The sequence below is a fragment of the Spodoptera frugiperda genome, chromosome 22, assembly GCF_023101765.2.
Source record: "Spodoptera frugiperda isolate SF20-4 chromosome 22, AGI-APGP_CSIRO_Sfru_2.0, whole genome shotgun sequence".
In the NCBI taxonomy this organism is placed as follows: Eukaryota; Metazoa; Arthropoda; class Insecta; order Lepidoptera; family Noctuidae; genus Spodoptera; species Spodoptera frugiperda.
The window spans coordinates 5928375-6160667 of NC_064233.1; the positions used below are offsets into that span (position 1 = coordinate 5928375).

Below are 232293 nucleotides of genomic sequence, written 5' to 3' on the forward strand. Positions count from 1 at the left end.
CCACTAGTTGCCCAGCCACCGCGCCAACTGTCAGGTCCAACAGTCCGTGCAGGAAGATGCGTAGCTCGAGTATGCGATGTTCGACAGTAGGGAAGCCATCCATTCCTTAAGTTATCTTAGAAAGTACATATTATATACATTGAAAAAGTCACATTGGTGCTTGTCTACCCAACTGTCTCATTGGTCGAGTGGTCGCAATTGCGACTGCCGGGCAAAGGGTCTCGGGTTCAAATCCCACGTCAGGCAAAGTAATAATTTTCGGATTTTTGAAAATTTCGTAGTACGGAGTCTTCAATTGTGCCCAGTATATGGCAATAAGCTCACCCCCTATTACATGGGACTTATAACACAAATGGTGAAAAGTGGGTATACATTGTATAGCGGCATTACGTGCCGTAATGTGCACCTCTGCCTACCCCTTCGGGGATAAAAGGCGTGACGTTGTACGTGGACGTCTTCCGGCTGATGATGATGATGAGGATGGATGAGGATGGGTGTTAATTTTTTTTTAATGAATGTACTCAACGATGTCTGTTGTATTAACATTTATTTATCATAAAATACAAAATTTGAAAAAGCGTTCAGTAGTACCCTTAGTACGACTTTGATTTACGTTAGACGAAAACGAAACGAGAGCGCGTCCGGCGCTCTGATTGGCCAGTGCGGATAGATGAACCAATCAGAGCGCCGATCGCGCTCTCATTTCGAACTCGCTAAACGTAAAACAAACTCGTACTAAGACCTCTCATTTTTGCAGATTCATTTTTGAAAATACGACGACATTTTGTTTTTCAAAATTATCCTGTTGCAGTATTGGTAGTCGTAGCAGTGTTATTCTTAGTGTAAAGTTTTCTTATTTTTCTTGCAGTCATGAATCGCCCCCCAGAAACTGTTAACAAAAGTTTTTTTTTGATATTACTGTTTCTTTAGTATTGTTTATTATGTTATCGGCATTCTCACGTAACTGTTTGACGAGGAACTCGACTAGTTTCAAGCCATGCTAGAGGCTCATATTCATGAGCAGCATTCCGCGACACACGACGCGGCGATTATCGCACTGCTACTGGCGATTCGAGCTACGCGCCCATCGCGCCCTCTGCCTGGAATCACGCGCACTTTTCGACGCACGCAACACGTGTTGGCTCGTTAGACTCTTGGCGCGATGGGTGCAAAACTCGAGTCGCCAGTAGCAGCGCGACAATCGCCGCGTGTCGTGTGAACTTGTGTGTCGCAGAACGCTGCTCATGAAATTAGTCGAGTTCCTCGTCAAACAGTTACGTGAGTAAGCCGATAACATAATAATTTATTTAGTATGTCTCACGAATGATACTTTAATCCAGTAAACTAGAGTGGAGTAATGTTTTTTTTTAACGTCTCAGTTACGTCTTCAAAAGGGTAGATGACTAATTTTTATTTTAATGTCCGTCTTGTAGATAATTTTAAAATATTAGACACGTATTTTTTATTTTCTTACGGTAACAAATACTTTCGAAGATACATATATTGATTTGAAATATCGCGTGACGTCACTTTTAAGTACGTTTTATACGTTGAAATGACGTATTTGCTCCCACTCCTAAACTTTGATTCGTTTTATTTAAGTATTGTTATCTTATATAACAAAATAAAAAATACGTGTCTAATATTTTTTCATTACCTAATTGACGGACTAAATAGATTTTTCATTTACATTTTCAAGCCCCGTCATCATCCCTATTGTTTTTAGAACAAAATCGTCACTAAGGAATAGTTTAAGTAATCATTAAATGTCTCTGAGTGTGGCAGAAATGCATGTAATTAAAGCTTAAGTTAAGCTAATTCTCAAAAATACTATTTATAACATAATAATTACAATTGGGTAGTTTCGTCAGTCAAAAATAAATTATTGGTATCTAAAATCACGCAAACACTGCTCTCGCCGTAGGCAAGGCGAGAAGGAGTGTCAGACTCTTACTGACTAAAAACCACCCCGTTCCTACGAGATGACGTTCTGATTCGTCCTGCCTTTCGAGCCGGAGCCCCGGTAAACCCGCTAACATAGCTAAGTATCAGTGGAAACGGTCACATAACTTCATAAATGTAATGAGTATGTTAAGTTTGTGTAGAAAATAAAACGAGCGATTCTCGCCATCAAACTGAGAAGTTTGGCGAGCTAAACTGTAACAATTTAAAACTGTAATAAAACTGTATAATAAATAAAAAAAAAATAACATAGCACATCACTGGTTTCATTAGTATAGGAATAACTGAATAACACTTACCAGCAATAAATCCCAAATTGAAAATAAACACCGCAATCATAAGATATAAGAGAAAATTCTTCATTGTCAAAGTTACTTCTTAAAATTCAAAGTTATAATTTATTTGATTAATAATAAAATATAAAATAAGTTTATAGGATATATGAACACGATGGTACTGTACCAGACTAAGAGGTAAATATGAATATAAAATATTTTGCAATAATAGAACAAGTATACTAATTGCAATTAGATATTACATGCATTGCAAGTGGTTCTCAAACTTATTCTTAATTCTTTGACTGCCAATAGAAAATTGTTGAAGGCAAATCCTCCGCTAACGTCGGTCACCGGTGACTACCACGGCGTTCAATGTGTTAATTGCAATTTTTCTATAGTATTGACTGCCTAGTTGGTCAAGTGGTCGCAAGTGCGACTGCCGGACAAGAGGTCTCATTAAATTTTTTTCGGTGTTACGAAAATTTCTCAGTAGGTAAGTAGCACGGAGTCTGGAAATGTGCCCGGTATATAGCAATAAGCTCACCCCCTATTACATAGGATTATATTAACACAAATGTTGAAAAGTGTCGTAATTTGCACCTCTGCCTACCCCTTCGGGAATAAAAGGCGTGACCTTGCTTTTCTTTAGTAGGTCGTAGTTGTAACGTGTGCACGGGCCGGCTCGACCGGAGTGATACCACGGCCTCAAAGGAAAACGACGTGAAACAACGCTTGCATTGTGTTTTGTGTGTGAGTGAGGTTACCGAAGGCTAAACCACTAAAAAAATAATTTATTTTTAATTTTCCCAACTCGTCCCAAATGGGCCGTAGGTAAGTGGTCCGAGTTGACTACTTACTCGACACGTAATGCCGCTATACAATGTACACCCACTTTTCACCATTCGTGTTATAAGTCCCATGTAATAGGGGGCCCATTGCCATATACTGGGCACATTCCAGGCTCCGTGCTACTACTGAGAATTTTTTCGAAAAACCCGAAAATAGACCAGCAATATTTTTGCCCTACCCGGGAATCGAACCCGAGACCCCACTTGCGACCACTCGACCAACGAGGCAGACTTAAGGAATCAATGTTTGAGAAACACAGAGTTAGGCATACAATTACATGTATAGGTATTATTGCAAACGAATGATCTAACTAAACAATAAACAAGTACGATTAAAGCTACACACTACCAATTTATCATGGCCTCGCTTCATATGACCTTTTCATACATTACGACGGTCAAGTTATAGCGGTTTTGTATAGGTTGATGTGAGACTAAGAACGTACAATGTTTCCAATTAAATGCGCGTTTGATAAGTGGGTACGTTTTAATACAAGCATATATTATGTTATTATACAACAACAACAACAACGTCACGCCTTTTATCCCCGAAGTAGTAGGCAGAAGTGCACATTACGACACGTAATGCCGCTATACAATAAACACAGCCGACAGTCGTGATTGCGACTGAACAGTCGTTGTTGCGACTGAACAGTCGTATTTCCGACTGAACTTGCGACTGGACAGTCGTTGTTGCGACTGAATAGTCGTAGTTACATTTGAACAGTCGTTGCATATCAACAAACGTTGCGACTGAACAGTCGCTGCGTCTGCATAGTCGCTTCGTCTGAACAATCAGTAGTTACTGATATTAGCGCGTTTAAACAAACAAAGACTTTAGCTTTTAATTAAAAAAATGTGTTATATAAGATCTTATACATATATTATGAGTACCTACTCGTAAAGATTATATAAGGATAATAAAAAGAATTACGACAGACAGATTGGCGACATGCTTAATAAATATTTATTTTGTCACTTAAAAACTGGAAATGCACACTTAAGAATGTTTAAGGAAAACCGATGCAGCCAATCTGCATAGTCGATCGCCTTCAGATTATTTTAAGACTTGTATTATGAATAGGTACGTATTTATATACCTAGCAACGTGGTATGGCAATTAAAAATCTTTTTAGTCCGTCAGTTAGGTAATAAATGTACAGCGTGTAACGAAATACCCATGTACATCAAGAAGCACTGAAGAATACAGGTTGAATAGAATCTCTACACAAAGTTTCAGCTTAAAATACGTTTAAAAAAATTGGTACAAAATACTTGGTGTCGCATGGTTCTTGATTTTAAATCATCATACAAACGTATCACAATACTACAGGGGTCACTCGCTAATTACGAAACATTTCTTCTGTAAATCAGATCGCCTAGTACCAGTATCTACCTAATTTTGATGGTCGGTTTCTGGAATTTTATGTACCTATTGGAAATATTCATAACTTGGTACCATGAAAACATGAGTTTAAAAAACCCTTCCCGTATCGTTTGTTATGTTATCTAGAAACCGTGCACTTGATATGTACAGTATACCCCCTTTTTATTACACCGTGTATATTAGACATGATATCTTTTTAATTTTGTCTTAGATAAAACGAGTTTAGGAGTCAGAGCGTCACACGATGCGTTGCTGCCCCGCTCCGTATACATTAGGGGCCATTCATTAATTACGTCACACGTTAAGGGGGGGGAGGGGATCGACGAAATGTGACTTTAGGTGACAAGGGGAGTTTCGGTAGGTTCCTGTTTTTGATTGGGCGGGAGGAAACGCCCGGGTGTCATCACTGCGAAGACCGCCCGGAGGACACGGTGGAACACACGGTTGCGGTCTGCCCTGCGTGGGCTGAACACCGCCGTGCCCTCAGGGAAGTGATCGGCGACGGCGACCTCTCGCGTCCGGCTCTGGTTCAGGCCATGGTGCGGAGCGAGGGGGACTGGGATGCCGTCTCCTCCTTCTGCGAAGCAGTCATGCTAGCTAAGGAGGAGGCGGGACGCGTGAGGGAACGAACTTCCTCACGCCCCAGCCGACGCGAAAGACACTCCGGGCGTCGGGGATCGCGCGACGATCTCCGGCCACCGTAAGTGCGGGTCTGCGGACGGCGAGCAAGGGTAGCTCGCCGCCCGACCAGAACCAGACCCGTGCGTGCGGCGCGTTGCGTTCGCGCGCGCCTCAAAGAGCCATCAGACCACCACAGATGGGACCCAGTAGGGCTGATGCTTAATCCGGAGCTGCGGACTACCTAGCGGGTTTACCGGGGCTCCGGCTCGACAAGCAGGAGTAGGAACGGGGTGGTTTTTAGTCAGTAAGAGTCTGACACTCCCTCTCGCTTTGCCCTGGCGAGAGAAGTCATTGGATGATTTTCCCCCTGAAAAAAAAAAAAAAAAAAAAGGTGACAAGGGGGCGGGAGGGGTCTTAAATTTCGTGACGTCACATTTCGATTACATATTATAATCTAACTGTTAAAACACGAACTTGGAACTATTATCAAAACACAAAAAAAAATCTAGATGTAAAATTATAAAATGTGACGTCACACTAGGGAGGGGGAGGTGCCACAAATGTGACCAAGTGTGACAAGTTCATGAATCGTTGAATTGTTCATGAAATTCGTGTGGCGTAATTTATGAATGGCCCCTTAGGGCGAATGCACAACACTGCGTTGCAGCGACGCATCGCAAAAATCTACGACGCCGCATATCGTGGAAATTTCCGATGCGACGGCGCGTCGTAAGAGCATGCGACGCGGCGACGCGCTAGCGTTCAGTAGGTATCGTGGGTAGGTGGTATCCGATGTTACGCCTTTAATCCCCGAAGGGGTAGGCAGAGGAGTATAATATGGAACGTAATGCCACTGTTTACACCCACTCTCCACAATTTATGTTGTAAGTCCCATGAAATAGGTGGTGAGCATATAGCCATATACCGGGCACATTTCCAGACTCCGTGCTGCTACTGAGAAATTTTCGAAAAATCTAAAATAACCCAGTAATACTTCGCCCGACCCGGGAATCGAACCCGAGACCCCTTGCCCGGCAGTCGCACTTGCAACCACTCGGCCAACGAGACAGTCGATACAATTAATATTCCCAAGAATGCGACACTTTAAGTACATAATTGTATGTTTATTTATTCGGCCTTATAATTTACATTGTGCTATGTGAAGTATGATTCAGTACTACAGTTACTGCGCGGTAGTGTAGACGTGTCCCGCACAAGATGAAATCGTGCACAATGTTGTTCCTGCTCATTGTCGTACTCTGTGCCTTCTTATCCTGTGTCGATGGTAAGTCTGAACACTGATTTTTTTTTAACACGTTCAATGCCATTATTAGAACTTAAGACGGGATATTTACTATGTTTATTTAATATTTTACTATATACTATAAACGTTTATCCATGAACATGGCGCTTGCAACAGTGCCGAAATATCGGTAACTCATCAAAATAAATAAACACGGTAAATATCCCGTCTTAAGTTCTAATAATAGTGTTAGTGACCATGTCAGTTTAAAAACGTTTAATGCCGCCAACGCCAAGCGTGTTCTTGCGAATTTCTATAACTACGCCTCAAACACGCCAGCCTTGTCCTTATGTTTAGTGATATTTCGAAAATTAGCCAAAATCGCCTTTTGGAATTCTCAGTACATAGGCAGGCATTCTCAGTACATTCTCAGAACGGCATCGCTGTGAACTTCAAAAAAAATAACGGTGACAGTGAACGTGTCAAAAGTTGCCTTCATATTTTATTATGTGTCATGAGTCATGACTCATGACCAAACGCCTTTTCTCGCACGAAGGTTTGAGCATTAATCACCACGCTTGCTCAATGCGGGTTGGCAATTTTAAATGTATAATTAGAAATTATAAGTCGGAAGTTTCCACACGATGTTTTCCTTCGCTGTTTTGTTAGTGGTGTCTAAACATGCTTAGAAAGTACATATAACTCGAAAAAAGTCACATTGGTACTTGCCGTTAGTAGGTTTCGAACCCAAATCCTTATGCATGAGAAGTTTTCTTTGCGATAAACCTCACGGAGCCCGAGACCTTTCCAACGAATGCAAGACCCTGGAAATCGGTTCGTGCGTTCTGGAGTTGTAGCGTCAGGAAGGAAAACCTGACTTATTTTTATTTTATAAATAGATTTTAGAACTATTTAACTGTATTTAGTTTCCCGTAGAAAAAACACTTAAGTCAGACGATAGTCTTGCATCATCTAAGTACGAACTTGGCATAGTAATTTAACCATCAATCACATTGATGCACTGCCTTTGACTACACAATACCTAGGTATTCTCAATTCTGTAGTAAAGTAATGTTTTATTTATTTAATTTTATTTATTTCTGACGCATACCTATACAGCGTGTAACAAAATACCCATATACATCAAGAAGCACTGAAGAATACAGGTTGAATAGAATCTGTTGTGCGAACTGCTAGGGAGTGGAACTCCTTGCCGGAGTCTGTGTTTCCTGATGGGTATAACCTGGATGTCTTCAAAGCCCGAGTGAATAGGTTGCTTATGGGCAGACGTGCTCCATCGTAGGCCGCATCATCACTTACCATTAGGCGAGATAGCGGCCAAACGTCGGCCCATTTAACATAAAAAAATAAAATAAAAAAAATTGATTACCCTAGTAAAATTTTTATTTTTTTGAATTACAGCGGGTCCAGCGATGGCTTCGTGTTCGAAAATTTTACTGGCCTACTGGAGAAAGGAATTGATAAAGCAAGGCACTATCAATGGATCAATCAGTGACGAAAAACTTGACCAATTACTTCAACAGTTAGGAAAATGTTGATTAAAAACTCGTGTTGCCCTGCACGAGTCTTGCAAGTCTCGCATTTACCAATTAGCCAACTTAATTTTTTTATACGATTATGATTAAACTTCGGTAACCACTACCTACCTCCTTTTATTTAAATCAGCCCTCAGCTCAACCCTTAAGATACCCAGGATTAAACACAAATAAAAAAATATTTGTGTAAGTAAGTATATTGTATTTTGCTACTTTTATCTTTTCTGAATTTGCTTGCTTCTCTATCGTGCACCTACCACTGGTTTGCCTCTGCATCACCCAAAGATTTTGGCTGGTAGAAAATGCCTTTTGGGGATTAAGAATAGACATGATTCCTACTAGTTAAATTCAATACTTTTTTCGAGACGTCAAAAACGATATTTTCTATGAACTTTGTATAAAATACTCTATTATGACGTCAAATAGCAGACTTATTTCTAGAAATTAAGCTAGAAAAAATCGAAAATGAAGTAGTTCATCAAATTTATGAATGAGAGTGTGATTATTTTTGAATATTTTATTGTATTGAAAAGTTGTAATAATTTATTTTTGACCCAGTCATCATCCCTATTTAAGGGTTGTTGGGGATTCGGGGATTGGGAAGATTGTGAAGTGAGGTAATTGGGCCTCTGGTAACTTCACTCACACAACGCAATCGTTGTTTCACGTCGATTTTGTGTGAGGCCGTGGATTGCTAAATCCGGTCTAGCCGGCCCATTTGTGTCGAAGCATGGCTCTCTCTGAAATAATAATTGATAATGTAAACCAATCATAAAGTAATCATGAATCACTTTTGTTTGAAAGTAATGTCGTGGTGACCCGGAGGTTTAAGACGTCCGCTTCTCATGCATGAGAGTGCGGGTCCGAAACCTACCAGTATCAAGTAGCAATGTGACTTTTTCCGAGTTATTGTTACTTTCTAAGCTTATTTAGACACCACTGACAAACGGTGACGGAAAATCTCATGAAACCTGGAGGCCTACTCTAATTCAACGAAAAACGAAGTTTCGGACGAAACTTCGCAGATTGTATACTTACTACAATTCTATTTATTGCGTACTTTCGTGAACAAAAATTAACGAATGAAATGAAGATAAATAAATAGGTTTTGATATGAAATTAAAAATAAAACGTTATTTCAAGTAATTCTATTAATAAATCAATAAAACTTACGGCCGAAGATTAAACGAAACTTCGCATTCGAGAACCGGGTTATTCCCCCAGAGACCTTTGGTCAGCAGTGACCATTTTTAGGCCGTTGATGTGATATGTTGAATCACTTTTGTTTACTTCATTACATTTTCCTCAAATACCTTTTGTTGTGTTACCTCATTCACTACGTACAGGGAAACCTAATGAATTTCCTTATTTACAACTAAAATGTGAGACTTATAGGGGATTCTCCAAAGTTTACTTCGGAGTTGCCATCTTTAAACATTTTTTTTTAAGTTGGGAGTATCATCCAATGACTTCTCCTGCCTTGAGCGAGACGAGAGAGAGTGTCAGACTCTTACTGACTAAAAAGCACTCAGTTCCTACTCCTGCTTATCGAGCTGGCTTCAAAGTTTAAAACGTTACTGCAACCTACTAAAGGCGAGTAATTGGACCTTCGGTAACCACACTCACTCAACGCAAGCGTTGTTTCACGTCGGTTTTCTGTGAGGCCGTGGTATCACTCCGGTTACTTCCACTTTTAACCGGACAATCTGGAAATAATTGAGTCCGGGCTATTTTAACACTAAACGTCATGTGATTAATCCATTACAACATAAAGTTTATTATAGCACTTGAAATTCTGAGTTAAATTGAATTAGTTATTATTACTGCCTCGTTGGCCGAATGGTTGCAAGTGCGACTGCCAGGCAAGGAGTCCCGGGTTCGATTCCCGGGTCGGGCGCAGTATTACTGGGCTTTTTTCGGATTTTCGAAAATTTCTCAGTAGTAGCACGGAGTCTGGAAAGGTGCCTAGTATATGGCAATAGGCTCACCCCCTATTACATGGGACTTACAACATAAATTGTGAAAAGTAGGTGTACACAGTGGCATTACGTGCCATAATGTGCACTTCTGCCTACCCCTTCGAGGATTTAAGGCGTGATGCTATAAAAAATAGTTATTATTAAATTAATTATCTATACTAATATTATAAAGAGGTAAAATTTGTAAGTTTGTATGTAGGGGGTAATCTCTGGAACTAATGATCCAAAAATATAATATTTCAGTATCACAAGGACATCATACAGATAAGATTTGCCATTTACAGTATGTCAATAGGTCATACAGTTTCGGAGATAATGTAAAATTATTAAAAAGCAAAATACCGCTAGCACTTTGTGCGGACGTTTTATCTATTCACCCATAGATGGCGTTCTGCAAATCCTTAGTTGGCATTGACCTACGACAATAATGTTATTATTAACCCCCGACGCAAAAAGAGGGGTGTTATAAGTTTGACGTGTCTGTCTGTCTGTCTGTCTGTCTGTGGCATCATAACTCCCGAACGGATGCAGTGATTTCAATTTGGTTTTTTTCGTATTAAAGGGGACTTATCTGCCAGTGTTCTTAGACATGTTTGATGAAAATCGGTTGAGCCGTTTTAAAGTTATGGGTGGTGAAAGTAATGTAAGCGGGAGATTAACCGAAGGTCTGCAAATATACTGGGATGGGGTCTCACATGAAACCGCACTGAAAGAAAATATTGAAAGATATATTTTTTTCGTATTAAGAAAAATAAAAAAATTAATTAAAAAATAAAAAAAAAATGATAAAAAATTTAAAAATTAAATTAAATATTTTATAAAATACAAAAGTATAAAACCTGCACCAATGTAATCTTTAGCCTACTTATAGAAATAAAAACTAGTAATTTATATCAAAAAAAAAAATCAACGAACTTGACCTTGATTGTAATCTTAACCTTAACAAGAATTGAAATTATAGTAAGTATATGTAATATACTAAGCCTAACTTAACCTAACCTACCTATAAAAAGTATAAAATAAAAAATTAAATTAAAAATTAAAAAAACCCCCGACACAAAAACTTAATTTCCCTTTAAAAAGTAAAAATAATAAAAGAAACCTAATCTTAAAGTACCTAAGAATGTACTAATAATTCTAAAAAAAATACGTCGCGTTGGGGGACCGCATGAATACGGACTGCACACCGCCACCCGCGCCGCTATATTTCTATTTTCTGCGTTATAGTTAAGTACTTAAACATCAATTTACTTTAATGTTAACACCAAGCATGTGATACTTATGAAAAAATCGTAGAGAATTAAGAAATAATTAGGAGCGGTCCCCCAACGCGATGTATTTTTTTTTTTAGAATTATTAGTACATTCTTAGGTACTTTAAGATTAGGTTTCTTTTATTATTTTTTACTTTTTAAAGGGAAATTAAGTTTTTGTGTCGGGGGTTTTTTTAATTTTTAATTTAATTTTTTATTCTCATGGACAATTTAATAATAATTAACTCAAAAACAATATGTTGGTCTATCACGAGTTGGATCATCCGAAAAATAAATTATTTTATCACCGGAAAATAATACCACCTCAAATATTGTATAGAGAGAAGCATTAAATTAAATAGATACCGAACTTGAACGTACGTTCGTTCGTTCGTTGGTACGTATTTGACGTAATTGAAGCAGATTATAATTGATTGTTATGTGGCATAAATTATTTAATGACATCATCGTACCATTTCAACCTGAAGGTGCCGTAAAAGGCGACTAATGCGCCTACCACACGTGCATGCCTGACCACAGTTTTAATTGCACATGCTTGTCGCATGAAAAGACTGAACACGGATGTGTCTACCACACGGCACAGTTAAGTACGCGCAAGCCACATTCTTGTCGACATCGTCGACGTGGAAACAATGGTACCCAATGAAGAACTATTTCTTCTGCTATTATTTTTCAAGTGTTTGCTTGTGAAAAAAAAGAAAATACAAAAGTCAAAGTGTAAACGATCAAAGTGGACTAAAAAAATGGCTGTTGAATAGAAAAATTCATTCACATATACATCTACTCAAGGATTTAAGAGATGAGCCAAGCGATTGGCGGAATTAATTATTATTATTATTCATTTTTAACGACCGTGCGCGTACTGTTACTCCGCTCGACTAAACTGAGAGCGGCTTGAACACTGAACTACCAACCACACGCGCAGACAAGTTTGTACAAGTATAGCTTGCGCATGCCAGAATTTCAAGCAAGTTTAAAAACCATCAAGCCAAGCATTGGAGTTTGCGCATGCTACCGTTTTACCAACTACACGCACAGTGTTCAGTGTACAAGCTGGCATGCGCAAGTAAAACTGCGGTCAAGCATGCACGTGTGGTAGACGCATAAGGGACTAACCTTGAGCAGACAAGAGAATTTCGGTAATCTTCGAAATTACTTATCCGATTCCAAAAAATATTTTACCAATAGGAAGCTACAATAGCGAGTGTGATCTTATGTTAAAACAACAAATTTTCCGTTGACGAAGTCGCGGGCAAAACCTGGTTCAAAATATATAGAATTTTCTAGCGTCCGATATTATTATATCGTACGTTATGTTGTAATAGGCTAATAATAACTAACGTAAACCATTATATAAAGGGTTAATAATGACTAGCGACATTCAGTACTTACTTACCGCGCGGCAGAGTGGACAAGTCCCGCACAAGATGAAGTCGTGCACAATATTGTTCCTGCTCATTGTCGCACTCTGTGCCATCCCGTCTTGCATCGACGGTAAGAGTAAATTAATTTTAAATTATAATCATAATCGAGGGAAGCGGATATAATAGTTTTTTTTTTTTCTATTCCTTTAAAAATATCTTCTGTTTTATTTTGTTACGCGATCCAAGACAGTTATTCATGTCTCTGAGACGCGCCGAACTTCAGTGTTCTGGTGTTTTCATGGTTGTCCTGTAAGCTGGCTTACAGGATTTACAGCGGTTTTGGGATGTTGTGGCGGACTTGTCCCATAAAAATAAATATAATATATTATATTACAAACTGACATCATAAAATTAAATTGTATCACAAATATTGTATTTCCTACTTCGTATTATGAGATTTTACCGATTAACTTAACAATATTTTTTCCTTATTCACATAATTTGCGTTATTTACTTAGTTTTACATTACATACATAAATACATTACAATGACGTGGCTTCGGGAGCAATTAATGAGTCTCCTTATACGACTAACTTTATTTTATTTATTTATTTTTATAAAACGTTGCCCCACATTAGGATTTTCTTCTGTGTCGTGGGTGCGTTTACAAACATACAAGTTCACACACACATGACACCCAGACCCGAAACAACAATTTGTGGATCACACAAAGAGTTGCTCCGTGCGGGAATCGAACCCGCTACCCGTTGCGCAGCAGCCAGTTGCCCAACCACCGCACTAACTGTGCAGTCATGTCAGTCAGTGTTGATATTATGAATACCTTTAATTGAGTCTCCTTATACGACTAACTTACTCTACTTATAGGGGCGAGATGTCACACACCGTACAACATTGTCAACCATTTTGTATTTATTTCTGACCTCGACAAACCTTAATCTTTAATCATAATTGTACGTGTAGGTACTGCGCAGTGTAATAGGGTAGATAACTAATTTTTATTTTAATGTCCGTCTTGTAGATTATTTTAAAACATTAGACACGTATTTTTTATTGGCTGCCTCGTTGGTTGAGTGGTCGCAAGTGCGACTGCCGAACAAGGGGTCTCGGGTTTGATTCCAGGGTCGGGCAAACTATTACTGGGCTTTTTTCGGATTTTCGAAAATTTCTCGGTAGTAGCACGGAGTCTGGAATTGTGTCCAGGATATGGCAATAGGCTCACCCCCTATTACATAGGACTTTAACACAAAATGGTGAAAAGTGGGGTGTACATTGTATAGCGGCATTACGTGCCGTAATGTGCACCTCTGCCTACCCCTTCGGGGATAAAAGGCGTGAAGTTGTGTGTGTATTTTTTATATTGTTATGGAAACAAATACTTTCGAAGATATATGAATTTGAAATATCGCACATCGTACATTTTATGCGTAGAAATGACGTAGTTATATGCTCTCACTCCTAAACTTTGATTCGTTTTATCTAAACTAGTATACCATACCCCGTCATTTTCCCCTGTTCGACTGCAACGTGTAGCGGGTTCGATTCCCGCACCGAACAACTCTTTGTGTAATCCACAAATTGTTGTTGCGTGTCTGGGTGTTATGTGTATGTGAACTCGTAAACGCACCCACGACACAGGAGAAACCCCTAGTGTGGGACAAAGTTTTTACAAAAAAAAATATTGTAAATTACGTAAATATCGAAGAAAAATTTTAGTAAGCTTAGATATTTAATAACTAGCTGTGCCCGCGACTTTATTCGCGTGGAATGGTGACTTTGGATAGGTTTACCGCGATCAGAACTCCTCGGTCTTAGTTTACAGTGTAATAACATAGGGAAGATTCCATAATGTGATTGTGCATTGTGACACAAAAAATTAACCCTGTTCAATGATAATATAGATAAATGGTGTAAATAGGTTATAAGCAATCTGAAAGTGGCAAGTTAAAAGATGGACAATTGGCAACGTTTTTGTAGTATGGGACCGCTAGATAGAGATAAAGGATTGTGGTTTGTAACGTCTCGCGCTCACCGTAGAGTGTCATGTATTCGGTATGTTAAAGGAAAATTCAGAAATAACATCTCCTCTTTGTTTTTTTATAGTATAAGCCGGTAAACGAGCAGACGTACCACCTGATGGTAAGCAATCATCGCCGCCCATGGACACTTGAAACACCAGAGGCGTTACAAGTGCGTTGCCGGCCTTTTGTAGGTTGGGAATTCAAGGGTTGTTGGGAAATCGGGGATTGGAAAGATTGGGAATGGGGGTAATTGGACCTGGGCCGCCGGTAACCTCACTCACACAACGCAAGCGTCGTTTCACGTCGGTTTTCTGTGAGGCCGTGGTATCACTCCGGTCGAGCCGGCCCATTCGTGTCTAAGCATGGTTCTCCCACATTTAATTACACACTTATTTGGTTCATGGTATTATAATATCATTATATTAGTGATTCACAGAAAACAAAATATAATTTTTAGTAATAAACAAACGATGATTCATGACGGAAAAGTTTTAGTTCGAAACTAAGCAAAGCTGTTTACAATGAAATGATATTAAAATTAAATTTGTAATTCCCATTTAAATAAGGGAAAATCCGTAAAATACGAAGTATCTTGGCGTGCCTGAGTCGACAACAGACGAACAATTAATAAAAATGTTCAAAGAACGGAAAGAATGCCAACGTAATTTAGGAAAATTATTTAAATATGAAATTCAATGTGTTGACACTAGTATTATGAAAAGTAATAGGGATGATGACGGGGTATGAAAATTAAAAATCTATTTAGTCCGTCAGTTAGGTAACGAAAAAATATAAGACACGTATTTTTCTATTCTTCTTATATATCATATAAGATAACAATACTTAGATAAAACGAATCAAAGCTTAGGAGTATTTTAGTCTACGTATAAAACATACCTAGAAGTGACGTCACGCGATATTACAAATCGATATATCTTCGCAAGTATTTGTTTCCGTAAGAAAATAAAAAAAAGTGTGTAATGTTTTAAAATAATCTACAAGACGGACATTTGAAATAGAAATTAGTCATCTACCCTATTCTTTATTGGACGAAAAGACCCTTACGCTACACAAATGCCACCAAAGAATCAAAGTTTAGGAGTGGGAGCGAATACGTCATTTTTACGTATAAAACGTAGCTAGAAGTAACGTCACGCGATATTTCATATCAAAATAATTATGTATGTTTGTTTGTTACTCCTTCACATAAAAGGATCGAGATGAAATTTAGAACAGGGATAGATTATAGGGTTATTTTAATAACATTGACGTGTAAATGTGTTATTTTATAACCTATTTGCAAAATAAATATCATTTATCATTTTTTTTTTTTTTTTTTTTTTTTTTTTTTTTTTTTTTTTTTTTGTAACGCGATGGAAATCCTCATGGACTTCCCACGCCGTGGGGACGACGGGGGGGTGTGCCGGACTCTTACCGGCTAAAACCACCGCGGTGTTCCTCCACTGCCTGTGGCCGTGATCCGGGCTGCCCTCACGGATTCACCGCACCCGGCAGGCTTCGACCTACCGCTACTTTTGCGGCAGGTCCCGCCACGTTAGTAGCCCCGGGGGGCTGCTTCCCTTCCTCGAGTAGCGCGCGTGGAACACTACGCTAACACCTACTCTCGCCTATACAGCGGACGTCTGACTCCCCCAGTCAGTCGCCCGCAGGCCTTTCCTATGGAGGTCGTAAATCGGCTGCCGCCTCACGGCGCTGACGATCGGCGCGTCTACGGCGAGAGGGAAAAGATGTTAACTCCCTCTCCCTTTCAGCCGCTTCCTTTGCCAACATGACTTGTTCACAGAAGGAAGCGACTCCGTCCCATGCACTCTCACTGTCGACCATAGCTTGTACAACAGTCGACAGTGAGAGGTCTGTCCCGCCGAGTACTGCAATGAGTTCACGGCGCGGCTCTGCCCATGCAGAACATTCTTCGAGCGTATGCCGCGCCGTATCCTCCAAACCACCATCACAATGATGACACACCGATGTCTGCTCCCGGCCTATGCGACACAGGTACTTTCCAAAGCAGCCATGTCCGGAAAGTACCTGCGTTATCCGGAAGGTTAGGACACCATGACCTCTGCCGATCCACGCCTCCATGACGGGACTTACTGCCGCTATAATGGCGTGCCCTGCACTAGGTTGCGCAAGTCGTATTTTCCACTCCGTTATTATGTCACGACGGAGTTCTGTCCTTCGTGCCTCAAGAACTCGAGGTGGTTATCGCTCGCCCCGGGCAGCCAACTCCCCGCGCCACCTGTATAGCGATGCGAGAGCTTTTGCTTCCAAGTCCCAAGGTGGGGATCCAGCTAAGAGGCTAGCAGCCTCGAAAGAGATCGTGCGGTAACCCCTTATCGCCCTGATGGCCATCGCGCGCTGCGGACTTCTTAGTAAGGCGATATTGGGCGCCGTCAGTCCATCCGCCCAAACTGGTGCGCCATAGAGGGCCATTGACCGCACGATCCCCATGTATAGCCACCGGCAAGGTGTATTAGGATTCCCCAAGTTGGGAAGCAACCGCGAAAGCGCCGCGGCTACTCCCCTCAATTTGGGAATCAGTTGCCGGAGGTGGGGTCCGAAGTTCCAACGACTGTCAAGGACCAGACCAAGATATTTAATGGTCGAATTTACTGCGATACGAACCCCTCCAACCACAATGTGTGAACCTGCCGGTGGACCCCGCCGAGACCCATGGAAGCAAATGGCCTCGGATTTATTGAGAGCCACCTCCAGTCCCAGACGCCGGATCCTTGACACGACTTGCGCAACACCGGCCGTCGCCAGTAGCGCAGCGTCACGGTAACTCTTCCCACGTGCCGTTACTAGCGTATCATCCGCATAGCACGTGACTACAACACCGTGTAGAAGAGCACCACGAAGTACCCAGTCATACCCGATGTTCCACAGGAGCGGTCCCAGGACCGATCCCTGTGGAACACCGGTCGATACCTCTCGCCGACCCCATCCTTGAGCACCCGGGTAGATTATTGCCCTCTCCGATAGATAGGCCTCGACTGTGCGGCGGAGGTAGGCAGGCACTCCATGATACCGGAGTGCCTCCTTGATACAGCTCCAGGGCAAGGTGTTGAACGCATTGGCGATGTCTAAAGACACCGCCAAGACCACCTCCCCCCGAGACACAGCTTCATTCGCCAAGGTCTTTACTTGCATAATGGCATCTACAGTCGAACGCCCTTGACGAAAACCAAACTGGTTGTCTGCCAAATCTGGCCCTTCTGATGATAGGTGTTTGACGAGACGGTCAGTGATGATTCGCTCGAACAACTTGCCTACCTCGTCCAGCAGTACGATGGGCCGATAGGCAGACGGAGAGTCAGCCGGGCGTCCTGCTTTCCTGATCAAAACCAACTTTCCGGATTTCCATTGCTGTGGAAACCGTCCCTGTTCGAGGCATGCGCTCATCAGACTTCGCAGTCGAGGGGCGAGTGCCTCCATTGCCAGAACCCATGCCCGACCAGGAATTCCGTCGGGCCCCGGGGCGGTATTTTTGGCCTTGAGTCGAAGCACTGCCGTTCTCAGTTCGACCTGGGTAACCTCGGGCACTTCGTCGCCACTTTCGCTGACTCTTACGGTGGGCGCCGCCGGCGGAACCATAGTTGGTGGAATGTGAACTTCTCCTGCCGGAAAAAGGGCACTCACAATGTTTTGCAGTAGTTCCGGCCGCAAACTCTGGGTTAATGGAGGCGCCCAAGGGCGAAGCTTACCCCGGACTGCGAGGTATGGGCGTCCCCACGGGTCCCGATTCAGTGCAGCAAGTTGCTGCTTGTAGGCTTCGGACTTGGCCCGCACAATGGCAATTTTGAGTGCCTTTTTCGCCGCCCTATAGGCATCATAAAGATCTGCCTCGACGATGTGCGCGTCCGGTGCGCGGCGCCGTCTCCGCCGATATCTGGCGTACTGACGCCTCGCCGCCGTGCAGGCAGCACGAAGGTGCTCGATGTCTTGAGACCACCAATACACTTGTGTACGCGCGGGCAGCGTTCGATGCCGAGGCATCGCCGCGTCACAAATGTGTGTCATCGCCGTCTGGAACCACTGCGCTTCTGCGTTAATGTCAGAAGGCCTATCTGGTGCAGACACCCAAGCTTGGACGATTGCGGCTTCACGGAGCAGTTCACGTTTGAGCTTCTTTAGCGCCCACCGTGGACCAACCTCAATGGGAGCCACTGGACCTGGGCCGGGCGAGGTCTGCGCAGAGACGTCAAATCGGATGTAGCGATGATCTGATAGAGTCTCTACCTCTTCCAGAACTCGCCAATTCTGAACTCGACGTGCAACAGCTGGGGTACCAAACGTGAGGTCTACTATCGATCCCCCCCGCATTCGCACGCACGTGTTAATGGAACCCCTGTTGAGTAGGGTTAACCCATTCTCAATGGCCCACTCCTCGACCTCTTCACCACGAGCATTGGTTGCTGGTGATCCCCAAGCCACTGATTTGGCATTAAAATCACCAAGGACTAATACTGGACGAGGATGATTACGACAGATGAGAATGCCCAACTCGGATAAAAAACTCTCGAATTCAGCGAGAGGTTTATTCGGAGAGAAGTAAATCCCAACAACCACTATCTCTCCAAACAACGCCGCGACATATCCTCGTCCCTTGACGATTTCTTCAAATGTCGGGGAACCCGCTGCGGTCCGCGAGATTAGCGTCACCAAGCCATCCACGTCGCAAATCCAGTCGTCCCTGTCTGGTACAAACCACGGCTCAGCGACCACCGCAAGATTTATCGACCACTGCGCCATGCTCTGAATCAGCAGATCTTGAGCCCGAGCGCAGTGGTTTATATTAGTTTGAAGGACGTGCAGAGCCATTACTGACAATCCATGTTTTGGGTCCTCTCCGCAGGCTGCCTAACTGCAGTAACAGCAGGTTGGGTTGAGGCAGAGGGCCCACCCTTCTTTTCCCCCTCTTCTTGACAGTTTCAGCGCATGTCTTACTGTCGACACGATGGTCTGTCGGTCTACCCACCACTTCGCACTTGGGGCAGTGGGGTGGTGCGTCGCAGGTACTGGCTTTGTGACCAGGCTTTCCGCAGTGGTAGCACAAATCACCAACATTGACGCTGTGAGTGCATTTAACGCCTACGTGTCCCTCTTCCAGACATCTATAACATCGGCTAGGCCTAGGCTCAAGTAACTTGACTTGAGCCGAAACCCACCCCACTAGTATTTTTTGTCCAGAGGCTAATTTCTTTGCCACAGCAACCGGGCAAGAGACCACAACTGAACGCATTCCCCTACGACCCGGAGACATTTCCCCTAACTTAATTTGGTCAGTGGAGCACTCTCCGTATCGTGCAACTGCATCCCGTACTTCATCGGAGGTCACCGAGTCGTCTAGACCCGACAATCGCACATTTACGCTAATGCTGGGCCTAGAGACTTTGATGTCATCAGGTTGAAAAGCCGTGCGAAGCTTTTCTGCGAGAGCATCAGCTTTAGGGCCACTGGAAGCTCCTGGAATTTGTAACAGGCGAGCACCTGTGGCTGTTTCGCGGAAGCGGATGCCGTCTATTCCCAGCTCCTCAAGTTGTATACTACTCTTTGCCATAGTTAAGACAGAGGCATAAGAGAGTCCCTTTTCCTCCGCTCCGGGCTGCAGTGTGATCATCACCGCCGTAGAACGCGGAAGACGCAACCTTCGCTTCTTGGCCTGCGTAGCCTGCACTGCAGCTTTTTGTGCCTTCTTATTGGCCTTTTTGGCTTTCTGCTTGGCCCCTACAGTCTCCCAACCATCATTATTCTGCTGTGAAGTCGCTAGAGCCGCAGTTGTGGCCTCAAGACCAGAATTTTTCTTCTTCTTTTTTTTCTTTTTCTTCTGCTTGGTTGCAGCGGCAACTTGAGGAGACGGTGTTTCTTTCGCCGTCACCAACGCATCCTCCTCAGTTTTAGCTCCATTGAGCTCAGGACTTGCCTCCGCCACTACTGCCTTTGCTGCTTTCGCTGCGTAAGTTGGCAGTGGTGTTGATGCCCGTGGCAATACCTTGTCTACTCCCAGCGATGGCCGTAATAGTCTGCCCTCAATGACGGAAAAGCGAGACGCAAGGCTCGATATCTCCGTTCTGAGGAGTCGAATAGCCTTTGTCTCCTCAGATGAAGACAGACGCGCTGGTGGTGGAGGTCCAGCTTCATCTTTTCTCTGATTGAAGAGCTCTTTGCGAAGCTCTCCAAGCTCTTTCAACAGTTCCGCCATTTGTGCTTCTAAGCGAGCATTTGCAGCCTCCAGGCGAGTGTTCGCTGCCTCAAGGCGTCTGACTTCTTCACTTGAGGTGCGCTGTAACAACTCCTGGGCAACCTCGGTTATAGAAGCCGCCGCCTCTTTAAGGGCCTTCTGTGATGTCCCCTTTAGGCCCTTAGATAGTTTTGCAACTTCCTTAATGGCGCCTACAGCATTTTGAATCCGGCCGTCGAGTTGCCGGGCAGGTAGGTCCTCAACTTCTATTACAGAAGAAAGAGAAGACTCGGAAAGCCTTGAGACCCGGCCGGTGTTAGCCTTCCGAGTTTTTTCAACAAGAGCTGCTTCCTCTTTTTCCGCAGCTTTTTTAGCAGCTGCCAACTCCTTCCTCGCCTTTGCTAAGCCAACATATTTGCCTGTCGTCGGCGGACGTCCCCTGCCCCTCTTTGAGGTAATATTTGACCTAACAGTCGAAACCGCTAAATCACCTTCTCCGTCGCCGCTAGAGCCTGTTTCTGACTCTGACTGAGACTCCCTTCTCGGCCTCTTGAGCCACCTCGAAATATCAGGGCGACTCTCATCCATCTCCACTGATTCAATAGAAGCCAAAGTGTCAGCATCTGACACCATGGCAATCTCCTCCACTCTCTCCTCCTCTATTCTCTCCTTCTCTACGTCATTTTTATTGTTATTATTTTTTAAATCTTCCATACTGTTCCCACGAGTAGTAAGGAAATAAAAGTCCATCTGAGCAGAGCCTTATACTCAGATAAGCCTATATACAACCGGGTGCGGCAGGTGCCCGGAGGTTGAAGTGCTCGCGGCCTGGTTTTTTCCCCAACCGACCATTCACCCCTCACCACACTTCTGAGCTTAGGTTGTAGGGATAGGGACCGGGCAATTAAGCCAAGCCCCGACGACGGCGGCATTAGACATGCCTCCGCCCCGCTATCCAGCCACCCTGGCTTAGCGAGGCCCGTCGCTATTTGCACCTCCGAGGAGGAGCAAACGTTCGCCGCACCAGTGCGCCTGCACCGGCACGACGTTCGGGCCGAACGGTGATCTGTGTCAGATCTACCCACTAATGCCGTGACATAAGTAGACCCGTCGCCCCTTGAGTAAGTGCCAGATCTAAATGCACTGTACTTTAACAAGTACCTGCAATAGATTTGCACGACTCCATGATTTTTTAGAGAGGTTTTCTTCCTCGTGACCTATCTTGCCACATGGGCAGAGATGGGCCTCCGTCCCTCTCAATGAGGATTACGGATTGTCCGACGGTGACAAATATCACGATGACCAGCCATAAATGACTAGCCAACAACGCCGCACTGAATCGCGTCCCCACCATGGGGAGCGATACGCCGTCTGGTTTTGGTCCGTGCCAGATTGATACCGGTACCGCGCATATCTACGCGGCATTCCCCTATCCGCCACCTGGGGACACGCCCGATAGGAGACCAGAAACTCCCTCGGGACCAGAAACTCCCTCGGGTTATCATTTATTTATCATTATCATTTATAACCTTTTTATCCCACGGAAAGGCGAACGAAACCGCTGGCAGAACCTATAAAGATTTGTTTTTTTTTTTTGTTTTCAGCGGAATTTATTTCAGCGACCTGCAGCAAAATAAAATTGGCATACTTTAGACAACAATTATTAAGAACCGGGTTCAGCGAAGAAGAAATTAGAAAAATGATAAGATGTTAAAGTGATAAAGGATTTTTGTTCAAAAACTTTACAGGAGACGGGATTTTTACCATGTTTATTAATCTTTGTGAGTTTCCGATATTTCGGCACTGTTGCAAGCGCCATGATCACGGATGAACTGGAGTATACGCAGGTGGAAGTTTATGATAAACATGGTAAATATTCCGTTTTAAGTTCTAATGATATTATTACCAGTGACCATGTCAGTTTAAAAACTTTTAGTCTTTGAGCTTATGGTCCATTTAAACCGCTACTAAATAAAGCACATGCGACGTTTTTATATGTGCAATAGATTAGATGCAAGCTATAGTGCTATTCCACCAAAGATGTGCTATGTAGTTAAACTACGAAGATTTGCCGGTAGCTGTGCGAGTAAAATCCGCAGCTCGAGTATGCAATGTGTCGATAGTAGGGAAGCCATCCATTGCACGCGTCTTTCCATATAAAAAAACATAGCTTAGCTAAGTCGGGTCCCACCAGTGCTAAGCTATGTGACTATGTATACCAATGAGTATGATTGGTGGAAGCCAAAGGCATCCACAGCAACGTAGCAAAGCACATCTCTGGTGGAAATGCACCCTCAATGATGAAGCATTTTTTGTCTGATCATTTTGGTACCCTTTCTTACTAGAGCTAGCCTAGGGCCGCAAAAATATGAAGGCAATATTTTCGGTTTATGTATGAATAAAATATTGAAAATAAATATATGTTTTCTAAGCATTGTGCCTTTTATTTGTCCTGATTTCTTAATGAACTACACATTAAACAGAGACAGCGCTGTTTGATAAACCTGAACCTCAAAGAGCCATCAGACCACCACAGATGGGGCCCAGTAGGGCTGATACCTGATCCGGAGCTGCGGACTACCAAGCTGGTTTACCGGGGCTTCGGTTCGAAAAGCAGGAGTAGGAACGGACTGGTTTTTAGTCAGGACCCCATCTGTATTTGTTCAGGGGGCAATACTAGCCTCCTCAACAAAGCTTTAAAAATACCTATATTTATTCTTACTGATTATTCTACTAGCCAATTGCCATCCTTTCAGTACTAAAAAAAATAGTAAAAAATAGAAGTAGCTCAGGTCATTAGATTTCACGTCTCCCTAGGAAAGTGCCGTAAAAGGTGTTGCACCATATGACTCCGGAGCAGGTTTAATTAGAGGACTCGGTGCCCCTTACAAGTGCTGAAAGTGGCCACCGGTGGTGGTTTTAGTGAGGTAAAAATCCCACACTCCCTAGTCTTTCTCCCCAAAAAGCTTGGCGCCTTTTGAAGGCTTCCCCCCGTGAAAAAACAAGGTCGTTAGATATTGTCAGCACGATTTTGGGTGCGGCCGTCGTGCAGCAACGGCTTTGAAGGGCTTTAACAATTTAAAATTTAGTAAAAACTAGCAAACCCGGCGAACTCTGTTTCGCCACCGATGATTTTACCCGTTTTCCTCTTAATTTTTTCCTGAATTTTCTTTGCTATAAACTTCATCTTTTTTTTCTTTCTTTTTCTTTTTAAAAAAACGTTGCCCCACATTAGGATTTTCTCCTGTGTCGTGGGTGCGTTTATAAACATACAAGTTCACATACACATGACACCCAGACCCAAAACAACAATTTGTGGATCACACAAAGAGTTGCTCCGTGCGGGAATCGAACCCGCTACACTTTGCACGGCAGCCGGTCGCCCAGCCACCGCATCAACCATGCAGTCAAAACTTCATGGAGCCCGAGACCTTTGAACGAATGTAAAATCGTAGAAATCGGTTCGTGCGTTCTAGAGTTATAGCGTCAGGAAGGAAAACCCGACCTTTTATTTTTATATTATAGATTACAACACAGACAAATCATTGGAAACACAACATGTTGAATTAAATATAAATAATTTAATTTAATAATTAATACATAGTTTTTCCTTGTCGAGTGGCCGATATATAGATATATATTTTTAATATTATTAAATTGGTTTTGATGTTCAAACGAGGCTTCCTGGTCTAATTGAAATAAATAATTTTGGCGTTTTGCCTTTTGAGCTACAAGTATGATTTCCAAGCGATGGTTCTCAATTCCCGTGTCGGGCAAAATCACACTAATATTATAATTGAGAAAGTTTGTTTTTGCTTGGATATTTGTCGGTCAATCACGCTGAAACTACTGAACGAGTTATGTTTCTGCCACAGCTGGAGGGTTCAAATGGAAACTGTAATAATTTTATTAGGTTTATCTATACTTTAATATTATACTTTATTAATTATTAATATTATAAAGCTGATGAGTTTGTTTGTTTGTTTGTTTGAACGCGCTAATCTCCGGAACTACTGGTCCGATTTGAATAAATCTTTTTGTGTTGGATAGTCCATTTATCGAGGAAGGCTATAGGCTATAAAATATCACGCTATGACCAATAGGAGCCGAGCAGAGCGGGTGAAACCGCGCGGAAGTAGCTAGTTACAGATAAACCTTGTTAAGTGAGACATCAAGGGGTGTTTAAATTCGTATAACTTATAGAGGTATTCCACTAACCCAGTGTCTCAGATAACCAGATATAAATAAATATTTGTCTCATTTACAGAGAGTTCCATTAATAGAGGTGAAAATACAGGTTATTTCAGATAAAGAGGTGTGATTATTAAATAAGACTATGTGTTATGTGCACATTGTAATTGAATAAGAATAAGTAATTCGGCAAACAAAAAGATGTATCTCAGTTACTGAGGTTTATGTATTTAATATTTACTTGCTGTCTCTGTTATAGAGGTAAATATGATGATAAATCGAAAGAACGAATACCAGATAAAGAGGATTGTTTTTCCCACTAATAGAGGTAATTCAGTGCCAATGGGTTGGGACCTCAGTATGAGTTCCAGTTGTGGAGATTTCTCACTTATCCAGGTCCCACTTAACCAAGTTTCACTGTATAATTAAAATTACATGGTAACGCCTAAAATCTAACTAACCTAAGTGCGAATGCGTTCGATGTTAGAACAAAAGTGTTTTCATCTCTTAAAATTATTTCCTAAGGTTTTATTGAGGTTAAATCTAGTGGGGTGATCGATGATGTAGCGATTCGCAGCTAGGCAGATGCCGGCGACATGAGGAGTCGACTCAGCAGGGGCCTTAGTCTGCTATTACAATAGGGTATTATCCTACTAGTCAAATTCAATACTTTTATCGAAACGTCAAAAACGATATTTTCTATGAACTTTGTATGAAATAGTGCATTATGACGTCATAAGTTTTTGACGTCAAATAGCAGACTTATTTCTAGAAACTAGTGGTCGCCTAGTGGTTGAAATTCAACCATATACGATTTAATTTAGAATACCACTTAACATACGTTCAAGGATAATTTTTATTTAACTCAAACTCAAACAAACTCTTTTATAAAACTTTATTCATATGAGATGTCAATATCATCGCAATGTCTATCGATTTTGACGTTTTGTCAAATACGATCAGATACTATGCATGTGTGTGTAATGTTTTATTTATTGAAATAATGTACTTTATAAGCATTATTTTTGAAAAATATTAGCGTTCTTCACTTCTCCTACACATAAACTATAAGTGTACCAAATTTTATGCTCCTACGTCCGCGTTCGTAAATAGCGGTCCAAAGTTTTTGCATCACGTATTAATATATAGATTTAGCTAGAAAAAATCGAAAATGAATGAGAGTGTGATTATTTTTTAATATTTTATTGTTTTGAAAAGTTGTAATAATTTATTTTTGACCGAGGATAGTACCCAATTGTGTCAGAATGGTCGATCACTGAGCAGTGCAAGAGGGATGGAGCTATACAACCTACATAGCTCCGTCACTCTTGCACTGTTCAGTTCGGATGTTGCAATGCTTCGTAGAATCTTCGTTGCATCAAAGTAGGTGTAATATCCTGATTCAGCTAATCTCAGTCTCGTGGAACGGTGTAGGGCCATGTGTCGGCACAGATACTTAACAAATGGATTTTGATGCCTCGTTGGCCGAGTGGTTGCAAGTGCGACTGCCGGGCAAGGAGTCTTGGGTTCGATTCCCGGGTCGGGCGAAGCATTACTGGGCTTTTTTCGGTTTTTCGAAAATTTCTCTTTTGAAAATTTCTTTCTTGTAAAAAATTAATGTAAACACACACACACAACGTCACACCTTACATCCCCGAAGGGGTAGGCCGAGATGCACATTACGGCACATAAAGCCACTGTACAATGTACACCTACTTTTCACCATTTGTGTTATAAGTCCCATGTAATAGGGAGTGAGCCTATTGCCATATACTGGATACACTTAATGTAAACAAGATGTAGTAATTATTGGCCCATGGTTTATTTTAAAGGGAAAAATCATCCAATGCCTTGTCCCGCCTTATTGGGCCATGGTAGGTACTGAATCTTTCCTCGTGTAATTTTAAATATAAACCAATCGGCACATTACGATAATATTGACGCACTTTGAGGTAAAGCAAATTGCGTAAATATGTGTATGTGTGTGTGTGTGTCTGGGACTATTTATATTAAGGATACAAGCCTAATTTCACATTTAATTCCAGACATTTGAATTATACGGTTTTGCCACCAATTGCTATATTTAGCCAGCATCATTCAGTACTTACTTACCGCGCGGCAGAGTGGACGAGTCCCGCACAAGATGAAGTCGTGCACAATATTGTTCCTGCTCATTGTCGCACTCTGTGCCATCCAATCCTGCACATCAGGTATGTGTTTTAACATCATTGTATTTCGCTACATTCTAGTTATAAGAATATTTTACATACCAACTTTTACGTCCAAAGTATTAGAGAGCCGACTCAACCGGAGTGACGATCAGACGGATCACCTGATGGTAAGCAATCAACGCCGCCCATGGACACTTGAAACACCAGAGGCATTACAAGTGCGTCGCCGGCCTTTTGGGAGTTGGGAATTTAAGGGTTGTTGGGGAATCGGGGATTGGGAAGATTGGGAAAGGAGGAATTGGGCCTCCGGTAACCTCACTCACACAACGAAACACAACGCAAGCGTTGTTTCACGTCGGTTTTCTGTGAGGCCGTGGTGTCACTCCGGTCGAGCCGGCCCATTCGTGCCGAAGCATGGCTCTCCCACGCTTATAACACAAATGGTGAAAAGTGGGTGTAGATTGTATAACGGTATTAAGTACTGTAATGTGCACCTCTGCCTACGCTTTCGGGGATCAAAGGCGTGACGTTGATTGATTACTAAACAAATTAAAAAAAGTTTTTTTTTGTTACAGGATTCATTGAAAGTCCTTGTAAGATAAATAAATTGTATTGGCGTGGAAATATGGCTGACTTTTTCAACAAAAAAAACACAATTGGAGGTGGTGCACTAGATGCACTAGACTGTTAAAATAGGTGAAAACCTTCTGTGTCAAAAGTCAAAAACATTAATGACACTCATAATTATGACATTAATAAAAATAATGTTGTTTCTTTGATTGTGAATTATGTGTATTACTTTTATATATTAAAATTATAACTGACTATATGGGTTTTAATCTAAAATAAATACCTTATCTAATATCTACTTTTTTTTCCTATTATACCGTATGACTGGTGAGATACGCTCAATACTTATGGGAAGTACTCGGTATTCGATTCTCGTAAACTTGGTATAAAAAAGGTACTTAATTTTTTATCGAAATGTCTAAAAACAAGTGAAATTTGAATAGGTCTCGATGTAGGTAGGTAACAGCTGTACAGTGTAGGTACCTATGTACATGTGTTGATAGTGCGCTGCGCGACCCGTGCGTCCGCGCGGTGTCCAAGTATTCCGCAGTTAAATAAACACATACAGGACTCTCGGTGTACTGTGTACGAAGTTTACTGAGAAGTTATTTAATATTACATTTTTATGTTATTTTATTTCATAATATATGTTCGCATACTATTACGTCCTCAAATATTGAAGGTATCTCACCAGTCAGTCTGTATAAAGCTGAAGAGTTTGTTTGTTTGTACACATTTAACCCTGGGTATGGGTAACCTGGGTTAAGCTGGGGTTGAATTAAATAAAAGGAGGTAGGTAGTGGTTACCAAACTCTTTTTACTCCGAATCACTGTACCAACCTAATGATACAATACTTAGATTTGATGACACCTGTCTCCTGATACCTGATACCAACATAACAATGATTCTCAGGATACCGTAAAACGGGGTGAATAGAAACAAATCGACGGTGAATAGGATCAACATTTTGTTGTCTTTTCACGTAATTTAGAACGGTTTACACCATTTAAATATTTTATTGATTGCAATTGAAAAATGCTCTATTAAAACCAAAAATATGAAAATAGACTAATAATGCTAATAAAAATTTTGTTTCTATTCACCCCCTGAGTTTCTATTCACCCCATTTTACCGTTACCTATAGTATTGCCTGAGAATCTTAACACAGCGATTCAAGAAATGCTCTCAAATAAAAAGTGTCATTTCTTGGCGAAAAGAACTATGTTTTAATTGAAACTTTATTGTTATTTGGGTTTTTTTTTATGAGACATGTCGGTAATCGGGCAAACGTATTACCTGATGGTAAGCAATCGCCGCCGCCCATGGACACTTGAAACACCAGAGGTTTTGCAAGTGCGTTACCGGCTTTTTGGGAGTTAGGAATTTAAGGGTTGTTGTTCTGGAATGGGGATGGGGAAGATTGGGAAGGGGGAATTGGGCCTCCGGTAACCTCACTCACACAACGAAACACAACTTTTGGTTGAGGGTTGTTTTGCGAATGAGAAGACGTGCGTTTGTTTAAGCGTTGTTTCACGTCGGTTTTCTGTGAGGCCGTGGTATTACTCCGGTCGAGCCGGCCCATTCGTGCCGAAGCATGGCTCTCCCACACTTAAATATAACTGGGTGGTAATATTATATTTTATCTTTAATCTTCCGTGTGGATAGTGTCCAACCAAAGAGACGGTGTCGCCCAAAATCACAGAGTACTGTACACGGCAATAAGGTGCACTTTTGCTTGAGGGTTGTTTTGCGAATGAGAAGACGTGTCGTTTGTTTAACAGCTGATTTAATACTAAGTTTTTAACAAATGTGTAGCATTAAAATAAGTGGACTGTATTAGATATATATGTGTGCGTAAGACATTAACGCTGCATTGTGTTGGTATTTGGCACTGTTTTGGACAGTACTTTTATTATACAATGTGATAGGGGTGGGACTTCTAACCCGTTAAGGCTGAGTACTACATGTAATTTTATCGACAAAAAAATTAATATGGGGGGTTACAGACATAGCTCTCAAAATATGCAGGCTGAAGTGGCAATGGGCAGGCCACGTCGCTTGGAGGACTGAGTGGCCGCTGGTCAAGGAAGGTAACTGAGTGGCGACCGCGGACCGGAAGACACAGCGTGGGCAGACCTCCCACTAGGTGGACCGACGACATCGTCAGAGTGGCGGAGAGCCAGTGGATGCAGGTGGCGGCTTGTCGTTCTACGTGGAGGACCAAGGGGAAGGCCTTTGTTCAGCAGTGGACGTCTCTCGGCTGGTGATGATGATGATGATGTATTTTACAGACGCATGTTTGATATTTCGATGTATTTTTATTTTCCAGTGACAACGTAAAGGTTACCGTGGCTCCGACTCAAAGCAGGAGAACGGAGTGTCATCTTTTTAGTGTTGTAGTCCTTAGAAACACCGCCATATCATACCCGCATTTACAAAGCATACGAATAAGGTTTTCCCTAATGGGTAGTTTATTTTTACATCCAGCGCAAACAGGTGTAGATGCCATTTTGGTAACGTCTAGTATTGTAGCTTTATCTATATATTAATACGTGATGCAAAAGCTTTGGACCGCTTTTTACGAAAATTGCGCGGACGTAGGAGCATAAAATTTGGTACACTTATAGTTTATGTGTAGGAGAAGTGCAGAACGCTAATATTTTTCAAAAATTATGCTTATAAAGTACATTAAATCAATAAATAAAACATTACACACACATGCATAGCATCTGATCATATTTGACAAAACGTCAAAATCGATAGACATTGCGATGATATTCTCACGTCTCATATGAATAGAGTTTTATAAAAGAGTTTGTATGAGTTTGAGTTAAAAAAAATTATCCTTGAACGTATGTTAAGTGGTATTGTAAATTAAATCGTATATGGTTGAATTTCGACCACTAGGCAACCACTAGTTATAATGAATAGGCTCGTTCACTTTGACAAAACTTGAATGAGCGACATCTAGTGTGTAGTAGCAAAAATCTTTCTCAGAAGGCTCTCTGTGGTACTTAGTTTCGGTTTTAAACGGTAGATAGCGCTGGTTTTAAAGATGATGACTGTCAGTTTGTATAACAATAAGGAAATAGTTTACAATAGGTGTTATTTGAATGTTTATGTACCTTTTTCTGGAGGTTTTCTTTATTTTTTCGGTATATCTTCGTATTTAATACTTTTCCCAAACGTTGCTCACACTATTTGTCCGTATTTGTTTAATTATTGATCTTGCTGGGTAGCTATTTCACGTAGACTCCAGTAACCCACACTATACAATGTGATAGGGGTGGGACTTCTAACCCGTTACGGCTGAGTACTACATATAATTTTATCGAAAAAAAAATATGGGGTGTTGAACCCCCAATTGAAAATATTGAAAAATAGCGTAATTTTTTCGGTAAAAATAATTCAGTTTATTTTTTCTGACTAAAACATTATCAATGAAATGAAAAAAGTAATGAATTAGTTAGCCAAGGTTATTAGCTACCGTTTGTCGTTGTTTTTTTTTCTACGACACATACAATCATACAATGATATGACATAAAGTAAAAAAAAAAAATAGCCATAATTTTTAGGGGGACCTATATTATTATTTATTTGTCGTTAAAATTTTATGTAGTACTCAGCCTTAACGGGTTAGAAGTCTCACCCCTATCACATTGTATATAACTTTAGCATTCGAATAAATACTTTTTCTTATGTATCTAATCGACTGCACGGTTGGTGCGGTGGCTGGGCAACCGGCTGCCACGCAACGTGTAGCGGGTTCGATTCCCGCACGGAGCAATTCTTTGTGTGATCCACAAATTGTTGTTTCGGGTCTGGGTGTCATGTGTATGTGAACTTGTATGTTTGTAAACGCACCCACGACACAGGAGAAAATCCTAATGTAGGGCAACGTTTTTTTAAAAAAATAAAAAAAATAAAATAATCGCTTATACTATTTTTATAAAATAAAAACACTGAGCAATATGTTTGTTGACACACGGTGGCGCCCTCTCTCGGTCGATCCTTCTGAAGAAAGACGGTTAAAAAAATAGCTGCTTTACTGAAGTAAAACATTTGGATAGTGATAAAAAATCAGGCTGTATATGTTTGTGAGCTATTATTATCTCACTTTCGGCTGAACCAATTTCGACGTAGATGTATAGATTCGTTTGTATCATAGAAAGTCTACTTATTAATTTTGAGAAGAAATATTTCTGAGTGTCGATTCTCCTAATTGTCAAATTGTCGTGGTGGCCCGGTGATTTATTTTTTATTTGTGTAGTTGGTTTTCGCCGGACTCGAGTCCGTACCCTTGTCATACATGACCCGGTGGTTTAAGACGACCAGGGGGCCTTATCTGCTATTACAATTGTGTCAGAATGGTCGATCACTGAGCAGTGCGAGAGGGACGGAGCTATGTAGGTTGTATAGCTCCGTCCCTCAGCAGACTAAGGCCCCAGTTCTTATGCATGAGAGTGCGGGTTCGACACCTGCCAACGGCAAGTACCAATGTGACTTTTTCCGAGTTATATGTACTTTCTAAGATTATAAAGACTGCTAACATCTTGAGGAAACCTGGGCTTATAATTTCTAATTATAAGTTTGTAATCGCTAACCCGCATTGAGCAAGTGTGGCGATTAATGCTCAAACCTTCTCCTTGTGAGAAGAGGCCTTTAGTCAGCAGTGGCCACTTATTATAAGCTGATGATATGTTTCTCCTAAAGAAAGATTTTTATAAATAAATAGGACCGTTATTTTTAACCGGTTGTATAACCAACCTGTGTGCCTATTTTTAGCTTTCTACCTGCCAAACATTACATAATTATAAGATCTTCGAATCCTAAGCTCAACGTATAGAAATGAAATACTAAAGGAGATTGTCCAAAGCTGGCTATTTTTAAACAGGCTGCTCAACAAAAATGGACTTTACCAATAATTTTATTTATATTTTAGTAAATGTCTGATGCTAATAACTTTGTACAAATTAGCACTATAAAAAAATCGATTTTTATTGGTATTTGTTATGATAAGACCAAGTATTTGTAGTAGTTGGCTTTGAATTTGACTTTAGAGCTGCCAATCTGCTGTCAATCTGTTGTGTTTTTCGTCAAAATGACATATTATTCGCTTTGTTCTTTTGCATTGTGAGTGTTGCAACTGCAGTTTATTACGTGGGAAAATACAAAGTAGACACATTAGTAGGAAAACATATTTTGTATATATATTATATGAAAATAACACTGAAGGCAGGACAGCCATAAAACAATATTGCTGCAACTGCATGGTGGGTCGTAGAACAGTAGGTTGCTGTGCACATATAATGACTATTATTTGGTTTTTGAGCTGGGCAAGGTACCAGAAAATTATTAATCCACCTGCCGAGTTCCTTGACCATATTTTAATTACATATGAATCGGATTAATAATGCATTTTAATAGAAAAAAAATGTTTTATTTTATGCAGTTTCAGTAAAATGTAAAAAATATCTAAATATAAATCTTGATACAAAACTAAGTTTGTATCTTCATTCTTACTGATATGAACTAATAAATCAAACATATATTATTAGCTAAAGTGCTTGTTTAAAAATAGCCAAAGTCCCATACAAGTTGGTCAATCCCCTTTAGGGTTTAAAAGACTAAATTCAGGCTTGAGAATTTTTTTTTTTTCAGTATGTTACTTCTGACTTTTTACTGACTAAAAACCACCCTGTTCCTACTCCTGCTTTTCAAGCCGGAGCCCCGGTAAACCCACTAGGTAGTCCGCAGCTCCGGATCAGGCATCAGCCCTACTGGGCCCCATCTGTGGTGGTGTGATGGTTCTTTGAGGCGCGCGTGGAACGCGACGCGCCGCACGCACGGGTCTGGTTCTGGTTGGGCGGCGAGCTACCCTTGCTCGCCGTCCGCAGACCCGCACTTACGGTGGCCAGAGATCGTCGCGCGAACTTAACTCATATGAGTTGAAACTTACAGTATTTTGAAGTTATTTTCCATAGCTGCATCAGCGATCCTGTTTCATGGATTTCATTATCCAGCTCTAGACTGCTGTCAAGCTGTTTGCATAGGTACTTTATCTTAATATCATAACCACCCTAGCCAATAACACATAGGCCACATCCCACGCGAACACGGGCGAGGCGGAAGATAGTATAAAATAAAAAACGTGTTTGTGATGTTTCAACTTATTTAATTTTACCTTGAGTAATAAATAAAACACAAACAGCAGCTTGTTAATGTTTATTGATAACGTTACAGTAACACGTTTACTGGGCGTGTAAGCAAGATTAAAACCTGACGCAGTCGCAGGGAGCCGCTGGATGCAGGCCGCTTCCAACCGACCGCTCGAGCCATTGGGGGAGGCGTATGTTCAGCAGTGGACGGCTTGTGCTCGATGTGATGACGATGAAGAAGTTGACTTTGAAACTTGTAAAATTAGCTACTTGCCAGTCCATTGTAACTATCTCCGGGTTTTGTACTATACCCATACCATATAAAACTAGCAGATGCAGCACAGTCAGGACAATGATCTGAATTATCTGTTAGTTCTACTTCACATTGACCTGTAATCAAAAAAAATGTGTATGTTACGGTAAGAGTGAATAATTGAAAATTATTAATAATTATCTACTATTATTAATAATTACCAAAAGTCGAGGTAAAAGTGATAAATTAATCACATTTGTCGCTTATTATTAATAATTTTACCCTAGTAGTAATAAATGTAATAAGTGGCCAAGATGTTATTTTTATTTCAATTTAAAAGGCTATTGCCTTTGTATTGCTATTGCCTATTGTACTTACACAACAAATATTTGTTGAATTCTATGGTAATACTTTTAAAATTTTAATTTTATGCAATTTTGTTAAATTAATTTAAATTTCAATTAATCAGATTTACCGTAACATATATACGCATACGTAGGTACATGTTGCAGAAGGTTTTCAAAGATTGGACATAATGAATAAACAACTGCTTCAATTAGTTTTGTTATTTATTTGCATCCGAAGTTCCGGTTCCGGTAAAACGTAAATGCTGACACAAGTAAATGATACTTAGTGCAAGCGGCAATGTCGCCGGCCCCCCGGCAGTCCGAAACTAGTAAGGCTACACGTCACACGCGTCTCACATTGTAAATTACTAAAGTAAGGTTAAGAGTGCTTCCTTAAAATAGAAACTCTTTTGTAAGTGAACTAAGACTTTTATTGTGTTTCTCAACCTTAACTACCGAGTTCCCAAAATACCAAACAGTGGAAAATGAGCGACTAGAGCCACCTTAATATGAAGGTTCACAGGGCAATATTTTTTATTTCACATTTTTGACTTTAAGCTTGGTTCATAGGTATCTGCCGTAAAATACGTCGAGCGTATCATCGGTCGTACTGACGTATCATCGGTTGAGTGTGAACGGTCAATTGTTTTCCTATATGAACCAACCCAATGTCTCTTACTAGTCACTACTATTTTTTTTGTTATCTTTTCAAAGTACAGGATTAATACTTCTACACTTAACTTTTTAGGTTATTATGTTGATACACTTACCTGTACTTACACCGTTTTCAAACTGACAGCCTCCAGTAGCGCCTTTACTATCACATCTTTCAAGAAAATCAGCACACATTTTATTATGTTCTTCAATGGTGAGCATTGATCCCATATCATCGCAAGCACAGAGTGCGACAATGAGCAGGAACAATATTGTGCACGACTTCATCTTGTGCGGGACTCGTCCACTCTGCCGCGCGGTAAGTAAGTACTGCACCACTGAATGATGCCGGCACACTGCAGCTCGCGCTATTTATACTCACGTTTTAAATGCAAAAAATAAAACAGGATCTAGAAAATATTCGATGACTGCATCTATGCAAATCTTATGCATTATTTATATTTTTATTATATAAACTGAAGAGTTTCTTTGTTATGTTTAAACACGTTGAGTTCCGAAACTACTAGAATTAAATTATTATTTTTGTACTGGATAGTCCATTCATCGGTAAATAAATTCATTCAATATAACTTGAAATGTCGTTTCTTTGTTTAACAAGTAAAGTTTGTTACATTAGTCCAGTATATGGCAATAGGTTCACCCCCTATTACATGGGACTTATAACACAAATGGTGAAAAATGGGTGTACATTGCACAGTGGCATTACGTACCATAATGTGCACCTCTGCCTACCCCTTCAGGGATAAAAGGCGTGACGATTTATTTATTTATAATTGAACAACAATATAGACTAACAGTTACATAACCAAATCGTCTACATGTTTCCTTAAAATTACATTATATTAAAATTAATTGTAAAAAATAATCAAAAATAAATCTATAAAATAAATCAAAACAAAATCACTATAAAAATGGACACGTTGGAAATGACAAACAATGACGGGTATAAATAATATATGGACAATATCCATATTGACGTTTGTACCTATATGAACCGTGCAAACCTACGCTGATTTTTTTCAATCATAAGGGTATACAACTTTTCTTGTGGATTCCATATAATTGAGTTGTATTCCAATTGTCTTTAGATGTTCTTAGATGTTCGATTTGTTTTTCTTTAGATGTTCTTATTATAAAACCTAAGGCTTTACTAACGTCTTTGGATATTTTTATCATGTGCTCGTGAAAGTTTAATTTACAATCTAGTGTAACGCCCAGATCTCGTATAGTTACAACGCGTTCAATTGGTGTACCTGCTAATTCATATGACATTATGACAGGAGATCTAGAACGAGTAAACGTGATCGACTTACATTTGGTGATATTAAATGATAACTTATTTCTTTCACTCCACCTAACGTCTGCATCAATATCACTCTGCAATTGCTCACAATCCGAAATATCAGAGATTGAGTGAAATAGTTTTAGATCGTCAGCGAACATAAGACACTCTGTACCCATCAAAACCCTAATCATTAATTAATCAATAATCATGATGAGTAACTGTGTCGGCCCTAATGTACTACCTTGGCTTACTCCCGACCTTGTGTAATATTCTTGTGATCGTAAGTCACCCATTCTCACGTACTGCTTCCGGTCCCTGAGATAATCTGCCATGAACCTCAGGAGTTGCGACGAGAAGCCAACAGATGCAAACTTTGTTAGTAGAATGTCATTGTCTACTAAATCGAAGGCTTTAGAAAAATCAAAATATGCTGCATCAACTTGACCACCAGCTATCATTTTATTACTAGCGTAGTCTACAAAATTAATGTGATTAGTTAGTGTCGAACGCGCTCGTCGGAAACCATGTTCGCTGTCACTAAGAAGTCCCGACAACTGATTGATCATAGAATGATTGACAATGGATTAGAACAACTTTGCAACAATCGATAGAACTGCAATGGGTCTAAAAGCTGTGACTTCCAGCGACGATCCATTTTTGGGTACAGGCGTTACCCTTGACACTTTCCATCTATTCGGATAGACACAGCTTTGCAGAGAGAGATTATATAAATGAAGGAGAGGGGATTCGAAACTGGTTATACAGTCCTTAATCAAGAAGGCAGGTATATTATCGAGACCAAACGCCGATGATGTCTTAAGCCTACGAACGGCCCGACTTAAGTCAACAACATTAATATTATTAATAATTATCCTGGATGTCATACCACAGTCCGTTGCATCTCGCTCAGCTGCCTCAGGATTCAGTGACGGAACATGATCATGAAACACAGAGCCGAAGTATTGTGCAAATGCGTCGACAGCGTCTTGGCCCACAACAACTTGGTTATTATAAACAAACTTCCTACCCTGTTGTCTCATTGTTCGCTTGTCTTTCACATACTGCCAAAACGATGATTGATTTGTAGTTATGTTATTTTCTACTGTGCTTATATATTTCTTGTAGGTGGCATTAATTAGCGCTTTTACTCTACTTTTGTAATATTTGAATAATTCCCGGTTGTATAGCAGATTATGGATTTTGAACATTTTTAAATTATAGTGCTTTAATTTGATATAATGAATTTTATTTCACCGGTATACCAAACCGGATATACATACTTCTTATTTAAATTATTTTTTTTTTCTGGGGCACATGTGCATTAATGACATTGTTCAATTTATCATAGAATATATCTACTGCTGCATCTATATCTCGTAGAGGAATTATCTACAAAATGACATATATGTAGTTTTGTTTTTGTATTATAACTTTTTATTGGTAGTTCACAAAACAGTCATAGTTCACATTAATCATCTTTGGTCCTTAAATTATCGTTACTAATAAACATTTATGGTAATAAATCAACAGAAAAAAAAAACAAACAAAATTTTACTCAGATCAGTGATAATCCATTTTGTCCATATGCTTCGGACAAAATGACATACTGCTAATGGACAAAATGACATATAGATAAAAGAGACGGAATTATTGGCATAATTCGCAAATGAAACTCTTACTTGTTTTGGGCACATCGGCGCAAGAAGCGTGAGCCCAATGCGAACATTGTAAGAACCGCAACCAGTCTTCTCCGGATCTTGAATAAAGGTCATTACAATATATACACGCACAGTCATCCTCATCGTCTTGGGAGACATTGGGAAAATCTTCTCCTTCACTACTGTTTTCAAATAATATTTTGGAGACTATACGTTTTTTCTTTGCTGGAGGAGCTTTAGGCACATTTTTAGATTTTATAACAGTAAGTTAAACTGACAGCCAATAAAAAGTCCTCGCTTATAAAAACAATTCAATAGATTAATCGTTCTGTGAAAACCAAGCAGATATAGGATAATAACAAGTAACAGTACACTGTACTACAGAATCAACAACAATTCTGCTCTGTAAACATAGAAAAAAATAAATAATACAAAAGCTTTGGACAAAATGACATACCTATGCCATTTTGTCCGTTATACAATGTGATAGGGGTGGGACTTCTAACCCGTTAAGGTTGAGTACTACATCTAATTTTATTGACAAAAAAGTAATATGGGGGTTTGAAACCCCAATTGAAAATATTGAAAAATAGCGATTTTTTCGGTAAAGATTATTCAGAAATTATTTTTTTTCTCACCAAAACATTATCAAACACATGAAAAAAGTAACGAATTAGTTAGCCAAGGTTATTAGCTACCGTTTGTCGTTTTTTTTTTTTTGTTTCTACGACGCATACAGCCTTTGAAATCACATAAAGTAAGAAAAATATTAAAATAGCCATAATTTTAAGGGGGAGGGGATTCAACCCCTTCGACCCCCGACTTTTGTCCATAAAATAAGATGTAGTACTCAGCCTTAACGGGTCAGAAGTCCGAACCCTATCACATTGTATACGTAAGTCGTTTTGTCCATACAGCGTTTAAAAAATTATTATTTGTATATAAATATAAAACAAGCTATTTTTCTAAAAAAAGTCGGAAGATAAATGTTAAAAATAAAATACTGCATTAACAGTATCAATAAACAAAAAACTTAACATTTGAATAAAAACTTTGACGGCGCGAAAAAAACTTGCTACGAGTTTTTACCTGTCGTCGGCCATGACATTGCGATAAATGAAATGAATGCGTCCAAATTTTGCCAGAAAATAGAAAATAGTTATAGCCGCGTGGTGACACTCTCAGTTTTGTGTTAAAGACCGCCAAATTCAAAATATACCGCCTGTGTCATTTTGTACATATATGTCATTTTGTACGTATTTCCCAATACCTTCTCTTTCCCTATATCTGACCAATCCGAACTAGCTATGTGAGAATACAGACGCTGGAAATCTGCTTTACGAAAATTCCATTCAATGTTTGGGCTATGTAGGTACTCGACTTTTAGACTCTGGTTTCGCCAATGTCTGCTTTAACGGCAAGAGTGAGATAAATATTTCTAGAGGGGGATGATAAGCGTCCACGGGTCTAGGCGCTCAGCATCAGATATCACGTTAACATTTTGTATGCTTATGTTTGTCAGTACAAAATCCAGAACGCAGCCAAATTTGTTGTGAACATTGTTACATTGACGTTATTTACAGTAATTAAGAAATACATCAAACTACATCTTGACTGAGTTGTTCAATTTATCATAGAATATATCTACTGCTGCATCTATATCTCGTAGAGGAATTATGTACAAAATGACATATAGTTTTGTTTTTGTGTTATAACTTTTTATTGGTAGTTCACAAAACAGTCATAGTTCACATTAATTATCTTTGGTCCTTAAATTATCGTTACTAATAAACATTTATAGTAATAAATCAACAGAAAAAAAAACAAACAAAATTTTACTCAGATCAGTGTTAATCCATTTTGTCCATATGCTTCGGACAAAATGACATACTGCTAATGGACAAAATGACATATAGATAAAAGAGACGGAATTATTGGCATAATTTGCAAATGAAACTTACTTGTTTTGGGCACATCGGCGCAAGAAGCGTGAGCCCAATGCGAACATTGTAAGAACCGCAACCAGTCTTCTCCGGATCTTGAATAAAGGTCATTACAATATATACACGCACAGTCATCATCATCGTCTTGGGAGACATTGGGAAAATCTTCTCCTTCACTACTGTCTTTAAATAATATTTTGGAGACTATACGTTTTTTCTTTGCTGGAGGAGCTTTAGGCGCATTTTTAGATTTTAAAACAGTAAGTTAAACTGACAGCCAATAAAAAGTCCTCGCTTATAAAAACAATTCAATAGATTAATCGTTCTGTGAAAACTAAGCAGATATAGGATAATAACAAGTAACAGTACACTGTACTACAGAATCAAAAACAATTCTGCTCTGCAAACATAGAAAAAAATAAATAATACAAAAGCTTTGGACAAAATGACATACCTATGCCATTTTGTCCGTTATACAATGTGATAGGGGTGGGACTTCTAACCCGTTAAGGTTGAGTACTACATCTAATTTTATTGACAAAAAAGTAATATGGGGGTTTGAAACCCCAATTGAAAATATTGAAAAATAGCGATTTTTTCGGTAAAGATTATTCAGAAATTATTTTTTTTGTCACCAAAACATTATCAAACACATGAAAAAAGTAACGAATTAGTTAGCCAAGGTTATTAGCTACCGTTTGTCGTTTTTTTTTTTTTTTTTGTTTCTACGACGCATACAGCCTTTGAAATCACATAAAGTAAGAAAAATATTAAAATAGCCATAATTTTAAGGGGGAGGGGATTCGACCCCTTCGACCCCGACTTTTGTCCATAAAATTAGATGTAGTACTCAGCCTTAACGGGTCAGAAGTCCGAACCCTATCACATTGTATACGTAAGTCGTTTTGTCCATACAGCGTTTAAAAAATAATAATTTGTATATAAATATAAAACAAGCTCTTTTTCTAAAAAAAGTCGGAAGATAAATGTTAAAAATAAAAAAAAATACTGCATTAACAGTATCAATAAACAAAAAACTTAACATTTGAATAAAAACTTTGACGGCGCGAAAAAAACTTGCTACGAGTTTTACTTGTCGTCGGCCATGACATTGCGATAAGTGAAATGAATGCGTCCAAATTTTGCCAGAAAATAGAAAATAGTTATAGCCGCGTGGTGACACTCTCAGTTTTGTGTTAAAGGCCGCCAAATTCAAAATATACCGCCTGTGTCATTTTGTACATATATGTCATTTTGTACGTATTTCCCAATACCTTCCCTTTCCCTATATCTGACCAATCCGAACTAGCTATGTGAGAATACAGACGCTGGAAATCTGCTTTACGAAAATTCCATTCAATGTTTGGGCTATGTAGGTACTCGACTTTTAGACTCTGGTTTCGCCAATGTCTGCTTTAACGGCAAGAGTGAGATAAATATTTCTAGAGGGGGATGATAAGCGTCCACGGGTCTAGGCGCTCAGCATCAGATATCACGTTAACATTTTGTATGCTTATGTTTGTCAGTACAAAATCCAGAACGCAGCCAAATTTGTTGTGAACATTGTTACATTGACGTTATTTACAGTAATTAAGAAATACATCAAACTACATCTTGACTGAGTTGTTACACGATTTCAAGTTAAAGTCTCCAACAATGAAAAAAACATAATCTGGATAAGTACCAATAGCATTCTCTATACAAGTTAAAACACTTAGATATTGCTTGGAATTGTAACTAGGAGCCAAATACACAACGATAATAAATAGTTTGATATTTTTCCGCGTAACTATAGCAAATAATATGAATTCCTTATTCTCAGTTAAATCATCAATATTTGTAACTTCCTTAACCTCATAGCAACTTTTTACTGCCAACAGAACCAACATCACCATGCCGATCTTTACGTAGTACAGGGTAATCAGAAGTGAACAACTCAGAATCATATACTGAGCTGTTCAAAAAAGTTTCAGTCAGGCAACGAAATCATATGAAGATGACATCATATTACTATACAAATCAGATGTTTTTGTCCGAAGACCTCTCACGTTTTGATAATACATCATATTTTTTTTAGTGGATCTTGTTTTTGTTTTTTCTTTATTGTATGACTGAGTTGTTCTCCTCAATAATCGAAGATGATGAGAAAAAACTTATTTCGTTCACTATGTATTGCAGCATTAATACAAGAATTAAACAAGTTTTTTTTTATTGTAACTTTCGTGAGACATACTAAATTAATTATTATGTTATCGGCTTACTCACGTATTGTTTTGACGAGGAACTCGACTAGTTTCAAGCCATGCTAGAGGCTCATATTCATGAGCAGCATTCCGCGACACACGACGCGGCGATTGTCGCGCTGCTACTGGCGATTCGAGGATCGCGCCCATCGCGCCCTCTGTCTGGAATCGCACGCACTATCTGGCGCGCGCGACGATGTTGGCTCGTTAGACTCGTTCAAAATTATGTGGCACCGTTTTTGCGCCGACCCGAGAATCGAATCTAACACCTGCGCAGCCGCCGGCGAACATTACGGCGATGACATTACGTTCCGGCTAGCTGTGTGCTTACGGTTGGGTGCTCCCTGTGTCTCTCCGCATTGTTGTCACTGTGCAGAAAGTGTTCTTATTCTTACTGTACTTTCTTTCTACTCCTTCTATTTCTGTGGACTATCTGCTAGTGTGTGAACTAAACCTGTGCTTGTGCTTTCGCAAATATACGTGCTGAATCACCGGAAAAAAAAAATCATTCCCCCCCAAGACCGGAGGTCGATCCTGTTGAGACGGCTGTCGATGCTTGAGATGAGCGGTGCCAGAGCCAGTGTAGAATGTCCCTAGTTCCAGTGAGTCGGAACTATGCCGCTGAATGCCCAGTGAGTCGGGTGAGCGGTGCAGGGTGATACTCCAGTGTACTCCATACTATTATTACTTAGTTCTTCTTTTTTTGTTTATTTTTTATTGCGCAACACAAAACTACCAGGAAAAATCTTATTTAATTACATTTTGTCCGCGACTTCGTCCGCGTAGAATAATGATTTTGGGCAGAATTTGGGTATTTAACAATATTTTCTAAAATAAAAGTCGCCTTAATTACTCCTCAGCTACCTGCCAAAAAAAACCGTCAAAATCGGTCAAGCCTTTTCAGAGATTAGCTGGAATAAACAGACAGACGGACAGACAAAACTTGGAAAAATGAAATTTGGCTGTATATGTATCTTATGTATATTCATATATGTATGTGAAGTTAAAAGTGTAGTTACGGTTATTTCGATATTACAAACAGACACTCCGATTTGATTTATTAGTCGAGATGAAACTTGTCTGTTGATCAAAATATCAGCTCTCAATTAATTAAATGTCAATGTCAAGCCAATTTATAATGTCATTCAATAACAATTTACATATAATTATTTTAAATCATCTAAAATTACATTTTTAAATAGTACTTAGAAAATACAAAATGAAATAATATTTAAAAATATAAAAGTAGGAGCCGACCAGTAGCGGGAGCATGGTCCAAGCTACCGGTGGTTAGGGCTCCAGAGACAGAAACCTACTCACAACGCGTGCCGTTTCGAGGAATACTGCCTTCTGCATCAGGCCCTTGATTTAGCCGCTCAACCCCAGCCTCCTAAGGTGGTTGTCGAGGCTGTTGGGTATTAATCCGTTGGCCGACACGACTATCGGCACAACGATCCACACTCCACATATCGACAAACTCGTGAGCCAAGTCAAGATATTTTATTTGTTTATCTTTCTCAGCTTTCACGAGGTTCTCGTCGTGAGGGATGGCGACATCTATATATTAATACGTGAAGCAAAAACTTTGTAACTCTTTTTACGAAAATTGCGCGGACGTAGGAGCATAAAATTTGGTACACTTATAGTTTATGTGTAGGAGAAGTCCAGAACGCTAATATTTTTCAAAAATAATGCTTATAAAATACATTAAATCAATAAATAAAACATTACACACACTACCATACATAGTATCGTATTTGACAAAACGTCAAAATTGACAGACATTGCGATGATATTCTCACGTCTCATATGAAAAGAGGTTTCTAATTGAAGGAGGTTTGGTTATTCATGATGCGCCGGAATATATTAATTTGAATTTTACAAAACTAATAGCAATTCGTTAAATACAAATTATCCTTGAACGTATGTTAAATGGTATTGTAAATTAAATCGTATATGGTCGAATTTCGACCACTAGGCGACCTAAGTTTTTAAACTGACATGGTCACTAACACTATTATTAGAACTTATGACGGGATATTTACCATGTTTATTGATTTTGAGGAGTTTCCGATATTTCGGCACTGTTTCAACACTGGAAGAGGTATGTCGATGACGTTTTCTGTGTCATAGAGGGGGGCGAACAAGAGGTGAAAGTATGCTTGGCACATCTCAACAACATACATGAAGATTAACTTCACCTGTTGGAGAATGAGAGGACATTGCCATTTCTGGACGTGAAGATTTTAGTTCGTGCTGACGGCTCTCTGGGACACTCGGTTTAAGGAAATCGACTCACACTGACCATATTTACAAGCTGATTCTCACCACCAAGACAACTAAACTCTGTAGTCACCTCACTCACCAACCGCGCATATGATTTATACGAGGAACATTTACAGGAGGAGCTGACACATGTGATGAAGGTGCTGCTAACGGATATAGGATTGCAAAGCACAAGAAGAAACCCACTAATAGACATCGGAGGTGCGAGGTTGAGAGGCAACCAGCATTTATGCCATATGTGAAGGGAGTGACAGATAAGGTTGCCAACATTCTCCACAAATATGCCATAAAGACTGTCACTCCTTTCCGGAAAGTTTATGCTGCGTTCGCCGAAGGTAGCTTCCCTCTAGAAAAACCTGGGGTCTATAAAGTGGATAGCTGTGGCAAATCATATATCGGTCAGAAAGCGTACTGTGGCTTGTAGAATTTCACATATTAGAGCAGGAAAAACAACGACGCACAAAAATCCGCTATAGCTCAACACATTGGAGGCTGGATCAAAACATTACATAACCCACAAGTTATCTCGACAGAACGTCAACTGGTAAGAGAAGCGATTGATAACAAAGTACAAAAACTTCAACCGGGAGGATGGGTTTCAACTGTCGAGGGCTTGGAATCCAGTGTTAAATACTAGTAAATAATAATTATTATAAATAGTAGGTGGGTAAAGTGGCGGTGCTTATCCAACTATGTAAAACCCGCAAAACTGCCAAGAAAGAAGAAAGTTCGCGAGCGGACACAGTGAGTTTTGTGTGTCGAGAGTTGAGCCGAGTTACAAGTGACAATGGTAGTGGTATTACTGGTGTCAGCAAAAAACGAACGAGAAACGGGTAGACCGATTTGTCTGCTTAAAACCCACCATTTACTCCAGTTAATCCGTGATCATGGCGCTTGAAACAGTGCCGAAATATCGGAAACTCCTCAAAATCAATAAACATGGTAAATATCCCGTCATAAGTTCTAATAATAGCACTAGGCGACCACTAGTAAATAATAATTATTATAAATAGTAGGTGGGTACATTGCTTAGTGGCGGTGCTGTCATCTGCATATGGTCTGTGATATGGTGCCATATTTTTATATAAATATCACCCATCACGTAAAAACTACTGGTCCGATTACGATGAAACTTGGTATAAGCAATAATTTTTTTTAAATGAGGCATATCTGTCCTCTATTGTGCCAAATAAACAAACTTCATTAATTTTGATGAAAGTGATCTCATTTGAGGAAAGACTGAAATAAACATCAAATTCTTTACTGTGTCACATAACGAGCTACTCCTGCGCAGTTTCACTCGTTGCTCGGCTGCTATTGATCATAGCGCGATGTTTTATTACCTATAGCATTTATATATTGTTTATGTTATTTTTTATGTTTTGCTTCCTTTTATTTAAATATTATTTTTATAATTCTATATTTTGTGTGTATGTAATGTAATTGGTTTGTTAAACCGTATTAAAATATGTTAATATTCATAATAAATAAATAAATTTACCGATAAATGGACTATCCAATACAAAAATAATTATTTAATTCTAGTAGTTTCGGAGGTCAACGTGTTCAAACAAAACAAAGAAACTCTTCAGTTTTATATAATAAAAATATAAATAATGCATAAGATTTGCATAGATGCAGTCATCGAATATTTACTAGATCCTGGGTTTTTTTGCATTTAAAACGTGAGTATAAATAGCGCGAGCTGCAGTGTGCCGGCATCATTCAGTGGTGCAGTACTTACTTACCGCGCGGCAGAGTCGACGAGTCCCGCACAAGATGAAGTCGTGCACAATATTGTTCCTGCTCATTGTCGCACTCTGTGCTTGCGATGATATGGTATTTAAGAACTGGACTGCAGAAAATCGAAAATTTTGTTCTGATTTTTTTAAAGATTGTGATCAAGATGGTGGTATTGGTTGGTGCAATGAAACCATGGGTAAGTTCTTATTTCTTACCTATGTCACCATAATATTTTCTACTAGCTTCTCTTTAACTTAAAAAGTTACTTTAAAGGTACGCATCCACAGGCCCGGCTTTTAGTTTGTCTTGTATAGAAACTCATTCAACTACGTCCACATCGTACGGACCGCATCATCGGCAATGCCTACATGCGATGTGTACTGATGACGTCATACGGAATGCGTACGATGCGTGTCATGCGTACGATGCGGGCCTGTGAACCTTTATCTTAAGGTGGCTCTAGTCGCTCATTTTCCACTGTTCATCATACATTTATTTGAGGTTTGTTAAATAATTAGCCACTAAAAAGTTAAAAGCCGTCAATGGCTTCGTTTTCTTCGTAATTTCAGCGGAACTTCGGATGCAAATAAATAACAAAACTAATTGAAGCAGTTGTTTATTCATTATGTCCAATCTTTGAAAACCTTCTGCAACATGTACCTACGCATGCGTATATACATTTTTTTTTATTGCAGGTAAATGTAATGTCCAAGGTGAATTACGTCCTTGTGAGAATCATACATGTTACGCACCTGCTAGCTTTGTATGGATTCAGTATTTTTCAAATAATAACTATAACGAATCGAATCAAGCCTAATTCGGAAATCGAACCAAAATTATTGAAAATCACAAATCGACTTCAAGCACTGACAAATAAATAATTTTACAAGTTTCAAAGTCAACTTCTCCATCGTCATCACATCGAGCACAAGCCGTCCACTGCTGAACATACGCCTCCCCCAATGGCTCGAGCGGTCGGTTGGAAGCGGCCTGCATCCAGCGGCTCCCTGCGACTGCGTCAGGTTTTAATCTTGCTTACACGCCCAGTAAACGTGTTACTGTAACGTTATCAATAAACATTAACCAGCTGCTGTTTGTGTTTTATTTATTACTCAAGGTAAAATTCAATAGATTGAAAGATCACAAACACGTTTTTTATTTTATACTATCTTCTGCCAGCGGCCTCGCCCGTGTTCGCGTGTGATGTGGCCTATGTGTTATTGGCTAGGGTGGTTATGATATTAAGATAAAGTACCTATGCAAAGAGCTTGACAGCAGTCTAGAGCTGGATAATGAAATCCATGAAACAGGATCGCTGATGCAACTATGGAAAATAACTTCAACATACTGTAAGTTTCAACTCATATGAGTTAAGTTCGCGCGACGATCTCCGGCCACCGTAAGTGCAGGTCTGCGGACGGCGAGCAAGGGTAGCTCGCCGCCCGACCAGAACCAGACCCGTGCATAAATTAGGTCTAAACCTTATAAAAGAGGGGATGAAATTTCTATGGAACATTTCGAAAATTTATGAGGTAGAAAGCTAAAAATAGGCACACAGATTGGTTATATAACCGTTTAAAAATAACGGTCCTATTTATTTATAAAAATCTTTCTTTAGGAGAAACATACCATCAGCTTATAATAAGTGGCCACTGCTGACTAAAGGCCTCTTCTCACAAGGAGAAGGTTTGAGCATTAATCGCCGCACTTGCTCAATGCGGGTTGGCGATCGAAATTGGTTCAGCCGAAAGTGAGATAATAATAGCTCACAAACATATACAGCCTGATTTTTTATCACTATCCAAATGTTTTACTTCGGTAAAGTCAGCTATTTTTAAACCGTATTTCTTCAGAAGGAAGGATCGACCGAGAGAGGGCGCCACCGTGTGTCAACAAACATATTGCTCAGTGTTTTTCTATACTAATATTATAAACAGGTAAATTTTGTAAGTGTATGTAGGGGGTAATCTCTGGAACTAATAATCCAATCCTAAAAAGTTTTTCACTGGTAGAAAGCTACATTATATAGCACTCAGGAATAATATATAGGCTATAAATTATTTTTATAATATGTATATTAACCGAGCAATTACTTTTGTCTAGCAAGTCGGACAAAAATAGCTCATAAAACAGAATAATATGCATGCGCTGCCTAAACAGTTGCTTAAAATTGAAAAAAATGTATGGCAATCTGGTTTGTCTTAATTAAAATACAATTACGTATTTGGTATTTGTATTTAAATTATTTCCTCAAAATGTAATTTGTATTTCCTATATCAAATACCTGACGTTGAAGTATTTAGTATTTCACTTACATGGGGCTTCAAAATAAATTTTAATATTAAAATACATTTAACTTAATTTCGAAGGATCACCCTTTTCTTAAAAAAACGTTTAGAGTAGAATACACAGTAAGAGTTGTGAAATATTCAAGCAAATCACGGAATTACTGATTGCCTACAGAGTGTTCAGGCGTTATCTCTTTTTACCCGACTGCGCCAGAAGGAGGGTTATGTTTTTCGAGTGTATGTATGTATGTATGTATAATTGTTTGGCACGCTCTGCAGCCTAAACGGCTAGATGGATTTTGACTTGAGAGGTGTCGTTAGATTCGTATTTATTGTGAGAGTGACACTGGATATATCAAAATAATAAAAAAACAAAATGGCGGATTTTTGGCGCCAAATTCGAATATTTCTCACTCTCTAGCCTAAACGGCTTGATGGATTTTGACTTGAGAGGTGTCGTTGGATTCGTATTTACTGTGAGAGTGACACTGGATATATCAAAATAATAAAAAAAACAAAGAGGCGGATTTTTGGCGCCAAATTTGAATATTTCTCACTCTCTAGCCTGAACGACTCGATGGATTTCCGCTCGATAGGGGTCGTTTGATTCGTATTTACTGTGAGAGTGACCCTAGATATATCAAAATAAAAAAATAATAAAACTAAAAAAAATAAAATAAAAAAAGTAGTTTAAAAAACTAAAAAACCCGACTGCGTATCTTTATAATATTAAAATGAAAAAAACCCTAAAACAAGAAAGTCATCGTAAAAGTTTGTAGTTTGTAGTTTGTAGTTTTTTTCATTTTAATATTATAAAGATACGCAGTCGGGTTTTTTAGTTTTTTAAACTACTTTTTTTGCATTGCCTCTTTATCAAACATTGAGTTGGATTGCATTAGTTAGACGAAGGAAAAGGCTTTTTAACCATTTTCGATGTTGACGATAGACGACTTATGAAAGAAAGAAAGAAAAACAGTTTATTTGCGCCATTTAAAAAACAATAAACATAAAAATTAATAATTATGTTAAAAAAACATAAAAGAGTTACTTTGGTTTATTACATAAATTGTAATTTGTATTTTAATTAAAAATGTGTAAAATACTGTATTTTGTACTTTTTATTTTAAGTATTTTGACCAGCCCCGGGTGCGGGTGCGAGTACAAAGATTGTTCTCGCGAACATGCGGGTGCTTACGCCGCGGTTGTCCGGACTTTGAATGTTCGCAGTGCAATGCTAACGTCATTTTATTCGAACGAAAGATAGACATAACAGGGGGCCTACTCTAATTCAACGAAAAACGAAGTTTCGTCCGAAACTTCGCAGATTTCGTACTACGATTCTATTTGTTGCGAACTTTCGTGAACAAAAATGAACGAATTAAACGATGATAAATAATTAGGTTTTGATATGAAATTAAAAATAAAACGTTATTTCAAGTAATTCTATTAGTAAATCAATAAAACCTACGGCCGAAGATTAAATGAAACTTCGGATTATAGAACCGGAGTAGGCCCCCAGATGCTATTTGTCATTCTTGTGTAAAAAAAGTATTTACAATTAAAAATACTGTCTGTTCATGGTCACGCCTGATTGTGTATACGACAAAAGAACTATATGCGACATATTGCCATTCCAATACATCAGGCGTTTTTAGTTTAGTTTAATTTAATTACTAGTACTTTAAACTTTGTCATTCACATTCTTGCTACCGCCATTTATGTTGAAGTCATTACTCTGATTAAGGTTTCAGAGTTGTATCACATTATTGTATAACATTACTCAAATAGCATTACTCGGCGGGCACGCTTGTGATCTCTCAACCAATGGGATAGCAAACTATTTTAATTTAACTTTGAGTATTAAATAAAACACAAACAGCAGCTGGTTAATGTTTATTGATAACGTTACAGTAACACGTTTACTGGGCGTGTAAGCAAGATTAAAACCTGACGCAGTCGCAGGGAGCCGCTGGATGCAGGCCGCTTCCAACCGACCGCTCGAGCCATTGGGGGAGGCGTATGTTCAGCAGTGGACGGCTTGTGCTCGATGTGATGGCGATGAAGAAGTTGACTTTGAAACTTGTAAAATTAGTAGTCGATTTCTGATTATCTATTTTGGTGGATCGATTTCCGATTTGGTCTTGTTTTATTTTGGCTTTCCATAATTATCCTCAATTTGCCTGAGCGACAAGCTAGTAAATACAGGTTCTAAAATAAAAATAAGTATTAATGTATACAGAGTGTTTGGCTCACGGACGGACTTAATTTTTTTCAAAACAATTCAGAAGATAAATACGCTCAGACATTAAATCAAAAAGTAAACTTTGGCAGTTTAATGTAAAACTAAAGTTAATTCGAGTTAAAGGAGAAAATTAATTTTAATAAAAAAAAAAACAATCATATTATTAACCCACACAAGAAATTTCTACATATTATTGCCCCACACTAGAATTTTCCTGTGTCGTGGGTGTATTTGCAAACATACAAATACAAAATAACATTAGAGGCAGACCCGAAATAATAATTTCAAGAGAAAAGCAAGAAAATAGTGAAATCTTTGACTAATGAGTATACAAAAAACGTTTCTTTGGGAAAGTTGTTTGTAATCATGATTACAATCTCGTGTTTAAATATCGTTCACTAATTACCAGTCACTCTATAGAAATTAGAACTAAAGAAATGTTTCCCCAAGTAACTTTTCGTCGCGGACAATGTTGCGTACTGTACGATTAGTACGAGTTTGCTTTACGTTAAACGTTTGGCTGGTTAATTCGCACCGGCCAATCAGATTGCCGAATGCACTCTCGTTTCGTTTACGTCAACCAATCAGAGCGCCAAACGCGCTCTCGTTTCCATCTCGTTACCCATAAAACAAACTCATACTAAGGGTACAGGAGCTAGTAGATAATAATGTTGGTATACTTACGTAGACCATAAGAAGGAATGGTTCCGTTAATCACACTATCAATAGAACTTAAACTCGGGTTTTTAAAACGTTCAGAGTCAACACCATCATTATCATTGCTCTTGGATCCCAAATCATCGCAAGCACAGAGTGCGACAATGAGCAGGAACAATATTGTGCACGACTTCATCTTGTGCGGGACTCGTCGACTCTGCCGCGCGGTAAGTAAGTACTGCACCACTGAATGATGCCGGCACACTGCAGCTCGCGCTATTTATACTCACGTTTTAAATGCTAAATGACTGCAGAGGAAAAACCCAGGACCATTTAAACAAGGAATATTTAGATAAAATATTGACTTATTTAAATGAATTTGACATTGCATAATTGTTTATTTATTTTGTTAAAAATGTGTGATTAGTGTTGCCCAAATGCAAGAACAAGACGAGACTTAGCCAGTCTTGGTCTTGGTCTTGCGCCAATACACCTGGTCTTGGTCTTGGTCTTGGTCTTGGTCTTGCGCTCCCAGTCTTGGTTTTGGTCTTGGTCTTGCAGCAAGAGTCTTGCAAGTCTTGCAATTATCTATTAGTCTATTACTATTTATTAAAGTTTACTTTAAATCTTAGAAAAACGTATTAGGATTGGAACATTGTGAGCTTGAATTAACATAGCCATAGTAAAGATAAAATTCGAAAAATCAACTGACCTATATGTCGTTTTCCTTGGAAGTAACTGTTTCTTAATAAACATTTATGATTTATAAGCTTACATTTGCTAAAACATGTAAAAAAAGCATATAAGTAATTAATATTATAATATATACTTACTAGAATGAATTAATATGACATCTACTACCTATCCTCTTACCATTTTATCCTAATCATAATACTACTTGCGTGATCAGTATAATGTATTCATTTTCATTCTAAGCACTCTGAAACTTATTTATTCTTTGGAACACCTGTAGGTACTCTTAAAATTCGAAATTATTTTGCATGAGTATACCTACGCCCTATGGCGGCAATCAAATAGTGTCAAATGTTATGATTTCGGCGTGGCGGCAACGATTGTTCTAGATTTCAAAAGAAGCCGCCGGCGCGTGAATCATAACCATGTACTTCCGAAAAGCGGCAAATTTCTTTGAGAAGTAAGTACAAAACCTTTGATGCCGTATTATCAAAGTGCCGATGGTTAAAACATAACTATGCATGCACTCAGTTTGATTTTAATAGATATTTTTTTATTCGCTATGTTTATAGTATTAGTCGTAATGCGCATAGGTCCAGTTTTTCATATTCTTTGATACAGTTTTTTGCGTCTCATAGAATTCCTAAGCGTACCTACCTATACACCGAACTGTTACACCTAACTACTCAGTGAAATAGCGCGAAGTCCTAGCTGCAAGACGCAAGAGTCTTGCAGGCTATGTCTTGTTCTTGCTCAAGTCTTGCACGGTCAGTCTTGGTCTTGGTCTTAATAAAAATACGCGGTCTTGTTCTTGGTCTTGGTCTTGCAAAAACGCAAGAACAAGACCAAGACTGCAAGACCAAGACTGAATTTGGGCAACACTATGTGTGATACCTGACGTAGGTGTAACTTACATAATAATAATAAACGCAAGCAATGCAGTACAAAATAATATTTGTTTTTTTTTTGAAGATGATTAAATAAAATCAATACTAATGTTAAATACGGAAACCTAAAACATAACTTTGCCGTTTATAAGTAACCTTTTTTGAGGAGGAAAAATCATCCAATGACTATTACCGATTTGGGTGAGGCGAGACGAAGTGTCAGACTCTTACTGACTAAAAACCAACCTGTTCCTTCTCCTGCTTTGAGAGCCTGCTTTTATTCAGTAAGAGTCTGGCACTCCCTCTTGCCTCGCCCAAGGCGGGAGAAGTCATTGGATGAATTTCCACCTCAAAAAAAAATTAATATGGCACAGCTTTGGCCGTTATGTCGCAGTTCTTGTACATTTCTTACATGCTCGGCTAGTACTAATTTATTACCCGACTGCGCCAGAAGGAGGGTTATGTTTTTCGAGAGTATGTATGTATATATGTATGTATGTATGTATAATTGTTTGGCACGCTCTCAGCCTAAACGGCTTGATGGATTTTGGCTTGAGAGGTGTCGTTAGATTCGTATTTACTGTGAGAGTGACACTGGATAAATCAAAATAATAAAAAAACTAAATGGCGGATTTTTAGCGCCAAATTCGAATATTGCTCACTCGCTAGCCTGAACGACTCGATGGATTTCAGGTTAATAGGGGTCGTTTGATTCGTATTTACTGTAAGAGTGACACTTGATATATCAAAATATAAAAATAAAAAAACTAAAAGAAAATAAAATAAAAAAGGAAATTTAAAAAACTAAAAAACCCGACTGCGTTTCTTTATAAAATGAAAAACCCTAAAACAAGCAGCAGTCGGGACCCATTCTAAATATGAAGACTTAGTGAGGCTAGTTGGTTATCTAGAATGGGTCCCGACTGCTGCTTGTTTTAGTGTTTTTCATTTTATAAAGAAACGCAGTCGGGTTTTTTAGTTTTTTAAATTACCTTTTTTTTCCTTTTATCTCAGTTTGATTTCCTTTTATCTATATATATAAAACTCTTCCGTTACTGAGTGACTGACAGACAACGCACAGTCGAAACTACTGGTCGTAGACAGCTGAAATTTGGAATGTAGGTTCCTTGGGATATGTAGGGGAGCACTAAGAAAGGATTTTTGGAAATTCAACCCCCAAGGGGGGAAAAGGGGTAAAAACGTTTCTATGAAAAATCTTATTCCTTGGGTTTATAAACTTGAAACTTGGCATGAACACGTACATAGGCAAGTAAATATGTTTGACATTATAAGTTTTTTCAAACTACCCTCCAATCGTGATTTAGGGGGTGCGATTGGGTGACTGATTTATTAACGCACAGCCGAAACCGCTCGGTATAGGAGTCTGAGATTTTGAACAGAGGTTCCTTTAGTAACATAAGTGAGCACTAAGAAGGGATTTTTGAAATGTCAACCCCCAAGGGGGGGAACGGGATAAACTGAGCCGGGGCTGCGGGAAAGTTCTAACGAGATACCGTGGCCCCGGAACGCAAAGGGCAACTGAAGGAACGAGGTGGGTTTTAGTCAGTAAAAGTCTGACACTCCCTTCCGTTCCACCCAGAGCGGGAGAGGTCATTTGATGATTTCCCATCCTTAAAAAAAAAGACTTTGTATGACAACTTTCAGTCGTCTCTTTAACATACATAATAACATACATAATTATGTACATACATGCATAACATTAATAACATCACGCCTTTAAATCCCTATTTTGTGTTAACACTACCCATACAAACAGCTAAAAGGAAACAAGTGAAGAGACGAAATTTGTCCGCATCCATTTTCACCTAAATTCTTAACGTTAATGAGATTTACTTTTTATTATCAGGTCAACCTAATAGCCTCACATGTACGTATAACTTCGTAAGAATTTTCTTTCAACTCCTAACCGTTGAGGAGTTGTACCTTCCATCATCAGCTCATTCACATGGGATGATGACTATCAGACGCAAATACTTAAACAGATCTATGAAATTGTCAAAAACGTAATTGCCTGTAAATTTGAGGTTTGCCCTTGATTTCCCTGGAATACCATCATCAGATCCTGACTAGGTAACGTGGTTACACGTGGGCGAAGCCGCGGGCTGAAAGCTAGTCTTTTATATAATACTATAGTTTTTTAGCTAATATGAATAGAGTCTTTCACATGCTATATCCAACTACGTAATAATATCAGAAAGGTGTCGAGGAAAATAAAACATCCGAAAGCGATCACGGTATATTAGCGACTGAAACAATTATATCAACTCGGGCGCAGCCGCCTCGCTGTATAGTTACACATACATATATACTTAATTTTATACTCATGTCCAAAGTACAATGTGTGTGTGCGTAGCCTACAGTAACCTCCCCCTTACGAAAAAAATGTTTATTGAACATTGGTATACATTACATTCGCAAAATTAATACAGGTTTACTGAAATATTGCTTGAAATATAACATTAACCCATTTTATTACAAACAATAGACTACTGTTCGCTACGACACAGTTATGAATGATAAATTATTAACTATAAGTAATTATGACATTCCAAAAATAAAAAATAATATGCATTTTCCAACACAATTTGTAACTTAATTCTACGTTGTACTTACAATAACAAATTTTGTCACGTTGCATGACATACATTACTCATAAAATGCTTCTATACATTACTATTGATTACGAAATTAAAGAAAAACAAAAGTATATTAAACTTATTCTATCAATCAACCTAAGTATATCTTCAGATGCAAACGTTAAGTATGGTGTCTAACACAAACATTGGTATCTGATTACAATAGATAATTACATGAATCTTATCGGTCGGTTGACCATCCTACCACTCCGGGTGGTCTTAGCTATAGTTTTGCTAGTCGGCTTATTTCTAAACTTATCACTATCATGTGTCATACTTCTATTACTATGGTCTCTAGTTTCCACTGGCGGGTTTTGTGAAATTGGATCATGGTTAAGTACATACGCGGGTTTAAGTCTGTCTATAGAGACATTCACCTGCTTATCCTGCATTTGCAATTTAAAGTACTTTTCCCGCCTATCTAAGACCATATATGGTCCTTCATAGGGTGGTTGCAATGACTTCTTAACTAAATCAACCCGTACAAAAACATGAGAACAAGTACGTAAATCTGTGTGTACAAAGATACTACGTGAGTCTCGTTGCTTTGTCGGTCTTGGTATAAGGCTTTTAATATTCTCTCTAACTTGCCCTACGTATTCGTTTGAATCGCTAACGTTTACGCTTGTACCTCCGTAAAAATCTCCAGGTAACCTAAGTGTTTTGCCGAATACCAACTCAGCCGCACTAACTCCAGTGTCACTCCGAGGTGTCGCGCGTAACCCTAACAAAACGGTATGCAACTCTTCGACCCAGGTACCCTTTACTCTTCGGGCCATAAGAGCTGCTTTCAACGCTCGATGAAATCGTTCCACTGCGCCGTTTCCTTGAGGGTGATAAGCTGTATTCCTTAATTTGTTTACGCCTAAATATGTCATTAACTCGCTAAACAGACCACTCTCAAACTGCCTGCCCTGATCGGTTGTGATCCTAACAGGACAACCATAACGGGTAATCCATCCCTCGTAGAGTGCCCTGGCTACTGTTACAGCCTTAATGTCCTTCAACGCAAACACTTCCGGCCAGCCCGTGGCTCGGTCTATCACGGTTAGACAATACCTATAGCCGTCCGACGAGGTCGGTAACGGTCCCACCAAGTCGACATGTAAATGTTCAAACCTATCACAGGTTTCAAAACGACCTAGCCCTGACACGGTGTGCCTAATTACTTTTGACTTTTGGCATTGAATACAGGTTTTGGCCCAATTCCTGACATCTGTATTCATATTCGGCCAAAAGTATTTAGCCGCAACTAATTTTCTAGTAGTTCGATTACCGGGATGTGACAAATCGTGCACTGCATGGAATGCTTTTTTTCTAAATCCTACAGGCAAGTATGGTCGTATCTTCTTAGTAGAAACTTCACACGTTACCTCCTTTTTGCAGTCAGGTAAAACAATTTGCTTGAATTGCAATCGCTCGTTACTTTGCGATAACAACTTAGCCAACTCGTCGTCTGTCTGTTGTGCCGCTGCTAATTCTGCGGAATCTAACGCTGTTGGACATAAGATCGCGTCCACACGCGAGAGAGTGTCCGCGGGGATATTATCGCTACCGTTGATATGTCTAATATCTGTCGTAAACTCGCTAATAAACATAAGCTGTCTAATGCGCCGCGGTGTCTCGTTATCGCTAGGTTTTTTTGAAAAAGCATACACTAAAGGTTTGTGATCAGTATAAATTACAAAAGGTCTACCTTCCACCATATATCTAAAATGTTGTACGGATAAATATACTGCTAACAGCTCTCTATCGTACGTACTATATTTTAATTGTACCTCATTAAATTTCTTTGAGAAATAACCTAAAGGTCTCCAGTGTGAATCAACCTTTATTTGTAACACACCACCTACACAGTTATTCGACGCGTCAGCCATAATAGCAAGTTCAGCATTTTTAACTGGATAACATAACATAGCAGCGTTCTGTAGGTTCGTTTTGCATTTCGCAAACGCAGCATCTGCCTCTTGGGACCAGTGAATGACTGTTTTGTCTTTCTTCTTAGCCGTTTTTAAATATTTATTTAATTCTGCTTGATCATCGGCCGCTTTTGGTAAACTGGCTCTATAAAAGTTAACCATTCCCAAGAAACGCCTTAGCTGATCTACAGTTGTGGGTTTCGGAAAATGGTTAACTTTTATCTTTTTTCTACTCTATATCTTCTTGAAATGTTGTTACCATATTGTTGAGAGTATTTTAATCACGTCGGGGTCACCACTTTAGCTAATATGAATAGAGTCTTTCACATGCTATATCCAACTACGTAATATCAGAAAGGTGTCGAGGAAAATAAAACATCCGAAAGCGATCACGGTATATTAGCGACTGAAACAATTATATCAACTCGGGCGCAGCCGCCTCGCTGTATAGTTACACATACATATATACTTAATTTTATACTCATGTCCAAAGTACAATGTGTGTGTGCGTAGCCTACAGTTTCAAACCCGGTTTTTATCATATTCATTTAACAGTAAAACTATTCAAAAAATTGCACTTAAATAATGTCAACAATACAATTTTTTTTGTGCTAAGTGCTAACGACGACGAAAAAAATTTATTGAAGTGAAATTATCCGCTTTAGCTTATTGCTAGCGCAAGCAGGAGCGCTGGGGGCGGCTCGCGCGATGTTCACAGCGCATCCGCTGTTGCAGACTGTGAACACTAGATGGCATTGACATTTCAAACATTCAGTTGCCGTTGCGGCCAGTGAACGCTAGATGGCGTTGACTGTCTCAAACACTGTACTGTAAATATAAGCCGTTGGGATTGGGACTATTTGGGACTGGCAGTGTAAAAATCACCACGAAGAATAGCAGACGCTTCTTGTGCCTTCCAAAATGGATTCGGAACGTGTAGCAGTAATAATTTTATCAATTAGTGCGATTTTTGGTGTCTTGTCGTACGTGGATAGGTAAGTTATATAATGTAATTTTAATAAAACAAAACAGCTTTCCGCTGCCTATGTGCGTATATTTTATATACAATAATACATACCTAAATAACATCATATCTGTACCTACATTTTATGCAAATAAATGATTTCTATTTCTATTTCTATTTCTAATGTGATAGGGGTGGGACTTCTAACCTGTTAAGGCTGAATTCTACATTTTCAATTGGGGGTTCAAGCCCCCATATTAATTTTTTGTCGATAAAATTAGATGTAGTACTCAGCCTTAACGGGTTAGAAGTCTCACCCCTATCACATTGTATATGGCTTTCAAACTGCATTTCTTTATTAGATAGAATCTATCGGCTATCGGCTATCGATCGATTGGTGTGATAGAAACAATCGATCCACGTCGACTAATCCATTCTACCATCGATCGACCATCGCTCGATTGGTGTGGTATCACCCTTACGCACACATACAAGTGAACCAAATTGAATATTTTTTGAGACTGTTAGGTAAAATAACACGTGCAAAGTCGACGTATACGCAACTAGTTGACAACACACAATCATGAACAGCCTATGAGCAATGAGTGGCCACTGCTGACCAAAGGCTCGCAGAATTTTGAGCATTAAGGCTCCCCCACATAGGCGCGTTATTACCGGTCGATAATATCGCATGCGTTATTGCGATAATGCGTCCCGATTCCTTGCACACAGCTGCGTTTTTATCGTCCGATATTTACGAGAGAGTGCGTTATTATCGCAAGTGTGTGTACGGTAGCGTCCTGATACAAAACATTCAACACATTCAACACATTCAACACATATCGGAATATCACAGGACGGAGAAACGCGACGTCCTACTTCTTGCAGCATTACCGTCCTAATACAAAATGTACTGAAAACAGATATCGCAATAATGCATGCAATATTATCGACCGATAATAACGCGTCTTTGTGGGGCCGTCGCCTTTAATCACCACACTTGCTCAATGCGACTCGGCATAAACGAGTTGATACAAACTTAATAAATATTGACTACTGAGTCAAAAAAGATCCTAATTAATTGAATGAATTAAGTTATTAATTACTTCTATATGTGACTTTTTTCCAAGTTATACGTACCTTCTAAGATAATTTAGACACCAATGATAAACGGTGAAGTAAAATTACGTGAGGAAACCTGGGCTTATACCAAACTTCGAATTATAAGTTTGAAAACGCCAACTCGCAATTAGCAAGCGTGGTGTTTTTTTTTTTAATACATTGACTGCCTACAAAAATCTGTTGAAGGCAAATCCTCCGCTAGCGCCGGTCACTTTTGCCCCCCATGGCGTTTAATGTGTTAACACATTCATTCCTTCTCCCTATGAGAAGACAGGGCGTTTTATGGCGAAACCTAAATAGCTAATTTATAATATTACATAGTTGGATGTAGAATTCATTTGCTAACAAAAATACCACGCAACGTGGCGTTTTTGGATTGAAATCCTTTATTTATTTATCTCAATCCATTGTCTTTTACTTTACATCAATGACTTGAAAGGCAATCCGTAAAATGGACGCGAATAGGCGCGTTTACCTGCTAATCCCTAAAAATACCACGCACACGTGGCAATTTTACTGTATTGTTTTTTATTTAATTTCTACCAAATATTTTATTTGCTAAGTAGCCTATGACTTATTCCAAATTATAAGTAATCTATGTTTATAGTTACCTAATTTCATTAAAATCTGTTCAGGAGTTATTGCGTAAAAGAGTACCTCATATACGCATCGTATTTCACTACATAGTATAAATTATAAAACTAAGTCGCTTTCTCTGTCCCTATGTCCCTTTGTATACTTAAATCTTTAAAACTACTCAACGTATTTTGATACGATTTCTTCTTTCTTTCTTTCATCGATGACTTGAAAAGATCCAGAGGGGAAGGTCGTAAACAGCACCTAAACTGAAAAAGAAAAAGGATACGGACCAAGAGTCCGTGGAGAACTAATATAAATAGACAAAGAAATTAGAAAAAAAAAAACCAGTACCTAATTGTTCGTTCAGAGCAGTGCGAGAGGGACGGAGCTATGTAGGTTGTATAGCTCCGTCCCTCTTGCACTGTTCAGTGATCAACCATTCTGACACAATTGTAATAGCAGACTAAGGTCCCAGGTAACCATCCCATTTTCTTTCAAACACCACCCTGTATTGAGGTAGTTGTCACAGTATAGTTCGTAGCTCTGAGCTCAGTTGGTCATTAGCGGCGCAGTAGAACGGACGTGTTTCAAACAACATGAGGCTGTGTACAATTGTGCTGTTATCTATCGTCGTAGTGTGTGCAATATTATCCAGTATGGATGGTAAGTTTAGTGTTAATTATTTAGTTAATTAATTATGTCGTGGTCGAAGGTTTAAGACAGCAAGTACCAATGTGACTTTTTCCAAGTTATACGTAGTTTCTAAGATTATTTAGATACCACTGGCAAACGGTGAAGGAAAATATAGTGAGGAAATATAGGCTTATAACTTCTAATTTATACGTTTGAAATCGCCAACCCGTATTGAGCAAGCGTGGTGATTAATGCTCAAACCTTCTCCGTGTGAGAAGAGGGCTTTGGTCAGCAGTGGTCATTTATATAGGATGCTGATGTGGCAGATTTGAACAGAGAACATTTAGTTCGGTTAAAATAAAAGCAGGCAGATTGTTTACCGTCTAATCTTTAGACCTGGGTGATAGTTAGCCTTCATTAATAAATAGCCCAAACAAATACTATTCTATTCTATTAAAACTTTAATTTGTAAAAATATCCTTTGAAAACGGTAAAACAAATTTTAAATTTGAAATCAACGGTTCGCCCCGTAGTCTCGTGTTATTTTCTTGAAATGTCGCCGTGTGGTCAACTTGCCATGTGTGTATTTTTTTATACAAACCTTAAATTGGGACAGACCCAACAACCTTCAATTCCTTTAAACACATTTTCCTTTTTTTTATTTGCAACTTGATATAGATCGATTTTGGTCCGACTATCGACAAGTACTATTGCTTCAAAGGTAGAGGTACATATGGCCTACTCTAATTCAACGAAAAACAAAGTTTCGTCCGAAACTTCGCAGATTGCTTAATACAATTCTATTTATTACGAACTTTCGTGAACAAAAAAGAACGAATTAAATGAAGATAAATAAATAAGTTTTAATATGAAATTGAAAATAAAACGTTATTTCAAGTAATTCTATTAGTAGGTAAATCAATAAAACCTACGGCCGAAAATTAAACGAAACTTCGGATTCAAGAAGCGGAGTAGGGCCCCAGGTGTCCTCAATGTTTTCCTTCACACGTAGTTAATGTCACAATCACAGTGTAAAGATTAAAAGATATGTAGAAGTAATAGACATGTTTCCTACTAGTCAAATTCAATAGGTACTTTTTACGAAACGTAAATAACGATATTTTCTATGAACTTTGTATGAAATACTCTATTATGACGTCAAAAGTTTTTGACGTCAAATAGCAGACTTATTTCTAGAAATTTAGCTAGAAAAAAACGAAAATTAAGTGGTTCATGAAATTTATAAATGAGAGTGTGATTATTTTTGAATAATTTATTGTATTGAAAAGTTGTAATAATTTATTTTTGACCCAGTCATCATCCCTATTATTGTATTTGCAAGGATTATTTTTATTTATATACAAATATGCCACATATGTACATTAAAAGTGCTAAAAAACACCACGAATAAGTCCCACGTCTTGTACTTATAATTCTGTGCCCACGCGTGTGCAGTGCCTTTGTTCCGAGACGCACAAAAAAAAGTTGCACATTTTTTGTTTAAGACCCACCCTACCAGGTAGTTTAAGAAAAAAACAAGTGCGAGCCCCTATTTGAAAGGCAATAATCTATATCTATCTATACTAATATTATAAAGCTGAAGAGTTTGTTTGTTTGAACGCGCTAATCTCCGGAATTACTGGTCCGATTTGATTCGATTCTTTTTTTGTTGAATAGTGCATTTATCGAGGAAGGCTATAGGCTATAAAACATCACGCTATGACCAATAGCAGCCAAGCAGAGCGGGTGAAACCGCGCGGAAATAGCTAGTAGTAGGTATATACGGATGTTAGCATATAGGCTGCGGCTGGCAATAGGTTCACCCCCTATTACATGGGACTGAAACACAAATGGTGAAAAGTAGGTGTACATTGTAAAGCGGCATTACGTGCCGTAAAGTGCACCTCTGCCTACCCCTTCGGGGATAAAAGGCGTGATGTTGCCGTGTTGCGTTGCGTTACAAAATTTCAGCTCAATCCGTTGAAGATATCTGCTTCAAAATTCATTTTTTAAACGTTGCCCCACATTAAGATTTTCTCCTGTGTCGTGGTTGCGTTTACAAACATACAAGTTCACATACACATGACACCCAGACCCGAAACAACAATTTGTGCATCACACAAAGAGTTGCTCCGTGTGGGAATCGAACCCGCTACACATTACGCGACAGCCTGTTGCCCAGCCACCGCACCAACAGTGTAGTCAATTGCAAGTTTGTTTGTACAAGCTTGTAAAAGGGTTGTAAATTAATAAAATTTTTGTTTTTTTGTTTCAGCTGGATTGATCGCACTCTGTAATAACTTCATATCAGCACACTGGAAGCGGGGCTTCGCAATGTATGAAGAAGTCGAGAAATATACGGAGGAGGCTCCTCTGACATTAGCCATATCACAGAAAAACTATGTCAGTATGAACAACCCTCTAAACTTAAACATACACTAACACAATTGGAAAAAGAAATGGCATTTTTACCTTGTTAATTATTTAATTCATCGTGCATTGTCAATCATTCATCATAAGTGTGGGAGAGCCATGCTTCGGCACGAATGGGCCGGCTCGACCGGAGTGATACCACGGCCTCACAGAAAACCGACGAGGCGAAACAACGCTTGCGTTGTGTTTCGTTGTGTGAGTGAGGTTACCGGAGGCCCAAACCTTCCCCTTCCTACGGGATAGCACTTACAATCATTCCGAGACAATCGACAATCCCGAAAATCATTCAAACATCATGGCAACCATTCATCATACATTGCAAGTTATTTAACTGCGAAAGCGTATAAAAGTGTTTTAAATTTATATTTTTTTTATTATTATGTTATCGGCTTACTCACGTAACGTTTTGACGAGGAACTCGACTAGTTTCAAGCCATGCTAGAGGCTCACAATTTAGTATTGTTGGACAATTTAGTATGTCTCACGAAAGTTACAATAAAATTATAATATTTTTCATCATTTTTCTGTTTCAGCTGGATTGATCGCACTCTGTAATAACTTCATATCGGCACATTGGAAGCGGGGCTTCGCAATGTATGAAGAAGTCGAGAAATACACGGAGGAGGCTCCTCTGATCATTAGCCATATCACAGAAAAACTATGTTATCATCATCATCCCATCATCCACTCATTAACACATTCCATCAATCATCATTCATCATCCCATCATTAACCATCCATCATCATACCACCATTATCCATTCATCATCACACATGCCATCATTCATCAATCATCAATCATCATCATCATTCATCATCATCAACCATTCATCATCACACATTCCATCATTCATCAATCATCAATCATCATCATTATCATCCAACCATAAACTATTCATCAGCACACATTCCATCATTCATTCATCAATCATCATCATCATCCAACCATTAACCATTAATCATCACACATTCCATCAATCATTATGCATCATTATCATCCCGCCATATCCATTCATCATCACACATTCCATCATTCATCAATCATCAATCATCATCATCATCCAACCATTAACCATTCATCATCATCCCATCATCCATCATCATCATCCCACCATTATCCATTCTACATCACACATTCCATCATTCGCTAATCATCAATCATCATCATCCCACCATTAACCATTCATCATCACACATTCCATCATTCATCATCATCATCATCATCATCATTATCCACTCATCATCACACATTCCATCAATCATCATTCATCATCCCATCATTAACCATCCATCATCATACCACCATTATCCATTCATCATCACACATTCCATCATTCATCAATCATCAATCATCATCATCATCCAACCATTAACCATTCATCATCATCCCACCAGTATCCATCCATCATCATCCCACCATTATCCATTCTACATCACACATTGCATCATTCGCTAATCACCAATCATCATCATCCTACTATTAACCATTCATCATTACACATTCCATCAATCATCATCATCATCATCATCCCATCATTATCCACTCATCATCACACATTCCATCATTCATCATTCATCATCCCACCAGTATCCATCCATCATCATCCCACCATTAATCATTCATTATCACACATTCCATCAATCATCAATCATCATCATCATCCAACCATTAACCATTCATCATTACACATTCCATGAATCATCATCATCATCACACATTTCATCATTCATCAATCACAAACCACTCACCACATACCTCTCATTATACTTACATTTACTCTTATTTTTTTTTTTATTTATTATACATTATACATAATTATTACATTAGGCATTACAGACAAAAAATGACTATACATATCATAAAATTAACAAGTTTACACGAAAATAATATATTATATTTGTAATATCATTTATTATCATTATCATCACAAAACAAATCAAATCAAATAAAAAACACTTTAATGAATCCAAAGTGTGCAAGTTGATTGATTTAAAACTATCATGAAGTCTGATTAATTAATAAACATTGTAAATATGCCATTTCTTATTAAATAATAGTGTTAAGTAAATGTTTAAATACTTATAGAAATAATTAATAATTAAGTCAACAAAATATTCGTTTTAGAATATGTTTGTTTTATTAAAAAATGCAATCGTTAATATTCAATAATTGTGAACCCATTCGTTGTATGAGTGAGGTTACCGGAGGCCCAATTGGCCCCCTTACCCAATCCCAAATTGCCTAACAACCCTTTAATTAATAACCCACAAAAGGCCAGCAACGCACTTGTAACGCCTCTGGTGCTTCAAGTGTCCATGGGCAGCGGCGATTGCGTACCATCACTTATCTACATAAAAAAGAATTATAAACACGAATCCAGTTAATTTTTTTATTAATCATGAATATTTTGTAAATGTTGATACCTACTTTTGTATTTGAAATATTAACTATTGTACCTCTTATTAACAAATTAATTTGATCATAATAAAAAATAAACAATTTATACCTTTTTTAATCCTAACTATCCCAGTGTTTAGTAAATGGGTGATTCTTAAAAAAATATCACAAAAAGTTAACGGCGTCATTATCCTCAACCAATAGTTAACTATTCTGCCGATTGAATCACATTTAATTTAAATAAATTAAGCTATGTCACTGCTCTCAACCAATCCAATCAAAATAAATATGATAATAAGCTACCACGATGCTTAATAACGCGGGAGAATAATGATTTGTTAAATAAAAGTTAAAGTTTTTAAAGAAACACCCAAATACCTCTTTTGCTCACGGAGAAGGAATGGACATTCATAGCGCTAACTGAAAACGGATTGGCGATTGGTGAACGTACATTTGGGGGCGTCCATAAATTACGTGTGATGTTTGAGGGGGGGAGGGCCGAGCCAAATATCATCTTATCTTACGTTGAGGAGAGGGGGGGTCTCGGCAAATACCACGACGTTAATTTAATTTTAATTTAATTTTTTTTTTTTTTTTATTATTTGAATCCATTTAATTCCGTCCATTTTTGTCTTATTTTGTTTTTTTTTTAATTCTATCCTACTTTTTATGTTTAAATTTACATGCATAGAATGTTGTGTCTTGTCTACAGCTTGTCTACAGAGAGAGTAGAAAACTCAATGTACAGGGATGACAATGACAAGTGTCAAAATTTACGTCAATCCTATACAATTTAGTTTTCTCTGTCTACGCTACAAGTAGACAAGCGCTAAAAGCCATTTGGCTACAGGCTCTGTTGTGTTTTTCGTCAAAATGACAGAATAGATATTATTCGCTTTGTTCTTTTGCATTGTGAGTGTTGCAACTGCAGTTTATAGCTTAGTTAGTTATACATTAGTAGGAAAATATATTTTGTATATATATTATATGAAAATAACACTAAAGGCAGGACAGCCATAAAACATTATTGCTGCAACTGCATGGTGGGTCATAGAACAGTAGGTTGATGTGCACATATAATAACTATTATTTGGTTTTTGAGCTGGGCAAGGTACCAGAAAATTATTAATCCACCTGCCGAGTTCCTTGACCATATTTTAATTACATATGAATCGGATTAATAATGCTAAGTTTGTATCTTCATTCTTACTGATATGAACTAATAAATCAAACATATATTGTTAGCTGAAGTGCTTGTTCAAAAATAGCCAAAGTCCCATACAAGTTGGTCAATCCCCTTTTCAATTTTTTTGTTGAATTTGATTAGTTCTCCTGGGCTGTAAAGTACCTACCCAAACTTAAAAAAAAACTGACTGTAGGAGGGCTTGAAGCAGTGCCGGATCTAGGGGGGGGCAAGCCGGGGCCCATGCCCCGGGCGGCAAATTCAGGGGGCGGCAAAATTCACACTTCACGGACCAGTGGACAGCTCATCATTTATTTAATTTTGACCACGGAATAAATACAGTACCTACAAGTACAGGAATTTCATGGCCATATCAACTTGACCGATACCCTGAGCGCGGAGTGAGATGTGCTGCCCGAACATTTTATTATTCGTTAGGCGCGTAGGCATAGTACATAAGAGAAGAAGTTCGCCGCCTCTACGCGGGTGTCGTGCGATCGATGGTCCTTTACGGGGCGCCTGTTTGGTCAGCGCGACTGTCAGGCGTCCGACGCTGTAGAGCGAAAATATATCGTCTGCAGCGGAAAATGGCCATCCGTATCGCACGAGGACACCGAACGGTGTCCTTTGAGGCGGCAACTCTCCTGGCTCGCTTTCCGCCGTTGGATATCCTGGCGGATATGGACGCGAAGGTCTACGACCAAATCCGTTCCGTCCGTCAAAACGGCGGTGGTAGGGTGCCAGGAGCGGCGTTCGTTAGGCTGAGGCGGCAAGAAAGGCGACACGCGCTCGAGCGATGGCGTGAGCGGCTACAACAGCCAGAGATCTCACGCAAGCGCGTTGTCGAAGCCATTTTGCCGCACTTCGAAGCCTGGCTGAAAAGAGAGGAGCGCATCTCCTTCAGGCTCACTCAGGTACTGACCGGACATGGCTGCTTCGGCGAGTACCTGAACAAGATTGGACGAGAGACCACGGCAAATTGCCACCACTGCGGAGGTAACCTGGATTCCGCACAGCACACGCTCGAAGAGTGCCGAGCGGCGGGTCCTGGTTACCAAGATCGGGCGAGACCTGTCTCTGCCAGCAGTAGTAGAGGCTATGCTGGCAGATACAGAAAACTGGAGGAGGTGGCCTCCTTTTGTGTGACTGTAATCACTGTAATGTCCCAAAAGGAGGCTGCTGAGCGGGATCGTGAGAGGGCCGATCCTGTTATAGAAGGCGTCGGGGTGGCAACAGCCTTGACGCCTAATCCCGCCTGCGTCAACTGCAGGCGGACCTTTGGGGTCGCGGGTACCTAAAGTGGGGTCTCTAGGTGCCCATCTAGCGACCTCAGGGAAGACGGTGGCACAGTAGTCACGTGCTGCCGTGCAACTTGCACAACGAGGCTAATGGGAGGTACATGTCTCCCTAAAGATGTGCCGTAACAGGCGTTGCACCACAGGGGCTCCGGAGCAGGTCTAGTTAGAGGTCTCGGTGCCCCTTATCGGTGCTGAAGGTGGCCACCGGGTGAGTGTGAGTAGTTTGTATGTTTACTATTTAGCACTTGTCGATTGTTACTTTTGCTCTTGTGATGTAAAGGGTTTCAATCCGAAAAACAAACATACAATTCAGCATCCTAATTTACCGTCTGCTAAACGACCTGTACCTCATGGACCAGGAATTTCGATTCCTCCACCTTTTCTTCCCACCATCCAACAGCAATCATCAGATGAAAGTTCAAACGGAAGAACCGTTGAAGATGAATTCAATCCTGATATAGGTTAACCTCAACAGTTTATCCAGGCTGAATTAAATGACTTAGTGAGAGATTTGGGTCTATCAAAGGATGCTGCACAAATCCTAGGATCACGACTGAAAGACAAAAATCTATTGGCTCCAAGAACCACATTTTCGTGGTACAGGCATCGTGAAAAAGAGTTCGCGAAATATTTCTCTCAAGAGGGTTCACTGGTGTTTGTAATAAATATTACTTAAGTAGTCATAAAACTGGGAGCTGATAATTACGATTCCACATCATGGAGGTCATTTATTGATTCTTCTAAGAGAAGTCTGAAGGGTATCTTGTTGTACAATGGTAATTAATATCTATGGTTCGGTGCCTGTTGCTCACTCCGCGCATCTCAAAGAAACGAACGAGAATCTTGAGCTGTTGCTAAATAAAATAAAGTATAGCGAAAATTGTTGGCAACTCTGTGGAGACCTCAAAATAATATCTATGCTTTTGGGTCAGCAGTCTGGATTTACAAAGTATCCATGATTTTTGTGCGAGTGGGACAGTCGAGCACGAAATTTACATTACATTAAGAAAGAATGGCCTTTCAGAGAAAGACTTGTACCGGGACAAAAAAATGTGCACCAACCCAAAATCAGTTCTTTCACCTCCCCTTCACATAAAGTTAGGATTGATGTAGCAGTTTGTCAAAGCTTAAAATAAACAAGGTGACTGCTAATACGTATGCGACAAATTTCCTGCACTTTCTCAAGCTCAACTTAAAGAAGAACTTTTGTAGGCCCTCAAATTCGAAATTTAAAATCGGATAGATTGTTCCAGAATACAATGACCCACGATGAATCTGAAATATGGAGTTCATTCGTAGAAGTCATAGAAGATTTCCTTGGAAATAACAAGTCTCCAAATTAAGTACAAAGAAATTGTAGCTAAGATGCTCCAAAATTATAAAAAAACTGGGATGCAATATGAGCGTTAAACTTCATTTTCTGGATTCCCATGTTGACTATTTTCCCGAAAATCTTAGAGTTGTCAGCGAGGAACAGGGAGAGAGGTTCCATTAAAACATAAAGGAGATGGAGAGACGTTACCAAGGAAGTTGGGATATTAGAATGATGCCTGATTACTGCTGGGCCTTGAACAGGGCGTAGTTTTCAGGGAAAAAGAGAACGATTTCATTAAAAAAACCAACGTCTGTCTAACGTAGGTTATTTTTTTATGAGCAGCTCAATTTTGCAGTGTAATTTTCTTTTAAATATATCTTTAATAAATATTTTCTAAGATTTTTTTGGCAGTTTCTATGAAAAATTTTATTCACACTTTTCCTAAAAAACTGACTTGCTAGAAAAAAACTAAGCATAGATAGATAGATAGATAGATAGATAGATCAGCACACCCCATTTACTACAGGAGACCTATTAAATTTGAAACACTTTCGTGAAAAAGAAAATGTAGGCCTGTGTGGATGTATTATTATGTATTATTTCCGGAAGGTAGGTTAGTATGTAGGCTTTGTCCAAAATTTCAAACAATTTGTGGACATCTGATTGCTGAAATTATATGGATGATAAAGGTGAAAATAAACATAAGTAGGCAGGGGGGCGCCATTTTAATTTTTGCCCCGGCAAAAAAGAAATGAAGATCCGGGGCTGCTTATTTGCTGAACAAAAAGCTCGAAGAGTAACATTGTAATTTCTGTTAACAAATTTAGTATATAATATATTTTTAATTTTATAATGCATATTTTTATTTTAAACCCTATCTTGTTATTAAATATATATCCTAGGTTTAGGTCTTTTTATCTGTAAATAATACACAACACAGAATGAACAATAATGGATGCATTATTTCCGGAAGGTAGGTTAGTATGTAGGCTTTGTCCAAATTTCAAACAATTTGTGGACATCTGATTGTTGCAATTATATGGGTGAAAAAGGTGAAAATAAACACGATTTGACTGCACGGTTGGTGCGGTGACTGGGCAACTGGCTACCGTGCAACGGGTACCGGGTTCGATTCCCGCACGGAGCAACTCTTTGTGTGATCCACAAATTGTTGTTTCGGGTCTGTGTGCATGTGAACTTATATGTTTGTAAACGCACCCACGACACAGGACAAAATCCTAATGAAAAAAAAAAAAAAAAAAAAAGTAGGTGGGGGCGGCATTTCTCAAATTTTGCCCCGGGTGAAAAAAAATGTAGATCCGGGGCTGGCTTGAAGTACAGATAATGAAGCGTTAGGAATATGTGAGGAAGTGTCACATTCTTACTGGCTAAAAACCAATCCGCGCCTCGCTCCAACTCCGAGTCGGCGCCGCAGTACTCGCTACCGCGCGTTATGGTTAAAACCCCAAGAGAAGTTTTTGGTAAATGCATTTTTTTAAGTTAAAATAGTACTTTAAATTCAAAAAAGCCCTAGTGGTACCGTTTCTTTGCTCCCAAGTGTAAATAAAGAGTGTGATATTTTCTAACTCACCGGGGATTAAAAGCCGTGGTGTTAAATTCTATTAATCTTACGTATATTGGAATTCCGAACGAAACATAATAATTTTTCAAGCTTACAACACCATTCCAAAATTGTCAATTTGCGTTTCATTTCATTTATAAAACGTCAACATCTCGAAAAATAGCGTGTGATTTTTAATAAGTTGATTTCATTCGAGTTAACACTCCTCTTCCACTTATAAATGTAAGTATTTATTAGTTTATTTCACAAAAACATAATTTCATCGATTAGGCAGCCAACATAGGTTTTCTGTGCCACAATTGGGAGTTGAGGTTATTAAAAAAAGAACATTTGCTGTCAGCAAAGAAAGTTAAATAAATAAAAAATGCTTACACATTAATTGCGTCTCTGTATTATCCACAACTGTTTTATTAATATATTGTATCATAACACAAATTATTTATTGCACTTTTCGTTCATTCACTTTTTATTGTACTTATTGTACTCATTTCATGTTTTTCTAGAAATCACTAGTGTTCCTATGCTAAAATGTCGGAAATTATTATAAGAGCTTTTTAAAATTATTAACAAATTAATTATGCAATTACTTTTTGAATTAGAAACTTGATTACTCTTAAAAAGGAAAAAAAATAAAACAGATTATTAAGATAAACATGTCATTTGATAGAAAAAAAATAATTATACTACTTCATGGTTTTAAAAGGCTGTTTGCCCACTTACCTTTGCCTAAAATAGTGGTAAAGTTAAGAAAAAATCACTAAGCACTCATTCAGAGCGAATGATTTTAAGTATCATCTTTCGTTTATGCTGAGTGCAATATGAAATTAATTTTCACTCTTTACTACACACTTCAATAACGTTTAATTAAGTGAAAATTAGACATTTGTATTCATTCTATGGCCTAAGTTATTAATTACTAGTGCATGGGTGTGATGGCGATATATTATGCATGTATTATACATATAAACCTCCCTCTTGAATCAATTAAAAAACATCATCAAAATCTGTTGCATACTTTTAAAGATTTAAGCTTACAAAGAGACGTAGGGACGGAGAAAGCGACTTCCATATCTTGTCTAATTATTGGCGGCTCAGTAGTCAACCAATCGTTACCGTCTCTGTTTCTGTCATCTGTGTCACCCCCGTACCTCGGACAGCACGTACAACCGTTGCTCCTGCGTCTGACCTCTATCCGCTGTTTTATACTATTGAGTAAAGACTAAGTTTATTAGCTTTATTTTATCAGAATTAGATTTTTTCTTATACCAGTTGCATTATTTGAATGTGAATAATCTATGAGATCCACACCTGTTACAAGATGCCTCATCTAAAAAATAATGTTGATGTCTAAGGGTTTGCGTCCACAGACCTGCATTGTATGCAGTGGATTTTAGTTAGTCTTGTATGAAAACTCATACCACAGCATCCATCATGCTCATCGGCAATGCCTACATGCGATGCATACCAATGACGTCTTATGGAATGCCGATGTCAAAAATCCGAGTGATAGTCAACCATCCATTTGCTGATACCCAAGTCGACAACCCGGTCACTGTCCATACAGTGAACTCAGTTTAAAAAATCAAGCCGTTCGATCCGATGCATATGATGCGAATCTGTTGACACTTACCTTATAAGTGCCGTTTTGTAACCTTTTTACAATTATAAACTCATTACAATTTTTTACTATAAAATAAATTGCAGTAATACATTATATTGTCACTGCTATGGCTTTGTTCCAGATGTCTGGTCGTGAAGGTGGTAAGAAAAAGCCGCTGAAGGCTCCCAAGAAGGAAACTAAGGACTTGGACGAGGATGACCTAGCCCATAAGCAAAAACTAAAGGAACAACAGAAGGCTTTACAGGTTTGTGACATAATATATTCAAACTAACTTCTGCTAGCTATATTCCTGTGCAGAACTTCATTCAAATCTGTTAATACAATTGTGAACAGTCTTAGGTACTTTTTAAATGTCAACAAAGAAAGAAATAAACAATAGTCTGCCAGTCTGTCCATCAGTGAAGCTAGGTGCTCTATTCTTTACGAGCAAGAAACTCTATTCTTTACTATTTAAAAAAATATATATTTACAATTTTACTGATACATTTTTCCAATCAGTAATTGTACATAATATTGTATTATACATATATTATAAGTGAGAACAATGCAGAGACATTGCAACACACAACACAAATGGTAGAACTTTGTTAATATACTGAGGAACCCTTTGGTTTAACATGGTCCTCACATATACATACTGACAATCTCAAAGAGTACTTCTATACAAAAAAAATAATGTCTTATAAATGACAGTACCTACTAACACTTCTTTTTTTCGTACATTGCCCATAGACAAGTCATAATTATACCTGTGGTGGCAGTACAACATACAATTATTTATGATAACATGAAAAATCGGTCAAATAAATACTGATTCATCAATAGATATACTGTTGTATCACTTTTAACTATCTAGACGCCTGTGGTCATTACTGTCCACATGTTAAGTAGTTTTTCGAGTGAAAAAGTGACTAACAAAATGTCTAATCTTTAGAAACTTGCAATTATAATTACTGTGAAATGATTGGGCCATAACCGTTTATAACTATTTGTTTCACCCAAAAGTAATCTACGGCCAATTCCAATAACCTACCTATCGGTAGATTTGCCTACCAGCGGTAGAATTTTGAATGGCTGTTAGTAAAATTCTTCTCATTTCTGTTTTGGAACAATCAGACTTGCTGATTGTAGATTGTAACTTCTATTCTACTATTGTAAAATCTATAAATTCTTGGGTTGGGAAAAGTATTATTATGTTTTTCAAAGGTTTCTCATTAATATGTTTTTTGTTTCAGGAGGCGAAAGCAAAGGCCTCACAAAAAGGTCCATTGGTAACGGGAGGCATTAAGAAATCGGGAAAGAAGTGAAAATGTAACATTGTAATTAATTTATAGGCTAATGTAAGGACTATTAAAAGATCTTTGTTGTTTTTATTTCATGAATGTAACAGCATTATACTTGAATATACTATGATTATGATATTGGGTTCATGTAATCAATAAATAGCACTGCCATGATTTGGCTCAATGTAAACTTCTGCTAAACATACCAAACTTGTAACATGCATTTTGTATTAATTAAATAAAACATTTTGATAACTATTCCACTGAATTTGATTTTTTATATATACTAGCAAATCCGGCGAACTCCGTTTCGCCTTCAATGATTTTCTCTGGTTTCCTGCTTTTCTCTCAATTTTCTGTGCTATAAACCTCACGGAGCCCGAGACCTTTCCAACGAATGCAAAACCGTGGAAATCGGTTCGTGCGTTCTGGAGTTATAGCGACAGGAAGGAAAACCCGACTTATTTTTATATTATAGACTAGCAAACCTGGCGAACTCCGTTTCGCCACCAATGATTGTCCCTGTTTTCCTGCTTTTCTCTTAATTTTCTTTGCTACAAACCTCACGCAGCCCGAGACCTTTCCAACGAATGCAAAACCGTGGAAATCGATTCGTGCGTTCTGGAGTTATAGCGTCAGGAAGGAAAACACGACTTATTTTTATATTATAGAGATTAGGCTCTATGACATTACACCTTTGCCTACCGAAGCTTTCCCGCCATTATTTGACATTTGAAGTTTTACTACAGAAGTGTGAATGTTTTTTAATATTTAGAGTGAATGTTTTTGTGAATACTATTTACTATCTTCAATAATTATAAATAACTAGTTAATAAAAGTTGTAGATAGTGCACTTAAGTGAAAAACTGCAGTAGAAAGAACCATAAAATCTGGTAAGTAACTTTTGTTATTATACCTATCTAAAAAAACTAAGTAATTTTAATGTATGAATTTGGCAATAAATTTTGGTCTGCATTGCTGTGCAAGGCAAAGTACCTATCACGAGATTCGATTGACTCCAACTTAAACTCAAATTCTTTATTTGCATGTTAAGGTATAACAGGTCTTAAGTTAAATATTATGAACAGCTTAACGGCCTTTTTGAGGCGTTGCTAATATTATGAGGGCTAATTTATGTTTGCCTCACAAAATAATTATTTTTATGATGCATTGATTGTTGTTTAGTGTCTGTAAATAAACCTAATTGGAAAAATACTAATTAGGTACCTATTACATATCTAAAGAACATTATTTTTCATTATTACAGTTTACGTACACAATGAACTTCCTAAGAAAATTGTTTCCTAGCAATAAAAATGCTAAAAATCTTACCTCGATAACGGATACTACTACAAATTGTATAGAAACTCGAATGAACGGCGAAAACTCACACTCTGATAGTAATTTAAATGATCTTGAAATGAATTCGACACTAAAGAACTGTGAAGGTGAAATTAATATTGAAATTACAGCTGAACATATTTTAGACGATGTTATCCATGAATTGGACTCTAATAAAACATTTCATGTTCTAACTAATGTGCCTCCTACTGAAATAAGTTGTAATAACGATGATGGTATTAAAAAAGTAAATAAAAGTCCAGAAGTTTTAAATAATAATTCTGAAGATATTTTTAAGGAAAATGGCGAGGAACAAGTTCCAAATGTTGTTGATAATGAGAGTAAAATAAAGGAAATCAATAGTACTAATGTAGTAGACGAAGTAAATCTACAATTAAAAGAATTTGAAGAAGTCTTAGTAAACATTGACGATTACCTTACAACAGACAATTTAGAAACTCAATGCAGCTTAAATTCGAACGAACTCGACGATATTTTAAATGAAATAGATACTGCTAATGAAGATTTGCATACAGAAATTAATAATAATAATATTTCTGATGAAACGAACCCAAATAATATTATGAATGATAGAAAAGTTTCGAATAATAGTGAAATTATTGATGTCATTTCAATAAATTCTTCTATAGATGAAGAAATATCTGAAAATGAAGTTACAATTGATCTCATCAGTGATTCAGATGATTCAGAATCATGTGAGGGCTATCATTCATCAGATTTTGAATTTATATCGGAAACTGAAGCTCGAATGGACGGCTTTATTATAAACTTCAGACAAAATAGACCTAACGAAGATCTAGAACAATTTCATGGTTATCCAGGCCAATTTGCTGAAGAATTGTTTGGGGATCGACTATCAGACCCAGGTGAAGGGCCCAGTAACCGAAATGAATTCGAAGATAGGACTTATAGGGACAATCATCGGATCCCTGAAGGAGATAACTATTTGCAGTTGTTTCAAGGGCTTTATAATCCTTTGATGGCGGTCTCTGAAATTTACTTTTTGGAGAATAAATCTGTTAGGACTTCGGCCATGAATAGCCAGTATGATGGGATGGGATTTGATAAGCAGTTGGCTATGAGGAGGCATCAACCAGATAGCTCGGAAGATGAGTGTAAGTATACGGGTTTTAATCCTAGAAAGAATACACAGTGCTGCTCATATTTGTAGCTTTATTAATTAGGAGATAATGTGTTAATGATAATTTCGAAAATAGTTTACTTGATTTGGAAAAATCTTCCTGTTTGGTTTGATTAAATTAATCATACCTAATGATAACAACTAAAACACGGTAATAAAAATCTCAAATCTTACTCTTAGTATTTTTTTATTGGATAAAACGACTAACGAGCTTTCTCTTTACCTAGTGGTAAGCGAGTTAAGGAGACGAAAATTAGCCCAGTCACTCATAGACTCGCGACACCAGAGAAATTATAAGTGTGTTGCCGGCATTGTCATGGTTGTTTGGGCCATCAGTACCTCACACATACGTGGTATTGAAATATAAATATTTTTCAGTTGGTGACGATGCAAAGACAACAGCTGGAAAGATTTTAAACATGTATCCGAGAGAAAATAGGAAAAGAAGGAGGCGACGATAGTTAGCTTTTTGTAGTTCTTTTTATTATTTTTTGTTTAAATAAAGTCTATATTTAAGCTGGAAATATGTTGTTTTACTTATTCACTGTTGACCCATTTTTTACCAGTCTTTTACTGATTCAAAACCACCCTGTTCCTACTTCGGTAACCCGTTAGGCAGTCCGCAACTACTGGGGCTCATCTGTGGTGGTCTGCTGGCTGTCTGAGTCGCACCGCACGCACGGCTCTGGTTCTGGGGCCTTAGTCTGCTATTACAATTGTGTCAGAATGGTCGATCACTGAGCAGTGCACGAGAGACGGAGCTATGTAGGTTGTATAACTCCATCCTTCTTGCACTGCTCAATGATCGACCATTGTGACACAATTGTAATAGCAGAATAAGGCCCCTGTGAGGCAGTCCGCAGCTACTGGGCCCCATCTGTGGTGGTCTGCTGGCTGTCTGAGTCGCGCCACACGCACGGTTCTGGTGGGGTGGCGAGCTAGCAAGGTGGCTGGAGATCCTCTCACGAGCCCTGACGTCCGGAGAGCCCTTCGCGACGGGGGGATTTGAGGAGGTGGCAGTTCGTTGCCTCAAAGACCTCCTCCTTAGCTAGCATGGCTTCGCCGACCACGTCCCTGAGAGCACGGCAGCCCCCATTGATTCTAAGTGTCCTAGTCCTTTCCATCATCGAACCACAAGACAATCGGCGAGGCGTCACCGTTTCATGGTGGATATCCCACCCACTCGCACGAAGCGCTTCGCTTCAATCTTCCTTGTGCGAACTGCTAGGGAGTGGAACTCCTTGTCGGAGTCTGTGTTTCCTGATGGGTATAACCTGGTTGTCTTCAAAGCCAGAGTGAATAGGTTGCTTATGGGCAGACGTGCTCCATTGTAGGCCGGATCATCACTTACCATCAGGCGAGATAGCGGCCAAACGTCGGCATAAACATAAAAATGTGTATACAAATAAAAAAATGTTTCATAGGTAGTATAAGTAGGTATGTTTATTGTAAGTATTTACAATGTGAATAATTACAACTAGTATTTATCGCTAGCTAAAATTCTAATACAATAAAAACTGTACTTTAATTAACCAATAATGTGGAGCTGTTCACATCTATGAGATTTACTGTCAAAATAAAATAATATACGAACTTATGCAAATGCCAGAAACTTCATTGAATATCAAAAATCGACTTGAATCCAAAGACTTTTGGATTGAAATCGGTTATCAATTTGTGACAATTATATTTTTATAGTCAATATTTTTGTGGTACATTCTTGTAACCTGAATTCCTATTACAACCATATAATGAATAACATTAAAATATCGATAGACAGTTTATTTAATTTTGATTATTTATACGTTGGGTATGGGATATAGGGTGACTTGTAATTGGCGAAGGAACACATGTTTGGACAACTTTTCCAAAGAAATTTCATTAGTTTCATTATTATCACAACAACAAAACAACTGAATTTCACGCGCGCGTTCTTTCCCATGATCAGCTGTTAGCAGCGAGGCGCCCGCGTCCGCGTTATCGGAAGACTAGGTATTTTGAAACTTACTCGCGCATGCTAATAAAATTTTGCTGTTTTTTTTATTGTAATAAAAATAAAACTAATGAGTATACAGAAAAGTTTCTTTGGGAAAGTTGTTTGTAATAATGAGTACAATCACGTGTTTGAATATCGTTCACTAATTATCAGTCACCCTATATATATGTTGGGTAGGTCTCTACCTACCTGTGCGCACACCACACGCATAACACCCACATTTCACAAGTTATGAGTCCCATGTAATAGGGGGTGAGTTTATGCCATATCAAATACTAAAACAAACTGTAAATTAATATTTTAATGTTATTACAAACAGTTTAATACATACTCTATGTAAAATAAACTTCAAGTCATATAAATTTATATGATCGGAAATTGTTTGCATTTCTAAGTCGACGTACTAATATAATTTGTTACGAACAGAGGGTAAAAACACTCGCTTTTTACATGCATTTTTAAATATTTGAATCGAAACCAAAATTTTGATCTTTCATAGAGGAATTTGTTAATTTTCTCAATGTTGTGTTCTTAGCCTAATTTTCGTCAAAGATTTAATATTTTGTAAATACTTTGAGCTAATCTGATAAAATGATCGTCACTTCACATCAACAGCCTATAGTTAAGTGGTCACTGCTGACCAAATGCCTCTTTTCGCACGTAGGTTTGAGCATTAATCACCACGCTTGCCTAATGCGGGTTGACGATTTCAGCCTTATAATTAAAAATTATAAGTTCAGGTTTCCTCACGATGTTTTCTTTCACCGTTTGTCAGTGGTGTCTAAAATAATTTATCTTAGAAAGTACATATAACTCGGAAAACATCACGTCGGTACTTGCCATTGGTAGATTTCAAACCCTCGCTGCATGGAAAGCGAGTCACCACGACCACATTACTTCAAGTTTTTTAATCTTTTTGCCATTTATGTTATGAGTTCTATGTAATACGGCTTTTTACATATGATTTACATAATTATAGATAAAGCATAGGAATTGAAGATCGAGCCCATTAAAGGCCCATGTTCAATAAATGCTGATGATGAAAAGGAAGAATCATGTAGACAGATTTTTGGTCTGGAACAACAACATAGGCTAATTTTTATCCCGATATCACGACTGTAGCCTCAAACTCCTGCAAAGCGGGCAAAACAGCGAGTAAAAGTTTATACAAAACTTTTTTTTATGGAATAGGTGGCAAACGAGCAAACGTTTCACCTGATGGTAAGCGATCAGCGCTGCCCTGTACACCCGCAACACCAGAGGAGTCACAGGTGCGCTGCCGGCCTTTTAAAAAGGAGTATGCACTTTTCTTGAAAATATAAAATCTTTGACAAAGACTAGTTTAAGGACACCATACATGGTTTCGATGTTTATTTTGCAGTTAAGAATCAACTTATTTGCATAATGATATTACAGCAAAATTTCATAGAAACTGTTTATACGCTAAATTTTTTACATTAAATCTATGTCATTAGGATATTTTATTCATTTTGTTTGGTGTGGATGCAAATCTTATATTGTTCGTAACTTTATAAATAAAAACTTTTAAATAAAGTACGTTTAAGAAATCCAGCTCTTACGTGTAACAAACACTTTACTGAAAACCGCATCAAAATCGGTTCAGTTATTGCCGAGATAATCGCGGACAAACTAAGAAACTCTTATTTCTTGAATTCGGTTAAAGAATGGTTGTTCTAAGTATATGTGTGCGCAAATCTCCCAAATGTCTGCATCAAATTAGATAATCATTCTATTGTGTTCGTTAATCACTGATAGTCTAAATACATAACTAAATACTACATACAATATTTTTTATACAATTTTAAAAGTAACAAAATAGTTCACTTGAACAGAGACCGAAATTCAATTCCCATATAAGTCATTTATCTGTCTAATAACTAAGCTTCAAGCTTAGTACACAGCACAACATCACATCATGACTAAGGGCTCCGATCGAGCCCGAAACTAATCGGGCATCCTCGTAAATGGTAGAACGAGCATTATTTAACTTTAACAATATAGAAATGCATCCACATCGCTCAGACGACTATGTTCGCCAGTATAAAAATAAAATCCGACGTTCCTTGTGTATTTAAAGTATATAAAAACAATTATATTAAACTTTCGACTTTCGCTTTGCCGGTGACCTTGGTGGAGGGGGCTCAGTCTTCTTGTTCTGAAATAAAAAAAAAAAAACATTAATGTTAACGCTACTAACTACTAATATTATAAATGTTTGTTTATTTGTTTTATTACAACTTTCATATAGACATACTAAATTAATTATTATATTATCGGCTTGATCATATTCATGAAATTCGCTGCTAATGCTACTCATGAATATGAGCCTCTAGCATAACTTGAAACTAGTCGAGTTCCTCGTCAAATAGTTACGTGAGTTTTATAATTATTATGTTATTGGCTTATAACATAATAATTAGTTTATTTGTTAACTATGTCACGTGAAAACGGCTGAAGGGATTGAGATGAAACTTGGAACAGGAGTAGATTATTGGAACATGAGTCGAGTATGGTCTGGAATAACATAATTATACTAGCGGACCCGACAGACGTTGTCCTGTCTACACGTCTTTAATTTGAACATTTTAAACTTTTTTTAATAAGCTAAAACTTTCTGGACCTTTTTGATGGAAATTGTTATTCAAATGTTATGACAATATCTAACGTCATTAATATTTGACACTGCGATGGTAGCGCCGTCTGTCGGATCCGATGTAAAACATTCCAAAATCAACAACCACTAATAAATTAAAAACTAATTAAAAAAACATTGTCCAGCGGACAAAATTGTGAATCTAAACCATTCTCAGATCCCCTTGAACACACACAAAAAATTCATCAAAATCGGTCCAGTCGTTTAAGAGAAGTTCAGTGACATACACACTTACAGAAGAATTATATATATAAAGATGCAACTTTTCACCCCACGAGAAAGAGTGAAACCACTGGCGGAAACTAAATAGAGGGCATTATGTCAACAAAAATTTTGAATATAATACGCAGTTAAATGCGTTAGAGAATTAGATTTTATTTGTATGTTTACTTATCATGCTTAAACTACGTTTGTTCGATAAAAAATAAATACTAAGCCATACCATTACACCTGCTGTTCAATATAGGGGGTAAAAAGGGGGTATACAAACCAACTATTTGCCAATTATGTTATAAAATAAATAGCTACATTATTACCAATCATTATTTATTTAACCGCCCAGTTAAATATCAATTACTGTGCCATTAGCGCGTGGCTACAAATCGAAAAAAGTTATATGTACACTAAATAAGGGGGAGCATTCGTGTGAATAGAACGAAAAAATCATGCATGTTCTCTGTCGCAGTTATACGACATGAGCGGTAAGCACTCGGAAATATATGCCGCGTATTTGAGACACAAGCTGTTAATGCTGCTTTTCTACCAGAGATGTGCTATGCTATGTTACTGTAGATGCGTTTGGCTTTGACCAATCATATTAATTGGTACACATAGCTTAACACTGATGGAAACGGATTCTATGCTTTTTTTTGAGGGGGGAAAATCATCCAATGACTTCTTCCGCCTTGGGTGAGGCGGGAGGAAGTGTCAGACTTTTGCTGACTAAAAACCACCCCGTTCCTTCTCCTGCTTTTAGTCTATGCTAAGCTATGTTTTTATATGGAAAGATGCATGCTATGGATGGCTTCCTTACTATCGGTACATCGCATAATCGAGCTGCGCATCTTCTTCGCATAGCTAAAAAGCTTAGTATCAGTGGAAACAGTCACATAGTTTCACAGATTGGCTATTACATCTTCGTAGCATAACTACATAGCACATTTCTGGTGTAAAAGTACCTTAATGGGTTAACCTATTAACGGTATAATACTATAATACCAGACTCCATGCAATGCATCCTGAGCACTTTGACCAAAACAAGAATCGAATCGTTTAACCAATGAAGCAGTCACCTTGAAATAATTACAGGACTATTTTCAATCTGTCAACTGCTAGTACCTAAAATAAATTAGCTAAACTAAAATGAATGCACTATGCACGGGTACTTGACTAAATGGGTAGTTTCCTAGTTAAAAAATAAATTATTTTGTAATTTGAATATAATAATATATCCCAAAATAATCTTACTTTCATTCATTAATTAGACGATAGGTATACTTATTTATTTAACTTTTCTAGTTAATTTTAGATAAGTAATTATGCTATTTGACGCAAAAAAATATGACGTCAGAAGTAGCGATCTCCTACCGTATTAAAGCTTTAGTGATAAAAATGTATTAAATATAAAAATATATTTTTTGTTAGGAGAAGATTTTAGGTATACTATCCGATATAAAAAATACCGGTTTTTATATTTTACTGTATTCAAAAGTCGAAATAATTTATTATTGACTGAGAAAACATTCAACTATGAAACTGGGACCGACGGTTTAGCATGGCCTCTAGAGACGCGGGTATTAAACGCTACCAAGCATAAAATTAAATAAATACTCTTACTCTAACAATCTATTAAAAGGGGTTACTTTACATAGGGTGACTGGTAATTAGTGAACGATATTTAAACACGTGATTGTACTCATGATTACAAACAACGTTCCCAAAGAAACTTTCCTTGTATACTTATTAGTTTTATTTTTATCACAATAAAAAAAGTTTCGCGCGCGCTTCATTCCAAAATAGGTACTAGTCTTCCTAAAATGCGGGCGCGGGCTAACAGCTGATCATGCGAAAGCATACACGATATTTTGTTTTTGTTATTGTTATTGTGATAAAAAATAAACTAATGAGTATACAAAAAAGGTATCTTTGGAAAAGTTGTTAGTAATCATGAGTACAATCACGTGTTTAAATATCGTTCACTAATTACCGGTCACCCTATATATTCGTGCATATAATAAAAATCTACATAAAATCAATATGTCTGACCAGTTAGCGCGACAGTCTATCATGTAATTATGACAATCTCATATCACATGGATTCGTCTGCGCCTAATCTGGAAAATTTAATATTATTTAGATCAACAATCATCAACAGCCTATAAGTGGCCACTGCCGACCAAAGGCCTCTTTTCACACGGAGAACGTTTGAGCATTAATCACCACGCTTGCTCAATACGGGTTGGCGATTTTTTATTTGAAATACAAGGCGGATATGATTGGGGCCGTCGGTAGAGGGCGCCTCTAGACGAACATATAGAGACAAGATAGGTGATATATTAAATGAGGGCCAAATTAAAACTACCTTTAACCGACGAGCATGCATGAAAATACTGATGACTGTTGATAAAGCAAAAGAGGTGTGTAAGATTCGTAGCAATTGGCGTTCCATTGTCTCTGCCTACCCCCATGGGAGACAGGCGTGAGGAAATATTTAATATTATTGTAAGACTAGAAGCATGATCCATATCTATATCTATAATATAAAATAAGTCGGGTTTTCCTTCCTGACGCTATAACTCCAGAACACACGAACCGATTTCCACGGTTTTGCATTCGTTGGAAAGGTCTCGGGCTCCGTGAGGTTAATAGCAAAGAAAATTCAAGAAAAAAGCAGGAAAACAGGTAAAACAATTGATGGCGAAACGAAGTTCGCCACCATCTACTCTAATCTATATACTTAAAGCTGAAGAGTTTGTTTGTTTGAACGCGCTAATCTCCGGAACTACTGGTCCGAATTGAATAATTCTTGTTGTGTTGGATAGTCCATTTATCAAGGAAGGCTATAGGCTATAAAACATCACGCTACTATCAATAGGAGTCGAGCAGTGGGTGAAACCGCGCGGGAATGGAAAACTGGGTTCTAAATACCTCTAAATTTGACTATACGTTGTAAACAATATAATATATTTATGTATTGTATGTAACTACCAACCGAATTAGAAATTGCGATAAATAAAATAAAATCTATTAATTAAACTTTACCTATAAATAAATAAAAGTCAAGTACCCAATCACTAAAACAATCTTTAAATCAATATGACTGCTTCATTGGTGTTTTATTTTTATTTTTTTTTTTTTGAGGGAGAAAATCATCCAATGACTTCTCCCGCCTTGGGCGAGGCGAGAGGGAGTGTCAGACTCATACTGCCTAAAAATCACCCCGTTCCTAGTCCTGCTTTTCGAGCCGGAGCCCCGGTACACCCGCTAGGTAGTCCGCAGCTCCGGATACTGCTTCATTGGTAGAATCATATATTTAAGATTCGCGCTTTCAGCACTGCAAATCAGTACTTAGAACGCCAAACGCGCTCTCGTTTCGATAACTTTAAATGTAAAGCAAACTCATACTAAGCGTACTGATTCAACGTGTAGTTTCAAGATTTCACTTCACACAGACGTACATTGCAAGTTAAATAAAAGCTATTTTTAGAACTTATAACGGGATATTTACCATGTTTATTCATTTTATCGAGTTTATGGTGGTATTACCGATGTCAGCAAAAAACGAACAAGAAAGCGGGTAGACCGATTTGTCTGCTCGTAAACACCCACCCGCATTTTCTCCAGTTAATCCGTGAACATGGCGCTTGCAACAGTGCCGAAATATTGGAAACTCGATAAAATGAATAAACATGGTAAATATCCCGTTATAAGTTCTAAAAATAGTGTTGGTGACCATGTCAGTTTAAAAACTTATAAATAAAAGCTTGTATAACAAACTCACCTCTCTCGATCGCTTCGCTCTGGGCTCACCGACCTCTTCTTTTTCTTTTGCCTTTTCCTTCTCAAATTCTTCTTCAACTTTCTCACCATTGCCCAAATCTCCATTCTCCCCAGAAACTTCTTTTTCTTTCTCACTTTCTACCACTTCCGCTGTCTTCTCTGGTGTCTTTTCACGTTCTTCTACATTCTGTATGTCCTCTTGTGGTTTCGTCGTCTCTTCTTGTTCTTCTGGCGTGGTTGTTGCCTCTGTCGCTTCTGTAACAGTTGTGGTGGGTTCTGCTTCTGTCGTTTCCGAGTCTTTTTCCTTCTCTTTCTCTTTTTCTTTCTCGTCTTGTAGTTTTCTTGAGGATTGTCTCTTTACTGGTGTTTTTGATACGTTGTTTGCTGATGATGATTTCTTTGCTTTTGCTGTGAAGATAGTTTTGCTTTTAGAATAATACATAGCATAGTTTAAGAGCTTTTCCATATAGCAAGGACAAAGTTAAATAAAAATAGATTTCTACTGTGGGTACAGTAGAAATCTATTTTTATTTATCTAGTGGGTATCGTAAGAGACGACTTTTTATCCCGAACTCCCAAAATATATAGCTCTTTGACACGTCAATCTCTTAAATGGCCGGCATTTACTATTGGACTGTACCCACATTGAAATTTAAGTTTATTGAGAAGTAATAATTAAGTTTTGATTGAGGAACCACCCAAAACTACATGTTTCGTTCAAATACCAACCTGGTGTGGTTTTCTTCTTATTTTTGTCCTCTCCGTCGGGCTGCAATAGTTCTTTCTGTTCAGTTTCGTTCGCCGTGTCGACTGCCTCCTTCATATCTAACGATGATGCCTCGGACATTACTGTAATGTAAAAATTAGATTATACATATTAATAAAATTAGACTATTAAGACTGCCTCGTTGTTCAAGTGGCCGCAAGTGCGACTGCCGTGTTCGATTCCCGGGTCGGGCGAAGTATTACCGGGCTTTTTCGGTTTTTCGAAAATCTGCCTGAGTCTGGACATTAGCCCGGTATATGGCGATAGGCTCACCACCTATTACATGGGACTTACAACATAAATTGTGAAATGTGGTTTTTTCACACACTTTGTTATAAACCTACTAAACGCAATGAGTCAAGTATATAATTTTCTATTAAAACTTGCCAAGTTATATCATTTTTAAATGAGGTCTGTGTATGGAACTTGGTACTTATTTAGATCTCACTTCTTTTATAGGCGAAGCATTCCAATATTATCGAACTTGGCAGCCTTTCACATTTATGTTTTGGGTGGGATTTCATTTATTTTTGTAAGGTTTATTTTCTTTTTTTCTTATTTTACTTTACTTTGACTAAATACAAACCTTCGTAACGAATTTTAGGTCGGTACGACCATTGGAAGATATAGATAATTTTTTTGTTTTAGTTCCTTAGGGGTATGAATTTACACCTTCATTATTTTTAAAACCGACTCACACTTGGCCATTTTCAGATTTTTTCCTTTACCTTGACCCAAAGACCTACCTCCATGCCAAATTTCAAGTCAATACGACCATTGGAAGTGGTCTAGGTTTTTGATGAGTGAGTGAGTCAGTCAGTGAGTGTATAGTAAAAATAGCGATTTTCTGACGTCAATATCTCAAGACCTACAATAGGTACATTAATGAAATTTTGTATTTTAGATAAGTAAGTAGGTCTCGACAGATACTAGAAATTTCATATGCGTAGATAAAATAGATTTTGAGTTATAGGTGGGTCGAACTTGGCCCGAAATGGTTCGTGTAATATAACCCACGGCCGGTGTGTCGGTTTTTTTGCTCGAACTTGGCGGACACACTGCCGTGTGTCTAGATTATCTATACATATAATAAAATCGTAGAAAAGTGCTGTCTGTACATTGAAAATAAAAATAAAAAAGATAGCAGGGGTTATTGTTATGTCGATGTCGAACCCAAAAATGTAATTAACTTTTTTTTTGTCTGTTTGTCTGTTTGTCTGTTTGTCTGTTTGTCTGTTTGTCTGTTTGTCTGTTCGTCTGTGCGCGCTAATCTCAGAAACGGCTGATCCGAGTTGGATGCGGTTTTCACGAATATATTGTGGGATGCTTAAATTTACATTTAGTGTTTGTTTCATGTCAATCGGTTCATAAATAAAAAAGTTATGTCAAATTAAAGAATCACGTCGAACATTCTATGCTTATACCATTAATCTCCGCAACTATTTGACGGATTTGGTTGAAATTTGGTACAGATATAGTTTAGAACCTTAGAAAGGACATAGATATATTTTTATTTCAAAAATCAAAAAATAAAATAAAAATAAAATAAAAATAAAATAAAAATAAAATAAAAATAAAATAAAAATAAAAAAAAAATAAAATAAAAATAAAATAAAAATAAAATAAAAATAAAAATAAAATAAAAATAAAAATAAAATAAAAATAAAATAAAAATAAAATAAAAATAAAATAAAAATAAAATAAAAATAAAATAAAAATAAAATAAAAATAAAATAAAAATAAAATAAAAATAAAATAAAAATAAAACAAAAATAAAATAAAAATAAAATAAAAATAAAAATAAAAATAAAAATAAAAATAAAATAAAAATAAAATAAAAATAAAATAAAAATAAAATAAAAATAAAATAAAAATAAAATAAAAATAAAATAAAAATAAAATAAAAATAAAATAAAAATAAAATAAAAATAAAATAAAAATAAAATAAAAATAAAATAAAAATAAAATAAAAATAAAATAAAAATAAAATAAAAATAAAATAAAAATAAAATAAAAATAAAATAAAAATAAAATAAAAATAAAATAAAAATAAAATAAAAATAAAATAAAAATAAAATAAAAATAAAATAAAAATAAAAATAAAATAAAAATAAAATAAAAATAAAATAAAAATAAAATAAAAATAAAATAAAAATAAAATAAAAATAAAATAAAAATAAAATAAAAATAAAATAAAAATAAAATAAAAATAAAATAAAAATAAAATAAAAATAAAATAAAAATAAAATAAAAATAAAATAAAAAATAGATTTATTCCGGACATTCAGCGCCATCTATTGTTCAATTTCGTACTTATAGTACGGAATTGAACAATGTCGGGCTGTTCCTATACTCCGTAGATAGATGGCGTTGATCGCGCAATGGTGTAATTACAATTGTTCAGTTCATGTTATTGTTTTAATTCATTGGAAATTAGTTTTTACAAAATAGTAAAAAGCAATGAAAAATATAACATAATACAACTTTTAGTACAAAGAAAACGCTCTAACGGAGTATAGATAATTCTATGTCGATCGTTACACGACTTCGGTTCATGTTATTGTTTTAATTCATCGAAAAAAGTTAACAAATAGTAAAAAGGTATGAAAAAAATTATATCAATATAATTAAACTTTTAGTACAAAGAAAATGCCCGAACGGAGTATAAATAAATAATCCAAGTTGTCTTTATCCTCGATAGATGGCGTTGGGATCGAAATAGATTGCGCTATGGTTTTGTTACAATTATTTGGTTGGGTATCGGCCGAGCGCTTCGGTACTATTGTAGAAAATGTGTATTATCAGTCGTATGATTATTTGTCTGTAGTGGTCCTGCTGTTTCGTATATTCTAAATTGGTTTCGTTGTATTTGTCAATTAATAAGTTTATTTGTTGGGTTTTCCTGGTTTTCTGGTTAAACTTTTTAACGTAGGTTTAGTTTGATATCGATTATTAGTAGTTACTGTAGTTAGTTTTTTTAATAAAATTGTAAGTCTAATTTATAAATTAATTAGATTAGATTTAAGTCGTTTCTTTTAAATTATTTAGTTTAAGCTTGGTTATTATAGCATAAAGGATAGGTTCTAATATAATTTCTTTTTTAATTGTTATAAATTCGTAATTCGTAGCTTTCTTTAGTTTTAAGTTAGTTTTCATCTTAAGTTCGGAAAGATTATAATATTTCTTTAATTTAAGTCCGTTTTTAAACTATTTTTTCAATGCCCTAAGTGAGTATACATCTATTAAATTCAAACGCAGAGCTCATTGTGTTGATTTTTGAAGAGTTCCCTGGAATATCTTCCACATCTCATTTTTGAAGAGATCCCGCGAGATCGGGAACTATGTGGTTAAAACCAAAATTTGCCGGAAGTCACTATTCCACGCGAACGAAGTCGCGGGCAAAAGCTAGTGTATAATACAGGTATAATATATCACCATTGCACCCATGCGAAGCTGGGGCGGGTCGCTAGTTTATTAATAAAATTAGCTTAGGTATGTATGCTTAGGCACAAATGTGTCGGCCCATTTGATATGTAATAGCCAGGTTTCCCAGACTGATCATTTCCTGGACATTTATACAGTTACAACATTTGGTTTAACTTTTAGTTTTTTGTTTAGCCATAGTATTGTATTTTTGTAAAAAATAAATCTAGTATATTTCACTCCGGGACAATCCATATTATACAAACTCTAAGTTTGTTGAAGAATGCTCCACTATTAAACCCATAATAAACTAGTAACACACACAGGATAAAATCCTAGTGTGGGTCACTAGGATTTTACTGGTAGTGGGATTTTAAGTGTGGGAACTCGTGCCGAAGCATGGCTGATGCTTCGGCACGAGTGGGCCGGCTCGACCGGAGTGATACCACGGCCTCACAGAAAATTCGACGTGAAACAGCGCTTGCGTCTTGTGGGTGAGGTTACCAGAGGCCCAATTACCCCCTTCCCCAATCTTCCTAAACCCCAACAATCTTCCTTTCTTCCCCCTTCCCACAAAAGGCCAGCAATGCGCTAGCAAACTCTTCTGGTGTTGCGGGTGTAAAGCTGATTGCTTACCATCAAGTGATCTGTATACTCGTTTGCCGCTCTATACCACAAAAAGTCCTAAATAATTAGGGGTTTAGCATAATGTTACCGCGCACTATGAAACTTTCAAACCGATTCCTGGATTCAAAGCCAGAGTGTGACGTGTTTTCGAGTGAAAGAAGATTATTTTTGTCGGAACGTTTGAAGTTTTGCGAAAGAGATGGATGAATGAATATTTAATAATTAATATTTATATTAATTTTCTGAATTTTATATTTTTTAATTTTTGTAAGGTATTGAATAGTGTCATTGGCTTGTTTTTTTTTTTTTTTTTTTGAGGGGGGAAAGTCATCCAATGACTTCTCCCGCCTTGGGCAAGGCGAGAGGGAGTGTCAGACTCTTACTGACTAAAAACCACCCCGTTCCTTCTCCTGCTAGGTAGTCCGCAGCTCCGGATCAGGTCATTGGCATGTACCGTTCTATTCTATTCAAATAAATAAATAATTGTGAACTTACTGAAAGGTTCGTGTATTAATTCCAGTAGTTCGTCAGCGCTGAGGTTGCCGGTGGCCTTCTTGAACCTCATCACACGGTTCGTGAAATATTCCCAGAAAGACAGGCCTTCCAATGGTGTGAATAGATCCTGGAACAAATTATATTTTTTATATGTAAGAAAATAAATAAAGGCAAGAGTTAGTTATTTAGGTAATTCCAAAATTTCTTAGTAGCAGCACAGAGTCTGGAATGGCAATAGACTCACCCCCTATTACATGGGACTTATAACACAAATGGTCAAAAGTGGGTATATAGCGGCATTACGTATCGTAATGAGCACCTCTGCCTACCCCTTTGGGGATAAAAGGCGTGACGTTGCTTTTGTTGCAAGATAACTCTTATTTATTATATTTTTTTCGGTTTTTCGAAAATTTCTCAGTAGTAGCACGGAGTCTGGAATTGTGTCCAGTATATGGCAATAGACTCACCCCCTATTACATGGGACTTTTTTTTTTTTTTTTTTTTTTTTTAATATGTTTATTTACATTTGTTCTCCACGGACTCTTGGTCCGTGCCCTTGTCATACAATTTGTTTTTCTTTTTACAATAAATCTTATCAATATGGTATCTACCTTACACACTACAATTAACCACAACTATTAAATTTTAACTACAAAAATACTTACGATTAACATATTTGTTTTTTTTTAATCAACTAAATTAAATTTACCGGCGGCTCTGCCAAGTCAGTCCACCAGCGCGCTGGGAGAGCCGACCTGCCCCAGCAGAAGGCACTCGTTCACGAGTATGACGTGTGTGTCAGCAATTGGTCCGGTCAACCATTTTGTTGGGAACGGAACAACCCAACACACAGCGCCACCGACTGTAGGACATTTATGTGTGCATGACGCCTCAACCCCTGTCGGGTGGGCTGACTTCAACAGAGCTTACAGAAGTCAAAGAGTTACCAATTATATAATTATATTCTTATTTACGTTTTCCGCATACACATTACCTCCCGCTATATAATTTTTTATTTTAGTCCGAGGAACATTTCTCGCCCAAAAGCGCCCCCACAACTGCCGCGTCTCTGTGTTTGATGGCCATTTTCAGGTTGTAGTCCATAATCCCATGGTCGCTCTCTTCAGCAGCCCTTCTGATCAATTTACTTATCGCGTCATCACAGTTGTCCGTGTAGTAGATGCAACTATGTGTGTGACGCGAAATTGCAACTACTGCATGTGGTACGCTATCATGAATTTTTTGCCTCTTTGTTGCTGTGTTCACAACTACCACCTTCGCGGACGAAAGTCCCTGAGCCTCGTGTATAGTGAGGATGCGTGATCCCTCGCCCGACCCGTATCCCTGGTTCTTAAGGGATTCCTTTTCTGCCTGGGTGTGTACCAGGTATAAGGTGTCGGGGAGTGATTTTGGGATCATCGCTCCCGAGAATCTTTTTGTCTCGAGGGATCTCACGCCCGACCTGGACGAGTATATGCCACTGTAAACTGTGTTGAGAGCATAGGCCACGTCCATCGGATTCCTGTGGGTACACAGCAACTCCTGACTTATGGGTGTGATATGTGTAGGGCGGCCGTAGTGGAGAGGGAAGAGGTTGTCACGATCAATGAACGGGAGCTGATTTATGTCACCAATTAGCAGGACCTCCTTGGCTAAAGTTATTCGGGCGGCCATCACCACGGCTCCAAAGTGGTTCATAAGAGCCTCGTCTACCATTAGTCGAGTGCAGCTCTCTCGCCCCTTCAAGCCGTTTACTAAGATGGACGCCATTGTTCGAACCCTAGATTTGACTAGTAGTCCCCCAAATCGGCAAGATAGTTTGCCTCTGAGGTCATTTGCTGCTTCAGTTGTTGTGGTGACAATAAAATCTTTGTCCGCATCAAATTGATCCACTATCCAAGTCGTTTTACCGCATCCAGGGACCCCGTTCGTCCAGTGAAACCTCGGAGTGCACCAGTTCTCAAAGGTTATGCCGTCCGGTCCGGATTCCGATATGGATTTTACCATTTCTAATATCCCATCGTCTAGCATAATCCTGGTACACTTTGCAACCACCACTAGGGAATCGTTGGGGGGAGTTTTAAACTTCACTACTCCGCATCGATTTGATTCCTTCTCGTCCAGCGACACAAATCCTGCAGTGGCGTTGTAAGCTGCCATACTACGACTTATAGAGGTTCCTCTCAGCACTCTCGATGTATTATTGTCGTATATGTCGTATATGATACATGGGACTTATAACACAAATGGTGAAAAGTGGGTGTACATTGTAGTTTTGACATTGAATAATTATTGTGATTTTATTGGATTGACGTAAAGCTATTATTTTTTTTTAATGTTTAATGTGCCGACGTTTGGCCGCTATCTCGCCTGATGGTAAGTGACGATGCGGCCTACGATGGAGCACGTCTGCCCATAAGCAACCTATTCACTCGGGCTTTGAAGACACCCAGGTTATACCCATCAGGAAACACAGACTCCGGCAAGGAGTTCCACTCCCTAGCAGTTCGCACAAGGAAGCTTGAAGCGAAGCGCTTCGTGCGTGTGGGTGGGATATCCACCATGAAACGGTGACGCCTCGCCGATTGTCTTGTGGTTCGATGATGGAAAGGACTAGGAGGAATCAAGTTGTACAATTCCCCCGCATAGTATCATGAAGAACAGCGTACTTACCCTCATCTTCTTATAAACAGCATCAGCCTGTTTCCTGATCTTGTGTGCTTGTTTGGTGAATACAAGCGCGGCGCTCTCCGACAGTTCCCAGGACGGTGTGTTGCCGACGTATGCGCGCATCCGTTTGATAGTCTCCAGGCAGGTAGGGTGTTTTAACAGCATTAGTGGTTTTATGTCTAGGGCTGAAAAAGAAAAACGGTTTTCTTAAACAAAGGAACCACCTTTAAAAGTTATAAAGCGAATCCCCAGTTTTTTAAGTCGGTTAATGTATAATTTAATTATTATGTTATCGGCTTACTCACGTAACTGTTTGAGAGTTGTGTGTCGCGGAATGCTACTTATGAATAGCAGTCTCTAGCATGGCTTGAAACTAGTCGAGTTCCTCGTCAAACAGTTACGTGAGTAAGCCGATAACATACTAATTAATTTAGTACGTCTCACGAAAGTTACAACAAACGACGAACTAAATAAAATAAAATAAACCAAATTTAATAAAGACGTACTAAATTAATTAAATTATTGACTTACTCACGTAAGTGTTTGACGAGGAACTAGAAGAAAACGCAATTAAAAATATACCAAGGGCAATAAAAACTATAACATAACTTTTTGCGACTTTAGGGTAAAAATGGTCCCTTGAGTGTTACGTAATGTTTAGAGAGGGGGAAGGGGTGTACAGAAATCCGTTACGTTGCGTTACAAAGGGGGAGGAGGGGGGGTAAAAATCTTAAAAATTGCGTTACGTGATACTTGAACGCTTGAAACTATAAGCTGATATGGGTGATAGGATACTTTTTGACACCGACAAAGCGGCTGGCAGAAACTAGTTAGCAGTAAAATACTAAAACTATATATAATATACTAAAACAGATGTTAGTATCTACACTAATATTATAAAGCTGAAGAGTTTGTTTGTTTGTTTGTTTGAACGCGCTTATCTCCGGAACTACTGGTCCTATTTGAATAATTCTTTTTGTGTTGGATAGTCCATTTATTGAGGAAGGCTATAGGCTATAAAACATCACGCTATGACCAATAGGAGCCGAGCAGAGCGGGTGAAACCGCGCGGCAGTAGCTAGTGTAGTAATAAAACTCACCCAACAAGTCGTCGAGGAGTTTCAAACACATATCAGTGTCTGCCTTCTCCAAGGACAGGCAAGTCTTTATCTTCGCGTCCAATTCTATCATCTTCATCTCAGTCTTCAAGAACTGTACTCGAGATTTCTTCTCTTCTGTAAAACGAAAAACAATGTTCAGTTATTTATTTATTTATTACTATAGCTGCCTCATTGGCCGGACAAGGGGTCTCGGGCAAAGACCTTTTTTTGATGGAACACGAGCAGACGTATCACCTGATGGTAAGCAATCGCCGCCGCCCATGGACACGTGAAACACCAGAGGCGTTACTAGTGCGTTGCCGGCCTTTTGGGGGTTAGGAATTTAAGGGTTGTTGGGGAATCGGGGGTTGGGAAGAGGAGAATTGGGCCTCCTTGGCTTGGGACTTGTAGCCTTCTTTCGGTTTTTCGGAATTGTGCCCAGTATATGGCAATAGGCTCACCTCACCCCCTATTACATGGGACTTTTAACACTAATAGTTATAAAAGGGTGTCCCTACATTGTAAGCGGCATTACGTGCCGCAATGTGAACTTCTGCCTACCCCTTTCGGGGATAAAAGGCGTGACTGTATACAAATGTGTTTTACACTATTGTTTATTTATTTTTATTTATTTATTATAAGGCATGTCAACAGAATAAACACCAACATTAATGAAAAGCAAGATGAAAACACAATATCATGTGCTTATGCCAATTATAGACATGCACCACATTCACAGTATTAACACAGTTAGAATATTATACTGATTGGATATTAAGATTGAATATATCTATATATTAATACGTGAGGCAAAAACTTTGGACCGCTTTTTACGAAAATTGCGCGGACGTAGGAGCATAAAATTTGGTACACTTATAGTTTATGTGTAGGAGAAGTGCAGAACGCTAATATTTTTCAAAAATAATGCTTATAAAGTACATTAAATCAATAAATAAAACATTACACACACATGCATAGTATCTGATCGTATTTGATAAAACGTCAAAATCGATAGACATTGCGATGATATTCTCACGTCTCATATGAAAAGAGTTTTATAAAAGAGTTTGTTTGAGTTTCAGTTAAATAAAAATTATCCTTGAACGTATGTTAAGTGGTATTGTAAATTAAATCGTATATGGTTGAATTTCGACCACTAGGCGACCACTAGTTGTTAATTAATAAATAAATAAATACATAAACTACATACTCACCAGTTTCCCTTTCTTTGTCGAGCGTTGCCTTCTCTTCGTCAGTGAGGTTCAGATCCGTCACCAGCTGCGCCACGACCGAGTTATATGATATGTGACCTTTTTCTGTAAACAAAACATACATTAATTAAATTAATTAATTAATTTAGATGGTTATAATGTCAAATGAATGTAGCTGACACTGACTATAATAGGGATGATGATTCGGTAAAAAAAAATATTACAACTTTTCAACTTTACAATATTCTCCTTAATTTTCGAGTTTTTCTAGCCAAATTTCTAGAAATAAGTCTACTATATCAGTATCTAGTATCATACAAAGTTCATAGAAAATATCGTTTTTGACATTTCGAAAAATGTATTGAATTTGACTAGTAGGAAACTAGCTTATAGTATATATAGACTGCACGGTTGGTGCGGTGGCTGGGCAACTGGCTGCCGTGCAACGTGTTGTTTGGGGCTCGATTCCCGCACGGAGCGACTCTTTGTGTGATCCACACACTGTTGTTTCGGGTCTAGGTGTCAAAAATACTTTTTTTACAATATTTCTGATACATTATTTGATAATTTACCTATTGTATAAATATGTAGGAACAATGTAACAACAATAACTTACCTAACTGCATTTTCAATGTAACAGCATTAGTAGCAGCCTGTTTGTCCCACTGCAGCCTTGAAGCCTCATTCTTAAAGCTGCTAGGCCTTGACTGGAAGAGCTTGATCCCAACATACCGCCCCGATGGTAGGTAAGCTATTAGTATGTTCTCTTTCTCTGCATCCTCTGTGAAAATGAACAGGAATCATCAAACGTCACGCCTTTTATCCCCGAAGGGGTAGGCAGAGGTACACATAGTATGTAATGCCGCTATACAATGTACACTTACTTTTCACCATTTGTGTTATAAGAGCCATGTAATAGGCGGTGAACCTACTACTGAGAAATTTTCGAAAATCCGAGAAACGCCCAGTAACACTTTGCCTGACCCGGGAATCGAACCCGAGACCCCTTGTCGTACTTGCGACCCCTCGACCAATGGGGCAGTGGAAAGTAATCACACTAATATTATAAATAATTGTATAATTATGATAGTTTGTTTAGATGTTCGTTGCTCTGAAACCACTGAACAGATTTTGGTGAAATTTGGTATACAGGATATGTATGAGGTGACTTGGGGATAGGATAGCTATTTAACGCACGGGTACGCAGGCGAAGTCGCGGGCAGAAGCTAGTAATATAATTGCCAGTTAGCCGAGCTAAAGCCTTCACAGAGGAATAAATGAGCGTCGATAGCCAACTTTGGTTAACACATTGAACGCCGTGGTAGTCACCGGTGACCGACGTTAGCGGAGGATTTGCCTTCAACAGTTTTCTATTGGCAGTCAAAGACTTAAGAATGGTAATCTACAGACTGCAAATTCTATACAGTATTACATCTTTTTTTTTAAACATTGACCCACATTAGCATGTTCTCCTGTGTCTTGGGTTTAGTAGTGCATTATTCTTCAACAACCTTAGAAATTATATAACTAGGAATGAGTTACATTGGTACCTACTGTTTAGATATTAAACCTTATGACACACACGACGTACATTTTCTAAACTACTACTATTTAACAACAGCCTTACGCAGGAATCAACTTTGTTACTCATAAAGCGCTTTCCACCACTCGACCCATAAACTGCCGTAAAATCGGGTTTGTTTGACTTACCGCCGAACTCAGAGAGGCATTAAATGATTATTTAACCCAGTCCTTAGCTATCGTTTTCGGAACGAAATCGTTACTGAAGAATAGTTTAAGTAATCATTAAATGACTCTGAGTACGGTAGTTAAAAACAAGGCCAAAATAACTAATTATTGTTACTAGTGGTCGCCTAGTGGCCGAAATTCGACCATATACGATTTAATTTACAATACCACTTAACATACGTTCAAGGATAATTTTTATTTAACTCAAACAAACTCTTTTATAAAACTCTATTCATATAAGACGTGAGAATATCATCGCAATGTCTGTCAATTTTGACGTTTTGTCAAATACGATCAGATACTATGCATGTGTGTGTAATGTTTTATTTATTAATTTAATGTACTTTATAAGTATTATTATTGAAAAATATTAGCGTTCTGCACTTCTCCTACACATAAACTATAAGTGTACCAAATTTTATGCTCCTACGTCCGCGCAATTTTCGTAAAAATGGATATAAAGTTTTTGCATCACGTATTAATATATAGATTCTTAATCAGTACCATTAGTAATACATACATACATACATATCGTCACCCCTTTAATCCCCGAAGGGGTAGGCAGAGGTGCACATTATGGCACGTAATGCCACTGTGTACACCCACTTTTCACAATTTATGTTGTGAGTCCCATGTAATAGGTGGTGAGCCTATTGCCATTACCATTAGTACTAGTTTGTTTTATGTTCAAAGTAATCAAAAGGAGAGCGTGTTCGGCGCTGATTGGTTGGTTTATTCGAGCTGGCCAATCAGAGGACCGAACGCGCTCTCGTTTTGATTATATTAAACATAAAGCAAACTGATACTAAGGGTACTACTCATTGAATTGTGACACGAAATCAAACACGAACCAATATTTAAATATCAATTTTATTCCTAAAACCCTACTTTGCCAACTTTTTCTTCATCAAACTATTCTCTTTAGGATACATATTAACAATTTTCAAAATCACATCCATCTCTTCATCGGTTCTTTCAAACATTTCTCCAACATTTTTGATATAATCAGAATATTTTAAATTAAAACCTATATCACCATATTCTGTGGTCATTGGCACTGGCTTTTTGTCATCACTACACACAATATTACTTTTAAATAGATTAAAAAACTCATCACCTTGTGGTATTCTATGAGTTTCGGTTTTAAAACTATTACAATCCAAGTTTTTATAAGTTTTACTAAGTGATGTAACCGAACAGAAAGATAGATTTTGATTCTGAGACAAACTTTTCACGCTACATCTATCTGAATTTGATATTTGAGTAAATGTTTCAAAATTTTCTTCTAAAATTGTGTTTTCATCTTCTAAAATGTTAATGGAACTTGATATTATACTGCCCAGTTTGTTTGAAAGCATCCTTTTCGGTAGAAAAACTCCTTTGTTAGTAATTTTAGTTTTTTCTTGAGAGTCTATAGCATTATTTACATGTAGAGATTCATTTACTACTTGAGAATGACCAATATTGTTATAATTCGATTCTGTGTATTCTATATTCGTTATATTTGGAGTATTTTCCAAAGTTAATAGATCAGGAAATGTATAAATATCGTTGTTATTATGTGATATTTCCGTCAGACTTGTATCACAAACATTGGTGATAAGATCTTGGTTAGATATGGATGTTGGTTGCAAATGTTGGTTTGAATCATGTTTGGGACCAATATTGGTTGTAGAAATATTGTTTTCACTGTTAGTAGTACATTTTATAGGTGGAACAAATTTCTTAGGTTTTGAAAGCGATTTTTTATCGTTTTTCTTTAAATTCTTCTGTTTTCCAAATGTTGGTATTATTTTAGTTTTAGTTATAGGTTGTGCGTTATCTTGGTTCGATTTTGCATCTAAAAATGTTAAGAAATTTATTATTTTTCGTATATTATTTGTAATGTTAATATCTATTAAAATTAACCGGTAATATAAAATGTATTTACGTAAATTACATAACATCATATGTACAACATAATATGTATGCACAAAATTCGCTTTTCTTCGTAAATTCGATTATCCAAATGCCTAACGACAATAATTAGTCCGGTTAATCGAGTTTCTACTGTAATTAATTTAATACATTCATTTGCAAACCACATTTCAACAACCAAATTACAGTTATCAACATTAAAAATCCATTAAAAATCTTTCAATTTTCATTTAATTTAAATAATCAATATCAATTACTTATAGAAACATATTACCTTCACACATTTGAACATCACTCGATCCAATACTATTCTGATAGCTCTTCAAATAATCGTCTGTGACGAAATTATCATCAAACTGACTGAATATATCATTTTTCAAACCAAATTGACTATTTTCGTGATTCACACCTTCCATATTTAACGTAATTTTAATTAAAACAAGAAAAATATTCTTTGTCGTAAACAAAACTTCAATATTTTCGCGGCAAATAAAAATGTTTGAAAATGGAACACGTTTACGCGGAGTTTTTTTTTTAGTAAAGATATGAACGCTATTCAGCCTATGTTAAAAAAGGTTTTATAGTCGTAAATTTTTATTTACTTTTTTAAATAATTATTTAATACACTTTTTTACGATTTTATGTGTAAATGTAAATAATTTTTGATATTATATTGGTCAAGTGGTTGTACGCCAAGTTTCTAATCGTGAATTATTAGGTTCTATGTATTTTGAAATCCTGTATGATCGCTGTGCGTGGATTATAGCTATGTTTTTGTCAAATCTTTGCAACTCGAGTCTTTTAAGTAGAAAGACTTAGGTAGTTTTTTTTTTTATGTATGCTAATACGCTGACGAGTTTGTTTAGCTTTTTGAACGCGCTAATCTCCGGAACTACACGTTCGATTAGAATTATTTTTGTGTTGGATAGTCAATTTATCGAAAAAGGTTGTAAGCTATACAACATCACGCTACGACTCGTAGGAACCGAGTAGAGTGGGTAAAATGCCGGAATAATTAGTAATGTATAAATGGGATATTCTTACCTGACTTAAACGGCTCTTTCAGGTCCTCAAGTTCAGACTGTAAAGAGACACAAACATTAAGTTAGACAGAGATGTATTGTATACTATTCATTAGTAAATGGTTACACATATAATAGGGATGATGAAAAAATTAAAAGACCACTACAGAATCAACTTGCACGGTTCTCCGAAATCTTCAATTGATTTTGTCTGGACTTTAAAAGAGACTATGACCTCTGAGTTTGTTTCGGCATTTCTTCTCAGAGTAGTCGGATAGGAAATGCCGACCTCATCTATTAAGAGATTGACGTGTAAAAGAGTTACATTATACAATATCATACATACATACATAACCTCACGCCTGTCTCCCATGGGGGTAGGCAGAGACAATGGAACGCCAATTGCCACGGTTCTTACACACTTCTTTCGCTTCATCAACAGTCATCAGTCTTTTCATGCTATCTATCCTATATCTTTTCATACAATATCATTTATCATAGTAATATGGCACTTGATGTAACATACCTGTGTAACAGCATTGAACTGTTTAATATTCTTGTCCGGTACTTTCTCCTTGGGCTCAGCCTTCTCCTTCTCCTTCTCTTTGTCTGGTGTCGGTGCCGGGGACGCGCCACGCCGCTTCTTCGGAGCCGGAGATGGTAGTGTCGCATTATCTTCTGTTTGTTCGTCTATATACCTAGAAAAAAGGAGGTAAGAGTTATTAAACTGTATTAAAAAGTGTCATAATACCAGTAGAGTCTGTTACTCTTTACGTTAGTGTCGTAAGATTTAATTTAATTTAATCTATACTAATATTATAAAGCTGTTTGTCTGTTCGTTTGTTTGTTTGATCGCGCTAATCTCCGGAACTACTGATCCGATTTGAATAATAATTTTTTTTGTTGCGTAGTGCATTTGTCGAGGAAGGCTATATTATATAGGCTATAAAACATCACGCTACGACCAAAAGAAGTCAAGCAGAGCAGGTGAAACCGCGAGGGAAGTAGCTAGTCATATATAATTGTGGTTGGCCGTCTCCATTGAACCAACCAATAAGTACCCTTAGTATGAGGTTGCATGTACATTGGACAAAAACGAAACGAAAGCGCGTTCGGCGTTTCTCATTAAACGTAAAGCAAACTTGTGCTAAGGGCTTTTTATGGTATAAGCCGGTAAACGAGCAGACGGATCACCTGATGGTTAGCAATCGCCGCCGCCCATGGACACTCGAAACACCAGAGGCGTTACAAGTGTGTTGTCGGCCTTTTGGGGGTTAGGTATTTAAGGGTTATTGGGGAATCGGGGATTGGAATGATTGGGAAGGGGGTAATTGGGCATTAGGAAACCTCACTCTCACGACGAAACACAACGCAAGTGTTGTTTCACGACGACGGTTTCTTGTGAGGCCGTAGTTTCACTCCGGTCGAGCCGGAGCCAGAGTAATCGGGCCGGTTGGTTCATGTACGGTGGTGCATGCCTATCAAGCATCGAAAACGCTCTCGTTTCGATCTCTTTAAACGTAAACTCGTACTAAGGATACTGATAAACCTATACCTTTTAAACTAACACCAACGCGTCTGTATGCAGATTTATTTATTTATTTTTTATATTAAATGGGCCGACGTTTGGCCGCTATCTCGCCTGATGGTAAGTGATGATGCGGCCTACGGTGGAGCACGTCTGACCATAAGCAACCTATTCACTCTGGCTTTGAAGACACCCAGGTTGTACCCATCAGGAAACACAGACTCCGGCAAGGAGTTCCACTCACAGATTAAGGCAAATCCTCTTATGTAAAAGAGGTTCACAATCCAGTCCAGCAGTGGACTGTCAAAGGCTATTCATAATGAAAACGTATGTCCGTCACAATCGCAAACGCAGTTCAGATCTCAAAAACTGCATTTCGGCAAGTGACAATTTACTATATGGATTTTTACAACACAAACTGATGTTTTGACAGTATGTGTAGCCATAGCTTTAATCCAAGTTATATAGGGTGGCTGGTAATTAGTGAACGATATTTAAACACGTGATTGTACTCATGATTACAAACAACTTTCACAAAGAAACTTTTTTTGTATACTCATTACTTTTATTTTTGTCATTCACAACAAGCTATTAGCAGCGAGACACCCGCGCCCGTGTTATCGGAAGATTAGTAGAAGGTATTTTGGAACTTAAAGCGCGCGAGCCAACTACACTATGGCCTATGGCCACCTCTTATAGGAGCTAAGCAGCGGATGAAACCGCAAAGGAGTATAAATGCGAAACTTTGTAAGTTTTTATGTATGTTTATTATTGTTACTCAATCACGTCTAAACAGCTGAAGAGTTAAGGATAAAATTTGGAACAGGGGTAGATTATGTTCTGAAATAACACATAGGCTACTTTTTACCCCACAAGCATGTGGGAGAAGCCGCTGGCAGAAGCTAGAGAATATAAAAAAAATTACTGCACGGTTGGCGCGGTGGCTGGGCAACCGGCTGCCGCGCAGCGTTTGCGTATTCCCGCACGGAGCAACTCTTTGTGTGATCCACAAATTGTGGTTTCGGGTCTGGGTGTCATGTGTATGTGAACTTGTATGTTTGAAAACGCACCCACGACACAGGAGAACATCCTAGTGAAGGGCAACGTTTTGAAAAAAAAATTAAAAAAGAAATCCTTACCTTTTCGGTCGTATCTTCCGCCCACTTCTGCTGACGATTTCTTCCTCTTTCTTCTCCTCGTCATCATCTTTAGCTGGCTCCTCCTTCTTCCCTTTGCCCCGAGGAGTCTTTGGCTCCTTCACCGGTTTCACCGGAGTCTCTTTGGCTTTGGTCTCCGGCTTAACCTTTTTAGGTTGTTGTTTTTGCTGTAAAAAAGAAGGATATACGATTAAGAATTATATTTTGTAGGATATAGTGTGATATAGGTCTAATTAGAGGACTCAGTGCCCCTTTATAGGTGCTGAAGGTGGCCACTGCGGTACAAAAAGTTAGTGAGGTAAAAATATTTCTCCCCAAAAAGCTAGGCGCCTTTTGAAGGTTTTATAAGTGATATAAATAAACTGTTTTTCTTTCTTTCTTTCATATAGTATGATTCTTATGTAAAAAGAACTATAACATCAGAAATAGAGTGACTAAAAAGAGATAATGTTGCAAATCTCAAGAACCGATTTACTTGAGCATAGTAAGCATAGTCAATGGACCACTTTAGGTTTCCATGGGCGGCGGCAATTACTTACCATCAGGTGATCCGTCTGCTCGTTTAACTTATACCATAAAAATAGGTTTGCTAACCTTTACTTGTACATACTAATTAATGAAGTTAGTGTACATACCTTGCCTTCATCGATGACGAGGTTGCCTGTGTCATCTGAATCTTCCACTGCAGCGTCATTTTGAGTCGTGTTTAGGGTTGGCTGGAAGACATATAATATTGCATGTTAGACATAATATTTACTACTTAACCGCTGTACTCAGAGTCATTTAATGGTTACTTAACCCAGGCTTTAGTAATTGTTTTCGGAACAAATTCGTTACTAAGGAATAGAAGAATGAAATAAATTATTTATTTGCCAAAAATGTAGGTAACAGATATAATAATATATAGGTAATAGTTTAAGTAATCACTATATGTGTCCGAGTGCGGCAGTTAGATATGATGAGTGACCGAAACTTCGGTTCATAATTCGTAATGCCTATGCGTAAATATGCCTTAGGAATAAATCAGATTATTGTTCCTAAGGCAAATTAGACGATCCGGCGCGCTGCGAACTACCTAGCGGGTTTACCGGGACTCCGTCTCGAAAACCAGATGAAGGAACGGGGTGGATTTTAGTCCGTAAGAGTCTGACACTCCCTCTCGCCTCGCCCAAGGCGGGAGAAGTCATTGGATGATTTTCAACCACGAAAAAAAAAGGAAATTAGACAAGTGCCTAGGGCGCCGCGTTACAGAGTGACGGTGGTGCCAAAAGAATTAAGGATAAGTTGTAGGTGACTAGTAATGTGTTCTACTCACTTCTTCAGCCATAGTTTCATCAGCGGCAGTGGTGTCCATGGCAGTTTCGTCCAAAGTGTCATTAGCAACAGAGTCATTCGCTTCCAGAGTCGAAGATTCAGCTGGTGGTACCTGGAAATAAAATAAATATTATTTTAACCCCTTTTCTGTCGGTATATGTATAAGACACAATAGAAAACACATTGTGTCTCGCGTAGATCTGCGTTCCGACAGACAATGGGTTAATGCCTTTGACTCCCGACAAAAAACTGTCAAAGGCAAATCCTGACCGGAGCGGCAATTAGGGTGCTTTTCCTCCAGAAATGTGATGGCAAAGCACCACAGTGTGTTTGTGATATGTAGCTATGCTATAAAGATGTAATAACTAAGCTATGAAACTATGTGACCGTTTCCACTGATACTAAGCTATGTAGCTGTGCGAGGAAGATGCACAGCCCGAGTTGAATCGATAGTAAGGAAACCATCCATAGCACACATCAATTTGGTCAATTCCATGATAATGTGCAATGACCAAGTCAAACTATTTTTACAAGATATTTTTGATGGTATTACAATATTCCATGGTACATATGTATATATATATTTTTTTATGGAATAGGTGGCAAACGAGCACCTGATGGTAAGCGATCAGCGCCGCCCATGGACACCCGCAACACTAGAGGAGTCACAGGTGCGTTGCTAGCCTTTTAAAAAGGAGTATGCTCTTTTCTTGAAGGTCGTATCGGTTCGGAAATACCGCCGACGCAAGCTCATTCCACAGTTTTGCTGTGCGAGGCAGAAAGTGAATAAAAATAATACATTACCTCAGCACCAATCCCAATAACTTGTTCCAAAGGTACATTATTAGCGAAATCATGCTCAATCTGCTTCACACCGTCGTTGAAGTCCCGTCGTTTCACGGTTTTAGTCAAAAACTTGTCTTTGTTCTCTGCATAGTCAAATATCATATTTGGGGAGAGATTTGCACTGAAAACAGAAAAATTACTTTGTTATGTTATACTGTACTAGTAGAAATGTTTTAAGTGTTTTTTAATGAAAAAGAGACCAGTAGAAAGTAAAATATACAGGTTTTTTTTTATTTTTGTGTTTGGTGTAATAAAAAAATCATTATATTATGTTATTAGAGTTCATTATATTATGTTTTTCGGCTTACTTATGATAATTGTTTGACAAGGAACTCAACTAGATTCAAATTGAATTGTTTTATTTTTAATTAATTAAAGTAAATAACTTACGTTTCTCCCGTGCCATAGAAATATACTAAATATTTCTTTCCATTTGGCTTGTGCACCTGAAACAAAATTAAATATTTGATTTTTATATATTGGTTTGATGCTCAAATTAACATTTATGACAATCATAAGGGTGCTTTTCACAAGAGATGTGCTATGCTACATTGCTGTGGATGCGTTTAGCCTCCGTCAATCATATTCATTGATACACATAGCTTAGCACTACTGGAAACTGACTCAGTGAAGCTATACATTGCATACTCGAGATATGCATCTTGGCAGCAACTTAGCTATTATTAACTATATATTCGTACCATAGCTATAGTAGTAGCCATACCCGTAACACTAATTCATAAATCACACAAATAACAATTTCATGGATTTAATCAAAACTTCTCACTATTATTAATGCAAATTTAATACAATGCAGTAACAACTGAAACTTTTAACTTATTTCCTCGAACATTGTACAAGTTTACATAAAAACTTAATTTACATTATTTCTGAATATTTTATTAAACTGATGGAAGCATTGTAATTACTATTTCCTCATGTTTTAAATAGAAATTGATTTTACAGTTAAATTTAACCTCTTTGTCTATTCTGTAATGCGGTGACTAGACAAGCAACTGTTGTTCTATAATTATATAATATTTGGATTCAACTTATGTAGGAACAACTATTGCCGCCATAGTCAGTCATTTAATGGTTACTTAACACATTCCTTAGTAATTGTTTCCGATACAAAATTGTTACTAACTGCCGCACTCAGAGTCATTTAATGATTACTTAACACATTAGACGCCATGTCGGACAACGTTGTCTGACACTAGTGGAGGAATAGCCTTTAACAGTTTTTTGTTGGCAGTGAAAGGCTTAAACTATTCCTTAGTAACGATTTTGTATGAAAAACAATTGCTAAGGAGTGGGTTAAGTAAACATTTAATGACTTCTGAGTATGGTGGTAAGGAATTTAAGTTTAAGTAATCATTAAATGTTTCTGAGTATGGCAGATAGTGTAATTCCTAAATTGTGGGTTGGAGTATGACATGTGTACCTATAATGATATTTGTGTTTATGGAAGACTACACAATAAAGTCAGTTGATATGAAGTAAGAAAAATGTGTAATTAACATGAAAAATTAATAAATATTCAGTCTTTTGTAAGTTTATCTACTAGATAGTAAACTTATAAGTCAATAAAACAAAAATTAATTTTAGAAATGTTACTAAACAGTGAATTGACAGATAAGAATTATCAGATCAATATTTTGTCCATTTCAATGTTTTTAACAATTATTTGTGCAATCTAGTACCAAATAAAGCTATTACAGAGTTATATAACACGTAATTATAGTAATCAGACGCATTTTATTACAAAAACAGCAAAATAAATTGATTTGATAAAACAACACAAATGTCATTCACCCCTTTGAATTTATGACAAAATATTGTTTTATCTATTGTTATTTGAGTGTAAAATTCGATAATAAGCACGGGAAATACGTATAAAGCGTGTAAATAACCCATTAGTTATCAAAAACAGTCAAAATAATCTGAAGCTTGAATTTAGTAGAACAATGTTATCAGATTTCATGAACAGTAGCTATGTCAATATCAAAAATGTAAATTATGTGGATAATAACGACATTATTTGCTTTCTGAGACCTTGGGGCACTGCGAAGGCGTCGGGACCGCGATACAACATGTCTTCCCGCGCTTACATCCAATCAGAGTACAAAGGGGACAGATTTTTCATTTTAACATTCAATGACAATAAAATCACTTGTCTTTCACACTCACCCTGGCCGGCCATGCTGGGTAGCCTTTTACTTTAGCGAAGATAAAGTCCCCAGCTTGGTATTCTCTTACTTTTTTTCCCATTTTCTATGAACGCCGCTGCAATACCTAATGTATTCCGATAATTCCAACTGCTCACAGCCTTTTCACAGAAACTGGAAACGAAACGTTATTGCACTGGTGAATTTTACTTATTTAACAACGAAATTGTTATGATTTATATGTTATTAATAACATTATTCATATAGACGCCAAGATAAGTAATAACCTATAAGAATTCTTACCGCGGCAACGAATTGACGGTAAAGAAATAAACATGGCGTTTGTTCACAATGGTGTTCCCATATTAAAATATTCAAAATCTACGGTAGGTTTTGGAGTTTTATGACTGCCATACACCGGGAAAGTTAAAAATCGATTTTATTTGAAGAAAAATAATCAACTAGAAAAAAGTTTGTTTTAATAGAAATTTTGTTAGATTTTAACTTTTGTTAGAACCTAGTTCATATGGTTGTTGTAACTTGTAAATGAAGATATTAATTGATAATGAGTTTAATAATCAAAAGTGCTAAACTTTTACTACAGTCTGATTACAGATGATTTAAAATATTCATCGCAGAACTTAGTAAACCCACGTTGTTTACAATATTTCCGTTCTTAAATTTTGGACATCTATCACACAAATTTTGCTTCAAAATAATTTTATTATCATAGAAATTACTAGCCGATACTAAAAGTGAATTTTCTATCAAAACTGTTCATAATTAGCAATCCTAAACTTCTTAAACAACTTATTCTCATCTTATATATTTTAGTCGTATCGAATTCAAATAATTCGTTTTAATTGTATCAACTCCGCTTCTTAATTTTTCTCTAAATTAATATTATTGCTCGCAAATTTTATTTGATTTCATTAATTAATTAATTGTTATAATTTACACTGTTATTTAACATTTACTTTTCTATTTACTTATCTATCGCTTTGGTTTCATTCATAAATACAAATGCTGCCTGTGCCGCTAACTGTACCATCCACCCACTTGAGTCTATTGTCTATACGCAAAAATATTAATATTTTAATTTGCAACCCAGTTACTATGAGTGGTCGTGTCAGACGGATGCTTCGGGCGAGCATTTTCGCGTAAACTAATTGATTTCTTCTAATTAAATTATAGTGAATCATTGTGTAAGCAATGCAAGTGTGATGTGAGCCATGCGAATTAATATTGTGCAAATATATAACGGAAAGACTTCAAAATAGGGGATGTAACAGAAAAATAAAAATGGCTTCAGGAGATACTGATCACATAGAAGTGATGGACTCTTCGGCTAGTAAAAAGTCTGATAACGCAACTGGACCTTCGGGCGCGGAAGAAGATGGTAGTACATTGTTAAATCCAATAATACAAGAACGCATTCCATTGTTGTAATCCCTTTGTAACAAGATAATAACGTTGACAACGAGGACAATTTTTACATAGCTCATCGGCCCATTTTCTCCTTTTCAGATCGAGACAAGAGCTCAATCGCTGAGAAAAATGCACCGTACGATGTAAGTGATAGATTAATTTGTTGTTACAGTGACTATTTCATTCATAACTGCGTGGAAACATGAAGTAATGTGGAGAAAGTTTGTGTAGAGATTGGCCAAATGAATTAAAGTAATTAGCATGCGAGATTCATTAAAAATTACGCGATGAGAACTCGCATAGTAAGACCATTGTGTGTTTAATATAGGCCCTGTTAGATTCACATTAAGAGCTTACGAAAATTTGTTATATATCACAGCTATATTCTGTGCATAGTAATGTTGAAATCATCAAAATATGTCAAGCACTTTCTGGGTTATGTCAGAGCGAAATTTGTTTTTAATGGTATCTGTTCTAGAGATAAAAGTGTGTTACATCACTGCCAGATTTGTTTTTTTTAATCTAAAACCATAAACAATCACATGCCTGTGTGTATTGTTCATTTAAATAGTGAGACTGATAAGTGCCCAATAAAATTGTTTGTGGAGGCCCTTTCTTTTTTTGCAATCATTCTTGATTGTGTATTGTGAAAAAATTCAACATTATACACGATAATTTTTTTCTAAACTTGCTATGGTAACAAAAATTATGCTAAGTATGTATGTTATTATGACTATATAGATCTTATTACATGGGACTCATAATATCTGGTGAAATGTGGGTGTTAGATTCTATAACTGCACCTTAGTCTACCAATTTGGAGATTTAAAAAAGTAAAATATGCAACTATTAGATAAACAGTCTTGAAACAAACAATCTTAAAAAAAATATTATTGAAATGAAGCTAGGTATTTTACCCATAATAAACATATAGATGAATTAAAACCCTCCTCCTATTTAGGAAGTCTTGATTGCTTCTGAATTTAAAGTCCTTTAAAACATGAAATGTTTCCAAGCATGTAATTTAATTTATACCAATCTCATCGACAATAGAAGTGCTTTTTTACACATAGCAAAAAGTATTTTTTGCCATAGTTCTCACAATATGGTGTGGTTTTCCCGAACATTATCTAACTTTATATTCGTATTCAAGGTAAAAAATTTTAAGTAAGGCCAATTCACTATGTATGATTATATTTTTTCAATAAGTTTTTTTTAATGGGTACCACATTTGATTTTCTTTACCACTTTGCCATTTTTTTTTCAGTCAGGTAATATTCCAAAGTCAAAGTCAAAGTCAAAGCATTTATTTCAATTAATCCTAAATAATAATACTTTTGAAACGTCAAATTGAATTGTCCGTCAGTCTGTCTGTCAGTGAAGCTAGGCGCTAAAATATTATCCTGAAAACTACATTAAAATTGGTTCAGCCAAATGTGTCACAATCATACATACTTACAGTAACAGTACAGGAGAAAAAGAGAACCGCTTATTTTGAAGTCTGTTAGAAATAAAAAGAAACATTGCCTCACACTGGGATTTACTCCTGAAAAGGGTGCATTAACAAACATACAAATTCATTTAAATACAAAACAATAATTACCTAAGTTTAATTGATGCATAATTCACCGTAACTTTTTATGTGAAATGTGTTAATTAAGTAACTAATCCAGAACAATTATTTATTAACCCCTTATATGTGACAACAGTAAAAAATACATTGTGTCTCACATGGATCCATGTTTAGGCATACAACAAGTTAAGAAAGAAAAATGCTTTATAATATGTTGTTTGCAAAAATCAAGAAAATACAATATACTAATATACTGAAATGTTTAACCCTAAAAAATACTTAGATCAATAGCTCAGAATCATAATAGTATTCTTATCAATACAATAATAATTCTTATCCTCCCATTGTCTTAGAATTCACAATTCTATTAGCATTATCAATTCTACACTTGGTATGCCTGTGACTCACAATCTCCTAAACAGCTGTTCAGATTTGGTTGAAACTTTGCATGAGAATAGACCATGACCTAATTCAACAATATTTTAAAGATATGTCTTTTTTCCTTAAAATAATGAGGGGAATAAATTGATAATTTTATCTATGTGTTATTTTTATAACAAATTATAAAAATAAACAAAGTGACACATAGATTTTATAACAAATTATTATTTATAGTATTGATAAATGTTTTTTTTATCAAACATTTGTTGTGAGGTAATCAGTTACAATATTTACTATAAATATCAAAATATCTGACATTTATGATATATATCAAGTTTGATATAAGTATATCCATTTTGTATGAACATTTTTAGGTAGATATATTTTTGGCTTGTTTTACGTAAACATAATCAATTATTTAAATAAAACTTAAATGTTTTTAATAGTTTTTTTATGGTTAAGTACATAAACTCAGACAAATTAATACAAAAGATGAATTCTTCTTCTAGATCTGCCAAAATTGATATGTATTACCTACATAAAGTCATTGGTTATATGTATATCATGATATATATCATTAATATTATATCCTTTGAAGCCTGATGACAATATGTAATTTTTTCGTAATATTTAATATTACAATTTATAAAAGTGTTAATCAGATTTACACATATGCACTTGGTAATTTTTTATAAATAATGGTATCCAATGACTTCTCCCTCCTTGGGCTAGGCGGGAAGCAGTGTCAGACTCTTACTTACTAACAACCACCCCATTCCTACTCCTGCTTTTCAAGCCGGAGCCCCGGTAAACCCGCCAGGTAGTCCGCAGCTCCAGATCATTGTAAATTGACCTAACAACACAGGAGTATATGCTATTTTTTCAATGATAGAGTAACAAACATACATACATACATCCTCACAAACATTCACATTTATAATATTAGTTAGTAGAACTCTCATACAGGTCGTTGAACTCATTATGGTAGGTTACAACAAAGTGCCTATTTGTTACATTTTATAGGCTGTAAACAGTAAGTTATATAATACTAGGTACATGTACACTCACACACGGCTTACATATGGAGATATACAAAACCAGTTTATCATAGTCTCGCTTTGTATGATCTTTCCACACATTCGACGGTCAGTTTATACTGGTTTAATAGCTTTAATGTGTAGTATAGTATAGTACTTTAACATGTACTATTGTCTATTTAAGTACTATAAAATAAACTTAAACTTTACATGACTTTCATCTTGTTTATCCTGTTTCTTTTATTTTTTGAGGGGCGAAAATTATCCTATGGCTTCCCTCGCCTTGGGCGAGGCGAGAGGGAGTGTCAGACTCCTACTGACTAAAAATCTCCCCGTACCTACTCCTGCTTTTCGAACCGGAGCCCCGGTAACCCGCATCTTGTTTATCCTGTTGTTTCAAGTGTGACTATTGAGTACCTAGTCTCAGGTTTTGTTCCTTGGCTTGACCAAAATAGGGATGTGTACCTTTTCCTTCTGGGAAATTACATTTGTTTTCAATGTAAATGTAACAGACTTATTAAGCTTTGTCTCAAAATCTTAAATAAAAAAATATACATAACTATCTGTCAATTTTTGCCCGCCAAACAATCGTCGTTGATCAGTTTTCGTCCTTATCTCTATAATTTCAAAGCTTAATATTGCCTAACAACTATTTACCATAGACAAACATACCTATAGTTCAAGACAGGCGAAGGCATCTAACAAACTGCCTTAGGAATCAGTATACAGCCTTTATAGAGGAAAAGTAAACAATGTTGGCTGATGGCCAATGGCGTTAAAAAGATAAAGAGCCATACCATATTACTGCGGTGTACTTAATGCGTATTTTTCTATATGTTTACTTCGTCTAGCCAGATATTTCAAGATGGCCCCAGTAGGGCTGATGAATCCAGAGCTGCGGACTACCTAGCGGGTTTACTGGGGCTCCGGCTCGAAAAGCAGGAGTAGGAACGGGGTGGTTTCTAGTCTGACACTCCCTCTTGCCTCGCCTTGGCGAGAGAAGTCATTGGATGATTTCTTCCTTAAAAAAACCAGATATTACAAGTAGATTTTCGATGTGGTAAAGCCATGCTTCAGCACGAATGGGCCGGTTCAACCGGAGTGATGCCACGGCTTCACAGAAAACCGTCGTGACATAATGTTTGTCTTATATGCAGCTGTATGAGTGAGGTTACCGAAGGCCTTATCTTCCCCCCTTCACACTCAAACTCTCAAAAGTAGAATTTGAAGGGGGTGATTTTTAGTTAGTAAGGGTCTGACACTCCCTCTAGTGTCTCACCCAGGGCTATATTTTTTATGGTACTTGTAAACCGGTAAACGATCAGTCGGATCACCTGATGGTAAGCAATAGTCGTCGCCCATGGACACTCGAAACACCAGAGGTGTTATAAGTGCGTTGGCCTTTTGGAGATTAGGAATTTAAGTGTTGTTAGGGAATAGCGGATTGGGAAGGGGGTAATAGAGCCCCACCGCTAACCTCACTCACACAACGCAAGCGTTGTTTCACGTCGGTTTTCCGTGAGGCTGGTGAGGTTATGTGAAAGTTTACTTCACAATTGATTACTTTTAAACTAAGAGACACTACAATGCAAGGATTTTGAAGCGTGTGTAATGATTGTCCTTCGCTTTATGTGAGAACTTGCGGGTGTAGTTTTATTGTTTTATAACTGTAGGCGTGTGATTGCATTTACTTTAATGTAAGAGGCGATTTCTTTTTGTGTGCAGTTCTTTAGGTGTTAGGATAGGCGTAATATTGCTTATTTTTTATGGGATACACCCATTGACACCTGCAACCTGCAACACCAGAGGAATTACAATTGTGTTGCCGACTTCTTGGGTTTAGTGATTTGAGCTTTGGAGATTCGGCGATTGGGGAGTTTGTTTGTTTATTAATTTAGCTGTTTCACTGTTTTCACAGTGAAACAGCTAAGAACAGAGTGGAATTCTTTGCTAGAGTCTGACCTGGGTGTCTTCAACGTCGGAGTAGATCGGTTGTTTATAGGAGTGTAAAAGAACTTTCATATCATACCGGATCCTGATTAAAAGTAGCCTATGTTAGATATTCGCTATAAAGTAGGCATTCCAATGACTAAAAAATTTTTCTAATCAGTCCACCCATTAGTTTCGGAGCCTATATCAAGTAAACAAAGAAACAAATCTTTGCTCTTTATAATATTAGTATTTTCTCTTTATTTCATCCTATCCAGAAAAATAACCCAGACAGCAATATAAGCTAGTTATTTATTAGCCAAAAGCGTAGACTGCTATATCATAAGTTACATAATATAATACATAGTCATGTCAGCCAAAGTATTATGTACGTAGGCCTTATATGAAACTACCAGGTTTTGGGTTAAATGAAGAAGTTTGTATGTAAACTAAAATCCTTTGGGTTGTACTAAGTAGTGAAAATAACTCTCTACATTAAACGATTTATGTAAATTTTCTTTAACTATTATTGTAATATTAGTCTCTCGTCCAGATTTTATTTGGTTTTTTTATTGGTTTGGCAGTGAATTTGATGACGGTTTCTTTCAGTTGTCCTATTAATGATGAATACTAGTTATAATAATGAAAAAAAATACAATTCGGTATAGTTTTCGCGACTTTGTTGCTCCCCCTATAAATGAGAAATGATATTTATTTCTGCAAGTAGGTTACAAAATAACACTTATACACGTCATCTTTGAAATAACTAGATGAGGCCGGCTATAGAAGGCGGATCATCATCTTCTTCATCAGCCGAGAGACGTCCACTGCTGAAAAAAGGCCTCCCCCTTAGTCTTCCACGTATACGAAATCTAATTCTGTTATCATGGTTAAAAGTCTTCCATCCTCTTTATTCTTAACGTCTGGTATGCCAGAACGTAGATCCAGCACCAACCTATTCCGGAGCTGCGGACTACCTAGCGGTTTTACCGGGGCTCCGGCTCGACAGGCAGGAGTAGGAACGGGGTGATTATTAGTCAGTAAGAGTCTGACACTCCCTCTCACCTCGCCCAGGGCGGGAGAAATCATTGGATGATTTTCCGCCCTCAAAAATAAAAGCGCCAACCTATACAAAAAAATGTCTTAGGTAGTATTACTTACTTGTCTAAGTATACAATATTTTGCTTTTTCTGCACTCAGACATAGTATATCAAGTTTACAAGACGATAAAGTTGTCTAATAGTGCCAAGAAAACATTTTAAAACAATTCCCTCTGCCAACTTTTGTAAGGAAAATGTCCTTGTCGCTTTCCGTTTACAATCGATAAGGAATCCTTTGCTGTGTGCTGATTATTTAGTAGTTAACAGTGTATACCTACTTACTCGCTCAGATTTTTCACTAAAGAGTAAAATATCAAATAAACATTCATATATACATACATACGTTACCAGTTCAAAAACCACTTTAGTCCTTATTATGCGTTAGAACCAATCCCCCCTAGATGAAGGCAAAGGACTTAAAAATCTTCTAGTATTGCGAGTGTTTTTGCGTACGGCGCCTCAAAGAGTCATCAGACCTCTACAGGTTGAGGCCAATAAGGCTGATGCCTGTTCCGGAGCTGCGGATTACTTAGCAGGTTTACCGGGGCTCCGGCTCGAAAAGCAGGAGAGGGAACGGCGTGATTTTTAATAAATAAGATTTTGACACTTCCTCTCGCCTCGCCCAAACCTAGAGAAGACATTGGATGATTATCCCCCCTCAAAATCCCCTGCTTGGGAGCTGACTGTTTACCATCAAGTAATCTGTCTGCTCATTACCCCTCATCCCATAACAGCTCTCACAAGTTTCTTATAACTATACCGAATCATCAAACTTGACCTCCAAACCAAACAAAACTCTCAGATCGTTGTACAAGTATATAATAAAGTCGTTATATTTCCGCGCTGCTAACATTGTAATGTATCGGAATATACCACCTCAGCCTCATTACGCGCAGACCTATCATTGTTTCGGACCATTGACCTTAGCAATTTAGGCGGTGTCCACATGACAGTGTGTCACAGAAGTACGACTCTGAATTATTATTGATTTGTGGATAATGTGAATTCAGTTATGTGTGTTTGTGTTGAATTTGATAGCTTCGTTGGCCAAGTGGTTGCAAGTACGGCTGCTGGGCAAGGGGTCTCGGGTTCGATTCCCGGGTCGGGCGAAGGCACAAACAGTACAGGCGACATTAAATAGAATAAAAAATGGAAATTGTAGACATAAATAAAAAAAAGCAAAAACACTAAAAATTATTGTTTTGTGCCCGACGCTTGCACCAAAAAGGTCCAGTTCAGCATGAATGCCAGACATCTAGTGCCTGACGCTGGTTTTCAACTGAACCTGTAGCTATAATTTTTTTTTGTCTATAAAAACGTTGCCCCACATTAGGATTTTCTCCTGTGTCGTGGGTGCGTTTACAAACATACAAGTTCACATACACATGACACCCAGACCCGAAACAACAATTTGTGGATCACACAAAGAGTTGCTCCGTGCGGGAATCGAACCCGCTACACGTTGCACGGCAGCCAGTTGCCCAGCCACCGCGCCAACCGTGCAGTCAAAATTAGTACTGGTACTTCTAATTGTGACTTTATTATGGTTACAAACGATGGTGGGTGGGCTATAAATAACTAAATGTAGGTGAAAGAAAGGTAGGTGGGTGGGGACACACTGCCAAGTTAGGAGTTGGAACTGTTCTCAAAAAACTTTTATGATATAGGTACTTTTATTTATAGAAATAACTGAAATATTTTTATGGCGGTTTCAAACTATTACAGATATAAGTTTTGGTAACTGACTTCTAGTGTGTCAAGATCACAGATCTTCTGTAAAATCTGACAAGCAAAGCATAGTTATTAAGTGTGGGAGAGTCATGCTTCGGCACGAATGGGTCGGCTCGACCGGCGTGATACCACGGCCTCACAGAAAACGACGTGAAATAAAGCTTTCGTTGTGTGAGTGAGGTTACCGGAGGCCCAATTCCTCCCTTCCCAATCTACGATTCCTCAATTAATTAATCTTTAATGTACACAGTAGAATTAAATAGTAATATACTACATAAGGTGAACTTAATGCCGCATTCTCTACCAGACTTATTTGATCTAATTTAATCTTATTTGTCTCAAGATTTATTCAGAAATAGCTTCTGTCAGTGGCTTCACTTGCGTTCCCATGGGATAAAAATAATCCTATGTTTTATCCCACTCTGGAGCTGCGGACTACCTAGCGGGTTTACCGGGGCTCCGGCTCGAAAAGCAGGAGTAGGAACGGGATGGTTTTTAGTTAGTAAGAGTCTGACACTCCCTCTCGCGTCACCCAAGGCGGGAGAAGTCCATAGATGATTTACCCTTCTTAAAAAAAGACCATAATCTATCCCTATTCCAAATATCATCGCGATCCCTTCAGTCGTTTTTGCGTGAAGGAGTAACAAACATCCGTACTCAGAAACTTTCGCATTTATAATATTAAGTAGTATTTTCCTCATAATTCGATGATTTCATAAGATTGACATTTAAATTTAAAAAAAATAAGTTGTTTATTGCATCTGTCTGGTGTCCGAGTCGCGCAGCTTATGTTTGTCAGATTTTGATTGTGTAATTCTCAATAATTTTTGCACGGAGTTTGGAATTGGGCAATAAGTCTGTTAATAGGATCGCTATTTGATTTTGATTGCGTATCTTTTTCATAGAATTGGACATACTATAGTAGTTAGGTATAATGTCACAATTTTTTTTCTTACACACATACATACATAGCGTCACGCCTGTAATCCCCGAAGGGGTAGGCAGAGGTGCACATTATGACACGTAATGCCACTGTGTACACCCACTTTTCACAATTTATGTTGTAAGTCCCATGTAATAGGTGGTGAGCAATATTGCCATATACCGGGCACATTCCAGACTCCGTGCTACTACTGAGAAATTTTCGAAAAACCGAAAAAGGCCCAGTAATACTTCGCCCGACCCGGGAATCGAACCCGAGACCCCTTGCCCAGCAGTCGCACTTGCAACCACTAGGCCAACGAGGCAGTCTTTAATTTTTTTTCTTCTCCTCTAATAACATCTTCTGATTTGTTTCGTTGCGGGATCCAAGACAGTCATTCATTTCCCTGGGACGCGCCGGACTTCAATGTTCCGGTGTTTTCATGGTTGTATCTACTGTAGATCCTGGCTTACAGGAGTTGCAGCGGCATGCCCCAATAAAAAAAAATGTGACATATCTTATTTTTAACTAACTAACTAACTAAGTAATAGGATGATGACGGGGTATGAAAAATTTAAATCTTTTTAGTCCGTCAGTTAGGTAGTTAATGAAAAAATATTAGACACATATTTTTTTATTCTGTCATATAAGATAAAAATACTAAGATAAAACGAAGTCAAAGTTTAGTAGTGGGAGAAAATACGTCATTTCTACGTATAAAACGTACTTAGAAGTGACGTTACGCGATATTTCAAATCAATATTATGTTAGAAAGTATTTGTTTCCGTAAGTAAAATAAAAAAAATACGTGTCTAATTGTTTTAAAATAATCTACAAGACGGACGTTAAAATAAAAATTAGTCGTCTACCCTATTACAGTGTCCTTTACTTAGTTAAATCACAACACATTGTTCCTTTGACTTTAAAGACTGCTGTGACGGACATAAAACCCATTCAATTTGTCTTGTCCACCTTCCAAAAACATAGGAAATTACTTAGGCATTAGTAAATGTCCGCCCAAGGTTGAGTGTAAAAGCTTAGCATGGTAACAGTAATATTATGGTAGAAATTGCGTAATATGGTAGACTGGTAGAATCCCTAGGGTCTTACTAAATAAAGGTACCAACTTAGTTTTATACTAAACCTGGCTTCTGCTTGCGGTTTCGTCCGCATTTCCATAGTATAAAAAAACATACCCTTTTTTAATGTTGATAAGTCTGCGTTTGGCCACCACCTTACTGCCAGGACGAAGCGAAGATGTGGCCGAAGATGGAGCACATAGACTTAGAAATTACCTATTTACTCTGACCTTGAAAAGACCCGGTTGTATTTCTCAGGATAAATAGAAGCCGGCAGATTGTTCCATTCCCTGGCTGCGCGGATTAGGAACGTGGATTCGAACCATTTCGTTCGCACCCAAGGGGTGGACTTCCCTTTGACCGAAATGGTTGTAGGGTAAAAAATCTGTAGGGATGATAGTGCGCCTCAAAGAGCCATCAGACCACCACAGATGTAGGGCTGATGCCTGATCCGGAGCTGCGAACTACCTAGCGGGTTTACCGGGGCTCCGGCTCGAAAAGCAGGAGTAGGAACGGGGTGGTTTTTAGAGTTTTCAGTAAGAATCTGACACCCCCTTTCGCCTCGCCAAGGCGGGAGAAGTCATTGGATGATTTACCCCCTCAAAAAAAAAGAGATGATAGTGGGCCGACTTTCTATTAGTCCTATTTTGAAAGGATGGTGGCATAGATAATAATAATTCCAAAACATTATCCATCCCTGTTCCAAATGTCATCTCTGTAGTAGTAGTTTTTGAGTTTATAGTGAACACTTGAACAGGAACCAATCCTGTTCAGACATGGCGGCATTTGTTTTACAATGTATTACTCATGCTTGTTTATGCCAGAGATAAAATGATGCGTTTTATCAAGAAAAATAATAAAAAAGAATATTTTTTTTTTTTTTTTTTTTTTTTTTTTTTTTTTTATTGTTAAATGGGACGACGTTTGGCCGCTATCTCACCTGATGGTAAGTGATGATGTGGCCTACGATGGAGCACGTCTGCCCATTAGCAACCTATTCACTCGGGCTTTGAAGACACCCAGGTTATACCCATCAGGAAACACAGACTCCGGCAAGGAGTTCCACTCCCTAGCAGTTCGCACAAGGAAGCTTGAAGCGAAGCGCTTCGTGCGTGTGGGTGGGATATCCACCATGAATCGGTGACGCCTCGCCGATTGTCTTGTGGTTCGATGATGGAAAGGACTAGGAGGAATCAAGTTGTGCAATTCCCCCGCACACTCTCCGAAATGTATCCGGTAAAAAACGGAAAGGCTTGCGACCTTGCGCCTGTGTTCAAGGCTTTGAAGCCGGGCCTCCACAAGCGCATCATCGTTGATGAGCTTCTTGGCACGCCTTTCAATGTGTTCGAGCGCATCCAGCTGGCATTTAGCCGAGCCGTCCCAAAGGTGAGAACAGTACTCCATACATGACCGAACCTGCGCTTGGTACAGGCTCAGCAGTTGTTCTGGTGTGAAGTACCGTCTCACCTTCGAGAGGATACCCAATTTCCTACCAGCCAGATGCGCCTTCGACTCTATATATGAGCCGAAGTTTAGCGTTGGCGATAGAGTTACGCCAAGAAGCTCTAGATGATCCGATATTGGAACGGATACATTTCGGAAAGTAGGAGCCAGCGGAAATTGACTCCGTTTGGCGGAGAATAGACACGCCTGGGTTTTGGTAGCGTTGAACTTGACCAAGTTGGCGTCTCCCCAATCGGAGACCGCCTTCAAGGACGAGTTCAACCGTTCGACCATGGATTCTCTTAGAGACTGGATCTGTGTTCCGCTAGTCCGCGCATCGGACACATACCTTTCAACAACTGTGCTGTCATCTGCATACCCAAAGATACCGGGCTTAAGCAGGTCGTTGATGTGCAGCAAAAAGAGCGTTGCTGAAAGTACTGACCCCTGAGGAACTCCGGCGTTGATGCCAAATTGGTCAGACGAGCAGCCATCGATGACTACTCGAATTGACCGATCCCTCAGGAAGTCTGCAATCCATTTGCACAGATCAGTGGGAAGTCCATATGCAGGAAGCTTGCCGATAAGGCTGTCGTGCCACACCCTATCAAAGGCCTTTGATATATCGAGCGAGACCGCTAATGCCTCCCCGTGCTTCTCGATGGCCTCGCTCCAGATGTGAGTGGCATACGCAAGAAGGTCCCCAGTAGATCGGTTGCGGCGAAACCCATATTGCCGATCGCTGAGGAGGTCGTTACCTTCAAGGTATGCCAGGAGCCTGTTGTTAAGTACACGTTCCATACTCTTGCAGAGTATGGACGTGACCGAGATAGGTCGGTAATTATTAGGGTCGGCACGACTACCTTTTTGGGCACAGGCTGCACGTTGGCCAGCTTCCATGCAACCGGCACTTGACCCGTCTCCAAGGAAAGGCGAAACAGACGTGTCAGGACTGGAGACAACTCAGGCGCACAGGTTTTTAAAACTACGGCTGGGATTCCGTCGGGTCCACTGGCCTTGTTCACGTCGAGATTACGCAACGTCTTATACACCTCCTTCTGTCGGATGCGAATTTTGGACATTTTCGTCTCGCATACGTTATGTAGAGAAGGAGGTATAGCGCCACCAGTATCAAGACGTGAAGACTCCGCAAATAGAGAAGCAAACAAGTTCGCTTTCTCTACTGCGGTGTGAGCCAGCGTCCCGTCAGACCCCAGGAGAGGCGGTAGTGAGGGGCGGCAGAAGTTCGATTCAACCGCCTTGGCCAGGGACCAGAACGCTTTACTGCCCGCTGGGTAGGAAGCCAGTTTGTTCCCTATTCGGCCAATGTGGTTGAACCGAGCCATCCGCAATGCCTTTTTGCACGACTTGGCAGCCCGGTTGAAGGCTCTCTTCTTCTGAGGAGTGTCGCCAGCCTTACGGCGCCTGGCATCCGCCCATGCCAAGTATGCCGCATGCTTTCGCGCCTCAGCACGTCCGCAGTCGGCATCAAACCATGGACGAGTGCCACCGATAGATGGTGCGTCCGAGAATGGGATGTAGTATTCCATGCCCTGACGCACCACCCCGGCTACGGCATCCGCACAAGCTGACGGGTCACTGGATGAGAAGCAAACAGGCCGCCAAGGATAGGATGCAAAGAAAGATCGCATCCCATCCCAATCTGCTGACTTGTACCGCCACATCCGCCGAGATCCTCTGGGACTGGGATCCTGCGGGGAGTGTGTGGATACAGATTTCACCAGACAGTGGTCAGAACTACCCAGGGGTGATGAAACTGACACTGAGTAGCTGTCTGGATCAGTTGTCAGCAGAAGGTCTAAGCAGTTGGCAGTTTGCGTATCGACATCAGGCACCCTTGTGGCCTCATGGACCAGCTGGGTCAGGCCAAGCGTCAGCGCAAGCTTACGCATCTCCCTCCCAGCATGGTCAGTGCACTGGTATGGGAACAGCCACTCCTGGTGATGGGCGTTAAAGTCCCCCAGTAACACGAACTGGGCCGAAGGGTACCTCCGCCGAGCCGTATCCGCCGCCTCCTCAAGGTATTGCGCTAATCTGGTCGTCTCCAAATCTCCGCTGTGCGACCGATAGACACAGGCATAGAGAATTTTCTCCATGCCTGTGTCCACCAGTATCCACAATGTAGAGTAACTGGGGTCTTCAAAGTCTCGGAGACGCCGGTAACAGACGCCGTCCTGGACGTACAGGCATACGCCTGCACGGGCAACAAAATTGTGCTCCAGGGTAAAACCTGGGTAGTTTAGGTACGAAGCGTCGGACGGACATCTGATCTGGGTCTCCGAGAGAAACAAGAGCGTGGGGTTCTCGGTCTCAAGATGGTGATGGACCGCATTAAGATTGGAGTGCAAGCCTCGGATATTAGAGAGGTGCACTTTGAGGGAGAGGGAGTGCAGCCGCTGTTTAACCCTTTTCTTAGCTCTTGTTTTCATTAAGGAGTGTGAGGTTGCTGAGAGGATGGCAGTGAAATGTTCCTCCACACAGGCGACCCCAGACGCGCACTGCAGTTAGCTATTTTGAAAGGATGGTGGCATAGATAATAATAATTCCAAAACATTATCCATCCCTGTTCCAAATGTCATCTCTGTAGTAGTAGTTTTTGAGTTTATAGTGAACACTTGAACAGGAACCAATCCTGTTCAGACATGGCGGCATTTGTTTTACAATGTATTACTCATGCTTGTTTATGCCAGAGATAAAATGATGCGTTTTATCAAGAAAAATAATAAATTTCTTGTTAAAATTATAATCATTTTAATATCTGTTTACATCACTCACTTAAGAGTAAAACGGAAGCTAAATGACATTTCTACCTACCTACATTTTTATTTAATATCGTTACGAACAAACAAATATCAACCTTATCTCTGTGTAAATTAAGTTGTTTCTTCTAGACGTGTTTAATTGTTTTGACAGTGTTACACTGACACGTTTAATGGAAATTGGACTTAGTGCTTCAGTTTTAAAGTTAATTTTGTGTTGTTGCTGTTATAGTGAGATGTGATACTAAATTGAAGTCGTGTTATGACGTATTCCTTTTTCCCTTGAACAGTATGCTTAGTAAATAATAGTACTTTTCTTCTTTGATAGCAACATTAAATAAATAATCTTCTGCCTGTACCGTAAAATGACATTCTTTGGCTGGTTAATAAGTCTTTCTCTGTTGGTCAAAAGAAGTAATTGGTAATCTCTTTCCTATTCCTCCAATAATAAATACGTAAACCGTTTAAAATCGCGTTCGACGTTCAGATTCACCGGCTGAAATGAACCAACCAATGAGCGTTCTAAGTCCTTTGATACCTACAGCGAATAATTGATAACGTCTCTTATCACACATACCATCATCACATCAGTCACAAGAAGACCATTGATGAACATAAGCTTCCCCCAACTCACTACTGTTGCGTATTCTCTCGGGGCATAAATCGATTGCTCTACTAACTTTTAAGACACTGACATTTACCAAGCAAGTTTACAAGAGTGGATTGAAAAACTTTGAAGGGATTGTTTGTAAAAATAACTTCTTCTATCTTTATCAGCTGTTAAGGAAAATTGTATTCAAGGGTTTCATTACAGACTTTTTCCTCGAATAGAGTAGTCGGGTTTGACCGAAGTGATACCACGGCCTCAAAAACCGACGTGAAACAACGCTTGCGTTGTGTGAGTGAGGTTATCGGAGGCCCAATTACCCCCTTCCCGATCTTCCCAATCCCCGATTCCCCAACAACCCTTAAATTCCTAACCCCTAAAAGGCCGGCAACGCACTTGTAACGCCTCTGGTGTTTAAGTGTTCATGGGAGGCGGCGATTGCTTACCGGAGATCCGTCTGCTCGTTTACCGGCTTATACCATAAAAAAATAACACTTTGTATTCATATGTATGAGAAATACCTATACCTAGAATTTCTATCCTCATCTGAACTCATTTCAATACTAGAAAGGAGGATGTTTTAAAAAAATACTTGTTATGCAAATAATAATGGTTTTGAATCGATTTTGTAATTTTATTCATGCCTAATTTTTCATCTTCGCTTGACCTGTTTGGAATTTGGGTACTATCATTTGGTATCAGCGCATCGCCTAACGGGTTACCGGGGCTCCGGCCGAAGCAGGAGTCCGGGTGGTTTTTAGTTAGTAAGTGTCTGACACACATTTGTTTCGTTGCGGGATCCAAGACAGTCATTCAAGTCCCTAGGACTCGCCGGACTTCAATGTTCCGGTGATTTCATGGTTGTATCTACTTGGGTTAAAATAATCCAATGACTTCTCCTGCCTTGGCGAGGCGAGAGGGAGTGTCAGACTCTTACTGACTAAAACCCACCCCGTTCCTTATAGTCCGCAGCTCCGGATCAGGCATCAACCTGATAAGATTGTAGATCCTGGCTTACAGGAGTTGTAGCGGTATGGGAGGTTGTTGCGAGCTTGTCCCATTTAGAAAGTGGCTGACACTATATATCGCCTCACCCAAGGCGTGACGATCATTAGAATATTTTCTCCCTCAACAAAAGGTAACAGAAAGGAGATGGCTAAATGACTGACCCAGGCATAATAACAAGAATACGAATTTCACGCTAACCCGTATCATTTAAATATTCACTTATGAATTATTTTGTGTTTAACTAATTCTTATAACTTGGTGAACAAAAATTAACAAAAATAAGTTTCATAATTGATTTTTTTCTGTTGTGTTTTGACATGACAACACGAAAGTAAGTACTGCAAGCTATTATTAGGACATTAGTTTCCCCGAAAATCAATTCGAAATAATAAAACGAACATCAATTTTTAATAACGGTAATATAATGACTTTTTTCTGAAACCAAATAATTGTAAATGTTTTGATCGACACAAAATATATATTTTGTATAAGATTGCACAATCTTACTATATATTTTGTGTCTGTCCTTGGTTACTTTGTGTTCATTATCTAGTATAAGCAGAACTGTTTACCTATCTATCTCATATATAAATAACTTTCGGCTTAGGTACCTCAAAACGCCTTGGAAAAGTTCAGAGCAATGTTATATTTTGAAGTTTTTGTAACGTTGTTTGACGTAGGAGCGCTACTTTATTTTCAGGATTGCGCAGATATGCAAAGTTTCTGGACCTTCTTAACTACAAAATATCAATCTTTAATTATGCGGCTTTATTTATTGCTAGGTACCATATTTATACAATATTTATTTGTACGGGTTACGACGTCCATACTTTGGTTTAGCCATGTCCTTTGCAACTAAATGTGCAAAGATATCCCAGTAGAACCGTACATTTCCTAGAATAAATATGTAGTAGATCAGGGAGTAATATCTAACTGAATAGTAAGCTAGTTTTCTTGTAGGCAAATCTGCTCTACAGTTAGCCGTATTACATAAGTAAGCTGCAACGTCACGCCTTTTATCCCCGAAGAGGTAGGCAGAGGTGCACATTACGGCGCGTAAGCCGCTATACAATGTACACCCACTTACGTCCCATGTAATAGGGGAATATTTTATTGGGTTTTTATTAGCATTACTTTATAAGTTTAGACATCTATTATCTATCTCCTAAACCTATTTAGTTACTAAATAACTAGTTTTTCTAGGCCAAAAAGTGATAACATATTCTTCTACTCAATGAAGGCTGAATGCTAATTTTTATGAGTTTATTGACCTGTTTGAATATGCTATAGCATTCTTGTCTTTTGTCAATGTCATGGAAGGAAATCGGCTCTTGTAAATGAAGGTTGTTGATGGTTTTAAGACCTATTTTCCTCTGTACATCCTTTCGGCAGTTTTAAGACCTAATTTCCTTTTAATTGTCCTGATAGAGTGATTGCAATTGCGATTGTAGGGTACGGAGCTGCGGTCTACTTAGCGGGTTTACCGGAGCTCCGACTTGAAATCAGGAGTAGGAACGGGGTGTTTTTTTTTTAATCAGTAAGAGTGTGACACTCCCTCTCGCCTTGCCTAAGGCAAGAGAAGACATTGGATGATTTTCCCCACTTAATAAAAAGGGCACTGAGCTGCGGACGTCCTAGTGGGTTATTGGGGCTACGGCTCAAAGCAGGAGTAGGAAGGTTGGAGTGGTTTTTATTATTTAACTCTGATAACTACTCCTTTTGCCGCAAGACACGAGAAGTAATCAGATGATTCCCCCCCCCCCTAAGAAGAAAAGGCAATGGGGTTGATTAACAGGCAGAACTAAATGCTGGAGTTGTCGATATTCGAAGGTTTTCAATCAATGTTCTCGAAATTCCTAGCACTCTTCTCAGAATCTTGTCCTCATTAAATGGGATGTTCTGTTCAAAGATTTTAATTTCCTCTCCGTCATTGAAAAGTCACAGTTACATCCGTTTGCCTGTTATTAGAACGTTGCCAGTTGTAATATGAATGAGCGGTAATTCTCCATACTGTTTCATCTTGTCTTACAGCAAAAGTAAAATACTGCTTTGGTTATCCAAAATTGTAGAAAAAAGTGCATGATATGTAGATGTTTCACACAATTTTTATCAGTTGTGTTATGGTTTCTTGTAACAGGCTCTCTACCTGTTTTGTTTTTTTTAGCCGGTAAACGAGCAAAGGGATCACCTGATGATAAGCAATCGCCGCCGCCCATGGACACTTAAAATACAAGTGCGTTGTTGGCCATTTGTGGGGATTAGGAATTTCTGGGGTCTCTGGTAACCTTACTCACACAACGCAAGCGTTGTTTCACGTCGGTTTCCTGTGAGGCTGTGGTATAATCCGTGGTATAAAACACCTCGCATAGTTTCAAATTCCGTTTTTTTTAGAATTTGGCAAAAAACCTGTATTTCTCCACTTTAGTTCTGCGAAAGTCTTGAAACCACTAGTCTTTAGCTGATTATTAAAAAAATATGTCGTTCCAAATAACCTCATTAGTTAATTAGTTGCAAGTTTGGCTGTTAACTGTAAGGTTCCTGATTAAGTCATTATAATACAGTACAACAGTAACATTATAGAACGGTGTTTGGAGTAGTGTCCATCTGACGGGAATTTTAAGGTCTGTTTTCATAGCCACTTAATACTTACTTATTTTGGTAACTACGTCTCATTTTATGTTATGGATATAGTGGTCGACTAGTGATTGTGAAACTGGCTTTACATCTTCTAATTATAGTCGTTGTTAGGCAGGTACCTTTTTTTTGACTTGGGAAATCTTCAAAAGCCGCCTAGCTTATTGAGGAAAAAACCACACTCCCTGTGTGGGATTTTTACTGCACTATGTTGGCACTATCTGTACCTAAAAGAGGCACCGGGTCCTCTTAGTAGACCAACTCCGGAGCACCCATGGTGCAACGCCTGTTATGGTACTTCCTAGGGTCAAAAAGTATTTGGTGAAATAAAAAATGTTACGAGACTTGTGCGAAAATTAAAAATTAAATCAAAGTCAAAGCGTTTATTGCAACTAAGTGTACATAACTATCATCACAAAATTATTACAGTGCTTAAAGACTTAGCGGCTTTTTACAGACAATTATGTTGATAAAGTCAAACAAAGTCTCACATGAGAAATAGCTTTCTTTTCCCATGATCCCTTCGCTTTTTTTTGAGGGGGTAAAGATCATCCAATGACTTCTCCCACTATGGGCGAGGCGAGAGGGAGTGTCAGACTCTTAGTGACTAAAAACCACCCCGTTCCTACTCCTGCTTTTCGAGCCGGTGCCCTGGTAACCTGCTAGGTAGTTCGCAGCTCCGGATGCTAGACGAAAATTTGTGTAATGAATTAGACATGTGTTGTTCTTTGTCCAGAAATTATATGGTTGTTAAAATAATGTGTTTTTCTTCTTTCCAGCCTGCTGTGGGTCCCTCAGGGGCGATCAGCAAGGTCCACAAGTCGGACAGAAAGATCGGACATCGTCGCGTTGGCGAGGGTGGCGAGATCACCTACAAGAAGATCCAGTCTTCCCAAATTATGGGATCTATACAGCTTGGTAAGTTGTTTTTGATAATTGATGCCTGTGCGTAATAACGGGTTTGTTCAACTTACCAACGGCGTTCGGACCCTGTTTTGCTGTTCTTATCTATAATATAAATAAAAATAAGTACATTTCGACAGAGTGTGACGGGGGAATTGCAAACAACTTGATTCGCCATAGTCCCTTCATCACCGAACCACAAGACAATCGGCGAGGCGTCAATTTCGTGGTAGAATATCCCACCACTCGCACAAGCGCTTCGCTTCAAGCTTCCTTGTGCGAACTGCAGGGAGTGGAACTCCTTGCCGGAGTCTGTGTTTCCTGATGGGTATATCCTGGGTGTGTCTTCAAGGCCCGAGTGAAAAGGCTTATGGGCAAACGTGCTCCACCGTAGGCCGCATCATCACTTACCATCAGGTGAGTTAGGGGCCAAACGTTGCTGCTTATTAAATGTAAAAAAAGTCAGGTTTTCCTTCCTGACGCTATAACTCCAGAACGCACGAACTGATTTTCACGATTTTGGCTTCGTGAGGTTTATAGCAAAGAAAATTTAGGAAAAACACCCAAAGAAAAGCAGGAAAACAGGGAAAATCATTGGTGGCAAAACGGAGTTCACCGGGTTTGCTAGTTAATTTATGTTATCTTGTATCTTTCACAATTTCTCAACATTACAACGTTTAAAACTAAAACTATCTTCAACTACAACATCAATTAACATACACATAGTCGTGCGTACGTCTGTCTGTCAGTCAACCACATCACTTATGATTACGTTACACACTACCATCTAGTGTTTGCATACTAATTGACATTCGCATTTACTTAACTCATAATGATTATGATTATAGTCACAAGAATTACGGATCTATACAAGTAACTCTTTTTGTTGCTAAACAGGTTTGTTCCTTAGCTTTGAGAGTGATACTTTTCGTTGACGGATGCTTTTCCACCGGAGATGTGCTATGCTACGTTGCTGTGATGAAATTAATGAAATAACTATCAGAATCACTAGATCACACTAAGATTAGCGATTTACTCCACGAAGAACAGGAGTAGGAACGGGGTGGTTTTAGTCAGAAAGAGTCTGACACTCTCTCTTTCGCCTCATTCAAGGCGGGAGAAGTCATTGGATGATTTCCCCCCTCAAAAAAACAGACACTAACCGCCGAACTTAGAGTAATTTAGTGGTTACTTAACCCAGTCCTTAGCAATTGTTTTAGATAAAGAATCGTTACTAAGGAATAGTTGAAGTAATTACCAAACGTTTACAAGTGTTGTTGTAAGATATTTTAATAATTTTTTAGTTTACAAGTGTTAAAATACAGCAACAATATAAGTAACTCTTCAGCTTCCTAACATTAAATATACTTAACCTATATACTTAAAATACACCGTTTTAAACGGACGTTGACAATTTGAACAGTTATATCTTTTTTTTTATATAATAGCCAAACGGTTCTGGTATGACCTGAGACCACCTTAATGTGTCCACGCGACCGTGGGAGTTTCTAAAATTGTCTAGTTTTGATTGCTGTAACAATGTCTAATCTTCTCGTGTTAATTAAATCGAAATATTCACATTTCAGTAATCAGCTGGCAGATTTTAATTCGTTGTTAAAAAGGAGCGTAAACTATCTAATGCTAAAGGTACGCGTCCACATGCCCGCATTGTACGCATCGCACGCAACGGATTTTAGTTTGTCTTGTATAGAAACTCATACAACTGCGTCCACTGATCCGCATCATCAGTAATGCCTACATGCGATGCGTACTGATGACGTCATACGGAATGCGTATGATGCGTGCGATTCGTACGATGTAGGCCTGTGGACGCTTACCTAAAAACACCGCTCGTATGTCAAATCTTACTTGTACGTCAACATCAACAGCTCGAGAGTCTGTCGCAGTCCACTGCTGGATGAACCTCTATGTAATAATGGTTAGGGAACAGAGAGTAATATTGCCTAAAAAACCCGCACCTGTGACTCCTCTGGTGTCCACGGGCGGCGCTGATCGCTTACCATCAGGTGAACCGTCAGCCCGTTTGCCCGGTATTCCATAAAAAAGACTAGAAATTGTTCATAACGCTTGCAGCTCGTTTTCAAACAACCCTTAAATTCCTAACCCCCAAAAGGCCGGCAACTTGATACGCCTCTGGTGTTTCATGTGTCCATGGGCGGCGGCGATTGCTTACCATCAGGTGATACGTCTGCACGATTACCGGCTTGGTCCATAAAAAAAAAAAAACGTGGATACAGTAAAGATAAACGTTCAAGAAATTCCATCACTCTTTTAAAGTATTTAACATACTTCACAGTTTTACCTCTTTCACGGAATATCATTGAAGCATTTACTAGAAGTGTCATGTCAACAAACGCTGTTACATCGACGAGCACGCGTTAAATCCATTATTACTGTTTGTTTATACACCGCGCTGATCAACCGTCATTTCGTGATCAAGGTCAACCGACGTGAGCAATTAATGGACCTACGTTGGAAGATTGGTCATTAAAGTGTAGGTATTAAAGGTTGAAATAGAATTTTGATGTGGTTTTGTTGTTAAGGGTGGGATGGGAGAGAGTTGTAGACTACCTAGCGGGTTTACCGGTGCTCCGATATGAAAAGCAGGAGTAGGAACGGGTGGTTTTATGTCAGTAAGAGGCTACTAATGAATTTTCCCGCCTGAAAAAAAGGGTTGATAGGAAAGAGATTTTTGGCTGTTTGTTGTGACAGTGTGTTTAACGACTTACCATTCGAAGACCTTAGCCATATATCTCTGAGCCTAATCCTCATCTTTATTACTACTGCTAGTCGCTTAATGTGCTGTAATCAATCATATTTTATAGCTACAAAGTTTATTTTCGCTAAAAATGCTTCATTCTAAATAAGTAACAAGGAGGAGCGGGTTAACAGGGCTCCGGCTCGAAAAGTAGGAGTAGGAACGGAGTGGTTTTTAGTCAGTAAGAGTCTGACTCTTCCTCTCGCCTCGCCCAAGGCGGGAGAAGTCATTGGATGATTTTCCCCCTCAAAAAAGCCTCATCGTTGTCATTTGTGGCAAATGAAAATAGCTACAGACTTCTAAGACTCTGAAGGAGACATGTTGTTCTTACAAATACCTTTAATTAACTGTCTTATGCAACTAACTTACGCTACTTATTAGGGCGAGGTGTCACTCACACTACAACCGAATGCATTCTTAAGTCTAAATAAAGAACAAACTAAAACGTTAAAAACAGACACTGAAATACCAAAACACGATACGAAAATACACATAATCCGACCTATACGTAAATACGTATGTACGTATGTATGTTTATCCAAATCTAACCTTAACACTGCCACGTTAATAATAAACACACAATTTTCCACAACCGTTTTACTATACAAGATTATTTTGTAAACAAACCCGCGGGATGTGGTTTGTACCTACTTGTGCAATGTTTAATTTTAGATCACCTATGTAGGTTGATTTCGGATTTATGAAGGGACGGACACGGTGTATTTTGACCTGAATATTTTTGGGCTCGTGTTACGATAATATGTGTCTTGTGGCTGCAGAGTAGTGTATACTTTTCACCACTCTGTCTCTTTTTAGAGGTGTCGTAAGAATCGACTAAGGGCCTAGCGTTTTACAAAGACTCTGATAAACCTGTAGTTTTTAGGATAATTGTCCACGTGGGGTCATTTGACGAATGCATGTATCAACAATAGGCGGTCTACAAATGACAATTTTTTTATGGAATAAGCCGGTATACGAGCAGGCGGATCACCTGATGATAAGTAATCGCCGTCGCCTTTGGACGCTTGAAACACCAGAGGCGCTACAAGTGCGTTGCCGGCCTTTTGACGGCTTAATCCTCTCATCTTTAATTTAAGGGTTGTTGGGGAATCGGGGATTAGGAATGGAGGTAATTGGGCCTCCGAATCCTTGCATCTTACTTAGAAACAATGAAAAATGTTCACAGAGCGGCAACGTTAAATCCGCCTATCGTTTTTGACGAATACATGCATTCGTCAAATGACGCAACGTGGACTGTATCCTTAGTATGAGTTTGCTTTACGTTTAAAGTAATCGATACGAGAGCGCGTTCAGCGCTCTGATTGGCCGGCGCGAATGAACCTACCAAACCCGTACTAAGGGTACAGGGTTCGTTTATTCGAGCCAGCCAATCAAAGTTTCGAACGCGCTCTCATACTAAAGGTTTAGGAGACCTTAAAATGCGATCTTCAAAACCAAACTAGAAGATTATAGCACACGCTAACAGAATTTTGAAATGAATGAAAGCAGGATTACAAATGACATTAAAGTATGTAATGGATGGTCTGTCAGTGTAATGTATACCGCCAAATATCATGAGAAATCGCCAGGTGCTGTCAACCAGGGCCGTTTCAATGGCTAGATTTATGATCGAGGAACATATGTCTAAGTTTGTATTTTGTAAGCTTTCTCGGTGCGTTCGTAGATACCTCTTTTCGACGTCATTGTGAAACGGAGGGAAGTGTGCATAATATATGAAAACTAGCTACTTCTGTACAGTTTCAGGAACTTGGACTAGTTTCATAGCCTTCCTTAAATGCACTATCCAGCATCAAGAATTATTCAATTGTACATATGCTCCGGGCACTATGCGTTGAAACAACAAACAAACGCTTTTTATAATATTATATAGATTTACATTAATTGGTATTTATTTACTCATTATGTTTGTGTACATAGGTGGGCTTTATGCCGTAGGCATTTTCTACCACTTCAGATGCGGAGGTCAGAGAGGCGGAGTTGTACGAGGGGTACAAGGCGGCAAAGGCCGCCCTCAAAGCGGAAATTTGGCGGGCTAAGGAGGAAGCCCGCCGAGAGATGCTGGAGACTCTGAACAGAGATCCATGGGGGCGCCCCTACCGGATGGTGCGTGATAAGCTCCGCACCTGGGCTCCCCCGCTCACTCAGAGTCTCCGGCCAGAAGTTGTGGAGGAGGTAATGGCGTTTCCCCCAACTTCGGAGGGGTTTCACCCCTCCATCCATATTGCGGTGCCCATGCGGGCCACAGCGACGAACGGCGACTTTGGAGGTGACCGAGCAGAACTGAGAGCGGCGGTGCGCCGGATGGGCGCCAAGAACAGACAGGACTGATGGCCTACATGGCAATGGGTCCTGGCCTCGGAGGCTTTCGATTAAAGGCCTACAGCGCATGCTTGGAGAGGGGCCAGTTCCCGCTTCAGTGGAAGACGGGAAAACTGGCTCGTTGAACTGCGGACTCTTCCGCGTACCGGCCCTTTGCCATGCTCGACGAGGTGGGAAAAGTCTTTTAGACGAGTCGAACCGCTTCGTCGTGTCTGTCGGAATTGGGCCGGACCTCGCGGATGGCCAGTTCGGCTTCCGTAGAGGGCGCTCCACGGTGGACGCCATCATGCGCGTAAGACCTCACGACGGGGAATGCAGTGTCCAGGGGTAAGGTCGTTGTGGCGGTGTCTCTGGACATCGCCAATGCATTTCAACTCACTACCCTGGAGCTGCATACTGGAGGCACTCCGGTACCACCGGGTGCCTACCTATCTCCGTCGTGTTATCGAGGCCTACCTGATGGACCAGGTTGTCACCTACCCCGGTCACCAAGGTGAGTGGAACCGGCGAGAGATGTCGCGCGGTGTTCCACAGGGTTCGGTTTTGGGGCCGCTCCTGTGGAACATTGGTTACGACTGGGTGCTGCGCACCGACCTCCCGAACGGCGTCAGCGTAGTCTGTTACGCCGACGACACGCTGGTGCTAGCGCACGGGAGGTCGCACCAGGCGGCGGCCAACTTAATGGCGAGAGCGGTTGCGACAGTTGTTGAAGGATCCGGCAATTGGGACTCGAGGTGGCGCTCCACAAGTCCGAGGCCATGTGTTTTCATGGCCGCGGGACCGCGCCACCTCCGGTGGGTCCCAAATAACGGCAGGAGGGGTTACCATCGGCGTCGAGACGACGATGAAGTACCTAGGACTCGTCCTCGACAGTCGATGGAACTTCGTGGAGCATTTCCGACGTTTGGCTCCTAAGTTGGAACGGACGGGGGCTGCACTTAAGCGGCTCCTGCCAAACCTCGGAGGGCCAAATGCCTCCTGCCGGAGGTTGTACGCGGGGATCGTGCGGTCCATGGCCCTCTACGGAGCCCCTGTGTGGGCGCCGAACCTGATGCGGCGACCAGCTCGGGCGCTGCTCACGTTTCAGAGGGTCATGGCCATCCGGGTGATCCGCGGATATCGCACGATCTCCGGAGAGGCGGCTAACCTCCTTGCCGGACTAATGGGATTTGGAGGCGAAGGTGCTCGCGCGCGTCTTTAGTCTGCGCGCCGACGCGCGTCGCCGGGGCGAAACTACTGCCGCGCCAGATTAGTGCGTGGCGGGATGAGCTCCGGCGCGATTTCATGACGGAAAGGCAACGACTGTCGCAACCGAGGGCTGGGCTCGCTGTCATTGCAGCGGTAAGTCCCCTCTTTGAGGAGTGGCTAGAGAGGCGCCACGGCGTCCTCACCTACCGCCTGACGCAGGTGCTTACCGGACATGGAAGCTTCGGTAGGTTCCTGTTTTGATTGGGCGGGAGGAAACGCCCGGGTGTCATCACTGCGAAGACCGCCCGGAGGACACGGTGGAACATACGCTTGCGGTCTGCCCTGCGTGGGCTGACACCGCCGTGTCCTCAGGGATGTAATCGGCGACGGCGCCCTCTCGCGTCCGGCACTGATACATTGCCATGGTGCGGAGCGAGGGGGACTGGGATGCCGTCTCCTCCTTCTGCGAAGCAGTATGCTTTTAAGGAGGAGGCGGGGCGCGTGAGAGAACGAATTGTTCACGCCCCAGCCGTCGCGAAAGACACTCCGGGCGTCGGGGATCGCGCGACGATCTCCGGCCACCGTAAGTGCGGGTCTGCGGACGGCGAGCAAGGGTAGCTCGCCGCCCGACCAGAACCAGACCCGTGCGTGCGGCGCGTCGCGTTCTGCGCGCGCCTCAAAGAGCCATCAGACCACCACAGATGGGGCCCAGTAGGGCTGATGCCTAATCCGGAGCTGCGGACTACCTAGCGGGTTTACCGGGGCTCCGGCTCGACGGGCAGGAGTAGGAACGGGGTGGTTTTTAGTCAGTAAGAGTCTGACACTCCCTCTCGAGAAGTCATTGGATGATTTTCCACCATGAAAAAAAAAAAAAAAAAAAAAAAAAAAAAAAAAGCATTTTCTACCAGCCAAACCTTTAGGTGATGTAATGAGAAACCAGTAGTAGGTACATGGAGCAAGCAAATACAGAAAAGCTCAGGCGGAAAAATATAATATACTTACTTACACAAAAATATACCAATATATATTTAAATAATATGGAAACATAATAAACCTACATAATAACATTACATATTATACTATTAACATATAATATATACATACTATTTATAGTGATGATCATGATGAAGACTCTGACAACCTCTTCAAAAATGTAATTACTTAAGTTGTTAATCCTGTGGAATTAATCCACATAATTATCATAATCAATGTGCTATGGATGACTTCCCTACTATCGATACATCGCATACTCCAGCTACGCATCGTCCTCGCACAGCTACATAGCTTAGTATCAGTGGAAACGGTCACATAGTTTCACAGCTTTGCTATAAAAATTCCGTAGCATAGCTATATACACATCTCTGGTGGAAAAGCAACCTCACGGAAAAATTATTACCAATAATCACCACACTTGTACAAAGCGGATTGGAGACCTAAAACTTATACATAGTTTGGTGTCATAAGTCTCAAGTTGCTTTGCGATGATCTTAATCCCCAATACATATTGGGATAAAAATTTAACTTTCCTGTTACCGACAGTAAATCAAAGACAGTACATATTTCCCCCACAAAAGCCTCACCCTTGTATAGTAATGTGTTGTATAGTGGCATTACGTGTCGTAATGTGCACCTCTGCCTACCCTTACGGGGATAAGAGGTGTGACGTTGTTGTGACTTATTTCCCAACACGATCTCGACCACATTAACTTTAGTTATACGTCAAAAACATCGTACGCTAATGTTACATTATCCAAAGATATAATCTAGGTATGTAATTAACTGGAAGTGACATTGAAATTGAAAACACAAAGGATGATTCATTTTGTAAATATTTTTCACAAATTCTTAGCTTAATAGCTGAAATTGTTATCAAAACATTTGAATGTGACGTCACGCCTTTTATCCGCGAAGTGGTAGGCAGGGATGCACATTACGGCATGTAAGGCCGCTATAAAATATTCACCCACTTTTCACAATTTGTTTAATAAATCCCATGTAATAGGGGGTGAGCCTATTGCCATATACTGGGCACAATTCCAGACTCTGTGCTATTATTGAGGAATTTTCGAAAAACTGAAAAAACCCAGCAATACTTTGCTCGACCCGGGCACGAACCCGAGACCCCTTGACGAATGAGGCAGCAAAACATTTGAATGTGATGTGAATTCCAATTATGAATGTGTTAACGGTTTTCCTTGTACTTTAAGTATGTATGGGTCAAGAAGGGTCAATGTCTTATGTAAGGATAGCGTAATTATGCTTAGGACTAAACCTGGGGCCACACTAACGAGAAATGCCGTTAATTATTGCCATAATGTACGATGAAGCCGATTATCGATACAAACGCGCGTTTGTATCGATAATCGGCTTCATAGAAAACCGACGTGAAACAACGATTGCGTTGTGTTTCGTTGTGTGAGTGAGTTTACCGAAGGCCCAATTTCCCCCTTCCCAATCCCCGATTCCCGAACAACAATCCTTAAATTCCTAATCCCCAAAAAGCCGGCACCGCACGTCTGCTAGTTTACCGGCGTGTTCCATAAAAAAAAAATCGCGTTAAAAATTATTGCGTTATTGGACATAGACGTTAGCCGGTAGTGTGATCCTAGCATTAGAATGTATGTCTGACGTGGTTAAAGAGGTTATTCTTCTGCATTGACTAATGGGTTTGATCCTTACAAGAAAATTAAAAGTAATTGTGGTCGCTTCAGTATTATAGCCGTCATTTTCCTGCCCGAGATTTTTTTAATCGCCGCAACTGACGTCGTCTTACCGCGAACTCATTTTTCTTTACGCAAATTCTTAAAAGCTATTACCAATGACAACTCAAATCTTGGCTTAATGATTTCAATATATGCTCACGCCTTTTATCCCCGAAGGGGTAGGCAGAGGTGCACATTATAGCACGTATTGCTGCGATACAATGTACACCCACTTTTCTCCATTTGTGTTATCATCATCATCATCAGCCGAGAGACGTCCACTGCTGAACAAAGGCCTCCCCCTTAGTCCTCCACTTAGGACGACAAGCCGCCACCTGCATTCATTTGTGTTATAAGTCCCATGTAATAGGGGGTGAGCCTATTGCTTCGTTTGGTTGAGTAGTTGCAAGTGCGACTGCCGGACAAGCGGTATAGGGTTCGATTCCCGGGTCGGGCAAAGTGTTAATAATAATAACTTACCAATGACCAATAAAATCTCGACTTAATGAATTAAATAATTTCATAGCATTCTACCTTCAACCTTTTAATTACAGCGTATCCATTCAATTATATCTCATTGCCTTTACGCGTACTAACCCAAATCGTATTGTTGTAGTCCATCAGTGTATTGCTCAAGGTCGTTTCAATTGACGACTGAGCGTACTTTACTGTTGTCATATCCAGTTTTTGTATAATTGTACATCTTTGGAAATTACGAGTGAAATTAAATATGCATCTGCTTGGTTGCGTATCGCGAGTAATTTTTAAGTCTCTATTTTTTGTAAATGTTTTTTTACCGACTTCAAAAAAGGAGGTTCTCAGTTGACCTGTATGCATGGAAGTTTGTACGCGATTATCTCAATGTAATAGCTAAGCTGTGAAACTATGAGACCGTTTCTAAGCTATGTAGCTGTGGGAAGAAAATGCGCAGCTCGAGTATGCGATGTATCGATAGTTACAGCAATCCATATCACGCATCTTTCCTTATAAAAATACAGCTTAACTGAATCCATTTCCACCAGTGCTAAACTATATGTACCAATGAATATGATTGGTGGATGCCAAACACATCTACAGCAACGTAGCATAGCACATCTCTAGTGGAAAAACACATAAGTTTAAGTCTCATTACTTCAACACAGGGCGAAGGTCGATTATGGTAGATTGTCATTAGCATTTGTAGATGTTTATCTACTAAATATAGTTGTGTGCAATCATCACCGTGACTTGTGGTGATTAAAGAGTGGAATTCCTTTATCACCACCACCTGCTCTTTCGTGGGTGTCGTTAAAATGATAAATGATAAATGATGATAAATGATATTTATTTCTGTAAATAGATTATAAAATAACACTTTTACACGTCAATATTTCAAATAGCTAGATGAGGCCGGCATTTCCTATCCGACTACTCTGAGAAGAAATGCCGAAACAAACTCAGAGGTCATAGTCTCTTTTAAAGTCCAGACAAAATCAATCAAAGATGTCGGAGAACCGTGCAAGTTTATTCTGTAGTGGTCTTTTGAGGAAAGAACCACAGCAGTTTGAGCGGACCTGTTCAGATGGCAGCACGCATGTGTCAGTTTACAATGAGCTCAGCTGACGGCTGTTGCTGAATGATCCGACGAACAATACCTACCAAAAGAACATTTGGGTAGGCCACACAAATGCTCACACTGTCAGAATATAATTAACTAAAAGTGAAATGACTAGGCAAACTCTCGCACGGTCCTCAAACTAACAATTTTAAAAATAATATGTGAAAACAAAAAAATATCGAATGATATTAATGTATATCATGTCAAATTGTATAAAAATGTAACTTGTGTTACAAACATGTCAACATGACCTGTGTGGACATTATAGCGGCTCACTCCCAAGCCTGACTATCATCTAAGTAGTCTTTAATTTTATAAAAAGCTTTACTATACAGTTTTTCTTTAATAACATTTTTAAATTTATTCAGGCTCAAACTTTGAATATCGCTGGGAATTTTATTGTAAAAGCGTATGCATTGACATCTGAACGAACCACTTATTTTCTTAAGTCTAGTAGTGGGAACAATATATTTGTTTTTACTTCTAGTGTTTATATTATGTATATCACAATACTTTTTGAATAAATTAATGTTTTTGTGAGCATACACTACATTTTCATAAATGTATTGAGAAGGAACAGTCAATATATTAATTTCTTTAAATAGTTCCCTAAGAGAGTGCCTCGGACTAAGATTATAAATTGATCGAATGGCTCTTTTCTGCAGCACAAAGACAGACTGAATGTCAGCAGCATTTCCCCACAGGAGGATACCATATGACATGATACTATGAAAATAACTAAAGTATACTAATCGCGCTGTATTTACATCGGTCAAATTTCTAATTTTTTTAACGGCATATGCTGCAGAGCTGAGTCTTTTCGACAACTTATCTACGTGTGGAGCCCACTGTAGCTTAGCGTCCAGAGTTATACCTAAAAAGACAGTTGAATCTACAGGGTCCAACTCCTCGCCCTTGATTAGCACGCTGGTTTTCACATGTCTAACATTTGGTGTTGTGAATTTAATGCATTTAGTTTTTGATTCATTAAGTAATAAATTATTGGCACTAAACCAGCGTACTATTTTTGAGAGAGCACTATTTACATGATCACTGACTAATTGTCCACGTTTGAGTTTAAACAATAAAGATGTATCATCAGCAAACAGTACTATCCCATGGTTATCCTTCACAAGGTAAGGTAAATCATTAATATAAATAAGAAAGAGAAACGGGCCGAGAATTGACCCCTGCGGAACACCCATCCTAACAATAGACCCGGAGGAAACTTTTCCGTTAATGTCGACTCTCTGAATCCTATCACTCAAGTATGAAATAAGAAGATCCAGAGAGCTGCCCCGTATTCCATAATGGGATAGCTTCCTGATCAGTGTTTCATGAGAGACACAATCGAACGCCTTGGATAAGTCACAAAAAATACCCAATGCGTCGGCCGAGTCCTCCCATGCATCATAAATGTTATTAAGAAGTTCAACACCGGCATCAGTTGTTGAACGACCCCTTGTAAAACCAAACTGGTTTCCATGTAATAATTTATTTCTATTAAAGAATCTTTGCAACTGATATAGAATAATTTTTTCAAAAATTTTACTGAATGTAGGTAGTACTGAAATAGGTCTAAAGTTAGTGGGGTCAGAAGTACTACCCGATTTAAATAACGGAGTTATTTTACTATTCTTCATGAGATCAGGAAACACACCACGATCGACACAGTTATTAAAGATTAGAGCTAATACGGGTGCTACAATATCTATTACAGAGCCGGTAATGTACACAGAATTACCCCACAGATCTGCAGTCTTTTTCTTGTTCAAGGTATGGAACGTTTTGACAATATCTGTATAATCTATGTGTTCGAAAGAGAAGCCTAAATTGCAAGCTGCAACATTTTCTTTTAGTAAAGATTCTGCAACTGTGGGAGATGAGTTCAAAGACTTAGTAGTGGATACAGGAACGTCCGAAAAGAAGTTTTCAAATGCAGCTGCGACTTCTGCATCCGATTTAATTACATTATTATCAATTATAAGACTAAATTCACTACTCTTCTCTTTAGACCTCCCTGTTTCACTGTTAATAATACTCCAGGTCGCTTTAATTACATTGTCACTGTTTTTTATTTTAGAGCTCAAGTATAACGATTTTGCAATTGAGCAAACTTTTTTAAATAATTTAGAATATTTCTTTACATATTCACTAAATTCAGTTGTATTAATATATGTTCTCTCGTTATAAAGTTCATATAGGCGTTTCCTACTCTTATAGATGCCAGTAGTTGCCCATTGATTGAAAGACGCATTGCCATGAGCTGGTATGGTTTTAGGTGTGAAGGTGGACTTAAACTCGGTATGGTAAATGTTAAAAAATTCATCACACAAGTTATTAGAATTTTTATTCCTTAATAATAAAGGTATTTTGTCAGTGAGTTTAGATTTGAAAGTTTCAATGCGTCTTTCAGTCTTTGGGTTAACAATAATATGTGGTTTCGACACTTTATTTACTTTATTTGTTATTGAAATTAATTGTCCACAATGATCTGAATCAAGCAATGATATTATTTGTTTATTAGTTGGTACAATGTCAGTATAAATATTATCTAGGCAAGTGGCACTAGTAGGAGTTATCCTAGTGGGCTCCAGAAACAGGTTCGTGAGGTTAAATGAGGCAAATAAACTTACAATTTTTGTACTTAAACTAGAATTTTCTAACAAATTTACATTAAAATCGCCACAAGTAATGATGAATTTATTTGAACTACTGAGTTTATTTAGTACTTCATCTAATACTGTTTCAAAACAGTCATACAAACCAGTAGGTGGTCTATACACACTTAAAACAATAAACCGCTCTAATTCCACACAGGCTATTTCAACAGTACGTTCAACAGAGTAACTAACTATATCCTTGCGTTCTTTAAATTTAAGTTTGTTATTTAGTAAAATTAGTGAACCACCATGTATAGCGTTCTCCCTGCTGAACGAGCTACCAATCTGATGATTACCAAAGTTGAACATTAGTTGATGAGATTTCAACCAATGCTCAGTAATGCACAGAATATCAATACTATTACAATTTAAAAATAGTTCTATTTCTAATTCCTTACTCAAAAAACCTTGAATATTTTGGTGAACCAGATTGATAACATTACTGTTATATTTGCAAGAGGTGGACTCTCTTGTCTTATTTTTTAATTTAAATTATGGGGAATGTCAATACTAATAGAATTATTTTGAGCTATGTCAATATTTGAATGTTGCTCAATAGGAGCAACCTGTTTAGCCAAGTTTTTGGCTGTTATATTAATAAAATATGATAGCGACACAGCTATCTGTCTTAAATAATACCTGGAAAGATAGTACCTATCTTTCGTCAAATATACATGTTTACCAACATAATTGTTGGTGTCAATAATATGTACATTTGTGTAATTGCATAAATTATAATTTATGCAATTACACATTGCAACATTTAATTTATATCTATGGTTATTTTCTTCCTGTGGCAAGCTATTGCTGTAAGGTAATGTAAACAAAATTATTTGCTTTAGTTTAAGTGCTACAAGTGAACTATGATATTTAAGAAAATTATTTTTATTCAAACTACCTCTATTTGCACAAATAATTATGAGGGTAGCATCATGATTAAAATTATAATTAATAATTCTCTCCAAAATATTACCAAAAGTACAGCCGGGCATACAGTGATTTATTATTGATTGTCCAGGGTATTTACTTGTCAATAAGGAACCTAAGTTTTTACCAATCTCATCACTGAAGATCACAACATTATTGTTATTACAGCTAGAGTTATTATTACATTGGCTAGGAAGTAATAAACTGGCACCATGAGACAAGGTGGTATCACATGGTGGCAAGGTACAAGCAGGCAGTACATTGCTGGAATCACATTTCTCACATTGGTTCTCCTGTGATTGTGACCGCACTAACTCATCCATCGCCAACATGTATTCTCTCATTTGTTTTTCAGATGCACTATATTTGTTGGTCATGGTGTGCAACTTTGCCGTTAAATGGTCTAGGTGTAACTGTAGGTTGTTGGTGTCAGTTTCATACTTCCTGTTATTTTTATTTAATCTTGAAGAGTAAATATTTAGTTGGTTTAGAAGCCGGAAACGCTCTTTATTTAGTTTAACATTTTTTATAAAAAACTTTTGTCTTTTGATCAATCTGTTGGTTTTTGTTATAAATTTATTGATCTTAATATATTTTTTTAGTTTATTATTACTAAAACAAGGAATTTTTTTAGAATGACATGAATCACTTTCACCTGTTAAATCTATAGTCAATGGATTCAAGTCTATTTGTTGTGATTGAGAGGCACGGGCTGACACCAATTCGCTGAACAGACTGTTATTCAGACTGGCCGTGATGTTGTGGTTAATCATTTCAAGGTGGCTAATTTGATTATTGGCCTCATGTAGCTGATGTTCTAGAAGAGCTTTACTATGTAATGTTTGTTCGTACTCAACGCTACACTGACTGAATCCGTCCACAACAAATTGGAGCCTATCCCGAGCCTCAATGGCTTCAGTGTGTTGAGTATGTAACTGAGCCATTTCACATTTCAGTTTCTTATTATTATTTAAAACGTCTAAAAATTCCTTCTCATTGTCATCTCTTTCCTTCAGCAGTTGATCACACAACTCTTTTGAAGCCTTTAGTTCGCTCAAAGCCAGGTTGAGTTTTGACTCCTCTTGGCGAGCATGGGCTTTGCGAGTTAGAATCATATTGAAAGTTAGAGAAGGAGACAGTAAGATGGAAGTTATGTTAATAATATGAAAAATTGAAGTTGATTTAGTTAAGAAAACTGCTAGAAAAGTTAAGTAGTTTCAAACAAAGGAGTTGTGTCAACAACCGCAAAGAGGTTATGTTTACTAATATTTTTAACTTATCAGGCCTTATACTTGAATTTTATTTAGTGATATTGTTGTAAATACGATTATTATAATGCAAAATAGCCTATTTCGTTCAAATTATACAATATTTTACCTGATATTGAGATGACAGTTTAACAAATTCCTTACGCCGGTAACCGTAAATTTTCCAACTTCATCAATTTCACAAAATCACTTTAAAAATACGAAATCTTCTTAGTATACACTATATATTATGTATTTCCTCAGTGTTGAGATTGTTTCAGAGATTAATACACTAAAAAAACATAAATTAAAGAAAAAATAATACGGACAGTAACAAATCAGCTGTTTACCCCAGTGTTGCCACAGCAAAAAAAAAAAAAAAGCCCAAGGATTCGACGGTGGGGCAGGAGTACCAACGGCGTGGACTTTAATCAGTAAGAGTTTGACACTCTCCCGCCCTACCAAGTCATTTGACGATTTTTCTATCCTTAGGCCTCGGCCTCGAATTTTGCGGGCAGCGGGGCGGCGGCGGCGGCGGCGCGGCAGCGGCAGGATCTTTTGCGTATAATCAAATGGACCGGTTTTCGAAAACAGCGGCGCGGGAGCGGCGCGGGAGCGGGCAACGAGCGGTGCACTCCAGTCAAGCGGTGACCGCCCGCGTTGCGCGTCTGCATTGTAGTATAGTGTTGTGTACCTACATTTTTTTTTGTGACGTATCAAAATGTCCTCGGACGTGCAAGAGCAAATGATTTCGGCAATCTTTGAGAGGACACCCATACGGAACAGCAAAGATGTGAACCATAAAAATAGAAGAAAAATTAACCAATTATGGGAAGAAATAAAAAACGAACTGAATATTGAAGACTAAAGCAAAAACTGAAATCACTCTTGATAGTTTCAAGAATATAGTCAAAAGTTTCTACACTCATTCTAGTGTAGTCGTAGAATTTGTCGGGATTTTGTCTCTGTTCTTCATAACTTCGATAAAACTCGCCATTTATTTTCCTTGCCCTATAGTAGGTCTTCTTCTTTTGCCCACAGTAAATCGAGCGTTAGGAATAAATTTGAATCAAAAAGATTTCGTTCGCTAATAAAAACAAATATCTCGACAACACAACCACGAACACAACACTACACCGCTGTAGTGCCGCGCGATCTGCCCGCTAGTTTCGAGAACGGGTCCGCCGCCGCCGCCCCGCTCCCGCTCCCGCGCCGCCGCCGCCCCGCTGCCCGCAAAATTCGAGGCCGAGGCCTTACACAAACGTGTAAAAGTCAACTAAAGGTCTTTTGTTATTTTTGAGGGGGGAAAGTCATCTTATTACTTCTCCCGCCTTGGACGAAGCGAGATGAAGTGTAAGACTCTTACTGACTGAAAACCGCCCCGTTCCTACTCCTGCTTTTCGAGACGGAGTGCCCCAGTAGACCGACAGAAAAGGCCTGCCTGCACATTTGACAGAGACCGGGCTGCTCTATAATAAACCTGAATCTTTGCAGATCTGAAACTGCAGTTTCCAATTACTGACAAAAATGGTGTATCTGTTGAAAATAAGAGTTTTGGTTGTACGCATCATGTTTTTTTTGTAATAATCATGACATTATTAATAGAATTCAGAAAACTTTCCTTATTAGAATATTCTACCTTCAATACCTAATACGAATTGGTTTTAGTTTATCCTCAATAGCTGAACAAATCACCCGATGTTGCATATTGATTTGTAAAGGCCCTTCTACATTTGGGCACTGTGATCGCACGATCAGTCGTGCAAACTTAGTGTCTAGAGCAGTGATTCCGACCCCGTGGTCCGTGAACCACTAGTGGTGAAATTCTAAGCATTATTCAATTAATCCTAAATTAAGCACTTTTGAAACGTCAAATTGAATTGTCCGTCATTCTGTCTGTCAGTGAAGCTAGGTGCGCAGACAAAAATGGTCCGCGAAATGAAAATAAATACACAAGATTACAACCTCAATCCAATAATTACCACAGTTAAAACTAAACGAAAAGGTTGGCACTACTAGCGTGTGTTTCCGTCTCCGACAAACCCACTTTTTTTGAGGGGGGAAAATCTTCCAATTACTTCTTCCGCCTTGGGCGAGGCGAGAGGGAGTGTCAAACTCTTACTGACTAAAAACCCCGTTCCTACATCTGCTTTTCGAGACGGAGCTCAGGTAACCCGCTAGGTAGTTCGCAGCTCTGGATCAAACTCCCTACTGGGCCCTATCTATGGCGGTCTGTTGTCTCTTTGAGGCGCGCGTAGAACCTGACGCGCCACACGCGTGGGTCTGGTTAGATGTGCAATCAAGTTGACACAATAATCGGTGCCCTTCATACAACTGTATACAAACATTTAGTTAGTTGTTGCGATTTGGTCGCCCGACCGCAGTGTTCTAATGTAACAGGCCTCTTAATCACGCATGATTATACTATGTGTTTTATGATTCACCCACCTCTCTGTAAACAGAGCTAAAATTATTCACGTCATTGTATACCCATTCTAGTGATTAATTATACTAATATAATATCGGACTAAATAATATTTGTCAATGTTATTGTTGTAATTTCTAGTAAATTATGGTAGACTTGTCCGTTGATTAGGTGATGGTAAATGCAATATGCAGGTTACTTTCAAGCTGTCGATCTAGATTTCTAGAAATCATTATCTTGTATTATGGTGAAACAACATTTGCGTTGTGTGAGTGTGGTTACCGGAGTCCCAATTACCCCTCTTCCCAAAACCCTTTTCCCCCAATACCCTTTAATTTCTAACCCCCAAAAGGCCGGCAACGCACTTGTAACGCTTCTACTGTTTCGAGTGTCCATGGGCGGCGGTGATTGCTTACCATCAGCTGATCCGTCTGCTCATTCACCGGCTTACCTATACCATAAAAAAAGACAACAATTGCAATGAAGATATTTTCTGCCTCCGGGAGATAAAACATGTTGAACCGAGTATCTCCAATGATTGTTTCATACTAGACTGTATCATTGGAATCTAAGGCCCTAATCAAAGTTTCGCAGATAAGCCAAAACCAGACGCAGTTGATAAGTTTATTTATATCTAATCGATGAATATATGAATAGTTCTGTACTTACCATATATGTGCTTGAATTCTAGGGTCCATATTGAAAATTTTAAAAAGAATACATAAATACTCTTATGATATAAAAACCTACATTCCTACTTCTGCTTTTTGAGCCGTAGCCCCGGTAACCCTGACAAGCTCCGCACACAGGCTCCCCCGCTGACACAGAGTCTCCGGCCAGAGGTTGTAGAGGAGGTGGTCACCACCTTGTTCCCCCAATCACAGAGGGGCTACATCCCTCCGTGCATGACTCCGCCCCCTGCGGTGCCCGATGCGGGCCACAGCGACGACGACGACGACACACCACCAGAAGTGACCGAGGCAGAGCTGAGAGTGGCGGTGCGCCGGATGGGCGCCAAGAACACCGCCCCGGGACCCGATGGATTGCCTGGCAAGGCGTGGGTCCTGGCTTCGGAGACTCTCAGGCCTCGACTAATTGGTCTTTTCAGCGCATGTTTGGAGAGGGGCCAGTTCCCGCTATCATGGAAGGCGGGTAAACTGGTCCTCATGAAGAAGCCAGGGCGCCCTGCGGACTCTCCGTCCGCGTACCGGCCCATCGTGCTACTCGACGAGGTGGGAAAACTATTTGAAAGAATAATTTCAAACCGCCTCGTCGCGCACCTGACGGGAACAGGGCCGGACCTCGCGGACGGCCAGTTCGGCTTCCGCAGAGGGCGCTCCACGGTGGACGCCATCATGCGCGTGAGGGACCTTACGACGGGGTCTGCAGTGTCCAGGGGTAGAGTCGTCGTGGCGGTGTCTTTGGACATCGCCAACGCCTTTAACTCTCTGCCCTGGAGCTGCATTTTGGAGGCACTACGATATCATCGGGTGCCTACCTATCTCCGTCGTATAGTCGAGGCTTATCTGACGGACAGATCCGTCATCTACCCCGGTCACCGAGGTGAGTGGAACCGGCGAGAGATGTCGCGCGGTGTTCCACAGGGATCGGTCCTGGGACCGCTCCTGTGGAACATAGGCTACGACTGGGTGCTGCGCACCGACCTCCTGAGCGGCGTCAGCGTGGTTTGCTACGCTGACGATACGCTGGTACTAGCACACGGGAGGTCGCACCAGGCGGCGGCCGACCTGATGATGAGAGCGGTTGCGATAGTCGTTGAAAGGATCCGGCAGCTGGGACTCGAGGTGGCGCTTCATAAGTCCGAGGCCATGTGCTTTTATGGCCGCGGGAATGCGCCACCTCCGGGTGGGTTCCAGATCATGGCAGGAGGGGTTTCCATCGGCGTCGAGGTGACGATGAAGTACCTGGGACTCGTCCTCGACAGTCGGTGGAAATTCGAGGAACATTTCCGACGTTTGGCTCCCAAGTTGGAACGGACGGGGGCTGCCCTAAAGCGGCTCCTACCCAACCTTGGGGGACCAAACGCCTCCTGCCGGAGGTTGTACGCGGGGATTGTGCGGTCCATGGCCCTCTATGGGGCCCCGGTGTGGGCGCCAAATCTACGGCGACGACCAGCTCGTGCGCTGGTTTCATCCCAGAGGGTCATGGCCATTCGGATGATCCGTGGATACCGCACGATCTCCGGGGAGGCGGCTAACCTCCTTGCGGGATCACCGCCGTGGGATCTGGAGGCGAAAGTGCTCGCGCACGTATATAGCTTACGTGCGGAGGCGCATCGCCGGGGCGAAAGTCCACTGCCGCGCCAGATTAGTGCGTGGCGGGATGAGCTCCGGCGCGATCTCATGGCGGAATGGAAGCAACGACTATCGCAACCGAGGGCTGGGCTCGCTGTTATAGCAGCGGTAAGTCCCCTCTTTGAGGAGTGGCTAGAGAGGCGTCACGGCGTCCTCACCTACCGCCTGACGCAGGTGCTTACCGGACACGGAAGTTTCGGTAGGTTCCTGTTTCGGATTCGGCGGGAGGAAACGCCCGGGTGTCGGCATTGCGTGGATCACCCGGAGGACACGGTGGAGCATACAGTAGCGGTGTGCCCTGCATGGGCTGAGCACCGCCGTGTCCTTAGGGATGTGATCGGCGACGGTGACCTCTCGCGTCCGGCTTTAGTTCAGGCCATGATGCGGAGCGAGAGGGAATGGGACGCCGTCTCCTCCTTCTGCGAAGCAGTCATGCTAGCTAAGGAGGAGGCGGAGCGCGTGAGGGAACGATCCTCCTCACGCCCCAGCCGCCGCAGAAGACACTCCGGGCGTCGGGGATCGCGTGACGATCTCCGGCCACCGTAAGTGCGGGTCTGCGGACGGCGAGCAAGGGTAGCTCGCCGCCCGACCAGAACCAGACCCGTGCGTACGGCGCGTCGCGTTCCGCGCGCGCCTCAAAGAGCCAGACCACCACAGATGGGGCCCTGTAGGGCTGATGCCTGATCCGGAGCTGCGGACAACGTAAAAGGTTACCGGGGCTCCGGCTCAAAGCAGGAGAAGTAACGGGGTGGTTTTTAGTCAGTAAGAGTCTGACACTCCCTCCCGCCTCACCCAAGGCGGGAGAAGTCATTGGATGATTTTCCGCCCACAAAAAAAAAAAAAAAAAAAAAAAAAGCCCCGGTAACCCGCTAACCCACACTTACAGTGGCCGGAGATCGTCGAACAATCCCCCGAAGGGGTTGGCAGAGGTGCACATAACGGCACGTAATGCCATTGTACAATGTACACCCAGTTTTCACCATTTGTGTCGTAAGTCCCATGTAATAGCGAGTGAGTCGATTGTCCTATGCTGAGGACAATTCCAGGCTCCGTGCAACTGCTGAGAAATTTTTGAAAAAGCTAATACTTTGCCCGACACGGGAATTGAACCGGAGACCCCATGCCGAGTTGCACTTGCGACCATTCGACCAATGGAGAAATAATTCTTGTTACTATACACCTCATCTATAAAACATGTACTCACAACTACGCAACCCTAAAAAGTAAAACCTCAGAACTATTTTTAATACCCATGACTAGACTATCGCAAAGCACTCAGCGTTCAGATATTTCTATATACGTCACAATGTCTATTACTCATGTTAGTTGATCAACATTAGCTAGCGTGCAACGATAATATTTTATATACGTCATCACCGTTTTACGTCATAAGTTCATAACAGCTGTGACGTCATTTGTTTTTGTACTCCTATTTTGTTCTTATATGGAGATTTTGAATGATTTGTCTTGATTTATTTATTGTGTACCTTGGTAATTTAATGCTGATCGTATTTTAGGGAACAGTGAGTAAAGTTCCGTAAGAAAAGCAGGATCCTCCGACCAGGCGAGGTAATCATGCCTGACGGGCTTTCTGCCCTACTGTTGTTCGTTGGGATTTTCTATCCATGTTTTTTCGCACGTAAATTTTACAAGTTGCGATGCAGGATATTTATGACGTCATCCGTTGATTTGCTCGTCGATAGTCTATGTGCGACTTCTGTCATCTGTCACTCGTCAGGTGTCGCCACAGTATGTTCAGATTGAGTCGTTTTCTAAACCTAGGTCTTGTCTTGACCGGGTGACTTCGTTCGAAACTGTGACTTATTAGTGATGCCCTTAAAACTAATTCTAATACGAAGGCATCTCAAAAGATTAGCATTATAATATATCATACTTTTCTTTTTCCTCTCCTCTGATAACATCTTCTGATTTATTTCGTTGCTGGATCCAAGACAGTCATTCATGTCCCTGTGACGCGCCGGACTTCAGTGTTCTGGTGTTTTCATGGTTGTATCTACTGTAGATCCTGGTGCACAGGAGTGGCAGCGGTTTGGGAGGTTGTGGCGGGCTTGTCTCATATAAAATAAATATTGGTATATCAACTAGTTTTTTTTTACTATTTCGATAGGACTATTGTAGATTTTCTCCATCAATTTCCTTCAAGTAACAGTTTCTAGCTTAAGACGGGATATTTACCATGCTTATTTATGTCGATGAGTTTCCGATATTTCGGCATTTGCAAGCATGGTAAATATACCGTCTGAAGTTCTAATATTAGTGTTAGTGACCATGTCAGTTTAAAAACAGTTTCTAAGTCCATCCTACAATTAAGAAACAAAAACAAACAAACAAATTCACTGTCTCCAAATTATTATAAAGTCACCATACAAACACATTTTTAATGTTTATTTTTGGTTCGAACCAATGAATGAGTCAATAGCTTTCCTGATAAGTTGGTGTGAGTCAGATGGTGATCTGCGTTCAGACATGACTGGCAAAGGATTGCCGAGAATGGTGAGCCAAATTCATCTGATGCATTTGTATCATCAGGGGGGAGTGGGGGGAAAGGGAGGTCATTTCCGAATGTTTGTGTATTGTTTAATTGGATTGTTATGTCTGCGTTGTGTGTTGAAACTTGAATCAACATCAGCAACCGGTTTTTTTTTCTTTTCCTCTTATAATAATATCTTATGATTTATTTCGTTGCGGACTGTCTTGTTGGTCGAGTGGTCGCAAGTGTGACTGCTGATCAAGGGGTCTCGAGTTCGATTCCCGGGTCGGGCATGGTATTATTGGGTTCTTGTTCGGTTTCGAAAATTTCTCAGTAGTAGCACGGAGTCTGGAATTGTGTCCAGTATATGGCAATAGGCTCACCCCCTATTACATGAGAAAAGTGGGTGTACTTTGTATAGCGGCATTACGTGCCGTAATGTGCACCTCTGCCTACTCCTTCGGGGATAAAAGGCGTGACGTTGTTGTTGTTGAAATTAGCTTCTCTATCGCATTAGGTTTAACCTGTAATTATAGATGTAAATAAGACAATAAATAATTAATACTTTTCTCGAAAAATATTTTTATTCTGTCGTCACTATAAAGCACAGCAGTTTTTATAACATTAGCATTAACAAAACATATCGACGGTTAAAAGGAAATAGGGTATAAGCGACAAAAAATGAAATGTTCAGGAGAGCCGTTTAAACTCGTTGGTCGTCGAAAGAATACTAGGAAAATGTTTTTTTTTTGCTAGGGTATAAACGCCAAAAATGTCATCGTAGAGCCATGAGAGTAAGCGCATTCGAAAGAGCGGAAAATTTTACGTAGGATAGCATAATAAACTAACTTTTGACCAAAATGTCGCTTATTAACCCTATTTCCTTTTAACCGTCGATATGGAACCATATAACATTCGGTTTATTTTGCAATTGAGAAAGAAGTGCAAAGATTGCATACCGAGAATTCATTGTATACAATCAACTGTAAATATGTATATCTACGTGTTAAACGCAAACCGGTCAATGGCGGTTTTGAATTGAATGAAAAAACTGTTTGTTTCCAAACATATTTTGTGTGTTTTGTGACGTCAGTAAAGGAGTGGGGAATATTTCAATGTCAGATTTGTGGCGTTTATTATGTTATAAGCTGATAAACGAGCAGACGGGTCACCTGAAGGTAAGCGATCGATGTCACCTATGGACACTCGAAACACCAGAGGGGTTACAAGTGCGTTGTCGGCCTTTTGGCGGTTAGGAATTTAAGGGTTGTTGGGGACGCCGCCGCCTATGGACACTCGAAACACCAGAGGGGTTACAAGTGCGTTGTCGGCCTTTTGGCGGTTAGGAATTTAAGGGTTGTTGGGGAATCGGGGATTAGGAAGATTGGAAAGGGGTGTAATTGGTTATCCTCACTCACACAACAAAACAACACTAGCATTGTTTCATGGGTTTCCTGTGAGGTATTTGCGTGACCATCACACATGGCTCATCAGTGGCCCATCCCATGAAGGAAAACATCTTGAAATGTTGTCAATAATAATTTGTCTATGATGACAGACGTATAATTAAATACAAAATTCAACCTTGAAACTAGCAAACTATTAAAAAATTGACCAATCAGAGCCATATACTAGTCACTTTAGCTGTCGTAAAGAAACAATCCGGTTTCTGTTTCATTGGAAATATTCGAATGCAATAAGTTTCTGCATTATGGGATTTCCCTGGGACTCTTAAAAAGTTCGACGAATGACGCTTAAATAAAAAAAGAAATATCAGTTTATACGTCTCCTAGCTGGGTCTACAGGTAATTACGGATACCCAAAAGATTCTTTAGCTATGGGGTGCATCAGGTGAACAGCAATCGTAGTATGTCGGAACGCAGATCCACGCGAGACACTATGTGTGTTTTATATCGAGTCTTATATACGAGAGGCTAAAGTAAAATATTGTCCTTTTAAGGAGCGAAAATGTCTTCGTCATGCCTAACAGTCGGGCACACGCACGATGCAATACGATCGTATCTGTTTCTGTTTTCGAGTTATTCGCATCGGCACAATTTACCCCCGGCACTTTCAGCCCCGCTCTCCCCTTCGTACGTTATCAGGTAATCGCAGGAATTCAGCCCGATACTCGACTAGTCTTACTCATTATCATCTAGAAATAAATGTAGGTATACTATCAGAATACGCGACGACAACCATAATATTTGTACCACGTGACCAACGAAGTATATCTAACTTATATTATCTGACCATACAAAGCAGGATTCCTACCATGCGCTGATAAAACCGTTTCCCGTTAAAACAGATATGCTATGCTCACCCACCACTCACCAGTCATCAACGGGCATTCATCGCCACACCACATTAAATAAACACAGTTTTAAATGAAATATTATTATATATTCCAACAGGAAAATGGCATTTTGAGGATAATTTGCCTTACAGTGTACTCATATTCTGCGTTCCCAAGTGTTTTTAGTGATTTTTGTGTGAGAACAGTGCCATTTATGGTCCCGAAAGGGGGTGTTTCAAAATGGATTCGAAGAAATTAATGGATTGCATTGTCGCTGGTATGCGCTTTTTGATTTCTGGTCTTTATTTGTGTTGTGTTCAAGTAAATTGTCATGTTTTTATGATTGTTTTTTAGGCGTGGCTTCTTCTGTTTTGAGTATGGCTTTTGATTGTGTAGTCTTGTAAATTTCAAAATCGGCAATATTCTGTGACTTTTCTGCTGGTGCGGGTATCCATTGGCGGCGCTGATCGCTTACCATCAGGTGATATGTTTGCTCGTTTGCCCCTATATTTCATAAAAAAAATTAATGTCAAAGAGATTTGCGATTTTTGTGGAAAAATTGCTTCTTAAAGCGATGTTTCGAGTTTTATTTGTATGGATAGTCTTCAATCTCAACATTCACTGCGTTTTAAATAGATATATCTAGTAAAGTATAGAAAAAAATATGAACCTCTAACATGGTTTGAAACTAGTCGAGTTCCTCGTCAAACAGTTACGTGAGTAAGCCGATAACATAATAATTAATTTAGAAAAAAAGTATTTCATTTTAGGCCTGTTCTTTGTAACCAAGTGTAATGATTGTGTCTCTCTTTATACAATGACTAAGTTACTTAGAATGTTAGTGCTTACCGAGTTTTCCGTAGCCATACTGTCTAACGCGCGTAATTAAGTTTACCTAATATGCCTTTGTGGTTATTTGCGTAATTAATGTAACTTAAGGAAAAGTATCGAAACTTCTTAATGTAATAAAACATTAGCAAAAATTTTGTGTTCATCGAGACGTACACTTCTAAATATATTCAATTCATTTTGAATTAAATGAAGAGCTTAAGCCATAATTTTATTATAACTTTCTTAAGACATACTAAATTAATTGTTATGTTATCGACTTACTTACGTAACTGTTTGACGAGGAACTCGACTAGAGCCGCGTCGTGTGTCGCGGAATGTTGCTTTTGAATATGAGCCTCTAGCATGGCTCGGAACTGTGGACTACCTAGCGGGTTTACCGGGGCTCCGACTCTACTAGCAGGTGTAGGAACGGGGTGGTTTTTTAGTCGAAGACATCCACTGTTGAACATAGGCCTCCCCCTTAGTCCTCCAGGTAGAACGACAAGCCATCACCTGCATCCTCTGGCTCCCACGACCTTTTCAACGTAATAAACAAATATTCAAAAGCATCTCTAAATCTTTCGTTTTCCAGCCAAAAACTAAACGAAATCACACTTTGTAATACTATTACGCTTAGTATTTTTATCAACGAAGTTTTTGTGATGAAAAAAAAAAAGAGGAAAAAACTATAAAGTATAGTGCAGAATGCTTCCTGTGGAGCTGATACGGATCCAAGGGCGCAGCCGTTTTATCGTTCAATGTCACCCACCAGCTGTGTTTAGCGAGAACTGTACCTACTTCTAGAATTATGTTGAAAGATTGTGTAAAAGTTAATTGAATTAAAACAGAACATGAAATGTCTTTTTATGGCCATAAAGTTTAGGCAAAGTGACGCCCAATTTTCGTCCGAGTCCGATTAAGCAAGCGTGGTGATTAACGCGTTGTATGTCGGAACGCAGATCTACGCGAAACACAATGTGTTTTCTATTGTGTCTCATATACCGACAGACAAGAGATTAATGCTCAAACCTTCTCTGTACGAGAAGAGGCACAGACACAGATAGTTGATGATGATAATGATGACATAATTATAATTATAAATACGCAAGTGTTTGTTTTTATTTTAGTTTCACGTCGCAAATTCGCAACAAACTGTTTTTACTATGCTACGATTTTTTGTATCTGGCGTTGGCTGGAGAGGGGTACAGACGATTTATCTTTCATTTTACCACATAAGTGAAGCCGTAGGCAACAGCTAATCTTACATCACTCAGAAATCATTGAATAACATAGAAATATCACTTATATCCAAACAAAACTTGTTATGGTCCAAATGAATTTTTGATTCGACGCTTCGATCGTCGCCAGTAAAAGACATACTGTCTTTCAACGGAAGTTCTTCACTAAAGATAGCTTCTATACTGTCCTTACACCATTGTTATAAGGGCGATTTTCCTCTACCATCCTCCATTAGCCTTGTATTACGTAAATATTTTATAGTTTCTATCAATCTGGTATCAATAAAGGTATTTTTGTTGGTCAGTTCTGTTGTTTTCATAGCGTCGCTGAAAACTGGAGACGCTTCGGTTATAAGTAGTTTTTTTTATTGAATGGCTCTTTGTGGGAATGCCAATAGATATTTGTATTGATGAACGATTTTTTCTATTAATAGGTGAGAAGGTTTCCGCACGTATAAGATCTCTTGAGTGATCCACAAATTGTTGTTTCTGGTCTAGGTGCGATTTGCATATTATGTATGTGTATTGTATACGTATAAAAATGTCGTGGTGACCTGGAGGCTTAAGATGCCACCGCTTCTCATGAATGAAAGCAGTGAGGTAAAACTGTGTGGGAGAGCCATGCTTCGGCGCGAATGGGCCGGCTCGACCGGAGTAATACCACGACCTCACAGAAAACCGACGTGAAACAACGCTTGCGTTGTGTTTCGTTGTGTGAGTGAGGTTACCGGAGGCCCAATTCTCCCCTTCCCAATCTTCCCCATCCCCATTCCCGAACAACAACCCTTAAATTCCTAACTCCCAAAAAGCCGGTAACGCACTTGTAAAGCCTCTGGTGTTTCAAGTGTCCATGGGCGGCGGCGATTGCTTACCATCAGGTAATACGTCAGCTCGATTACCGGCATATCCCATGAAAAAAAAAAAACTACCAACGGCAAGTAACCAACTTAAATTTTCCGACTCACATGTACTTTCTAAGATTATTGAGACACCACTGACAAACGGTGTCGGAAAACATCTTGAGGAAACCTGGGCTTATAGTTTCTAATTATAAGCTCGAAATCACCAATGCGCATTGAGCAGGCGTGGTGATTAATGCTCAAACCTTCTCCGTACGAGAAGAGACCTTTAGTCAACAAAGACCGAGTATAGGCTGTTGATGTGTGCGTGTAATCGCACCCATGACACAATTAAGAGTAATTCTAGTATGACGGGAACTTGGATCATTGTGGTTCAGTGTTCAACTGTACAATCCGCACGGTTTATGAGATAACAGATAAACAGACAGATAGATAGACAATTACTACACTTAGTAATGGGATCCCATATTACCCTAAGGGTTTAAGGTACAAAACTCCCTGATCCGGAGCTGCGGACTACCTAGCGGGTTTACCGGGGCTCCGGTTCGGAAGCAGGAGTAGGAACGGGGTGGTTTTTAGTCAGTAAGAGTCTGACACTCCCTCCCGCCTCGCCCTAGGCGGGAGAAGTCATTGGATGATTATCCCCCCTCAAAAAAAGGGTACAAAACTCCATCGAACTCTTGAAACGGACTCAAATCATTCGCAAAACTAATGACAGTAACCGAAAATTTCTTTATTAACCAATTTTATCGGCAAACAGACGAATGTTTCAAGTAAGTATTTAACAATAAATTTAAATAAATTACCTTTCAAGGTCGATTTCTCAATCGCCTTCGGCCATGGTGTGACTAATGACTTCTTTATAATAATGTAATTATACTGACAACCATTACGTGGTTCTTGTTTGTTTGAGACATCGATAATGTGATCAATGAACGGTTTTTTTTTATGTACACACATAGAACTATACATGACCAGTATAAACTGAGCTACGAATGTACGAAACGGTCATACAAAGCGAGACCATGGTAAAATGGTTTGTGCAGGTTGATGAGTAGCTGTGTTTAATGTGATAATAAGGATTTTTCTTATTGATACTTATATCAATTTTTCAAGTACGTGTTGTTTTTATTTTGCTGTTGAAGATGTTGTTATGATGATAATAGTTTTTTATTTCGCGTAAAATAGGAAGGCCTTTGCCCTGCAGTGGGACGACTATGGCTGAAAATAAATAATAAATATAGTTGGTTGATAGGCCGGGGTTGTGAGTAGACCGTAGTTACCGCGTCCTCGGCTCGGAGCAGGAGTTGGAACGGGGTGGTTTTTAGTCAGTAAGAGTCTTACACTTCCTCTCTCGCCTCACCCAAGCCAAGACACATTTAGAGGATCTCTTAAAAGCAAAGCGGTATTGAGTAGCTTAGTCAAATTGATCCCAGTAGTACATTTTTGCATTCAAAGAGCTGATGGCTCTTTGACCACCACAGATGAGGCCTCTATGGCTGATGCCCGACCGGGAGCCTTGGCCTGCCTAACGGGTTTACCGGGTTCCTTCTTCTGCTCTTTGAACAAAAGTAGGGGAACGGGGTGGTTTTTAGTCAGTAATAGTGTGACATCGCTTCGCCTAAGGCGGGAGAAGCCATTGGATGATTTTCCCCTTCAAAAATGTCTGATGCTAATTATGACGCATTTTATTAAATATTTTCCCGGAATTTATAAATGAAATTGGTTTTATTACTCATACTAGTTCGGTTTTTTTTACTATATCTTGATCAAATTATGTTAGGTATCTGTGGGGTCGATAAACTTTAGTTCACGTCATATCTTAGCGTTTTACATCCGATTGGGAAGTTATGCAAAGAATAGATTGGAGTGACATTAATCGTGCCATTGATGATACTAAGTTCCTAATGACATACTTTAATCCCATTTTAAATAAATAATGTTGTTAATGTGTCTTATGTTTTTTTTTTTTCGCAATAGGCCGTCCATCTACTGGATTCAAATTTAAATTAAAAATCTTTATTTGCCTTCCTTAATGTGGTATAAGTTCTTAAATAATATTGTATTCGTAATAATTAAGGACCCTATCGGGCACGCAACTTATGGTCCACTATCTTGCTACAAGCGATGATACGATGGAATAAGTCTGCCTATAAGCAACCTATTCACTCGGGCCTTGAAGACACCCAGGTTATACCCAGTAGACATAGACTCTGGCAAAGAATTCTATTCATTTTGGTAGGGGTTCTAATAAAAAAATTGAATCGCTTCTTGCGTGCTGGTGGGATATCCACAAAGAAACAGTAGCGTTTTGTCTATATTAGTCTTATTGTGCTACCATACTAAAACGAAATTATTATTTTTTACAGGAATCCAGCATGCTATCGGCGGGCTAGCTTCCAAACCTGAGCGAGATCTCCTCATGCAGGACTTCATGACAGTGGAGACCACGAACTTCCCTCACGAAGGCTCGAACCATACGCCTGCTCATCATTACTCCGAGTTTAAGTTCAAGACCTACGCTCCAATAGCCTTCAGATACTTTCGGGACCTGTTCGGCATCCAACCTGACGATTTCTTAGTAAGACATCGTTTTTAAATTCTCCTTTTCTTCAATAGCTTCTAGATGTTCTTCTGTTTCGTGTAGATTTCGGTTTTTGTTGGCGGTTAATGTCCCTTTTAAGGGGATTTTGGGAGTTCTAGAAGGGGTATTGTGGGGATATTGACTTGTACTCTTGTTGAAACGGAGTTTCTTCTTTATTACTCCTTAAATGATTCGTTCTGGATCGTTTTGTAGATAAATTCAATATGTCTCTGTCTCTAAGACACTGAGCTTCATTGTCCCAGTGTGTTTCTAGCTCTCTGGCCTCTGGATATCTAGATTGCAAGATTTGCAGTGGTTGCTATTGCCTTACGATTTTAGACTCTATGCTATAATACAAAGAATATACAAAATTTTGATCTAACATACCTGAATAGGGAACATTTGCCGCTTAACAAAAACTGATGTATTCCTATTTTAAACCGAGGCTTGTGGCATGCATAGGAGTACGTGTCATTTAACATAATGCATTTATAGTTATGATGACCCCTTTTAGAAATTAATTACCTGTATTAGGTACCTATGTTATAAACATATCAATATTATTATCGTAAATTTTCCCTGAACAATGAATTGAGCAGTTTCCATAATGTATTTAATTAGTTTTGCAACCGTACTAAGTAATTTGCTTTTAGCAGATGGTGCTCCTATCGCATTATGTCACCAGCCTCTCATCTATTGTAGTAATATTTCGATTTCTAGCTCTATATAGGGATGATGACGAGGTGGGAAAATTGAAAAAGCTATTTAGTCCGTCAGTTAGGTAATGTAAATATTAGACACGTATTTTTCTTTATTTTGTCATATAAGAGATAAATAAAGCGAATCAAAGTTTTAGCATATACGTCATTTCTTCGTATAAAACGTACCTAGAAGTGCCGGTGATGATATCTTTGAAATATTTGTTACCGTAAGAAAATAAATAAAACGTGTCTAATATTTTAAAATAATCTACAAGACGGACATTAAAATGAAAATTTGTCATCTACCCTATTGTTTTTTAAAGTTCTTTTTGTTAGTTCGATATATGTTTTTTTATTTTGGTCATTACTTCGGAAGAAACGATGTTATTAATTTGATTTTGTATTTCACACGTAGTAGCAAATAGATGTTTTTGGAGCACATTAAGCTATATGCACGTATTATTAGTTTATTTTTTAATAACTAGGTTTAGTTCTTTACTGTTTCTTTATGTGTATTTAACTCAAGAAGAAAATTTTATACACATTTTTCGTTATAAACAAACATGAACATTACAATATGACATATTAATTACATATAATTTCATGTAATATATAGTGCGGGTGGAAAACCTACCAACGGCAAGTACTGATGTGACTTTTTCCGAGTTATATGTACTTTCTAAGATTATTTAGACACCACTGACAAACGATAAAGTTCGAGAGGAAACCTTGGCTTATAAGTTCTAATTAAAAATTTTAAATCACCAACCCGCGTTGACCAAGCGTGGTGATCAATGCTCAAACCTTCTCCGTGTGAGAATAGGCTTTTGGTCAGCAGTGACCGTCGTTATAGGCCGTCGATGTGATGTGTTGAATCACCTTTGTTTACTTCACTATATTTTGCTCAGCAGTGGCCACTTATAGACTGGTGATGTGATGTTATAATAGGATCTAACGATAATAATATAATACTGGGGTCCAATAGCAGATAGGATCCAAAATTGATATCATAAAATCCCCACTAACAGCCGTTTATTGGCCGTAAGTAGCTTCACTAGAAATTTTGTTTAGCAACAACAACATATTTTAGTTCTAAACAAGTAGCATTTGACATTTAATAGTGATAGAGTGATAAACTAAACTCGTTTTTAAAACTAAGATAACAATCTATTCAATCTGTAAAAGATAGATAGACATAAACATAATCTATTTACCATAATTTAGATAACGTTAGAATCAATAACAATATTTAAAAGCCCGTGACTGTCCTATAATTAAACTATGTACCTCCTCTACATAAGAGGGTTTGCCATTATCTCAGAACCGAGTTGCTCTTACTCTTGTAGAGAGTTTTACCCATGATCTCTGGATCAATCTCTGTTTAGTCAGATCTTACGAAACTCGCAAAAAAAATATTTATTTGTATATAACAAAGAAAAACGTTGCCCTACACTAGGGTTTTCTCCTGTGTCGTGGGTGCGTTTACAAACACACAACTTGCTGTACTTCATATAATAACACTCAAATTAGTTGCATCAAAATCGGTTTATCCGTTTCGAAGTAGAAATTAGACATACAGTTACACAAATATTGAACTTACAACAACCTTCTTTATGCGTTTGGGTCTAAATATTCTTAATTTTAAAATGTAAAAGCATGTTTTTGCACAGTTAGTTGTAGCCGTAGAAGTAATCTATCACATAGTATGTAACATAGTTTATGACAAACTGAAACTACATACAAAACAAACATACATTTTATACTATACTAGATAGTTCAGCTCCTATTAGTCATAGCGTGATGGTTCATAGCTTATAGCCTTCCTCGATAAATGGACTATCCAACATAAAGTAAAATAAACTCAAAAAAATGTATGGGCCGGCTCGACCGGAGTGACACCACGGCCTCACAGAAAACCGACGTGAAACAACGCTTGCGTTGTGTGAGTGAGGTTACCGGAGGCCCAATTAACCCCCTTCGCAATTCTTGATTCCCCAACAACCCTTAAATTCCCCTAAAAGGCCGGTAACGCCTCTGGTGCGGTTGTCAATGGGCGGCCGCGATTGCTTACCATCAGGTGATCCGTCGGTTCGTTTACTGGCTTATAACATATAAAAATAATTATTTAATTAGAATCAGTAGTTCTGGAGATATTTTTACAATTAGATTCATAGAGTGTGATTAGTTTTGTTGTAGTTTAATCATGAAAACAAACTCTTCAGCTTTATTATTCTACAGATAGTATAGATAAATATACTAGTCGTTTTATTTACATTTTTTAACGAATATTTTTCATCACAGATTTTCCTTATACTACTGCGTATACATAATAGTTTGTGTAACCAGATAAAATGTTTGTTACTCTCTAACGCGATTCTCTAAAACTATTGAATAATTTTTGATGAAATTTCTCACTAGGATAGATCATGATAGTTGTTGAATTTGTTAATTTAATTAACTCATAAACTTTAGTTTTTTCAACGCGTTACTAATATAAGGTTAGTTTAGAAAGACAGACATGTGAAATACGTGTGGTTTAGATTTTTCTAATATAGGTTATACTTACACAAATTGGAAAAAAATTACCTGATGAAAAAACTTTCAAAAAGAACTTTAAACCAGTACAAATTAAAGTATATATTTTCTCCAAAAACAACGATAGGTACTCGAAACACGAACAGAAGGACATCACACGTTTCGCCCTCACCCACCCACTATAGCCCCACTCCTAGCCATATTATGTTAATCTATTTCCTACCAGATGTCGATGTGCAGTGCCCCGCTGCGCGAGCTCAGCAACCCTGGAGCGTCCGGCAGCATCTTCTACTTAACCAATGATGATGAGTTCATCATCAAGACAGTTCAGCATAAGGAGGGAGAGTTTCTTCAGAAACTACTGCCTGGATACTACTTGAATTTGGATCAGGTAATGCTCGTTTTTCTTTGACTATGATTCATTTGGATCAGGTGATTTTTGAGTTCATTTTTCTTTGATGGTTTCAATCAATTTTAGTCTTAATTGGTTTATATGTGTCTAAACAATTTATACCTTATTCGTGAAAAAATAAAGTTGAGTTTTGTTTGATACTAAAGAGGTGATAAGGTTGTAAGTTAGTTTTAGTGTAGATTGAAAGTGAACTTTATTGTAAGGATTCAATATTTGACTATTTAAATTTAGATTAGGTGATTTTTGAGTTCATTTTTCTTTGATAGTTCAATCTAATTTAGTCTTAATTGGTGCATATGTGTCGATGGAATGTATGCCTTATTTGTGAGGAATTAAGGTTGAGTTTTGTTTGATACGAAAGAGGTGATAAGGTTGTAAGTTAGTTTTAGTGTAGATTGAAAGTGAACTTTATTGTTTGAACTTTAATTTTTAATATCCTTTTTCTTAGCAGATACATATAAAATTGCGATTGCAGAGGTACTAAAACACTTTATGGCAATTATGTTCTTAGTCCTATAATAATTTTATTATAACTTTCGTGAGACATAATGAATTATAATACTATCGGCTTACTCACGTAACTGTTCGATAAGAAACCCGACTAGTTTCAAGCCATGTTAGAGGCTATTCATGAGCATTCCGCGATACACAACGCGGCGATTATAACGCTGCTACTGTAGCGGCTTTGAAAGGAACTTTATTGTAAGAATTCAATATTTAGATCAGGTGATTTTTGAGTTCATTTTTCTTTGACAGTTTATGCTAATTTGGTCTTAATTGGTTCATGTGTGTCGGGATAATGTATGCCTTATTTGTGATGATTTAAGGTTGAGTTTTGTTTGATACTAAAGATGTGATAAGGTTGTATGAAAGTGAACTTATTGCTCGAACTTTAATTTTTAATAGTTTTTCTCAGCAGATTTAAAATTACGCTTGCAGGAATAATTTCTTAAACACTTTCTATCAATTATGTTCTTAGTCTACCAACTGCCGTTCACAGAGATATTTAATGATTACTTAAACTATTCCTTAGTAACGATTTTGTACCGAAAACATTTGCTAAGGACTGGGTTCAGTAACCATTAAATTACTCTGAGTACGGCTTCCTGTTTCTTGACCACAGTAGAGCTGTAATATTGTAGGTTGTCTAGACAACCTACCGCTGTTGCAATGTCGCATTTGTAAAGAGTGTTCAAATTAACTCAAAGCGGATAATGCACTTTTTGGGCTTAACTACTAGGTCTATTTCGCTATTTTTTCGTATATCGTCACCCAAGACGATAACAAGTATGTGGTTTATATTAAGGCATAAGCGGTTTTTCCATATGGTATACTAATCAATAACCCTATACTCTCAAATTTCCAGAACCCACGCACACTGCTGCCAAAATTCTTCGGCTTATATTGTTACCAGTGCAACAGTAAGAACGTTCGACTAGTGGCGATGAACAACTTGCTCCCGTCCTCCATCAAACTGCACCAGAAGTATGATTTGAAAGGATCCACTTATAAACGGAAGGTATGATGATGTGCATTCAATTTTCGACTTTATTTGTCCTGGTAAAAAGGTCGATATCACAATGAAATGGATTGACGGATTGGATTGGTTGTCGTGATGGCTATTACAGGTTTATTCAGTGGAGTTTTTATGACTTAATAGGAATTTTAACTTTATTATAACTTTCGTGAGACATACTAGATTAATTATTATGTTATCGGCTTACGTAACTGTTTGACGAGGAACTCGACTAGTTTCCAGCCATGCTAGAGGCTCATATTCATGAGCAGCCTTTTGCGACCCACGAAAAAAATCCTAATGTTATAAATGTAATTAAATCAATAAATCAGTACATAATTTAATTCACATTATGATGATTTGTAATGACATTAATAGGAATCGTAAACTAATTTTGTTTAAGGAACCATTGCTTATTCTGTTAATTTTTCTATTAGTTTTCTTTTGTAAATAAATATGCAAGAAATAAAAGGCTATTTATTTATCTTTGAATTCCAGGCGAACAAAAGCGAACGTCAGAAGACGTCGCCGACATATAAGGATCTGGATTTCATGGAACATCACACCGAAGGTCTTTTCCTTGAAGCGGACACGTACAACGCACTCATCAAGACTATGCAACGGGATTGCAGAGTACTGGAGAGTTTTAAGGTAAGCTGATAGAATGGGCCGGCTCGACCGGAATGATGAGCTGCGGACTACCTAGCGGGTTTACCGGGGCTCCGGCTCGAAAAGCCGAGTAGGAACGGGGTGGTTTTTAGTCAGTAAGAGTCTGACACTCCCTCTCGCCTTGCCCAAAGCGAGAGAAGTTATTGGATGATTTTCCCCCTCAAAAAAAAAGCCTCACAGAAAACCGACGTGTAACGTGTGTTTCGTTGTGTAAGTGAGGTTACAGGAGGCCCTTCCCAATCCGATTCCCCAACTACCCTTGCGCCCAAATACTGAAATGCTACTCAATTTTAAGTTGCACTTAAATATCGTGCTATCTCTGTCATTTTTATAAAGAATTGATAGGGACAGAAATAGTTTTGAGAGCGTCTTAAAATTGAGTAGCGTCTGAGTATTCGGACATTAAACTCTTAATCCCCAAAAGGCCGGCAACGCACTTGTAACTCATCTGGTGTTTCGCGTATCCATGGGCGGTAACGATTGCTTACCATCAGGTGATCCGTCTGCTCGTTTACCGGTTTGCGTTGCCGACCTTTTGTGTGTTAGGAATTAAAGGGTTTTTAGGGGGGATTGGGAAGATTGGGAAGGGGGGTGATTGGGCCTATTATGATTGTTTAAACAACAAGAGAACACACACGGAAATAACGTTTTACACTAAGACTAAATAACGCTGCTTTTGTTAATTTTCAGATCATGGATTACTCCCTCCTAGTCGGCATACACAACCTGGACGAAGCTCAAAGGGAGAAGACGGAAGCGAGGAAACGCACTGACTCCGGCCAGAGTGACGGCGATGATGCCGAGGGAGAACCACGGAAAGGACTTAATAGGACGAGGTGAGTTAGAGAAAGAGAAAGAGATAGAGATGTAAGACATTTTAGGACACTCTTTGTAAGACAAAAAAAAAATGAGTTTTTAGACTATTCACTACTGTAGTCAGTCTTTTAATGATTACTTAATGATTATTTTGTTCCGAAAACTAGCTAAGCTAAGGACTTGGTTAAGTAACCATTAAAAAACTCTGAGTCATAAGTAAAACTATATGGACACAAGAATATCCAGGATATATGGACACAAGAATATAATGTAATCAATCCGTTTTTTTACTTTGACAGCTGTCAAAGTTGTCATCATGACGTTTGACAGAAGTGACAGCTGTCAGTTGTCAGTCTTTTACGACCATAGGGGTTGTAAAAGTTATTATGGGAGCGGTACAAATTTTACTTGTTATTCTAATGGAATTAATTAATAAGGGATGGACTAAAAATAACGGTTAATTCACGTAAATATACTGAGATGCTATGCTCTACGCGGACGTGGTAGGATTGTAGGTTGTGCGATGTCGCCGCGTCTGCGAACGCTGCTCATGATGAAGAGTCCCTCTGACTCAAAACTATTAGAGCTTTTCTCAGTATATTTACGTGAGAAAACAGTTATTTTTAGTTAATAAGGAATTGCTATGAAATGTATTTTGAATCTCTACTTCTCTCGTTCACTATATCTTTTATTTTGTCTATATTTAAGTTCATTATAATTATTTTATTCTCAAAATCTTCTTCAAAATTGTTCCTATTATTTCATTTCACACTTATAAACGATCTTTTGTACATTTTTTTCTTTTTAAATTATGTTTGTTCTATCGGTGACGGCTGTCTATTAGTTTATTTTTTTGTATTGTAATAATATTTCAGATCTGAACAGGGCAAGGAGGATTTCACCGCACAAGTGAAACGAACGCAGTACGATATAATTTTGTTATATTGAATGTTTTTTTTTTTTATTAATTAATTATTAATATTTATTTATTTTATTAATAATAATTGTTCCGTACATAATATTGGCTGATAACTATGTTTGTGATCCTATTATTATTGTCTTGTTATTTATTGTATTATAATTATTTTATTTCTTTTTTTATATAATATGGTTCGGGTTTGGTTATCGGTTTTTTGAGTATAGTACCTATAGAATTTTGATTTTGATTCATTCTAGTAAACTGTTCGGGTATGCTCGATTACTTTCAAGCTACATCGGGGCTCATAAAAATAAACTTGAATACTCTCTGAGATAGTATAAACTGTTTAAATTGTTGTGTTAAATTATTCAAAAAACCGATACTTATATTACAAAGTTATGTGATCTTGTTAACTGGAAATAACTTAGGAAAGACTGACTCTATTATTGTATTTTAATAATTTAATATTATAATAGGGATGATGACGGAGTATGAAAATTAAAAATCTATTTAGTCCGTCAGTTAGGTAATGAAAAAATATTAGACACGTATTTTTTTTTTTTATTTTGTCATATAAGATAACAATACTTAAATAAAACGAATCAAAGTTTAGGAGTGGGAGCTAACTAAGTCACTATTGAGTATAAAACGTACTCAAAAGTGACGTCTCGCGATGTTTCAAATCAATAATATATCGCCGAAAGTATTTGTTTCCGTAAGAAAGTAAAAAATACGTGTCTAATATTTTAAAATAATCTACAAGACGGACAATAAAATCAAAATAAGTCATCTACCCTATTATGCATGTTATGTTCTAACATTTATGTGTTTGGGGTTCCATTGTATGATTTATTTATAAAAATCATAGCTACATAGCATATATCTGACGGAAAAGCACACTTATAGAAACATGGGATATGTCGTGATATAAAGCAGATATAATTTTATTGTAAATTTCGTGAGACATGCTAAATTAATTATTATGTTATCGGCTTACTCACGTAACTGTTTGACGAGGAACTCGACTAGTTTCAAGCTATGCTAGAGGCTCATATTCATGAGCAGCATTCCTTGACACACGACGCGGCGATTGTCGCGCTGCTACTCACGAGTATCACTAGTTGAGTTCCTCGTCAAAATGTTACGTGAGTAAGCTGATAACATAATAATTAATAAGGCAGATATTAATATAAGCAATAAAAACTGAAACTCACAGAATTCAGAAGACGTTTGTTAAATAAAAATAACTTAAAAAAAAAGAAAAGTACACTGGGACCTCAAATGTGAATGAATGTGTATGAAATCTAAAAGCATGCATCTATCTACCATACTTCTTGAATGTTATCACTCGTTCGGTTGTTCAACGTTTTTTAAAATTATACTTTTATGTTTGTCCAATGTGGTTGCTTATATGCACAAGTTTATTCTATGATCATTTGACTTTTAACACTAATGGTGAAAAGTGGGTGTACATTGTATAGCGGCATTACGGGCCGTAATGTGCACCTCTGCCTATCACTTCGGGGATAAAAAGCGTGACGTTGACGTTGATACAATCTGATATCTTATACTTACTTGTTATAAATATAAAGCAAAACAGTTTGTTTGTTTGAACGCGCTAATCCCAAAAACTACTGGTCCGATTTCAATAATTATTTTTGACTTGCATATTCCATTTATTGAGAAATATAATGCGTCAATTGTTTGTCATTGACGAAGCGACGCATCGTGCGTATTTGTCAACCACTTTATGCAGAGTAGAGTCAATATTAAGTAACTTCTTTATGTTCTCAAATTGAATTAATTGCTCCAGGGTACCAAATTTCTTCACTATTGTAATCATCAAACACAACATCTACTTCCCATTAAAGCCGTGGCAGATAGTTTTACAGCCCCTTGTGTAAATCATACCAGAACTCATGTTCATTGATATTTGTTAATTTCTCATATTTAAGTGAACTATGTATGTTCTTTTTGAGAAATAAATTCTTTAAACCGAACTCATAATATTCACATATAAATACTCTAGTTTTCATCTTGAACTTGTGCATATAAACAAACCATTTTAACTGACTATATATATACCATATATAAATGTCCGTATATATTTCCAGGTCAATAAACAGACAGCGGCTGGTGGCTCACTCCACCGCGATGGAGAGCATACAGGCTGAAAGCGAGCCTATTGATGAAGAGGAAGATGTGCCGTGAGTATACCTTGACTGGTTTTTATGGTATAAGCCGGTAAACGAACAGACCTGATGGTAAGCAATCGCCGCCGCCCATGGACATCCGAAACATTAGAGGCGTTACAAGTTCGTTGTCCGCCTTTTGGGGGTTAGGAATTTAAGGGTTGTTGGAGATTCGGTGATGAGAAAGATTGAGAAGGGCGGTAATTGGGTCTCCGGTAACCTCACCCAACGCAAGCGTTGTTTCTGCGAGACCAGAGGCGAACCAGCCCATTCGTGTCGAAGCATGACTCTCCTACACTTATACTTGAAAACAAGGAAAGAAATGCTATTGTAACCCCTGGTATGCCGAACGTAGATAGATATACACGAACACAACGTGTTTTCTATCGTGTCTCATATACCGGCAGACCGATACGATCTTCAAACCTTCAAGAAAAGAGCGTATTCCTTTATAAAAGGCCGGTAAAGTAACTGTGACTACTCTGGTATTGCGGGTGTAAATGGGCGGTGCTGATCGCTTATCGCTTATCGCCATTAGGTAATCCGTCCGCTCTTTTGCCCCCTATTCCATTAAAAAAACGAAGAAATTTTGAATCAGTGGTAGACTATAGTCTGGAATAACACAGGATACTTTTTATCTCACAGGACCACGGGTGAAGCCTCTAGCAGAAACTAGTCACATAATAATCCTTATTGTTGTTTTCTCCCCAGTCCTAGCGGGACCACGGGTGAAGCCTTGTTTTTATGAGTCTCTGTCAGATGCTAAGTTACTTAATAATCCTTAATGGTTGTTTTCTCCCCAGTCCTGACGGGACCGCGGGTGAAGCTTTTTTTTTATGAGTCTCTGGCAGAAACTAGTGACATAATAACCCTTATTGATATTTCCTCCCCAGTCCTGGCGGCATTCCGGCTCGGAACGCGCGCGGCGAGCGACTCCTCTTGTTCCTGGGTATCATCGACATCCTGCAGTCCTACAGGCTGCGCAAGAAACTCGAACACACGTGGAAGAGCATGATACATGACGGGGTGAGTGCTCACTCCAGTGTTTGTATAGTCGTGTAAGAGGTCAACAGGCCCGCATTGTACGCATCGAGATTTTAGTTTGTCTTGTATAGAAACTCATACAACTGCGTCCACTGATCCGTATCGTACGGACCGCTCATCGGCTATGCCTACTTGCGATGCGTACTGATGACTTCGAAATGATGATGCCAAATCCAATTGCTCTTTTATTCGATACCGATACAGTGGACGCAGTCTGAAAAATTTATCCTTTAATGCAAACCGTCTGATGCGTGCGATGTGTATGATGCGGGTCTGTAGACGCTTACCTTTATACGCATATTCAAAGATGTCAATTAAAAACTGCCTTGTTATACCAACATGTGATTGACAAGCAAAGGATCTCGGTCTCCGCGGACTGTTTAGCGGGTTACCGGAGCTCCTGCTCGAAAAGCAGAAGTAGGAACGGGGTGGTTTTTAGTTAGTAAGAGTCTGACACTTCCTCTCGCGTCACCCAATAGTAGACATTGGATGATTTTCCATCCTAAAAAAGGGGTGAACCTTTGAGCAAGCGTGTTGATTAATGCTCAAACATTCTCCGTGTAAGAAGAGGCCTTTGGTCAGCAGTGACCACTTACAGGCTGTTGTTGATGATGATGACATTTATTTAATCAAAGTATGTAATACAATTACTTTCTGAATTCCAGGACACCGTTTCAGTACATAGACCGAGTTTCTACGCGCAGAGGTTTTTAGATTTCATGGCTAAAACCGTCTTCAAGAAAATACCTTCGTGTGAGTATTACTCTATGCTTCACTCTATCCACTCTATGATCTCTACCTTTATCTATGGTAACGAATGTTGCCAACTACAATATAGGGTTACCAGCCTTATTGAATCGAAAGTATTTTTCTTCTATTAAAATCCTGTCACTAGTCAAGCTAAAATCATGCTATTCTATCATGAATATTTTAATTAATAGATTCCCAATGTATTAGATTATTATGTGTTTGTATTTTTTTTTTGGAGATGGTTTGGTAATTATGTGGAAAAAGTATTATATATGATGTTTGCGTATTTATTTTATCTTGCTGTCTTCGGCAGCGAGACTTTATCAGATTTAAATGATTGTCAATATTTAATGTGTTGCAACTGTCATTTAATATTGTTCTCGACAAATCTATGATGATTTTTTTCTGATTATGTGATTCCGGGTTCGATTCCCATTGTGATCGATAGCGGTTCAGTAAATATCTACTCTGCTACAATTTTATGTCATCGAAAAACCTTACCATCTCCAAAAAAAAGACTTATTGAAACAGGTCCCCGAAAAAATATCCAATATTACTATAAAAGTATTGACACGGCTTCTTAACGTAATGACTATTTTTAATACTTTAATCTCTGCTTACATATAGAGCAATAATTGACGTGATGATAATAATAGTACACTTTGTCAATAGACCTTTGTAAAAAATATCTGTTGTGCCAAGCAAATGTCAACCTTATAGCTTGGCCATCGTGTCAAACGAATATCAATCTTATGATGTAAAGCGAACAGTCGTGTTCATACTTTTATAGTTTACTTTTGATCTCCGATAGATAATTGCTAACTTTGTGTCTAACGTCTAAATGTGACCTAATCTTTATAATAGGGGGTGTATTGTACATAATTTTAAGACTTAAAAAATTAAATATTAATGATATGATAAATATTTCAAGGTGTGAATTTGTATTTGAAGATGTATTTCGGATTTGTGTTAGAAAGAGTTCTTTCCGAAAAAAGTTCAAACCGAAATGAGTTCTTTCCGAAAAAAGTTCAACCCAAAATGAGTACTTTCCGAGAAAAGTTCGACCCATAACGAAAACGTCAATGAAAATCAATCTATTTGGCATCATTTTTGACATATACATAAAAGCAAAGTAAGTATGATATTAATTTATATCATTTGAAAGTATTTATTTGGATGGTGAACAGTTTTCTTTATATTTTTTCTCATAAACAGAGTCTTAAAATTATGTATTATTAAGTATACTACCAGAAAAACGTTGCCTTATGTGTTCTAAATTATAATAAGGACTATGACAAAATTATTTTAATCAGTGGCGCGATATTGGCCTTGATTTTCAACGTATTTGTTATGTTATACATTTACTACACACACACTTTTATACTACAACAGGAAAATAGGTAAAACTACATTTATTTTTATCTAAGATTTAGTCAATTCATCAATGAATCTGAAAAAATAAAACATGAATGCTTATACATATTTCGATCGATTTCATACCTAATTTATAGTTAGTTTAGATTATAATTTGCAATGAAATATACAAGCGGTTTAAACTACATTAACTCAAACAAGGAAATCTGCACTTTTCATAGCAAAAACCGACAGTTACTCATTCACGAATCGCCAATATCACGTCATTCTAATTTCGACCATATCACACGAAACATAACGTTGAAAATCCAGGCCAATCAAACAGCGCCTCTAGCACAAATATACTAAACATATACTATATGTTAAACCAGTGGACCTTCCTGAGATCAAGGGGAATCATCGCAAATTCCGAACGCTAGTCACCTCCTATATAGGTACCGTAGGGATTAATGTGACTTTTTATATAATATATTATATATAATGTGTGTGTGTATGTGATATTATGGGGAGCGGGTGTTGGTGATATAACTAGAAAAAAAAAATAGTGTAACCAAAAAAAAATATTACCTCGCAATGCGCAGAAAAGATGCCGAAAAAACGTATTTAAGGCGGTTATAATTATATTCGGTCTTACCGAAAAAAGTTCGTTGCAAAACCGAGAAAAGTTCGTCACTACCGAAAAAAGTTCGTCTTGTTACCGAAATGAGTTCTTGAGATTTAAATTGTGGATCGTTTAGTTTTCTATTCAAATAGTGGTTTGGAAAGAAAAAATATAGTATGAGCACCTGAGTTCGATCCTTGGGGCAAATTCCAATACAAAGGAATAAAACAATTGGGTTTCTTCAGTATTTTAAATGAATAGTCAAATTGTACTATGTTTTGACAATTTCCTTTAGGGAATTAGAACCTTATAATAACATGTATTAGGTCGTTGTTTTGCACTGTGTGTTATTTAGATAATCGCATGGTTTGTTTTAATAATTAATTTGTGACTAAAAACGTGTTATTGACAACACATTAAGTCTGTAGATATATACTGCAAGTATGTTTGTTTGTATATGGATATTAGTATTACTATAACTCTTCTGTATATACGATTTATAAGTAAGCTGTGTTGATAGTTAACTATTTATGAGATTTGGGTTCAATGCCTAAACTGATTTTTTACAGTTCGATATCTCTCATACTGCTCATGATTTTAGGCGAAACCATTGCCCTTAGTATGAGTTTGCTTTACGTTTAATGTAAACGAAACGAGAGCACGTTCGGTGCTCTGTTTGGCAGGCTCGAAACCAACCAATCAGGGGCCTTAGTTAGTCGGGACGGTAGGGACGGAGCTATGTAGGTTGTATAGCTCCGTACCTCTCGCACTGCTCAGTGATCGACCATTCTGACACAATTGTAATAGCAGACTAAGGCCCCAGAGCGTCGAACGCACTCTCGTTTCGATCTCGTTATACGTAAAGTAAACTTGTACTGGCCTCGCCTTTTAGGCTCCAGACGTGGGTTGAAACTCGTTGGGAAGTCCCTAATTTATACGAGACCTTGTGCAGTATTGCGGTAGTGTTAAGTGTACTAGATAATTCTGTCCTATCTTTTCAAAAATTGTTTTTCTTGCTGATACTATTAGTATTACCTACATTAAAGTACTTAGGTATTTGTTTGTTTGTAGTATTAAAAATTAGTTTTTGTTATTATAAAAAGGGGATAAACACCAACACCTAAACCTCTAAGTAGGAATTAGAAAATAACGTGGTTTTAATATTTTTTTTATTTGAACTAAAAATTATTTTCGAATTTAATTTTACTTTTCGTTCGGAGCAATATAATCAGGCATGTTTTTAGACACTTTTTAATTTTTTTTATGGAATTTTCTGAATTATTATTTTCGATTTTTTAGTTTTTTTCTTTTTTCAATAAAATTGGATGCATATGCAATAAATAGCATGACGGTGTAACGGAGATCGTGCACGTAACCTTGTAAAATGTTGGCAAACCGAAAATAATATCTGTGTGTTTTTTTTCCATTTTTTCTTCCCGACAATTGTCCGTAATCGGATACTCGCGCGGGTCTGTGGAGGTCTGAGTAAGTCCCAGTTTTGGACGTCCGAAGCATGACGAATGTGGCCCTGTGACCCCGTTTTCCCCCATTCACGACCTTGACCTTGACCTTCGATGTTTTGGAGTTTTCCAGTATTTTTTTTTCGGCGGTTTCATTGTCGTAAATAGGAATAAAATGTACTACACGCTGATGAAAATTACATATCCTTTTTAATTTGTCATAGGCGCGTAAAAACTTGTCTAAACTTGAAAAAAAAAGGAGACATTGAAAATTGTACTTTGTTCTTACGAAAATAGGGTTGAAAGTAATATATTCTTATTTATGACAATGTCCGCTATGTGTTTTTTTTAATGGTCTTGTACTTGTACAGTAGTCCCTGACATTGCGAGTGGCTCCATCTGCCGAGCTCACGCTCATTCATTCCCCCCTTTTGTAGTTAGATACCCCCTTTTATCTGTGGTTTCTTTCGAGTTTCGAAGCACGTTCTTTCTCTATCTATGTCTATTTACTCTTTTTCTTTTTTTCGTGTATTTTTTTTTCTCTTTTTTCATCTCTGGTCGTTGTTTCGCAGTTGTTTTTTTAAATTTCGAAGTCTGTGGAAATTGTCGAATGCGAAATGATGTCGTTTTGTTAGTTGTTTTTTTTTTCTATTCTAAATAATGATTAACAATATACTTAATATGATGGTCATTTCAGTTTTTTTATTTTGTACTTGTTTTTTTTTTCTATTTTTTCGAAAGATGGTCATATCAGATGGATATATTGAGTATTTTTTAATTTCCAAATAATATTTAATTTAGTAGCGTCATTGTCATGTCTGTTATTCTAAAATGTAAGGACTAGAGCAAATGAAATTGCCAGGGACTTAATGAATTTTTTTTTCTGATTTTTACCATCTTTCATGACATTATTTTTTCATAGAAATACTTTCACTGTATTAGTAAGAGCTTTTTGAGAACATTTTTGAACAATTATTTTGCGATAATAAAGCGTTTTGTTTATTTTTATTTTAGCGAAAATGAGCTTTTTACATAGTGAGCTGATGTTTTTTATTTTAACGTTTTTTAGTTTTTATTTTAAACTTTACGGAGTGTTGTTAAGGTTTGTTTTCAAATGTTTAAAGATCAGTGTATACTTGTGTAAATAATCTGATCTTGTATACATAAAAATCGTAAAAAATTCATTTAAATGACCTTGAACTGTATCGTCTCAATTTCAAGATCGAAAAACATAAATGCCTGTAAATTCGATTAACTATATTCTAGAAAAAAATTAAGTCAGTAACAGTTGCAAATATATAGCGGTCTTATACTTAGCGGTCGTAGACTGGCTACTGCTAATAAAATAACCTAGTACTCAATTAAAAGCAAACCTCTCTCCTACGAATTTTATAATTTGCTGTGCCCGACAGGGTCTATAATTGTGACTAAATACTGTCTGTAACCCAGGTCTTTTCAAGATCAGATTAAATAGGTACTTTCTAAGTCTGTGTGCTACATCCTCAGCCACTTCTTCGCTTCGCCGTCCTGGCAGTAAGCGGGTTGGTGGCTAAACGCGGACTTGTCAACGTTAAATAAATCTAATACCTGTGTTGCATTATGGATGCAATAAATACTTGAATACTTGAACCTTAACCACACTTCGTCTGCCGCCCACAATGACGACCAGTCTAACTTGATCCCTCATTTCCCCCTAGCCCTGAAGCACTCGCCTTCGAAACGGAAGAGCATCGCCAAACCGGCTAGGCCACAAGAAGACATTGACACGCCAGGTATTTATGGCAGACTTTTTTTTTACAATAGAAATTGATGTTTTTTTTTTGGTTTGGTGAAGCCAGTTGATGTTTTTGATGTAGATTTTTTTTGAGTTTTCGGGTTGGGTTAATTAGTTTTTTTTGTTAATGTTGAGAAATTGATTATTAATGTAGTTTTTTTTTGCACTATAAGAAGTATTAAAGTGGTTGATGAGTGTTGCTATTTCAAATATAGCATGACTCTTAATGATTTTGTTAATTTGGTGGTTTGTAAACGTACCCACGACACAGGAGGAAATCCTAGTGTGGATAAACGTTTCAAAAATTGTTAGTAAACGCCAAGGAAGTAGTAACGTTATGTAATGACGTTACATACTTGGAAGCAAAGCTATAGAAGCTTTGTTGTAAATTTTTTTCTAATAAAAAAATATTAAAATGTTTTTGAGTAATTACCTACTTAACTTACATCAACTGGCTTCATTTGAATGCTCGATTACAAATACAACTAATATTAGTTTTATTTTATTAACCAATTAGAATTTTATTTTCTTTATTATAGTAGTTTGGCCCCCAACTTATATCCTAACACTGAATGCGACTTTAGTTGGTACCTATATATTATTATACATTTCAGTTTATTTTTGCCCCCAACTCCTATCCCCACCCCGGTGTTTGTACCCTGCTATTGTGAACCGTCCTATTTTTATTTCGTTCCTATTTTTATTACTATTGTAGAATTCTCCAACATTTTTGATCGAAACCGCGTTTGATTGACGTTTTTCCAAACAAACAACAAAAAAAAAGCAAATTTGTGATGTGTTTTTCGTTTTGTGCTAACGGTGTTGGTGCTCAACATGTCCAAAGCATGGTTTGCCGCCGGGGAGAGAAATAAACTGAAATGTGTACCCATAGACAACGCAATCAACCTATTTGACTTGACCGTTTTCCATCCAGGACGTATGTACATCGGCAGACCGATTAAAGATTACAACCCTGACCTCTTAAGGCAGTCGAGACTGTCGCCTAGGTCCTCGGTTAGATCGAGCATGAGCGATTTTACCGACACCACCATTTCCACGTGGAATCAGAGGCATCCTAGCGTACAGCCCCCGACGGAGTACCCCTCAGTCCTCTCTGACCGACTGAAAATTGACAGAGATAGACTAGTGACCTTCCCGAGACGCATAGAGTTCGATACATCGAATATATCTCGAGAACCGGGCACGTCTTACGGGAACAATGTGTACAGAACGTCCATTCAGGATAGAATGGAGACGTTATCAGATCAATTGACTAAAGTATTAAGTACCGGGGCTGGTAGCTCGCATATCAACGGCAGTCTGGCCGACAGCGGGATCCAGACGGACAACACAAGTACCAGCGTCCCACAAATATACGTAGAGGCTCACACAAACTTCCCCAAGAAGAAAGACGCAGCCGTTGACACGAGAAACGAAAATAACCTACAAGATATACCCTTCATAGATGACGAGGACGAAGAATCGAAATGGAAACGACGCTCGAATATTCTAGAAAAACACAAAAGCACTTCAAACATTCCAGAGAGGATCGACGAGGTATCGTCCAAAGAACATTCGAATGAGAGGCTGACAAACAGCCTCAACAGAGCCAAATCCCCCACTTTCGTGGAAAAATTCAAGAAATTCTTTGTCGATATCGGTTTAGTTAAAACCGACAGCACTTTAGCTGCAGAGAACGCAAACACTCTACCAAAAAGCTTAGGCTCAAGTTATAGGAAGAGTACGACGCCTAGCTTGGAGGCGAGAGAAACGGCGACCCTGCCAAAAGACATGCGGTTCCGTAAAGTACGGTCGACGCAGACTGTCTACATTAAACCTGAATCTCCAATCATGTCCGACAAGAATATTCAGATATCGAAACACGTGTCCGTTGTCCAACTGAACGGCGATGAACACATGAATGTTAAAGAGAGAGAATCTGAAACCTTTATTAAAGAAGTTGTGTACGTGAGAAGTATAGAAAAAGCTGAAATTTATTCGGGCAAAGACAGCGGAAGCACCATTATAATAGTACCGCCAGCCGATTGAGTAAATCTATTCGAAATAATGGTATAAAATCTTATCGATAGATGTCACGTCTCTATCGAGTTAAATTGTGTTATCGATATAAATTGTAGTGTACATATATTGGGAGTTATCGATAAATTCTTAAGTTATTAGTTTGCGATTAATCGATGTAGTGAGACGATTGTTATCGATTTATAGCTCTGTTAAAAGACTTAGTTTTTATTATTAGTAGTACATAGCATTTTATTTGACGTTAGTAGAATTTTTTTAACGACTTGGCTAGTGTTTGCAAAGAAAATTTTCATATCGATATTGTTTATCGATAAAAATTACTCGTGCCTATTAAAACTTAATAAATATTGATGTTAATGTTGAAAGAGGCGATGATTTTTATATCGATTAAATTAAATATAAGATATAAAACGTCCTCCATAATATTTATTGTTGCTTATTAGCCAATAAAATTATTAAATTAATATATCAATTCGATATATTACGTATTTGTAGTAAACTGTTACCATATTTAAATATAAAGTCAATTCTACTTAACTGAAATCAATTAATACATTTCTCAATACAAATTGTTAAATGCTCGCTTAATTTCCTAAATTAAAATAAAAAAAAAAAAACTGGAAAGCTATATCAAACAAACTATAAAATAAAATATAAAGTTTAAAATATTTATAAAAGTACGTAATACCAAAGTCGTGAAATAATTTATTTGTCTGAGGGCTTAGTATGAGTTTGTTTTATGGTTAAAGAGATCGAAACGTTACTGCGTTTGGTGCTCAGTACCCTTAGTATGAGTTTGCTTTACGTTCAAAGTAATCGAAACGAGAGCGCGTTCGGCGCTTTGATTGGCCGGCTCGAATAAACCAACTAATCAGAACGCTGAACGCGCTCTCGTTTCGTTTTCGTTCAACGTAAAGCAAATTCGTACTAAGGGTCCTGATTGGTTGGTTCATTGGCGCCGCCCAATCAAAGCGCCGAAAGCGCTCTCGTTTCGATTACTTTGAACGTAAAGCCAATCAGAGCCCAAACGCGGTAACATTTCGAACTCGCTATACGTAAAACAAACTCGTAGAAAGCCCTCTTAACTACTTGTATACCAAACTCCATAGTACTAACGTTACAGTAACATGTTATAATATCAAATTAATATATTATTCAGTATTTAATTCTTCAATCTAAGTTCTCGATAAATTAGTCTCGTTGTCCAATGGGAATTTTCGCTCCGTAGATGGCGGTAGTGTCGGTTTAAGTCTTTTAGCCTATACTTTATTGATCAATCTTTACCTAAAAGACATGTTTTTAATGTATTTTACTTTGGGGTAGTCGAAAATTTGGCTTAAATGCGTGATTATTTATATATCTAGAAGCCAAATTGAGAGACTGTCGAATTACTGTTAAAAATTAAAGCGCTTAGGTAACTTGGTAACAGGTCATTAGACCTGTTCCCCATAAAATGCAAGTCAATTCTACGTTGTACCTACTTAAATATCGTGCTATCTGTAATAAACAATTTGTAATGACACTCATGAGAACTTCTGAAAATTTAGTGGTACTTGAGTATTTGAACATAAAAGTCTTAATACCAAAACAACGCCATCTATTGATTAGCGAAAATTCTATAACATGGGACTATGTTCTTTATACACTATTTTTCAAATATTTAACTGTACGCTTCAGTTCTTTTGTGAAGTTTTGAGGAAATCCCAAATAAATATTGTTTGCAATGTATTTCTTTTTGTGTGTGAATTTAAAGGGTGTTGTTTTTTAAAGATTGCGATTTTAAATTATTAAGCCTAGTCCCCATTAGGAACTAAAACGGGGCCATAGTCTGCTATTACAATTGTGTCAGAATGGTCGATCATTGAGCAATGCAAGAGGGATGGAGCTATACAACCTACATAGCTCCGTCCCTGCCGCACCAACCAATGGTCGGCCATTCTGTCGCAATTGTAATAGCAGACTAAGGCGCCTGTTCCTTGTGGTACAGTCAACAATGTCGCCTGACATCGCCTGATGTCTCTGGGGACAAAATGTCGCTCGACAAATGTTCCTAGTGGGGACGAGGCGAGATATTCTAAAATTGTGGTCTTTTAAAACATAACTGTACTGGGATATGACATTGAGTATGTTTGTATTGTTAATTTATTAGAAAAATTTAATATTTTTAACATAACTTTTTCTCTTGTGGTGCCTGTATTTTTGGGTTTTCTTTTTATGTTATGTAAATCAGTTTTTTTAAAGGTCCCAATTTTGATTTTTGGAAATTTCTGTCTCCCTACATATTAAAACACTCCTCTGCATAATTTGTATTATTTAAAAAAATTGATATCACAAAGAAGAACTGATTTATGTTTTAGTTTTCTTTATGTCAAACTCTTGATGAGTATTATTATTAAAAATGTCTTCCAAATGATAAATTATACGAATGATGCTAGCATATAAAATTACTCCAAATGTAGGAACGGGATGGTTTTTAATCAGTAAGAGTCTGACACTCTCTCGCCTCGCCCAAGGCGGGAGAATTCATTACATGATTTTCCGTCTTCTCCGGCCCTGGGCGAGGCGAGAGGGAGTGTCAGACTCTTACTGACTAAAAACCGCCCTGATCTTACTACTGCTTTTCGAGCCGGAGCCCACTAGGCAGTCAGCAGCTCCGGGTCGATTGCAGGGGCTTACATTCATAAGTTTGAAATTAGACAAGAGTCTTCGAACAATTACGTAAGTCGTATATAGCTATTATGCAATAAATTGGAGTCATTTACTGTGCTAGCATCTTTAACGGCCTGTTTCACAGATAATATGTATATAACCACCATCAATAATAATCGAAAAAAATAAATACTACTTAACTATACCTATGTGGTAAATATATCAGAAACTTAATCTGTGAAACTGGCTTACATCGTCCTCAAATACTAAATTAAAGTAATACTCCCCTAATAAAATTATTAATTTGAACACTTAAAGAACAAAATAAATTGGTAAATAATTATTATACATAAATATTTAATAATTAGCAACATTCCTATACACACAAAGTATTGATCGTGTCACAATTAAAATATATAAACACACACACATACCTACCTACCAAAATATAAATTGGTAAAATATTTTTAACCTATGTACCACTTTGACAGCTAGATGTCAAAATTGACATCTGTCAGAAATGACATTGACGTTACCTGTTTAATAGCTGTCAGAATGTTCTAGATATGTTTTGCGACGAATTTTTTGTGCTGTTCCTTCCATAGACATGACTAAATGAAATTGGAGTCGTACTAATACTTATAAAATAATGCGAAAGTTTGTATGTCTGTCTGTTTGTTACTCCTTCGCGTCAAAACGGCTGTAGGCATTGGAACAGGGGTATATTATGGTCTGGAATAACACTTAGGCCGTTTTATACCACACGATCACAGACGAAGCCGTTGGCAGAAGCTAGTTTAATAAAAATATTGGTTTTTAAGACTAAATAGTTCTGAATTACATTTAGTTATGTCATGCAAAGGTTTTAAATAAACTATTCTCATTGTATACTACCATGTTTTAAAATAAGCACCATTACTATGTTAAATACACTATTGACTTATATTCCTAATTTAACAATATATTTCACAATAATTGAGATTACATGGAAGTTTGTTTGTTTGTGAGCTCAGTTTTGTATATCTGTAAAACTTTTGTTTGTGATTGTACTTTTATGATCAGTTAGCATTAGTATTAATTCATACAATATTTACTATTGATTATAAAAATAAGGATATTGAAATTTAATTGCCTTCGAATTGGATGCGAAAATATACTGCTTCGTTAATCGAGTGATCACAAGTCCAAATGCCGGGCAAACTGTCTCTGGTTCAATTGAGATTTGATTGTCCGGTTCGGGCAAATGTTACTGTATTTTTTATTGGAATTTTCGAAAATTTCTTAATAGTAGCATGGAGTCTTGAATTAAGCCCATTATATGGCAATAAACTTACCTCCTATTACATGGGACTTATAACGCAATGGTGAAAAGTGGGTGTACATTGTATAGCGGCATTACGTGCCGTAATGTGCACCACTGCCTCTGTAGATACATATGAAGAAGAACGAGCAAAAAACTCTATAGGTTAATCTGTAAAGTACAGTCACAAACAATGGTTTCATAGTATTAAAAATATTGAGTTTTTGTAAATGATTAGTATATATGCTTAGTTTAAGTGTATTGTGCGCCGGATGAGCTGTTTGACCAAAATTTTATGTATATATTATGGTAATAAATAAATAAATAAATGAAAATTTGTTGGATTATTCTCTTCGTTTTATTTTTCCACAATATTTTTAGACCCTCTAAAAATTTTTCCAATTTTTTCCCCTTGAGTTATTTACATCTTACTGCCGCACTCAGAGTCATTTAATGGTGACTTAACCCAGTCCTTAGTTATTGTTTTCGATACAAAATCGTTACTAAGGAATAGTTTAAGTAGTCATTAAATGTCTCTGAGTGTGGCAGTTAGTATACATTACTTAAATACGTTACTTAGTATACATTTGGGTGCATGGTAGTGATAGCCAAGTTTGGTATTTTTGTGCAACGAAAATATTTTTTTTGATGTAATTTTTTCTGACGAATTTGACGTAATATTTTCACGCTATCAAATGGATAGGAGCCGGATCCAGTGGGGTCGCCAGCGTGAAAGCAGGTGAGGGTGAATGCCGTAACGTGATACTTGTGTTGTGGTCTTAAGGTCCAAAATTGTAGATAAAACAGTTAAAAATGTGAGAAAAATAAGACTGAACAAAGAATAGGGTAGATGACTGATTTTTATTATTTTAATGTCCGTCTTGTAGATTGTTTTAAAATTATTAGACACGTATTTTTTATTTTCTTACGGAAACAAATACTATGATATATAATAATCGAAGATAATATGTTGATTAAAAATATCGGGTGACGTCGCTTCTAAGTACGTTTTATAAGTAGAAATGACGTATTTGTTTCCACTCCTAAACTTTTATTCGTTTTATCTGAGTATTGTTGTCTTATATTATGGCAAAAGAAAAAAAAAATACGTGTCTAATATTTTTTCATTACCTAACTGATGGACTAAATAGATTTATAATTTTCATACCCCGTCATCATCCCTATTCAATGAATTTATTCGCGTATATGAGACAAGATTTTAATCCAGTTATGTTATTATCTCTTTGTGAAGATATTCTTTATATTTTCTAAGGTTATTCTGTCAGGGAAATCTTTATCCTTAGTACGAGTTTGCTTTACGTTGAACGAAATCGAAACGAGAGCGCGTTTGGGCGCTCTGTACCCATATTGTAGTACGAGTTTGACGCTCTGATCGGCCGGCTCGAATAAAGGCGCCGAACGCGCTCTTGTTTCGATTACTTTAAACGTAAAGCAAACTCATACCAAGTGTATTTATCCGTACATTGTCCTAATAGTATAAATCAAATAAATTCTACCTAAATAAAGTTAATTACAATCTGATAAATATTTAAAATAAATAAGAAGTGTAGCAAGGTGTACACTTTTAAATTTAAAATGCTAATCGTTCCACTTTCATTATAGAAATCATCTTATACCAAAATAATCATTTTAAACAATTGGCTGATTGTAGTGTTATTTCAAAATTATTTGCGGCTTTGTTCTCAATGCAAAATTTTACTGAACACATCACAAAGATCGATGTTGCTTTCGCTTCTAATAATTGGGTAGTATCCTCGGTCAAAAATAAATTATTACAACTTTTCAATTCAATAAAATAATCACACTCTCATTCATAAATTTGATGAACTACTTAATTTTCGATGTTTTTCTAGCTAAATTTCTAAAAATAAGTCTGCTATTTGACGTAAAAATCTGATGACGTCATAATAGAGTATTTCATACAAAGTTCATAGAAAATATCGTTTTTGATGTTTCGAAAAAAGTATTGAATTTGACTAGTAGGAAACTAGCCTATTGTCGAGTGAAATTACGAAATTTTCAATAATATTTTGCCATACTATTTTTTTCACTGATTAGACACAAAATTAATGTGATTTGCAGTTACTATAGTCACATGTCCCTTGCTACGCTTTTTGCTTTAAAAATAAATACTTTAATACATTAAAATCTTCACTTTGATATAGTACCAATACCAGTACCGAACAATGGTATCTTGGCTTCTAAGTCGGGCAAAGTGTGATTTAAAATAATCAATTGAAATTGTAAATTGCCCGATGTAATGACAACAGGGACTACCGTTTTCTTGTTCACCAGAAGGCTTAACTGTAGCAAGAAGTTTTTTTTTTGTCCAATCACTATAGCTGTCAAAAATTGAACGTCCAATAGTGTGACACTAGCTGATTCCCTATTGGACGAAGAACGAGAGGTTCACTAGTTACCATCTGGTTAGCAAAAATTCGGTAGGCCCCATTCGACTGATAAAATTGGCGAAAAGTGGGTGTGTTACATATAGGGTGACTGGTAATTAGTGAACGATATTTAAACACGTGATTGTACTCATGATTACAAACAACTTTCCCTAAGAAACTTTTTCTTAAATACCTATTAGTCTTCCGATAATGCGGGTGCGGGCGCCTCGCTGTTAACAGCTGATCATGCGAAAGCACGCGTCCGCTAAATTCTATTGTTTTGTTATTGCGATAAAAATAAAACTAATGAGTATACGAAAAAACTTTCTTTGGGAAAGTTGTTTGTAATCATGAGTACAATCACGTGTTTAAATATCGTTCACTAATTATCAGACACTTTATATAAATACGTCCACTTCTATTCTGTTCTTTATGAATTATGCCGTTTTTATGTATAAATAAACTTATGGTCATGTTATCTCCCCTTTTTTCATGCTGCTCTGGCCTTATTGGAACTTTTTCTTATTGGGTATATCATCAATCTTTGCTTTTATTTCCACTCCCTAAATCTGCATGCTGTATTATTATTTAATATTTAACATAAAACTTGATGCACCAATAAAAAATACGTTATTTAAACGGTCAAGCTCCATCTAAAAAATATAAATTTAAACACGCCATTTTGGATATATAATTAATATTACGTAAAACCCGTCTTAACTGTAACTACGCTTCCATTGATACACAAATCTTTTTAAAATATTTTTTAATGTTATTATTATTCTTATACTTATTAATCAAATTGTTTTCTAATGTGCCAAATTTTTTCGTTTATACATTCTATTGTGTATTTTTATTGATATTATTGTATTATTAATAAACCTATACAAAATGTTGAGCGTTTTTGTCGATCGCCAGTTTCTTTGTCGGATGTGACAGCACATATAACCCCGATATCGGTGACGTCACCGGTGTCCACAGCCGCTAAAGTCACAATGTCGTCGGCTAAGACGACGACGGCCGCGTCAGAGCCCGACATCGCGTTCCCAGCTGTGTTGAAAGGCTCGCAAAAGCAGAGAGTCCCACCCCCAGTCCCTCCAAGAGGGTCACCCAAAGCTAAGCGAGGAGGCGCCGCCTCCCAAGCGTCTAGCATCGACACGAAAGGTGATTATCCGAATTTAAGCATCTCTGTGAGTGATATCCCTCCGCAGACACCTATCACTAGCAGCGATGACGATTTCTGCTTTTATGGGCATGATTTTAAGTTTAAAGAACCCACTGCATGTCGCATCCCACCGTCTGTATCCAACAGTTCTGTTAAAATCACAAAATTAGTTGCATCGAACTCTTTCTTAGACTTCGTAGAGGAAGCTGATAGTATCACGGAGAGATCTCATCTCGGCAAAGATTTGATTGCTCAAACTTCAATGATGGCCAAATTTAACATTGATCAAGTTTTAAGAGAGCATTTAGACTCTGGGGACTATGATGATACGTCTATGACAGAGTCAAGTAGCGAAGAACGTATCGTTATAGAAGAAATAAAAGATGTCGTTGAAGAAACTAGAGCTAAACAGTCCAGAAGTCCATCGCAGTTTGTGAAAGAAGTAGTAACACAGATAGGAGATAAGCTAACTGGCAGAACTCAAATCAACTTGGATTCCTCATCGGAAAAGGTTAGCGTGCATAACATTAAATCATCAGATCTGATATCAGCAGCCAAGACATTGAAAAAGGTGGCTCCAGCTGAGAAAATTACTATAGAACAAACTCCAAAACCAGAATTAGATACTAAAGTAGACAAAAATGGATCTAAACAAGGCATAATATCTGGTATCACAAAGAAACTAAACTTCAATCAGTCTAAAAGAGACAAAACTCGAATACAAGACAAAAAGCCGAAACCAAAAGTGGAAATCCGAACATACAAACAAGGAATGACTAAAGACGAAGTTATATGCCACAAAAAAGCCAAAACTAAAATCGATATGTTCCAAAAACACATTTATAAAGTCCAAACCGATTCGGACAGCTCACGACGAAGCTCGATTTCTTCATCGCAGGATAGCAAGAAATCAGAAAGGCATATAGACACACAAAGACTAGTTAAGGAAACCAAAAAAGTATTCGAACCTATTGCATATACCCATGGAAGTTTGACATCAGTTGACAGAAAACATTTCTCTCTAGCAACTACTGCTTTGAACCCAGTAGTTTCAAAATCAATAAGTGGCAATGTCCATGAGAAAATAAAACAGTTTTCTGAGACTCCACTAACGAAAACACCGAATAAAATCCCAAGAAAGAAGAAGAGTAGTTTCAAGAAGAAATCGGCGAAGAAGATTGTGATTAAAATGAGAAAAGACGTAGAAGAGATATTGTAAGAGAGGGAGAGTAGAAAAGAAGAGAAGGGAGATTAGTTTTAAAAGCAGAAAAGAATATTATAAAAAATTAAAAGCGAGACAATAATTAAGCAAGTTGGGATTAAAACAACGTTTCTGTGTGCGGCTCAAAGCCATTTTTTTATCAAAATATAATTTTATTCTTGTTAGTTTAGCATGTAGATGTTTTAGAATGTGTTGTGATCCGTAATTACTGCCATATTTTCTATTGAGTGTATATTTATGTTTTTTGCTCGGTCGTTTGATTTTTCATAGATGATTATTAAGCTATCTCTTTCAATATTCCTATCCTATAGTGCTGTAGTTTTTAAATATTCACATTTATACCGTTCATGTGTGATTTTGTTAATATTTTGAAGAAAATATTCAAATATGTTGTCATAGTAAGGTAGGTAAGCATCCATAAACCTGCGTCTTACGCATCATACGCATGCTGTATGACGTCATCTAAAATCCGTTGCGTACGATGTGTATGATGGTGGACGCGTATCCAAAATGTTTAGTTGTTTAATACGAATTCTATAGTATTTATTATCCACTATAATTTTTTTAAATGTGTTTTTAAAGATATTAACAATATCACACGAGAATTCCTCACACATGTAGTTGCTATGTTCACTCATTTTAGTATAATAGATTTAATTTGTAGAACTGTCACTGTTAGAACTATTACGACTTACTTAAACCGTAAGGTTTCCGAGTCGTAAGTTATTTTCAAACGTCAAATTCTTCTATACAATTTCCTCTTTCTGACATTTTGTCTTAAAAAAAGTCGCTAAGTCGGTAATTTTGAAATTTTTACCTATCTCTGCAATACTTTTGAACTGGACGAGGTTTCAAATTATATCTAATTAGTAGATATATTCAGTTTTTGAAGCTTCGTAATATAAGACAGACATATTACAATACTGCTTTAATTGTCTCTGTATAAATACGTTCACAAACTTATCCGACATTTAACATTATAATGTTATTATTTATTATATTACATTAGAGAAAAAGCAGGCATTTTTAATTTCAATCCTTCATTTGTTCGTTGAAACAAAACACCATTCCTTTACCACCTTTTAAAGGTAAGCGTCCACAGGCCCGCATCGTACGCATCGGACACATTCCGTATGACGCAGTTGTATGAGTTTCTATACAAGACAAACTGAAATTCGTTGCGTGCGATGCGTACGATGCGGACATGTGGACGCTTACCTTATCCATGAAACAATACAAGCTGATGAGACGAGGTTCATCTCATTATGGTTGTTTTAATAACTAATCTCTGAACTGAGATTTCTTTTACAGACCTCCAAATACTTACTCATATCTTTTTCCTCATGAAGATGTTCAAAAGAGACAATTTCAACAACATAATGTTTTGTAATCTCGTCTCATAATTTTAAAGCACAGCTTTTTATACACCACAAGATTAGGCTCACTTTCACCAACATGACTACATATAAGGTGTTCTAAATGTATCTGCCACGGCTTTAATGGGAGGCAGTGTTGTGTTTGAAGATTACAATAGTGAAGAAATTTCGTACCCCGGACCAGTTGATTCAATTTGAGAATATAAAGAAGTTTAATAAACATTGACTCTACTCTGCATAAAGTGGTTCACAAATACGCACTATGCGTCGTTTCGTCAATAAAAACAATTGATAGCAATGGTTTTCATTGACGAAGCGACGGAGACAGTGAAAGAGATAGCTCTTTCATAACAAAAAAATACGTAGATTCTTTTGTATGAAAAAAAAAAAACTCATAATCAATAATTTATACTTACTATTGTAATCTTCAAACACAACACTACCTCCCATTAAAACCTTAGCAGATACATTTAGAACACCTTACACAATTTAATACCCCCACCACATCCCAATCACAATCACCGTAGACCCTCGAAACCTTGTCAATAGACCTTTCAAACCTATCTTTAAATACTTCAGTAGATCCTTCCGTAGCATCTACAATACCTTTTTAACATCTAAGTAGACCCAAAATCTGTAGTCTTTTAAACAAAATTCTTCCTCAAACATGGCTAGTTGGAGTAGTAACGCTAGTTTCCCTCCAGGCGGTGCGCCATTGTCGTGTTGTTCAACACCGCCACCCCCCTTCGAAGAGGCCCCTCCTCCGAGAACCAGTCGCACTAACTCCTCGTCTACAACGTCATCAAGTGCGTCAGGCAGACGCCGTGGAGCGTCCAGTGCTGCTAGTGTGATGACCACTTCATCTGCGTCTTCTCTGGCTTTGACGCCCGCGGCTCTGAGTAGCGCGCGCAGTAATGATGCCAGGTATAGTGATAATTGTGTTTCATATTGGATAGTATATTGTTATTTTAAAAGGTAGAATGCTCATTTTATTGTTGGTAAAGTACAAAATATCACTCCCTCTCGCCTCGCCCAAGGCGGAAGAAGTCATTGGATAAATTTTCCACCCTCAAAAAAAAGTACAAAATATGTTTATGAAAGTACGTTGATTTGTGCTCTTGCAAACAAAATTGTAGATTACTCAGTGTAATTTGCTGAAATCCTTCGTTTTTCAAGAAAAAAATTGGGTTTTTGTTAGACTCGAACAACATCTTACCTAAAAATTACCTCTATAGTATTTTTTTAAATCGTTGCCTCACACTACAACTTTCTCCTGTGTCTTGGGTGTGTTTACAAACATACAAGTTCACATACATATGACACCCAGCCCCGAAACAACAATTTGTGGATCACACAAGGAGTTGCCCCGTGCGGGAATCGCACCAATCGTGCAGTCAAATAAAATTTTACAGCTATATTTATCAAGTTTATTAGTTTTTTCGAGTTTCCGATATTTCGGCACTGTTGCAAGCGCCATGATCACGCGTGAACTGGAGTACATGCGGTTGGATCCCGCCTTAAGTTCTAATGTCAGTGTTAGTGACCATGTCAGTTTAAAAACTTGTAATATCTGTAGTATAAGAGAGATAGATTATTAAATCATTTCGAAATAATGTTTCAGTGTGTGTTGGACCCCGCCGGCGTCTGTGGAAGGCTCCACCCCGACATGGACTGAGGGCACGCCCAGTTTCACCGAGTCTAGTAGTAGTGAACAAGGTGAGTGCCAGTATACATATATTACACTAGCTACTTCTGCGTGGTTTCACCCGCACTGCTCGGTTCCTATTGATCATGGCATGATGATTTATAGCCTATAACCTTCCTCGATAAATGCGCTATCCAACACAAAAATAATTATTCAAATCAGACCAGTAATATCAGAGATTAGCGCGTTCAAACAAACAAATAAACTCTTCAGCTTTATAATAATATAAGTATAGATATTAGTATAGATAATACTCCGTACCTTATTTTCGCAGACTTTCTCTTTAAACCCTAAGGTTGACTGGTAGAGAATGCCATATGGCATTAAGTTCGCCTTATGTACCATAAATAATATTTCTTATGGTATAAGCCAATAAACGAGCAGATGGATCACTTGATGGTAAGCAAAGCAATCGCCGCCGCCCATGGACATTCGAGGCAACAGAGGTGTTACAAGTGCTTTATTGACCTTTTGGGGGTTAGAAACTTAAAGGTTGTTGAGGGATCGCGGATTGGGATAATCGGGCCCTTGGTAACCTCACTCACACAACGAAACACAACGTAAGCGTTGTTTCACGTCGGTTCTCTGGCCCATTCGTGCTGAAGCATGGCTCTCCCACACTTAAATATTATTATGCAGTGTTTACTTACTTTAGATACTTAAATGCCTTTCCAGAAATGTATATTTACCATAATGACTTAAAAAATACCACCATCTCCCCCAGGCTACCCGATAACACCAGCCCGTGGCGCCACACCGTGTGACAGTCGCGACGGGCGTCGCTCCCCGCGCCCCCCACCGCCGCCTGCGCGCGCAATCCCCCCCACCACCATCAATTGTCTTACCAGCGAAGTGGTGAGTTTTTTAACATTATATTACAATAAATTTAATTCATAATCAAGTGATTGGTATGGTATATACACTAGTGTATCTGGTTGAACCAATTTACGTTGAAATCTTAATAATAAATTATGAATAGAATTCAACTTTTATTGAAGTATTACCTAAGGTAAGCGTCCCACATCGTACGCATCGTACGCATTCCGTATGACGTCATCAGTACGCATCGCATGTAGGCATTGCCGATGATGCGGTCCGTACGATGCGGATCAGTGGACGCAGTTGTTTGAGTTTCTATACAAGACAAACTAAAATCCGTTGCGTGCGATGCGTACGATGCGGGCCTGTGGACGCTTACCTTTTTAGGCACTTGATATTTTGAGAGCTATCGATTTTGTTTTCAAATAATATTGCCGTCTGATTTAAACATTTCTAAGGAGTGTTTGATATTAATTTGGACACTATATGATATTGACAAAAACGATAGCCCTCAATAAAGGAACGGTTGATTAAATTTTATATCAGTTTAACCATTGCAGACTTGCCTAAAATTTGATTTCAATATTGTGATATGTAAGAAGTAAGATCTAGTCTCATGGTATCACTACAAATAAACATGGCTTTAATGGGAAGCCATGGCCATAATTATATTTAAAATTATTTTTTTAATTTAAAATTAATAAATTAGTAAAATTTTAGTCAACCGTTCCTTCTCAATCTTTTTATGATAACTAATTGGTATATAAAGAGGTAAGTAAATAATATACTGACAAGGGTATATGTACTAAACACACTAACAAGTATTTAACACGCTACAGCTTACTGTGATTCAAATGGACGAGAAAATTGTTTTTGCGACTTGGTGGTACTCTACCGTGCCCCCGTATCATAGTATATGTAGAAAAATTAGAATAAAATTGTGAATGACTAGTTTTCTCGTCTGTTTCTACTAACAATATAAGTTTTGATGTTAGAAATTGTTTTTTTTTCACAAACACGTGTTTTGAGATCGTATGGAGTTTCTTGCTCGTTCTTCTCCATTCGAAGCTACACTTTAGAACGAGCACCTAGCTTCATTGACTGATTATTATTTATTTCTTTATTTCATAAAAGTACCTATTTATGGTTTAAATGGTTTGTCTTGACTTTGTCGAGCATTATCATAATTCCTTTTCTTTTTATCGACTTATAAATTTTTTGTCTGAATTTGGACAAAAATACACTAACACAATGATTATTATTAGTACAAAAAGAAACAATTTCTAACACAAAACAAGCAAACACGCAATCCCACGTATTCACATTCTTATATCCTTACAATATTACAGTGCCCGCCCATAAATATAGCACATCGCCTTTTGAACAGAGACATATTTGTATTATTTTCGAGCCGACCAATTAGAACGCCGAACGCAGTCTCGTTTCGATTACTTACTAAGGACACAGCCCTCTGATTGGTCGGTTCGTTGGAACAGGCCAATCAAACTTGATTAGGCACTCAGTATAAGCCAAGACTTGGCCAATTGTCTCTGTCCAACAGTCGATGTGCAATATTTATCGCCAGGTACAGTACGATGCATTGTGCAATATTAATTCTTGCCTGTTTTCTCTCGGACGCTGCTTACAAATGGATCTAGTTGCATCTCAAAGAAAAAGTAGAAAATGATTACAAATGATTTCTGAATAAAACATATTTATAAAACGCTTAAAATAACTGTTTTAAGAATGCTAGCTTAATAGGAACGTTACAAATAATGGCAATTTCAAGAACAGCTGATTTATATATACTTAAAACACAATATTCGGTGCTTCCACTGCGAAGAATGCTTTCGGAAATATATCGCGAGAAATACCGATTTTCTTTAGAGCAATAAATGGCGATTAGCCGATTCTCAAAACCTTAACTCGTAAGTGTTGCAATTGTCTTGTTGAATTGAATATTATAATCGTATAATGAAACGCTAGATGTGTGTCGTAACGTAACGCCGTTTTTCGAAAATATATAGAAGAAAAAAAAAGAAAGAAAATTGCCAAAAGAACGGACCCATTTTTTTATTAAAAACTTAATAAATGAGAAATGTTTTTTAGGTATTAAACTTAGCTATTGTGTAGTAAGTAATAATTTTAATATTAATTTTTGTACGTTGAGACTTATTTAATAGAAATTTTTATCTGAGATTTACCGCCATACTCAGAGATGTGAAGGATCACATAGCGCGTTATTATCGGCCGATAATATCGCATGCATTATTGCGATATCTGTTTACAGTACATTTTGTATTAGGACGGTCATGTAGCTACACACTGCGATAATAACGCCGCAAGAAGTAGAACGTTGCGTTTCTCCGTCCTGCGATATTCCGATATGAGTTCTAGAATGTTTTGTATCAGGACGCTACCGTACACACACTTGCGATAATAACGCACTCTCTCGCAAATATCGGACGATAAAAACGCAGCTGTGTGCAAGGAATCGGGACGCATTATCGCAATAACGCATGCGATATTATCGACCGATAATGACGCGGCTATGTTGGCTTATGACGCTTTAAGACGGAACGCAGATCCACGCAAGACACAATGTGTTTTCTATTATGTCTTATATACCGACAGACAAGAGGTTAATGATTACTTAAACTATTCCTTAGTTACGATTTTGTTCCGAAAACAATTGCTAAGGACTGGGTTAAGTAACCATTAAATGACTCTGAGTATGGCGGTTTGGTTTTAAAATGATTCTGTAAATTCGTGTGACATTACCAATTGTAATATTTTTTTGTTATAAGTTTTTCAATAGGGATGATGACGGGGTATGAGAATTAAAAATCTATTTAGTCCGTCAGTTAGGTAATGAAAAAATATTAGTCACGTATTTTTGATTTTGTCATATAAGATAACAATACTTAGATAAAACGAATCAAGTGGTAGCTAAAACGTCATTTCTACGTATTAAACGTATCTAGAAGTGACGTCACGCGATATTTCAAATCAATATATCGTCTAAAGTATTTATTGTTTCCGTAGGAAAAAACAATATACGTATCTAATGTTTTAAATAAATCTACAAGACGGACATTAAAATAAAAATTCGTCATCTACCCTATTGTATTTTATTTTGTTTTATAAAATGAATTTGACAATTATGGCTGTTTTTTAAACCTCTCTTAAATTTTAAAAAATCCCTAAGCTAATATAGGTGACATTTTAATTTTTACCAACCTAAGGGGTTAGCTTAGGTGCTACATCATACTAAGTAGCACTTACTTAAGAGGTGGTTGGTCAAAACGGCCATGAATCTATTAAATAAGTCTCAAAATAAAGGTTTCGACTGACTTCATCTTAATCATATTCAGCAATCGACTGATCTCGCCACATATTAGTGGATTTAGATGATAAAACAGGGTGTTTTCATGACAAACGTATGTGTGGATAACGTGAATATAATAATATCTATATTAACACAACTTCGCACACCCTGTATTTAAATACCGGCTTAAAAACAACCGATAATCGAGTAAAAAAAACAATCTCTTAAGATCGGTTAATCGAATTGAGAAAAGTCGAGATATCGATAAGACTCATCGATAAATATGAAAGACGCTTCATCTATGAAAATATCAAATAATAACGTTCGATCTTTACTAAAAATATTTTTGAAAAATGCGTCTAACAATATGAGTGAGGGATGTTGAATATTTTTATAAAATTATCATGAAATAGATTTCATGTTGTATCATCAACAGCCTATAAGTGGCCACTGCTAACCAAAGGCCTCTTCTCGCACGAAGAAGGTTTGAGCATTAATCACCACGCTTACTCAATGCGGGTTGGCATGTTGTATAATTGCAAATAAATTAATTATTTGGTGAGCCAATTAATGAAAAAAAGCAGTTTGTGTCACAAATTCTAAATATACTTAATTTTTTATTGTGATTCTAAGCAACATCCCTTCTTGTTAAAGGCTACTAAACTACCAAAAAGCCGGTATTTACAATTGCATGACAAACAACTGAGATTGAAATTTGTTTAATTATTTTGTTTGTGTAACAAGTAGTGTATGCGCGTCCACTCGTTCGTAAGAAATCATATCAATTCGTTGCTATAGTACAAAAAAAACGAGTATTTGAAAACAGAACTTCCTTTTTTAAAATATAACTGCCACGAGATCCAGTGTTGCCAACACAAAGTCGACCAAAATCTACCAAGTTTCGTGTTTATATATAAATTAAAAATAATTTTTAATGTAATAATTCAAGGTTGTCAGTTAACTAAAGCAATTTGTTGTTCGCTTTTAAAAAAAATACATATTAATCAGCTTTCTTGTGAGTGTAATACTATTTATCGACCGTTTGGGGATCTGTAAGTATTTTTACTTCAAAACTAAAAAAAAAAACTATATTTCTGAAAGCTTTTAAAATTTATCGCATAGCCTAGATCAGAATGACAGCATTTTATAATAAAATTAAACATAGTTATTTGGAAAAATATAACAGATGTTATGTACCTATAAATATGTATAAAACTGACCATTTTTTTAAACATAGTATACATAATATATAGTGGTTAACATACAACCGTAAAAGTACTTACAGATTGGGTATTATATAAAAAAAATGAAACTTTTTTGTAAGCGGTGACCTTTCATTGGTTAAAAATGATATAATTAAAGTTATTATAATAATAATAAATAAATAAATGTGTTCAACGTAGGATCACTGTTGCAGTACAAATTGTATGAGTAGCGTGTAGTGTAGCTAATTATTTATTTATTTATTAGACACATTAATTATAACAAATGTCATCTGTAATAATAATATTTCTGTAATTGTATAAAAAAATTTGGTAATTATGTGTTCAAACATACTGAAAACGGTATAATAGTTACTTGTGGAAAACATGTTGATAATTTGAATACCGCAAAAACGCACGTTTTAAGCGAACTATACAAATAAAAAAATATGAGATTAATAGCAGCTCGTATTAATGTCTGATAATCCTTATGGACTTTCCACGTCGTGGGGACGACCGAGGTAGCATACCGGAGTCTTACCGGCTAAAACTATGCAACGATGTTCTTCCTCTACCTGTTGCCATGGCACGGGTTACCCTAGCGGATTCACCGCACCCAGTAGGCCTTGGCCTATCGTTATATTTGCGACAGATCCCATCATGTAGCAGTCCTTGTACGCTGCTTCCTTTTCTCGAGTGGTGCGCGTGAAACGCTATGCTAACACTACTGCCTAGCCTACAGGCCATCAGTCAGTCGCCCACAGGCCTCTCCTATGGAGATCGGCTACCGCCTCAAGGGGATGTCGGCGCATTACTGTCTAGTTTCAGTAACTTCTATGGAATCGAAATTGTGTTCCAATAAATACAGAAAAGTTTAAAATAATCACAGCATAATTCATAAGCAAAAATTCTGTTGTGAAATGAATGGGTAATTTTTTTAGATTTTTCAAAGTTCTTTACATCATGGTGTCTATAAGTTTGCTCTCTTATTATAAGGAGCTTTATATCAGCGGCGCTAGCGACTATCGACTATTTGTCGATTTCTATTGCTTCAATCTCATGGTAGATGTACTAACAGTTCTCCACTCCCGGCTTCCCAGATCGGCAGATACTAAAAAACCGATATGATAAAATAAAGACAAACCTTTGTTGTTTATTTAACGTTACCCCACACTAGGATTTTCTCCTGTGTCGTGGGTGCGTTTACAAACATACAAGTTCACATACACATGACACCCAAACTCTGAACAACAATTTGTGAATCACACAAAGAGTTGCTCTATGCGGGATTCTTTACGCCGGTTGCCCAGCCACCGCACCAATCGTGCAGTCAAATAAACTAATACTTTTGCATTTATAAGCAATCAGAATTGCATTTATAATATTAATAGGTGTCTAGGTACACCTTTGCATATGTTTTCAAATTAACAACCATGATTTTAAGTCAATCATCCGCAATCAACATAAATCATCGACAAAAAGTAGAATAGTAATAGATTGACGGCCGAAATTGATAGCCGATATTAATACAAAATATGTATAAGAATATATCTAGAACAATAATTCAATAGGTTGAATAGGGATGATGACGGGGTATGAAAATTTAAAATCTATTTAATCCGTCAGTTAGGTAATGAAAAAATATTAGTCACGTATTTTTTATTTTGTCATATAAGATAACGAATCAAAGTTTAATAGTGGGAGCAAATAATTCATTTCTACGTATAAAATGAAGAAGTGACACCTCATAATATTTCAAATCGATATATCTTCGAAAGTATTTGTTTCCGTAAGAAAATAAAAAAATACGTGTCTAATATTTTAAAATAATCTACAAGACGGACATTAAAATAAAAATTAATCATCTACCCTATTGATTTCCATTCAAAGCTTTTGAATAAGTTTGAGAACAGTTTTTGTACAATAACTGATTAATATGAGTCCCAATGTGATTTGAAACTAGTAGAGCTTCCCTCTATTAATCCACATTAATAAGCCATGTATCACAATTAAATTAAGTCTTTGACTGCCAATAGAAAACTGTTGAAGGCAAATCCTCCGCTAACGTCGGTCACCGGTGACCACCACGGCGTTTAATGTTTTAACTTTTAAGATAGGTTATTAATTTTGGCTGTGCAAAAAATGTACTAAAATGCAGGGATGTTATGGATATAGAATTTCGGATATGGATATGGATACGGGTAGTGGACTTTTCTTATATCGGTTCCGGTTTCAGATACGGATAAGAAATTATTCCAAATTATCCGGTTGTTTCGGATAGTTTCGGTTACGGATATTGGATTTCTAAGGAATTTCAAAAGTAACATACAAATAGATAATCAAATGGTTTTATTTATAAACAGGTTTTCATTTGGCAGGTACTTCAATTTACCTATAAGTAACTTTTCGTAACTTGTCTCATTTAGACTCTACTCCTATCCGAAATTATCCGGAACATTTATTTCAGTTTCGGTTACGGATGTGGATATCCTTAACATCCTTGCTAAAATGTTTATTTTCCATTGGTCACCCTTACAAAAACGTAGTCTGGCGTGTAAAAAGTGTTACGTTTCTCGACGTTGTTACTATAATATATCAATAATAATATAACATAATGTATATTTTGTTGTTGTTAACTATTTAAAACGACCGACATGTAGAATAAAACATTTGAGAAAAAATTTGCAATGTCCATGATTTTCTTTGAACCCAGTTTTGGTTGTGTTTTGTTAAGTTTTCAATTGAATTTGGTAGTTTTTTTAATGTGTTGGTTTTGCGTCAGTACTTTAAAAAATACATATAGGGTGACTGGTAATTATTGAAGGATATTTAAACAAAATTTAGCGCTGGTGTTCTTTCGCATTATAATTACCAGTCACCCTAAATAGATATACGACGTTCATTTTTATTGGTAATACAGTTAAAGTTAAATTATTTATAACAATATTGCGCATAAGAAATAAAAGTTTCTCCAGTGGTTTACCTGGTCTCTTAGTCTCCATTTAGCCTCTATGAACCAGATAAATAAAGAAATACTACTTAAATCATTAACTGTCGAAAGAAAACTGTTGAAGGCAAATCCTCCACTAAGCGTCGTGGAGGTTATAAATAAAATACAAATTAAGTAATTTGTTAGTTAAATATATCAGGATTATATTATACAAATATTTTTCTGACTTTGGTATCACTGACTTTGGTAACCCTTATTGGTGAATATTTTTTCTGAATTCAAATATAATAATTATGTTTACCACAATATGTCGATTTATGATAGAAAAACCAATATTATACTAACACAAAATCCCGTATTGTTAGTTTAAAGTAATTATAAGTAAAACCTACTAATTATTTAGATTATATTTGCCTGTACTTAATATTTCTACCCTTTAGTATTGCCATTTTATTAAAAACCTACTAAAATAGTAGAAATCATGCTTTAAGCTTGTCTAATGGCTGACACAAAGCTGATATTCCTAAATTTAGTTTATAATGGATAACTGCTTGCAAAAGGTAAGATTTTTAAACTCATATTATATAAATATGATTCACAGTCGTAGGTAAATTATAAAAAAAAGGATTCACGATTTGAAACAATTACTTTATAATAAAGTTTAGTGAAATGATGTTTAATTGTATTTAAAAACATATTTTTTTTATGATTTCCTTACGGCTCTTTACTTAATATGGATATTAACAATGACTAAAAATATTTACACAAATAGTCTAATAGTAGACTATAGCCCTCTGAATAAGTCTATTGATATTAATTCCATCTCTTCAAGTAAAAATCTTGATAAGTTAATCTGAAGTAAAAATTATTTTAATCAAATAAAAACTACTGACGTTGTTCTCACACAACGCCATCTTGATTTGATAACTCTAAATCAAGACGGCATTGCACCTGTATGGCACAGCCATGTTTTATTATAAATAACATTAAATATATATGGACTAAACATATATCCATATATGTAGTACAATAATAAAATTACCGAATATTTATTTTATTAATTTTGATATTATATTATATTATAAAATTTGCTGTGCCCGACAGGGTCCTAAACGTGACTTATTATTGTATTTCGACTACCTATATACATTATGGATGCAATAAATACTTGCAAAAATACTACTTGAAGTTAATTGATCCAACGAAGTTTTACTTTAGTAGTGTAATTACTAATTAAAGTGTCTCTACACAACAGTGAGAAGACGTAAAACTACACTAGTGCCATCTAGCGGTCAAAGTTTTAGTTAGTGCAATTAAAGACTCAATTTACTACCGCCATCTAGTGGCGAGGAAACGAAAGCACTTTTATAAAACCTTCTTTTAAACTGTAGTTTAGTATTTTATTTGCAAATATTGATTATTTTATTTTACTGGGCAGGTGGAAATAACACATTTAAGATGTGAAACGTCAAGAATAACGATATCAAGCTATGAAATACATAACGACGCCGACGATGAAGAAACGCAGTGAATGCAGCTGTATTTTTGGGGGGTTTGTTGCAATGTATTTTTATATTATCATCAAACGTTGCCCGTAACAATTTTAGTGGTCGATTGTAACATATTTTATTTAATGTCCCGCAAATCACAGAATTTATGTAACCATTGCGTAAATGTAGTAAAATCCCATTTTTTTTATCGTTTCCATGATTATTAATTATACAATCAAAAATGTAAAAATAATTTTATGAAATGATTCTCCCAAAAATATTTAAAGACATTTAAGCTAAATTAATTCGAACATAAATAAATTTATGATTAACAAAATTACATTGCAATTAATTCCTCCTATAAAAATAATACTTAATGCTATTGTTGTAAGCTTGTAAAAGTTGAAATCAGTATTCTATGTGGTGCTGTCACAGAAATATAATTATTATGATATCTGGAGATCAAATTAGTATAATAATATGTACTTAATACCGTTAATGGTCAATGGGAGCTACCATTTTATGCTCATCAGGTAACGGCAATGTAACATATTTTTTGAGGGTACAAAATCATCTGAATGAGTCTATAGTTCACCGCGTGTCGGCTTCCACTGCTTGAAGCAATCCGTGTATGGCGTAAGCGTAGATCAGCCATGCTTCGGCACGAATGGGCCGGCTCGACCGGAGTGATACCACGGCCTCACAGAAAACCGACGTGAAACAACGCTTGCGTTACGTTTCGTTGTGTGAGTGAGGTTACCGGAGGCCCAATTACCCTTAAATTCCTAACCCCCAAAAGGCCGGCAACGCACTTGTAACGCCTCTGTTGTTTCGAATGTCCACGGGCGGCGGCGATTGTTTACCATCAGGTGATCCGTCTGCTCGTTTACCGGCTTATAACATAAAAAAGATCTGATTAAATCTCAATAACATTATCTTAAATCTCAATAATATTATAAAAAGTAAAACAGATCTCCAGATATTTAAAATGTACGTAGGTTAAATACATGAAGCAAATCTTTGTACTTGCTTCATGGTTAAATCATTTCTAACCCCCCATGTAGCCAAAAGCCTATTAATGTTGCCATCTTTGTAATATTATAATAAATGTATCGATAAACGTACTATGATTATTATTAGGTTAAGAATCTACCCACTGCCATTGTTATTAATTTTTAATAATATTGTAATAACAATGTGATTGGCATCTTAGTAAAAAAGATATGTTGTTAACTTAATAAAATTAATATTTCTGATCTGTAACTGAATTCATTATTCTGTATATTATCGTGTAACATATTAAAACAATTGAAATATACGATATACTGCCGCAGTCAGAGACATTTAATTATAACTTAAACTATTCCTTAGTAAGGATTTTGTTCCGCTACAATTGCTAAGGACTGGGTTTATGTAACCATTAAATCAGTGAGTACGTCGGTTATTGACGTGACTCGATTCGAGCTTTCTCGACTGGTTTCAAGCCGTAACCAGGGTTTATAATCCTAAAGATTGCCTAAGAATTAAACGTTTGATTAATTATAATTACTCCATATAAATTCATTCTGTAGAAGATAAACAATATAAAATACATCAAAATAATTTAAATAAAAAGAAGCAAGGTGCCAATCACATATTTATATTTGATTATGTTTATTATAAGTAAAAAATATCGTTATTTGAATGGAGAAGGTGCAAAAATATTAGTTTATTTAGTCTCTATGAAGTGTAGCTCCAAATCAGTATTTTTTAATCTCATATTTAAGGCAACTTTATTCTTTTTTATTCTGAGTAAATTCAAGCATTTATAAATTCTCATATTTTTGCTTTGTCAAGGGATTTTGGTCTTTATATTAACAGCATAAAGGTGGTAATGAATGCAGTAACACATTTGCAAAAAATAATGTCCTTTTGATTTTATAAATGCTTGTATTACTAGTAGAAAAATAATTTTCTTTTTAATGTAATCTGTCTTTTGGTATTGTTATATTTCAAGTTTATTTGAATTGATTAATGTCCGATTTTACCATCTTTTTGCTAAAAGTTACTTAGCTAGACATAGATCCTGGACTAACCTCTGATTTGTACTTTTAACCGCCGTACTCAGAGTCATTTAATGGTTACTTAACCCAATCTTTAGCAATTGTTTTCGATACAAAATCTTCACTAAGGAATAGTTTAAGTAATCATTAATTGTCTCTGAGTGCGGCAGAAAATTTATGAGAGATTGGTGTAATCGGACATTGTTTTCTTTTATTTACTTTTTATTTTATTATGTCAGCCATCAGCCAATTTTATTATCTACATTTTTAGTTCTTTTGATAGACTGATTAATTTAGATCTGATTTTTTTTTGTTTTTTATTTAAATGAATTGGTTTTTTTAAACGATTTTGTAGCGAATTCTAACAATATTTTAAGTAGACCAATCTTGTTTTTTATTTTCTTTAGTAAATTATTAAAATCGTGGCCCTTTTTTGTTTAATTTTGCATGTAATGTAACGAAATGTACCTTTTGAATTGTCTGATTTTTATTTGGTTTAAGAATTATATTAGTTTGTATGTATGAAATATTTTTAGAAATACAAATGTGAATGGTCTATGTCCGTGTTTTTGATGCGCTTTGAAAATGTGTAAGAAACCAAACTTTATTACTGAAAATGTAGTCCATTTTATATACTTAAATACTTACTGTTCTTACCTACAAATGAATTCTTTTACCTTGTGACCGCCACGGTCGGCTATAGACGACAAACAATATTTGGGCTAAACCGCTACGGTCAAGAAAATATCATTTTAAATACATTTTGTTAGTCGCCTGTAGCCGACCATGACGTGGCAATGGGCAAATAAAAATAAACTTATCAAATTAAAAGTTGAAATATTTGCATGGAAAAACCACATTAATTCTGATCATACTATAATCTCAAATTTATCTGATAGTTTTTGAAAACTAATTGCCATACTCAGAGTCATTTAATAGTGACTTAACCTAGTACTTAGCGTGTATGGAACAAAATCGTTGCTAAACAATACTTAAAGTGATTATTAAATGTCTCTGAGTACGGCAGTAAAGGTCTGTTTCACAGTGCTGCTATGTATCAGTACTCATGTGTTTGCTTTACGTTTAAAGTAATCTGCGTTCTGATTGATTGGTTAATTCAAGCCGGCCATTTGAGAGCGCTCTCGTTTTGATTACTTTAAACATAAAGCAAACTTAAAATAAGTACTGTATAATTTAAACTAGTACTATAAGTGTTCCTATTTTTTATCGCTATAATGTAGCATAATTGTTATCACCAAATTGCACAGACAACAGCAAGTCAAGCTACACCAATTTGTATCATTTTTCGCAGATGAATGTTTAATTATTAATTACTTTTTCTAACCCAATCTGATATTTTGATATTATTTTGTAACCTCTCTATTTTATTTATGATTAATTACATGTTATTTATGTTACATTAAATCTGTTCTGTACTTATTAATGCTGCATTATGGTGATAAAAATTAAAATGCATATAATTAAATATACAATTTATGAAATATTTTAAAATGTATAACGGCTATATGTTGCAACGAAATATTTGTTTTGAAGAGAGACAAAATTATTCAATTTCTCCAATTTATTAATCGAAAAATATAAATAGAGTATTTGGAGTTAAAAATATGAACTCATATAAAATAAATGGAGCCTGTTATTAATAAATAAATTTTATGAATCATAAATTTAAATGTAAATTCAATTAATTAATTTCAGTTAATTCCACCGATCGATGTATTCAATGTTCGTAGACTTAAGTAAAGGTGATATCAGGTTTAGCTTACAGTAATCATTTTGTAATTAATCTGTAGAAATATATTGTTAAAGGGCAACATGGATTTTTTAAAATATTTAGTTACTAAACCTAAATTTATTCAGCAGCCGCCCGTGACAGTCCACTATGACCCTCCTCCTTAGTGTCGGATTGGCCATGTAGCAAGAGGCGCCGCGCCTGTGCCTAAATTAACAAGTTGTGACATTGAATAATTAATAAAATTTTATTGAATTCAAATTGCATTGGCATTGTGATTGGTTTCAAAAGTAAGCGCGCAGGTTTACCAGCGAGCGTTACAGCCCAGTCTCTGTCAAATGTAGTCTTTTAGTCGGTTCTTACGAACGCTTACCGAAAGAGCAGGGATGGTGACAATATAGTTTTATATATACTTTATTATTTTCTTTACTACGTAATGTTAGTTTTAAGCTAAATTTCGATATCACCATAATTGTTGTTGAATGGTAACTGTACAAACATTTTGTATCCTGTTGATCTTTGCTAGTTGCTGTACTTTGTATTGTATCGATAATTGTATTGTATTGTATTATCCTATGTACTTATCTGTATATCGTGAGAGATATTTGAATTAAATGCGTATTTCCAATTTGAGTTTTTATTTTACAAAATAAGATACCTACACTTCACGATAGGTAGCAATAACCTAAACATTACTACTAGTGATGCCATACAAATCAATGAAATTAGAACATTACATACTCATATCTAGTTTTTAATGAATATGCAAAATTGTACCGAGGTTCAATGAACAAATCCATCTAGAATTCCAATAGTAAAAGCTACTAGTCTCGCCATAAGACGGACAAATATTTTTTTCCTAATTCTTCTTTCAAAATTGTCTACGTACAGTAATGTGACGTTCTGCGTGAGCGATCTAGACGCGATGATGATGTGGTGCGACGCGATCAATTGTCTTGATATTTTCGCGCGAACTAGACGCGGTGTCGTCACGTTTTTGTTTATAATGTCGGAAACAGAAACAAAACGAAACGATTCATTTGTACGTAGAACATAGCCACCGCGTCAAACCGCATCGCGATGAATTCGTATGTTATCGCATCGCTTCTACATCGCTTACGCAGGACGTTGCGTAATAGTCAGGAATTTTCGGCTTTTAAAATCATAAACAGTAGCTGGAAGTCTAGAGTGACAAATGTAATCTATTCTATCTAAATACCATTTTTTTTTTTGTAACAGAAATACCTTTTCATAATTTCATTTCAAATCTTTGGCGGTGTGGAACCATAAAAGCCACTTTACACAATTTGAAGCACCTGTGTTTGTGTTTAACCTCTTGGTATGGGTGATACGGTAAGCGGGTTGTTTTCCCATTGCATGCTATGTGTTTTCCATTATTTATTTTTTATTAATGTGTGTAAAACTATCTTTGAGTGAGTATGAAATTTTGCGTGTCATAAATATTATTTATGATTGCCAAAATGTTATTTATGATTGGACATTTTTTATTTATGGTTGATTAAATGTCATGATTTTTAAATAACGAAAAATAGAACATTGCTTGTATTCGAATGAAGAAATATTAAACTAAAAAATAATCATGGAATCATTTGCTATTAAGTTATTGTTTTTCTTTTTTAAGGTTTCTTGTTTGTATTAGTGGTTTATAATTGCTGATATTTAAATACTCTTTTTATGATATTTCAGACGCGCCTGTAAGAGATCATCGCAAGGACTGAGTAATACCAAAGGAAATTATTTCTTATTTTAGTTTTTACATAACTTTATATGTACTTAGCTCAATTTTACATGATTATTTAATTACCGCTTAAAGTACGACATAATTATGGATACTAAATAATGTTCCTGTCTCGGTCGCGTCTCGCTCGATTATTAAGAAAAAAAGCATTAGTTCATATTTAATTTATATGGATTATAATGTCAATATAAGAAAATTTGAGGTAGCTCGTGCGCCCCGTATAATTGATACGGCAGATACGGCGCTGGCTACGACTCCCGATTTAACCATATGTACAATTTTAACTAAAGATTTGTAGGGTGTATGGACCTCAGGTGTGTAGCGTGCATTGGTTATTAGTCATAATGTTATGTTATTTTTATACGTAATGAATATACGTAATACAAAACATCACAATAATTTTCGTGTGTATATAAAGCAAATTATTATTATTTATGCACAACTTGGTTCTTTACATTTGGTGCCACTATAAAATCAATTTTGATTTTAAAGTTATAATTTTAGTATGATTGGCTACTATATTTTGATCTCTCGAGGTTTCTTTAAGGAAACGTCGAATGAGACCGAAATGTTTAGTATTTCTAAGTCAGGGCAAACTTGCACACTATAATGTTTCTACTTTTGTAAAAACTGATACTAATAGTGGCGCTGTTGTCGTTTTAAGTCTTCGAATAAAAGGTTTTTTCTTTGATAGTAGACGTAGCGCGGGATCTCAGGTTGGATGAAGATTTTTTTATGAAATAAGCCGGTAAACGAGCTGACGGATCACCTGATGGTAAGCAATCGCCGTCGCCCATGGACACTCGAAATACTAGAGGCGTTACAAGTGCGTTGCCGGCCTTTTGGAGGTTAGGAATTTAAGGGTTGTTGGGGAATCGGGGATTGGGAAGATTGGGAACCGAACCTCACTCACACAACGCAAGCGTTGTTTCACGTCGGTTTTCTGTGAGGCCGTGGTATCACTCCGGTCGAGCCGGCCCATTCGTGCCGAAGCATGGCTCTCCCACACTCGAATGTTAAGTGGTGGTCTCACTTATTTTTACTACGATAGATCTGGTCCATTTTATTCATAAGGTTTTTTTGTGAAAACATGGTGGAATGTATCTGGAGATGTGTATCTTATTTTTTTGATTTTTATATACATTTGTATTTTATTATGCTATGAATGAATTAAAAGATTTTATGTGAAATCGTGTTTTGGTTTTATTTTTGTATCCCTAGTACCTAATATTAATGATGTACCATGATAGACCGCCTCGTTGGTCGAGTCGCAAGTGCAACTGCCGAGCAAGAGGTCTCGGGTTCGATTCCCGGGTCAGGCAAAGTATTAATCCGCTTTTTCGGTGTTTCGAAAATTTCTCAGTTGTACCACGGATTCTGGAATTGTGCCCCGTGTATGGCAATGGTAATAAACACACCCCCTATTACATGGGACTTTTAACACAAATGGTTAAAAGTAGGTGTACATTTTACAGTAGCTGTAATAATGATCCTACATTCACAAGTTAATTTGTAATCTAGGTTTTGTTAGCAAATACCATCCGGACAAATGTGCCCGTTCTCCTTTATTTCTTTACTTTTCTCAAGACTTTGGGTGCTTTTCCACCAGAGATGTGCTACGAAGATGTAATAGCTGAGCTGTGAAACTACGTGACCGTTTCCACTGATACTAAGCTATATAGCTGTGTGAGGAAGATGCGCAGCTCGAGTATACAATTTATCGATAGTAGGGAAGCCATCCATAGCATGCATTCATCCGGGCGGCTCGCTGTCGGTGAGAAGTAAGCACGTAGCTTCAACTACAATTGAAAAGGACTGCGCGCTAGCCATCCGTCTTCGATTTTTATTGTATTGCCATTAGGAAACATATCATACGACATACGATTTAAAGTTCAAATCTAAAATGACAGGTTAATTGCTGAGTTGGAGCGGAGCTCGTTGAGTGTGTTGCCTTTAATCATCATTATCAGTCTGTTTCCGTCTCCCGCTGAGCATAACTCTCTTCATTTGCAGCTAATGATCTCGACAGTTGTGTTATAAGACTTACCTGAACTTGCTAGAAAAACTAGGTTTTTTAACGTGCAATCAAATGTTTGTACGTTTGATTGCACGGGTGGTGCGGTGACTGAGAAACCGGCTGCCGCGCAACATGTAGCGGGTTCGATTCCCGTACGGAACAACTCTTTGTGTGATCCACAAGTTGTTGTTGTTATGTAAACGCACCCACGACACAGAACAACATCCTAGTGGGGCAACATTAAAAAAAATGTTTGAGTGAATTAATGGCAAATTGGGCAGGCGTGCTCCATCATAGGCCACATCATCGCTTACCATCAGGCGAGATAGAGGCCAAACGCCTATCCAATATATCTGCCTAAAAGCATTAAACCAATTTTTAGAACCTTACACCATAATTTAAGCCTTATACAATAATCTACAAAAATAAAAAATAATTGATGTTCGTTAGTCTCGATAAAACCCGAGAACAGCTGGACCGATTTGACAAATGGTCTAGAGTTATTTGTGAAAGTCCAGGGAAGGTATAAAAGGTGAAAAAAAATGTTTGAGGCGACGAGGTTTGCCGGATCAGCTAGGTTCAACTAAGGCACAAATTCATAAATAAAACCAACAGGGAAACAAAAAAAAACCGTATATATTTAAAAATATATAAAAAAAATAGAACCTAAACAATGCACACAGATTCCCGTAAAACACAATAAATAAATACATACCGATCAGTTTGCACGACTATCTGTTAATTGACATTACAACGCTTCTCTTACACACAGCCTTGTAAGAATTTGTTGCTATGGCCTCATAATTCGACTGAATCTCATTTTCCCTATCATACGCAAATTTCGGCAGTTTCGCTACCAAATGTTCACCGTCATCTGAGATAGTTTTCTCAGTATAAATTTCCAAAACAGCCTTCTTAGTTTCGTAAGATTGCAAAATGTCTGACGCATGTCTCATTGGCGTGGGATCATTAGATTTTTTCCTTTCCTTATTCCTATTATCTGTTATTCTAGTTGTGTGCCCGGTCATCATTACAATGTTGTCAGCTTGTATTTGATGTTTAAGTTTCATCATCTCACATTCCCTAGCGTAATTCATTTGGGAACATGTACTTTCGTTCATCAGTTCTGCATTAAGCCCTGTGTTTTCAAGAATTAGACTACCCGCTACACTCTGCTTTAGACTCCTGCTGTGTATCGACAGATTTGTGCTGTTAATTTTGCTTGTAAGGTAAGTCGATCTTTGTGTTTCAACATCAATAAATTCTGGTGTGAGGTAACAAAAATCAGAGTCTGGTTTGATATCGCATGTGATTTCTTCATTTCTTTTAATGCTTCGCTTAGTGCAGCAACATCCTCCTTCTCCAATCCTTGAAGCCATCTTCAATCTAGCGGCTACAGCGCTGCACATACAACCACCTTGTCTGGATTCGGTTCGCGATGTCTCTGAAACTTCGCTGTTGCTGCTACATTCGCTGTTATTTTCAGCTGTTGGATGCAGCGCTTTAGAAGTATTCACTTCGGAAAACACTGTGTTGCTTTCCACTGTATAGTAGTTATTCATGCTGTCGTTGTCTCGGAAGTAATTCGGTTTTGGGGACGCGTACGTATCATCATTCGGTGTTTCATTGCACGGCTGATTTGTGTCATCTTGCTCACTACTATCAGATGTTAGTATAACTTTAAGAATGTCTTTTAATTTCTTCATTCTTGCTTTGTTCTTAGGTTTATCATCTTGAGCTTTGTCCAAAATGTGTTTTAGTAGTTCTTTCTTTTCCTCTTTCGTGTAGGGTTTAACGATAACATCTAGACTACTTGATTGTTGTTTCATACCTGCTGTCGTGTTCTCGCGCTCTCGCTCTTCGACATCGGTAGACATAAATGTGTCATACTTTTGCTCGATTCGTTGTTCATTGTCTATCTCAGGTTCATACTCAGTGCGTTCTATTTGTTTGTCAGTGTCCGAATCCTCTGTATCATATTTGGACGGTTTCTCTGTGTCGTCAGAATCAGACTCAGTAGATTCAGAAGACTTCTGGTCATCCGGACCAATTTCTTCCGAATGTTCTTCATTCTTGTCTTTACAGTCACTAAACCTTTGAGTTATAAGTGTTTTCTCTTCTTCGCACTTTGCATCAGATAGGTCTGTTGCAATGCATCGGCATACAGAAGGTTCGGATAATCCTGCTAATATTCTTCCTGCCGTTGCAACTGATTCGCTCATGCCTTCACGACTCTGAGTTTTAGCATTTTCGACTGATGATGTGAGGTCCACAGTCGCTCTATGTACTGAAAATACCTTATCATCATGCAATACATCACTGTACCCCGTCGAAACTGAGTGGAATTTTTCAGATATCGTCTTAGCAAAGTCTTTACTGTAGGCGTAATGTTTCGAATTTATTTTATTTTTACCCGGCTTAGGTTTAAAGTTCTTTATAACAATGCGGATGTTTATATCGTTTTTCTGATCACAATTGTCAATAACTTGTTCGCTTTCGTTTTTTACAACGAACACTTCTTGCGGGGTCTGGTTCATTGTATCTTTCTCAGAGATTTTATCTTCCGTCTCACTTTCTTTAAATTCATTATTAGCTATATTAACTTCTGTTGTATTGTCTCCTTGTGTAACTTTCAATTTGAATTGAATTTCTATTAGGTTGGTTATACTGACATCACTTTTACCTTCTGATATTTCTTTGAAACGTTCTTTATCGGCCTTTATGGCTTGGACTGAGCCATTCGTGGCAACTCTGCGCACTTCTGATGCTCTGTACATGTCGCCTAACAAGGACGGTCTCTTTATGCTGCAGCCTGCTCGCTGTAGCTGGTAATCCTTCCTTTCAAATAACGTCATTCCATCTTCATCTTGTACTTTTATATTACAACCTTCCCTTAGGTCCTGTGTGCTGGGCGAGTCTTTCTTCACTCGTATAGTAATTCTTTCCTCGGAGTTAAGGCTTATACAGCCGTCCTCTCCTTTGTACTTTGTAGTTTCCCAGGCCAAACAATCTTTAGAACACATAGAACTTTTCTTCGTCGGATTCATCTTAAGAAATAAGCCGGGTAACCTTGATTTGCTTTTACATTTAGTTGGACGGCATATTGGTTCGGGAGGAGGAGGAGGTTTGGGTTTGGGAGGTCGTTGGGGCTGTGGACACTTAATTTTGGGCATGCACGGAGGAAGTGGCGTGCCCTGCCTGTTCGGACAACTTTTCAGGCATTCCTTCTTAGGCGAGGGAATAGTTTCACAGGAAAGCTTAGGCATCATAGGACAATCCTTCTTACATTTGCCGTACACAATTTTCTCTGGCTGAGATGAACTTCTACACCCTGAAGACAGGGACGGTTGATTCGAAATCTGGTTTTTGGTTGGCCAAGGAAACTCGTCGTTATCCGAGGAACGACAGTCGTCGCACGTCCGCTGACCTTTGAATAAAGGAGGTACTGACGACTTCTCGCAATCTAGTTTAGGTATATAATCAGGGCGACGCTTGCTACATGGTGGTGAGTCACACGGCACTATTTTTTTCTCCGTTTTCTCTGGTTCTAATGGGCAGGGGTGTATAGGGGAATAGAAGTACGGTGGCTCCGGCGTGGGTTTGAAGGAGGTGGACGAGCACGAGGCACAAATCTTTTCATAAGGGGACTTTGAGCAGCGTTTATGCACTATAGGAGGTGATGTTTGACAGGGCATAGTTCTACACAAACGTGACGGGCATTGTGGTACCGGGAGACATTCATTGTTTGGGAGTGAGCCTATACACATGGGCTTCTTTTTTGGTTTCTTGCATGGCGGTGGTGGGCACTGCGGTGGTGGGCACGGTGGTGGTTTGCACGGTGGGGGTTTGCACGGTGGCGGACATTGCGGCGGCGGGCACGGTGGCGGTGGGCATGGTGGTGGTCTTGGGCACGGGGGTGGTGGGAAACATGGCTCCCAGCATGGAGGTGGTCTTCCAGGGCATGGTGGGGGTGGACAAGGTGGTGGTGGACATGGTGGGGGTGGACAAGGTGGGGGTGGGCAAGGCGGAGGTTGGCAAGGAGGGGGTGGGCAAGGCGGGGGTTTGCAAGGCGGGGGTGGGCAAGGCGGGGGTGGGCAAGGTGGGGGGAAGCATCCAGAAGGACGTCGGCATGGCGGTAGGCTGCCTGGACATGGTGGTGGATAGTAGCATGGCGGTGGAGGGCATGGCGGCGGTTGACATGGAGGTGGCGGACATGGTGGCGGCGGACATGGTGGCGGCGGACATGGCGGTGGAGGACATGGCGGCGGTTGACATGGAGGAGGCGGACAGGGTGGTGGCGGACATGGTGGTGGTGGGCATGGTGGTGGTGGACAAGGTGGCAGGCTGCATCTTGAAGGGCGGCAAGGTGGTGCGTTAGGACAAGGAGGAGGAGAAAAATAAGGACACACTGGTGGAGAGGGACACGTAACAACACGAACATGTGGACAATGGTTTGAATCCGTAGGGGAGTGCGTGTACAGAGCAGCGTTGTAACTATCAGTTCCTTGCTTACATGGAGGCTTCTTGTTTGCCGAAGAATTGCTGGGACACTTTGGTTGCCTGGCGCATGGCGGAGTTATTTTCTTGTTAGATGAAGAATGATTACAGCCGGGCTTGTTACAAGATGGTGTTGGTCTGCACGGAGGTGGCGAAGGAGGCTTTCTCTGACATGGTGACGGTTTACAAGAGGGGGGAGGGAAACAGCTCTGTGACCTTCTAGGAGTATGAGTAGATCCGCTGCAAGGTGGTGGAGGACAAGGGGATGGACGAGGTTCAGCACAGGGCGGTGGTGATGGGGAGCAAGGTGGTGGCGATGGTGGACACTTCGGCGGCGGTGGAGTACAAGGAGACTGTGGTGGAGGACATGGGGGACATGGGGGAGGAGGGCAAGGGGCATTAGGACAAGGGGAAGGAGGACGTTGCGGAGGAGGACAAGGAGGACAAGGAGGCGGGGACTTTGCCCCTGGACATGGCGGAGGCGTGGGTTTACAGACAAGAGGTGGGTTACAAGTTACTTCGCGCCTTTCAGACGACGATCTAGATGACGAGCAGGGTGGTTTCTTCATCTGCTCACACGAATCTCTGCAGGGAGGTCGTGGCATCTCACAAGACTGATTCGGGTTAATCTTCGTATGTTTTGGACAAACTTTCCTCTTACAAAGCTCACAACCGCCAGCGCCTTTGAACGCCAGTATACCTTCGGGCGCATTCAGCTGTCGGGCTAACCAGTCGTTCATAGTTTCACAGTCCGGTAGCGACACATGCTTCTTACAAGTTCGCTTTCTTGGTCGCGGATCGACAGTTTTGCAACAAGACTTCATCAATTTCGGGCATTCTACTGTCGGCAAGTGTTGATTTGCCCTCTCACTACTGGGTATTGACATGTACGGGCGTTCGCAATCCGGGGGACAGATCCACTTGGATTTCAACATTGCATGTACCTTCCTTCTTTTACAAACTTCAATCGAGTCTTTTGGTACCATCCTTTGGTAGTCTTCATTCTTATTCTTTTTTTGTTTCTTCTTCTTGCGCCTGAACCATTTGCATTTTTTCGATTTATTCTCATTCTCGTTCATGTGTGTGTGTGGTCCAGTGCAGTGTATGCACTCCGAAGTAGGGCATGAGGACACAATAGCTGACGTTTGGAACTCATCATACATGTTGGGACTAGACTTCGGGCGTTCATGGTGGAAACTAGTTTGAGAGCAGTACCTTAGATGGGGATCACTTACGCTCCAAGACTCGTTGCCTAAGTGATTCCAATCACGACAGAAATCGTGCAGAAAGCTGTCCGCTAATTCGCATTTCTTGCCCATATTTGGAACGTCATAGTCTGAATCGTAGTCGGAATAGTCGTCTTGGATTTTTAAGCTGAAAATATATTAAAATTATTTTATATTTATTTTTATTAACACATCAATTAATCATATGATTTTCTTAGCCAGTAATTGGGAATTAGGATACAGGCATACGATACGGCATCGATACTGGCTCGATTTTTAACACGTTAAACGCCATGGGGGACACCAGGTGACCGACGTTAGCGGAGGATTTGCCTTCAACAGTTTTCTATTGGCAGTCAAAGACTTAATCGATGCTTTCCATCATGGATTGGTCTCTAAATAAACTTATGAAATACCAAATTGTTAATTGCTAATTATCTATAAGCTTTAAAAACTACACATCTTAAACTCCAGGACATGAAATGATTAGTTCCAATTTGAAATTCTCACCAATTGTATGAACTTTAAAAATATGCTCAATGTTTTCTCAGACTAAACCTCCAATTACATAGAGACTAACAATAATAACTGTTAAAAGTAAGTGCTCCTTTATCAACCCCATATAAGAACAAGTTGATGATGTGCTGTACCCGACAAGGTCCATAATTGTGACTAAATAACGGTATTTTCCAACACCTTTGTACATTATGGATGCAATAAATACTTGAATACTTGAATGTATATGAAACAACTTACATTGGCTTCCTCATCTCTCTAAGGTCTCTTTGCGTGATGATGCCCACTCCAACCACATCACATTTCCTAGGGACGTTCACATGACTGCCCTGGATGACCACATCTCTCTGTAGCCGCCCTTGTATACGAGGCTCTAGAACCTTCGAAACACCATCTTTAACCTCCTTAACACTTACAGTCACCTTTATATTATTCGGTTTATGATGGTCACCGATATCCCGTTGTGTTTTCTCTCTCTTCAAATCACTCCCTGTCTCATACTCAACAATTTTATAAACCTCTTCATCGCTTGACTGATTCACTGTATTTTTATTAGTATCATCACTACTAGAATCCACAAAAAAACCTTTCGGGATATCTATCCTTAGATACTCCGAGCTCCGTTCCTTGTCTAGTTTCGTAAAATTTTCTGTGTGTAACACAACTTCTATTTTATGAGAGAAAGCTTTGGATTTGTCAATGCACCACTTTTGATCTGAAATAATAACTTCTATGTTGTCGTTTTTGTTTTCATCTGTATTCTGTGTAAGGGGGATCATTTCTGGTCTATCAGCGATTGTTCTCGGTATCATCCAAGCTTCTATTTTCTGTTTTATGAAACTCACGTGTTGTTTCGTAAAAGATTTGTACGATGGTTGCACTGTAACTTGGCTCTTTGATCTAAAATCGAGTCCTGTGTCTTTGTAGACACTGTCCATTAATTCAACGACAGTGCTGCTGCTTGGAACATATTTTTTGTTGTTCCATCTAACCTGGACGCTGTTACGTGGTTCAATTGATTGTGAGAGGAACTCCTTTAGCCAAGCTTTCCGAAAAATTTCTCCACGGTCGTCAACGATTTCTGGCTTTGATGCCTCTTTTACAGTATTGGCCCCACAAATCTTAATCACCAGCCCGTCTTTCACTTCACAGCGTCCTGCGGTAACACCTTTTCTAACGATAGGTTTATAGGTATTCTCTTCATTATTACTTTTGTTCTTTTTTTTAAAGAAAAAGAACCTTCTGCTTTCTTTTTTATCGCTGTCTGACTTCGTTGATATTTTAAGCTCTTCTTTCTTGTTAAATCTCTTTCTCGTTGTGATGAACGAAGGTCTCGGAGTGCACCGTCGCTTGCTGCTGTTTTCTTCGACGCTGCCCTTTTTCCCCCATAGTTTGAACTTGCATTTTACTCCTTGGCTTTCACTATCATCATCGTTACGATGGGATGACCACCGAGTGCTACTTCTGTCTTTCCTACTAGTCATAGACCGTCTGTAGGGAGGAGTCCTTGGATTATATATAGTGTTATCTCTGGCATAAACCTGTGGAAATGGGCTATATGTTCTCACGTTACAATCAGATCGACCTTCCAAAGATGGTGGATCTGAGTTTATAGACACATCTTTATGACTAACTACACTCTCTTGACTTAGTTCTTTAGTAACAATAACAGGATTCTTTTTCAAATCTTCCTTTTTAGCTAAACCACGTCTGATGGCTTCGAATCTTCGTTTGAATGAAGAAGGGGTTTTTAAGACAGCTGTGGATCTTTCCGCTGTTGATTTTGAATCGCTTGACCTTGATTTGTCAGCTGATAGCTTTTTGCTATCCTTCTCTGTTTTGTTCGACACCGGATCAATATCAACGGTGTCATGACTTGTTTTTCCTACACTTGGGTCCTCGAGATTGTGAACATGTTGCACTAATGAATCTGACGAATATGCCTTTCTTACTAAGTTGTCTAACTTCTCTTTAATACTTTCATTAGCTTTATATGAGTTATCTGCGTGCGGTTTACCGTCTGTTTCATGTTCCTGAACTTTAGATATTGGCTGTTCTTTCTCTATCTCTTCTCTACTCACATCTTGTTGATTTTCGTTGATTAAATCTTCAAATTGTGTTGTTGTATTTGTGAGTTTCTTTACAATAGGATTGTTTCCGATTTCGGAGTATCTGTTTAGTTTTGATTCATGGTCGAACGTTGAGCCTGATATGGTGAGCACTATAGGCGATAGTTTCGCGCTCATGACGCAACTAATGTTGTATTCTATGATACCTCCCACGCATTTCGATGTGGTTTCTTTGCTATCATTATGTCTTCCTTTGTCCCGATTGCGATGTTTTGCTGGAAAAGATTATTTATTAATATTAAAGAATTAGCATAATTATGTGAATTTTTTATGGAATTACATTTTATATATTTGGTGGGGATCGGGGATTGGAATGATTGGTAATTGGGCCTCCCGTAACTTCACTCACACAACAAAACACAACGCAAGCGCTGTTTCACGTCGGTTTTCTATTAATCACTCTGGTCGAGCCGGCCCATTTATGCCGAAATATGGCTCTCCCACACTTAATGATGTTGAGATTGTGTGCATTGTATAAGCCTTTCGTGTCCTTCCTTGAAATAAATGCAATAAAATAGCCCCATGACTGCAACTTATACAAATTAACTTCGTCACAAAAGTTTTTTTTAGCACTTTTGAACTATAACTTCATTGCTACAACTGGCGGGTTAGAATCAACGCAGGATCATTCCACTAGATCCCACTACATATCAATATTTAACGTTCACTTAAAAAAAAAAGAAAATACTTACGCGAAACAAACGAAGACCAATCCGAGCTACCAACGCCTCTATCGTCAGTCTCCGGCAAATACACCTTTCTAACTTTCTTCTTCTGCAGAGCTTTTACACTACCGACGCCGATGTCAGTAGAACTTCTTGACTTGTGATATGCATAAGTCTGGTTTGGCAACTCCAAATATCTCACTTCTTGCTTCTTTCTAAGCGTCACTAAGTTCTTACACGTGCATATCAAGTTATCCCGTTTGCAGTCGTACTGGCATCCAAATTCTTGAGTTGGTATGTCATATCTTAATGAAAATTTCTCTTTCTCATTCGAGAGTTGGTTCGAAGCTTGCAATTCTCTTAATAGATTCGTATCGATTCTATTGTCTCTCTTTTTCACGTGAACGGCTCTACTTCCTTTCATTTCTTCTTATTTATCATCATTTAAATTGGCCGCTTGCATTTTTTATGCTTTCAATTCTGTTTCAAAGTATTCTTCTTCCGTTTCTGTGAATTGGTTTGGTTTTATTAGTGAAATGATGCTTGGAATTTCTATAATACTAGTGTCTTGTTTCAAAGTTTAGGGAGATATGGATTTCTAAAGTTTAATGGCATATTTTTATGGGTCCAATAATAATATAGAAGTATTTCACAGGGTGTACAGTTGTAAAATACTTTTTGCAGCTGTTACTGCTAAGTGGTCGTTTAACTGACAACTCACACTCGAAACTACTACTGAAAATATGACATGAATGTTTGTTGATACATAAAATTCCTATGGAAATGACATACACGGGCATTTTATGACTGTACAAAAGCCATATGCAAAAACTAGCTTGATAGAAAATTACATGAACTCACGCATAAGATGGAAACATACAATACACGAGGCTTACCTTTAAAATTATTATTTAAACATAAATAACACTGTGAATTTAATATATTACGGAGAATTTTTTTTCAGAATCTTTCAGTTTTTAAGTTTTATTGACGTATGTCTCGTTGTTTTCAATTTGACAGATTTTTTGGCATCCATTATTGATTAAAAAGAAGAATTGAATACTGGAAGAATGACGCAATGACTTGGATGAGTGATTGCAACTGCGACCGAGTAATGGGTCTCGAGTTGACCCGGGTTCTTGAAAAGTAGAAGTAGTAATGGGGTTGTTTTTAGTCAACAAGAGAGTCCTTACACTATCTCTAGCCTCACCCAAGGCGGGAGAAGTCATTGGATGATATTCCTGGACTTTTTAATGAAAAGGGGGTCTCTAATTAAAATTTAGATTCGTGCAAATCGTTTCTGGTGTCCATGGGTGACGACAATTGCTTACCATCAGCGGATCCGTCTTTCGTCAAATCTGAAAAATACTTTGCTGAAAACCATATCGAAATCACTTCAAATGTGAGAAAATAGCGCACATACATACATACAGGTCAAACTGAGAACCACCTTTTTTTGAAGTCGAATCCTCATCATATTGAGGGTTAGCAGGCCACAACTGTGCGCTTCTCACGAAACTTTCTGCCTCGCACAGCAAAACTGTGGAATATCTATGAAGTGAACAGCAAGCTGTCGTCGGCGGTATTTCCGAACCGACACGACCTTCAAACCTTCAAGAAAAGAGCGTATCCCTTTTTAAAACGCCGGCAACGCACCTGAGACTCCTCTGGTGTTGCGGGTGTCCCTGAGCGGCGCTGATCGCTTACCATCAGGTGACCAGTCTGCTCGTTTGCCTCCTATTCCATAAAAAGACCATAAACTATTCCTACACACTAGAATCTTCAAGCATTACCATAAATAATGTCGATGGTAGACCGTCGACGAAAATATTCAAGACGTGTCACATTTGAATTCCATTTCATATCTTTTTGACATTTTAACATAATATACACATTTTACTGTTTTTTATTTTCCTAAATATATATAATTATGAATTTATTTTTGAGGTCTTGGCAAAATGAACGAGGGTATTCTATGTTTCATTGACAGGGTAAGACCTAGTGTTATTAATCGTTTTTATAGTAATCTGTAAGTCATTGGGGGAGGTCTATGTTCAGCAGTGGACGTCTTGTAGCTGATATGATGATGATGATAGCTGGTCTTCTTTGAAATTGTATGTGATTGGCTCCGTATCTTCCTTACCTGAAGTAGATAGAAAAACCTGGATTAGAAGTACCTGGTAGATCAACAGACTCACATGCGATAATTCACGTCAATTTAGTATACTAACCGCTGTATTTAGAGTCATTTAATGGTTCCTTTACCCAGACCTTAGCAATTGTGTTATGATACAAATTAGTTACTAAGGAATAATTTAAGTAATCATTCATTTATATTCTTCTATCCTATTCTTTCTATTCTTTATTTTTCTATTCTTTCTATTCCTACCATGCTCTCCTTCAAATGTCTGTCAGTAAACCCAATTATCATTTGCACCATTGCGGTTGGATTTTTGTTCCTAAACCCAACAAAAGAATGTACTATCTCCATTAAAATTTCAGATCTTCATATGATATCAGTATCAAACGGAAGGAGTGTTTCTATAAAAATAACAACATATATAAAACCTTCGGATCTTATCGGGAAAGCCAAAATGGATGACAGATCACCAAAAAAATGTCAAAAGAGTCAAAAGTACGTTTGTTCTTTGTGTTTGAACAACAGAGTGGAGGGGAAAGGTAGCGAGTGTTGCAGAAGAATACCGAAGAGCTGTCCAATATGTCAGAAGACAAAAGAAAGCGCTTTAAATGAAGTAAAGAAAGAAAAAGATGTGAGAGACAAAGGCGTGGACATGAAAGAAGTCCCAAATAAGGATCCTAATGTAAAAACAGTGCAGACTTCAGACACAAACGTCGCACAAGGCCTTAGTCTTCTGAACGAAGTCCTAACCGTATTCCAAAACAAAAAAGTCGACATGAATAAAGAGAAAGTCAAATCTGGTCTTCTAAAAGACGTAGCGGTCGCAACAGATGACCAAAATGATGACAAAAACTTAAAAGATCGAGCCAGACTAACCGTCAGCACGTTCCAATATTCTATAGAGGATTCTAAAAGGTGTCATGAAAATGGTAAATTCATTATTGTAAACTCCAGCCAACCAGAAGTAGTAGGGTGTAGGAACTCAGTGGACCTTATCAAACATAAATCTTCTTCAATACCACAGATGAAATTGGAAGAGTTAAAGTATTCTCTCAAAGCAAAGTCTCGGTCAAAGGATGCCATTGAAGAAGTGAACAGACTCTTCGCTACTGTTCGGAAGCCTAGCCAGAAGATATCTGATGCATCCAACCGTCCAATGGTGAGAAATGGTCCAAGAGTCCTACCCGTTGTTAATAACAATTACAGTTTATATGCGGAACCGAATAAAAGGGACCTCGGCTTTGAATGCGTCAACCCTCATAACAGTTCGTGCAAAGTTTGCCAAACTTGCATGTCTAGTGGCGACTCTAATACCAAGAATGAGTGTTGCCATCCTGATAAGCAGAGGTGTGACAAGTGCGTCTATATGCTGTGTTGCCATTATGAAAAACAGCGTAAAGTGCAGACTGGGGTTTTGATTTGCGAACATTGCAGGGAAATGAATGAGGAATATTGTTGCCAGCACGATTGTATTGAAGACAGTGGGTATAACTGAATGGACAGAGTTTGGCTGTTGGCAACACTAAGCGTTGTTGACAGTAGTGACAGTTTTGAACGAAAGTGTCAAATTAGTTTTTAGACGAAACTTTATGGTGAGGTCTGATTGTGGTTTTTATATTTACTGTTGTTTTTAAATAAATATCGTTTTTAATTCGTTTTTGATGTTGTAATTTTATAGATTTGTTTTTGGGCTAACCTATGTGGCGCGATCCTAATGAGATGGGGTTTCTTGGGGACACATTGAATCTAAAGACTGACATTATCTTTAAATTGTGATATACAGACTCGCTTCAAGCTTCCTTGTGCGAACTGCTAGGGAGTGGAACTCCTTGCCGGTGTCTGTGTTTCCTGATGGGTATAACCTGGGTGTCTTCAAAGCCCGAGTGAATAGGTTGCTTATGGGCAGACGTGCTCCATCGTAGGCCGTATCATCACTTACCATCTGGTGAGATAGCGGCAAAACGTCGACCCATTAAATACATAAAAAAAATAGACGCACGGGAAGATTGGGAAGGGGGTTAATTAGGCCTCCAGTAACTTCCACACAACGCATTCGTTGTTTCGCGTTGGTTTTCGGTGTGGTCGTAGTGTCACTCCGGTCAAGCCGGCCCATTTGTACCGAAGCATGGCTCTCCCACACTTAGTTAACTTTGTCGACTTTATTTTCAAATAAACATATCAACGAACAAATCGATAATAAGATCTATATAGCAGTTTAAAATAAAATATCCAAAGATATAAGAATTAATAAATAACAGTTTAATTATCTAAAGTATCTTAAAATCGTTCACAAATTATATTTAAAAGTAAAAACTCTCCGAGGCCAATCTCTTGTCTCTGAAATATAAAAAAAATAAACATTATTGTTTTCTATTATTACACTAGCTTCTGCCCGCGACTTCATCCGCGGAAAATTAAAAAAATTAGGGTTGTACTACCCCTAACAAAAATAGATGTTGGCCGATTCTCATAGATAGACGGATAAGCACAAAACATTTCATCAAAATCGGTCAAACTGTATCGGAGGAGTATGGCAACGAAAACTGCGACACGAATCGGGTCAAGAATTTAAAGGTTGTTAGGGAAATCAGGGATTTGTAAGATTTAGAAGATTGGGAAGGGGGTAATTCGGCCTCCGGCAACCTCACAGCCTCATTCACACAACGCTAGTATTATTTCACGTCGGTTTCCTGTGGGGCCGTGGTGGTATCACTCCGGTCGACCCGGTCCGATAGTGCCGAAGCATGGCTCTCCCACACTTATTCTCCCCCACCCTTCAGCTGTTTTGTATAACAAACATACACACAAACTTTCCCATTTACAATATTAATATAATTGGACTGCACGGTTGGTGCGGTGGCTGGGCAACTGGCTGCCGCGCAACGTGTAGCGGGTTCGATTCCCGCACGGAACAACTCTTTGTGTGATCCACAAATTGTTGTTTCGGGTCTGGATGTCATGTGTATGTGAACTTGTATGTTTGTAAACGCACCCACGACACAGGAGAAAATCCTAGTGTGGGGCAAAGTTTTTAAAAAAAAAATTCATTAAAAAGAAAAGTTTACTCACGTGAATTATTCGAGAAAAGCTCGTAATAGTTTCAAATCGCACCGGGATTCATATTCATGAGCAGCATGCGCGCACGAGAAGGAGACATATGAGTCCCGGTGTCTCCTGAAACAAGTAGAGCTTGTCTCGAATAGTTCACACAAAGGGAGATGGGTAATTTAGCCGGAATACCATAAAGAAATAATTAATTAAAATTAAATAAAATTCCTAAATAGATAAACAGAATAAAATGTTATGTTATCGGCTTACTCACGTAACTGTTTGACGAAGAACTCGACTAGTTTCAAGCCATGCTAGAGGCTCATATTCATGAGCAGCTTTCAGCGACACACGACGCGGCGATTGTTGCGCTGCTACCATAGCATGGCTTGCAACTAGTCTAGTTTCTCGTCAAACAGTTACGTGAGTAAGCTGATAACATAATAATTAAATTAAAACAGAAAAAAATATGGGGGTAGACACTGCAAACATGTATAATGTCTAAGAGTCAGTTCGTATTAAACGGAACATGCGTCGCGTATCATCGGTCGCGTAACGCCAGAACAGACAAATGTATAGAAAAACAATTGACCGTTCACACTCAACCGATGATACGTCAGTACGACCGATGATACGCTCGACGTATTTTACGTCAGAGCCTAAGGCCAAGGATACACTAAGGGATAAATGTCTTGTGACGTTAGACGAAGTAGTGCGACGTTGCCAGACTTCGGTCGAAATGTCTGGCAACATCAAAGTCACGGGACTTAAGTCGCGCGTTGTTGCCTTAATATATAGGGTGACTGGTAATTAGTGAACGATATTTAAACACGTGATTGTACTCATGATTGCAAACAACTTTCCCAAAGAAACTTCTTTTGTATACTCATTAGTTTTATTTTTTTTACAATAACAAAAGAACAAAATTTTGCAGGCGCGTGTTTTCGTATCAGCTGTTAGCAACGAGGCGCCCGCGCCCGCGTTATAGGAAGACTATTAGGTATTTTGGAACTTAACGCGCGCGTGCTTATGGAATTTTGTTATTGCGATAAAAATAAAACGAATGAGTATACAAAAATGGTTTCTTCGGGAAAGTTGTTTGTAATCATGAGTACAATCTCGTGTTTAAATATTGTTCTCTAATTACCAGTCTCCCTATATATCAGCTAAAATCAGCAGATTCTCTCGGCAATGCTCTCCACTTCGCTTGAAATGTCGTGGGACATTTTGTCCTCTAGTGTATCCTTGGCTTAATGTATGTTTCTGCTTTTGATATATAAATTAGATATTACACGGGTATAGGGAATATGTATAGTTAGCCAAGTCAAATATTTAATATGCAGTAGCAGGTAAGAAAATAAAAATTCATTTTTATTTTCGTAAAGATTGTATAAAATTGTGGGGTTTTTAATAAAGCCATATCTAAATTAATTAAAAAATCACGGTCTACTCATGTAAATTATTGGAAAAAAGCAGCGTGACGCGGCAACGTCACGCAGCCTACAGTAAGCTCAAGCAGTCGCGCAGACTGCAGTAGGATGGGAGACGTCGCCTCATGAGTGCTCATGATTAAGGGTCGATTTATACTAAGGCAGAGTCGAAAACATAAAGGCAAACTGAACATAACAAATTCAACCTTAACTCCACAGCGTAACGCACACATTATTTCTGAGATTTTAAAAAGGCGCGCGCATTCGTCGGAATTCGCGCGTCTGCGCGCAAACTAAATTTGCTGGATTTCGATTAGGTTGTAAAGAATTTGCTTCGATGCTCTTCGACTCTGCCTTAGTATAAATTGACCCTAAGAGTCCCTCTGTGACTCGAAACTAGTAGAGCTTTTCTTCTTTAATTTTACGTGAGTAAATCGAGATTTTTAGGTAATTTAGTATGTCTCACGATATTTATTACAAAAAGCCATATTATTTAATAACCTTTGATAGATTTAGTATTCAACCAATAGCTATTCTCTCTGTACTGAATCAATCTTTATTTTATTGCCTGCGACTACTAGACATAGTAACACATCGCACTATACAAAACCAGTTTACCATGGTCTCGCTTTGGAGATCTTTCCTCAGATTCAAGGGTCAGTTTATACTAGTTTTTCATACCAGTTTTTTTTTAAAGTTACCCCACTTTTAGATCTTCTCCTGTGTAGTGGGTGCGTTTACAAACATACAAGTTCACATGCACATAACACCCAGACCCGAAACAACAATCTGTGCATCACACAAAGAGTTGTTCCGTGCGGGAATCGAACCCGCGACACGTTACACGGCAGTCAGTTGTCCAGCCACCGCACCAACCGTGCAGTCAAGTTTATCACGTATGATCCTGTAGAACATTCAACGTACAATTTCCATTGGTTACAATGTACCAGTTTATCATGGTCTCGCTTTATATCATCTTTCCGTATATTCGACGGTCATTTTATACTGGTTTTGCATAGCTTAATGTGGTAAATAACTATACATTATACGCACCTGTTTTCACCATACTTATTCCTGTTTCTATCCATTTGCTCGCTGTGGGCGCGCTCCCACACTCGTGACGTATTTCTACTGCTTAAACAAGAATATTACGATAAATTTAATATTTCGTCTATTAGGAATAATAGTCATTGATGTTATAAACCAGAGGAGAATATATTATTTTTTCTGTGAATGTCTTAAGAGCATTCTAATGGGCCAGACAGCAGCACTCTTTGATAAATCTAAGCCATATAATCCGCTTGCCAAGAGATTACGATCAATTTTAATATAAGGGTGCTTCCACCAGAATAGCTACATAGCACATCTGCTATGTAGCTATGCTACGAAGATGTAATAGCTAAGCTATGAAACTATGTAGCCGTTTCCACTAATAAGCTGTAGCTGCGCTATGAAGATGCACCCCCGCAAAGTGGAAGACGCGCAGCTCGAATATGCGACGTATTGATAGTAGGAAAGCCATCCATAGCAAACAACCATAACACGCACAGTTACATAGCTTAGTATCAGTGGAAACGGACACATAGTTTCACAGCTTAGCTATTACATCTTCATAGCATAACTAAATAGTAATAGCACATCTCTGGTAGAAATATAAAGACATGTGGAAAATATTAAGCCCACAAAAGATGATTCATGACAAGAAAGTCATCAGACTGTTGTTGAAGCGAAAGAGGAAATTGGCGTACCAGAGTCTCTGCCCCCTCTTTCCCCAATAGGAAACAGATGTGAGTTCATATATATGCCTACCTAGAAAACACTAGTTCAGCTTCAGAGCAATGAAAAAAATAAAAATAAAAAAATTAAAAACTTACTCGCCCAAACACAAATCATAGAACGGCTGATCCAAATTCAGATGATCGCGAATCGAATGCTTCGTATCAAATTCTTTAGTCAACACCTTCTTTAGAGTATTAGAGGAATCAACGAATTTGCACATGCAATCATTAAGAGTCTGCATCTTAACCATAAGATCATCTTTGTCATAATTCTCAATGGGATAATTGAGTAGTTTCTCTAGCTCTTTAGATATCATTCGACAATTATCCTTCAAATCGGGTATATCTGACCACTGTAACTCCGTATTCGTGGACGCATGTTTTAAAATCTTTATTTTAGGCGTTACAGTTTCTATGACGAATTCTCCGTCTTCTATTATTTCATCTGGAGGCTTGTAGTATGATTGTCTAATGCCAAATATAGCAGTGTTAACAATTTCATCTGATAGACCATCTTTGGTTTTCGCCATGACGAGTTTTAGTAGGTTTTCTAAACCAATTTTATGGTCATTTAGCAGATGCCTGTCTAGGACTGTTATTCTGTGAAATAGATTAAGAATAATAATGAAAGTCAAAGTCACACACACAACGTCACACCTTTTATTCAATATACATTATGGCACGTAATGCCACTGTACAATGTACTGTACACCCACTTTTCACCATTTGTGTTATAAGTTCCATGTAATAGGTGGTGAGCCTATTGCCATATACTAGGCACATTACCATTTCCAGACACCGTGCGCTACTGAGAAATTTTTCGAAAAACCAAAAAAATCCCAGCAAGACTTCGACCGACCCGGGAATCGAACCCGTGTCCCTTTGCCCGACAGTCGCACTTGCAACAACTCGGCCAACGAGGCAGTCAGAGTAAAATGCTGACATGGTCACTAACACTAATATTAGAACTTGAGACGGTACGTCTGTCTTACCTATCAGCATCAAATGTGCACAAGTGGCATCCGAAGGTCTCCTTCGTCTCCCGGACCGTTATCTCAGAAGTACGGGAGTCAGGCGATGAGGTGAGAGCTTTCAAACCCTTTGAGGTGCAGTCACTGCCTATCACCGTCTCCTGGGTGGTTGGACAAACATTGTACGCTTTTTTTGTAGGAAAATAGTAGGTATAAAGAAATATGACAGCTTTAAAAAATATTCCGGAGCTGCGGACAACGTACCTAGCTACAGGCGCTGCGTTTTAAATTTCTACGCAAGCAAAAATATATTATAGGCATATGAGTAAGGATGATGACGGAGTATGAAAATTAAAAATCTACTTGTCCCGTCAGTTAGGCACCTAATTAAAAAATATTAGACACGTATTATTGTATTTTGTCGTCTTAGAAAACAATAATTTCTAATATTATAAATGGGAAAGATTTTGCGTGTTTGTGCCTCAATCACGTCTCAATGGGATCGGAATAAAATTTAGAACAGGGTTAGAATTCGGTCTGGAATAATACATAGGATACTTTTTATCCCACGAAAACGCGGGCGAAGCCGCTGGCAGAAGCTAATACTTACATAAAACGAATTTAAGTACCTATAAGAGTAGGAGCTAACTACGCCACTTTTAAGTTTAACGGACACAAAAAATGACGCCGCACGATATTTCAAATCAATATATCGCCTAAAGTACTAGTTTCTATGAAAAAAAAAAAATGTGTCTAACGTTTTAAAACAATCCACAAGACGGACATTAAAATAAAAATTAGTCTATTATACTTACATTAGTCCTATTGTACTTACATTCACATCACCATTATTTTCTGGTAGAGTAGCATCCAGGTTCTCCTCGGGATGGGAGAACAGCGTCCTACTGCGGCATATGCGCGCACGCAGCTTGTCGAAGAGACGCGTCGCTGATGACGTCCGACCCAGCACTGTCGGAGTAAATGGAAAGAAAATGTATTCGTCCTTTTTAGTTATCATCATCATCATCATCTTAAGTGTGGCAGAGCCAAGCTTCGGCACGAATGGGCCACCACGAGCGGAGTGATACCACGGCCTCACAGAAAACCGACGTGAAACAACGCTAGCGTTTGTTATGTAAGTGAGTTTACCGGAGGCCCAATCACCACGTCCACAATCATCCCAATCCCCGATTCCCCAACATTCCAAACAAATTCCTAACCCCCAAAAGGCCAGCACGCACTTGTAACGCGTTTGGTGTTTCGGGTCTCTACGGGCGGCGCTGATCGCTTACCATCAGATGAACCGTCTGCTGGTTTTCTCCCTATCCCATAAAATGGACACACGCAACATCAGAGGTGCGCTGCCGGTTTATTAAGAAGGAATACATTCTTTTCTTGAAGGTTTGAAGGACGTTCAAAGATTTTAGTGAGACCGTGGTATTACTCCGGTTGAACTGGTTACCCTATCTCTCTGATTAGGGTGGCATTAAATATTATGTAGCTACTACTTACGCTTGCTTCCTTTACTTTTGTGCGAATAAGTTGGACTTAACGGAGCAGTTCTTGGGAGCGGCTGTGGTTTCTCCTGGACAGACAAACATAATACACATCATCAGGTCAGTTGCGGATAACCGCAAAGGTTACCGGGGCTCCGGCTCGAAGCAGAAGTTCAAACGGCATGGTGTTTAGTCAGTGTATCGCCAGCCAAGATGTTAACTATGATGTGGTTTAAATTAAGTCATAAGGGGTCTCCCCATCACTACATAGTATAAAACAAAGTCGCTATTTTTGTCTGTTTGTCTGTATGCTTAAATCTTTAAAATAACGCAACGGATTTTGATGCGGTTTTTTGTAATAGGTAGAGTGATTCAAGAGGAAGATTTATATGTATAATACATGTCGCTAGTGGAGAAATAAAACATTCACGCAAAGCCTGACATCCGCGCGGACGGAGTCGCGAGCGGTAGTACGGTATAAGAAAATAAATAAAGGATAACTCTTAAAATAAAAATATAGTAGGTAGGCTACCTACTATTATTCTGAATACTTCTTTGTAGGTAGAAAACTACCGGTGCGGTTGATTTAAACCAGATGGGACTTCCCAATTCTCAATGTTTAGCCTTCCTTTATCCTTTAAAGTATCTGGTACAAACTTGTTCTAAGATTTTCCTCCTATTTTTTTGTACATAGCCAAAACTATACGACTATATTTAGAATCATGTTATTTTTTTTATATTATAAGAGCTTAAGAAATTGTTTGTTTGAATGCACTTTTAATTCTTTTTTTAAACGTTGCCCCACATCAGCACTTTCTTCTGTGATGTGGGTGCGTTTACAAACTTATAAGTTCACATACACATCACATCCAGACCCGAAACAATAATTTGTAAATCACAAATGGGTTGTTCCGTGCGACAACCGAACTCACGACACGTTGCGTGGCAGCCAGTTGTCCAGACACCGTGCTAATTATACCTGTGGTAATATCTATGTTTGTGAAAGCATAGAACTACAATAGCATAGTTTAAAATACCCACAATTTTCATGTCTTACTGCCTTACTCAGAGACATCTAATGATTACTTAGACTATTCCTTAGTAACGATTTAGTTCTTATTGTAACTTTCGTGAGACATACTAAATTAATTATTATGTTATCGGCTTACTCACGTATTGTTTTGACGAGGAACTCGACTAGTTTCAAGCCATGCTATGACCCGAGAATCGAATCTAACACCTGCGCAGCCGCCGGCGAACGAGTTATTCCTATATCTGCCTTAGCTTGCTTCTTCAACCACCGCACCAACCGTGCAGTCATCTACAAGGTTTATAAGAGAGTAATTAGAGTATAACATACCGGTAACGCCTTTGCAGTTGTAGACTTGAGGATATCAGCACAGGTGTCTTTCGCGCCGTGGTGCAGCTGTCGATGCATTATCAATGCGCTTTCAAATTGTGACGTAAAGGCACACTGGGAACAGCTGGAATTAATCAAATACGATTATTAAGCCTCTGTATGTCAAAGCTGCGGGTTTACGAGAGCTTCGGCTCGAAAAGCAGGAGTGGGAACGGGGTGGTGTTTAGTCAGTAAGAGTCTGGCACTCTCTCTAGCCTCGCCCAAGGCGGGAAAAGTCATTGGATGATTTTCCCCTCTCAAACCTAGCGGGTTTACCGCGACCCGCTAGGTAGTCCGCAGCTCCGACGTCGCTCATGCTAATCAATGCTTGTTGACTATATAGCAATGCGCGCGTGAGTTATTTGCTCAAAGTAAACCTGCAGGCATAAAATAGTGTGTACCTATAATAATTTGGTTTAAGCACCGATAGTACGCAAATATTTTTTGTCATAGGACAATGAAGCAAATACAAAGAGGAAATGCCATAATATGATTGTGCACTGTGATAAAAAAAATCGGTACTGCCCAATGATATTATAAGTAAAAAGGTGCAGATACCTAGATGACTATTTTTTATTTTAATGCCCGTCTTGTAGATTATTTTTAAACATTAAACACGTATTTTTTTATTTTCTTACGGGTCTCGGGTTCGATTTCCGGGTCAAGCAAACTATTACTGAACTTTTTTTCGGTTTTCCGAAAATTTCTCAGTAGTAGCACGGAGTTTGGAATTTTACCCAGGCAATAGGCACACCCCCTATTACATGCGACTTATAACACAAATGGTGAAAAGTGGGTGTACATTGTATAGCGGCATTACGTGCCGTAATGTGCACCTCTGCCTACCCCTTCGGGGTTAAAAGGCGTGACGTTGCTATAAAAGGTTAATATTTGAACTTACCAATGTGCCATTTTGTTTATTTATACGCAATAAAAATTATATTAATGTAAACGTTTAATTCAAAACACAGTTTTCACAATGACAGTAATGTCAAAGTTAATGATTGATTATGACGGAATTTTTATTTTAAGATTTTTTCTTTTGGCTTTTTTTGATAGGTTTAAAAAGTACGGTTTACATTTTTCTTCTTTCTGGCTGCCTCGTTAGCAGAGTGGTAGCAAGAAGACTAAGAACTAAGAGACCTGGGGGCCTACTTAAATTCAACGAACGAACGTACGAAAAAACTTCGCAGATTGCATACTACAATTTTATTTATTACGATTTTTTGTGAACAAAAATTAATGAATAAAATGAAGAATAAAATAAATAGGTTGTGATATGAAATCTATACATAGTATAAAACAAAGTCGCCCATTTTGTCTGTAGTCCCTTCGTATGCATAAAACTTTAAAACTACGCAACGGATTTTGATGCGGTTTTCACTAATAGAAAGAGTATTTTCTCCGACAGGTTTTTATATATAATTGAAATACATTGAAACTATATTAGCTGAGTTATAGCGATTTATGTCCAAGAAGTCAGAAAAAAATCTAATTGAAGATTGCATTTGTGCGTGCGCCGCTTATACCGTTGGATACAAGTAAGAACAATGTATAGCAAAAACATTGGTCTTTATTAGTTCTACAAAAAAGTCCGCGATGACGTATATCCAGCTTTTTTATTTAAGTCACAAAAACTACTTTTCTGTATTAAAAAAACATTTAATTCGTTGGGTGATGTTTAACTGGTGATATAACCAATAATACATATATCCTTATCATAATAAGTAAGTTCATCATCACGAGCATTTAATTTAGATTATTTTTGCAGTTTACAGTGTGTTATTTAGACATATAGTTTAGGAGATATCACGATATTAGTATTGCGGCACGGTACGGGCCGGCCGCGGCGGCGGGGGCAGCGTCCCTATAAATAGCGCGTCGGCGGCAGCGGCTCCCCATTAGCACTTTGAAATTGGAAGCGATCGGACGCGTTTATTTATCGCAGCTCTTTGAGAAAAATAAAACGTGCTTTTCAGCGCGACAACAATAATTGTATGATAATAATAGGTATTGTATTCTAAGGTTAGTATTAAATCGCATTTATTTTTGATATTAATGTAAAAAGTAAATAAGTTTAAAATGTAGGTACACAACGTTAATCTTCTAAAAATTAATTGTTTTAAGTAAATAAAAAGTAAGTAAAAGTAATAAAATGTAGAATGTAAATAATTTAAAAAGTAAACAAGAAAATAATAGTTAGATGTATATGTATAACAAAAGTAGGTAAGTACATAAAAAAAAAAAAAATATAAAAAACGGTACATAAAAAATAAATAATATTAAAAAGTAGGTACTACGACTTTGATCTATACATATAAGACAAAAAAAAATCTGTACATTACTTAAATATTTTTTCCAAAAACTGATAGGGGGGGCGATCAAAGAAGAGTCACAGAAACCAAAACACATTTTAATATTTTAAACGCGGTTAAGGGAAAGAGAAGTTATTGTGAATTGAAAATTAGTATCCAATATGTGTTGGTGCGTTGACTGTATTTGTCGAAGTAGCGGGATACACGCAAACGAAGTTGCGCGGGTCAGCTAGTTAAAAATAAAACGTTATTTCAAGTAATTCTATTAGTAAATCAATAAAACCTACGGCCGAAGATTAAACGAAACTTCGCATTCGAGAATCGGAGTAGGCCCTCTGTAGTTCGGTTCCAGGGTCGAACCAGGGATTGATAAAAAAGTTGTAGGTACTATTTTTTGAGACAAGCACGAGAGTGAGACATCACATCAAAACTTACTATATATTAACAATGATACACTATAATGGCAGACAACTCGTATACGATATGTAGATATGTAGTTTTTTGCAAATAAATTCAACACATTTGAGCAACGCTGCCAAACATTTTGACTGGGCCATATCTCTCATCATCAACAGCCTATAAGTAGCCACTGCTGACCAAAGCCTCTTCTCGCATGGAGAAGGTTTGAGCATTAATCACCACGCTTGCTCAATGCGGGTTGGCGATTTCAAACTTATAATTAGAAATTATAAGCCCAGGTTTCCTCACGATGTTTTCACCGTTTGTCAATGGTGTCTAAATAATCTTAGAAAGCACATTGGTACTTGCCGTTAGTAGGTTCCAAAGCCGTTCCCTCATGCATAAGAAGCGGACCTCTTAAACCTCCTGGCCACCACGACCGAGAGGGACACAACCTCTCATAATAATCCTTCTATTTTCTTTGCTGCCTCCATTTTTTATGTAAGATATACTTCTTCACTTCCTGAGGGTATCGTAAAACTTAAATAAGAGACGACTTAAACAAAGCTCTAAAGTTGTATTTTGTTAATACTCGCTAAGTTAATTCCTATGATGACAATAAAGTGCATTGACCTCGACCTCTATCCCTCCCTCTCACAAAAGGCCGGCAACGTACTTGTAACAGTGCTTTTCCACCATAGATGAGAATGAAAATTGTATTCACCAGACGTACATTAAAATAAAAATTAGTCATCTACCCAATTAGGTGAATCTACTTCACGCATTAGGAATCCAAAATCTAAATATTAATTGTATTGTGTACATTAAAGATTAAATAAATAAATACTGCAGGATCGGAGCCTTAAAGCCGTTACAGCTAAACCATGGTAATCAATGCACCAATAAATTATAATAGGGTAGATGACAATTTTTTATTTTAATGTCCGTCTTGTATATTATTTTAAAACATTAGACACGTATTTTTTATTTTCTTATAGAAACAAATACTTCCGAAGTTATATCGATTTGAAATATCGCGTGACGTTATTTATAAGGTACATTTATACGTAGAAATGACGTATTTGTTCTCACTCCTAAACTTTTGACGTCACTTTTAGGTACGTTTTACCCGGAGAAATTACGTATTTGTTCCTACTTCAAAACTTCTTTTTATTTCGTTTTATCTAAGTATTGTTATCTTATATGACAAAATAAAAAAATACGTGTCTAATAATATTTTTTCATTACCTAACTGACGGTCTAAATAGATTATTTAATTTTCATACCCCGTCATCATCCCTATTAAGGAACAATTAAAATTATGATTGTTTTTAATCCAAGTTCCAACTAGTTTTGCATCAATGTATCGGTTACAAACACAGGTATAGCAGTAAAGCATTTATGCAACTCAACAGGGAGTGAGGCTACCTGTGTGGGTCACTTTAGCACCTGTAGTCAATGTTGCCACGTTATTATAACTCCCTGTTTTGTGGGTAATGGGTAGGTGGAGTGTATTTTTTTTTTGTTTTTGTTTTTTGATTCGTTGGGATTGATAGTAATGGGTTGTGATGTTGGTTTTGGTGTTTTAATATTTATTATTTAAGTTTTGACCTTTTATAGTGCGTTATTGTAGATTATGATATGGGTTTAAGTTAAAATGTAGTGTTTCTAATTTGAAATTTACTATATTACATGTATTTTTTAATGTTTGTTAATTTTTGAGGGCTTTGGAACGATACATATTTTAGTTAATTAATGTAGTAAAGTGTACCAGTTGTTTTTAAAACAGCTTTAGTTAAGTAAATGCAGATACAAAATACTTTTTTGATTGATTGGTAAACAGCACTTAGATTTTTCAATAATGAACAATAGTAATTGCATTGCAGGATGGATGCAGGTGGCGGCATGTCCTTCTACGTGGAGGACTAAGGTCTTTGTTCAGCAATGGACGTCTTTCGGCTGATGATGATCATAATTAATCACATTGTATCCCTTCATCTTATATAGGTACCTGTGTATATTAACATATAAAAGGGTAACAATATGCAGAACAATAATTT

The 232293-nt window shown here is 38.1% G+C and overlaps 8 protein-coding genes and 6 long non-coding RNA genes across 32 annotated transcripts; 8 read left to right on the forward strand and 6 right to left on the reverse strand.

Moving 5' to 3' along the window:
- Positions 1 to 533: 533 nt before the first annotated feature.
- LOC126912073 (uncharacterized) lies at positions 534 to 2457 on the reverse strand. Its single transcript, XR_007706710.1, has 2 exons — positions 2262 to 2457; positions 534 to 889 (listed from the first exon to the last, which is right to left on the reverse strand). It is a non-coding gene; the product is annotated as an uncharacterized LOC126912073 (long non-coding RNA).
- LOC118279813 (uncharacterized) lies at positions 1263 to 27942 on the forward strand. The gene is made up of 3 exons (XR_004784020.2): positions 1263 to 1278; positions 26992 to 27156; positions 27693 to 27942. It is a non-coding gene; the product is annotated as an uncharacterized LOC118279813 (long non-coding RNA).
- On the forward strand, positions 5885 to 8001 carry LOC118279810 (uncharacterized). Its single transcript, XR_004784017.2, has 2 exons — positions 5885 to 6381; positions 7762 to 8001. It is a non-coding gene; the product is annotated as an uncharacterized LOC118279810 (long non-coding RNA).
- Positions 12251 to 23189, forward strand: LOC126912074 (uncharacterized). Its single transcript, XR_007706711.1, has 2 exons — positions 12251 to 12641; positions 22360 to 23189. It is a non-coding gene; the product is annotated as an uncharacterized LOC126912074 (long non-coding RNA).
- An 18270-nt stretch (positions 27943 to 46212) lies between the features above and the next one.
- On the forward strand, positions 46213 to 53651 carry LOC118279811 (uncharacterized). Of its 2 annotated transcripts, XR_007706714.1 has the most exons (3): positions 46236 to 46475; positions 46975 to 49020; positions 53606 to 53651. It is a non-coding gene; the product is annotated as an uncharacterized LOC118279811 (long non-coding RNA). The 2 variants fall into 2 exon arrangements; XR_004784018.2 differs by lacking the exon at positions 53606 to 53651 and having other exon boundaries at positions 46213 to 46475; positions 46975 to 47370.
- On the reverse strand, positions 50446 to 51771 carry LOC118279812 (uncharacterized). The gene is made up of 2 exons (XR_004784019.2): positions 51494 to 51771; positions 50446 to 50775 (listed from the first exon to the last, which is right to left on the reverse strand). It is a non-coding gene; the product is annotated as an uncharacterized LOC118279812 (long non-coding RNA).
- A 17557-nt stretch (positions 53652 to 71208) lies between the features above and the next one.
- On the forward strand, positions 71209 to 74291 carry LOC118279809 (translation machinery-associated protein 7 homolog). The gene is made up of 3 exons (XM_035599597.2): positions 71209 to 71351; positions 72872 to 72994; positions 73986 to 74291. Exons 2-3 carry the CDS (start codon positions 72872 to 72874, stop codon positions 74055 to 74057), a joined length of 195 nt encoding a protein of 64 aa, XP_035455490.1. The 5' UTR covers positions 71209 to 71351; the 3' UTR covers positions 74058 to 74291.
- Positions 74292 to 74792: 501 nt separating this feature from the next.
- LOC118279531 (uncharacterized protein DDB_G0287625) lies at positions 74793 to 77022 on the forward strand. The gene is made up of 3 exons (XM_035599166.2): positions 74793 to 74926; positions 75301 to 76510; positions 76915 to 77022. Exons 2-3 carry the CDS (start codon positions 75313 to 75315, stop codon positions 76995 to 76997), a joined length of 1281 nt encoding a protein of 426 aa, XP_035455059.2. The 5' UTR covers positions 74793 to 74926; positions 75301 to 75312; the 3' UTR covers positions 76998 to 77022.
- Positions 77023 to 77952: 930 nt separating this feature from the next.
- Positions 77953 to 107595, reverse strand: LOC118279795 (PC4 and SFRS1-interacting protein). The gene is made up of 17 exons (XM_035599572.2): positions 107502 to 107595; positions 107221 to 107372; positions 105421 to 105476; positions 104989 to 105151; positions 104186 to 104296; positions 103506 to 103586; positions 102853 to 103037; positions 100712 to 100883; positions 100208 to 100244; positions 96114 to 96278; positions 95501 to 95602; positions 94287 to 94421; positions 93190 to 93371; positions 90517 to 90643; positions 85935 to 86054; positions 85207 to 85613; positions 77953 to 80708 (listed from the first exon to the last, which is right to left on the reverse strand). Exons 2-17 carry the CDS (start codon positions 107299 to 107301, stop codon positions 80649 to 80651), a joined length of 2184 nt encoding a protein of 727 aa, XP_035455465.1. The 5' UTR covers positions 107302 to 107372; positions 107502 to 107595; the 3' UTR covers positions 77953 to 80648.
- On the reverse strand, positions 97742 to 99693 carry LOC118279801 (uncharacterized). Its single transcript, XM_050702398.1, has one exon. The coding sequence runs from the start codon at positions 99193 to 99195 to the stop codon at positions 98131 to 98133; it is 1065 nt and encodes a 354-aa protein (XP_050558355.1). The 5' UTR covers positions 99196 to 99693; the 3' UTR covers positions 97742 to 98130.
- Positions 107596 to 108293: 698 nt separating the features above from the next.
- On the forward strand, positions 108294 to 204325 carry LOC118279793 (phosphatidylinositol 4-phosphate 5-kinase type-1 alpha). 15 transcript variants are annotated; one of them, XR_007706699.1, is made up of 21 exons: positions 108294 to 108597; positions 108726 to 108769; positions 127630 to 127768; positions 158022 to 158233; positions 161699 to 161863; positions 163251 to 163403; positions 163899 to 164051; positions 164760 to 164905; positions 165761 to 165808; positions 167919 to 168011; positions 168890 to 169022; positions 169706 to 169793; positions 171536 to 171598; positions 174923 to 174997; positions 181692 to 181727; positions 184318 to 184563; positions 187867 to 188086; positions 188784 to 188878; positions 189592 to 189722; positions 191345 to 191614; positions 198605 to 203076. XR_007706699.1 is itself a non-coding variant. In XM_050702315.1 (20 exons), exons 1-20 carry the CDS (start codon positions 108501 to 108503, stop codon positions 204165 to 204167), a joined length of 2349 nt encoding a protein of 782 aa, XP_050558272.1. In that variant the 5' UTR covers positions 108294 to 108500; the 3' UTR covers positions 204168 to 204325. The 15 variants fall into 15 exon arrangements, 14 of the variants coding, with proteins under 14 accessions (XP_050558272.1, XP_035455451.1, XP_050558270.1 ...); XM_050702315.1 differs by lacking the exons at positions 191345 to 191614; positions 198605 to 203076 and adding an exon at positions 204156 to 204325; XM_035599558.2 differs by lacking the exon at positions 191345 to 191614.
- A 2526-nt stretch (positions 204326 to 206851) lies between these two features.
- LOC118279791 (uncharacterized) lies at positions 206852 to 216303 on the reverse strand. The gene is made up of 4 exons (XM_035599545.2): positions 216154 to 216303; positions 215285 to 215764; positions 212704 to 214807; positions 206852 to 212095 (listed from the first exon to the last, which is right to left on the reverse strand). The coding sequence occupies exons 2-4, from the start codon at positions 215679 to 215681 to the stop codon at positions 206956 to 206958; spliced, it is 7641 nt and encodes a 2546-aa protein (XP_035455438.2). The 5' UTR covers positions 215682 to 215764; positions 216154 to 216303; the 3' UTR covers positions 206852 to 206955.
- A 763-nt stretch (positions 216304 to 217066) lies between these two features.
- LOC118279800 (uncharacterized) lies at positions 217067 to 219053 on the forward strand. The gene is made up of 2 exons (XM_035599584.2): positions 217067 to 217248; positions 217760 to 219053. The coding sequence occupies exon 2, from the start codon at positions 217768 to 217770 to the stop codon at positions 218890 to 218892; it is 1125 nt and encodes a 374-aa protein (XP_035455477.2). The 5' UTR covers positions 217067 to 217248; positions 217760 to 217767; the 3' UTR covers positions 218893 to 219053.
- Positions 219054 to 219633: 580 nt separating this feature from the next.
- Positions 219634 to 228526, reverse strand: LOC118279799 (uncharacterized). Of its 4 annotated transcripts, none has more exons than XM_050702389.1 (9): positions 228421 to 228526; positions 227481 to 227604; positions 226137 to 226209; positions 225460 to 225593; positions 224646 to 224785; positions 223750 to 224253; positions 222929 to 223006; positions 220467 to 220571; positions 219634 to 219734 (listed from the first exon to the last, which is right to left on the reverse strand). In XM_050702389.1, the coding sequence occupies exons 1-8, from the start codon at positions 228429 to 228431 to the stop codon at positions 220472 to 220474; spliced, it is 1164 nt and encodes a 387-aa protein (XP_050558346.1). In that variant the 5' UTR covers positions 228432 to 228526; the 3' UTR covers positions 219634 to 219734; positions 220467 to 220471. The 4 variants fall into 4 exon arrangements, with proteins under 4 accessions (XP_050558346.1, XP_050558345.1, XP_050558348.1 ...); XM_050702388.1 differs by having other exon boundaries at positions 222929 to 223009; XM_050702391.1 differs by lacking the exon at positions 220467 to 220571.
- Positions 228527 to 232293: the final 3767 nt, after the last annotated feature.

Coding starts and splice junctions, on each gene's coding strand:
- LOC118279809 (XM_035599597.2), top strand. CDS start 72,872: ATGTCTGGTCGTGAAGGTGGTAAGAAAAAGCCGCTGAAGGCTCCCAAG. Junction 72,995..73,985: donor AACAACAGAAGGCTTTACAG/GTTTGTGACATA, acceptor TTTTTGTTTCAG/GAGGCGAAAGCAAAGGCCTC.
- LOC118279531 (XM_035599166.2), top strand. CDS start 75,313: ATGAACTTCCTAAGAAAATTGTTTCCTAGCAATAAAAATGCTAAAAAT. Junction 76,511..76,914: donor AGATAGCTCGGAAGATGAGT/GTAAGTATACGG, acceptor AATATTTTTCAG/TTGGTGACGATGCAAAGACA.
- LOC118279801 (XM_050702398.1), bottom strand. CDS start 99,195: ATGATGTTATGTAATTTACGTAAATACATTTTATATTACCGGTTAATT.
- LOC118279795 (XM_035599572.2), bottom strand. CDS start 107,301: ATGGGAAAAAAAGTAAGAGAATACCAAGCTGGGGACTTTATCTTCGCT. Junction 104,297..104,988: donor TTATTGGGATTGGTGCTGAG/GTAATGTATTAT, acceptor TTTTATTTCCAG/GTACCACCAGCTGAATCTTC. Junction 90,644..93,189: donor CTGTTTATAAGAAGATGAGG/GTAAGTACGCTG, acceptor AATTTGTTCCAG/GATCTATTCACACCATTGGA.
- LOC118279793 (XM_035599550.2), top strand. CDS start 108,501: ATGGCTTCAGGAGATACTGATCACATAGAAGTGATGGACTCTTCGGCT. Junction 108,598..108,725: donor TTCGGGCGCGGAAGAAGATG/GTAGTACATTGT, acceptor TCTCCTTTTCAG/ATCGAGACAAGAGCTCAATC. Junction 108,770..127,629: donor AGAAAAATGCACCGTACGAT/GTAAGTGATAGA, acceptor TCTTCTTTCCAG/CCTGCTGTGGGTCCCTCAGG.
- LOC118279791 (XM_035599545.2), bottom strand. CDS start 215,681: ATGAAAGGAAGTAGAGCCGTTCACGTGAAAAAGAGAGACAATAGAATC. Junction 214,808..215,284: donor TTGGTCTTCGTTTGTTTCGC/GTAAGTATTTTC, acceptor AATCTTTTCCAG/CAAAACATCGCAATCGGGAC. Junction 212,096..212,703: donor AGAGAGATGAGGAAGCCAAT/GTAAGTTGTTTC, acceptor ATATATTTTCAG/CTTAAAAATCCAAGACGACT.
- LOC118279800 (XM_035599584.2), top strand. CDS start 217,768: ATGATATCAGTATCAAACGGAAGGAGTGTTTCTATAAAAATAACAACA.
- LOC118279799 (XM_050702388.1), bottom strand. Junction 224,254..224,645: donor TGCACATTTGATGCTGATAG/GTAAGACAGACG, acceptor TCTATTTCACAG/AATAACAGTCCTAGACAGGC. Junction 223,010..223,749: donor TATGATTTGTGTTTGGGCGA/GTAAGTTTTTAA, acceptor TTCTTGTTTAAG/CAGTAGAAATACGTCACGAG.